This window comes from Spermophilus citellus (genome assembly GCF_964194105.1).
Source record: "Spermophilus citellus genome assembly, chromosome: 10".
Lineage (NCBI taxonomy): Eukaryota > Metazoa > Chordata > Mammalia > Rodentia > Sciuridae > Spermophilus > Spermophilus citellus.
This window is the reverse complement of record NC_138197.1, coordinates 116,670,780-116,959,137: the sequence shown is the minus strand read 5'-3', so window position 1 is coordinate 116,959,137 and position 288,358 is coordinate 116,670,780. Positions and strand designations below refer to the sequence as shown.

Here is a 288,358-nt window from a genome sequence, read left to right as displayed (position 1 = left end):
TTCATCGTTCCCTAAGATCATGCCAACAGAGAGCCAACATGATTCCTTGCAGAGCGGTTTTATTACATTGAAGAATAATGATCTTTATTCTACTAAGAATCTTTCTCTGGATCAATAGTGTGCTCAAACTAACTATTCTTCACTTGCTAAGCAATAAATTCCAATAATTGAACCCCTCTTTCATTTAGCGGTTTGGATTGCTAACTGGAAATTTCTTAGCAGGAAAATTGTTAGGCTTCGGAAACTATTATGGAAACTGGGAAGAATTCAAGTTACTTTCTGGATAAAACAAAAAATAATAGAAAAAACACAAAACCAACCAAGTGAACAGACCCATAAGACCATAAGTTTTATAGGTGTTTCTACTGTCCAGCATCAGCTATCTTCATCCCAGTACTTCTTTCAGTCAAACTGTAAGCAGAAAACAATTCAAAGTTTATGTGACAACTTTGAACTTCCTTTCATTATTAAATGATCATAAAGATGTTTTGAGCTACCCACAGTTGGTGTTGATGATCTTGTACATGAGTGTTCCGCTCCAGATCTCTAACAGCTTCAGACAGGGTGCTTCGTGCATGTAATTGCATCTACTTTCATATTTTCCAGATTCTATCCTTCAAACTATTCCACTTCAACACTGTTGTCCTTGTCCTTCCTGGGGGTTTCAGAATCTTTTAGGATCAAACAAGATGACTTGTAAAAATCTTTTGTAAACTCCAAAGTTACAAACAGAATTTGATGATTTGGGGAATATGTATTAAAAACCTGCCTGATGATAAAAGATAAGATATACAAAAGACCTTAAAAATATGAATAGTAATTAATTTTACTCATAATAAAAGAAATGGAAATTAAAATTACACTGAGAAAATTATAATTATTCAATTTGCAAAAATCAAAATCAAAAACTTGACAATACACTGTTTGGGAAAGCTATGGGAAGAAAGTATTTTCTTGTTACTGGTAGGAGAGCAAAAGGGTGCAGTCCACCTGGAGAGAAATTCGGCAATTTCCAGCAAAATTGCAAATGATTTAAACCTCTGACCCAGCAATCCCACTGCTGGAAATTTACCCTGAAAATACTCCTTTGCAATCACTGAAAACAAAAATAAAAGTTATTTGTTGCATGATTTGTAATAACAAATATTAGGAATAATCCAGCTGTCTGTCCATAGTGTATGAACAAATAATGGTTCATCCACACAGAGCAGAACTCTGCAGCCATTGAAAATAAGGAGGAAGACCTATATGAACAAGATGGAGTAGTTTGCAAGATGCACTGTCAAGGAATAAAAATCAAAGTACAAAAATGTAATTAGTGTAAGCTAGCCTTACACAGCTTTTCTGTGTAAAAAAAAAGAAGGGAAAATTAATGTGCATACGTATATATTTCTTAATTTGTGCAAAAATAAATCAAGAAATATTTTTAAAAATAATGACTATAGGTGGCCTGTAGGGGATTGAGTAGATGATGTATAGGTAATAAGGGTGTGAATAAGACTTTTTTTATTCTTTTTTTTTTAAGAGAGAGTGAGAGAGGAGAGAGAGAGAGAGAGAGAGAGAGAGAGAGAGAGAGAGAGAGAGAATTTTTAATATTTATTTTCAGTTCTCGGCGGACACAACATCTTTGTTGGTATGTGGTGCTGAGGATCGAACCCGGGCCGCACGCATGCCAGGCGAGCGCGCTACCGCTTGAGCCACATCCCCAGCCCAAGACTTTTCTAATTAGAACTATTTTATAATTTTAACTTTTCAGCCATGTAAATATTTTATATAGTCAAACCATAAAAACAAATAAAAATAAGGATAAAATAAAATCTTAGTGTTGAATACAGAAAGAAATGAATCCTACTTTTTACTAGATAGATAACATAGCTACACAGAAAATGAATTAACTAAAATAATTTATAAGTGATATACTTAAACTATATGCTTTTAATATATCTCAAGACCAAAAGAATTGCAAAGACAATAGCAGGGTCAAATGGTGGTTCCATTCCCATCTTTCCCAGGAATCTCCAAACTGCTTTCCAAATTGGCCGCACCAATTTGCAGTCCCACCAGCAATGTACAAGTGTACCCTTTTCCCCACATCCTCGCCAGCACTTGTTGTTGTTTGACTTCATAGTGGCTGCCAATCTTACTGGAGTGAGATGGTATCTTAGGGTGGTTTTGATTTGCATTTCTCTGACTGCTAGAGATGGTGAGCATTTTTTCATATACTTGTTGATTGATTGTATATCCTCCTCTGAGAAGTGTCTGTTCAGGTCCTTGGCCCATTTTTTGATTGGGTTATTTGTTATCTTATTGTCTAATTTTTTGAGTTCTTTGTATACTCTGGATATTAGGGCTCTATCTGAAGTGTGAGGAGTAAAAATTTGTTCCCAGGATGTAGGCTCCCTATTTACCTCTCTTATTGTTTCTCTTGCTGAGAAAAAACTTTTTAGTTTAAGTAAGTCCCATTTGTTGATTCTTGTTACTAACTCTTGTGCTATGGGTGTCCTATTAAGGAATTTGGAGCCCGACCCCACAATATGTAGATCGGAGCCAACTTTTTCTTCTATCAGACGCAGAGTCTCTGATTTGATATCAAGCTCCTTGATCCATTTTGAGTTAACTTTTGTGCATGGCGAGAGAAAGGGATTCAGTTTCATTTTGTTGCATATGGAATTCCAGTTTTCCCAACACCATTTGTTGAAGATGCTATCCTTCCTCCATTGCATGCTTTTAGCCCCTTTATCAAATATAAGATAGTTGTAACTTTGTGGATTAGTCTCTGTGTCCTCTATTCTATACCATTGGTCCACCCGCCTGTTTTGGTACCAGTACCATGCTGTTTTTGTCACTATTGCTCTGTAATATAGTTTGAAATCTGGTATCGCTATACTGCCTGATTCACACTTCCTGTTTAGAATTGCTTTTGCTATTCTGGGTCTTTTATTTTTCCATATGAATTTCATGATTACTTTATCTATTTCTACAAGAAATGCCGTTGGGATTTTGATTGGCATTGCATTAAACCTATAGAGAACTTTTGGTAATGTCGCCATTTTGATGATGTTAGACCCTGCTATTGCCCTTCTCGGACTATTCCCTGAAGACCTTAAAAGAACATGCTACAGGGATACTGCCACATCGATGTTCATAGCAGCACAATTCACAATAGCTAGACTGTGGAACCAACCCAGAGGCCCTTCAATAGATGAATGGATTAAAAAAATGTGGCATCTATACACAATGGAGTACTATGCAGCAATAAAAATGACAAAATCATAGAATTTGCAGGGAAATGGATGGCACTAGAGCAGATTATGCTTAGTGAAGCTAGCCAATCCCTAAAAAACAAATACCAAATGTCTTCTTTGATATAATGAGAGCAACTATGAACAGAGCAGGGAGGAAGAGCAGGAAGAAAAGATTAACATTAAACAGAGACATGAGATGGGAGGGAAAGGGAGAGAAAAGGAAAATTGCATGGAAATGAAGGGAGACCCTCATTGCTATACAAAATTACATATAAGAGGTTGTGAGGGGAATGGGAAAATAAACAAGGAGAGAAATGAATTACAGTAGATGGGGTAGAGAGAGAAGATGGGAGGGGAGGGGAGGGGGGATAGTAGGGGATAGGAAAGGTAGCAGAATACAACAATTACTAATAGGGCATTATGTAAAATTGTGGATGTATAACCGACGTGATTCTGCAATCTGCATTTGGGGTAAAATTGGGGGTTCATAACCCACTTCAATCTAATGTATGAAATATGATATGTCAAGAGCTTTGTAATGTTGTGAACAACCAATAAAAAAAAGAATTGCAAAGAAATCTTGACTCTTACTTAATCGGCTTATTACTGACAGTGTTATTATTTATTTTATTTCTGAAACTATTTTTTACTATAAAAATTATGAACAAATAATTAGTTTGGTGTTGGGAACTAAGGTTTTCTCTGAAGAATAAGGAAAATACATATGTAGGATAGGGGAATAGAGGTTTGGATTATTTTTTTATTTGAATTCATGAATCCATCATTTAATTTTTGGTAGCTCAATCTGTAAAAATCCCCTTAAGCCATGATACACTTCAGTAGCAATTATCATAGCTCCGACTTAGTTTTTTGTTTCTAAATTCTATTTCCCACTCAACCAGGGCCTCTTAGGGATATGGCTGACTACAGATCTGGGAGAGGGAAATGAAAGGTGATATTGAGACATCTTTGTGTCAGATAACAAGGAAATGCTCAAAGATTAATGGGATTATGTCAATTTTTTTAAAAAGTATGAGACTGTGTGATACTAAAAAGGGGAGGAGGGGAACGTCTGCTTCATGAAGAACACCAGGGAAGAGAGACAGATTATCTTCCTGCTTTATTAATTGATTAAGACAAGTGTCATCAAGAGATGCCAAAACCCCTGGGTGAAAGGTTATTGGGAGATGAGACACACTCACATTCTCAAAGCATGGCCTCACAGATGACTTATTTCCATGGGACAGTAACCTTAACAATGAAGAGATTTGTGGTCACCATGTTAACTGATAATCCATCTGCATCCATCTGCAGCTCCTATGGTGTGTTCCAACCAAAAATATCTAAGCAGAATATACTCATAAGCAATAATTAGACAAATCCAGAATGTGGGACCATCTATAAGACAACTGGGCCAGACCTTCCCAAAATGTTGAAGTTGGAGGAGGGGGGAACCGAGTAATTTCCTTGGTTTGAAACAAACTAAAGCGATATAATAAAGAAGTATAATGCATAAACCTTGATTTCCTAGATTTAAGAAAATTAAACAGAAATAAAAGACATTCTTGGGCAAAAATAAATAAATTTAAATACAGACTATATATTGGAATATGTTAGAGAATTGATTTTATTTCATGCAATAATAATATCACAAATATAGGCGAATGCCTTTGTTCTTAAGAAATGTATGCTAAAGAATTTAAGAGTGAAATGTCATAACAACTGCAACTTATTTTCATATAGTTTAGAAAAAAATGAATCTGTCCATAAAAGAGACAGCATACACGTGGCAGAATTCTCATAATTTGTTGAATTTGGATAAAGGTGTTCATCACACAGTTGCTTCAACTTTTCTGTATTGAAGTTCTTCAAATAAAACATTAGCAAGAAAAGAAACAACTCTACCTAGTATCTCTCAGTTTCCCTTTTGTGTTCCAGATTGAAGAATGAGTTCCATACTTTCGTAGTCTAAGGTTAGGAAAAGGAAGGGTGCCCTCTTCAGATGCAGAAAACCCTCTTACCTAATCAGTGGTTAAGTGCTTGGGTTTGGGAATCAGACCCAGGCTAGGGACCTATGCAAGTTCTACTCTCTAAGCCTCAGTTTCCTCAACTAAATGAGATTCATTATAGTACTTACCTCAAGGGATTGTCATACGGGTTCACGAGCTATTACCCATCCAGTGTTTGTTTAGCATAATGTCCTGGCATGTTCCACTACTCACATAAGCCAAATCTAATTTTTAGAGGGTAATGCTTTAGGCTTGGTCCAGTATTTGCATGGGGGAAATAGATTAGAGCAGAGCTTCTCCAGCTTAAATTACGTACAGGTCATCTGGCCTCATTATGTAAAAACACAGATGCAGATTCCCCATGTGTGAGCCAGGGCCTGCCCCAGACTCCTTATTTCAAGTCTCCTGCTGCTCATCTGATCTTCAAGTAGCCAGGGATTAGAGAAGCTTTCTTGCTCTATCTGTTCTCTACTTTATCTTAAATACAGCATACCTTCTCTCTGGTGAAAATTACTCTCTCCTATCTGCATATTGATTTTTTGATTAATTGGCTTTACTTATTTTTTACTAATTAAAACTAATCTTAGTGACTTTTCATTAACACTTAAATAATTTTTACACAAAATGCCCTAGGCCCAGATTAGAAATATTCATTTCAATACTTCCATTTATGCATTTGCCTATTTTCCAAACAGTTTTCTCTGCAAAATCCAGAATTAAAAAAAAAAAAAGTAGTAAGAAGATCATTTTGAAAGAATGTGGAAGAAAAAAAAGTGTAAGAATGCCAACTGGGAAGAAGGACTAAAGGAGGTTAGTCTTGGAAGTCCAGGGCTTTCAATTTCCAAAAGGTAGGAACAATTTCAACAGATTCTAATTTTTAGAAGGTCATAGACCTCCTTCAAAATCCAACAGGATTACTACCTAGAAAACTGAACAAAGTGATATGACCCACTCAAGGTAGGAGTTTGTGCATGAATAGGGACATAGTGGAAATGAAGAGCAAGACCCTCGCCCTTCAACACTTCCATGCAAGATGTCTGAATTCTATAATTAGAGAAGAAAAATAAGAAGATCTGCAGAGACAAGTGTGGGTTTTGCAATTTTAACCTGGGGAGCAATAAAACAAATTCAAAGCAAATGATCTATATCAAAATCACTAGGACCTTGAAATAGATTCTTGTAGGGAGCAGAGAGATGTGAAGGAGAACAGAACCAGGTCGAAATGTCCTGCTTATGTAATGCAGGGACAGGATTAGAGCTCTGTTGAGAAAATCCTGGGATGGGGCTGTTTGCCTTATTTTCCTCTCATGGAGAACCCTGACTCCCATCCTTTCACAGGGTCCTCTAGGTCGGGAGTCTGTTTTCAATGAAGCAAAAGAGCTTCTTTGGCTCAGAAATTTATGTAGTTAACAAAGTAATTTATTGGGAGTATCTGAACTTGATTTGCTAGGAGAACTATTTATAGTTGTGGTACAAACTTACCATCCATACTCTACAAAGGATGTACAGTGGGTTCTAATAAGAGTTCCCAGCTTTTCCTCCTAAGGATGTGGTAAGTAAGTTTCTCAGGCAGTTTTCATTCATCTGTGTACCCATATTGCCTTGTCACCAGACACCTTATTGAAGAGTCTTAGTCTTCCCCACCAGCACTTGCTCAAATTACAGATCTCATGAACTCTAAGTCTCTGTCCATGGATTCTTATAAGAATCACCATGTCCCTCTGACATGCCCTGCAAGATGCTGACCGTGGATTCACAATAGTGGAGCTTTCTATCTCCCTTGAACCCCAGTGTCTGTCTCTGATTCTCTCCGTGGAACTATGATCTCTCAGCTCCAGCATTGGTGTTCTCTGCAATTTGTCAGCAGGAGGAGCATTAGAAACTCTTGTTGACCAGAAGAGTCACTTGCTACTTGTGGTCTCTCTGAAAATGTATCAATTAAAGAGAATTAGGAAAGTGATGACACTTCCTATGTAGCTCCATTAACATCCCTCAGAGGCCATAGGTCAAGCTGCTACTCTTTAATCACTTCATGTCCAACATTGTGAGTGCACAAGGTGTTATGCTTGTTCTGGAATGGTGTCATCATAATTGCAGCCAAAGCTATAGAATATGGGTGTTGGGGAGGACAGTAGTTTTATTAGGCTCAGTTAAGTATATCTCACAAATATGCAGGAACTGGCTCATATAAACTCACAAGGGCCAAGTATTAATTTCTCAGGAGTTTTGCAATCCAGTTGGTGAACTGTTAATAGCTTGAAATTGGCCTACAGAGAATATGTAAATCAGCAAACATTAAAAATCAGAGTTCTTCCTCTTAACCCCAGCTAAATATTGACGAGCACTATTAATAAAAGTAAACTAGTATGCTATGGCAGAGTGGTTAAACACATAGGTTTTAGAGTCAGGATGATTTGAACCACAGTCCTAGTTAGTAGCTTTATACTTAGTATATTATTTAACTTTAATTCCCAAAGTAAAAGTGAGACTTTAAAAAATACTATTACTGGATAATATTGATTTCCCATTCCATGTTTCCATTTAGAGAACTTCTATTAGAGTAACACTTCCAACTTTTCTGTGACCCTTGGGGAAGAAGGAGCTAGTCATAGTTGGGAATTTAGGAGAAGTTCAGTATGGCTGACTGACATTCCAGCACACAGCACCAAAACTCATACTCCAAGATAGTTATTTGAGCATCCCTATCACATACACAGGGCACCTAAGTGAAAGGAGGAAGGTACAAATGACATACTGCCTTCCTTTAAGGACACTTCCCAAATGTTACATATAGCACTTTGAGTTTGCATCCCACTGGCCAGACCTTAACCCTGTGACCACTTGAACAACAAGGACAGCTGGTAATATATTTTTCTTTTAGCCAGGCACATGCCCATGAGACAACCAGAATTCATATTAGTAAGGAAGAAATAAATTGAATAACAGATATTGGGAGGATTAATAGGATCTGCTAAAGCATATAAATATTAGACTCAAAAAATAATTTTTTGCCCATAGTAAACCTTCTATGAGTATCACCCATAATTTTTCTTGTCAAAAGTATCCACATTGCTGGGCTCAGTGGCGCATGCCTGTAATCCCAGGAGCTTAGGAGGCTGAGGCAGGAGGAACTCTAGTTCATAGCCAGCCTTAGCAAAAGCAAGGCCCTAAGCAACTCAGTGAGACCCTATGTCTTAATAAAATACAAAATAGGGATAGGAGTGTGGCTCAGTGGTTGAGTGCCCCTTAGTTCAGTCCCCAGTTACCTCCCCCACAAAAAAATTCAAGTTCCTTTGTATATCCCTGCCTATAATTATGTGGAAAGTTCAAATTCCTTTGTCTAAAGGTTTTTATGACTATTTTCTAAAGTCCTCTGCTTAAAATCCAAACATTCCCTTAAAAGGGGAAACACCCTGAAGGGAAAGAATGATTTACACATTGGTATTCATTACTCTCCTATGTGCAAACCCCCACAGGATAGGAAGGAATGATTAACATATTAGTAGTCATATTCTCCTCTGTGTAAGCCCTCATGGGAAGCAGGGAAAGGGCTCAGGTTAACTGGAGATTAGAGACATGGAGTTGGGGAATCAATGTCCAAAATATGCATACATAGAAGGCCCTGGCTACAGGGGAGGGTGAAGACCATAAAGACTGTGCATTGAAGAGAAGGTAGATAGTAGGTGCCAATTACAAATACCTTCTGACTCCTAATTTTGCAAAAAGTTGTCCCTGAATGTTTTAAAAGAAAATAAATCTGTATCTTTGCTTTCTTTTTTATAAAATGAAGTCTTTTCCTCATATCCTTCTCCTTCTATTCACCTAAGACATTTTCTAGGAGTTTTCCTGACTTGTTCTCTACCATCCTTGACTATCCTTACCTGTAGGGAAGGTCTGCTATATGCTATCTTTGTGAACTAGAGTAAATTAAAACTTCTATCTTTTCCTGTTTTCTCTGTGTAAATGGAGATAACTGTAGTATCTATCTCATAAAGTTGTCCTGAGGATTAAATGAGTTAATACATGTAATGCACTTGAAACAAAGCCTGGCACATACTAAGTATCATATAGATTTTGTTATTATAATACTCAATTATGGCCCATATCACATGGCATTATAATTTCCTAAAAGCAAGGATTTTTATCTCATCCACGGAATCATGTCAAAATAACAGGTATGGTCAACTTAACACTTCCTCTCAGAAGATTATGAAGGTGAGTCCTGTCACTCCATCATAGGAGAGGAGTTGATTTCCTCAGTGAAAAGTAGGGCACCATTACCAGAAGAAGGAAAACTAGACACTGAGAAGCAAACACTGGAGATGGCCACAACTATAGACCAGCTCATTGATCCTAGAGGATGAGAGGGGAGATGGAGTTGATGTTTGAAATAAGTTCTGAAGGGCATTGAGCATGCAGCTGACAGGCCAGGGAATTCAAAGCAAAGGGAAGAACATGTGTAGAGGTCTAGGGACATGAGACTGGGTGGCTTATTTAGAAATGTGTAAGGTAGGAGACAATTCATGGAAATGTCACTAATGAGGTAAGGAAGATGGATGAGCATGAAGCAGCATGAAGGGCTGTGTGTGCCCAAGAGACAACGTGGACACACGTCTTCATGTCTAATGGAGACTTGTCCATGCTACTTCATTTACATAAAATAATCTAAGCTAATACAAAAGAAAATTAAAGATAGAAATTGCAATTGACTTATCTTTGTATATCCATTGTCTGGCACAAGGGCCAGATAAATACTTATGGATCTGAATTTGAAATATATGTTAAACTAAACGAGATCTTTTTGTCAACCATACCCACATAGCATAGTGCCTGGTACATTTTAGCTGCTATTATGTCTTAGTGATCAGTAAATCCATCTTTGATAACATATACTTATATTTCATCATATCCCAAATTTTGGCTAAGTCATTCTTACTGAATCTCTAAAAATTGGGAGCAAGACTTACTTTGAGATATATTTGATTCTGTTGTGTTTTTTTTTACAGACTTGTTCCCAAATCAGCAAAACAGGATAAAAAGAAAACTAAAAGCTCAATACTACTGTCTAGCAACTTGCAAAATAAGTATAAATCAATTGTTTGTATTTGGAAACTCTAAGAGGAAAAAGTACTATGAAAACCATGGAGGAAGTGGGTCTTCAAAATTGGTAAGGATTATTTTTCATTTGAGTAAAATGGAAATCAGTTCACCTTTTGACAAGTTTCTCAGTTCACTAATCTCATGTCCTTACTCGTCTACCCAACCCACTCTCCCAGAGTCCCTAGGAATGTACAAAATAACAGATAATCATGTAGGCCACTCCTCTCGGAGTTATTGATGTTATTTATTCTATATTGATATTGTTAATGTAAGAATAATGTTATTAAACTAAACTTTAACTAACAGGAAACAATCAAAACCTGGAGAGAGTGAAATGTTATATGAAAACTGAAATCCCATCCTTCCTGAGGATCCCCATCTGCCTGTGGCTTCCCCTTCATGGGCAGTGGTTGAAGGGGCAGAAGGTCTCTTGGTTTAGTTCCATAGAGGTCTCTCCTGCATGTCCTCTGGCTCCTCTGTCTGCCTTGATACCTGTTGTGAACTTGTCAGAGTTGTTTTGAAACCTGACATTCACACTGCATCACCATAATAGAAGAGAGAGGGGAGAAACCATTATTGTTCATTCAGGAATGTTTATCAGTCACCTCTCACACATCAGGAACAATTGTAGAAACTGGATTTACAGAATCTTTGCCCTCATAAAAACTTAAATTCTCATGAAAGGAAACATAAACAAATAAATATATAATGTTAGGTGGTAATAATATCCAAAGTAAATATAATAAGGCAGAGAAGAAGAGGAAGAAAGCAGAGGGAGTGGGTGGTCAGGGAAGCCACCGTCTGTCTGTTTCCCCTCCTCTTGCCTTTTATTCACTCAGCAGACATTTCCCTTTCTCTTCCTAAGTCACACTTGCTATTTCAACTGTGCAGAATTCTCCCTCTTCCAGAGTCAGCAAGGTGGTTTGTGTTGGGGAAAGCATCTCCCTCTCCACTGCCTGTGTTAATCCACAGTGCAGCCAGTCGAACCTTCTCTGGTCCTGGAATTAGACTCTTCCCCAGGATGGAGAATGATTGAAGATGCAGCAGCCTGACTATGGTACTCAGAAAAGACTGACCCCTAGTCTCTCATTCCTGGTCCCCAAAGAGGCCCCAGATTCCATCCTTTCTGGAAATTGTCAGTTGTGCTTTCTCTCAATCTCATAATCTTGCCAAGGATTCTCTGTAAATTCATTTCTAACTTAATAAAGAAACACTAACATCATAAATCCACCTTAGCCCTTCTTCCTGTCATGACTCATATCACATAGTGTCCCCACCAATGCCACGCTGCAGGCTTGTGGGAACACATCCTTTCACAGCTATAATAAATTTGTCATTATAAACTACAATTTCAATCTGGAAAAAATTGCTAGCATTATCCAATTGGGTCGCCAGGATAGGCCTTTTTGTAAATTTTTAAGCAAAGCAACCATTTGTTATTGTTGTTGTTACTATGATTTGACATATGAAAAAAAACGATTTTATTATCATAGAAATATAAAGAATTAATAAATAAACAGAAGGGAAGGATTGGGATATGGAGACTAAGTATAGGCTCTGGATAGCTTGAGTCTGCAGCTCAGTTCTGCAGCCTGGTAGCTATGCCGTCTTAGGCATAGGACCCTTCTTAGTGTGGTTCTCTTAGAAGCACATCCTGAGATGAGGATTCCAGCCCATTTATTCCAGAGGTGATCCCAGCAAACAACAGTAGGGGGAGTTGCATGGGGAAGTAAAGGCTGCCAAGAGAAGTTACCTCCTCAAGACAGGCACTGTGGGCCACTGAAGTGTAGTCCTACCAGGAATCTTGGGGAGCCAGTGCAGAGCATGTACCTCAGTACTCTCCCCTACAAGGAACAAGGGAGTTGGCATATTTATACCCCAATTACCATCCATTAAAAGCTGCTGGGTGTGTGGTGGGTGGGGAGTGGGCATTAATTTCCTGGCACTTCTGGCCTGCTGTGGTGACCAGAGAAGGCCTTGAAGTAAACACACGCAGGTCCCAGCAATAGGAAGTCAGCCAGCGCCCACTGAAATGAGGCCCTGAGGGACCTGGACAGGGCACTGGCAACCCTCACATGTAATGTCCCCGGTGTAAATTAGGAAATATTAGAGATCCTCGCAGGGTAGTTATGGAGATGAAATGATGTGTGTGAACCACATAGCACATGGAACACACGGAATGCAGTAGATGCAGGCATTGTGAAAGAGACAAGAGGGGAAACCCAAGAGGAGTGAATGGGGGAAAAGAAGAGATGGCAAATAGGAAAACAATGACTTTTGTGTTTTAAACATATGCTTTAGTCATATTTTTTACTGCTGTGACCAAAAGACTTGACACAAACAATTAGAGGATGGAAAGTTAATTTGGGGGCTCGTGGTTTCAGAAGTCTCAGTCCACAGCCAGCCAGTTCCATAGCTCTGGTCCTGAGCTGAGGGAGAACATCATGGTGGAAAAGTGTGGTGGAGGAAAGTGGCTCAGGACATGGCACCAGGAAGCAGAGAGAGCTCTTCTCTCACAAGGACAAATATATACCCCCAAGGACTCACCTCCTCCAGCCACACCCTATGCGTGGTAACTACCACATCAAGAGATGAATGCACTAATTAGGTTAAGGCTCTCATAACCCAATCATTTCACCTCTAAGCTTTCTTGCATTGTCTCCCACATGAGCTTTTGGGGGACACCTCACATCTAAACCATAACAACATAAAAAAAACATTCTTGTGAAGCAAGAAATGGCCTTTAGCACCTCCCAGCAGCAAATAGGCTTCCCACAAAGAACCTTTGAAAGATCTCCTTCTCTGAGAGTTGAGAAGGTTGATAAACATCTGGAGAAAAGATAAGAAATTTTTTTTCTAAAATTATGCTTTGGCTTTACCATCTTTACCAATGAGGTGAGTAACTAGTTCTTTCAAATTTCTGCCATTTCTGAAAAAGAGGGAAAGGAAGTTTTTTCGTACAGCATGCATTCTATTTTAAATAAATAAAACAAAATAGAAACTATTAACTTACCTTTAATGGATCTGGGTTCTGATGGTTTGGTTTGGTTTCCAACAAGCACATAGCTCATCTGTTTCCCTTTGCCTCTCCTCAGGCATTTGTGTGGATGACTCCCGCACTTCCTACAGGTCTCAGCTCCTTGTCTTAATTCCCTAAATAATACATTATACCAACTATTTACATAGCATTTACATTATGCTAGGTATTATAAGTAATCTAGAGATGATTTAAAATATATGGGAGGATATGCATAGTTACATGCAAATACTCATTTTATATAAGGAACTTATGTATCCAGAGGGCCCTGGGATCAATCACCCAGGGATACTGAAGGACAACTCTATTTAATTTAGAAGGAACATACAACAAATGGGAAGTCCTGAAGCTTAAGATTCACAGTAAATTGGCCTCTGATCTCATACTCTACTTTCTGCAGTGATTGTAGGTTCTCTTGCTGTCTCCACCTCTAGACGGTGAGCTCCTTGGGGACAGAGAACATACCCGGTGCATCTTTGCATCCCAGGTGTCTGGAACATAGAAGAGGCTGCATGAGTGTTTGCTGATCCACCAAATGAATGGTCTGGCTGGGAGTGATAAAGAAATGAGTCTTTGAGTCAGATCCCTGTATTAGTGACATCTGCACTGACCTATTGCGCCTGTTACTTTACACTAAGGATGATCTCAGAGATTGAAGGACATTAGTTGAGCTACCTGTATGGAAGAGCCAGGTAGGGTGCCTGCCAAAGTAAATGCTTGATACTCTTTTGTTTTTCTTCTCCCACCTGGGAGTTCTTTTTGTCTTTCATCAGTCACATCCCCCCAAGGATAGAATATAAGCCAGGAAATGATGCTATTCTCTGTAAATACATGAACTTATTTAGCTCAGCTGACTTACATTTCAGAACTAAGATCAATGTTTTAGCTGAAATATTTTCCCTACCACTCACGAGTTAAGATTACTTAATTGATCTTTTGACCCTTATATTTGTCTGCAGGTCAGAAGGAACATCTCTAATGTGCCATTGTGTGCTTGAACTGAGTCCAGGGTCTGTAAATAAGGATGGGAGAGTGCTGTTTCTGCTGTTTAAGCCAATCAATGTTATTATTTTAAAGAAACCAACTTCCTTCCTTGCACATCCAAGTACATAATAAATAAATAATTCAGCTTCCCTAAAATATTTATTATGGCCAGGTGGCATTCTGCATTCTGAGAAAAATGAGTCGTCTAAGAATTGAATGTTTGGGTAACAATAAGTATCAATAGTCACATCCACTCTGTCCCTTGCTTTCTGTCATTTGTTGAGTATCTACAACCTTCTGGGTTAGGTAAAGCATCTCCATTTTAAAGATGAAGAAACAGGAGACATATTTGATAACTCAACCAAGGTTACAGAGCCCATAAGTTCTAGAAATGATATTCTAACTGGTCTTTCAGGCATGCCACCACTTTCTCTATAGAGGAGAAATTACAGTCCAGAGTGTCAACTTTTTCAAAGGATAGCAACCCCTAGAACTTCCAGAAGAACCATTCTGCTTCTTGGTAGTGACTGCATAGCATTTTTATTATACCATGCACCAGGTCCAACTTGCTGTGCCAATTCAGTGGCTGGTCCCCCAAACCAGTCCCTGGACTCACAAAATGAGTCATGTATTTGGACCAGTAAAGGGCTTCAGATGACATCCCTGTGCATTTCTTTTGAAAATCTCTGCTTTTGAAATTACCTAGCTCACCTTGGTGTTTGCTAAATGTTGTTCAAATGGCTGTTACAGATAAGCACAGCGTTTTGTTGGGTAGAAATCACCTGATGGGGAGGAGGAGTGATGGCTAAAGCTATCATTTATCCAGTACCTACTATATCAAGGACTGTGCTAGAACTTTAGAGAATTTCATTTAATTCTTACATCAACACTATCACAGGGGTTTTTCATAACCTAATTTTTAACTGAGATACCTGAGGCCTAAAAAGTAAGGGAAATAACTAGTTCTCTATCACCCAGGTAGTAAGTAACCAGCCAGCCAGCCAGGATTCAAACCCGAATCTAGCCAGTCATACAACACGTGTCCTTAGTCACTGTGATACTTCTGAGACAAAATAAGGAAGGCCTGGTTTCCCAACCACATCATCTGTCTTTTACAGGAAGCAGGTTTTTACAATCAGCTCACCTGATTCCTATTAAGTCCCCCAAGCTTCTGCATGCCAGGAATATCTGGCTCTGACCTTGCTGGGTGGCAATAGTGAGCACCTCTGTCATCTTCAAACCAAGTGCAAATAGACTCAAGGTGTGGGAGCAGATCACCATGCTGAGCACAGACCCCTGCACCAAGAGCAAAGGTGTGGAAATCCTGAGCTGTGTGCAATGTCTGCCATTAGGACTGCACCACAGCCTGTCAGATATATAAGCTTTGTTCCTCACTTCCTTGAGGAGCCAGTGCACACTTAACTGTGCACTGCCCCCTTATGTGCAATCACAGGCCCAGTAAAGGCTCATTTGGATGGATTTGTTTGCCTCTTGGTGATTTCTTCTCTAATTGAGCAAAAGAACTCAAGGCTGAGGGGGTAACACCAAGAGCTGGGTTAATTGGTAACATTTCCAGTGGGAAAAAGATTCATATTATTCACTAACTAGCATAAGTTCCAAGCAGATTTTGGAGGCAATTTATTTCTAGGCAAAGGCCATTCATCCATCCATCCATCCACACAGACTGGTCCCATTTTCTGGAAGGCTGAGCTGCTCTCTCTCTCTCTCTCTGGAGTTAGTCTCCTTATGATCCTTTAGGTGTTATTCTTAAGTTTTACTTCCTCCTGGAAGTCTTCCTAGCCTGACATGTTGTCTTACCTCTAGGCCATCTTGGTGCTCTGTGTATTCTACCCAGGAGGAGAGTCAGGTTTTGTGGGAACTGATCCACAAGGTGTGGTAACCAACAATGACTTAAAGGGTGATCAAGGGTAGAAATTCAAATTAAAGAGGGAAATAGGGCTTTACCTTTTCTGGTTGTTTTTTAGAATAATCACAATCCTTTATTGCTTTATGCCTAATCCAAGTGTTCAGGCTTTATTTCTTTAGGGTATTAAACCATCTTGAAGTTCAAACAATTTGAAACTATAATTGCTATAATTCATATTTGAGCTGCTGAGCTTCACATTCAGCATCCCCAGAAGTTTTAGCCAATAGAAAAGTCTAAACAAACAATGTTGACCTACACTGAGGCTTCAAATGTCAACAGCTGCCATTACTGTTTCGGTGGTCAGCTTAATTTACAGTGTGTGTTTGAGACTTATTTTTGCTTATACAGACTTTGTTGAAATCATATCGCAACAAATATTATTTTGTTTAGGGAGGCTTATTCCTTGCACATAGTAATAGAAACTCAGCAGGATGTTATTATACACATTTTATCTGTAAGAAAACTGAAACCAAGAGGTGTGATCTCCTTAAGGTCACGACTCAGGCTAGTAAAAGGCAGAGCAAACCAGGTTGTGGTCACAATGGAAATGCCCTTTGTACTGTGCTACACCAGACCTCCCAAGAACCAAATAAAAAATCTAGAGTTTAGGACTTCAGCAATCAAATTATATATTTATACCTCTGTCTACAAATTAGTCTTCCTAGAGTATAAGAGAGTTTACATGGACAATCCAGTACAGTCATTATTTCTGCAAATGGCATTTCCAAAGAGACCATATTAGAGATACATAAGTATTATTTCAATTATTGGGGCTATTGATACCAGTGAGTAAAAAAATACCCTGAAATCTTTCACAGATGGAGATGTGGTTATTCATCTTGCTAATACTCAGCTCAAACCTCCCCAGAATTTTTGACTACAAATCCCAAGATATTTCTAAAATGAACTCTAGACTCTTGGTCCTCAGGAAGAAATAAAGAAAAGCTATGAGTTGGCATTCAGACATCCCTCTGTGATTCCTTGATGTTGGTGCCAGGTACCAGGGCACCACATCAAGCTTCCTCCAAATTCTGCTTCTTTTCCAATTAAGTGAAACAACCTTGCATCCATTCTCATTTCTCCTGTGGCACAAGGTATTTATCATCTGAACCAGTGTACTTTAAATTATGGGTGATACCTATGACCCCTCTCTCCCTCTACCCGAAGTCACATTTCTCAGGAATAAAAGATAACAGTGGACAAACCAACCCCTCACTGCTACAAGTACTTGTCTCAATGTTTTCTCCAGTTCCTTCTGGGAAACCTGAAGTTGGGTCTCACCAGTACATCAACTTCCTGACACCTCCATCGTGGAGGTCTTTGCAAGGTCTAAGTCTCGGCAAGCATGGCCAGAGCAATGCTCCCTCAGGTGCCCACCAAGGGAGCACTGTCTCTTACAGCAGCCTTTGTCTTTGTTCCTGCAGGACCTGGGGCTGCTATACTGCCACTCTCTTGTGGCTACTTGTCACCCTCCCTAATATGTTCTGCATTGATCCCTGCAGTCCCACCATAATGCACACAGCTACTCTGCTAGAGAATGCACTCTTTCCATGTCTTTTGGGCCCTCCCCAAAGTGTGGCCCAAAGCAATGCTGACTTGAACACCATATATTCATAGAGGTGAGATTTGAGAGAAAAGCTCTTATTTTTCACTTGTACTGATAGAGTGCCTGGGAGGTGGGTTGCACTGTACTCAAACTACACTTGCCTCAGTCCACCAGGCCATTGCTTTTGGACTGAATTGTGTGCCTGGATCACTGTCCTTAGGATAAATTCTCTTCTCCCCTTCTCAGAGGATCCAAAGCTCTTTAAGCAAAGAGGCTCCTGCCAGACCCATGCACCAGTCCCTGCCCTATGAAAGTGAATCCAGGTGCGGAAAGAGATTACTTTTCAACCAGGAACCTAAGTACCAAGGTATCTGCTTCCAGCACTCAACTCTAGACCATAAAGGGAGTCTCTGGGAAACTGGGTTGGTTGACTTGCACCAAGCAAGCCTAGCAGATTCTTCTCGCTTGACAGGGATTTTCCATAGCTACACACTTGTTCCTCATTCCAAATACACCGAGGTGGGGACAGAAAATCCAGGCCAGCAAACACCCAGGCCATGCTAGCAATTCTGTACTACCTCCACCATCATCTGAGCCTGAACTCTCAGGACCTCTGCTTGTTCCCATCTAGGATGGGCTCTTCTTAATGGCTGCTAAGGTACTTAGATCAGGAGTCAGGAAAAATGCAGCAACTGTGAGAGTCTTTGTAATTTGAAATTCCTGTGAGATGCTTGAGTCATGAAGGTGTAAACGTAAGCCTCATGATTTCTTCTCTGGGAATTTGGCTTTTCTGAAAAACTGTCACTGGCTCCTTTGACAGCAGCAAACAGAAGGATATAGTGGGCTCTGACAGAGCAAATTCCCTTCTGGAAACCATTGCAGAAAAGAACAGGTGAGACCCAAACGAGTACAAATAGGTAGCAGAAAATCAACCTACCATCCTGAGGTTTCTTTTTCGCTGCTCCTTCTTTGGGAATGTTTGCTGCCAAAAATGTCACTGAAATTCAGTTCTGTGTTGTCTCACCCATGGCTTCTCTCTCGCCTGGAAAACATAACAATAATCAGACAACTGCTGAATACCCTTCAGACAAGTTAGTGCTTTGTTCATGATGCTTATTGGGCAAATGAAGAAACATAACCAAAGTGTTGACAGTAAGCAATGAAAACTACCTGACAAAGCACTGCTCTCAGCAAAGTCTGACTTAGTCTAAGCAGAGTGAGGGAAACTTCAAGGGCACAGAGCAAAGGCAGAAGCCTGGCAGGAGCCCTGAAGTTCACATGTGTCTAGCATTTCTCAGTTCCCTAATGTGCTCCAGGAACTGTGAAGCAGACACTTATTTACCTCCTTAATTTGCACAACAGGTATCTCCCTGGAGGGGGTATTATATTCCTTACTTGTAGCCAAGGAAACAGGCTCCTCTGTAAGTTGCCTTGGCTTCCACAGTAGCAAAGAAAAATATCCCTAAAAGAGTTCTAAGCAAGTCTTTAAATTATGAGCATATTACTCAAGATTCAGTTGTCAGAGACAGAAACCCAACTCAAACTAGCTTAAGGGGTTAGAAAATTTAAAAAGGAATAATAACTAACTCAGGCATGGCTAGATCCATGGACAATAAAAAAGTCACAAGGACTAACTTTATGTCTTCTTTGACGTTTTTATCTCAGATTGCCATAGCTTTTATATGTGAACTTTATTTTCTTCTCCTGCAGAACATTTCCCTTAAGATTGGGAAGATTGCCACAAACGGTTCCAGCCAACATTATCATTTATCTCATCACCCCAGAAAAAAAGAGATTTTCTTATATTTTTTTTTAAGAAAGAGTGAGAGAGGAGAGAGAGAGAGAGAGAGAGAGAGAGAGAGAGAGAGAGAGAGAGAGAGAGAATTTTTAATATTTATTTTTTAGTTCTCGGCGGACACAACATCTTTGTTGGTATGTGGTGCTGAGGATCGAACCCGGGCCACACGCAAGCCAGGCGAGCGCGCTACTGCTTGAGCCACAACCCCAGCCCAGAGAGATTTTCTTTTCCAGAATCCATGTGCAATTTATAAGAAAAGGCACTGGTCCTATTTAGGTTACAACAACCCTCCATGAGCCACTCACCTGTGGGGAAGTTGAGTCCCATGATTGACAGCCCACCAAGGTCACATGAAGACGAAAATGGAGGCTCTTCGGAAAAGGGTTACTGGACAAACAACCCAGGTATCTGTCAGAAACAAAACTTACTAGAACTATTTAGGGTTTAAACAAGATGCAATTTATGAACATGGGTCTTCCTATTTTCATGATGTTGATTTGCTATTGTTCTAGAGCATCTTTATTATCTGAAATATTTTTTATGAAAATGGATCAGAAAGATAAACTGGGAAGCAACAATAAGTTTTCTGTACATGTTTCAAAATTAATTTAAGAGCCAGTGATTTGTGATTTTCTTTCTAGAATAAAAATTATATTGTTAATATAGAGTTTATGGAATCTTTTAAAGCTGATTTTAAGAGAGTACAACATCACATATATGGTATTGCCAAAACTGTTTAACCCAAATTTAATCATGGAGAAAGAATGAGACAAATGCAAAAAAAAAAAAAAACTGTCCTGAACTCTTCAAATACGTCAAGTTCATAAAAGGTCCCTCATCAAAAGACTGGGGAACCACTCCAGATTAAGGAGTCTCAAGAGTCATGACAACTAATCACAGTCTGTGATCTTTGATTATATCCTATATTTAAAACTGTATATAAAAATGGCATTATTGGGACAATTTAGGTAATTCCATACTAATAATCTATGAATTAGATAATGATATTATCAATGTTACATTTTCTGTATGTGGTTTTGATTTTACAACTGTCCTTGTCCTTAGGAGACACATGCTAAAGTATTCAAGGATGAAGTGTCAGGATGACACATGATACAACTTGTTCTCAAATGACTCCAAAGAAAAAAAGGGTTTTAATGTATCCATATACGTGGAGAGAGAAAAGAGAAACAAGACGTGGAATCAGTGAATCTGGGTAAAAGTACATGGGATTCATTATATATTGTACCATTTTTTAAATCTTTTCTCTAGGTTTCAAATTTTCCAAATAAAATATATATATGCAAAAAAATATGGATGGGAAAAGGAAAAATATAGGTATTGCTTCGTAACAATCTAAAATTTAATTCCACCACTCATAACACAAAATTAAAGTACAAAAAATTCAATCATGCAAATGTGGAGTCATTATTCCTAGGTTAATTAACTGTCAAGTTTTAACAGTCAAAGTTGCTAAGATCCATTAATGTGGCTGTGTCCCTGCAATATACACAATGGGATGATATTCAGGGTTAAAAGAGAATAAAATCATGGCATTTGCAGGTAAATGGATGGAGTTGGAAAATATAATGATAAGTGAAGTTAGCCAATCCCAAAAAACCAAATGCCAAATATTTTCTCTGATTTAAGGATGTGCTGCATGGGAAGATTATATGAACTCTAGATAGGGCAAAGGGGAAAGAGAGGAAGGGAGGGACATGGGTAAGAAAGACAGTGGAATGAGATGGGCATCATTATTCTAAGCACATGTAGGAATACACGAATGGTGTGACTCTACTTTGTGAACAACCAGAGATATGAAAAATCGTGGTATATATGTGTAATATGAATTGTAATGCATTCTGCTGTCATAATGTAACAAATTAAAATTTAAAAATATATTTTAAAAAAAAGTTGCTAAGATCCAAGTCTATCTGGGCCTGGGGTGCTGCAGTGGGCGCCACCTGGTGGTAGTTCTCTGCCTAAGAATGGGGATCCTTCTGGGTCCTATCAGTAGCTTATCAGTTTTCAGCTTCCCAGCAGGGTTGCCTATTGTGGGCAGGGGTCAAGAATAGGCAATCAGTGTCCCATCCGGTGGGGATCGCTGGCATCCAGAGGAGTGCCCAGCTGTGACAATAAACAGCAGACTTTGCCAGTCACCCTGCAACAATGTCCCTATATATGGGACATAATGACCCTTCATTAGTTTCAATGAGAAAGAAAGTTTCAGTGGTTGAAAGGAAGCGTTTGATGGGGTTCTAGGTGTAAAATCTTGGCTCAGAAGTAACATCATTTAGTCGGTGACTGCTAGATCAGATGAAAGATCACATCAACTATGTCTAAAATCAACCAACAATTTAGGAATTATTAGAAGTATTTGATGATTTCTTTGCATTCCAACTTATGTCATTTAAAGCAGTCTTAATGAGAAGTTATACTCCATATATGTATAATATGTCAAAATACATTCTACTGTTATGTGTACTTAATAAGAACAAAAAAGCAGGCCTATTGAGACTAAAATGAAATTATTTAAAATTTTTCTTTATGTAATTATTTATATATTTATTATTATATTGTTTTAAAATATATTTTAATATCACCTATGCATACATATAATATTTTGAATATAAACCTGTCACATACATATATATTGCTATATACACATATACATAAGTATACACACAGTGATATACACACACATAGACACCCAGAAGGTTTTCTAATTTTTTTTTTAATGAAAAACTGGTCATACAGTAACACTTTTAGATGCCTTTCCCCCACTGCTTCTCTTAAATGTTGTTAATCTGTATAGAACATCCCTAATCCAAAAATCGAAAATCCAAAACTTTTTGAGTGTCAATATGACGCTGTAAGTGGAAAATTCCACACAATGAAACTTTGTTTCATGCACAAAATTATTTAAACTATTGTGTGAAATTGTTTTCATTCTATGTATCTAAACTGCATGTGAAACAAATGAATTTTGTGTTTAGACTCAGGTCCCATCCCCAAGATATCTAATTATATGCATATCATATGCATATGCAAATATTCCGAAATTTGAAAACATTTGAAATTTGAAACACATCTGGTCCCAAAAATTTTAGAGAAGCGATACTTAACCTGTGCTATATATGGCATGACTTATTTAATAGTACTATTTGCTAATGATTTATATCTTGCCTGCTTTAAGAAAAGATTTGAGATGGTTTGTGATACCAAATCATCAATAAAATAAAAGAATAAAAAACTGATAAAATTGAGAAGACATCAAAAAAGGAGAGAAAAGCTCAGAGAAAGTTAAGTATTCATAAGCTTAATTTTAAATTTTGAGCAGAAATAGGGTATTGCTTCTGGGTCCTCACCTGAGGAGAGCCAGGGTTTGTTCTGGCTGGAAGGACTCCCAGGCAAGAGGACAAATGGAGAAGAGTTTCTCCTGCTACAAGAGAAGAGGCTTCTTAAGGACCTAGGTGAGAGGCCAAACTGTATAAGCCATAAAGAGCACTCTGGGTGGGTTGGTGAAGCCAAAGGATCAAAACCAGGAACTGGAACAACAGGGAGACAAACCAGGAGCAGCAGGTGGGGGTCAGAAAAGAGCATTCTTGAGCAACAGCTGTTGACAACAACTGGAATTATAGGGTAGCCATGGGTTAGGCTGAAAAGCAGTATTTTCTCAAAGACAAGGCTATAGAGGACATAGGTTTATCTCTATTATAAAAGAAATCTATCCTGTGTTCATTTTTTCATAGAAAGGGCATTGAATAACATGGTTGCCATGAATTTTGTAAATGATACAGAAACATTCTTCTCATGAATGCTTCTCCTAATGCTCCGCAAGGAGAAATAGATTGTGTACTTTTAAAAAGCGGGGAGTGGGGCACATAAGAACTAGATGTATTTCATGAAAACCAGCAGCATTTCTGCATATCCCTGAGAAGCAATTAGGAAATATAATGATAAAGAGATTCCAGCTCAATAGCAAGAAAAAGATTAAGTACCCCAAAGTAATTTTCATCCAAATTTTTACTGAAAGCATTAAAATGGTTTCCATTAGTCCTCTCATTAATGGAATAGCATGCTATAGTGGAAAAATCAAATATTTTAAGATGTCAGTTTAACAAATTTGACACATTTATTTATAGATGAATGACACCCAAACAAAATTCCATAAGATAGTTTTTAGGGGAAAGAAAGAAAAGGAAAATAGTTTAAAGTTCATGTGAAGCAGTATGCAAAAGTGAATACAAACTGATTTCCAAAACCTCAGTGCTGGAGGTGTTGGGTGACAGAGCAACAGGGAAAAGCTGTAGGTCCCAGATGATTCTAAAACAATATATAAAACAGTGTGATGCTCCTTCAGGAACAGGGAGGACTCTGCACTAGAATAAACATAAAAGATACAGACCTTATCATATATGAGAATTTAATATTTGATCTTTCAAAAAGGCACTGCCAAATAATGTGGATTAATTGTGCAAGATCTCTCTTGGTTAGCAATCAGTCAAAAAAATTAATTAAATATTTATGTAACACATGCATCCAAATACCTTTCAAATGAATTAGACCTGATGAAAAAAATCAAAGCATGAAAAAGTAGAAGAAATATTTGTCAACAGTCAGGAGACAATGCAACTTTCCAAACTTGGGAGGAATTGAAGAAATCTCCAAGAGTAAGAGAATCTACTGGATGCCATTTATTTTTATTTTTATTTTTGAGAGAGAGAGAGACAGAGAGAGAGAGAGAGAGAGAGAATTTTAATATTTATTTATTTATTTTTTTAGTTTTCGTTGGACACAACATCTTTGTTTGTATGTGGTGCTGAGGATCGAACCCAGGCCACACGCATGCCAGGCGAGTGCGCTACCTCTTGAGCCACATCCCCAGTCCAACTGGATGCCATTTGAAACACCTTCACATCAAAACTATAACCAATCAAAAGATATACCAGGAAACATATATGCCCAATGACAAAGGCAAAGGTTGAAATATTTTACTTTTATGTAATAATAGTTATGCAAATTAGCAAGAAGTTCATCAAGACTGCTAGGAATGAAAACAAGCAAAGGACATTAATAACTAACTCAGTAGTAGTTAAAGAAATGAGGATGAAAGAACAATGAGCTAGAATTTTTTTTTATTTGTGAGTTTTAAAAAAGAAAATTACGGGCTGGGATTGTAGCTCAGTGGTAGAGTGCTTGCCTAGCCTGTGTGAGGCACTGGGTTCGATTCTGAGCACCATATATCAATAAATAAAATAAAGGTCCATCAACAACTAAAAAAAGTTTAAAAGTAATAATAATAAATGAAAGAAAAGAAAATTATTACCCAGACTAGGAGAAGGGGAGAGGCCTTGGGAAAGGCAGATCTTCGGCTCTGCCAATGGGGCTGGAAACCAAGAAGACACCTTTGAAAGCAATTGGTGAGACCAATATCACACATTTTATCTCATAAGTGGCATCTAGAAGAAGAAAAAAGACACCATTAATGTAGGAGGGAGACTTAGTGTGTATTAGTTATACAGAATAGTGGGTTTCATTATGCCATATTTGTACATTTCATGTAACATATTTTGATAATTTTCACATACCTTCCCCCATTACCCACCCTTGCCCTTCCCTTTCACTATTTTTAAAGCTGTTGGTGCTATTTACCAAGATCTATAAAAACATTCTTTAATATTGATCAGAAATTTTAATAAAATTATGGTATTCTGATAAAACTATTTTTAGATTAGTTGCACTAAAGAACTTGTATTTTGTTTGCAGCCACAAGCACACATTTTAAAGTCAACCTACATACTTCTAAAATATGTAGAGAAAGTCCTATTGCTGGAACTGTTGCTCTGCTCAGCACATCTGTGGAAGTTAGAGTTCATTGGTACATCTCAGGGTGGCTTTGAGTTCTTATCTCAGCCAAGTGCCTAGCCCTTCATCTAACAAATATTTACTGAGCACAATCTGTGTGCAAACCCAGGGAGGGCTACATACATTTATAATTCTGCTCTGGGAAGCTTCTAGCCTGGTAGAAGAGTTTATACAGGATGTTTAGCAGCCTGCAAGCACAAATCAAAACAGAAAACCCAAACCACTCTTAGAAGCACCAGGTGCTTTGTGAAACTTAGATTTTGAAATCTGTTCTGCATGCATATCACAACAACTTGAATGCAAGGTTCTAGAATGATATATATTGCTGCTCTCATATTACTCTATTAGTAAATGAAAAAGCACCAGAAACTCCCGTAGAGATTCCTTGCAAATAGGGTAAACACCCTTGTCTCAGGGCTCAGACAATGAGAAAGAGATGAGCCATTCGCCCCCATGCTGACAGTTCTTGTAGAGAAGCAGGAGAGGTGGAAAGTTGGAGAAAGATACTGAGATGGTCCTTTCCCTTCACTTTGTTCCTAGTCTGACCTGAACAGCGATGCCTTTGTTATTGAACCAGAAATCCACAAGAAGGAGGATCTGCAGCTACATATTCATAGGCTCTCTAACCCTGATCCAAAGTGAAGCCTCCCCTCTTTCATCAAAACTTCATCATTATTCCCAGCTGAGAAGTTTGCTAAACTTCTTTCTTCAATAAGGAACCACATTCTGTTTTCATCCATATGCTTGTGTATATTTTATATGCAAGTACATGTCTGGAATATAATAAACACTAAATAAAAAGGGGAAATAAGGTCAATCTGGGAAGGCTACATCTTGAGATTTTTTTAAAGAAGTAAGCTCATGAGTAAGCTATTTTATATAAATTGTTTTTCCCCAAAACTTATGCTTCACCTGAGTTTTCATTTCTGGTGCTATTTCTTAGAACTACTGCATACTTAGTACATATTGATTTTATTTTCTCCTAGTGCCTTAAGCAGCAATAGAGGTTAATTTGTTATCTAGTCCATTGATTTTTTCCCCTTAAAAAATGGGTTTCATTTTCAGTATTTCCATCTATTAATTGCTACTTCTACTCTAAATGTGTTCTCCAAGTTCACTTCTGTTAATGTCTAATGTATTTTCTCAGTCATGGAACATTCCTGTGGTTATTGCAGTATGTGGCCATGATTTTTGGAACTTTATTCTTATTTCTAAACTCTCCAGAGTGTTGCAGATCTGTAGAGATTTCCAAGGGAACTCCCAATAAATAGTAACCCTCTTCTCTTCCAAGGTGAAAGATCAAAGTTTAGACTGCTGACCAAATGGACCTGCCAATTAGTCAGATTGAAACACCAAATTCCAGGCAGAAATGAACCAGAAAAGTCACCCCTCTATCCTCACTCCTCCACACTCTGCCTGGCTTACACCTCCTGTAATTGAAGAGCAGAGAATTTTGCCTGGTCAGGCAGGCTCCCTCCATAAAGAAACCAAGGCAGAATTCTCCCTGAATTTACCTACCCAGGAAGTTATCCTCTTCCTGGGGCAGAGGAAGAAAAGGGAGAGAAGGCTGCAGATGAAGAGCCCTTCATGGGAGGGGAACATCTTGAGATGTGCAGAAGGATCTCCACTAATAAGATGCATATTGTGAAGCAATAACAAGAAAAGCAAAGAGTAAGGAAACAGTAATCAAAATAGTTGATATTAGTTTGCTTTTGTCAGATTTTTTAACCATGAGAACTCGAGCAAATAACATCTCACCGAGCCTCCATAAAAATGGAGATAATATCTGTTCTTTGGTGGCAAAGCTATTCCAGTGGCATAAAATAATACAAGCTAAAAAAAAAAAAAACTCTTAGGCACAAGGGTATGATATGAGCAAATAGAACTTACATAAAACCCAAAGTGAAAACCATGGGATCGAGAGATTGATCCCTTGTCTGACGATTTCTTTCCCTCTGCTTTTAAGCAGGTGTGGCTATTTATAGATTTGCTTCCTAAAATGTTTCCCTTTCCTTCTGTGCATTTCCGTGACTTTGAGGTGACAAGAGATTCCCCAGGGACCTCCTAGACATTTCTGTGTCAGGCCCTACACTTGACTCCCTGAAGTGGTATGTCTATACCATGAAGCTCTGGACGAGTTTGTCTAAGGAAGCAGATGCCCACTCTTTGAGTCTGTTATGCCTGTTCTCTCACGATAACTTGATTCTTCCTATTTGATGGACAGGAAGAAAATCTGAGGCAAATTTGTTCTTTCTCAAGGTCTCTGTCTCCACCATTGCAGCAGAAATCTCTGCGCTAGAAACCTGGCTACATTGCTATCCCTGGAGCAACCCCCATATCCAAGTCTTGAATATTTCCCAAAGGCCAGTGTGTTTAAAGCATGGTCCCCAGTGTGACACTGATGTGAGGTAGTGGAACCTTTAAGAAGTGGGGCTAATCAGGGGAGTGTCCTGAAGTCACTGGGCATATACCCTCAAAGGGTACAATGGGACCCCAGCCACTTCCTCTTCCTCTTGCTTCACCATGATGGGCTGCCTTACCACAGTCCCAAAATAACAGAGCAAGCCAATCATGAACTGGAACCTCTAAAGTTGTGATTGAAATAACCTTTTTCTCTTCATAATTTAACTGTTTCAGGTATTTCAGTACAGTGACAGAAAGCCAACTAACACAGTTATCATTTATTGAGACTTTGTATGCATTGAGTACTCTTTTAAACGCTTTATGTGTCTTCTCTCTTTAGTTCAATACAATAAAATCTCTTGGTTTACCATGAGCTTCAGATAAACTTTTTCTCCTCTAGAATTGTTCTTGTCAGGTCTTTTGGTCACATTAGCAAGAAAGCTGACTAAACAGTTATACATTTTTAAATTTAAAAATATACACAGTCATGATAAAAATGAAAGTTAAAGGAAAAGGTACAGGGAAAGAATCCTTCCTGGTAAATGAGTGAGGGGCTCAGGCCACAAACTTACAAACTCAGGAGGTAATCCAAATGCATGAGAGATGCCAAAAAACCCAACGAGTAGGAAAACCTGCCTCAGTCTGGCTGGGCAAAATTCAGGAGCCACTTGTCAAAAGAAACTTTATTTTTAGAACACACACACCGCACCACACAGCTCTTCAGGAATTCCTTCAGAGCCCAACTGCCACCACCGGTTTCCCACAAGCCTCTCAACCTCCCCCACTCCTCCTGCTCTTGAGGCCGATTGGCTGGGTCGCGTGGGTGGAGCCAAAAAAAGTCCCCCAATGAGCAGCTCCGCGGTCTGAAAGGGCAGAGAAACAGCCCAATGAGCATCACCACAGAAGAGCCAATCAGTTGGCAGCTAGAAGTTTGCTGGGGCCCCTGTGAGCCAATCATCAGCTGGCAGCTGGAAGTTTGCTGGCTGCTGGAAGTTTGCTGGGGCCCCTTCGCCTGTGGCTCTCAACAAAAACCTATACCTGAAGAAATGGAAATACAGTCCTCCTGGAAAGATTTTTTGACTTATGTTTAACATCTTGAAAGAAATAAAGGCAAGAATTACAAGAATGGAAATTATAAATCAAGAATAATGAGTTATGATAAAGTACAAATAAAAATCCTAGGAAATAAAAAAATAGTCCTTTGCATAAAAAGTATCCATACATGGGATTAGATTCAGTTAAAGAAAAAAAAAATAGTGATTGAAAGTGAGGACACCACCAAAAACACAACATATGGAGAAAAAGTGAAAAAAGATGCAAAAGTGAAGTAAAGTGACACAAAACATGATAATGTTCTTACAAGTCTTTAGAGTAAAAATGTAAGTCTAATGCTGCTGACCAGGATGAATTCCAAAAACACTCCTAGACACACTGTAGAAGCAGAAGAGGAGAACATCAAAGAGAAAAGGAAAAAATGTTAATGCCACCAGAGAAATACGAAGAGTGACTGATGCAAAATTTCTGATATGCAAAAATAGATGCCAGAATAAATAAAGGGATTTCTCCAAACTGCCACAGGAAAACAACCCATTCTCAAATTCTATGCCTAAACAACATTTAACTCACTTGAATTTTTGTATTCCATGAAGACATCCCTAATTCACTAAAGTGCAATTAAAAAGAAGGAGCCAAGCATGGTAGTTTTGAAAGACCCTCAGACCCTCAAATCCCCCATCCAAAAGAGAACTACGGGTCACACTGGCTGCAAAAGCAAGAGGCAAGTTTATTAATACACAGGCGCCTGCAGGTGCACAGCAAAACCTCAGCCGAAGCTTTGGTGAACTGGCACACCGGGCTTTGGGGTACAGTTCTTTTATAGGGAGAGGGGAGCTGTTTCCCGCCTAGCACACTAACAGGTATCTCATTGGTTCTTTTGAATCCAGCATTAGGTAAACTTGCTTTTCACTATACGTTCTTGGAAAACCTACAGGGTTACATTCCATTCTTTCTGTTCCTGCTTATCTGTTCCTGTTAGCTCAAGCATGTCCTGAGATATGGGTGCAGTGCTCTTTCTCAACCGGTTATATTGTGCCTATTTATTGCATACTTTTACTTTCGCAACAAGGCCTCAGGTTATGGGGCTGGAGTCTTTCAGTTTACAGCTGTAATCCCAGTGGTTTGGGAGGCTGAGGCAGGAGGATTGCAATTTCAAAGCCAGCCTCAGCTATTTAGCAAGGCTCTAAGCAACTCAGCGAGACCCTGTCTCTAAATAAAATATTTTAAAAAGGGCTGAGGATGTAGCTCAGTGGTTAAGCACCCCGAGTTCAATCCCTGATACAAAAAAAAAAAAAAAACAAAGAATGCAGATAAAATAGATTTCTTCATACAAAGACTAAGCCAATTTATTATCCAAAGATCTTCTTCATAGGGGAAGAAGAAAAATAAATCCCTGGGAAAGAGGAAGAAAGCAATTGTTGATTATAATATAGAAATAATTACTGACTATGAAAATAGAAATAATAATTATTTTTTTCTTAGTTAAAGACATGAAAGAGAAACATGATAAATTCCTAGGTGGTTAGCTTTTTTTTTTCCTTGAGAGTTTGTATCTCTATTAAAAATTTTAACTGTTAAAACAACAGAAATAAAATGTTTGCAAGCTGTTCAAAAAGAAGGGGGGGAAGAGAACAGAAGGAAAGGAGAAGAAGCAAAGACAAACTACGAAAATAAACTCAAGAGTAAGAAGGAAAATACCTCAAATCAGTAATCACAATAAATGTGGATGATTCTAATTCACATTAATAAATGTGTAGATTGAATAAGCAAAATAATACATTTGCATATGACACACCAAGGTGGAGTGAGTTCCTCTGAGCTGAGGTGTGTGTGCTGTGTGTGAAAGGGTGTTGTGTGTGTGATTGTATTGTATGTGTTATGTGTTGTGTGAATGTTGTGGAGAAATAGACACTAATGCAGTCTACATGCTCCTTTAAAACATGTTGGTGGCACTTGAAAATTTTGTAAACCCAATATCACAATTATAACCTTGGCACACATTCTTTTTAATTGTAATTCAATTAAATTTTTTTTCATTCAAAATTCCTCATCTAAAAAGTGCAGAATACTGACTATCAAGCAGATCAGGGTGACTGTTCAGAAAAGGGAAATCTATGTGAATGATTAAGAGACATCACCAAAATGTTAGCTGGTTTGTGCACTATACAAGAAATAGGTCGACTCGATCCATTTGTTCTAGACGAGGCCATTAAAATCCCAGCAAGGAAAAATTTCACATATCACTGATTATTCATTTGACAGTTTTAGCCAGGGGATCGCCTTCATTCTTTTCCCAGGACTGTATAAATCAATTGTACCAAACTGTGCAATTATCACTCTTGCAACTGACTGCTTGTAGCAGATTTAAATTCCATTTTGCAAGAAAGACAAAAACCCCTTTCCTTTGCCTCCTAAGCTCAAAAGCCAGAAAGCAGCTGAAAGATGGTCACTGCTTTGTTCTTGAATGGAGCTAATTACAGAGTTGTCTACAGCGGGAAGGGCACTCTACAGTCAGTGTGTAAATAGGAACAATTAGAGCTCATTTTAAGCGACATTATTTCCAAAAAAAGAAACAGTGCGTCAGATTTTAATTACTCTCATAGGAATTGCTACATTAAACAGAACCTAATGATTTTTTTTTTCACCATTCAACTCTACGAACATGACAATTCTCTGTCATAAGAGTGTTCTAATTTTAACATTTCTACAGATGGTTTGGTAAGAATGTGAGGTTTATTCCTCTTGTCTTTCCTCACTAGGTTTATTTTAATCCTATATCACAGTTTAAAATAATTTGCACAGTATTGAAATATGCATGTAATGTATTTTGTTCCTACTCTGTAGAATTATTATTCTTAATTTTTAAAATTTAACCAGTCACGCACATATTAAACTCTTAATATGCTTTTCAAGCTCTGCACCTAATGCTTTGGAAGCATTTTCTTGCCCAGTCTTCATACCTACCTTAGGAAGAGCATTAACCTCGTTTTATACTAGAGGAATTAAGATGTAGAGAGTTGAACAAGGTCACACAGCAAGTGGTGGTGTAGTTAGGGGTGGAGTTCTTTGTGCCTGAAAACGTCCCATGTCTCCCTAGCCAAGTTCCCTGAGGGCTGGCAGTGTGGGCCACTGATTTCTAAATTCAGCTGGCAGCAAAGGGGAGTGGTCCAGAGTGTGGGCCCTGGGAAGGGCTTTAAATCATGTTTCTACTGAGATAGAAAAGAGGGTTAAAATAGGCAGAAAGGAAATTTGGTCCTCTTCAAGATCAGGTCTCTGTGTAGGAGGGCTGAGAAACTACACACACAAAACCCCAGACCTGGTCAAGTTCAGGTGATTCCTACGTAAGCAGAAAAACCAAACTGATAGTGAGACATCTGCTGACTAGTGCCCAGACCCCTCCTCAAAACAGGCAGGGTAACCTGAGTACCACATCATAATTTGCGAATTGAGACATCACCAAAATATTAGCTGCTTTGTGCACTGTACGAGAAATAGGTCGACACGGTCCACACGATCCATTTGCTCTAGACGAGGCCTTTAAAATCCCAAGCAAGGAAAAATTTCACATGCCACTGATTATTCATTTGACAGTTTTAATCAGGGGCTCGCCTTCATTCTTTTCAAATTGTGAATTCAGAGAATGAAATCCATAGACACAGGGTGAGAACAAAGTAACAGAACTAGCTAGAAAGAAAGAACAGCTTCTGAAGGGGAGGGGTCCCAAAAGAGTAGGGAGAGTGGCTATTGTCTAGGGATTTATATGAATCTACAGGGTTAAGGAAGTTAGCCCCTCACCCAACCCCTGGATATTGTACTCAGTGTCTATGAGCTCTCTATCTATCCTTTGGCCCAATCAGGTTACCCTGCCTGGGGTAGGGTCTGGACACTAGTCAACAGATATCTCACTATCATTTTGGTTTCCTGCTTACATAGGAATCAGCCTGAACTTGACCAGGCCTGGGTTTTTGTGTCTGTAGTTTCTCAGCCCTCCTACACAGAGACCTGATCTTGAAGAGGACCAAATTTTCTTTCTATTTTAACCCTTTTTCCTATCTCAGTGGAACCATGATTTAAAGCCCTTCCCAGGGCCCACACTCTGGACCACTCCTCTTTGCTGCCAGCTGAATTTAGAAATCAGTAGCCCACACTGCCAGCCCTCAGGGAACTTGGCTAGGGAGACATGGGACATTTTCAGGCACCATAGTAAACCACTGTTTAGGAATGTACCTGTATGTGCTTTCTTATGTGTATGTGTGTGTGCATGTGTGTGTGTGTCTCGGAGGGAGCCCTGCAGTCTGGGAGCTTGTAGTTATCCAGGCACAAGGACTGGGCAGGAATGGTGGTGAGGATGTAGGAAAAAGCACTGAAGGAAACATCTCAGACTAGGTGGCGCTAACTTTTGTCAGTTTTTAGGTTATGGTTGAAGATCAAATAATTGCCCTCTCTCCACAACCTGTTGTGGAGATGTCCCTTCTTTTTCTAATTTAGTCTTTTGTATCCACGTTCTGAACCTTACCGAGTTGCATGATCTTACCCACATACTTATAATTTAGTTGAAGAAACAGAACAAAATGAATTCAGCTGGTGCATACCCAGTGTCCTCTTCCCCTACCCCATGTCCTTTCTTCCCTCAAGAAGCAACCACAGATCCTAAGCTTAGCATTTATCCTTCTCAGGTAAAGCAACCAACCTGCTTTGTCTTTCTGGGACTGAAGTGTATCCCAGGACACAGGACTTTCAGTGCTAAAACAGGGAAAGTCCTAAGCGAACTGGATGTACATCTTTATCTTTACTATATAGCTGGGAAATTGTTCTCCAAATGTTTTAGCAATCTTCCTTCTTACGAACCATGCATGAGGGTCTTGCTGTTGTTCCACATCTTCATCAAGCTTGGTATAATGGTTGGTGACCCTATCAGGCACATTTTATACTTACAATATATAATATCCATCTGTAAGTTATATATTGTTTTACTTTCTATGTTTAAGCTTTATATAAATAGGAACATATTCTACAACTTGCATTTTTTTAGCTCAATAAGTCATATGGATAATTATAGCTCGACTTCTTTCATTTTTGTAACTCCAGAAGATTTTATCATTTGGATTCAACCATAATTTATTTATCCATCCTGCTACTGATGGGACATTTTGGTTCTTTCTAGCTGTTCACTTATAATAGGGCTGCAAGGAGCATTGTGCACATGTCTCTATCTGCACACGTCTGAGGGTTTCTCTATGTAGGACTGGAATTGCTATTGTCTTGTAAGTACGTCTTTTTTTTAGTTGTTGATAGACATTTATTTTATGTATTTATTTTTATGTGATGCTGAGGATCAAACTCAGGGCCTCACACATGCTAGACAAGCACTCTACCATTGAGCCCCAACTCCAGCCCTTGTATGTACATCTTTGTCTTTACTAGATAGGTGGGAAATTGCTCTCCAAAGTGGTTTAGCAATCTTCCTTCTCACAAGCCCTGTGTGAGGGTTGCTGTTGTTCCATATCTTCATGGAGCTTGGTATAATGAGACTTTTTAAATGCTGAAATCTAAGGTATATGAAATTCTTATTATCTTTTCAACAAAAATTTACTGCTTGTTACTGTTCCCTGATTTATGTATGTGTGACAATGTAAATTCAGATTTTGATTCTGTGGATAATAAATTTGTTCTCACAGTGCAAGCCTTGAGGATGGACTCCAGGTCTAATTATTTCTTAAAAACTCAGACCCCAGCACAATGTTTGCCACATAGCATTTACTTAGCACCTGCTTGTTGGCTAAATGAATGATAGGATTCATTAAGCGTTCTGTTCCACATAGTGTTTCTTAAGTTTTTGTAGAAGACCCAGTAGTCTTTGCTCATTCATTCATTCAACAAATGTTGATACCTATCACCTTCAAAGTACTGCTGCAAGTGTGCAAATATTGCAGTATACAAAATAGAAAAAACTTCTCCCTCATGAAACTTATATTCTCATGTTATATGCATAGCTCCAAGTGGACCAACTAGAAGTGAAGTGACCAGAGAATGCTGCATGCAGATGAGACTCTAGTCAGCCCTGCAGGATGGTGCACATCAGGTATCTGTTGGGAAAACATCAAGCACACTGAGATGGGAGACTGGAATGCTTGTACAACAATGAGAAGAGGAGCGTTAAAGAGAGTAGAGATTTTTAATTGGAACCATGGAGGAAACCCAATGAAAGGCCTTGGAAGGAAGTTCAAAACTTATCATTCGTGATGTAAGAAATACTGACTCAAGGTCTTGGAGCAAGGAAGCAGCATGGCAAAAGATCTGTCCCTGGAAGATAGGTCTGTATTAAACACACTGCAGAATGTGTTTAATATGAAAAGCCTGGAGTCAAATAGAGGATGCTGCAAATACCGAGAATCCAGGGAGCGTCCTGGACCCCTACTAACATACACACACACACACACACACACACACACACACACACACACACACGCATGCACATGCAGCTAGAGAATGGCCAAGTTACATGGAACCTATCTCTTTAGTAGCTCCTGGAGTCACAATGCTGGTGGATAAATCCAATCATGTCATTCCTCTGTTTCATATTCATCCTCCTCCTCCTCACAATAAAATCCAAACTTCATAATGTGGTCCATTAAGGGTCCACATGACCTGGCTCTGCCCACCTGCTCTCACACCCCCAGAGCTCTATATCCCAAATCATAATTGATAGTTCACATTTCTATTCCTCAGCATCATGCAACTCTGTCTACTTAGAATACATTTTCCCAAATATCTGGAAACTCCTGTTCTCCTGTTCCCAGATACTGTTTAACTTCTTAAAAAAGCCTTTCCTGAACATTCAGAAAAATCACCACTCATTCCCAAGGAAAACTGTCACCCATTCATCACAATGCCTATAGTCGCACTTAGACTAATCTGTTTTTCCTGATAACTAGGAGCCTTTTGACAGCATGGTCTTCCATGAGTCTGTAAGCTCCACAAGAAGTCAACCTAAGTCTGTTTTGTTTACCATTATGCAAAGTTAAACACATACGAACATTTCGTAAATCTCTGTCATATTCATGGAAGATAATGAGTGCTAAACAAATGGTTAATGAATGAATCAATGAACTGTAAGTGTTAGCTTGTGAGGTAGAGGGTGTTGGATGGACTACATGTTCCAATCACCTAGGAAATCATATTTATTAACCCATTGTTTATTAATTAAAAATTAAATTTATCCTTCAGCAGATATCCAGTTTATATAATTTATAGTGCTCCTCTGTGACATGCCTAATGTGTATATCATAGTCTGGCATTTATTTAGTGTACCTGGTTGTTGAAGATGGCAGTAATATGCTTAGTATTAAATAACAAGTATCTGCAGTTCATGATTTATAAAAACAGAAGAATGCATCAAGGGGCTTAATGACTAATCAATCTTACCCCCATGAAAGATGCAAAATCTCCCAGTTTACTGCCCTCACTCAGAGGCAATTTCCTTCTTTGCCAACACTTCTTTTTTTGAATGTGTGCACATTCTATCAATATCATTTGCAAGTGAGGTTAAGCCACTTAACTTCAAATAAAACCAACCAGAGCTATGACCTTGAGATTTAAAACCACAAAGTGAACAACCATTTATGTACTCTCTGGACATCAGATCTCTTCTCAGACCAAAGGTTATTACCTGAGGCACTCTCCTACAACTTCAAAAGACAAGAAAAATATTGGAATAGCCCAACCAATGATTCAAGTTGACATAACTCTAAACCCCAGCACAGTGCCCAGTTCATAGTAGACCCTCGAATGAAGAAGTGTCCAGTCCTAAATTCTGTTACCAATATCAAAGTTAGCAACCACCCCAAAATTAGAAAAAAAAAATTGTTATTTGAATTCATTAGAATTATTTCAATTTGTATCAGAAGCCTCATATTTCCTTCCTGCTTCTGACCTTTATATAACTATAGATTAGTTACCTTAACTCTTTCTTTTCTTACGACAACTTCCCTTTTGTTTCCTGAACAAAGGCCACAGTCTTCAACTGGGTCCTACAGGCTTTCTGCAGCATGGACCCCTGTTCCACCTGTTCTCCTGTTAGCACCTTTCCCTGCAACTCAAAGAAACTCTGCTATTTGTATGCACATTCCAGAATTTTCCACCTGAATCTTTGCTCACACAGATGGCTTCAGCTGGAATGCTCTTTTGTACCACCTTGCAGCACAGGATAGCAGGATTCAGAGCTCCAGCTATGATTTCAAGACCAAGTTTCATCACTTACTGTCATATGACTTTGCTCTAACAGTTGGGTGGGGGATGTGGTTGTGAGAATAGTAGTGCCAGGGACTGAATCCAAGGCCTCCCACATGCTAGGCATACACTCTAGCAAAGAGCTGTATCCCTAGTCCTGTTGTGTGGCTTTAAATGACTTGCGCTGGTGGATTGCCACGTTGCTCTCAGATCCACCTCTCTCCCTTCCCACGCTGTGCTCTGAGCCATACAGGCTGAGTTCCCCAAACTCCGGAGTCAATCAGGGAAGGCACCAGTGGGCCATTAAAGACAGGAAAAGGGAGAAACCAGAATATTTCTCTTCCTCTCTTGCTGCTTTGAACAGCATCTCTGGCAGCAGCTGCCTTTTCTCCTTGGCTCCAGCTCCTGCCAGACAGGCCTGCTGTGGTTTCAGCTTCCTCAAATGGAAGAGAGGGAAGGGTCCTAAAAATCTCAGTCAAGGCCTGCATCCAGCTATGCCTGAGACAGTCGGATAAACTCTCTGTAGTTCTCATCGATATGAGCCAAGAGAGTCTCCTTTTAAGCCATTTAAAAGGATGGGTTTTTCCATCATTTGCAATAAATGGGTTTTTATTATTTTATTCCCTCAAATCAGAAGTAACTTCTCACTCATCAAGTATGTGTGTTCTTAAATCAAGATAATGCATCAGAATAAGTGCTACCTGGTGCTATGTGAGAGATGTGGAAATTCAGAAAAAGAAGAATAACTTCCATGTGACCATCGAGAAAGAGTTAAGGTAGTGTGGCCCTCATTCAGTTTGAAACAGGAAGCCAAGGAAGATATTGCAGCAGTCCTTTATTGTCCTACTTTGTCCATTGTCACACATTATTATTGTGTGTCAGGATTCAAGTTGAACTACAGGTGGATTACCATGTGCTTTGCATGTGAGATCCTTTGGGTGACGACTGCAGAGCTATTTTACACCTTATAGCTCCAGAGGATGCCGTTAACCCAAAATCCCTTGTGAAACGTGCCCCACTAAAGCCCTTCAAGGCTTTGAATCAGAGATAAGTTGAAAGCAGAGCTGAGGAGCTACTGGGACACTATTGTCTTCCAGGAGAGAGGTGAGAAGACCACGACTTGAGCAGTAACAGAAAGAAGCAGGTGGACTTGAGACACAGTCTAAAATAACTTGAGAGCTTTCAATGTGGGGAGAAAAGGGGATGTGGACAGAAATAGAGAAGTCAGGAAGAATCATAGATTTGGTGAATATAGAAAGTTCTTAGTAAAAAAGGGATTTTGAAGTAGTTACAGAAGGACAGGACAATGGAATTGTGGCTCAGGCAAATTGGGCTGCAAAGATCTGGAAACCCTTTATAACTAAACAGTACTGGAAACCACACTTTGGAATAAATTGCCAAGAGGGAGAATTATTTGCCAAAACAGGGCCAAGGAGTGGTCCTTAGGGAATAGCTACATTGAAAAGGCAAATAAGGAAGACAAGTCTGAAAACAGAAGTAAGAGATCAGAGAAAAATCAGAAGTGTGGCAGGAGGACCACACTTCTGATTTCAGAAAGGAAAGATTGGCCGTTCTAATACCCACTTCTTCCTACCAAGGTTATTGCTGAAGTATTTGTCAAAATGGAACTCCCCTCAGTTTGAGTTCCTGAACTCTGTGAGAGGGACCCAGTTGCCCTAATGGTTGCCTAACATGAGCTACAAGTCACAGATATTTTGTTTTTGCAGCAAAGCCCAGCTTATCCTAACCAACACATTGCGGTAACTTAAGGTTGAGGGAGTGTGGTGAAAAAAAGTATAATAAGAGAACAAAGGATTAAGGATGAAATATGGGAAAAGAGAGAAATCAATGATGTAAGCGAGGCTGTAGTTGGTTGGTTTGGGCTCTGGAGAAGCCTCAGGGTTAAATTACCCCATGCATGCTGGCATACCACATATCAGGCACACTAGATAGGAGGTCACCCCACCTAACTGTAAGATGTTTGTAACAGACATCACCAGCATATTTTTCTTCCCAGCAGAAATCACTTCTAGAGAAAATTAAAGAGCTCATAACCAAGTCAGAGATGAATTAGTGTCAGGCTGTCTTCAATGAGCAGAATGTCTTAGTCCACTAGTGCTGCTATAACAGAATACCATATACTTGGTAGTTTATAAACAATATAAAATTCCTCTCAATTCTGGAGGCTAGAAAGTCCAAGATCAAAAAGCCAGCAGATTCAGTATCTGGCAAGTTTTCTCTCTCTGCTTCCAAGATGACATCTTGTTGCTGTGTCCTGTGGAGAAAAAGAATGCTATGTCCTCACATGGCAAAGGATGAACTCACTCAGTCATGCCCTTTTATAAGGCACTAATAATCCCATGGATGAGAATGGAGCCGTCATGGCCTAATCACTTCCTAAAGACTCCACCTCTTAATACTGTTGTATTAGGGGTTCAATTCCAATAAGAATTGTGAAAGCACACAAACATCCAAACTATAGAACAGAGGCATGGAAGAAAGAGCTTCTAGGTGCCTCAGTCTCCTCATCTATAAAACAGGGGTAATAAAAGAACAAACCTCATAAATTTGTAAAAATTAAATGAGTTACTACACATAAAACACTTAGAACAGTATCTTGTGAAACGTGAATTCTAACAAAGTGTGATCTCAGAACCCCTTCTGGTTTTAGGAAACATCTCTAAATAATAATGGTGAAAACTGCTAATGGCTCTGTTGCACTCATTTAAATAATAAGGATGTAAAGAATGGCAAAGTTTTGCTGGATAAGGAGGTATATAGGCATGGTAAGCAATGAATATATTTTACATCTCTACTAGCTTCAAAGCTAGTGTGGTTAAATAAAAACCTATCTTAATTACCTTAAGCAGCTGTGTTTAAATTAAATTTAAAATTAAAATTCATCTATATTAAAAATTCATCTAATAGGAACTTCTTGGGAGGAAGAAACAATCAAAGATTCAGGATAGCTAAAAGACCTTTGACACTTTCATGGAGTCCTTGAAAGTCATATTGGAATAGAATTAAGGGATAAGAATGATTATGTCTAACAAAACAAACTCTGTAAACCTCAGAATATATGTGTAAAATACCAAAACACCAATAGAAAAATTTAACCAATTCATTGTTTTAACTGGATGATTCCCAAGTACTGATGACTGATAGTTTTAACAAACTGAATCAATAGCTATTTTTAACACTGTAGTGTGAAAGTTGGAGAAGCACCACTGGAAACTGGGAATTGAGTATGTTAGATTTCCACTGCCATAACAAATACTTGACAAAAATCAATTTAAAAGAAGCAAAGGATGCTAGATACACTGGCACACACCTGTAATCCCAGCAGCTTGGGAGGCTGAGGCAGGAGGATCAAGAATTCAAAGCCAGCCTCAGCAAAAACGAGGTGCTAAGCAACTCAATGAGACCCTATCTCTAAATAAAATACAAGATGGGGCTCTTCCTCTTCTGGTGTCAACCGCTCCAGGAGCAGCAGCTTACAATGCAGACATGACCAAGTCCAAGAACCACACCATAAACAACCAATCCCCAAAATGGCACAGAAATGGAATCAAGAAATATGGATCACAAAGATATGAATCTCCTAAGGAGGTCGACCCCAAGTTCCTGAGAAATATGAATTTTGCCAAGAAGCAAAACAAGAAGAGCCTAAAAAATATGCAGGTAAACAATGCCAAGGCCATAAAAGCACATGCCAAGGCTGTCAAGGCCCTTGTAAAGCCTAAAGAGGTTAAGCCCAAGATGCCAAAGGGTGCCAGCCACAAGCTTGATCACCTTGCCTTGCTTGCCCATCCCAGGCATGGGAAGTATGCTCGTACCCACATGGCCAGGGATTGCAGGCTCAGCTGGCCAAAGGTCAAAGGCCAAGCCCAAGCCAAGACACAGGCTGCAACTCCAGCTCCAGTATCAGCTCCAGCTCTGGCTCCAGCTCCTGTTCCCAAAGGTACACAGACCCTCAAGGGTGCCCAGGTCCCTGTGAAGGGTCCACAGTAAAAGCCTCTGTGAATGTGAGGACAGGCCTGGTGTGACCCCTGAGCCCCTGTCTACAAGAACTGGTGTCCTCCTGTGCTATTTGTACAAATAAATCCAGAAGCAGAAAAAAAAAAAAAAATAGTGCTGGGGATGTGGCTCAGTGGTTGAGTACCCTGAGTTCAATCCCTGGTAACTTCCTCCCTAAAAAAAAAAAAAAAAGGCAGTAGCAGCAGCAGCAAAAGCTTATTTTAGTTCAGTTTCAGGGATTTTAGTCCATGGTGACTTGGCCTTGTTGCTTTGGGGTAGCAACAAGGGTCTAGAACATTTTATCTCCCACTCAGAAAAAGGCTTTGGGATATCCCAGTGTTGGCCATTTAGGTAAGATTTGTGATTTTCCAGGATCCAGAGATAACACAGCCTTGCAGATGTAGATACTAATGACAAGTAACATCCATGTATTTGAGCATTTCTAGCCACAAAAAGTGCACATTTGAATTTGGGATGATCCAGGAGACATAACCATATCGTATTGGTCTTGATGACCTAAAAGGTCAATGCTGGAAATCGAGGGCTCCTTGATACAAAAGACCCCCTTAGGTAGTACAGACCAAATTCAGGACTTGTTTTCCTAGAGTACAAGACAAAACAGACATTCCCAGACTTTTAAGGAAAACTATGTGGGTTTGGGTCACCATGGTCTAAACTATGTGACCTATTAATCACAAGCTGATTGGCAAAGGGTGGATCTCTATGATCTAGGGGTAGTCAGTTCCTTGGTTGACCTAAGCAGTGGTCTGATAGTCAGATTCTGTCTTGAGACTTTGAACTGGAAAATGGTATCAGTATTTTGGTTTTTTGTTTGTTTTCTAAGAAAATACACAAAGCCTGAAAGTTAGCAAGGTTTGTGGCAGAACACCAGAAAGAAGAGGTGGTATGAACTTTAAATAAGGCAAAGGGGAGGGAGAGGAAAGGAGGGGGACAGGGGTAAAAAAGATGGTGGAATGAGACAGACATCATTACCCTAAATACATGAATGACTCTGTGTTCAACCAGCAACATGAAAAATTGTGCTCTATTTGTGTAATATGAATTGAATTGCATTCTGCTGTTATATATAACTAATTAGAATAAATCAAGAAATTTTTAAAACAAGAGGTGGTAACTCAGGCTCAGATGAAGAGATAAGGTGACCCTAGCCCTAGAACTCCCTGGGCTTCTGAATGAGTCTTTTAATTCAAATTTCTGTGAGGCTCATTGTCCAGGTGTTTCTGAGTTGCTGCCAGATTCCTGTTGTCCTTTTGGCTGTAGCCATAAAACCACCCACTATAAAAGAAGGCTGAAGTGAATGCTTCTCCAAACCGAAGAACTGAACTAAATACACAAGTAATCACAGGATGCCTTTGGTTCCTTTGGGTTATGAGCCAGCCAGGAAGATTAGAAGCCCAGAAGGTGTTCTTCTGTGATTCATAGAAATACATTTTTATGAAACAGTTTCCTCTGACATCTGCTGGGGCAGCAGGACAAGGCACTGGGATGTCAAATCACAGGGAACATCTGCTCAAGGCTGTGCTTCCCTCACTAACTGAAATGGCTGGACAGAGTCCAGCCTACCACAGGGCAGGTTGGAGATTCCTTCTTTCTCATTGTAGCGCACTTGATAAGACTGAGGTGCAGCTTAGTGGAGGGGGCTGGGGCTAGTGTCATAGGAAATAGAGAAGCACCCTTGTATCAGAGATGTTTCCTGATGTTTAAACTAATGGCTTACCCAGAGAAAGATCAGATTTCTTTGTTTCAATAATCTATTTAGGTCTTGTCTCTGTTCTATTTTCTGAGTAAAAAGCCTTAGCACTAAATGACTCTTGTTCTTGAGGCTTGAACACAAATATCAGTTATTCCTCCCTCACCACCACTACTTTGGGGTCCTTATCTGAAAACACAAGCTATTTTCATGGAGGTTTTAATCCCATGAGTAAAATAAATCACAAAGAAAGAACTGAGTGGGCTACAAGCTAAATAAACTGCATACTTTTTTATTAAACTACCTGAATGACGACTAATTTCCTTGAGGGTAACAACTGGTCTTACCACTATATACCTAGCATGGAGCATGTAAGTTGATGCTGAGCGTCAAGTACAGAGTCAGAAAAACTGTTTGCTGAATGAACAAATTAATAAATTGGTGTTTAGTGCATTTTGGCCCAAGAGGACTGCTTTAGAACCTATTATAAATAGAGGGAACCGGCTGGGCTAGACCAATGCATTGAGGACCTGTTGGGATCACACCCTAGGTGCCTCATATAGCCTCCTGGGATGGCTTCCTCTACCATTTTGACTTTTTGTTGATCCAAGGTTGGTCTTAAAGAATTAAAACTAATAGACTATATAAACAAACTACCTGGCCTGAGTTTCCTCATCCGTTCAGAGTGAGTATGAAATTAGGCAGCAGCAGGCACTGGCTAATCTAAGTCAGTAGTTTTTCACAACCCTGAAAATAAATCTTTCAGAATAAAAACGCAGGGACTGGGGTTATAGCTCAGTGGTAAAGCACTTGCCTCATATGTATGAGGCACTGGGTTCAATCCTTAGCACATAAAGATATTGTGTGTCCATCTACAACTAAAAAAAAAAAAAAATCTGGATGGTAAACGGGGATGTTTCCAACCTTTTTTTTTATTTGTTCATTTTAAATATACATGACAGTTAAGTGTATTTTGACATATTATGCATACATGGAGTATAACTTTTTCTTCTATAAATGTTACAATCTCTAGTAAGTATTAAGGTACTTGAGTGAACAAATCCATAACCTCAAAGCTTCTCTTATTAATGCCCTCTTTTCTTCTCCTCTCAGAAAGTAAGCTTTTTCAAATTTTACCATGACATCTTCTCAGAAAAATCCTTGCACTGTAGGTGAATCAACAGAACTAAGCTAGAGGTTCACTTTACATGAACTGAGGGCTTATTTCTGCCAGTGAAAGGAGATTCCCTTCCCTCCTGACTCCCATAAACACTTAGGCACTATCTGAACATAGCAGATGCAGTGGTGAGACAGTTTCCATTCTAGGTTTGGTGGGAGATATAGATAAGTTAATGGGTTATTCTAGTGTAAGAAACAATGCAATGATAGAAAATCAATGTAAGGCAGGAAGAAAGTACACTGGAGGCATCCAACCCAGATTTGGAGGATCTGGAAACTTTCAAGAAAGTGATATTTAAGCTGAGATATGAAGGATAACTGTCAGCCAGGTGATAGGATCCGCAGGAGGAGTGGACAAAGTCAAAGGAACAGCACCCAGCTCCCAGCTCCTGCTGGAATATCCCCTTAAATCTCCAAACTATTATCCCTCTAAACTTGCCCTTTGAGCCTCACAGATTTCAAAGGCTATAATTCTCAGCAGGGTTGATTTAAAAAAAAAAAAAAAAAAACAAAACCTGTAAGGAGTCCTGAGGCTTCATGAACTTCAAAAAATGCTTTTGCTGATGCCTGAGGTAAACAGAAACTATGGCAAATAGCAGTTTGAAGATACTTGCCTCCAACATATTTCAATGCTTGGGAGTACAATAAAATTGAAAACATCACATTCTACTCCTTTTTCAATATATACCACAGTTTGATCTATCCTTCAACAATTATTTATTGGATTCCTGAACACAGCATGGTGCAATGAATAATTGAAAGGATCTACATAACACAACTCTGTATCACATTCTCAAGGCTGTGTGAAAATTTTTATTCATTCCCTTTGGAAAAAGCTGAAACCTGCTGGCTCAGAGGACAATCATTTTTAAATATTTTTTTAAAGAGGAAGTTCTAGGACCACCTACATTACCTTTTATCAACATCTATCTCCATTGCATTGTCATGAAATTTATTTTATTGTAGTGACCTAAGAAAGAGGGCAACTATTCCATTGTTCCAAGAATAATCCAGTAAACATTTGGAGGTGCTTTATAACCACCAATTAAACTAAAAACATAACCACTATTAAACTAAAAATATGGTCTTTAATTAATCTCTAAATTTTTATATCTACAATAATTAAAAAACAATTACATCAAGATTTTTCTAAGAAATAATGAAAAACATAGGGAATGATATTATAGATTTTTTTAAATGTCAAATAAATCCTATTTTCTGAATCACATTAACATGAAGCAACTAAACAATTTATGGGAAAGTATAAGCAAAGTCACTAAGATTCAATTAATCAATTCCAATAGGTATTTTTTTGCGTTCACTGCCAGTTTATAAAAAAATGAGTTCATTCATTTATCCATTAACAAATAATTATGGAATGCCTATTATATAACAGGCATTGGTTTAGACCTTGGGAACGCAATGTTAAACAGAATAGCTGAAAATCCCGCCTTATATTCTAACAAAGATAATATCTATCTCACTAAATTGTTGGGAAGATTCAATGTTATGTAATTAGAAGTGTTTTGTAACTTGTGAAGCACCATGTAAACCCAAGTGTCTTAAATATCATGACTGTCCTATTTATCCATCTCCCAAAGCATCCTCCACACTAAGCAGTATTACTAAGCAATCTGAGTAGATGCAGAAGCATTTCAACACTTGCCACAGTTGACTATTGGACATCCTTAGTAGTCACATCCAACTTCAATTCATTCACTTTGTTCCTTTCCATATGATAATTTAAGAAACAATTTAAAGTAACTTAAGAAAATCAGTTGTTTTCAATAAAATGTATTATAGAAAACCCTAAGAGACTAGCCACAAGAGGTAAATTATAACAGATAAACACTTAGGAAGACTATATCCTATAACAGGCAGTATGCTATCCCTGGCCAAAGGCAGAAAATTAGAACTATTATATATTCATGGTTTATCATTGCAGTCTTTCAAAACAAATTACTTCATTTCCAAATGTACTACTTTAAAATAAATTAACATCTATATAATTTTCAATAACTGTATGGTATTTTATGGCTATACCAATATTAATAATCTGTTTATGATTAAATTGTTTATAGATTAAATCTTTAAAATGTATTGTTTCATCAAGATCAAGTCTTTTGTGTTTTTATACAAGGACAAAACTGTATGTCTACTGTATAACAGCTTAATGTAATAACATGAATTTTTGTATTTTCAGATTTACTGGAAAATGCTTTAATATTTTATAATATTCTCCAAAATTTTATAAAATGAATCTAAATTTAAAATGTCTATATTCTCCAAAGGTTAGGAAAATATGAAAATTCTGTGTAAGTTGTGTGTTTTCTTCTTGAAAATATCATAGGAAATACATATTAAATCAATGCTTTTTATAATTGCTGTCTTGAATATAGGAAAAAGATGAGTTTTTCCAGAATATTCTTACTTCACAAAAGTGTGAAATTAAAACAGGATTGGAAATCTGGAAATTTCTATTATCAGAAGACTTCTGTGAATACAATGCTAGTGTGACCTAAAGAATTTAATACAATAAATTTATTAAATAAGAGTCTGGCCTTTCTGCAGCAAACTTCTAGCAGATACAAAAATTTGGGAGAACAATACTGTTGCTTAATGGCAACATCTTATAATCTTAGGAACCATAAAATATATTCGATAAGTATAAAGGGGGCATTTTAATTAGCCAAAGAGCTATTCTCAAATTATGAATGCTTCATGTATGCAACTTCACATATGAATCAAGTGATTAGAATGTATTCAGAATACATCAAAAAAAGTAAACTGAGACCTTGGATTATGTTAAAATTTTAATACTTGAGAAAAATATAAATTAAAATCAGATACAAATACTGCTGGCACAAGAAAAGAATATATGCAAATGTGAAGTCCCATGGATTCAGTAAGTGAACCTGGATGTAAGAATATATCATAAAAATCTGCTACTGAGCCTTTTAAAAAGAAGTTATAGATACTAACTAAGTCAGACCAAGATGGAAAGATTGGAGAAGGAGCAGTAGTTTTTCTTCAAATAATTCCTTATTCATTGAGAACTGTAGGCTCAGCATGGAGAGGAAAGTTCAAGGTCATCTAATTTATGAAGCCATTTTGAAGATATTAGCTTTAAACACTTACTTGAAGTCCAAAAAAGATAAAAATAAACAGCCTTTCATTTCCCCATTAAGGTTTTTTTTATTATTATTATTTAGTTGTAGATGGACACAATACCTTTATTTATTTATTTTTATGTGGTGTTGACACTTGAACCCAGTGCCTCTCACATGTTAGCAATCTGCCATTGAGCTACACCCCCAGCCTAAGTTTTATATATTAAAAAATTATAGTAAGAAAAAACAAAAACTTATTTCATTTTTTAAAATAAAGCACACATTATTTCTTCTTCCAGGTATGTAAGTAATTTAAGTTTAATATTCATTTTATTAAATATTAAATACCAAAAGAACCTATAAAGTCTTGCACTAATATTAAGAAGAAATGGAAACTTTATTCTAACTTCAACAATGTGAAACTGTTTTAAAAATTGTGAAAGTGATTACAAACACAGCTCTCTAGGAGAACTTCAAAATATATTTGAAGAAATTAGTTGTCTTTCAGCCATTATTTTCTTACAAAACATTTTTTTTGGAAAGGAAGGCTGTATATAAGTACAAATTCATCTGACATAAATATATCTAAAGAAATTCCCCATTGCTGAAGAATACTTTTGTAAATTGACTTCTGATTTTTGAAATAAACAATTCTTTGGTTAATTCTGGAATTTGTGTCAGGTGCTTCTGAAATACTGTTATTTTTTATTTCTCTCAACACAAAAGTTAATGTTTACAAGATTGAAAGACCTACTTGGTTCCAGGCTAGCCATAATACCATTTACTTTTTTCCTCTCAGTTCTAAAAGTTACTGATATAGAACCATTGTTTGGTCTTATATGGAAAAAAATTCTGTGAAGGTAAAATTCTTTCTCTTTGAAAGATGCTTTAAATATTTCTTATTACTAAAAACATTGCTTCTATCACCTCTTGAACACTGACTTCTCTCCCCAAGGATGTAAATATTATCTCTTTCAATGTCCAGAATAGAGGAACTAAACTAAATATTTGGTGGCTGTCTCTTTTTTAAAAAAATCATTATTTATTTTATAAATAAAATAATCATTTATTCAAAGAACTAACCTGACTTTTTAACTGTGATCCTCAGGCAAAAGATCACTTATTTTAATAAAAAGATCACTTACTTTAATAAAAAAAATTGTTATAACCTATAGAATATTAGTAGCCAACTTAAATGCTTATTCCATGATTGTACATAATTTTGTTCCTATAAAAAATATACTTGAGTTTAAAACAATAGAGAAATACAAATCTCAATATTGAACATAAATGCTGTGATAATACTATAAAGTTATTAAAAGTGCCCTTAAAATTTCTCAAAGTACATTAATAATTTTTAAATAGTCACAATCCCTTAAATAAATTATTTACCACTATCACTTTGGGTGGATGGGTCTATACACTCATACAAAATCTGGGTAGTTTCTTGAAAGTATTTGCCTATAGAACAAAGTGCAGCATATGTGCTGTCTGCTTTAACTTAATTAAAGAAAATTAACAGAATTGGAAGAATGTAATTAAAACTGGTTATCAAAAGAAATAACATTTGATAGAATTTATATACAGTATCACTCAAAGATCCTTTTAATATCATCTTAATTTTAAGATTGTTAAAACATATTTTAATGTAAAAATTCATACATGTTTTCATAGGGAATTGCATTTAAAATATCTGTAACATGATGAAAGCCAATAAATCCATTTCTGCTCTAATACTGCACAACATCCATCTAAAATTATAAGGTATCTAAATTTTTACAGATAATGTATGCAAAATCTTGTTTTGTTTTTACTAAATTTACTTATATTTCAATAAGCTTATTTAATTGTTTTTAACCAAAATATTGGTGATAAAATATCATTGCCAATATAAGCCAGATTAAAAAAATCAGCTCCTTCTGATTTGGAAAACTTGAAAATATTTAAATAATAAGAATTCTACCTAACCCAGAGTAATGCCATGCTAATCAGCAGCAGCCTTTAGTACTTAGTATTGCTGAATCAGGTAACCCTGATGAGGAAATTAAATTAGGTGCCTTTTATGGGACAAAAGCAAAACCGTTGCTTTCTTACTGAAATGTAGTAACTCTTAATGTAAGCACCAGTGTTGCCATTAGCAGGTATAAAACCTCCATGTTTAATACCCATTCAAAAATATAACAACTATAGTTATAATAAAAATATAACAACTATAGTTATGATTCTAGTAGTGTTATTTGACTTTTACATTTCCCTTAACAGACAGACATTAACAAGATGCTATGGCTTAAAAATTACCTGTATGTCTATAATAATAAGAACCCTTTGGTGATTCTACAATTGTTTGCCTCAGAAGGATAGCTTCTAGTGAATTCAGACATGTGACTTCTGATGAGCCTTCTCCTCAATCCAGCCTCCACCTCTATCCCCTACCTTCTTATATTTAATGTCTGCACCTATTTGAACAAACACAAACAGGAAAAACCTTTAAGATTTGAAGCTAACTCATTCATTTTGCTCCTTTCTTCTGACTTCTTAAAGTGACCCACATGTATTTATTTTCTAGGTTTCTTACTTCCAGTCATAACAAAATAATGGTCATCATCCTCCTTTTTCTTTGCAGTAGGTTTTTTTTCTCCACTATCTGTTCCCTTACCAGATGAGGGTGGTTTCCTGGTTGAAGCTTGGGGTTTGCCACTCTTTGGAGGCCCTTTAGCTGAATACTGGCCCTTAGGGGCAGGGTGTGCTGACTTTGGTGCAGTTTGTGTTTTGGCAGCAGACTGGGGAAGACTCACAATGGACAGTGGGGTACGACCAGGAGACTTTGAGGAGCTGGATCCTGTCTTCTGGCATGTACTTTTATTCTGAGGCTGCTTTTTGGCATCTGAAACTATCTTCTTATCTTTCAATTCTTGTGCAGCTTTTGCAGGACAAACTGAAGATACAGAAACTGGTTGATTTAAATTCAAGGCAGATTTAAGTTTCTGTGTTGGGATTGCCCCTGTTTGTAGGCTTCCATTAGATGCTTGAGTCTGTGTTCCTAGATCTGTAGCTGTGGTTTTAGAACTGGGTTTTGCCATTTTTCTAGGGGACTGAAAAGAAGGAGAAGGTTTAGGCCTTACCTGTATATTTGCTTTTGGTAACTGTGGACACTTTGATGAACCTACAGGTGTAGGTGAGTGAAATAATGCATCATCCCTAGAAGAAATGTGACTGTGTTTCAAGTACCTTGATTGAGTTTTTCCAGAACACTTATTTGGCAAAAGTTTAGGCTCAAGCACACCTGTAGATTTCTGGCCTGGAAGAGCCTTGACCTTAAGAGTATTGGGGGATGTGACACATTTTCTCACTGACTCAGATACACAAGGTCCAGTTCTTGATAAAGGTGGTGAAGAAGTGTTTTTATCTACAGGATTTAAAGAAGCAAGGGAAGATGAAACATTGTTGGAAGGAGCAAGTGGTTTCTTTGTTACACCCTTTGAAGACTTGAGATGAGAAGATGCTGAAGAATCTGGAAATTTCGAACGGACTGACATGGAGCCTGTATTACCTTTTAATGAAGAAGCAGGCAGCAATACACGTGTTGGGTGAAGATGCTTTTCCTTGCTCCTTGGAATACCAACTGGCGTGCTAGGCTTTAAGTTTTGTTTCTGAAACATGTTAACTGCTGACAAAGGATTCATTTCAGGAAGTTGAGGTGTTCTGCTGAGTGAATCAGGTATACTTTCATTAGAAATTCCTTTTTGAAATGCTAGAATTTTTTGTTCTAGTGTAGCAAACTGTAATGTTCGACATGGATCATATTTAAGCAAAAATCCTTGAAGAGTATCCCAGCCTCCTCCAACACGGACCATGACATGTTTTCCATGAAGCATCTGCCCCCCAAAGAAAGTGGAAAATAAAGCAGAAAAAACATGAGGTTTAGAGTTACAATTTATTAACAGCCACAAATTGTTACATCTATGATCTATGAAACTCAGTATTTGTCAACAGCTTGACTATAAATTGACAGTCTCTTTCTTGTTTTTCTTTTTCTTTTTTGGTGGTGTTGGGAATTGAACTCAGGGCAAGCACTCTACCAACTGAGCTGTAGCCCCAGCCCTCTTATATTGTTAATATAATAAATTTAATGAGTCTTAAACTATGCAAATAACAACTGAAGTCCTACAATTTATAATGAAAATATTTACATATTATTTACGTGCTAAAAATCTAAACTGTTAATATACAAAATTGCAAGAGCAATACAATGAAGAATTGAATACTGAAGGAAAGAAAGAGGAGTGAGGGAAAAAGAGGAAGAGAAAGAGAAATGGTGACCTAAAGTGAAAAAAAATGCTTCATACTAAAGAAAAAAATAATTAGGGAAAAAAAGATAAAAATAAACAAAATCTTGTATTTTATAAATTAATAAATTATTTTCATGTATTAGTTTAATCTTCAAAATATGTGGATTTAATTTATTATTCTTTCTTCCTTGCAGATAAGAAAATTACGGCTTTGAGAGGTTAAGAAATTTGAACCTGACCTCAAATGTTCTGGGTTGCCAGCCCCTACCCCAAATGACACTTTTGCAGGGATAAGACAAACTCTGATTCTTACAGACCAGGCTGAATTTCAGGTCCCTGTACACTCAGCTGGTAAATCTACACAACTGCATGAGACTAGCCACAAGTTTTAACTCTAAGTCCCATCCTCTGTGCACCATTCACTATATCATATCGGCTTTAAAAAGGAAGTTAATTAAAAGATAGAAAGAGGTTTGGGCATGTAACTCGGTAACAGAGCATTTGCCTAGCACGCAAAAGGCACCAGGTTCAATCCCAGCACTTCAAGCAAACAAACAAATAAATAAATAAAATTGCAGTTGTTTTTTTTTAAAAAGAAAGTATATGCAGGTGTTTCTGTGAAAGCAGGACAGTGGGTGGAAATGTAATGAAAACACATGAAAGAGAAGAAAATATGGATGGTGAAGTTATATATTTAAATCTTTTATGTTCATAGATCAAGGGAAAATAGCTCTTGTATCAGAAGTAAAAAGAATGCTAAACAAGTGAAATTTCAATCTGTTAATCAGAAAAGGGGACAAGTAATCAATTGCAGATGGGACAAAGAAAGGTAATGAACATATATATCAACAGATTGGTATGCATACTGATGCTATGTCAATAAGAAAAAAGATCCTATGCTTAAGGCCCAAAGTGTATATCATTATAAACTGTAGTGTTTCTGTTTTCTTTACTTATTATGGATAATAATCTTATTAGACATTTTGTTTCATCTTATGGTGATGTACAGTGAAATTCTTCCATTAATAGCATCCTTTATTACAACTTTTTTAAAAGCAAAGGGGGTGCAAAGGAGTTGGTAAAGCAATAAAATCAATTCTAAAACAAGATCTATGTGTTTATAGACTGTAAATAGTAGACTTACCCTTATGAAGAGTATTTTATCCCCTAGTCGGTATCGTCCTTCAGATAAATACTCAATAGAAAATCGATGGGAACAACTACAAGGAGGATCTTCAGCAATATGTTTAACCTAAGATTTAAATAATGTAACAAAATTTGGTGCTAGCTATACAAAGTATTTTGTTTAAAGTTAAAATGCAATGTTATTTGATAGGAAGATAAATCACAAACACAAAAGTTTAACTATACAGTATCTCTTCTCCTTTACTTATTAACAAATACTGAGATTAGATGTTGCCAATCTAACACAAAAGCCAACAGTGATGTGATGGAATCTAGGCCTCCCTCTCTCTCTCTGCCCAAAATGCAGTCAGGCTTGCACTGTGCTCATGACAGCTGAAGAAGGTCTGCAAATGTGGAACACAGAGGTCAAGTCAAAACACATTTGGTGAGTTTAAGGAAACATATGAGACCATTATTAAGCTTGACTTGTGGAATTAAGCATTTGTGTCAAATCAAAAACTGGCCAGATAAAGGCTAAGGAGGAATTTTAACTTCTCCCTTAATATTGTACTAAACTAAGATTTATTCAAAGTTATTTAAATATACAAAGACATATTCCTATCTATTCACCCATGACTAGGTAAGATTCTTAAAAGTTTCAATTCAAGAAGCATTTTTCTAAAAGTGTTTATTCTCTTTCAATAGTCTGCTAAGGAGAAAGGAATCAGGGGAAAACTCCACTTCTATACCTCGAGAATTATTTTTATCTCAGTAAATGAAAAACGAAGATGGTAGAACCACAGTAAATATAAAAAGAAATTCAATAACTCCATATTCAAGCTGGGTACACACCTGTAATCCCAGCTACTCAGAGGCTGAGCCTGGAAGATAGAAAGTTTGAGGCCAGCCAGGGGAACTTAGAGAGACCTTGTCTCCCCACAAAAAATAGGAAAGAGGGGCTATGGTTGTGGTTCAGCAGTAGAGCGCTTGCCTAGCATGTTTGAGGCACTGGGCTTGATCCTTGGCACCACATAAAAATGAAAAAGAAAAAAAAGGTATAAAAAAAGTTGTATTTGTTTAAAAAAAAAGGTATAAAAAAGTTGTATCTGTTTAAAAAAAAATAAAAAAGAGCTAGGGTGTATATAGCTCAGTAGTAGAGTGCCCCGGGGTTCAGTTCCCATTACAGGGGAGTGGGGGAGATCTATATTTAAAACATGGAAATTAAAATAAATTGATTAAATGAAGACTTTTTAAAAATCTGTCTGAAAAAATGTCATATATATGCCACTATCAAAAATATTTGACTTTTCTCTAAAATCACATTTTGCAAAAATAAGATCATGAATATTTTTCTCAATTACTTGTCACACAGAAGATATCTAAATAAATTAATTGAATTTAACTTAGGTATGATGTTTAAAAAAAAATTCTCTTCAGGTAGGCCCAATTTAGCTGAACACTGAGGAATTTATTTGATTGTCTTAATTATCTTCCCAAGATCATATATTTATAAGTGGACGATAAAAATATCCATATAGTACATATGTAAGGAAATGTGTTCATTTGTAGTTTCCATAGCAAGAACGTTGATCTCAGAAGTCACTTTCCTTGTTTAAAATATTGAAATAACCACTGAGTAGTACAATATTGCTAGTGCTAACCATCAGCACTTACCCATAAGCTCAATAAGACAATGACTCTAAAATAATAACTGTGGATAAGAAGTGTTTGCTTCTGGTTTTATTTATTGCATAATTAATATCAGAATACTAAAGGAAACAGCTAAAAAATTATCTCCAATGATACATTACTATTATTTTCATTCTCTTTGTTTCTATATATACATATTTTTCACAAAATAAACATTTTTTTTTGTTGCTACACAGTTGTCATGATGACCACATAAAATTATTATTCTGTTAAGATAATGAATCCTAATTCACTAAGCCATTTCCCCATTGGAAGATTTTATACTATTTACAATTTTTACCAATATAAATAGTACAACAAGCATTTTTATTTGTTTTTCCTGTTTTCAATCATAATAAAAATGGAAAAGGAATATTTTTGTAGCTCATATCTGTCAATTTTTTTTTAAAGTATGCATAATTTTCCATTACTAATAGCAATCCTTAAGTGTAGTTTCACCAGAATTTACGGGAACAGTTTTGTTTTGTTTTTTCCCCCTGCAACACTGGGAATCAACTCAGAGCCTCAGCTATGCCAGGCAAGCACTCTACAACTGAGCTACATCCCCTGCCCAGGTTTCATAATTTTAAGAAATTTTGCTATTGGGACAAATGGTTTTTCAGAGCTATTTTAATCTGATTTCCTTGATTATCAGCAAGTTTCAACATTGTACTTTCTGTTTGTGTGACCATAGTCTCAGCCCATTTCCCTACTAAAAATTTCATAGTCTTTAAATAATAGTGAAATTAACATACTATATTTCTCACTTAATAAAAATACTTTCCTGATTTTTCCTTTATATTTTATTATAGTCTTTAAAGTTACAAAAAATTTTAAATAAATTTTACCTTTTACTGGCTGTATTACTTCTGCATTGATTACTTATGGTCACCAAATGTATCAATAAAATAATGTAGGTAAATATATTTTGATCTGATAAAGGCATGGCTGACATAATCTTAAACTTGTCTTGCAATGCTATCTGAATGTTTTATCAATGACTTTTGTTATATTAAACAAATCAATCAAAGCAATACTTTCTAAATGTTTATTAGTAATGATTTATTCATTATTTTAAAAGAATTTTGGACATTAAGCATTTCTATAAAAATGCTATAAACTTTTGAATTACTCTAAAGAACAATCAGTGGAATATGTTTGATACTCGGTTTACCTCTGTCACTTACACAGTAGTCATTGCAGAGACCCACAGCCTAAGGAATGTAATTCTATTAACTTCTATAGAATGAACAAGTAAAGTTAAGAAAATCTTCCATTGTAACCCACTGTCTAACAAATATGTAAAGATTGTATGAGGGGGAATATTTAAAAAAATTGATTTTTCCATTACAATTTTTCTTCTTCCTATATTGTCCAAGTATCAGTATATCATCTACTTCACCTTGGAAATCACCTTAGATTTTCTCCTTCCCTCATAATCAGTCACTAATTCCTGTCAATTCTATCTCCTAAACATGGCTTATAATTGTTCCTTTGGCTCTCTGCCCATTTCTGCTCAAATTCAAGTTCTCAACATCTTATATTTGGATTATTACCATAAAACCAACTTAACCTTTATATGACCATGAGAGTAATCCTTATCATTTGTGAGATTATAATACTATCATATTTTTTAAAAAGAATTAATGAATTTTTGCAGCTTATAGCACCCTTCATGATAGGTTTCAGGCTCTTTGCCCCATGATTCCTCAATTACATATTCATTCCTCATCATAAGCAAGAAATGACAAATCTCCTCTAAGATAAAGTACCCATCAGAAAGTGGGGATTATTAACTGGTATTCTTATTCAGAACTGGTATTATGAATAAGAAATATTTTCTTTTAAACACAGTATAACCAGTGGCAGTATAGAAAAGCAAAACTATGAGACTTCAGGTAGGATAGTCAAAAGAAAATATGGTGATTACTTACAGCTTCATGTAGCTCTTCATGCTGACAGCACGATTTTGGTATGTTGATGGAATCTTCAGGTCCAGAAGTATTAAGCAAGGTCTCTTCTAACTCAATTTCTTTCTCAAGTTTTACTAACACTGGTGGCTCAACCCCATATCTGAAAATAAGCCAGAAAATCTTATCATTCAAACAAAGGTGGACCAAGAACTTCCTTGTATATCAAGATAGATTGCCTTTTATTTTTAGAGCAGAGATCATATGATTCTCTTCTACCAATTGTTTCACTGGGACATCTAGAAGTGCCTTTTTAAAAAAAAAATTTTTTTGTTTTTTAATATTTATTTTTTAGTTGTAGTTGGACACAATATCTTTATTTATTTATTTTTATGTGGTGCTACAAGTGCCTTTTTAATGTCTCACAGATTACCAAAAATCAAGATTACAACTTTCACATCATTGCATGTATTTGGTTACTATAGTTCTCTATATTCTTCCTCAGATCCTGAACGTTGGCTTTAAAATCAGCCAGAAAGTAAAGAAGGTTTAGGGCATACCAAGCCTTATCCTTCTTGTCAGATCCTGTGTTCAGAAATTGCTTTGCCTTGGAGTGCTTTAGGACTACATTCCCTTGCCCTATTCTTAATCTAAACATTTTAAGTAATCACTTTCACAATTTAATATTAAATGAAGCAAGATACATGAGGGAACAAATGTTGACATATGCTCATGCAAATAGAACAAATAAAGACACAAAAAGAAAGATAATATAGGAAATTAGGTTACTTCATTTCAATCAAGAATCACTTTCTTTCATTTTAGAAAACAATGTTCTATCTAAGCTAAAATTAAGTAACTTAAAAGAGCTTATGACACTGAAATTCTGAAATATTGTGGAATACATACCTTGACACTATGCGGCCAATTTCAAGCAGACAAAGATATACTTGTCTTGGATCTTTGTGTAAAACTGTGGGAAAATAAAAACATATTTTAAGGAGGAGAATTAGAAATGTTTTTGACATGGAAGAGAGAAAGAAAAGAACAATGGAGACAGTGGGTTTACTTGTTTGGAAAAGACTTAAAAAAGACATTTTTATTTTCTCCACATATTGTTATTTTCTATAAATTATTTTTAAAAACTGGCTAAAAAGAAAAGGATTAACATTTACCATGGATCAAATTTCTATAGCATTTTAGTTTTTGAAAACTAAGGGCTTAGTAATATTACACTATTTTTATTCCGGATCTCTCAATAGGAGATACCATTAGAAGAAATATATCACCTCAATTTTACCCTAAATTATCTCTGACTATATGCCATTATCTCTTAAACGTCACAAAAATAGAAGAGGAGAATATAAAGGTAACTCAGAATATAAAGGTAAACAGAGATACTGTTTATAAAAATTAAAAAAAAAAATGGGCTGGGGATGTGGCTCAAGCGGTAGCGCGCTCGCCTGGCATGCGTGCAGCCCGGGTTCGATCCTCAGCACCACATACAAACAAAGATGTTGTGTCCGCTGAGAACTAAAAAATAAATATTAAAAATTCTCTCTCTCTCTCTCTCTCTCCTCTCTCTCTCTCTCTTTAAAAAAATAAAATAAAATAAAATAAAAGTCCTGATCACAGAATTCATGTTAAATGTACCAATATAGTAATTGTAAATCATCTTCTTTCTGTTCTGGTCCTTATTAGAAACTCTAGGAAATTTCTGAATCTGAATCTAATAATGTATAATGTGTGGTGAGTTTTATGTACACTGATCCCTCCAACAGAAATGGCATTTGTTCTTTGATTTCTGAATAGCACCTTATAATATACCCAAAGCACAAAGTATTGTTTTTCAAAGCAATAAAAAAGCCTATATTCAAGTTTAAAATTCATAACAACAAATGAATTTATCCTAATTTTTTAAATCTGTTTTTCCAAACACTTAGGATTACCTAAAATTAGCATTTGTTTCTCTTAAATTGCTTTGAGTTACTAGCAAAATGTAAACATTTAAGAGGCTCGTTGCTGAGGCCTTTAGAGAGTAAAAAAATTAGATCATCAGTTCAATGCCTAAAACTGAATTACTGATATTGACAGTGAGCTTCAGGATAATCAGAGATATCTCTTACTGATATTGAAAAATATACAACAATCTTATATTCTTTCAGAGCCAGAAAACTAGAAACTAGAGAAGGCAAAGCATTTCCTTTTCCCTTTGATTTCTAGAAGCTGGATGTACCATCAAATCAACTACATTATTAGCAGTGATCAACACACCTGGACTAAAAGCAGGGTGTATACTGAGGGGTGAAAGAATAACCCACTTCCTTCTACCCTAGATAGGAGTATCCAGTGGTGCAGGTGATAAGGATGTGCACTGTCAGAAGTAAATTTAAAGACTATAGTAACACCAATTAAAAGTCAATTTGCCTTTTATTATCCCCACAAAATTAGCAATTGTAAATAATGTCAGTGATAAAACTTTTCCCTACCAGGGCAGATTCCCACCATGCCTACCCTTGATAGGCTACTGTTCACATCATAGCATTGTAAATTCTACTTGTGTATTGTAGACATATATACAGATGTATATACATATATAAATGTTTTGAAGTATGTGTGTGTGTATCTATGTGTGTATAGTCTAAAAATAGCTACCACTTTAATAACTATACTGATGCTTCTATTGACTTAAAGGAAATGAGAAAATAATGTCAATAATTCTTCAGTAAAGCATGACTTTTCAAAAATGAATAATAAAAAACATTAATCCATTTGGGATAATCAAGTTGGCAGCTGTTGTTTACAAGGTAAATCTAAACACTATAAACACACACCATTTGGCTTTCTATTATTTATGTAATTATCCAATTAAACAGAAATTACTAGTAATTTAAACTTGGTAAAGTAAACTTGATGAAAACATTAATTAGTAAGCATTAGTCCAGAACTTCCCACAATCAATTCATTAAATAAAATATGGTTGGGGCATTCTAAATATATAAAATACTTAACTATAAATGAAAAGCTTAATGTATTTAATTTAATATATGATTCTCCAATTGTTCAACATAGAATTAAAGTACAAATTTTTCTAAGAAACTGAGATATGGCATTGTAAGTCACTATTTGGAAAGATGAAATTTTGAGTCCTTATTTGGAAAGAAAAATTAGGAGGGACACAAAATACCCTAACAAACATTAAAAACTCTAACAATGATAGCAATACCACTTACCTAAACCTTCAGATTCAAAGAGGTAAGTTTCATCAACCCCAATGTCTCTACACCAGTGAAGAAAATTGGCGGTATTGTCTCTGGCAAAGAATGAACCTGATGCAGCATCTTTCTTACAAGGCACTTTTCTCATTGGAAAATTCTGGAAAAGACATAAGGTTCTTTTTATTAGACATCCATTTTAATATTATAAAATAAATGATTATTGCTTTGAATTTAACTAAAAAGTACACAACTTTAGGGAGAAAATATCTTTTTTTAAATACTTAATTTTAGTAGTAGTTGACACAATACCTTTATTTTATTGATTGATTGATTGATTGATTGATTGATGCAGTGCTGAGGATCGGAACCAGGTCCTCACACATGCCAGATGAGCAGTCTACCACTGAGCCACAACTCTAGCCCGGGAGAAAATATCTTTTTTTTTTTTTAATATTTATTTTTTTTCTCGGCGGACACAACATCTTTGTTTGTATGTGGTGCTGAGGATCGAACCAGGGCCGAACGCATGCCAGGCGAGCGCGCTACCGCTTGAGCCACATCCCCAGCCCAAAAATATCTTTAAAAATGATTTTATTTCACTTTTAGTAAACTCAGAAAATGATTCCTTAGAAAATAAACTGGTCAAAATTATCAGTAGGATCAGACTTCTTTAATCTCTCTTTTTTAAAAATGACAAAAGAAGGAAAGTCTGACAATTCCAAAGTATATTTCTCCATACAAAATCATGGCTATGCTCAAAGTTAACAAACATACTCATTTTTTTTTAACTTCCTTTCATGGAGATTCATGAAGTCAGTCCTGAGTTTCTCAAGGAGACTATCAAAAAAGGAAGTAGTTGTCCATTCTTAATTCAGGTTCTTTGAAAAGTCGACAGTCTAAATTTCACAGATCCCTAAGTTTTTATTATCAGGCCCAAGAATATTTATTTGGATAATCTGCTGAAGCTGAGGTGGAGGGAGTTACTTTGCTTTAGTTTAAATTTCTACTTGAGAAAACAATTCAAGAAAATGATTTTTTAATGTAATAGGTACAATATGCACCTCCGCCCCTTAGTTCTCTCTTCCTAGAGATAGTCACTATGACCAGTTCCTTATATACCCTTTATATAAGGTATATCCTGTTCCTATTATCTTTCAGAGGTAAGGCTTTTTTTTATAGACTATGTAATAATTATAAAAAATAAACAATACAGTAAATACAAAGGTAAATAGTACCCACTGAAATTCTCCCCATTTTCACAGGACATCTCTAGGCATAGCTATTTATGCAGCTGTACCTACCAAATGTCACATAAAGATGCTACTCTGCAATTTGGTGTGCATGTATGTGCACATGAACTCTTATTGACAGGTTGCAGGAATCTTTAAGGGTTGAAAATAATAGATTTAAATAATCATTTCTAATAAATGTACAATATTCTAATGTGTTTAAGAACCTTAATTAATTTTAACATGTTTTTATTGAAGAGCATTTAGGTTGTTCCTAATTTTTTTTACTAACATTTTTATAAATTGGTAATTTTCTTAGAATAAATTCCAAGAAGTAAAGAATTATACTGATGGATGAGGTTTAATCTCAATGTTTTACATATATGTATATATGTCTTGTTCACTGTCCCCCAAAACAGTGATACCACTTTATATTTCCACTTACAGTATATGAGTGTCCAGATCTTAAACTTTTGAAAACACCTACATCTGATGAAAATAAAGTAAATCTGATCTATTTCAAATCATGACCTAAGGGTCAATGAAGGAAAATTTTATTAAAATTATTCAATCTTTGGGGCTGGGGTTGTGGCTCAGCAGTAGAGCACTTGCCTAGCATGTGTGAGGCCCTGGGTTCAATTCTCAGCACCACTTGAAAATAAATAAATAAAATAAAGATATTGTGCCAAATTACAATTAAAAAATAAATAAATATTTTAAAAATTATTCAAGCTTTAAAGAATTTACTACCAAGACACTATATAGAGACTATAAAGAAGATAATAATAATGTTAATGATGATGGTAGCTACCTGTGTGCCAGTAACTATCACAAGCTCTTTTCTCACTTAACCCTTATAAACATCTGGCCCTGTAAGGAAGTACCCTATAAGGAAGGTATGATCATTGATCTTAAGAAGAGTTAGCCACAATGCATCAAGCACTATGCTAGATACTATCTGTATATTATCTCATTTAAGTTCAATGAATGCTCACTGCCATGGTTTAGATATTAGGTGTCTTTCAAAAGCTCATGTGTGATACATTCCAAGAAGGTTTAGAGGTGAAATGATTGGGTTATAAAAGCCTTGACCCTATCAGCGCATTAATTCCCTTATAAGATTAACTGAGTGGTGACTATACGCAGACAAGGTACGGCTGAAGGAGGTGAGTCCTTAGGGGTGTGCCTTTGGAGTTTATACTTTGTGCTTCCCAGAACCATGTCCCCAGCTGCTTTACTCTGCCATACTCTTCCACCATGATGTTCTGCCTTATCTCAGACTTTGAGGAATGGCCAGCTGTTCATATACTGAGCCCTCTGAAATAATGAACCCCCAAATAAACTTTTCTTCCTCTAAAATTGTTCTCATTAAATTATCAGGTCTTTTGGTTACAGCAGAAGAAGGAGGAAAAAAAAACTGATTAAAACACAAATAAATCCCACAGGGCAAATGTTAATATCTCCACTTCACAGAAAACATCTTTTCAGATGTTCAAAAAGCCTAAGTAAATTCTTCAAAATATCATAGCCAGATGTGGGATAGAAGTTTACAACCTTGTAAAGATGAAAAGAAACATACATAAACAAATTAAATTATACCAACCAAGGTATAATATCACCTCTATCAAACATTTACTTACCCCTGATTCTTCAGAGTTGCATGCTTTCACCATATTTTGAAGAACATCAATCAATTGGCATAAGAGCACTCCATTATCAAGTTCTTCCAATAGTCTTTCTGCCTTAACTTCAATATCTAAAAACAAATTTCAAAGGTAAGGTTCTTCTAAAAAGAGTAAATTCAAATAAAATGATTAAAATTTAATTAAATAAAATTAGGTTACAGCTAAAAAACAAAACAAATTCTGATCATACTCAAAATATTCCCTCTTAGAAGAATAGTTAAAACAAATAAGGTCAAGTTAAATGAAAGCCAACCGAAACAAAAATATCTGTGATGTATTACTGCAGAAAAAGATAAAGACAATTGACATGTTTCATTTAAAATAAATTCATTGAATATTAATAGTTTGCATAAGAGAACTTTTTATAAATAAGATTGATTTTGTTGTAGTTTAAAAATTAAATCTAATACCATAATAGTCAGACTTTTCACCTTTAAAAGCATTATTATTACATAAAAAACTTTTTAAATTATCCAAATCATCAAACTGTTATCAGATAACCAGATCCAGTGTTTCATGTGTGTTTAATTATCTTAGGAGGACCATAGATGATCTTGAAATGCCACATAAAATTCTGTACTTAAAGTGAATTTTTCTGGTAAGAAAGTTCAAAGAATTCATCATATTCTCTAATAGAGTAAAACATATAATGACAGATATTCTCTAACCTGACATTTCCTTTTGTTTCATATGTCTCTAATCCTCAATGTCTCAGAAATAGTAATTATTTTAACTACAATATAAATTTCACTCAGAATCTAATGATTTACACAAGACTGTGGAAAGATCAGTTAAAAAAAATAGACCTATGTACTTTTAGAAAAAGATTTTAATATAAACAATGAAATTTTGATTATTCAAAAGTACTGACCTCCTCACTTAAATCTCAAATTTCCTACTATTCCAGACCCAAGGTTCAGGGTGAACCACAGTATTTCCCCTGAACTGGAGGGAATTTAAGCTTGGTAGGAACAAGCAACTTAAACATTTAATTTTACTAGAGCATCTAGAACCAATATTCCTTGACAAAAAGTAAGGTCCTAAATAAATATTTATTGAATAAGAGATTATAATTTGGGGTCTCTTGGCAAGCCTTACCTAATAGACCAGATAACCAGATATACAGATCTTCTTGCATAGGCAACAGAGTAGCTTCATGCCTCACAGCTATCCACTCATCATACTGACAAACATCAGCCAACCCTGGTCCATGTCTGGGGGTCAGAGGACTCCGTGGACTTAGAGGCAGATCTTCTCCAAACCACACCTAGAGAAAACACCAATTGGCTGAATTAATGCAAACTTGGTAACAGTCACCATGATTCACATCTACATTTAAATGGCAAAGTATAAGCCAGACACAATATACTCATGCACAAAACTGTATCAACTCATAGAAAATACATAAATTAGAAGTAACTATTAGTTTAGATACTTGAAACATTTTCAATATTTAATACAATAGTGACAAGGTAAATCCCTAATAAATGAATGGATTTTACTATTGAGCCAAGAGGATAAAATTCAACAAATATTTTTCCTCCACTTGTTAGCTGAATAAGTTTAACAATGACTTGACCAGAGATTGAGAATTTCAGCTGTGAAATGGGTTATGATATCTGCTTTTCAAGAGATATCTTTGCAGCAACTGGCATTGGGCTTTGAAGATAGAGATTAAATAAACATTTATTGAATGGACAATTAATAAAATGTAAATGGCATTTTAAACTTTACATTATAAAAACAATGCTTTTTAAAAAATTAATTTCTAAATATTTGATTTAAAATAAGGGAGTGGGAACTACAGATGTTGCTCAGTGGAAGTGTCTTGCCTAGCATATGCAAGATCTGGGGTTTGATCCTCAGCTTTAAAAACTAAAATAAGGAGAGGGGGAGAAAAACTAGGTCCATGAGGCAAATCTTGTCTGTCATTTGATTTTGTATGGCCCACAAGTTAAAAGAGAATTTTACATTTTAAAATTGTTGTTATGTAAGTACCTATTTCACAGCCTTGATTTTGCCTACTGACCCACTAAACCAAAAATATTTACCCATAAACAATCCTTGGTTTAGAATAAAAATTGATGTAACCATATCATCAAATTAATACTTACAAAATTTTAAACACAACTAGATATGCTTTAATATAAGATTATTTATAGAAAAGACTATTGATTCTTTAAGTTGTAAAAGAAGTAATGATGTCATCATGAAGTCACTTTTTACAAAAGTGACAATAGCCTTTGTCCTTCTTCCTGAATAATTCAAGGACCCAAGTGAAGTGACCAGAAGGTTCTTGGAGGGCAGTTGCTTAGAACAACTGAGAGGTCATCCACATATGGGGATAAGATTATGCAAAGTGTCAGATCCTGAGCAGGATAATAAGGGAACCCAATGGAAGCCAGATTTCTCATTGCCAGAGAAGAAAGGACAAATATGGAATTGGGCGGGGCGGGGGGGGGGGGAATGAACCCTATGACCTTTTATCAGAAAGCAAAGAAGCACTCAAAAGATATGAGGACATGAAAAGAGAACAAAAACTAGCCTGAAGGGACTTCTATTGGCTAAACTGGGGGTAAATAAATGACAGGAATAGATTATACCACATTGACTAAAATAGACAACTATGAGTCCATACAGATGTAAATAAATAAATAGGTTGAAACTTTTACAAGTATTGGGATGTTTATAACATTATTTATGCTCAAAATACTTACTTAGGGAGAAAAAGAGTAATTTTATAGTAGAGAAACCTGACAGTATCATAACCAAGTGACAGGGTGAACACTGTCAATAACCATATGCCACCGATAGAATGCAATGAGAAAAACCAGCATCTTTTAAGTAATATTTCTGCCAAGATGCACAACCTGAACCCAATCATGAGAAAACATCACGCAAACCCAAATTAAGGGACATTCTATAAAAAGGTTGTTCTAAAATATTCAAAAGTGTCATACAGACTGGCAAAGAAAGATACCATTCTAGACTGATTCAGACTCAAAAAGAAACCAGACAGCAAAAGGTAACACAAGATTCTGAACTGGATATTACCAGGACAACTGGCAATATTTGAATATGACCTGAGTATAAAATGGTAGTATGTGATATCAGAATATAATTCTGATTATTTCACTCTGATTTTATAGGAAGATGTCCTGGATTTTTTTTTAAACACACACTAAAATATTTGGAAGTGGCAAGACATCCGACTGTCCACTTGATATTTTTTAAATATAGAACATTTTCCCCTTAAAATACATTAAGATTCATTTGAGGTAGGTCTTACTATACAAAATTAAAAGCCAAAGCAATACTATATGTAATCTAGACAAGCTTTGGAGGAAAAAAATTAAAACCTGCTTTCAGTCTCCTCTGATGAGAAATAAACATGTTTGAGAGAGAGAGAGAGAGAGAGAGAGAGAGAGAGAGAGAGAGAGAGAGAGATCCCAAAGGTAAAGAAAGAAAATTAGTAAATATAAGAGGTATGCAGGAGTAATGAAATCCAATAAAAATACCCAAAGACAAAATGAAACTTAATTTGAGGAACATTATTTTGGGAATTATAGGTAGAAACTGGGGAATGAATTCCTAAACATATGAGGGTTCTATAAAAATTTAGGAAAAAGATGTCATTTACTTTTCTGAATTCAGCAAAGATTTACTGGTTCTTCCCTTCATACATGTGTTACTTCTGTTTGTTAACAGAGAACTCAGTAAAGTAACTTAGTGTGCAATATTCAATCCAAAATATTTGAATAATTGAGAAAATAATATTAGCAAATGACTCTAAAATCAAAATCAAAGTGTATCTTACAACCAATCATATTTTATTATGCTATTTGTACTTTTAAATCATTGGCTGAGCTGAAAACAGGCAGAGCAGGTACAAGTGTTTATCAAGGAAAGATGAGCATAAGTTAGGAGGGAGGTTTAGAAAAAATTATGTGTAAACATGGAAATGTTAACATTAACAAAAGTCATTCTCACTTCCTGATACTTAAGAGAAGAGACCAAGGTTGAATTTTCCTTTTATTGTAAGCAGAAGATGTTATAATACCCTGCGCTACTCAGCAGCATATTAGTGTTAAAAATTAGATGTTAATACCAAAACTGCACATCTAAATGCTGTTTATTTGTATTGAAAGCTGCCACATTGCAGAGATTCTTAATCCATAAGCAGTTTACAGATAAACTTACATACATGAGGTTTCTTACAATTTGAATTAAATTATATGCTTACACATGGATCATTTATCCGAGAAAGAATTCAAAGGTTTTGTCAGATTCTCAAAGAGGACTATGACCCCAAAGCAGTTAAGAACTATTGTTCATTGACTTTTAGACTGTATGTTTCCTTTATTAATCAGAATGAAGGACATAAAAGTAGGGTATGGAAGATTTTAATGTATTAAATTAATAAGAAATCAATTGATTACAAAGATATACCGGATGTCTCCTCTCTTCAAAGTACTTATAAATAAGTAACTGTCTAATACATTAAACAGAGAAAGAGCTAAAAATTTCTTACTTTCAGCAGGGAGAGAAGCAAAAACCTCCATGAGAGATATCAAGGTTACTCTGGAAAAAGAATCAATAAAGATGGACCTGTGAATCTAGATCAGAGATTTCACAGGAATAGAAAACAAAACCATGGGGGAAAAAAATCACCAATAAACTACTAAAGATCCTCAGCATATGAAAGAGAAAAACATGGATAATGTGGCAATGAGAAAAGCACTCTATAAGAAATCAAAAAACTATAATCAACAAGAAATTAGTGTTTAAAGACTGAAATGAAGAGAGGACAGATTGAAGGAATCAAATCAAAATGGTTTTGAGAAATAAAGGAGTTCTGGGCACAATGGATGTGAATGTGAAAGAACACAAAACAGAAGAATAAGACCTCTGGGGAGACTGTCATCAATTCCCAAAAGAAAAACAGCATGATGGACTCCATCAGTAGAGCAGAAGGGTATGGGACATAACATAGGAAGGCATACAAGCAGACTCGCACTCAGGGTTGTTCCTAACCATTTGATAAACATATTCTCTTTTCTAAGCTTTATCAATTGTTATCTTGGTAAGCCTTCTTTCTTAGTCAAAAGAAAGAGAGGCTTTCATGTCACAGGTACTACCTCCAGTTTTACAACTCGATAATTTGGTGTGCCAAGTTTGGTACAACCAAACTTCTGGAGCACCTGCTAGGTACTATGCATTCTTGATGGCCCTCTGCACACATTATCTCATTGATTCCTCACAGCTGCCCTGCAAAATAAGAACTATTATCCTCACGTTACAGGTAGGGCAGAAGATACTCAACAGTTAAATAACTTGCTAGAATATCACAACAGAAGTAGCAGAATGATGATCAGAACTGGAATCTGACTAACTCTAAAGTTCTTACTTTCCAGCACGTTGTATTATCAGCTGCTTGTATATTTCTAGATAACCATATTAAATATTACTTTTATCTTTAAGTTAATATTCAATCATGTTCTAGTTATAATAAAGTAAAGAAAACAAAAGGATATAAGACTAATATAACAAATACCAACCCTGAATATCAAAGATAAGATTATCCTGGCTTGTCTCATTACCCCCAGATATAAAATGAACAAAAAAATCTACTCTGTAAAATTTCAAATTTTAACCCCCAGTCATGTTCAGACATTTACAGAGCAAATGTACAATTATCTAAGAAAAAAATATATATAAATAATTGTTTTCACTGAAAGTTTTTTTTAACTGCAGTTATGTACTAAATTATAATAAGGGGAAAATGATAAAATATTCTAATTCTTTTATCAAAGTGGTACAAATAAGATGGATGCACCAACTCTACGATATATTTTATTCTTTCAAATGTTTAATACAAATAAAACCTTAGACTTAAAAAATCTTTTTAGAAATAGAAGGTCAAAAATATACTATTCCTGCTATCAAAATGTAATGCTTTAAAAAAAATTTAAAGACATTTTTCCAAGAAAAATACTTACTTGAATTGCAGGCTGCATGGTCATCTATATGGAAATGAAACAGCTATTCTGAAAACAGAACAAACATTAATACAGATGATGGCAGCTTTCCCACTTTCCAAAATCCCCAAATCACAAGATTTTAAAATGTGTTTTTCTCTTATTTGACCAAAAACATTCTCTTCCTGTTGGAATAGTTTGACTATAAAAGAACTCAGTAATGACTCCCTGCTTCTTACTTCCTAAGGATGCTTCTCACTTGAAAGAGGAAAACCTGAAACATACTTTAATATGTTGTTTCTGGCACTAGTATCAAGGAATTAATGAAGCATCTGGCCAGTAACATAAAATTAACAATAAGACTTTGCTTATGTAAAAGTCTCCCAGAATTTCATTTTCCCTGTAAATATAAGATAAATATAAAAATCATAATACCAATACTGAAATTCAAGCATCTTTCAACTGATTTTCATAGGGATCATTTAAGATCATCTGGACTTTAATATAAATTCACAAGCTTAACCATAAGCTTTTTCTGCTAGACAACAAGGTAATAAAGATAACTATCAATTTTAACTATGAAACAAAAATACTCAATTCCTTCCTGTAAAAAAATTCAAAAGACAAATAAACAAAAGAAATAACAATTTTAGTTTCAAAGTACAATTCTTGAAATCTACAGAAAAAAAGAAAAACTTTAATTAGTTAAATTAGGTTAATGTAATTGTTAATATATTTTCAGGAGAAAAGTGAAAAGCTTAAAAATGTTCAGAATAATACATACTGTATAAAAACCTAGGATTATTGGTTGCTTATAGCAAAAATAATAAGCTAGTCTACTTTTCATTCTACTAAAACATATTAAGGAAAATAATAAATAAAACCATTTATAAGACTAAATACTTTCAATTTCCAAGGAAAAGTTATTTTCTCCTCTAAGTCATATCAAATATACCTCATGCACACTGCCAACTATACATACCACTTTCCTTTCAGGAACATTTCTTCTGATACCAAAGTTGAACCTGAGCTAAACCTAACTGAAGAGTCTAATACTGTAACACATTTTCTTTGTGGGAAGGCAAAAGACAACAGAATGTCCTTTTTGATGTCATTTTCCTTCTCTCTACCACAGCAAAAGGCCAAAGAACAAGTGAGCATTACTAATGAGCTTGTTATGCTTCCCACGAGCTAATTCAGTGGGGAATACATTTTCCTTTAGCATAAATAATCCTTTGTCCCCAACAAAGATCCACAGTAAGAAGCTTCCGAGACGATTTTTTAAAAACGCAGCAAAGAAGCTGTTCCCATTAAAATGGAGTTCCACATAATCAGACAAGAGCTTTAACAGTTGGAACTGCCAACCCAAAACAAAAGAGAGTCTAAATTATAAGGCGTGTGCAAATCAAGAACAGTGACACATTCACAAAGGAGCTATCAGAAGAATGTTTAGCAGTTGCATTTTATGAAAAAATTCAACAAAATTAGTTTTATGAAAGAAATGAAGAATTTTACACAATATTCAGTTACTTGAACTTTAGCAAAATCATATACATAATATATATATAAATCATTCTTGTGTAATAGAATAAAGAAATAATAATCTGATTAGCATCAAAAAGAAATTATTTAACAAAATAGTACTCACATAAATTGTAATGTATCCTCATAAATGAAAAGCTATTATGTATATCAATATATGCTTTTATTGAAAAACTTTTATAAACTGTCAAGATTCAGTCATTACTTAATGAGTACTATGTTCCAAAGTACACAAAGAGCCAGTTTTTAATATTTTATAATCATCCTTTATTCTCTTTCTAAATCTTTTTGTGTCCCAGGCATTGAATCCTGAGAGTAGCTCCTTGGTTAGCCCTAGTCCCCACTCTGCATCATAGCCACAACTCCAGCTTTTCACTCATTACTTATTTTATCTTTCCTTAAAAGTTCCAGTCTTAGTTTTTTTCATATAAACCAATTATACTGAACCAGTAATACATAATATTTCCTTTTTGAAGCTGAATTTTTTTGAAGCTGAATCTTAACTAGCACTTTACTTTGCTTTTGTTTTTGTCTTTTAGGAAAAGTCTACTTCAATTCTTTGCCAACCTAAGGAAGCTGTTCCCCTTAGATTGGGGGTCAGGGGAGGAATCTCATGTGACAAAGTCCAAACTACACTCTAAACCTAATGGGAATCTTCCACAATACAAAAATATATGTATAGATCATAAGTTAAGGATACTAAGCTTTTAAAATCCAGGAAAATGTGAGAAACATAGAACAGGCCCATCTACCTTAGATTTGACTTAAATTAGGGCCTAACCCACTGATCCTAAAAAGTGTCAGTCATGAGACCCTCAAGATTACATGTCTTCTGGTTTGGTCATGTTTGATTTGAGAAGCCTTTAAAGACATTCAAGTAGAAATGTCAGGTAGGCAGCTAGAAATACTAGGACTAAAAGTTCAGGAAGAGATTGACAGCAAATACTTGGGAAGTAAAGCCATTGTAAGGAATAGCATTTTCTGATGAGAATGGAAAAGAAAGTGAAAAGGGTTTAAGTACAAATGCAATAAGGCTCTACATTACAATCTGACTTCAGATCATGGGGGAAAAAGATAACCTGTGGAGCTGATCCTGGGACCCTTGGCAGTAGGCTCTGAAGCTGAGCACTTTTCCATTCCTTTCCCACATTATAAAATATGATGCGGAGAGCTAAGTGTCATGACTCAGATCTGATACAAATCTGGGCTCAACCAGGAATGGCAAAAAAGCAGACCAAAGTTAAAATTCTTCAGAAAAAAAAAAATGCTAATAGCATTAATTGCTACTGACCCACATATTCATTCATCACTCTGTCACCAGATTATTGCCAAGATACATATACTGCAAGGACATGATAAATGCCAAAGTTGGGACAGTGGTTACTACTGAGGGTGGGGGAGGAGACTGGGGAGGAATGCACAAGGGCCTTTCAACTGAACCAGAAATGTTTTATTTCAAGATAAGTGGTAAGGAAACAGGTATTTTTACACTAGTCTGTATGTATGTATTCAAAAAATGTTTCATCATTTTTAATGCTTCATTTAGAAAAACAGTCAAAGAACATATCCTTTATGATTTATTCAGAAGTTGAAAACATTTCCCAGCTTTGAATTTTTGAGTTAAATATTTCTTATTTGTCTGATCCAGAAAATAGAAATGCCATATCTATACCAAAATATTTCACAGGGCTAGAGGTGTTGATCAGTGGTAGAATGCTTGCCTGGCATGTGTAAGGCCCTAGGTTCAAGTCCCAGCATGTCCCCCCCAAACACACACACACACACACACACATAATGTGTATTAACATGTCTTATCATAAAGACAGCACAGCACTGTAGCAGTAGAAAGTATTAGATTTATCTGTTTTGAATTCCAGCTATACCATATATATACTAGCTATAAGACCTTGGGATAGGGTAGTTAATTTCTTGGTGCTTCAGTGTTCTCATCTGAAAAACAGTAAATTACCATCTCCTTCAAATGACTGCTGTAAAAATTAAGATGATAAATACAAAGTACTTGACACATAGCTAGCATTTAACAAATGAAGAGTTATTAATTTTATGATGAGACATAATTATAGTTCATTTAATATAATTTATCAAATTAAAAAGATAAAATAAGGCTAATAATATTCAAACATTAATGATAATTTGGAAAGTTTCTTTTACTAACATAAATATGGTTCTAAGTAAAAGCAAAAGTTTTATAATATCCATGTCATTACTAGAAGTCAGAATTTGTGACTAAGATCCTCTTTGCTAGAATGACTCTTCAGGATTTTTTTTTTTTTTTTACATAGGGCCTTTGCTCCATACAGTCTCAATTATTTACTCATGCCCTTTATTGAACTGGGCACTATAGGTAAGAAAGGCAGTGGTGAACATAACAGCCATGTTACTGCCAAAATGAAAGTAATAAACGAGTTGGAAAGTCTGAAAATAGCAAATACACAACTGAATACACAATATTAAATCATGGTAATTGTTTTGGAGGAAAGAACAGAATCCTCTAAGAGAGATGAACATCAGGGGCCTACTTGAGATTAAATTGAATGAAATTATTTTGCTAGAGGAAAAGCTTGAATTGAAGAATGGTAGGAATTAGCCAGAGGAAGAAAGGAAGAGGAATTATGTACTTAGAGAATGACTTTTGCAAAGGCTTTGAACAGAGAAAGTCTGATGCATTTCAAGAACTGGCTTGGGAGAAAGGGTTGGAGAGTTAGGCAGTGGCCAAATCACAGGAGGCCAAGTTGAAGAAATTAAATTTTATTCTGAATGCAGTGGAAAACTGCTAAAGGGTTTTAACAAAGTAGTGGTGACAAGATCTCACTCATAGTTTTAAAATAGCTCTCTAAGAAGACGAATATAAGTGAAATAGTGATGAGTTTCACAGAGAAAAGGGGAAACAAGAAGGAAGGTGGCTAAAGGAAAAAAAAAAGAGCTAAGGAAAAAGAACTAAAGAAACAATGAGAGAGAAAAAGGGGGGGGGGGATAAAAACAGAGCAAAAGCAACAGAACCTAGAGAAAATGAGATGGAAAATAACCTGAAGTGGGGAAGAGTTAGAATCTACTGCAGTAGTTTAGTGACAAATGATGGTGACTGGGTTAGAATCTGACAGTGTCTCCAAAGGAATGGTTTGATAGATGCCACAATTTGGACTTGGAATCTTCTGATTTGGTCATGTTTGATTTGCGAAGCCTTTAAAGACATTCAAGTAGCAATGTCAGGTAGGCAAATAGAAATACTAGGACTAAAAAGTTCAGGAAGAGAAATTGACAGCAAATACTTGGGAAGTAAAGCCATTGGAAGGAATAGCATTTTCTGATGAGAATGGAAAAGAAAGTGAAAAGGGTCTAAGAACAAGATCTGTGAAAATCCGATATTTTACACAAGAGAACTCAGCAAAAGATATAGAAGGAATAGTCAAAGAGATGCCTCATCTTTTCAACTAACCCAGGCTATAGCTTTCCTGATGGAGCTCTTTCTAGTAGTCCTTCTTGTTGGCCTGAATTAATTATATTTTTAGATCTTGAATTCACAGAGTATTTCTCCTAATCACTTGCCTATATAGTATCCTGTACTATTCTGAATCATTCCTGCATATTTCTTGCTTAAGTTTCTGGATAACTATTGAAAATAGTGTTGATAGAAAGATTCAAGTCTGAAACTTAGGAAACAGATTTGGTGAGGGAAATGTGAAATCCCTAGGAAACATTGGTTGTCTCCCTTTTCCAAGAATTTCTGCTGCAGAAGAAATGAGACAGCAAAGCTTAGGAAGCAGCCACATGGTAGACATCAGGGACCTTTTTGATATTATTTATTATGTGACCTGAATTAATGCATGATTTTGTCTCTTATTCAACATGTCCAAAGTAAAATATAGAGAGAGATTACTGGTCAAGGTACCAGCAAATTAAATGAGCTGCCTGATATAACAGATGACTCAGTAAGAAAAAAAATAATTAAGGCTGGTGTATAGGCAGAGATTCCAAGAGAAGAGGAGAGAATAGTTGTACCAAGGAACAAGGATTCTGATCAACATGCTACTCAGGAATTCAAAGGACTGCCCAAATAGAAACACATACATTTTAATTATTCCATCAGACAGAATAAGGATCCTGCACCCTAAAGGTTTCTGCACCCTAATATCCAGAACATGTGAATATGTAATCTTACAAAGAAAGGAGGACCTTATGGATCAATTAAATTAAGAACCCTGATATGGGACAATATCCTGGTGAACCCAATTTAATCACCATAGTCCTTATAAGAGGGAGGCAGAAAGGTCAGAGTTATAGAAGATGGTGTGAAGACAGAAGCAGAGAGGGGATGCCATGATGGGGGAGAGAGTGTGTGTGTCTGTGAGCTGAGGTGCTACACTGCTATGAAGGTGGAGGGAGAAGCTAAGAAAGAAATGCAGATGGACTCTCCCCTGGAGGCTGCAGAAGGAACACAATCTTTCTGACACCTAGTTTTTAGTACCATTAAGACTAACTTCTGATGCCAAAACTGTAAGATAATAAGTCTGTTGTTTTAAACCACTAAATTTGTGTTAATATGTTATAATAGTAATAGGAAACTAACACACACCTTATCTGAAAGGAAGACTTGCCCAAAGGATCAGAACATTTGATCTAGAAAAAATAATATACATGCAAAATATAATTAGGTGTAACTAAACCAATATGTGAAACTTCAAGGAAGAGGCCACCAGCTGCATCCAGAATGCTTAAACATGCAAAACTGAGAGACCAAACCCATTGTGAGTGCTGTGTGCTAGCTCCTGTCATCACTGTCATCACTGTCAATTAGTCCTGCCTTTGTCTATCCATTCCTTCCTTCATTTATTTAAATCTACAGTTTTTCTGTGTCTACCATCTCACAGAACAGCACCAACATTCACCAAGTTATCAAAGCATCCTGATTCCTTCCTCTCCCACATCTCTGCTCCTCTCCCTGTTGCTATCTTTCCTCGGTCAAAACTGACCATATTGTATTTCTACCTCCACATTTTCTCTTTAATACCTATGACTACTCTTCTAATTCAAGCCACCATCATCTTTCTACTAGCTGGCTAAAACAGGCACCCTTTCTTCAGCCTTGCAAGTCTCCAACCTGTTCTTCAAGCACTGTAGCCAGAGCAATCCTTCCCAAACTCTGGGAAAGACATGGCACTATTCCCCTCCTTACCAGGCTTAACGGTTCTCTTTATCCTTCAGGATAAAGCCCATGTCTTGTAACAAAAGCTTACAGGATCCTGGCCAGTCCCATCTCTTAACCCTTACACTTTAGGCACATTGAACTTTTTCTTAGACCCTCAATCACCATGTTCTTGGTTTCTGCACCTGCTAATCCATAAAACACTTCGTCTTCTCCTCCAGATTCTTCTACCCATCCTTCCAAGCCAATTCCTTCAAAAGTCTCCCCTGAACCACCTCCTGGTTATACAGTAACATATAATATGCTTCTGATTTTACTATACCCTATACTTTAAGATCTTTAAAAGTCAGTAACATTCTCCATTTCTACTAAATTAGCACTGGAATTACTTCTAAAAATAATTTTTGTATATATCACTAAAAGGAATATGAAATTATAAAATGAATCTGTTATATATTCAGTTACAGAAAAAGCAGCTTTAATAAGAGATGAAGACTTTTAAGAGAAAGAAATATGATTTTTACAATGTAATAAAACAAAGCATCACATGTTATTTGAAAATATGGAGACTATCTATTGGTTGGAAATCTTTGCTTTTTTTAATTTGAAAATATCCTCTTGCAATGTTCAGCAAGGATTTAACCAGAATAACCTAATCATAATTACAGTAGAAAGAATTTTTCATGTGTCATAAAATTTTGTGGAATACAAAACTTTTTAAATCAAAGTTAAAATCAGTTCACCTTTACATACAGTAGACTAAAAAACTATATGGAATATATGCAGTACACTAATATAAGGAAATGTAAGAAAAATATCTAATTATCCATTAACAAAAAAAAACTGCTCAAAGAGCTTATGGGACACTCATGCAGTGGACTTATTAAGCTACTTAAAAGAATAATATAGAACTCTTATCTCTTGATACAAAAGGATGTCTACTATCAGGCAACCTGTAGGACAATATGTATAATGTTGCTCAGATCACAGTTTTTTTTTTCTAAATTATGAGTGTGTGTAAAAAAGAAAACAATTCTAAACATGGTTAAGCGTTTTTTCAACAACCAGTTTTATTTTTTGAATCAAAGTATAAGTAAGTCAGAGGCTAGAGGTATAGTTCAGCAGTAGACTGTTTGCCTGGCATGTATAAAGCCCCTGGATTCAATCCTCAGTCTCTCTCTCTCTCTCTCTCTCTCTCTCTCTCTCTCTCTCTCTCTCACACACACACACACACACACACACACACACACACACACAGTCATCCATCAAGTCATTATGTTTAATACTGTATATAAAATAAGCCCTTCCCCACAGCTAATATACTTTCTCTTTTTTTCCATATTTTTTATTGGTGCATTATAGTTATACATAATGGTGGGATTTGTTACATTTTCATACATGTACACAATATAACAATACTACTATGCTTTCTTATAATAAATTGATGTTATATGACAGAAAGAAAAGAGTCTCCATTAGTCAGCATTCCAACAATATCCAGCATATGACTGGATAATATTACAAATTCCTATGATACTGTCAGTAGAAAAGATAAAACTACATTTAGTGTATCTGTTACATTTTGTTACATTCTAGTTCTTTAAATTTATAATTAATTTATGAAATACACAGTAACTTTCTGTAAACTAAAACATGCTATTATGTAACAATGTAATAAGAAAACCTGAGTTTTTAGAAAGAGAAACACCAAAGAAATACAAGTATAGTTATTGTATCTTGTAAACATTATCTCTAAGGCATTTCTCTATGACAATTAAATTGAAATTAAAAATAAGGAAACTGACAGAGACTCAAGTTTCTATTCTCTCAAATCCAATGCATATCACTTAGCTCATTAGGTATGTAAAGGTATATTTAATCAAGGTAGGGAAAACAACAAGGAAAAAGTAAAATACACTCATACATTTCTGAATAAAGTAAAATATAATAATATTGTATATATTAACATTGATTCTTTACTTTCCTCATTAACAGTTGGTTTTAAAACAATTACTTGAGAATCTGTAAAAGGAAAGAAAGAAAGAAAGAAAGAAAGAAAGAAAGAAAGAAAGAAAAGCAATTACTAAAGTAACTAAAACTTTTTCCCTTACCTTCAAGGTTAAATTAAGAAATTATGAAAAAAAAAAAAAAAAAAAAGAGTGGTCACTTAGCAAAATCATAGTGAATAAACAAAAACTAAGTGGGAAACTATGGTAGGAAACATTACTTCTGAACTAATTTTCAAACACTGTTGGACTTATTTAGCTTTTTACTAAAAGTATACATATTATTGACATTATTCTCTTATCACACATTTAAGTTTACCATCACAGGTATTTCTCATTGTTTTTTAATTAATAAAATATTCAAAATAAACTCATGTCCATAACAGAAACAAATCTGGGCCATACAGAAAACCCAGTCCAAGAAGTTTTTATGTTAGGAATGTAATGCAAAAATTGTGGGATACAGAAAAAGAGATTAGACAGTCTGCACTAGACTCTGGGTGGACCTCACTAGGTTGTTTCCCTTCTTTTAGCTTTAGTTTTCACATCTATGACATGGAGATAACAACAACTCAATTGCAGAATTACTGATAAATTTAACAAGGTAAAAGTAAAGTACCTAGAACACTTTATGGCACATTCTAGGTAATAATGTGTTTGACAATCAGCAACATAGCGTTTACTGTTTCAGATATGATCTTTAATTGCATTCCATGTATTAACTTAATCAATGAGTGATAGTTGTCTTTACCTCTGGCACTGCCTTCACCTGATTCTCCCCACATTTTGCAGATAGGGTGCAACTTTTAATCCAAGTTAAACAGTATAAAAATAGGGCTGGGGATGTGGCTCAAGCGGTAGCGCGCTCGCCTGGCATGCCTGCGGCCCGGGTTCGATCCTCAGCACCACATACCAACAAAGATGTTGTGTCCGCCGAGAACTAAAAAATAAATATTAAAAATTCTCTCTCTCTCTCTCTCTCTCTCTCTCTCTCTCTCTCTCTCTCCTCTTTCACTCTCTCTTTAAAAAAAACAGTATAAAAATAATAATAGCTATGTATCAGGGACTGTGCTAAACTAGTTATGTGGATTATTTCATTTAATCCTCACATCAATAAAGTAGGAACTATTATTAACCTTCTCTTACAGATTAGAAAATTTAGGCTTAGAAAGATTAAATAACTTGCCTACGGTCACACATCTAGTGGGATCTGATTTCAGATCCATATATTTAGCAACTTCATCCCACCAAAAGGAAAAATACTACTTCTAATTCAATAACGTCCAAATATCAGACACGTACCATCAATACTTTTTTTTTTTTTTAAACGGTTGAGTCAGAAGAACAACATGTATCAGGAGCTACACCAGAAGACTTTCACTAGTTTCCTCTCAAAAGGAATGTAAGTAGCTCGAAATTCCAATTCCTAATCACTCAAGCATCAAGAGAGGGGATCAGTTCACCAACTGCTTATTTTCCGAGAGTAGCTATTACACTCTCCACACGCAAAATAAAACCCAAACTCTCACTTAGACTGGGCTTGCAAAAAAAAAAAAAAAAAAAAAAAAAAAAACTTCACTTATAGACTCCAACATTCGAAACTTTAAAAAGCTGATCCTTCATTTAAAAAGGACAAGAAGAAAACAGGGGTAATTGCATAGGGAGGCATGCTTTCCAAAAGTTTCCTCTGACTTCTAGGGACATTTGCAAAGTTTTTTCTCTTGCCAGCCTCCCCCAAACTGAGAGGTGTGGGTGGGAAAACACTGTGCAAGGTCTCCAGTCACATCCCCTAGTTCCGTACATCTGGGACATCTGAACCCTGTAGGAACTACCGAGTACAAATAGGGAAGAGACTGTAAAGCCTGCTAAAGGGCAAGATGACCCTGTGTCGTTTCCTGAGCCAGTGACTTCATTTCATTGCGAGGGTGACGATGAAGAATCAAGTGACCCTCGTGCTACGCGCTTGAGGATAAGGGTCCCCAGGAAACCCCACACTCGCTTCAGGCTTTGATTTCTCTTCAGATTCTAAGACAGGACGGGGATGGACCCCAAACCTCTTCCCCAGCCTAATCCACACGCACCTGCTGCGCCCCCCCCACCACCGCCCCCGCACACCTGCTACCCCTCTCTGAGCACCAAGGTGGGCAGGTGAAAGCAAGCAGAACTTCACCTTGACAGCTCCAGGAACCAATCAGGGCACGCGACTCCCACACCCAGCCAATCACAGAGCCTCTGGGATCCCGCGGCTCGGAGGCCCAACCGAACTTCCACTCTCCTTAGCAGCCGCTGGGGGCTCCTTCAACCTCAAGCTGAGGCGCGAGAGACCAGAGAAGACGAGGAAACACTCACGAGGGAAAGAGAAGGCACACAAGAAAGCACTCACCAGCCCAGGTGCGGGAGGGTCACTTCTTCCTGCGGGACACTTTAGCTCAATCTGTGCCGAACTGCACGCCCCGGACCAACCGCCGCCACCTCCAGCGTTCGCCGCTGGGCGCCGCCCGCCTGTTTCGAAGGAACCAATCAGAGCTTGAGGGGCGTGGCCTGGATGCCCCTCCCCAGGACCGCCCTGGCTAGCCCCAGACCTGAGCGCGTCCCAGGTCTCTGGGTTCTCTGCCCATCACCTCCCAGAGGCTGGGAACTTTGGAGCCCCTCTTTTCACTAAAAGAAAAGTGGCTCAATTACAGAGCAAGTCCTCCCATCTGGCCCCCCAGGGATTCGAACAACCCCTCTATTTGTCCTGATATGCAGGAGAGGTGAATGAATTTCACCTCTAAAGACTGCTTCCTAAGCATCCTGGAACACCGCGGGGTGGAGTTAAAGGGCCTTTCCCTTTTATCCGGATCTGTTAGGAGCCGCTCCCAATCCTAAATCCACTCTTGTCCTGACTGCGCCACAGCTTCTATAGATACACTGGGGTTTGACTTAGTTCATTGGGCTTTACAATATAAAGACTTCTTGAAAGAAAAAAAAAAATAACAACAACAATTACCACTAGTAGTAGTAGTAGTCAACAGGGATATATGTGGTCCTAAGCAGAAATCATTCAGAGAGCATCCCCTCCTTTCATGCATGTGAGAGCCCAGAGGACTCTTGTAGCTCCAGAACACAACTGGAAGCAAATGTTGGCTCTTCCTTTGGGAAACTCCAAAACCAGGCGAGACAGGGGAAGTGAATATTAACCTCGACAAAGGGGATGCTAATTTAGTTCCAAGAGTTGAAATAAAACAGAAACTATCTCAGTGTAACACCGCAATGATGTCATTGTTTCAATGTGATTATGTCATTGTTACAATGTAATAATAGATCTGTGAGAACTGTAAGTGTGGCTTATTCATGTGGGGAAAATTGCTGGCTAAAAGCCAGGAGATCTTTGTTCTAATCCTGGCCCTTATTCTCCTGTTATTTTTTTTTTTTAATCTTTGTCCAATCAGGTCATCTCTCTGTCCTTGGTTCTCCATCTCTAAAGTATGGACCTTGAACTGAAATGATCATCTCTCTAGCTTTTATTCCGTCAGTCTCTCACCAAATGGTTGCTACTGAAACTAAAATCAAGAAGGCAATCTAAGACTTCAAAGTGCCCAAGAGCATAGTAAAGGCTAAATGAAAGTCAGTGAAAGAGGGAACACCCCACAGTCCTGGAGGTCGATGGTCAGAGGTTTGAAAGGAATTGAATTTTGAAGGATAAGAATCTGCCAGAAGGAGGAGGTAATTTTGAGTAAGGAATGCTTTCCAGGCAGAGATAACAACTAATGTGAGGCTCAGGAGACTTGGGGGCATGTGGAATCTTCTGGGAATAGTAATTTTAAATATCAAAGTTTGGAGATAGGGAGACAGATCATTGGGAAGGGTAGGCACAGATGACAAGCCTGATAGGTACTGGGGGGTGTAGATTCTTTCCTGCAGGCAGGATGATCACTTGGGGAAATCATTTTCAAAGATTTCTGAAGAAGGGAGTAAGACAAGTGGCAATTCCAAAAATTGAAAAATGACAGTTACCTAAAGTAGCTCAGAAGGGATAGTGAGGAAACATGTCTGGAGTTACCTAAGGGGCTAACTTATCTTAGTTATTATGTGATAGTGGTGAGGATTTAAGGAATACAGGGAAACCCAGGTACGGGGAAAGAATAGTGCAGTTTGGTTTGGGGTGTGTTTGTTTGAAATGCAAAAATAAATTGAAATTAGAGATGCTTCAAAGATGGTTGGAAAGTTAGGTTTAAAGTTGTTTAAATTGGTCTGTGCAGGCGATATGGATTTGAGAAGTCAATTCAACAATATTACTTAACATTGGCTCTGCATCAAGCTCTGTGTACACACCAAGGATCCTACTCTCACATAGCTTACATTCTGGGGTGAATGGGTGAAGATGGTCATTAAAAGTTGACATACAAGTGGTAATTGAACCTGATCAAAAACACTAGTTGTTGCTGCTGCTGCTGCTGCTCCTCCTCCTCCTCCTCCTTCTTATTACTAAATCAGTCCCCTGTGACTGCAATAGATATATATTCATAGGACCTGTTCAAATTGACCTATGTTTTCTACTGTTTCTACTTAAAACTAAAAGGCAGTTTATATACTGCTTCATTTTGAGTTGAGGCTTTAAATTGATTTGTTGAACCCTAACTTCAAAATATGTACATTCTCTACAGAATCTTAAGAATAAAAAAATCATGGGCTGGGGTTGTGGCTCAGTGGTAGAGTGCTTGCCTCTCACACATGAGGCCCTGGGGTTCTATCCTCAGCACCACATAAGAAATATAAATAAATGAAAACAAAGATATTGTGTCCATCTACAACTAAAAAAAAAAAAAAAGAATAAATAAATCACTGGGTGTGGTGGCACACACCTATAATCCTAGCAACTTGGGAGGCTGAGGCATGAGGATTGCAAATTTTTGAGGCCAGCCTCAGAAACTTAACAAGACCCTGCCCCAAAATAAAAACTAAAAAGGACTGAAGGGTGTAGTTCAGTGGTAGAATACTCCCAAGTTCCATCTCCAATATTGCTAAAAAAAAGAAAAAGAAGAAGAATATTGTGTTGTATAGATTTTGCTTACTGAGTCATTAATTTTCAATTGTTCTTTTATATTTTCTTATGTGTATATTATGTACCTATAATATTTGAATATTATTTATTAAAAATTGAAACTATGCTTGTATGAAGTATTATTTTACTACACAGAAAAGACATACACACCCACACTCTTAATATTTTTAAATCGTTTACTGAAACTTTGCTAGCAGGTTATTTTGTGTTTATTTTCATTTTATTCTCATTATATATTTCTCTATAAAAATATAGAACAATGTCTTGTAATGGTAATGGTGGGGGAGCATGGGAGGAATGGAGAAACTTTAGATAGGGCAAAGGGGAGGGAGGGGAAAAGAGGGGGCAAGGGGTTAGGGATGATGGTCGAATGAGTTAGACCATCAGTCTATGTATACATGTACTAAGTACATGTATAAAGACATGAATGGTGTGAAAATACTTTATGTACAATCAGTGACTTGAAAAATTGTGCTCTATATGTGTAATATGAAATAAATTGCATTCTGCCATCGTGTATAACAAATTAGAATAAATAATTTAATAAAAAAGATGAATCTCTTAAGATATAAATATCACACATGTGTATATAAGTGTGTGTGTATACACATACACACACACACACAAATATACATATACATGGTGGCAAATGATCCAGAATCAGGAAATTTATGCAAATCACTACTCTTAAACCCCATATTCTTCATTGGTTAAATGTAGGATTGGGTAAGGAGTTCCCTTCTAGATTCTTTGTTTTCCCAGGTTTATTGAAAATATTACAGCATAGCAGAAAGATTCAAACAGCTCCACGTGGTGTTTTGAAATTCATCCCCACAGTAGGCTGAGTGACCTGCAAGTTGGAGAGACTGCCGAAGTCCAAAAGCTTCAGCATTTCCTTAGTGTCAGGATCTACTTCAATAATCTCCTGATCCAGGGCAGAGACCTCAGGAACATAATTGTCTCTCCTTTCTCTCTCCTCTTCCTGCAGCTTGATGGAGATAACCTCTCACAGGGCCTCTCTGTATCCGCTTCATCAGATGTGTGACATAGCCTGCGATCTTGTTGCGGAGCTTCTTGCTGGGAATAATGGCGATCTCCTTGCACACGCGCTTATTAGTATGAAAGTCGTTGCCCAGGCGCGTGTAGTACTTCTCGATGATAATCCGGGCGGCCTTCTTCACAGTTTTGGTGCGAACGCGGCCCTTGTTGGCGGGTCCCGGCAAAAGAGGCCCCTTCTAGATTCTTTGATTCATTTGTGCATCTCTCCCCGCCTCCATCCCTTCTCTACTTCCACACACACACACACACACACACACACACACACACACACACACATCCATTTGCTGCTCCCTCTGCCTGGCTTTTACATTAATTCTCAGTTGCTACCCCATTCCCTAAGCACACTGACCATTTTACCTACCTTGATTTTAACACTGCAATTAGTAATTGAAGGTTCCATCTAATAAGCTGCAACCTGCTTTCATGTGCAGACTTTCTAATTGGTGGTTGGGTTAATAACCATGTTCTAGAGGATCTCTCTTTACTTGCAATTGGCATACTGGTAACATGCAAAGCAAGACTCACCAGTTTGTGTCCGTCAACTGACAGTCTATTAGTTTTGACCTGCTAGTTGTGAAGATGTGCCCCATTTTAAGAAAGCACCATGTTTAGAAATCTAAATTTTTAAAATTATTACATTAGGAATTATCATTCATCTGAATAAAACACTCTATAATACAGAAGTGTCTGCTGTAGTCTGGCTGGGCACAAAATCACGAGCCACTCAAGCAGGAACAAATTTTATTTCCAAAACTCCTGCGAATGCCCCACACTCGGCCTTCTCCCGGGACACACTACACCAACAGCAAATCCCTCCTCTGGAAATCCCTCCTACAGCACTTCCCCAACCAATGGGAACTCTCCGGGAGTCCCTGGAGAGCTCCAAAGTAGCAGGCTGAGGTGGAGAGCAGGGGTCTAATCTCCAATTGAATGCACTTCTTAACATAATCATTATCATCTCAATGGCTTGCTGGCATCACCTTTCAACCAAAAATGCCCGTGTGTCATTCCTACTTGGCTATGGCTCTCAGCAAGTGTCTCTAAAAATAATATAGGCCTTGGATATTGAAAGTCCTACAAGAGTGCTTCTGTGGCTTCAAATATTCTCTGGAAGTTGATTTTTGTTTTGCTTTTAATTGGATTCTTAGTTCATTTTCCCTGTATTTTGTCACTGTTGTTGCTCTTTCTATATAAATTGTTTTGAGTGCTTTGACATTATTGAATATCAGCTTATGGATTGTGCCTGTGTGACATACTGGATGAAATCTTTGGGTAATAGAGATCTTGATTTATGCACAATTAAACTATCCATTCAGCAGATAACCTACTGATATCCATTTACACTAAAATAGTATGTGTAAGTAGCTCAACAATATGAAATTTTACGATAGCAACAGTTGTGGTTAAAAACAAAAATATTGTGTTAAATCTGTATAGGGGTTGAATAATGTGCCCCAAAATTCATGTCCATCTGGAACCTTAGAATATGACTTTTTTTTTTTTTTTAAATAGGTTCTTCATAGATGTGAAGGTAAAGATTGAGAAAAGATGTTACTGGATTAAGGTGGGCCCCAAATACAATGAGAGTTCCTGATGAGGGTGGAGGAAGAAATACCAACCATGCACAGACAGAGACAGAGATTAGGATTATGTAGCGGTAAACCAAGGGATACCAGGAGCTATCAGAACCTGGAAGAGGCAAGGGAAGATTCTGTTGGCACCTTGACTTTAGATTTCTGGCCTCCAGACTGTGAAATAATAAATGTCTGTTGTAAGCTGCCCAACTTGTGGTAACACGGGGGCCCTAGGAAACCTGTGCAGCCTATATCTGGAGAGAAATGTGAAAGTCCGACAACAGAGCAAGAATGACTACATTGAGATACATTCTCCATTCATTCCTCCACTTCATCTACGAGATGTGGTCACAGTAATAACAGTGTGGCCCATGCCAGGCTTTCACGGAAACTATGTTATCTCTAATTGGCTTATCATCTAAACAACATCAAATTTCTACCAGGGAACAAGCCGGGGAGGAGATGTTCTGGTGTGTGTAACTAAAATGCTAGCATAGAACTTTCTAACTTCAGGCCCAGTTTGATATGAGTTCAAATAAGATCACTAGAATCCAGTCTCTGTTGATTCTATTTCTCACGTTGGTTTTATTCTCAAATTCCCTTTGGTTACCAGATGGTTTCCAGAAGTCCTAGTTCCACATTCTCTTAGCTTCAAATCTAACCTTCAAAGGCAAGTAGCTCTGAAGAGTGAAGCTCAGGTTAGAAAAACACAAATCACTCTGGGTACTCCAAAAAGAGGAAACTTAACATGAACTTGGTTTTATAGGAAATGGAAAAGCTGCAAAGATAAACAGGAACAGATAAGATAACCCAGATATGAGCCATGTTCAGCAGCCACTACAGTCCCAGGGCCTGGAGGTCAAAAAGAGGAGTTCAGAGGCCAGTGCCATAGGCATTAGGGCAGGATTTGCCCAATAGGACTGGGAGCCACATGAGAGATATGATCTGAGAGAGCAAGGGAGAAATAGCGTGGCTTTCCTTTTGTTCCCATCCTCCAATCTTTCACCAATGTTTTCTGTTGATTGAACCTGCCAAAGCCAGTTGACAGACGAACCTATGGAATGCAGCTTGTTAGGGGTTAGCTCTCCCTCCCAGTATGAACACAGCAAAGAAGGGGAAAAGGGGTTGGATCTGAAAAGAATTAGCATACATTTGTGAGGTTTTTTGCTGTGACCATGCTCTATAAAACAATGCCCAATTTTCAGTAGTTTATAAGAATAACCATTGATTTATCTTGCTTGGAGATCTGCAAGTTAGCTGATGGTGAAAGTGGGGAAATGCTGCTTCAAGCCATAGCTCAGGTTTAGGTACACACCTTCTGACTCTTATTCTAGTACTTGCAGCTATCCAGGGCATGCTTCTCACAGCAGATGGCAGAAGTACAAGAGCAGCAAGTAAAAACATGTGATGTCTCCTAAGGCCTCAGCTCTGAACTGGCACACTGTCACTTCCACCCACATTCCATTGCCTGAAGCAAGCCACAAGGACAAACGTAACATCAGTGGGGATGATGTGTGTTCTACCTATGCTGGTGAGAGGCATTGAAATTTGACAAGGCAAAGGTCTGGGCATAAAATTCTATGACAGAAAGAGGGTGAAGAATTTGGAACAATAATACAGCACAGAGACAGGAAAATGCCAGGCACTGCTGGCCTCCTGAAAATATCCCAAGCAAAAGATCTCATTTTCTTTAAATGGGTCACGTGCCCAATCCTAAACCAATCACTGTGGCCCAAGATGTGTGATGCTCTGATTATACCTATTTGAGTCACATTTCTGACTCCGGAGCTAGGAATGGAGTCAATCCATCCAAAATATAGGACCAAGCCAAGAATGTTCAAAATAAAATCCACTACAGTCACCTAACACCCTATTGTGATATATAATCATTTACTGGATTTATTCTTTTCATGACAGGGAAAAATAACTAATTGTAATTTTGTAAAAAGAAAAAATATCTGGGAAAACAAAATTGACTATAGAAGAAATAGTGAACTTGGTTTCTAATTCTTGATAACAACAACAACAACAACAAAAAAAAAAAACCTAAAAAAACAGTTATACATATACAGACACAAATTTTCTTCAACCAGCCCTGACACCAAATGGATGTCCTTCAATTCATTTCAGTTCTGACACTAATTACTCAGACTTAGTGCCAATCTCACAGTTCGAGGGCTCAGGACAATAAGAAGGCCCTCACTTCAGACATCAGCCACAAACCCCAGGTTAACACTTACGCTTCTGACCGACCAATTGGGTTCAATAGCTTGTTAAAGTACTTGGGGAGACATCTCAGTTCTGTTGAAAAACCAGCCTCTACCTCAGAGCAAAGCCTGTCCAAGGAAGGGACATCACCTTTGTCCTTGGAAAGACCCACAGAGCACTCCTAGGCACATTCCCACCCTGCTAAGTTGTTTATCTACAAATAACAGGAGAGATCTGCGGAGCCAGGTGTCCCTGACTCAGTCAGGCTAGGTGGGGATCCATAGCAACCCCCTAGCAGCCACCAATCAGCATGAGACAGGGAAATACCTGAGATGCCAGATGACCCTCCCAGTAGTTTATGGTGGTTGATAACGTGTTGAGAAACCATGTAGTTCAGCACGAACACCCCTCTTGGCTTAAACCAATCAGTTCAAATGAATACCCCTTTTGTACTGACCAATCACCCCTACCCAATTTGTTCCCGCCAGTGAATGTGCTAATCATGTTTTAGAGTTGTTATTTGATTTTCCCGCGGTGTGTGATGATTTGCTATGATGTATGTGAAGTCCCTGCCTTCTCCAAAGAATGTATAAAACTGCTGCAAACCCTGGGCTTGGGGCCTCTCAGCGTCACCAGTTGCTGTGGGTGCGCTCGGAGGACCGAGCTAGCTCGCAATACACACCTCTTTGCTGCTTACATCGATCTTGGGTCTCTGGTGGTCTTTTGGGGGTCCCGAATTTGAACATAACACTGTTACCAGTTTATCATCAAGAATACTTCTCAGGAACAGCCAAATGGAAGAGATACACAGGACAAGGTCTGAGGGAGGGAAGGAGCACCTCCCTGTGTTTACCAACCCCCTAAATTTCCAAATCTCATTGTTTAGGGGTCTTTAAGGAGATTTGATTACATAAGCATGATTTATTAAATTATTGGCTTTTGGTGTTTAAAGCCTATCTTCAGCCCTTCTTTCCCCAGAAGTCAGGGGTTAGGGCTGAAAATTCCAACTCTTTAATCATTCAGTTGGTTCCTCTAGTTGTAATCCAACCTGAAGTGATCTAGGGGCCCACCAAGAGACACCTCATTAATAAACCTAGGAATGGTTAAAGGGAGCTTGTTACAAATATCAAAAGATTATTCTATTAACTCTATCACTCAGGGATTTCCAAGGGTTTTTGAAGCTCTGTGTCAGGAACCAGGATCAAAATCAAAATATGTTTTGTTTGTTTGTTTGTTTTTGGTAGTTGAAGATGGACAGCATTCCTTTATTCTTTTTATTTTTCTGCGATGCTAGGATCTAATACAGTGTCTCACATATGCTAGGCAAGTGCTCTGCCACTGAGCCACAACCTTTGCCCCAAAATATGTATTTCTTATAGTATCATAATTAGTTTTCCATATGGTAAGCATCATTGTTTGCTATTATAAGGTCATAATCATTTTAATAAATCCAGATTACAGGATTAAGCTTCTAGCTCTGTCCACAGCACCCTCACAGTCCCATGTCTCACAACTTCCCCCAAAAGATACCTTGTGATCTGGAGACACCAAACCACACACAGTTCCCCAAAGCTGCATCTACCCTTTGAGACATTCAGAAATTTATTTGTCTTAAGTGTCTTTTCCTCACCAGCCCTCTCCCCATGGGCCTGCCTATATTCTCACTTGCCTCTTCATTAATCAACTATATCCCTTTAATCACTGGAGGTCGATATCTTCACTTTACAAAGGTGAAGCTAAAGTTTAGAAAGGAATGGTGCTCCCTGCCATTGTCCTAAAGATTAATTTTGGTCTTCTGGGGAATCTGCATAATTCCCACCTTCTTCCTGGTGCGGCTGCCCTTCTTTCACCTTGACTCCTAGCCATGGAGTCCAGGGCTATCCTTTGAAACCTAAAGGAAATGCCACCTCCTCCAAGACTTTCCCCAGTTGGGTAAGCCCACAGAGCGCTTTCCTGTGCACCCCAGGTCATTCCCTCCAGTTGATTACTGGGTCTTAATCATTTTTGTATCCCTCATGGAGTTTTACCAAAAAAAAAAAAAAAAAAAAAAAAAGCATGCACTTAGTTGTATCAAGATAGAATCCACTCCCTTTTCCACTGACTACTTATTTTTAGAACTTCAGGGTTGCTTTAGTATTTTAATACAAAAAAAAAAAAAAACTCTTTGTTTGCTAAGCAAGCACCATTTTGGCTGACTTCAGGAAAAAGGAAGATTTAACATCATCATTTATAAGGTGTGTTTTTGTATTCACCAAAGAATAATGGGGAGAAGAAAGCAGCCATAGAACAATGAAGGAAGGAAATGAATTAATTCCTGCTTTGGGGGAAGTATACAACAGCTGTGCACCCAGCTGTAGGAGTGTTTTCAAATAGCAAAACAAAACAAATGCAAAAGTGATTAATTGTATACACTGGAGCCACTAGTGAGCACTTTAAGAGAGATAAGGGTATGTTCCCTCACTGTAGTTATCTGCCTGCTCTCAATTTGTAAATGCAGTGTCAAGACTGTAACTAGGGAGAAAAGGGATGCCTCGAGGGGATATTTTACATGAAAATCATTAACTTTTCTCTATTCTATTCTCTTTGAACTTCAAAGAAAATGAAATGATCACAGGGCTATTACAAATGAAAGAATGTGCACCATGACTTCTCCAGGCTGGAGAAAAGGACCATTTAGTTATAAAGATTTATCTTTTTGTAAAAATTACCGCCCCCCAGTTCTACAGGATGTCTTACATCACTTAAAGAAATATTTGTCAAATTTTGTTCCCAGAGAAGAGCCTTTTGCCATTATGTTCAGTTTATTGCTAAAATTGAACACAACTCTTTAACAAAATATAAGCAATAGGGTAAGAGAAAGAGCAAAATGGGGTTTCCCCCAGTTCAACAGACAGAATAGAAGTGACAATCAATTTAATTAGGCAACAGGGCATGCCAATTAGAAAGTAGGATTCCCTGAAGCCTAATATAGAGATAATATATACTTCTCTATAATATAGAGAAGTAATTCTATCTAACCTCATATTTACAGCTGTGGAAGTTATATAATTACTGCATAAATATTCATCAAGATTTTTTAGTGAAACCAGGTACAAATGAAATAAAGGGAAGTCGTACATCAGATTTATATCACAAGGGGGGAAAGGAGCTCAACATTGCACATCCCAGATTTCACAGAGCAGTGGGGTGAACTTGTGATCGTTCACTCTCCATGACATCAGCATCTCAGCGTGGTGATGGTTGAATGTCCGCAATTCCGTCAGGCGGCCCAGCAGACAGGCAAAATGCTGAGGATTTTCAGGCTGATGAATCTTGCACAGTTTTTGTAACACATCGAGCAGTGGTTCCTGAAGTTTCTCCACTGCCTCTCTATCCTTTATGTATTGTCTATCTGTTTTGGAGTTTAAAATAAAGTGACAAAATTAAAAAGTGGGAAAGCGTTAATTTGGCATATTATAGCAAGGTTAACTTTTGGGAACTGCACATGTACACTCAAAATGTACAAATTAATATACACCCATGCAATCAAATGTACATCAAGATATGAACATCTAATGCTCCCAAGAATTCCCCTTAATGTCCCCTCCCACCAAAGCCCCTGAAGGTAATCCATGTGATAGATATAAGTACCCTTTCTGATGGGTATAATCCCAGGGGTGAAATTGCTGGGTTAAAGAATATCTATGTATGTAATTTTAGGAGGAGGTTCTGCCCAACAGTTTTTCTTTCTTTCTTTCTTTCTTTCTTTCTTTCTTTCTTTCTTTCTTTCTTTCTTTCTTTCTTTCTTTCTTTCTCACTGTTTATGGCTTTAAAAAAAAAGAGCAATTAGCTTCTGCCTCAATATCATGCATAAAAATGGCTTAATAATTTTTTTTCTTTGTGGTGTTAGGGATTAAGCCCAGGGAGCCTTGTGCATGTGAGGCAAACACTCTATCAACTCAACTATAGCCCCAGTCCTAAAAAAAAAAAAAAAAAAAAAAAAAAAAGGTTTAAGGCAAGCATTATAATTGTGCTTTACAAATCCTAAACATGGCACAATCCTGGCATTACTTGCTCCCAAATACACTTACAAGTGAATTTTATGTGCAGAGGTATCAATATTGTTTAAGACAAGAAAATCAGAAGCGTCAGTGAATTTTATGTACAGAGGTATCAATATTGTTTAAGACAAGAAAATCAGAAGCGTCACACTATATAAACATATGGTAAAGATTTAGTAATTGTACATCCATACAATGGATTATTATGCACACATTATAACAAACTTTTACCAATATAATCATACAGCTTACAATTGTTAATCAATACAACTGTAAAATAATTGGAATGACTTGGAAAAGGTCTATTGACAAGCTATAAACTTTAAAAAAGCATAATATGTTCTCTATTATTATTATTATATGAAGTACATAATTTATTATTTATTTATTCAATACCAGTGATGCTTACCCACCAAGGAATATCCCTAGCCCTTTATATATTTTATTTTGAGATAGGATCTTGCTAAGTTGTTTATGGCCTCACTAAATTGCTGATGCGGACATTGAACTCGTGATCCTCCTGCCTAAGCCTTCTGAGCTGCTGGAATTACAGATGTGCATCACCACGCCTGGCTAATAATTTCATTTATATCCCTGCTCAAATGTCAACCACTTAGAAAAGACTTCTCTGACCACTATTTAAAATATCATTATCCTACCATTTTCTTTCCTTATATTCTCATCATTACATTTTTGGAAGCATTTTCTATCTCCTGAAAATTTATTTTTATCAGTTTCATCATTTATTATCTTCTTTGTACTAGTAGAATGTGAGCCCCATGGGAGTTGTATCTTATCATATCCCTAATGTCTAGCACATAGTATATGCTCAACATGCATTCACGGGATGCACAAGGGTGATGTTTGGGAAAAAAAGATTAAGAAATACACTAAAATGTTAACAATGGCTCTATTTGAATGGTAGAACTATAGAGCATTTTATTTGTCCTTTATGTTTCTGTGTTTTCCAAATTTCCTTTAATAAACATTATTACTGTTATGCCAAGGGAAAAAAACAAAAGGTATAAAAATTTAATGCCAACTGAAATTACCTGGAGAGAGGATAACAATTGCTGTAAGCAGAGCATACTCTTCTTGAGTCATTTTCAATTCCCCAATACTTTTATAAAAACTAAACATAGGTGTGATATAGTCATCAGAGATACCTACATGAGAAGGTTGAAAAATTACAATTATAGTAATATTTTTGAAGGACTAAAAAGCTTAAAACTAGAAACACATTACATAAACATATGATGATCTCTATCCCCATAGGTGCACATTTAAATAATCATATAATTTAAATTCAGTCAAAAGCAGAACATTGCAAAGAAGACCAATTGATAAAATCCTCAAAGTACAGATTTCAGCCGTGTCTTTGTTTCAGTCACTACTGTCTGACATTAAATAATAATGCTTTTGAATTGCTAGAAAGAATTTCAAAATTTCACCATTTTCTAGATGGAGCTTAGTTAAATCTTGTTTAAAATTTATATCTATAATCAAGGCATAGATGGCATCTTAAACAAGTGACAAAAAAGTTGTTCTTTAGTCCAGAAGTATTGACAGCTCTGTTGAATACACTGGCAGTGTTCCTATCAAAGGGTTCCAATCTCTGGCCAGAGTAGCAGGCCTACTTGCCCACTGCCTACTTGGCAAAGGTACTTGGCTGTTCTCTTCAAACTCAGTACGTCCAAAATCAAAGATATCATGTACTGAAATCTCTCACCTTCCTCTAAAGCCACTTCTTTCCTGGTTTGCCATTCTCAGTAACTGATATCTTTACCCACCCCATTGCCCAGGCCTGATAACTGGGACCCAGGTGGCTGGTCTTATGGATTCTCCCTTCTCCGCTCACCTGTTGCTCTCTCCACTCTCCATGTCTCCTGGCACTGGCTGAGTTAGCTTAAAGTCCCATCTCTTTCCATCTGGGTTACTGCAAGTACCCCCTCAATGTACCCCCTCAAGGACCTCCTGTCTTCAACTTGTTCCTCTTCAATGACCTTTCTAAAATTCAAACCACACACTTTCTCCCCACTTCTTATAAGTCTTTCCATGGCTTACAACTTCCATGATTTTTGCCACAAATTTTTAACATTCTTCCTTGACTCTGCCCCAGCCATCCCTAACGGTGTGGGCCTCCTCCATGTTTGTATAGTCACTGTGACACTCGACATGACACAACCGACACTTGTGACAGGCTCTTTTTCTGTTTCCAAAACACTAAATCTGGCACACGTTTAGTTCTGGTATGCACCTGTTTTAGTGAACATCTGTAACTTTCTTGTCTCCTACCTATGGAGAGCCAGCATCTGGTCTATGCAAACTGTAAAAACAAACAAACAAACTGTGGCACTGTCGTTTTTTCTCTTTTCCTTTTCCCTGTATCATCAGATACCTTCTTTGTTTCATGTTCCTCTTTGATCTATCCTCTATCCAGGACACCAGAATGACCTTCATAAAATTCAAACCACACACATCTCCCACTTCTTACAAACCTACTGATATCTGATCCATTGGTGAGTCTCTGGAAAGAAATCCCTATAAGTCCTAGCATTGACTGTTTGCTCCAGCCAAGAGACAAGATTTTAACAAAGAGTTCTAAAAATAGCATTAGGCAGCAATTTATTATGTAAGGACCCTTTTGATAAGACACCCCCCCCCCAGAACCCACCCCTGGTAATAGTAGGAGGCCATATTTATTGAGTACTTATTATGTTTTAGGCACTGTTCTAAGTACTTCTTATGCAATAATTAATCTTTCTAACATCTCATAAAGCAGATACAGAGAGGTATATGACTTGTCCAAAGTCACACAGCCAGTGAGAGGTAAACCAGAATTCAAACCAAAGCTTGTGGGCTTTGTCTAAACTGCCACTGCTTTTCTATCCAGCACCCTTATGTCTAGCCATGTTCAGCCACTTGTTCCCATAACAATTCAATCTGTCCTGTTTCTGGATGTATTGTTCTCTCTCCTTGGAATATCATTTTTCTCCTTTATCTAGCTTACTCCTCTTCATAAGTTAAGATTTCTTTGTGTCTGCTCAATCAACAAATATCAGCTTGGTGCCTGTTCTGTGCATGGCTCTACTCCAGAAGGGCCTTTGGCTGGGAAATCAAGGAAACAGAAAATACTGTGATGTGATTTATAGATGAATTAAGATGAGGATGCATCTCCCAGGATTGGTCCAGATGAGAACAGACTGCTCTATTCCTTTCCAAACCGGATCTAAAGCCAAAGAGCCTTGGCTGAACTGAACCAAAATAAAATTTGATTCTGAATGCTGAAGAGTACAATTATCAATTTTATTGGTACACTTTAGAGAAAGTGAATTTATCAGAAAGTCTAAATCCTCATATTAGAAGACTATGAAGAATCTTCCCAAAGTAAATCTTGGGCCTTTCCCTCTTTAGTCAATGTACCACACTCTTCTCCCCTTTACTTCTGATTCTTTAATTGTCCCCAGTGGGCTCTCTTAACAACAAAGTCTTTGTTGAGCAACTTGGGGATTTCATCATGTGGAAGGGTGTCCTTTATTCAGCTGTCACAGATTGAACTGAATCCCCACAATCAAACTGGATACAGTTTAAAAAGCTGTGGACTGGAGTATGTGAGTCTAGAAATACAAGTCCAGCTCTCAACACAGTGCGTAGGAGGCCATGCGCCAGCTCTGAGTGAAGTCTGACTCCACAACTTAGTCTTGGGCACAATGCTTAAACTTTTTAAGCCTTAGGTCTCTTATCTGTGAACTGTGAATTATGTAACAATAATATCGCATGAGATAATGTGTCAAGAGTGTTTAGCACAATGCCTGGCTCATAAAAAACCCTTGATAAATGTTAGAGCAAATAAGCACAAAACCTACTGTTGTTATTCAGGTGAACTGAATCCACACATTAGTTCATCTTAAACTTAGTTCATTTTAGCCTTAAATTAAATTTACTTTTACCTTTACAAAGTTATGTGTTTTTTTAAGAAAATCATTCTGTATATGACGGAGAAGAAATACAAATAAGCTGATCAGTGATTTGCCTCAAAAGATTTCCAGATATTAAAGGTAAACTAAAATCTGAATTTTACTCACTAAGATTTTCTTTTCTATCTTCAAAAAATGGCTGTCTTTATGCTCTCTTGAGCATGTATGGACTTTATCCATCAGTCATAGTTACCTAAAATAATAATTCATGATTATGCCATAATCTTAAATAGTACATGCAATTTGGAAGTGATATTCAAGGCAGCTGATTTTTAAATGTCCAATTTTTAGAAATCATCTTTGAATACCTAATTTCCTGGTTCATTTGTCTTTCTAAATCCCCACTTACCCTCCAAAAATGTTACTTCAATTAGCTATCTAATTATACTTGACACTATTTGAGGAAAATTGAGTTAAAATGTTTATTATGATTGTTACATTTTGTGCAAGTTGTAAAAGCCCAGTATTATAAATATAGAAAAATGTAGAAAACCAATAATACAGTTCTTAAAAAAATAATTTTCCAATAGGATGAATCAAATATAAATGTGCTTTGGAAATTAGAGTCAACAATCATTAACCACACTAAAACTAAGGGTGTGTTTTCAAGATTTTAGGAACCAGGGATTTCTAAAATAAATGTAATGACAACATTATCCTGAAGGGGGCAGCCTTTTCCAGTTTTTTCAGCTTCCTCCTACTTCCTAACTGCTTTCTTAAAATTTGCTTCGTTTTTGCTCTTGTGACCAATTAGTTGATTTTTGGTCACTAGAGGGGGCTATTTTCTAACTCAGTTGCCAAGACTTTGCCATGAAAAACTCTGAAATTGTTAAAATAACAACAAAATTTCTATTTTTACTCCCCAGTTTATTTATTTTCCCTTAAAGAGTTCTGTGATGGATGAATTAATTATTCAATTATCAGAAATATTCTCTTAGAGAATAACCATTTGACACAATTAACACTGTCTTGCTTTATTTTAAAATGAATTGTCTTTTGTCTCCAAATTAACTTCCTAGCCTTAATTAGGAACCACAACAACAACAAAAAAGTGGCTTATTTGTATGTGTGAGTGTGTATTATATACAAGGATACATATTATACAAGACTAATTTCCAGTTTTGTAAATACCTCTTTTTGATTTACTTTAACTGAGGATCCCACCTTGTTAAAAATGAGGCTTTTTGCAGACCTATGTAATTTTTTAATTCTTTCAGTAATGATGCCATCCCATAAGCATCTGACATGACATACAAGGTTGTATCTGCTTTCTGCTTTCTGCTTTCCTTTCAGACTAAACTCTTGCCCTCCCAAGGCTTTCTTCTGAACTAACTTCTGGGTTCCTAAAGGTGATTCAGTTTGTTGCCTACACTACATATCTACCTTCCCCAGCCCAGCCTCATGACCAAGTAGGTGGAGGGAGATCCTGGCTCCCACCCACAGTCATTTCCCATAGCAGAGGTTGGTGTAGTCAGGAAGGGGAAATCTCTACTGGGATGCTCCTTAGAGAGATTTCCAACCTTGGGACTCATTCCTCTCTTTCCTTTAGCCATTGTGGAGCTTGGAACTGCTGTGGCCATTAGATAACCAGGAGGAGAACTTGCCTGAGAGTGAAGCCAACACACCAAGGTTAGCAGAGGAAAAGGAGCTGTGTTTCTGGTGATGTGCAGAGCCCCTGGATTAACCAATTCTGCTGCCACCCTTCCTCATTTGAGTTAACACATTTCCTTATTTTTAAGGCCATGTTGGGTTAGATTTTTCTGTTACCCTCAACCACCAGCATTTTAATAGGAATCTCCCCTAATAAGTGAGAAACATGTTTTATGTCTTCATATTTTGTCCCCTGAAACATAATACAGGGTCCTTGTTAGGGTAAAGCACCCTACCCATTGTTCCAAAGCCAAGTTCAACAGTGAAGCAGAATTAGTTGCTTTACTTTCCATGTTCAATTCTATGATACCTATTACAATTTGTATCTCTCTTTTCTACTGGTGTATAAAACACCATATATATATATTGTATAAGAGCAGGAACCAATTACTGCATCTCCAGTGCCTGGAATGTGCCTGGTCCATAATGGCTACTCCATAGATGTTTCTTATTCATCCCTGTATCTCTAATAATATCATCTTTGTGGAGATGTGGCAAGAGATTAATAAATACTTGTTAAATTTGGAAGTATTGTGTTTTGTTGGTTCCTTGTGACAAAGATGACATAGCTGTGAAATGTGATTGGGCAAGAGATGTCATTAGGACAATAGGAACATTCTTGAGGTGCTAAGAAAAGTTCCATCTGCAAAATTATCCAGTGAGTCATTTGTGCCACACTCTTAGTCCTAAAAAAAAATAAAAACTGCTGTCATTGCATTAGCAATTTTTTTAAAAAAACCTACTATAAATATAAAATATTTCATTTAAAATAGTTAATAAATGACATTCTTTGTATTAGGCCTTACTGGTACTTGGAGTTGCCAACGTTTGGACTGTCAGGTTTAAGATTCATTCTAACAAACTTCACCAGTATTTGTATGCCTGTTATGTCCCAGGCACGGTGGTAGTGCTAGGAATATAAAGTCCTCAAGCAATTAACAGATTAACAGAAGAGACAGATGCATAAATAAATACATGATGTCCAAAAATGAGCAAGTACAAAGGACTTTGGGGAATACAGCTAAGGAACAATGAATACCAATTCATATTCCTTTAATACTTCCTGTCCATTTGAAAGAAAAATTTTTCCTATAATTGAACTCCAAGTTGTCCATTGTCAAAATTATCATGTGATCACTTTCAAATTAAAATAGTAAGAATTCTAAACTTTAAGCATTTTACCTTTCTTATATTTTCTCATTTGTTCCTTTATATTTCCAACCTTTCTTTGAAAGACAGTATTTGAACTGATCATCAGATTACTGCTGCTTCTTGGGATATTTTTAATTCTTTTTATTATTTTTGCTTGTGTATGTTACAAAGCCTAAAGCAGTAAAATTATACACACACATACACATATTTAAAGAACAGAAAAACAGGCACAGTATATTTTAGTATATAGTACTACTAACTAGCTATAACTTCATCTCTCTAATATCTTCTTTCTCTGACCTCATTGTCTCTATTTATTTTATCATTTATTTAAAAGCAATCTGACATTGTTAGCTGCTGCTTATACTTTCCATCTCAATTGAAAGGCAGGAGCTGATTTGCGGGTCTGTATTAGACCTTGGTGAGTGACAGGTGCAGCGTGTAGTTAAGGAACTGGACTTGCAAATAGAACACCCGCAGTCACTTCCTGAACTCTACTATGAGCTGTAGGACCTTGGGCAAGTTATCCAGCCTCTCTAAGTCCATTTCCCATTCTATAAAATACGAATCTGACACCCACCTACAGGAGCCACTGGCAGTACCAACAAGATGATTGTGTATTCCTGAATAATACTCTCTGAACTGAATACTTCATTTATGTCTATTGGGGGGCCTAAAAAAAGGGGGAAAGCCTATAAAATTTAGGAGTTATTTATATTTGAAAAGAACAGAAAAAACTTGCTTTGTTCCATAAGAGGTTATTGCTAATTTCCTTACTGTTAAAAAGTAAATCCGTTCAGTGTAATCACTATTGTGTTTTATGGCATCATTTTTGATTATTCCTATTTTTATTAAAAATTCTAGCTTAAAAACCTAGTTTGCATTATAACAGTCCATTAGGAATGAAATCATTGCTGCACAATAGTGTAAAAACAATCCAACCACAGATTATGTCATATATATGTTCTGAAGCTTCCATTAACATAAACAAAAACTGTAACTCTCATTAAGTAAAAGCATCTCATGAGACAGTATCTTTGTGTATGTAAGTGAAATGGAATAATAGAAAACAAAAGAGTATGAATTTGAAGAATGAGGAGAGAAAATTCACATTTTATTCTTTAAAGAGTTCTGCAGGCATAAACAGGGGAACTTTGAGAGGTTGTGTTATTCTAGAATTAAACATACAATAGAAATAAGAACATGTTACATTAGCATAAGAATGAAAATTTCTGAAAGGTCACCGTGCAAGATCAGGCTTTTATGTAGTATGTGGAAGAGGTAGTGTTCTGAAAATCCATGGACGGGGGAAGAAAATTCATAAATATTAATAAATAGAAGAAACAGCATTGTGGATAATAAAATATGAAGCAGCACGTGAGTTTGGATGGTTTTATTGTCACAATATGTGGTTGATATTTGGGGAAAAGATCTTATTATGAACTAGAGACTTGCTGTGTTAGTCAACTTTTCATTGCTGTGGCAGAAATACCTGACACAAACAACTTAGAAGAGGAAAGATTCATTTTGGATCATGATTTCAGAGGTTTCAGTCTGTGGACTAGGTGACTCCAAGATAGAAACATCGTGATGGAAAGGTGGGGCAGGAGGAGCGCAAGGAAGGGGCCAGGGATCAGATACAGACCCCAAGAGCACATCCCTAGTGACCTACTTCCTCCAAACATGCCCCACCTGACTACAGTTTCCATCTCCCCCCAGTGGTTCATTCCAATTATTAATCCATCAAATGTATTAGTCATTGATGAGGTTAGAGCTTTCATGATCCAATCGCTTCTCAAAAACCCAACCTCTGCACATTGCTGCATTGGTGGCCAAATCTAAGCTTCAGGGGAGGGGAACATTCCAGGTAGAAACCATAATGCATGCATATTTATTTGTACAGATTATATTGTAGAAAACTGAATTCTTGATCTTTTCTGAAACCTAAAGAATCACAAGTTCTGAAACTTATGACAGGAGAGCAAAGTTTTTTGGGGTTTTTTTATGAGTATATATGTTAAACCTGGAAGAACATCATGATTTCCCACTTATATATTACATTAGTCTCTTTATAGGCCTCCCTACTTGTAGTCTCAATACCTCCAAATCTTCATTCAAATCTTCAAGCTAGAAAGAGCTCCTGTGGTATAGCGATGGTCATGTCATATATGCTCAGAGTATTACCAAGGCTGTCCACTGTGTGAGAACTAAATTAAACTACTTTGGTGGCATTCAATGCCCTCAGTAATCTAGCACTTTCTACATCTTCCATTTAATAATATTGTTGTCTAAAACATCAAAGCACTTGTAAATTCTATACATGGATAGTCATTCACTATTTCTATATTATTTGCACTATTTTTATATTATAGAAATATTATATCAGAGTGCAATGTTATATGTGACATCTAATAGAATAACATAGTGATTCTGTTTCTTTCTTGACAACTCAAGAAATGAATAGAAAACTCTCATAAGGTATCCAATTACTGCATATTTTCACAAATATTTGCTGCTGGAATCATCACATAGAAGACATTGCTAAACTGCCCCCAACATCCATTTTCTTCTTTTAGAGCAGAGTTTCTCAGTCTTGGCACTATCGACATTTTGGACGAGATCATTCTTTATGGGGGCGGGGGCAATGCTGTGTACTATAGGATGTTGAGCATTCCTGGCCTCTACCTACTGTCATAGTGCCTCCAAAAATATCTCAAGATCGCCAATGTCCTCTGAGTGTGGATTTTGGGACAATCATCCACATTAGAGAACCACTGTGTCATTGTGCAAAAATAACATTTTTGTCTGGGCACATGGCTTCGTTGAATTTAGATGTGATGAAGAAGGTCTTGCTAAGGGAATGTCAGAATCACATGTACAGCTTCTGGGTCATTCTCTCACAGGGAGGATGTGCCGTTCTTTTCTCCCTTGCCCTCTCTACTGTTTGTTATGTGAATGTACCAAAAAGAAGAAGAAGAAGGGGGAGGAGGAGAAGGAGGAGGAGGAGGAGGAGGAGGAGGAGAAGGAAGTTATTTTGAATCTTAGGGTGAAGTCAGTGCCTTTCATGGCTAAGCAATGACCCAGAAAGACCCTCTGAAGCTGACCTATCACCTCTGTTCTCCTTACACCCACATCATTGCAAGATAGTGTCTATTTTGCTTCAGCTCTCTCTATTTTTAGTCTCTGTTATGAAAGCCAAACCTCTAACATAAATTTTACATGACTGTTGTAATTATTTCTTTTTCTATTTCCCCAAAGGAGATGAAGTCCTTTAGAATCATGACTTTATCTGTATCTTATTGATCTTTGTATCCCCAGTGTACCCGGCCATAGCAACACTCAAAAAAATTGTCTTGCAAAAACATGAGTGAGTCAATCAATGAATGCAGGTCCCAGAGGAAACCATATTCCACTGTTACTAGACAGATACCATACTGAATGGGGCGAATGGAAATGATGGGATTCTGAACTGATGTGGGGCTCATGGAGGGAGAAGAAGGCTGATATATCAACAACCTCAGAAGTATGAGGAGGTGTATCTACAATGATGATGTGAATTAGAAGGGTTTTACTGTTCTTCAGGCATTCTTAAGAGAATGTCAGTCATCTCTATAATTAATCATCACTTAGAAATGTTCTTCAGGCAAAAAACTAGGCCTCTGACCACATCAATGTTTATAGCAGCTCAATTCACAATAGCTTAAGCTATGGGACCAACCTAGGTGCCCTCCAACAGATGAATGGATAAAGAAAATATTATATATATATATATATATATATATATATATATATATATATATATATATATATACACACAATGGAATATTACTCAGTCATAAAAAGAATGAAATTATGGCATTTGCTGGTAAGTGGATGGAACTGGAGACTATCATGCTACATAAAATAAGTAAATCCCCCAAAACCAAGCTAATGTTCTCTCTGACATGTGAATGCTAACTCACAATAAGTGGAGGTGTGGGGAAGTAGAAGTCATTGGATTAGACAAAGAGAATGAAGAAGGAGAGGGGGATGGGAATAGGAAAGACAGTAGAATGAATCAGACATGACTTTCCCATGTTCACATGTGAATTCACAATCAGTGTAACTCCACATCATGTACAGTCACAAAAATGTGAAATTATATTCCATGAATGTATGATGTCAAAATACATTATACTGCCATATGTAACTAAAATTAACAAATAATTTTTTTAAAGAATAGGTCTTTGAAAAGTGCTCAATTTGATAAAGGGAGGAATATGATAATTATTTTTTCCTGTTGATGTATTGGAGAGAAGCTCCAGAAACACAGGGTAGCCAGAATTCAAAGAAGCCTAGATATAAACACCTGCCTGACCTTAGTCCTTGAAGCTTGTGTGTCTTCATAGCTAGAACCACTCCATGTTCCCCAGTAGGCTCATCCCTGGCCCAGACTCGGGAACCTCTGGGGATCCCTATGCTGCATCTAATCCCCATTCTGACATATTGACGAAGCTGGGGAGTCCCTTTTCCTTTAAGCATGACAGAACTTCCTTGAGTCCAAATTCCTTTGGCCTGTTCTTAAATCTACCTTCTCCCAACAAGGTCATCAGCTGAGAATGGAGAGGGAGGAATGCTGGAAGTCTGAAAAGAGAAAAAGTATAAGGTGGAAGCTCCCCAATCAACTGGAGTGAATTGCCTAGAGAAGAGAAATAGATGCAGAGTCTGAGGCCTACTTGAAGGGTGTGATCAGTGACATAAAGCAAGCCAAATCATGTTGCCATAGTTCTCAGGTCCAGGCAGAGTAGGTGGAGAGTTGTGTTCAGTCAGGGATGGGGACAAAAAGGCAAGGAGTTGAAGATATCCAGTGAATGACCCAAGGAAGTGATCAGATTGATGGACCATGAATCCTAATCTTAGGTCCTGAAGCAACTGAGGTCAGAGTCAATGGCTGGGGGGTTGGTAGATGGACAGTCACTGAGTGGAGGTTGTTTTGGAGCAAAATATTATTGAATCAATAAAAGCAATGAGTTGAGAGTTAAGGATAATGTCAGAGGGGAAAAAATGGCTAGGATGGAGATTTTGAAGGAAGAAAGTAATTGGTATAAACAGGATCTAGGTCGGTAAGAGGATTCATAATATCCAGCCTCAAAATGTTATGAAGGGCCAATTAGATATTGTTGTGAAGCATGACATTGGCCATGAAGATGCTCCACTCAGTTCTCCCTTTAGGAGCTCATACTAGGAGCATTGTAGAATGATAACCTCCAGCTGGTGCCCCCGTGACTTTTAGGACACACTGACACCAGTCTCCTCCCAGCCAGTGACTGAGCATCACGAGTTCTATCAGCTTCTTGTAGGTCCCAAAGATCACACATCTAAAATAAAGTCTGACATATAGTAGGTGCTATAATTAACGGATATAATTAACACTATAATTAACGGATCCATTCATTATTGAAGGCATACCTTTTGTAAACATCTCTAAGTATTTCAGTAAACCTTTTTGGAAAACTGTGTTGTTATTGTTGTTGCTGCTGCTGCCACTGCTGCTCTCAGTTCAGTCACAGTGGGAGAGATTTTCCCCACCTCAGCTGAGTTGGGGAAGGAACCCAGTCCCCGCGCGGAGGTCATTATAGAAATGGCACCACCTGGGCTGGGGTTGTGGCTCAGCGGTAGAGCGCTTGCCTAGCATGCTTGAGGCACTGGGTTTGATCCTCAGCACCACATAAAAAAAAATAAAATAAAGGTTATCGAGTCCACCTACAACTAAAACAAATATTGAAAAAAAAAAAAGAAAGAAAGAAATGGCACCCCCTGACTTAGCTCAGGAGCCAAAAGATCTGACAGGAACAGGCAAAGAAAAGAAAATGGGAGCTGAGCACCCAGAAGAGAGAGCGATGAAAAAGCTGCTGGGCAATTCCCCGTCAGATGCCCTCTCATCAAACCACTTCCGTTTGTATGGCAGAAATTATACCCATGTTCATTGCCTGGCACCTGAATCAAGTTTCAGTGACTCATCTTGGAAGAGGAGGAAAGAGAGAACACAGAGAGCTCCTGTGCCCAAACACTTTCTTTTGCTTACACTCAAATGCAAAAGAGGTATCTATTCCCAAAATTGCTACAGGAAAGGTCTGGAAAAAAATGATTTTTTATTATTTAGTTGTCAGTTTGGGATATCAATATCTCTGACCCTAAGGGAAGAACCACTTGAAAAGTCTATTAATGGACCAGGCAGCTGCAGACAAGTCTCCACTCACTCATTCATTCATTCGTTCATTCATTCAAGGGATATTTGCTGAGCACCTATTCAGGAAAGCATGTGTTAGGTGCCTGGGATAAAATACTGACTCAAGAAGAGGCAGACCTTGCCTTATGAAGTTTGTAATATCAAAACACAGGCAAGGTGAAGAACAAATAATACAGTTAGACATGACTTCAAAAAGATCAAATAGTTACAGGGTCTAATTCAATAACTTTAAGGAAAAGTGTGTTGGGGTGGGGGGAACACAATAAATAAGTATTGGAGCTTAGATTCAAGCCAGATACCAGTCAGTATTCGTAATCACCAGCATCTCTGGAATCCAAACACACATTAACTACAGTAGGATCCTTTGAGAGTTAAAGAGGCCTCTGTATAAAATGAGTAATATTTTTCCACATTAGTCATCATCCATTATTGTTTAATTTATAACTTAGATTTGACTCATGGAGTTTTTTAAAGAGAGCCCTGCCACAGTCAAGGAAGCCAGAACCTAATAAACGGCTGAGTTAAGCAAATGAGGTTTTTATCCATCACAGGTGAAAGTCACAGTTTTCTACAAAAGAGAAATCATCTATTTATATTCAGTAGCCTAAACTAATACTTAAATTCATACACATGAAAATTCAGCTCATATCCTTTAATTCCTTCCTAGGTTGAACTGTCTATAACTGATTGCAGCTTTAAAATCAGAATGCTTAAATAGTTGGTCAACTACCAATCAGAAAAATTGAATTGTTTAAGAGAAGAAAAGTGGTAAGAAATGTAGAACAGAATGGTGTCCTGGAGGTTAGCTGATTCAACTCCTTCCCCTTAGCCTGGACACACACACACACACACACACACACACACACACACACACACATTTAAATTAAGATCCAGTACAAATAGGTGATAACATCTATCACTTGACATTTATTTGGCAAATAAAATCTGATAGATTTTTTATCTCCTACCTGTTCTGGGCCTTAATCTACACTTTAGAAATATGGACTACAATCTATGTTTCTTGACAACACAAAGGGTGAAAAGATGAGACACTATATCCTCAGATCTGTTCCCTTCTCTCCTTTTTTCCTAGCATCAGGGTCAGACCCTTCAAACCTCTTGCCTCCTTACAAGTGTCTCCCAATCTATACTAGCACTGCTAGAAGACTTGTAAAACTTGGTTCTGAATTCTCCCTCTGCTTAAAAAGAAAAATTAAATGTCTCTCCATGACTTAGAAAATAACAAAATGTTTAGCTCAACATTCAAATCCCTCAACCCTCTGATTCTGCCTCCTTCTCCCCTTCTTGTTTCTTTCACTGTTACCCTTCATCCAACCAACTTGGCATCTCCCTCTTATTCATACACATGTCCTGAGAGCTTTCTAGGTCAATTCCTTTACCCACACTGGTCCTTCTCTCCTCAGTCTCCACCCTGGTCATCCAAATCAAATTTCATTCAAGGCCTCGCTTAAGTGCTAAGGAAACCTTTCTAGACTAGAAAGCTTCTCAACTAGAAGTAATCTCTCTCTCAACTCTTCTCTTTCACATTCTATTTTAACTATATATGGGTCATCTCTTTCCACTAGATGATAAACTTCATAGAGAAGCAATATGTTCAACTCTTCTCTTCACTGCCACCTTGGTACCTTGCCCTTCAATATTTGTTAAACCAATACATCAATGGATGTGTAAGAACAATGCATCTTTAAAAGGTATGTTTTTTAAAACTCTACTGGTGATGTAATTCTACTTCTAGATTTTGTTTTGTTTTGTGTGTGTTTAGTAACACAGAACAGGGATTTTTTAAAAATTTTCAGTTTTTGACCAAGAGGAGAAAACATAATGACTATGGAAAGACAGCTTTTAAAAAAATAATTTTTGATACTTCAATTAGCTTATTTATATCACTATCACAGATGCAGAATAGTCTGAACACTCTCATTCCAATCTCTATTCTAAAATACTTTCAAAAGTCTTTAAACTTATTCCAACCAATCACAGAATGATAAGATTTTGAGAAGTCATCTCGTCTCATTTGCCCTCCTCCCCCAACTCAGACATAAAGTCCTTAAGGAAAATAAGAACATATTCTATTTTAAGGTTCTCCTAAGACAAATTGCTCAGAATTTCTAGAAACTCATCTCAATATTTCTTGATCCTCTCTGTCACAGTATTACTACATAATAAGTTAAACTGAGTTACATGTGCTATTATTTCTTTTCATCTCTTGAAAGGTAGTGTGATATAGATATTAAGATGCATGGCTTGCTTGCACATGCAAGGACCTGAGTTTAACTTCTGCCACTGCAAAAAGAAAAAGAAAAAGACACATGACTTCTGAAGTCAGATTTCCTATCCATCTCTGGGAAAGTTATTTAACTTCTCTCTATCTCAGTTTCCTCATCTGTAAAAACAGAAACAATAATAGTACTTATATCAGAGGGTTTTATAAAAAAATTAATGAAATCATATAAAAAGTATTTAGAACAGAATCTGGAACCCAGTAAATTATATATAAAAATTGCCATTGAAAATGCTTCTTATTTTATTTTGAATAGTGACAGATAATTGGATAATAGTAGCTGGAATCTAGTCTATTTCACCTGAAATTTTTGAATAAATAAATATTTCTGTAATGAATAAACTCAGCTCCTCTGTGTTATTTTTTTTTAATCAGACTAATTTTTCAGTCTTTTCAAAAGGCTTCCTTTAACATCTCATCTTAATGCAGTAAAGAGAAAATTTTTAGTATTTTGCTATTACAAAACAGATTTTTGAACCAAGACTCCAAAAGACCCATCTATTAATGCCATTCTTCATGCTAGGCATGATGGACATATAATGTTGCATAAGGCAGATAAGAGCCTACCTTCCTGGGGTATACCAATGTTTAGTTGCATAAACAAACTCTTTACCATTAATCAAATCACTTACCACTCTTCCGAATTCTTTCTTCCAATAGGTCAGCATGTCCAGCTGGCAGTTTCTTATTGAAAATCTCAGCTGACCGGAGGAACATAGCTTCAACCGCAGACCCTTTTAGCAAAGCAATTTGGTCTTCATGGTCCAAAGTCTGAAATCCTGAGTATAGATGATAATCAAATCAGAATCAAGGAGTTGTTTGTATAATATTTCACATTTTATATGTATATTAAGATTTTATCACCACCACCATCACTGTTGATAAAACATTTCTATAAAGCAATTTTATAATTGCTTTGTGATTGGATATTTAGCTTGAGTCCACTGAGTATTTTTTGTACTCCCCAAAATAGAAGCTGATTTTTATCTTCATTAAGTAAGATTTATTGGACAAGTTAAGCAAAAAGAATTGTCAAGACCATGCCAAATACCTGAGACAGACCAATTCAAATGAAGCAACCCTAAGAAACAAGAGGCTGGCAGATTATCTTTGAGTCATTAGTTTAGTTGTGCAGAGTCAACTCTAAAGAATGAAAGCATCCACAGCTAGAAAAAAAATGTTAATGCATATCCAGAATATTCAGCCAATTCATGGGTCTTTAGTCAAAATTTAGAGAACGAGTAGCATTCCTCCACCAAAATTCTATCAGAGTCAAATTTAGGTATCTTCTCTGAGTTTAAGACTTATCATACAAAGTAGAGGAAAACAGACAAATATAGGAACAAATCACCAGCCCGAAGGCATATAAAACCACCTGGAAAATGCAAAGTCCTTATCCAGGCATGTGTGTAAAGTCCCACCACCCTCGATGACCTCATTCTCTTCTTCTTCCTTCATTCTTTGTGCATCAGCCACACTGACAACCTGGTTCTGCTATGAACCCATGAGCCTGCATTTGCTTGGGGATGAATGCTCTTCCTTGATATATCCATGCTCTACTTCCTCAGTGCCATCAGATCTCTGTTTTAAGGGTACCCTACTAAAATAGTCTCCCCAGCACTCACTAATCCCTACCCGGTTTATATCTGTTCATAGAACTTACCACCACCCGACATGATATTATAGGTTTATTTGCTTATTTGTTCATTGTCTGCCATGTCTATTGGAGTATAAACTTCTCTGGGCACAGATTTTTATCTGTTTTATTACTGTTGTATCCACAATGACTGGCACATCATAGGTACCTGAAAATTATTTGTTGGATAATTGAATGATTGAATCAAAGAGGGAAAAACACAAATTTGTGTGCATGCTGGTACACACACACACACACACACACACACGCACACACACACATTAATAGAGGTAATTAATACCATTAGGATCTACATGGCTTAGGAGGGAATTAAACTGCAACCAAAATTTAAAGAAGACAGCAATGCTAACGATTAAGAGTCATTATCCTGCCACGTACACTGTAATTCCAGTGATTTGGGAGGCTGAGGCAGAAAGATTAGAAGTTAAGGTCAGTCTAACCAATTTAGTGAGACCCTGATTCAAAATAAAAATTAAGAGGACTGGTGATGTAGCTCAGTGATAGAGCACCCCTGGGCTGTTCAATCCCACATACCACCAAAATAAATAAATAAATAAATAAATAAATAAATAAATAAATAAATAAATAAATAAATAAAAATAAAAAACATGCCATTATTATCTTTGAGTATCCAAGAGCTCCTTTGAGAGGAGGAGCCATGCTCTACTCCCCTCTGGGTCTCCAGCACCCTGGACAGAGCCTGACACAGGCTCTGCTCAGGGAACTAAAGGGAAACACTCAACTGGAATCTTCTGAAAATACCCTTTCAGTATATATGTTATATTGTTGAATATAATAACATTGTAATTTCTGCAATTGTTTTTAAATAATTTTTCCTTCTTGAGGGTTTATTTTTTTTGCATCATATTTTCTCCTGTATTTGTATTGTTTTCCTTCTGCTTTATTCATTGAATATACATTAAATGTACTCTCCCTCAGGAACTAGGCTAGGCACTGAGAATTTTGAAGAAATGTTAACATATAGCCATTGCTTTCACGTAAGCTACCTTTATATGAATAAGATTTCTTTGTCTTCAATTATTTCTTGATTCAAGATCAACTGACCATTTGAACTGAAAAATCCTTTCCCATAAATAACCAAAAATATCACATTTCTTTCCTTTTCTCAGCTCCTCCCAGCACACACAGTTTTAACTTTTATGTAATCCTGTTTTTTGATCAAGATTGCCTTTGAACTCTAGAAAAATTAGGGATAACAGGGTCATACCTCAACATTGTAAAAGCAATCTATGATAAGCCACAGGCCAGCATCATTCTGAATGGAGAAAAATTGAAGGCATTCCCTCTAAGATCTGGTACAAGACAGGGATGCCCGCTCTCACCACTTCTGTTCAACATAGTCCTCGAAACACTGGCCAGAGCAATTAGACAGATGAAAGAAACTAAAGGCATAAAAATAGGAAAAGAAGAACTTAAATTATCACTATTTGCAGATGACATGATTCTATACCTAGCAGACCCAAAAGGGTCTACAAAGAAACTATTAGAGCTAATAAATGAATTCAGCAAAGTGGCAGGATATAAAATCAACACGCATAAATCAAATGCATTCCTGTATATCAGCGACAAATCCTCTGAAACGGAAATGAGGACAACTACTCCATTCACAATATCCCCCCAAAAAATAAAATACTTGGGAATCAACCTAACAAAAGAGGTGAAAGACTTATACAATGAAAACTACAGAACCCTAAAGAGAGATATATAAGAAGACCTTAGAAAATGGAAAAATATACCCTGTTCATGGATAGGCAGAACTAACATCATCAAAATGGCGATATTACCAAAAGTTCTCTATAAGTTCAATGCAATGCCAATCAAAATCCCAACAGCATTTCTTGTAGAAATAGATAAAACAATCATGTAATTCATATGGAATAATAAAAGACCCAGAATAGCAAAAACAATGCTAAGCAGGAAGTGTGAATCAGGCGGTATAGCGATACCAGACTTCAAACTATACTACAGAGCAATAGTAACAAAAACAGCATGGTACTGGTACCAAAACAGGCGGGTGGACCAATGGTACAGAATAGAGGACACAGAAACCAACCCACAAAACTACAACTTTCTTATATTTGATAAAGGGGCTAAAAGCATGCAATGGAGGAAGGATAGCATCTTCAACAAATGGTGTTGGGAAAACTGGAAATCCATTTGCATCAAAATGAAACTGAATCCCTTTCTCTAGCCATGCACAAAAGTTAACTCAAAATGGATCAAGGAGCTGGATATTAAATCAGAGACACGGCGTCTGATAGAAGAAAAAGTTGGCTATGATCTACATACTGTGGGGTCGGGCTCCAAATTCCTCAATAGGACACCCATAGCACAAGAGTTAACAACTAGAATCAACAAATGGGACTTACTCAAACTAAAAAGTTTTTTCTCAGCAAAAGAAACAATAAGAGAGGTAAACAGGGAGCCTACATCCTGGGAACAAATCTTTACTCCACACACTTCAGATAGAGCCCTAATATCCAGAGTATACAAAGAACTCAAAAAATTAGACAATAAGATAATAAATAACCCAATCAACAAATGGGCCAAGGACCTGAACAGACACTTCTCAGAGGAGGACATACAATCAATTAATAAGTACATGAAAAAATGCTCACCATCGCTAGCAGTCAGAGAAATGCAAATCAAAACCACCCTAAGATACCATCTCACTCCAGTAAGATTGGCAGCCATTATGAAGTCCAACAACAACAAGTGCTGGAGAGGATGCAGGGAAAAGGGTACACTTGTTCATTGTTGGTGGGACTGCAAATTGGTGCAGCCAATTTGGAAAGCAGTATGGAGATTTCTTGGAAAGCTGGGAATGGAACCACCATTTGACCCAGCTATTCCCCTTCTCGGTCTATTCCCTAAAGACCTAATAAGAGCATGCTACAGGGACACTGCTACATCGATGTTCATAGCAGCACAATTCACAACAGCAAGATTGTGGAACCAACCTAGATGCCCTTCAATAGATGAATGGATAAAAAATGTGGCATTTATACACAATGGAGTATTACTCTGCATTAAAAAATGACGAAATCATAGAATTTGGAGGGAAATGGATGGCATTAGAGCAGATTATGCTAAGTGAAGCTAGCCAATCCTTAAAAAACAAATGCCAAATGACTGCTTTGATATAAGGGGAGTAACCAAGGACAGGGTAGGGATGAAGAGCTTGAGAAGAAGATTAACATTAAACAGGGATGAGAGGTGGGAGGGAAAGGGAGTGAGAAGGGAAATCGCATGGAAATGGAAGGTGATCCTCAGGGTTTTACAAAATTACATATAAGAGGAAATGAGGGGTAAGAGAAGAATAATACAAGTGGAAGAAATGATTTACAGTAGAGGGGGTAGAGAGAGAAATGGGGAGGGGAGGGGAGGGGAGGGGAGGGGGGATAGTAGAGAATAGGATAGACAGCAGAATACATCAGACACTAGAATGGCAATATGTAAATCAATGGAAGTGTAACTGATGTGATACAGCAATCTGTATACGGGGTAAAAATGGGAGTTCATAACCCACTTGAATCAAACTGTGAAATATGATATATTAAGAACTATGTAATGTTTTGAATGACCAACAATAAAAAAAAGATCGCCTTTGAATTCATTAGCTATAGCAAATTAAGTTTATCTTTCATTGCTAACAAAGAAATGAGAGAATACAAATGTTTCAATGATAGCAAGAACTTTCTCCCCACATTTTATTAGTTTTATGTAGACTTCTGCCTGTGACACATTTAATAAAATAATAGCATAATGCTGACAAAAAGAAGGCAAATTAACATACCAAATTAAAATCTTATGACAGAATAGCAGTAATTTACATTACAGAGTTTTGCAAGGTATCTATTGCACTCTTTAAAACCAGGGATTCTGATACACTAAAAATTTTTTCTTAATTTAAAACACTGGAACAATTTCAACTGATTAGATTAGAGGGCACTGATAATGCAGCAGAAAGAATTTTAGGCTAGAAGATAAGACTCCTGCATTCTAGTTTCTGTGCTGGCATCACAGACAGGACTGTTGATAGCCTTTACCTAACATGTACACTGTTCACCAAGTCCTGTCATTTTGCATCTGTCTTCATTTTGTTCCTCTTCCCTCTCCCACTGTTATTGCTTTATTTCAAGCCCTCTTGACAGGTCTTGTGCAATAGCCTACTAGCTGGTCCTCTCAGCTCCCATTCCTTCCTATTCAAATCCATCTTTTATGACCCTGATAAAACCACCTTCGTACAAGAAAAATTTTATCATTTCCCTTTCTTCAAAATGAGAAGCCATCAAAATGTCTTCATCACCCAGGGGGGACAAGGATTAAATTCCTTAGTTAGGTCCTTGTCATCTGTACCAACTTGCTTTACTGTCAAATGAAGGAGTCCATCACAGACATCATGCTATTGTCACACTGAATTTTCTCTCCCATCTCTAACAATCGTGTTCTTGTTATTGCCTCATTACCTTCTCATAAGATCTCTCAACTTGGAAAGCTCCTCTCCATGCCAACTGAAAACCTCCTTTGTTTTCTATTCAACACAAATATAATTCTCTCTGAAGTCTCCCTGTCTTTCTCAGACACAATGAGTAATTCCCTTTCTGTTCTAACAGCTCATTTTGTGTGTATGTGTGTATGCGCGCATGTTTTAATAGCCTGTAACCACTTTTCTTGAAGGTAATAGCTAAGCAGCTAAGCATTTAGATACTTACAAAGTAAGTATCAACAATTACTTATTGGATGAATAAGTGGATGAATGACAAATTTACAAAGTCCCAATTTCTATTGATTTGGAAGAATCTTTATAAGCGATATTAAATATCCTTTATAACTCTAACTTTTCATGTCTATAATGGTTATATACGAATAGGATGTGAGATGATTCTCATTACACAATGAACATATCTGCCCCACTCAGTGTCACAAGAATATTATACAGCATAGCAGAGAAGTGACTACCTGTAAAGGTACCTGCCAACAGTAATAGTGATAAAAGATCTGATCCCACAGGAATGTTTGAGACTTAAAAAAAAAAAACCAACCCATTATATCTAAAGTGATCAATATAATCTGTGGCAAATAAACACTCAATAAATATTAACTTTTATTATTTAAAAAATACTACCTGGAAGTTTTTTTGTGAATTCTACAAGAATCTGTACATGAGTGGTAGCCATTTCTGTTAAAATGAGAAAATTTTCTTCTGCACTGAATTCTTCCTTTAACTAAATTTTAAGAAAAAAGCAAATGATTAATAAATAGATAGAAAAAAGGATAAATCAATATAAAATCATTAGACTAAAGGAAAACAAAATTGAGATAATAAAATGTCAAAACCCAGCTCATATTTCTCAGATCTTTGGAGAGCAATTACTATTAACAAGATAGATGTGTGACTTCTTCCTTTTTAATTGCTTAATGCTGCTAAAAGTTTAAATATAGAACTTAAATTTTTAGTTTGAATTATTTCAAGTAACATACCCATATAAAAATTTCACATCCAAGGTAATAAAAGCTCCAGAAAACATTAACTTTAAAGAAATATATTTTCAAATATTATACATACAATTTTATTTGTGATTTCCTGAGGCATCCTCTGTTTGCTATATGAATCCATAATATAATGTAGAAGATTCTGTTGATCTGGGGTGAGTTCATTTTTCTCCTACACTGGCAAGAAAATAAAAGGTGTTAGGGAGGGCAGTTATAAGTCATTGTTACAATATGTGCATTCACTTGGAGTGAACTGATAGCAAAGTATTGAGAAATGCCCTAAGTACAGCAGGAACTATGAAGCTTAATATAGTGTGTAATTAAGAGCTTTTTGTGGGTCTTGGGGCAGGCAATATCATTCTTCCTTACATTTGTTTCAAGTTACTCTTTTTCCTATCTAGAAAATATGTATAACAAAATATGCTTTTCATGTATTTCTTAAGAATAACTAATAGTGTGCACATGAAAACCTATTAAGTCCCTTCACATTGAAGGTCAGGAGAAGTTCAAGGTTTAATCAAAAGTAAGAAAATGTTCCTGCATGTAAAATGGAGACTCCAGCTAAGCATATTATTCTATATGCAGAGGTTGACAAACTGGCTCATGGACCAAACTACCTACTTTGGTAAATAAAGTTTTATTGAAACATGGCCATGCTGTTTTGTTGATATATTGTCTATGCTGGTTTTGCACTAAAATGAAAGAGTCAAATAGTTGTGATAGAGACCATGTGACAAAATCCTCAAATAATCTGGCACTTAACAGGGGGGAAAAGGTTTGCTGAGCCCCAAAACAGAGAGTTGTCAATCAGGACAATTCAGATCTCAAACATTTCTTTCCCTCCTGATAGCATCTTTTAAGGAATATGAATAATTGTGTCAACTCTTTGTTTCCTTATACCAAAAAGTGTTGCTGATGAAACACTAGGGAAGAATAATATTTTGGGGGGCTGGGGTTGTGGCTCAGAGGTTGAGCGCTCACCTAGCATGCGTGAGGCACTGGGTTCAATCCTCATTACCACATAAAAATAAAATATTGATATTGTTTCCACCTATAACTAAAAAATAAATATTTAAAAAATTTTTAAAAAGAATAATATTTTTCTATAAAATTATTTTTTTCCAAAATGAATGCAAGATAATATATTTTTTAAAAGTAAAAATGGACGAAATTGGGGCTGGGGTTGTGGCTCAGCGGTAGAGCGCTCACCTTGCTCGTGCAAGACCCTGGGTTCGATCCTTAGCACCTCATAAAAATATATGAATAAAATAAAGGTATTGTGTCCAACTACAACTAAAAATTTTTTAAAATGGACGAAATTTTCTTTGGCCCTTTTCAGGATAAAAACTTTCACTTTTCACCTTATACATTGCTGTTATTTGAATTTTTCAACAAAGCATGTATTTTTCTCTTGATTAAAAACAAAAGAAGGGATCCATTTTAATGCAAAATGGAAATGGGAATTCTGCTGTGGCTATGGCTCTAATCTGAGTCTCCCAGCCAGATCACTAGGCTCCTGCTGGCTTTGGCAGACACCACTGCATGTTATTACCCTGCATGACTTAGTCGTTGAGGTCACTTGTCGCAAGTCCCGTCCTTCGCTGTCCTCATTAATGGTCTGATCTGCATACTGCTTCACATTTTTTCTCAGTCGTTTAGATTTACACTGAATTTCAGTTAACAAGCCTGAAAAAAATGAACATAGGGACTTTATCAATCACAGAAAGTTCTGTTAGGTGTGTGGTCATGAAATAGTTGCATGGTTGGCTCAGACAATCTGTGCAACTTGGCAAGAAACTAATTCCAGCTCTTCAGATATTTAAAAAGAGAAGGCTGAGATTTAAAGACTTGACCTTGAATAAGAAGTTTAACCTCCGTGAATCTCAATTTCTTCATCTGTAAAATGCAAATAATATCTACCTCGTATTTTTTTATAGATTAAGTGTAATCAAATCATTTTTTAATGATGGCTTTTATATAAAGAATTTGTGATATTAAAGCATTATATACAATGCAAGATGATCAATAAAAAGGTGAATGACAATCTCCCTATTCCTAATCTAGGGGATCTGGAAAGCCCTTAATTCAAAACATAAGATTAATATTATTTTGATACATGTTATATACTATGCCATAAGAAGTATATTTTTCACATTTAAACTTGTTGAGTAAAACAAATATTAACATCCTTTAGGAAAACAAAATCTTATCAATTTCTATAGCTATATAAATTATTGAAATTATAGTTAAGTATTAAAATAACTCAAGAAATGCTATAGTTTGGGTGTTAAATGTCCCCAGAAGACCCAGGTGTTAAAGGCTGGGTCTCTAGTATGTGCCCTTGGGAGGCAGTGGAACCTTAGGAAGTGGGGCCCAGAGGAAGGTCCTTAGGGTACTGGGAGTGTGCCGTCAAGGGGGCTTGTGGGGCCCTTTCCTCCCTCTCTCTCTTTTGATTTCTGGTCACGAGGTGAGCAATTTCTTCCGCCTGCCTCTCCACCGCTGCCATTGGGTACCCCAACCAGAGGCCTAAAAGCAATGAGTCCCACAGATCATGAACTGGAACCTCCAAAACTGTGACCCAAAATAAGCCTTTTCTCTTTATAAGTTAAATGATCTCAAGTATTTTTTATTGTGATAGAAATCTATCAAGCAAGATGCCTGAAAAAAAAATTGTTTTAAATGCTCATACAATATCATCACTGATTTACACTTAAACAAAGCTATAAAAAATAATGTAGAACAATCTTCCATGTTCCCACTTAAGTTTATTTACTCTTCTCTCAGTGTTAATGAAAATGAAGTTCCAGAATGTTCTTTGTGCAGGAAATTTATTTTATAGATTTATGAAATATCTATATCTGTTACTGAAAAAGTTTGTGTTCGTAAATGTTATTATAGACTTTTATAGAGGGACTCATGCAAAATGTCTTTGGAGCTTCAACTGGAACAAGTTCATATTTAAGTGATGAGCAACATGAACCACGCAGTATCAAACTATTTCCATTGCAAGATTGGATTCCAGCAGCAGCCCCTGTTCAGGATCTTGTTTCATGTATGCTAAAATAAGATTGGGATCAGCCACTATAAAACTTTCATCCACCTAGAGCTGGATTATTTACACAGACCTATTTTCCCTTCTCCTGCATACATTATTTTTCTGGGTCCATCCCAGTTGCCTGTACTATTTGGGAACAATAGAACTGGAGTCACCTTCCGCAGGCTTTTATTTCATGTGGCATTCCCTCCCTGAATGCCATCGTCCCCTTGGTGACATTTGTTTGTCTGTTTGTGTTTTGAGGAGGAACAGGACATATCTCAGAATCTGAGTGCTCTGTAGCATTTGCAGAATGAAAAATTAATTATGTTATATACTAACATGCATTCCAGTTTTTGATGAAGATCTCGGTCCCTCACAAAGCCAGCAGTTAATACAGTGTCTCTTTATCAGATTGAAGGACAAAATTATATTAAAACTCAGGGTAGTTAATTTCCTGTGTAAACCTATACAAATTGGTTCAAAGCTGCACTAGGAGAAAATGGATTCTTAATAAAATGACTTGGTTTAAAACTCTATTTAGACCATTCAGAGGTGGCTATACCCTATGAAGCATTCTTACTTTTTTCCCACAACTATAAATTTTATGTTAATTAAGTAATAAAGAAGGAGTAGATTAAAATCAAATTTGGAGGAGACTTTCAGACTGTCATTCTTTGTAGCATATTAAAGCATGTTATTTTAACTGCATGTTAAAGACACTTCACTCCATGTATAGTTCCTTACAACAAAGAACAACAAACAACAGTCATTTCTTTCAGGTGAACAAGATGCTCTTTAGATGACAGTTTGGACAATTTCAGTGGTTCATGGCCCTTTTCAAGAACTTAAATGGCTCAGCAGATCCCCTCTTTAATATGTGAAGTATCATTCTTGCGATATGATTTTTACCTGGCATCTGCCTCCTTAAGAGATTTTTAGTGGAATTTAATTGCTTGAAGTGAATACCTGTATACATACATTCAGCCAACATTCCCATCTCTTTGCACTTCCTTAGCCGACATTCCTGGCACTTCCTTCGCATGTACATATCCATCACACAGTTGCCCCCATTTTTACACTTGTACACAGCATTTTTGGTAATGCTTCTCCTGAAGAAACCTGTGGAAGAAACACTGAAGAATGTCAAAAGGCCCCTAACCACTCAGGAAAACACATCTGGAGCCAGAGATGCCAGAATGTTTTCTCATGAGCTGCTGGAGAGCCAGCACCCAGGCACTCCTTGAGTACCCCTATAACAAAAGGTACTTTCAATTACACCGTGTTAAGAAGGTTGCTGTTTTTTAATTTACCTCTCAAAAAAATAAAGACAAGTTTGAATTATAGTCTCTCTTAGAAAACTAGCAGTTCGTATGGCATGATGAATTACTTTCATAGATCTTTATCGAGGGACAATTTTATGCCAGCGAGTGTTGGTACTTGTGCTCTCTAAGCAAAAAAATTCATCCCTCAATTCCAAGAGTGTAAAGGTTGACTGAAAGCAAAGACATACCCAAAATTAAACACACGAAATTATGCATTGCACAGGTTCTACCTGGAGGCTACGGTGGAGCCCAGCAGACACAGAGAATGGTCAGTCTTGGATGGAGAAGTCAGGACAGGAAGAGAGCAATGATCCAAGTCTGGGAAAGTGTTTTGGTGTTTATCAAGCAGTTAGGGAGAAAGTTGCATTCATGTTACTACGTTGCCAGTCTGTCATAATAATAAAAATGCCAACCTTGATTTAAAAGCAAATGTCTCCCCTGAGAAACTGGAGCACAGCTTCAGCCTGTTACGGTTAAGATGGGTAGAGTCAGAAAAGAAGTGTGACTGCCTTCATCTCTTGCTTCTCCTTTTCCCCATGTCCCACTTCTCCTATTTTCCTCTATCTGGTTAACCACAGTTTCTGACACCTCCAGTGTCGGGGGGATTGGTGAAGAGAGAGAAGATTGTGGGAGGCAAGGGAGAAGTGACAAGAAAATGCTTAATTGCTTGGTACACAGTCCTGTACTCTTATCCACAGTTTCACTTCCTGAGGTTTTGGTTACCCGTGATCAACCACAGTCTGAAAGTATTAATGGAAAATTTCAGAAATAAACAACTCACAAGTTTCAGATCGCATGCTGTTCTGAGTGGTGTGACGAAATCTTGCAGTTTCATTTCATGCCACTCAGTATGTGACTCAGCCCTTGGCTATCATATCCACCCTATATACTACCCCACCCAGTGGCATTTGAGAAAGAGACTACATTCACTTAACTTTTATTACAGGATATTGTTATAATTGTTATATTTTATTATTAGTTATTGTTGGCAATACCTTCCTATGCCCAATTTATAAATTGAACTTTACCACAGGCATGTTATGTATAGTGCACATAGAGTCTGGTACTATCCATGTTTTCAGGCATCTATTGGGGGTCATGGAACATATATCATCTGTGGAGAGTGAGAAGTACTGTAGTGTCATAAGCTGGTTATCCTTAACAAGTTTTAAAGTTGATTCTTCTTCCTTGGGTTGGGTTCTCTAAAGAGCTCCTTCTATCATTGGGATGCTTTCTTCGGTACTTCCTTGATCAGAGCAAATAAGTTTATATTCTGTCCCACGGCTTGTATTCCCTTCTCCAGCATCTAGCAATTTGGCAGTTCACTCCACACTGGTTATACTGAGGCCTAACTCTGTGGTACTCTTGGCATGGACTTACGATAATCTAATGCTGACTTCTCTGACCCAACAAACTCTATGGAACAGATAAATCTCTCCCACTTATCCATAAATGGTCAGCCACCTGCCTTTCAATTTCTCAGGTAAATGATAGACACCAACCCTTACATCCCTCAGTTTCAGGAGGGATGCAACAATATTCTCAAATGATCCTGTTGTAGATACTTTCTCTGGGCCTGGGGAAGCAGGATGTCTTTATGTATATATTTTGCCAAGGAAGGGACACATTTTTCTAATTCTCACAAAGGTACTATACATACCAGTTGTGGCACCTTTGCTATGGGGATGAAAGATTCATAGAACACTAATTGCATGCTTCAAAATATTTTAAGAGGGGCTGTGGATGTGGCTCAAGTGGTAGCGCGCTCACCTGGCATGCGCGGGGTGCTGGGTTTGATCCTCAGCACCACATAAAAATAAAATAAAGATGTTGTGTCCACCGAAAACTAAAAAATAAATATTAAAAAATTCTCTCTCTCTGTCTTAAAAAATATTATAAGACCTTTCTATAATTTCCAACTGCTGATTTATTTTTATACTCAAAATAAGTGAGATGTTTAACTGGTCCTTGAATATCCACTGTGAAATTTCTACAAGATGGGCTCGCTATTGAATGTAGCAACCAGTGTCTTCATGTCATAACTGAGACAAGAGTACCTCATATTTTAGCAGACTGTTAGAATAATTTCTAACATTTATTAAGTATTTACTAGCTATTGTTCTGGCCACTTTACCTCCATTTCGGTATTTAATTTTTATATAAATTTTATGATGAAGATGATATTACATCCTCCCATATTATAAATGAAGGAAAAAAGGTACAAAGAAGTTAATAAATTCCTTGGTCATGATCACGTTTAATCAGTGGACTGGGAGGGTTCAAACCCAGGAGGTCATACTCTATAAAGTTCATAGTCCTAACAAGTCTACTAAGATTGCCTCCCTTGGGTCATAAGAGAAAGTTAACACATGCTCTGTCCTGGGAGATAACAAGATGAAAAAGACATTGCTATCTTCAGATTCCAACTTAGTGGGGTGGTGAAGAAGTAAATTCACAGCATAATACAAGATAGACTGATTAGATAACCAATTAAATAATAAATTATTGACCTATGGAAGCAAAAGTGATTATTTCAGTGGCATGACATATGCTTGTAAAGGTTGTGTCGTGTTTAGGGAAGAGGGGCAGCAATTACATTGCAAATTACATGGAAATTTGCATATTTATCATGACAATTTTTCAGAAGCAGGCAAAAAAATTGCTATCATAAAGTAAGTATAATATGATGATTTCCCAACACTGAAAAATAAGTGTCTGGAGGAAAAGGCATTACATGGGCTTAAAGTGACCCTAATTAATTCCAAGTAGGGGGAATCAGAGAAGTAGGGATTTGAGAAAGGCCTTGGAGAATAGGTGGGACTTTGAAACATGAACCAAGGGGGAGAAAAGACATTCTGGGAAATGGGCAAAGTAAGGGTGTTTCAGAAATTCCAAGGAACTTGGAACATGGTAGAAGGGTAGAGTGTGGAGGCACTAGTGAGAGATGGTTAGAGGATGTAAGGGGAAAGAATGTGATTAAATTCTCTTAAAGGCCAAGCAAAGGAGTTGAGTCTTCACCGAATAGAGAGCAGTCATTAAAGAGATGGACAGGGAGGTATAACCTAACCTGCAAGCAGGGAAGAATCCCTGAAGCTAGAAAGCTTGGAGAGAGGAGACTAGGAAGTCAGGATGACTACCATCATGAGATAAGAGGTGATAGATGCCTGAACTGGATTGGGAGAGGATAGAAAGCAGGACACGGAGAGAACACTCTAGACTTTGGTAACTTACTATGAAAACAGAGGCTGAAGAAAAGTTAGACATGTCAAGGTTAAAAAAGTCATAGACTTGCTTGTGAATTTGTCAGCTGGTGTAAATTTCAGTAGGAGAGAGGTATAACGTTTTCTTAAATGTCAAATCCAGCCAAATAAAGTCTAAAAAAAGACTTTGTGCTTCAGATCAGGATTGATACTGACAGTGCAAATACCAAAGAATGCATTTTAAAAGAGACTGAAAAAATAGACCCATTTTCCCTTGTATCAAATCATGAGCTCAGTGAACAACCTAACCTTCATGATTCAGTCTTCATCGTACTAAACTTCAGCTCCTCCCAGGAATGATTCCCTTTAAAACTGTCATAGATACTGATAGACAGCTCAATAGTTAACAGAACAAAACTCCTTATTCCAAGATGAGTCAAAGGAATGGTGCATAGAACAATTCTGCAGGGTTTTTTTTTTTTTTTTTTTTTTTTTTTGTGTGTGTGTGTGTGTGTGTGTGTGTGTTTTAAACTCTGGTATTAACTGAGAAAGAAATCATTATCATCTCAATAGCTGAATTAATTAGCTTTCATTCTGAGATGGCAACACAATATTATCATTATATCATTTAAATATGGATACATATACTGTATTTATACTTATGCAAATCTAGCCACACTCATACCACTGCCTCTATCTTGCTCTTTCTTGTGCATATTCAACAATGCTCATATCAGAAAACTCATTTGGAAATGAATGGAAAGGAAATTCACAGAAGAACAGAGCCTTCCTGGTAATAAAAGAGGAGTAGACATGGTTGGCTTTGCCATCTGGGGAATGTGTAGCACTAGGGGAATCCCTGGGGTAGCAGAATAACTACAGGATGGTGCTTTTACTGGGATCCCTTAATTCTACAGATTTAGACCCGTGTTTTTCTGGGAGCACACAGACCACACTCTATTCCCAAGTCATGCAAATATATGTGTACATACACACACACATGCCAGCCACCAGTGATTGACACCAGTAGTCACTGGTACTTAAGCTACCCATTACTTTGAACTTAGTAAAATATTGCTTAATGTTTCAAAACTTCAAGGTCTGTAAGCATTCGAAACAAGAACAAACACAGCTGAGTAATGAGAGATCTTTACATTCAATATGGCTTCAGTACAGCTAGTCTATCTCAACTTATATAGCACTTATTTTGTGACACTGTCCTAGATACTTTGCATATAGCAATTCATTTAAAATTCTTAACAATCCAGAGAGAGATATATGTTATTATAATCTCTTTTATAAAAGAGAATGAGTTACACAGAGGCTAATTTGCGCAATGTCCTACAGATAGCAAATGCTACAGCTGAATTTGAACCCTAATAGTCTCTATTCAGACTTTGCGCTCTTAACCACCATATTATACTGTCCTTCCAGTAGTTTACATTCCAGAAAAAAACATGTCTTGAGACATTAATCTCCCCAAATCTCACATAGCACAATTCCCTACTTCTAACAGAGACCTGTTACCTTCCTCAGTCTGAGTTCATATGAGTATTTTGCAATAATTTTAGAAATGTTAAGGTGAATCCAGAATTTATTGAGCTCTTCATATGTGCTTTGTCCTTGATTCTATTGCTTTTGTATTTTCTTTCCATTCTAAGAGGGTAATCATCTTTTTATGCTTACTTGCTGGGACAAAAGCTCAAGTTTCCTACTTCTAAATAAAGAGAACTCTTGGACAATGCTATTGTTTTCAAGCCTTTGTTGACAGGGATATAGGGGATCATCTCAAAGATGTTGGCATGGAGGTCAATGCTTTTAGAGTTGCAGGAAGCAGAGGCAGCTTAGCTGGAAAGAGGTTTGGGAAATTTTCCTAGAGCCTGGGAACAGAATGAGTCTCGTAGTTTCTGTGAGTGTTGGACCAGCACACACACAAAAAGTTCTCCAGAAAGGATAAAGTTCTCTAATACGTTGATTCTGAGATGAAGACGGAAAGACACTAAGAACCATGGCCTTGAGAACCCTGGGGCAAGATCTCCATGTTGAACTATGTCAGAGTTATCCACTTTCAAGGGACTGATCCAAGGTTGAACAGGAGCATACCAAGAGATAGCAAAATATTCCACCTTATGTAGCACCCCTGAGATTTGTAAACCGTCCTGAGGAAAAGAGTGTAGTCCAAATGGAACTTCTCATCAGCCAGGAGGGTTAGGAGCTTGGAAAAGTTTCAATTTGATTTAGGAAAATACAGGAATATGTCAAGCCTCACCACGAGTCCTATTGTAGGTAGTAGTTAGTAATAAGCAATGAAATGTGAACCAACAACATAGCAGGGTCATGGGATTTCTTTGAATTGCCTTTAATGAACAATCAAGTCACATGTAGAGCAGCAACAGGTGCACTAACTCTGAGAATAAACAGGTGGAAACAATAGGAAAAATCAATGGGGTTAATTCCTGACAGGGTCAACTGAAGTCATTGTAAAATTAGGATTGATGGCCATCAAAATAGACTTATCTGTTAAATTGAATTGGTAATTAATAACTTCCAAAACAGAAAGCATTAGACACAGATGGTTTCAATATTGACCATTTAAAGGAGAAATGATACCAGTTGTCTGTAATCTCTTCCACAAACAGAAGCAGAGAGAACACGTTCTAACTTATTTTATGACGTCAGCATTCACTTAATATTTAAATTACAGAAAGATATGATAAGAAAGGAAAACTCTAAGGCAGTATCTCTTTTCTTCGTTTTTTTAAAAATTTAGTTTGTTAGCATTTGGTTTTGCTTATTTTTATTTTTTTCTGGTATTGTGTGATTCCATTCTGAAGATTACCTCATCAGGCGGATTTTGGAAATGACTATTTTGAGATAATTAGGACCAACTTTTCCCCAAAAAACAAAACAAAACAAAACAAAAAAAGCCTACTTCTCAAGACACTGTGACTCCAATCCAAGAGTAAGTGCAACATACTTCAGGGTCTCTCAGCCAATTCTGCTGAGAATGAGACCCATATTTTTCTTTTTTCTTAATATTTATTTTTTAGTTTTTGGCGGACACAACATCTTTGTTTGTATGTGGTGCTGAGGATCGAACCCGGGCCACATGCATGCCAGGCGAGCGCGCTACCGCTTGAGCCACATCCCCAGCCCCAGAGACCCATATTTTTCAACCACTGGCTCATCAAGACCATTATCAAGAGAAAAGTGGCTACAATGAAGTTAGCTTGGCGCATCCTGACCAAGAAAGAGAGAGCCATGCAGATGATTGACAGACTAAATGGAACTCCTCCAGATTCTAGACAGACACTGCATAATAAGTACATGCTGCTGTACATGTGGCCATGTTGGGGACAAAAAATTCAGTGCAGTAGTAGATGGAGATGTGCAAAGTACCTCAGAGATATCTCAACAAGGTTCAGTGTAAGCAGGTATGCTGCACCTACAAAACTTTCAAAAATGTTGCTTCCAAAATAAATGCCAGATTTAGGTTTTGAAAGGTTCCCAAAACCTTCCTGGGACATCTGAAGCGGGGTTTGTCGTCCTCTTAGACTCGGCCTCCCACCTAGTTCCCCTGCTTCAAACTGCAGAGACACTGGACTGGTGTCCAAGAGGACATTTCTCCTTACCTGGCCCTTCTTGTTTTTTTTCCATGTTGTGGGAGAAAAGATGGTTCTACGAATATAAACAAAGACTATCCAAATGACCTAAATAAATAGATAGCTAAGTTCAAAAAGACAGAAAGAACGAGGTTATTAGTAGTAGTCTCTGGGGAGCAGTACTTGGTGTGGGGGTTGGAGCAGAACTCTTTTTCCTGTGATACTCCCTTTTGCCATTTGGCTTCAGAATCATGTGCACTCGTTACTTTAACAAAATTTTTATCAAATGGTAATGTAGTCTAAAGCACTAGAAAATAAAAATACAAGACCCCGTCACCCCAATGGAGCCTCCTGAGAAGATACACAAGGGTTCTAACCTCCTGGAGCTTGACCTTTATACCCATCTTTAAGAGCTATTTGGACCCCCCATGTAGGTAAACTCCCAAGACCTGAAACCTGATTCCCAGCATCTTCCCTGGGGTGCTCAGAGTTCCCAGTAAGGGATTTTAGTCAAGGGAGGTACCTGCTGGTTGCCTGTAGCTGCTTGAGGCCAAGAACTGGTTTACTCTTACAGATTACCCTCTGTGCTGTTTGAATTTTTCTCCTCCTCCTCCTCCTCCTCCTCCTCCTCCTCCTCCTCCTCCTTCTTTTTTGAACGTGTGTTTGTAACTGTTTTCATTCAATAATGTATACTTTGGAAAGTTTCTTTTAATCATCACTTACATATTCATATATTGCTTGTATTTTTACTTTAAGCAGTTTTTTTTTCTTGTTTAAATCCAGTATTTATTGTCTTGCCTTATTGCCTCTATATTTAATTTGAAATATCTATCTGCATCCACTGGAAATCATTCTTCTGTCATTTTCCATATGTTCTTTCAGATACTATTTTATTGATTTTATGTTTTTAAATCTTTGTTATGTTTTACTGTTTTCTCCTTTTTGTCTACTTTTGCTCAGTTACATTATATAAACAGTTTTCTCAATATTGCTTCAAAGTAGTGACTATGAGGAGAAAACTTTTGTCTGTTTTGTTCACAGACTATCTAATCTTAGAATTGTGTCTGGTGTAGAAACTGTTACTTAATAATGTTTGATAAAGAACTTAAAGAATGAATTAAATAACAGGAAGAGAGAAAGTTTAGAAGATAGTGTGATTCCAATTGAGGAGGCTGGGTGAACAGAGGAATAATAATGATAAAATGAGAAGAAATCATCAACAAAATAAGAACTAATGCTTATGGAGCACTTAAGTGTGCAAAGGATCAAGTCAGGTGTTTTAAAAATGATGTCTCAGTTTTCCAACAAAAGCCCAATTTCATAATCATAGTAATAATGACAGACATTAATGAGAATTTACCACTAGCAAGTATGGTATTAATTGCTTGGTAGCCATTATTTTGTTTAATCCTCATAACAATCTGTAGATCCCTACCTCAAAGGGTTGTCCTGAAGATTAAATGAGTTAGCACATGGAAACTTCCAGAGCAGTGACTACATATAGTAAGCACCTGATGTGTGTTATCTATCATCACCATCATCACCATCATCCACTCACCCTCCTCCTTCTCATTTTTCTTATCATCTGTGTTTTACATGTAGGAGTCTGAAGCCCAGAGATGTTAACCAATTTACAACAGCTGGGAAGAGAATCACTTGGAATTGTCTAACTTTAGAGTCCCACTCTACCCATGATTTTACAACACTTACTGCAAAAGCCTTCCAATGCAGTGATATAATTTGGAATCCCATCTTGCATCATACTCTAGGAAAATTTGGCCTAAGGAGTTTATTAGGATCATTAGTAAATTTATAAACTCAGACCTCACTTGATCTCAAATAGGATCTCATTAAGTTTATATGATAGCCCCATAACTTTCACAAATGTTCATAAACAAAAGCTCTATCAGAAACATTTTCATCCATTCTATGACAGGATAGTTTCAATAATTTTGGAAGCTTTTCTGAAACCTCAGAGCTAAGTCTAACATTGGTTCATGGTATTATATAAAAATATATTCAGAAGGCCAGTAGGGTCACCTGGTCACTCATACAATACCTTTTAAGAATTCTGCTATTCTCTCTCCCTGACATGTAGACTCCTGGCGCTGAGATAGATGTGACAGACACTGACCTATTAGGAAATGCAGCTATTTGAAATTTCCAGTCAGATGCAGATGAGTTTTGTTCGTTAAGGTTTGAATCAAAATTCATTCAGATGTTATCACATTTCCATAAACTGTGCTGATAACTGAGAGGGAAAGAAAGCCCTTGATATGATCTAGGGCCAAACAAATGGCAGCCATTATCACTCTGCACTATGCTTGTGCTCCGCTGCTATTACTCTTTAAAACATTTAAAACTGCAACTTCTGTTATTGATGCCATAATTGTCTATGACAAAGCATTCAGGCGAATGAATACATTTCTAATGGAATTAGAACTAAAACCCAATGAAATCAAGAAATTCAACTATGATCTTTGTTTTGTTTTGTTTTTTTTTTACATTTACATGTTTTCCACATTTACATGTTTCTTTACACTTCACAGGTCAGCAGATCTGAAGTGAAATTCTAAAGCAAGAGATATGACAAAAACATTACATATGATAATCTGATTTAATCCTCAAAAAATCCTCAACCTGTGATATGGATAATATCCCCATTTTGCTGATTTGAGGTTCACAGAGGGAAAGTATGGCATTGAATAGGGACTGGCTAGCTTGATATTCCCTGTACCCTCCTTCCTACTGTCAGTCTATACTATAGAGGCAGGAAAGGGGAGCACCACCTTTCTCAAAAGACACCCTTGCCCCTAATGTGGTGGGTATGATTTCACCTCTCCCATAAAGATGCCTTTGAAAGACACTGAAAACCAGAAGTGAGGCTAGAGCCATGCTTCTTTTGCTTCTATTGTCTCCATGAACAGCCTGGAATTTTGCCATGGCAGCATCTTGCTTGTCAGTTGAGGGTGCTGAGAGACAGGGCACAGGGCACTTGCTGTTTGTACGTAGAAGCAGACTCAGCAGACAAGTCATAGCTCTGGAGCCAGAAATTGCAGTGAAGGCAGCTTCACAATCCCTAGGTGGCAGCTGGGTGGTGAATTCCTGCGGTCAACCATTCTTGTTATGGCTTCCTAGGTCCCTATCTTCTTCACTGTGGCAAAGCAGTGTTGCAGTGTGGCTCTGAGCACCCTCCTCAGCATACAACCTCTTTCTGGCCCTTCTAATTTCTCCTGTATTAATTCCTTTCTGCTTGAAATAGTGGTTTCTGATTTATTTCACCAAACTCTGACTGATATATTAATTTGCTTATGCTGCCAAGAAATGAAAAACGTGATTCAATGCAGGCTGGTCAGTCCCCAAAGCCATGCTCCCTTTGCTGAAACACTATAGAGTGAAATTTGCTTTGTGTCTGGTGTGCACAGATATCCAAGGGATGTGGATGTGGGGTGGGAACAAAGTCGCCTAAGCTGTGAGACATGCCTGGCACAGGGCCCTGGATCTTTCACTCACTCTCTACCCTATTCTGGGCTCACCCTCTGGTTTTCCTTGCCTTCCCTTCTCCCTTCCTTATTTGCTAAACTAAGACAAACTTTATTTGTTTCTGAAGAGAACATAAAAGACCACAAAGAAGCCTATTTTTAACTCTTCAGTCTGCAAAGCCTAAGCCCTTGATTCCCAAATACTAGATGAAATTTCCCCCATTTTGAGTGGTGCAATCAATCAAAGAGAAAGTTACAAGAGCTAAGCCATGCTAGACCTGGAAAGGCCCTGAACTCTGTCCCTCTGGTACCCTGAAATCCTAGGGGTGGGTTGATAGCTGATAGAAACTCCATATTATTTGGGTTCCTAAAACCAAAGTGCCCTTTCCTTGGTAGGGCTGGGAAGGCCCTTGGGTTCCCTGAGCCCCGCATGGCAGAGAACACATGAAATAGCTGCATGCTTTCTCTACACAACCAGGGGTCCTAGCACAACAAGGGAGCAGCTTCAGGAACCTACCCCCAAGCTAAAAGAAGCAGACAGACATGACCAGACACGAAGGAGGAGTGTGCTCAGGACCCAGGATGGTGCCACAGAGAACTTTCCTTTTGGTAACTGAAGAGCAGACCAGATATCAGACTGTGTCAACAGCACTAAGGACCAGAACTCCATTCCCACTGCTCTATGTTAAGCCTAGTACTTAGACAAAATCCCAGAGAAATTTGGTAGGAGTGAGGGGAATAATACTAATAATCTGATTTAATCCTCACAAAAACCCTGTGATATTCAATTCTTAATTGAATGAAATAAAATTTCCACCGGGGCTTGAAATGGAATCAAATCCAGTCATTCAAAACAGGGCTACATTTCTTGCACATACAGTCGGTGCATTGAATGTTGTGCTCTTTCACGATATAAGCTTTCAGTTAGTTCGGATACTGACCCTCAAGAGTCATTGCCCAAGAACAGGGGTCAGCAAACTACAGACCGCTGACTCTGTTTTTTACTTTCCTGCCTATTTTTGAAAGTCAGGTTTATGGGAACACAACCATGACCATCCTTGATATGGTTGCCTTTGTGCTACACAGGCAAGAGTTGAGTAGTTGCAACAGAGACTGCTCTGGTGCAAAGCCCAAAAAACAAAACAACTTCTGGCATAGGACATGGCTTTCCCTGGCTCCCTCTGGTTCCTCCCTTGACACCCGTCCTTTTGTTGACACCATGGGGGCAAAGTCTCAAATCGAAATCAATGAAAAAGCTCTATCGTACTCAGCTGTTAAAAAAAAAAAAAATGTCCGAGTCTAGTTTCTCCTTCCTAAATTTTTCCAAAGGTCTGTTCTCCTCTGACCACTTTCTCTGTCCCTTGTCTCCTAAATTCCTGTACTTTCCTGATAGCCTCCTATCTCCAACTTCTATCCTATATGGACTTCTCTTCCCCTGCCTGCCTCTAAGGTGGGTGTTTCCTAGGGTTGGCCTGTCCTACTAGTCTGGCTATGATCATGCTGCCATGCCCCAGAATTCTCAGAAGAACCAAGTGTCATTGTAGTGTTCCCTTCTTAGAAGATGATACTGACTCTAGGGGTTTATTCCCTATGCTTATAAAACACTGATAGTTTAAAACCTAAATGGAGCACTTGACTTTCTTCCTTTGGCCACTGAAGTAGTCAGTCTTAACCCTGAGCTAATAGCTCAAGAATAGATTGAACACTTAGTGGGAAAGCAATAAAGAGCCTAGTGGTCAATTTTACAGTTTCTAGAGTTGGAGTTAAGAGCTGTAGTTTTGAAGCTCTACCCCTTTATTAGCTCTGAAGCCTTGGGTAAGTTGATTAACTTCTTATGCTTCAATTTCCTCTTCTATAATTATAATTGGCATAAAGCATGAGAATGAGTGAGTTTTACTGTTGAAGTCTAGTTACATACATCTCATAAATCATTAGAACTGGCCTTTCTCAATCTCAGCTTCTTTTGATATGATAGTCTTATTTCTCTCCTTTGTATGGGTACAATAATACCGACTTACCAATTACAAAGATCTAAGAGAATTAGCAAGTTATCAGCAATTGGCACAGAAATTTGTAGGTTCTATTGGGAATTTTCTTTCGAATCAGACTTTCAGAATAAATTATACATGTTCTCTCCCCACCACCCCAGGCAAGAAATAGGACTTAGATTAGACGTTCTAGTCCAGCTTTCTAGTCTGCATTTTTATCTACAAACTGTCTTATTGGAAAGGAGCATTCCTCCTCTTTCTGTTCCTTTCCTTGTGGATTTCACAATCAGAACACTCAACCAAGCTGCTTGGCCAAATGAGTTTCATCAAGTGCCTTTTTAGAATAATTTATATCAGTAGTTTCAAACTTTAGAATAAATGGCTTCTTAAACAAAAGCATTGGGTCTCATTCCTAGAAATTCTGATTCTCATAGACCTGGAGTAGGACCCCCAAATTACCATCTCTTAGAAATTCCCAGGTGATGCTGATATGGCTGGACCAGGAACCAGACTGTGAGTAGCACAAGTCTACACAAACAAATTAAAGTGACTTTAGTAATTTGAACAATGTCAAATATAATGCCTTAGGAAACAAGTGATAATGGGTTGGGCATAATCTTTGTAAATACAAACAGAAAACAGCCACCTTTCGACTACCTTCTGTGTAAACAGATGCAAAGACCAAAACAGTAACAACAAAAGGCATTTATTGAGTTTTGACTATGTGCTGCACTTTTTTCTAAGTCCTTCACACATATTAAACTACTTTTACATTTCTATCTTATGACAGTCTTAAAAACTAATAATAACATTCTCCAGATCATCTCAATGACTATCTTATATTAACATTCAAATTAAATGCCCTCATTTTTGTTTGTGCCAATGATTTCATTAACAGCAAAAAGTATGACTTGATTATCAAAAGCCATGAGAAAATGGCTGGGGTAAATGTAAGATGCATGACAGGACCCTGCTTAAGGATGGCCAAATGGAGCTCGGCATGAAACAAGGTTTGGATGAACCAATTGTTTGAACAGAGAAATTAAGTAGAGAATTGAAGCCTCATATGGCATGTGGTACAGGCATACCAAACCCCAAAAAAACCTGGGCAACAGGTAACATTTTGAGCAACAAAACCACATAACTAACACATTTTATTGGCTTTTCTAGTTTTGTTGATATTTAATTTTGTAAATTTGGTTTTGTTTTTTGGCTATATAGAAACTTTTCATTGTATGAAAAAACACAATAGCACAAGGAATTTTATAGAAGCAATAGGAGTCAGCATTAGAAGCACCCAAGAAACAGCTTCCTTCAAGAAAGCTCCAGCTGGGCATGGTGGAGCATGCCTGAATCCCAGTGGCTCCAGAGGCTGAGGCAGGAAGATGGAGAGTTCAAAGCCAACCTCAGCAAGAGCAAGGTGCTAAGCAACTCAGTGAGACCCTGTCTCTAAATAAAATGCAAAATAGGGCTGAGGTTGTGGCTCAGTGGTGGAGTACCCATGAGTTCAATCCCCAGTACTGCCCCCTACCAAAAACAAAGAAAAAAGAAAGTTCCAGAGGTAGCTGAAGTTTGAGAACCTCTGCATAATAGTACTTTCTATCTCAGTGGTTCACAGTTGGTGAGATTTTTGTTCCCCAAGAACATTATCAATGTTTGTAAAATTTGGGGTTTGCCACTGGCATCAAGTGGGGCTTGCTACTGGTATCTGCTAAACATACAAAACATTCCCCACAGCAAAGTTAGGCAGCCTGAAATGTCAATAGGGACAAAAGGTTTAGAAACTCTTGTCTGTCATTCTCTTTCATTCAGTAAGATTGGGCTACTTATGAAATTTACAAACTACTGCAGAAGACAAGACACACAGGCATGAAATAATTAGAATAGTGCAAGAGATGGTGCTAAAGTATTTGAAGAAGGACCTCAGAAGCCACATAATACAATTTATCATGCAATGCAGAAATTTCCTGTTGGGGACTCAAGCTCCTTCTTCATCTACCTCTTTTTGAATTCTAATACTGAGGAGCTTGTTACTTGGTATCACCAGAGGCAGGAAGCCAATCTCATTGCTGAAATTCCCTCATGTTAGTATCAGAAAATTAATTCTTGAATTAAGCCCCAAATGTGCCATCCTATAAGCTTCATTTTTTGGTTCTAGTTTTGCTTTCTAGAGTAACAGCCCTGACCACTAGTTGACTAGAGATACTACAAAGTCTTGTACATGCGTCAGCAGTTGGTTTCTCAAAACAACCTGGAGAACATTTATTTTTAAAATTTTTTTATTTGGTTTATTTTTTATTTGTTTTTTTTGTTTGTTTGTTGTTGTTGTTTATTTTAAACCAGGAAATATTTTGGCTTGCTGTCTAACTAACAATTCCTTCCAGATTTATTCCAACCTCCTTTTTTTTTTTTTTTTAAATTCAACGTCACATACGTAGGCAGGTCTCCGTTTCCATAACTCTGCCCATTCAAAAAAATCGTCACTAGATTTAGGGACTGAGAAGTAATATTTGCTTTTTATCATTTGAAGCAAGAAAGGATTAAATGTTATAAAAACCTTTGGGATGTACTTTTACAAAGTGGAGATATATTATATTGGCGGACTAATTAAGTACCAGCAATGAATGTAAATTTTCATTATGGTATTCAAAAGACATTTATTTCATACTTACTTTATACCAGGCACATATATCTTGTATGGGCTTCTCTTTCCTGACAAAAATCATGTAACTAACAAATAAATTTTATTATTTTATTGGTTTCGTAATTTTATTTATATTGAATTTTTAAAATTTGGATTCATTCTTTTGTTATATAGAAATCTTTCATTACATTAAAAATACCACAAGGAAATTGATAAAAGCAATATGAGTCAACACTAGAAGCATCCAAGAAAGATCTTCTTTCAAGAAAGCTCCAGATGTACCTCATGTTTTTATCCTAAAGGAATGTTGGGTTTCATCAAATGCTTTTTCTGTCTCTATTGAGATGATCGGATGATTTCCCCACTTCAATCTCTTGATATGATGTGTTTCATTGATTTACATTGAACCATCCTTGCATCCTTCAATATCAACTTGGTCATGGTGAATGACCAAGTAACCCAATTTAAAAAATGGGCAAGCTGATCAGAATAAACACTTCTCAAAAGAAGACATATACATAGCAAGACATATGAAAAAAATGTTCACTATCATTAGCTATCAGGGAAATGCAAACTGAAATTACAATAGATATCATCTCACCCTAGTTAGAATGACAATTACCAAAAAATCACTGGCAAGAGTATGTCACAAAAGGAACTCTGTGAGTGGGGATGTAAATTAGTATAACCGTTATGGAGAACAATATGGAAGTTCCTCAAAAAACTAAAAATACATCTATCAGCTATCCCACTGCTGGGTCATAAGTTCAAAAGAAATGAAATAAGCATATCAAAAAGATACCTGTAAAACAGTTTTTCAAACATGAGAAAATCTCATTATCTTTCTTGGATATAAAAGCATATAAGGAAATTGAATGATTCAATAAACCATTTCCTGAAAGAAAAAAAAAAAAGATACCCACATACCCATGTTTATTTAAGCACTATTCACTATCCACAGTAGCCAAGGTATGGAATCGTCTTAGGTGCTCATCAACAGATGAATGGATAATTAAAATGTGGGATAGATAGATAGATATAGATATAATGATATCCATATATAATAGTAAAATATTATTCAGCTATGAAGAAGAATGAAATAATGTCTTTTGCTGCAAAATGGATGGGATAGAGGACATTATATTAAGTTAAATAGGCTAGACACAAAAAGACAAGAATTTCATGTTTCTTCTCACGTGTAGAAGTAAAAAAAAAAAAAAAAGGCCAGTGTGGTGGCCACACCTATAATCCCAGTGGTTCAGGAGGCTAAGGCAGGAGGATCACAAGTTCAAAGCCAGCCTCAGTAAAAGCAAGGTGCTAACCAACTCAGTGAGACCCTGTCTCTAAATAAAATACAAAATAGGGCTGGAGATGTGGCTCAGTGGTCAAGTGGCCCTGAGTTCAATCTCTAGTACCCCTATCCCCCAAAATTGACCTGAATATAAGAATAAGGATTGCTAGAGATAGAGAGGGGAAGAAAAGGTACATAAAGGGAGGCAGGATTTAATCAGTATACATCATATGTAAGTATTGAAATATCACACTTACCCTCATTAACAAGTACAATTAGTACATTTTATCAAAACTAAAAACAGTGCTTTAAAATTCTAAGAAAATCACACTCAGTTTTTAAGGGGCAATTATTATGGTTTAATGTAATCTGATCATTTAAACTTTCAAAGGTTTAAAATGTCCTTGTTCTATTTTCATGTGACTGGATCCTCTGTTTATTTTTGAAGCAATCATTAACATCTGGAAACCCCAGTTTGGCACATTATCCAATAGATTCTGTTCAAAGGATAGTTCTTATTCAGCTTTCAATATCCTGCAAGCTAGCAGAGTACCTACACGTTCTAAAAGTATTTGCTGAATGATTAAAGACAAAACTAAATAAAAGAACCTATGAATTCACTTTCTCTTTTCCTCTGAAATTTTACAAACTTATTATCTTTGCCCTTACTGGGAGAGTAATCATAAGGGTCTTTTAGTCATTTTTATATTTAATATATTTTATCCATTTGGAATAGATTATTATAGATTCTTCTATAGCATCTTTCACAGATCTATAATCTAAATGGAATATTTGTTGAATTTAAGCTATTATTACTTACTTCTTTGCCCATTTTCTTCCTCAATTTCTTTCTCAGTTAACTAAAGTATGCTGAAAATACTTTAATCTCCAGTACCCCCCCCCCATCCCCTCCAAATTGACTTGAATATTGAATAGGGATTGCTAGAGATAGAGAGGGGAAGAAAAGATACATAAAGGGAGACAGGATTTAATAATAATTGCCCCTTAAAATGTATGCTAAAACATTTATTGAATGAAGTCTCATTCCCCTTGATCTTAATTTTAAAAGAAATGAGTTCAACGGTTTCTCTTTTCTTAAAAAATAAACAGAAAAAAAAAAAACCCACAACTCCCTAAACTTGGTCAAAATTCCTTTTAACCATCTGTGAGGTTGTGAATATGGAAAAGATTATTTATATCTAAGCTAAATCCTCTAATGTACTTTTCCCAAAGATCAATGGCAGTCGAATAAAGATAGAGATGATAGGAGGAGGCAGAAGCAGAGATGGAAAAACAGGAAGTTATCTGAGAAAAAAGGAAGCATCCAGCTCAAGGGATTTCAATAGCCAATAGAGTAAAACTTGAACAAAGAGAAAACTGCCAGTCACAAGCTGCTTACCTTTGCACCCCTCACAGGTCAGTGCATTGTAATGGTATCCAGATGCTCTGTCTCCACAAACAACACACAGCTCATCCCCTTTAATTCTCCCTGCGGATGTACCCATTCGGGGCTTCTTTGTTACAGGCATCTCTGCCATCTCAGTCTCTCCCTGGTACAGAGTCTCAGCTGGCATTCGCCTGAGTTCATATATTCCAGGAGAATACCACTCTTCAGGCTGCTGGGGGTAGACACCCAGGTTGGAATAATAGGATGATGAGGAAATCTGTGGTTGAACTTGGGGAAACTGAACATTGTTGTATTGTGAATATGGCTCCACATCTAGATTCTGTCCCAGTGGACCTGATGCTTGTTCTGTTAGCATACCTGAATAAAAGGAACAAACCTCAAATTAATGTCCTTACTCTAGAAATTAAAGAGGCAGTTTAGCATAATTGTTGGGAGTGTCGTGGGGACTGTGGAAGCTGATATTTTTGCATTATTTTCTGGGGTAGGAGATTATACCATCTTTTTACCATTTGTGATTTTTTTTCCATGTACATGTGTTATTTAAATTACTATAAAACAAAGGGGGAGCTACGGAAAGAAACAAGAAAACAGTACTTGGAATCTATCTGGATTCAAATCCCTGTTCTGTTACTCACTATCTGTGTGCAGTTGATGATGTCTTTAACATCTTTAAGTCTGTTTTCTCTTCATAATAAGTCTGTTTTCTTGTTGAATTGATCTAAGTATTAAACGAGAATGTTTGCTGAGTACTTTGTTAATTTTGGCACATAAGAAATACTCAATAAATTATATCTGACACTAAAATAAGAATAATAATTACTGTTCCTATGATCATTATTATTCAATGGGCTACTTATATACAAAACCACTAGGTAACAAAAAACTATGAGGTTATAAAAATGTCTCTATTTCCCATAAACATAAATTATAGCTCTTTAGAAAATAAAAATATTTGAATTTTGAAAAATGCTAAAAAATTTAATAAATCAAATTATATTGTGTGCATATATGTATGAATATGTAACAGTGAATCTCACTGATATATATAAAGAGTCAATGAAATTTTTTTAAAAAGCAGATGCAAAATGTAGTACACATAAATAAATAAGAGAGTATGTAAATGTGTGTGATTCATCAAAGTATTGTTAGATAACCCTAAACCAAAATTCCAGCCCCATCTCTTATGAACAGTGACACTTTAAGCAAATTCCTTGTATTGACGAAGCTCAGTTTTCATAGCTGCAAGATTGGAATGAAAATATCTATATCCAAGGTTATATAGATCATTGAATGAGATAATACAGATTCACATTTTTGGGATCACATATGTTTTAGAATTTCAATTTTTTTTTGGATTTCAGAATAGAATGCAGTGATATTCATATAACACTCTGGGACAAACCAAGAGTCAAATATAATATCTTCCACAGTGAAATGCATGAATAGTCAAATAAAGTAGAATAAGTAATAACCATAAATACTTTCACGCCCATTTAGATGCAGTTTTGCCACCAAATAAGTTTGTGCCAAACTTAAAAAAAAAAAAGAAAAAAAAGCTTTCTAATGCTTTTTGGAATTTGAAATAGGCAATTTTATAGGTCAAATTCTATATAGGTAGAATGCTCTTTGAAGTACTCAAAAGATGCCTAATATTATTACTATTGTTGGCAGAAAATTTTATAAAGTCCTTCCTAGACCAGGTACTTATTTGTATACTCTCTTTTCCCACAAAGTCCCATGATGTAGATAATATTATTATGGCCCACTTACAAATAACTTGTGACACCCATTTGTAAACATTAATCATTTGGAGGCCGGAGTTGTGGCTCAATGGTAGGGTGTTTGCCTGGCATGTGTGAGGCCTGAGTTCAATCCTCAGCACTGCATATAAACAAATAAATAAAATGAAAGATCCATTGACAGTTTTTTTTTAAGTCAAGCAATTTTACTCCTACCTACCTAAGTAACTGAGATTTGAACTTTGGGAGTCTGACCTCAGAGCCCCTGCACTGAATCACACTCTGGGAGAATTTCAGATATAAGATGTTTCAAAAGCATGAAAGGCAAAGCTTTCCTCTTCCTCTGCTCTCTTACTTGAGTTTGTTACTCCTTTCAGTGCCTCTGTTTGCATGTACCTTGCAACTAAGCCTGTGAGGCTCTGCCTCTCCCCAGGCATTTTCCATGTTCCATCTTCTCTATTCTTCTTCTTTTTTTAATCTGTAGATGGACACAATACCTTTATTTTATTTATTTATATTGGTGCTGAGGATTGAACCCAGCGCTTCCCACTTGCTAGGCAAGTGCTCTACCACTGAACTACAACCCTACTCCCCATTTGTTCATCTATAAAGAGAAGATTGTGCTAGATTATGTTCTAATTCTTCTTAATTCTAAAATCTTCATAAACATATGACTAATAGTTCATAAGCATCAGAATTCAAGACTTTTCCACAATGGCAAAGTGGAGTATATACATATTAAATGTTGTCAAAAAGAATGTGCTCTGCCATGACCCAGGAAATGACTAACAGCACACAATATACAGTATCTGTGAAAAAATCAATTTCCGTTCTTTCATGCCCAACTTATCCACATAAGCCAGCAGAAAAATCAGTACAGCTGACAGATGAAAAATTTTGGTAATGTTGCTTTGCCTTAGGATCCACAAAAATGGAAAAATAAAAATATGAAATGATTATAGAAAAAATATAAAATATAAGCAAAATCGTGATCCATTTCATAACCAAATGTGACTAAAATCTCCAGAGTGAATAGGATGGAAAAGAACTTAAAAAATAATGAAAGCATTAGTTTTGCTCATCCCTAGATTTTATCCTCCAGCATATTCCCTTAATTCTTCCCCTACAGCCCAGGTTCTCTCCAATACAAGGTTAAGCAACTCACCCATAGTCAAACAACCAATTACTGAAGGAATCTGGATTCTGTACAATCCAAGGAAATGGACAATTTTTTTTCTCCTCTCAAACAATTTAAGATCTCTGAGCATTATTTCAACAAAACAAATATGTCCATAATCAAGAAACATAATAGAGATTCAACTCAGGCCAGATAATATTGATGTCATATTGATCTCTGGAATCATCTAAATTAACATAGGACATTTTACAAAGATATAGATAATATGATGCCAAACAATAAAGTGGCAAAAATATGAGAATGGTACATAATAATAGTAAATAATGCTTCTATTCTCAAAGTGTACCCACTTCTAGTATTTCACTGTGTGCTCACAAACTAGAGAGGTAAATATGCATAAAGCTTACAAGCAAAGAAACAACATGGCCAACATATTCCAAAATGGATGGACCAGAACAATATCCACTATTATATGGAGTTCTTAAACAACTGCCTACCCTTTGCAGATCCAATTTCTTCCATAAAATGGGACCATTAATCCCCAGTCCTGCTATCTTAGATGGAAGTTCTGATATAAAATACGGTTGTTAAGAAAAAAATTTGATAAGTCCAGTACCACTAAAAGACAAGCTGTTTCCCAAAGAACTTAGAAAAATCCCTATTTTAATGATAGCCAATTGATAGCTAATTCATACTTATTAACACAATCTGTTTTGATGACACAAATATGAGACAGTTCTTTCATTATAAATGTGTATTGAACACTTACTTGCTACTGGCAGACATTGTGTGAGGCTCTGAGGACATAATGGTGAATGAGACAGAAAAGGATCTAGCCTTTCTCTCATTTGTGTGTTAAGGGATGGGAATGACAAGGAACTAAGAAAGCAAATACAGACATTTTGTGACACAGAAGAAAATGGTGGGGGGGAGCAGGTAAAGTGATTCAAGTTTAAGGTATGTGATTTTTTTTTTTTGGTGGATTTTAAGGAGTCAGAAAATCTCCATGAAAGTTTAGGTAAGAGTTTTTAAATAAGAACACATGGATAAACTCCAGGAGAGTCTGAGAATCCCTGAAAAGGAAAACAGAATTCTGAATAGGTTTCTAGCTTTTGATAGACTCTCTAAAGGACTATTATCCAAAGGAACTTCCTGAGATGATGGGTTCCATACCTATGGATATGGTGACTACTAACCACATGGGGATACTGAATACTCAAGATGTGGCTAATGATATGAAGGGATTAGATTTTTAAATCTACTTAATTCTAAGTAAATAAAATTTAAATAGTCACATGTGGCTCATGATTGTCATATCAGACATATAAAAAGTTTGTGACTAGAACCACTGTGCACCCAAGTGGGAGAATCAGGTTCACAATAATAATAGCAGCATTTTCCCATGACTTCAGTTTCTGATACTCCCGAGAAAAAGTCCAGGTTCCATCTAGTTTTTTTTTTTTTTTTTAATCTCTGGCACAATGCTGACCATAGCAAATGTCTAGTGACTGTTTATTGAATCAAAGTGAACAGAAAAATTGCCTTTTTGCCTTCCTTCATTTCCTATAATCCATGGTGTCTTGGCTGGATGGCACAACTTCATTTGTGAAGTTATTTGCTGATCCTGGCATCAGGCCTTTGTGATGTTGGTGCCTCTCTCTGCTTTGTCAGCTGATGACCTCCTCTGCTGAGTTCTGTCCCAGTTCCCTCAGGTGGAATTAATCTCTCCTTACCGCTGTACACACCTCTACTATAGTGCTTATCTAAAGCACGTACACTTTTATTTGTTCAAGGCTTATCTTCCATGCTAAACTTGAGGTGGTATGAAAACTACTTAAGAGTGTACCAGGAGTGGGAAAATCTGCATTCAAGTCACCTGCAGCTTCCTAGATGTGTGAACTAGGGAAAGACATTGAACTTCTTTAAGCTTCTATTTCTTCCTCCATAAAGCTAGAATAATGTAGCTCCTATATCAAAGGTGGTAATAAGGATGCACTAACATAAAGAATATAAAGTGACGGTGCCTGTGCAAACATGATGCATATATTCAGTACATTTTTGTTATTATTGTGGTTAGTCTCTGAACTTTTGAGGGGAAAATATCAGATTATATTCCTTTTCTATTGTTTCTGGCACCTGACACAAAGTCTGACACATAGTAAATTTTTAATAAACGTGTGTTAAATTGAAGGGAATAGAAAATTTGCTTCCCCAGTCTTCTGACTAATTCCATTTCTGAATATGGTGTCAATCACTCTGAGACATCCCATTTAAACAAAATGGTATGCTGCTAAGTCTGTGGTCAAAAATACATTCATAATTATAATTATCATAAAAATGATTAGAATTTCTTTTTGGTGGAGATTTTAAAAGTAGAGTTTCTGCTTTGAGAAAAGTGTTTAAACAATATTTATATTATACATTCTTTTAATTATAATGTATATTTTAATTCAGAGAGCACAAATAGCCTAAGTCTTATAGCTCAAATTTTTACTTATCTGATTTGCCATAGACTATTAGGAGAAACCTACTGTGAAACTAGTTTATTACATTCACGTTTCTTATTTTATATTTATTGTTTTTTTATCACATCCCCTAGTTTGAAATACATTTTATACCATGATACCTGCACAAACTTAAACATATATAAATGAAAATTTCCATGAAATGACACATTTAATTCTTGAAGGACACTGTTATTTCTAGACTATTCTACTCTGTTCTGTTCCAGTTTTTAATACTAGTCACTAAATAGACTTCATGATCTACTGAGACCTTAGGCTAACCATCTTTAAAATAAAACATTAAACAATGTACTTTAATTTTTTTCAAGTGTGCATTGACATTAACATTCACACTTCACTTGACTTAAAAGAATGGTACTAATTTGAAGAATGGTGCTAATTGAACCTAATATCCTATAAAGAATTTTAGAGAAAACAGAATTAGTCTCAATAAGATACTCACCTGCTTAGAACCCTATAAAAATCACCCATCCCAACCTTTTACCCCCGTCTTCTAGATGTGACTGAATCATCTCTGATAGAGATCTACTGCTATAATCTCAAGCAAAAGACCCACAGATTTCCTCTGTCCAGCTGCAAAATCTCAACCTGGGACCTCGTGTGAACATTCTAGAATCCTACCTTTAGCAGGCTTCACGTTCATCATTTCTGTAACAAATCCCAACGGTGTATGGCTGTGGGGAGGACTAATTTGAATTGGATTTTCTAACCCCTGAAACTGCATTACCATTCTTAGCTAATTTACAGCAACTGAAAATGAGACTAGGTAAGAAGTGAGAGAGGCCAGAGGTTGTGTAGTTTACTGATTAACTTCATTTCAGAGTAGAATATTTGTAAATGTTTATGAGAAAAGTCCTCCATGCCAAATTGCCTAGTAAGCTGGAAACCAGTCTCTTAAACAAACATTTTCGGGCAACACTTTTCCAGCTTAAGAATTTTTACAGGGTAGATTTCTATTCAGTGGTTCTAAGTCTGTATTTTGAAGAGCAAGTGTCATGCTCTAGGTCTTAACAGTTGTTCCTATCAGAAAGCAAGAAGGTAATGTCAGGAAGCTATAAGACGAATGCTTAAATGTGGAGTCCTACCAACCTAGCCAGCTGGGTTTGTATCTGGTACGTTGAATTGTGTCCCATCCTACCCCCAAAATTCCTATGTTGAGGTCTTAATCCCCAATGTCTCAGAATGAGACCTTGTTTTATGATCCATAAAAAATATCTTTGTATGTAGATATAATCAAATTTAAATGAAGATTAGGGTGAACTCTAATCCAACATAGTACACAGGCACACATGGAAAGAAGGTAATATGAAGAAACAGAGAGGAGACAGCTACTAACAAGCCAAGAGAGAGGGCCTAGATCAGACTTTTCCCTCACAGCCCTCAGAAGAAACCAACCCTGTGACAACTAATTTCAGACCTCTGGCTTTTAGAACTGGAAGATCATATAATTTTGTGGCTTAAGTCACCATGTTTATGGTACTTTTGTTCTAGCAGCCCTAGTAAACTAATACACTGTCATTCTTGGTTGGCATTTACTAGCTCTGTGGACCATGAACAAATTCCTTAACCATTTTCTGCCTCTGTTTCTTCATTTGTAAAAATGGGGCTGATAATTATATAAACTCATAAAATTATATGTGGATTAAATATTTATAAAAATCTTGGCACAATGTATGACCACCTGTCATCAATATATTGATGTTATGATTATTCAGCTTTGGACTCATGTTGCAGCTTGGGTTGCTTACAAAACAGAAATAATTCCATTTTGTATCTTGTAGCATAATTTCTAGACATCAAATTTAAATCTATTGGTTACTTTTTAGAGAGAAAGTTCCAGAAGAGAATTCAGTAGGGCCAAGGTTGAACCCAGGCATCATACAGTCAAACATGTATAAACTTAGGCAAGTCTCTTAGATCCTGTGGGCCCCATTTTATTACACTAAAAGATGGTAGAACACAGATAATAATTACTGCCCTCATAGGACCATTATGAAGGTAAAATGAGATAATGAACATGAAAGCAGTTTTAAGAGGCAAAGGTGATATATAAATGTAGTGAGATTGCCAAGATTTCTCTACAGTTTTTGCAAGTACACAAAGTGATTCCCATGACATTATCTCCTTGCATCTTCACTCCTTGACTCTGAGGAAGGTATTATTTATGAGGCCTACTATCTTCAATCCCTTTTTACAGTGAGGTTAAGTGATTTGTGTAGAGTGACCCAGTTGGTAGGATATGGAGCAGGGACTTCAACCCAAGACTTCTGGTTCAAAATCCTGAGGTTGAAAAACTAAGATGCACTCTCCTGAATTTACCAAGAAAGAAGAAAAGAGCGGTGGTCTGTGGGTATGTTTTGGCTTGCATTGCTCAATCAAGAGTTGCCATTTGCTACTCTCAGTTTAGCTCTGACCTCATTCTCCTCCCCTCAGAATCCAAGAACTCTCCTTGCCCTGAGAGGATCTCAGTTGGAAGGTCTACCCAAAGGATGTGAACCAAGACAAACAATCTCCAAATTTTCTATTTCAACAATTCTCCACTGTTTTTTCACTGGTCAACATAAATGGACCTATCTGTTACTCAAAAACATCAATTCTAAATAAGAAATGAGTGGGATAATTTAGAGGATCCAAGAGTCCCTGGTAACTGAGTGAAACTCATACAGAATGTTCTCAATGTAGGATGAATCGGGTCCCCTTATATCTTTTGGAGATGATCAACTGTCTTATGTTATCTTTTTCTTCTAAAAATACTTTTTTCCTGCAAATCTGTCCTGTCTGCAACAGTAGCCACTAGCTGTATATGGTTATTTACATTTAAACCAAGTTAAATTAGAGTCAATTCCTCTTTCACACGGGTCACATTTTAAGTGTTCAATAACCACACATGGACAGTGGCTACTAGATTGGACAAAGTAGATCTAGAATAGTCCATCATCACAGAAAGTTTTATTGGACAGCACTGTGGTAAGTGGAACTTGGGAACAATGTGAATGATAGGTCAATCATGTTGAGTAGGGCTTTGGCTATGAAGGTATGAAAAATGGGAAGTCCCAGAAAAAAAAATATTGGCAATGCTTTTCTGAGCCCTATTCTTGAGAAGAGATGTGGTCAACAGAGTCTAACATAATCTCATTGGAAAGACTTTCTCCAATGAATACGTAAATAAAACTGTTCTCTTAGCCTGGAGCCTTTAAACATTCAAATCTGACTCCATGTCCTGATTATAATTTGGTGGCCTACTTACTAATATGGAATATTAAGCAGGTTATTTAATATCTTTAAACATCCATTTTCTCACCATAGAGGGGGGAATAGTAATGACATCCACCTCAGAAGAGTGTTGTGAGAATTGGTATTAATGGCAGATACAGTACAGGTACTGACCAGGTACCTGGCATTCTTCTGAGCACTTTATTGAATAAGGCAAAGAATTTACTACAGAGTTAAGGAATTTGCCTAGGATCATAGACTAGTAGATGCAGAAATAGAACTGAGCCAGGAAGTCTGCTAACAAATCTACACTGCACTTAGTATGATGGCTTACCTATAGTTAACACCGTAATTCTTCTTTCTCTGTAAATTTACAAATTTGAAATATGATTTTATAGTCAATATTTCTCAGCTTGGTGTCCTCTGAGAATCTGTTTCTGAGCCTTCAAGGTTGAGAGCTAGATCCTAGAATGCAATGGAGTCTCCTACCAGCCTTTCAACTTGTCCGTTGTATGTCTTTACCAAACTATTCATGCCTACCTAAAAGAAGCATTAATCTTGTTTTGTAATAAGGAAAGGCTCATTCAATATTTCTTTCCTTTCCCAAGTCCTTCATTGCACTAACAGGAATAACAGATCTGAGATTCCTTGACAGAGTAAAAACCAAAGCCACAATGAATTAACAAAAACTTTAGAGACTGATTAGAGCTGTGGGAGAAATGTGAATAAGAAATTAATAGTGATGAAATGGTTCAAGTATGCTGAAACAAAGCTTCATTTTTTTTTTTTTTCTGAGCCAACGATAGCTTTCCATGTTCTGGAAACTTTACATTTTAATTTAACCAATAAGTCAAAACTACATTCACTTGAGTTGAACTCAATGAGATGGAAAAATACACTTGAAATCAAGTGTCAGAAATATTCTACAAAATTGCATCTCAAGACTTTGAATTGTATTTTAAAACATCTACACGACTCTATAACATCTGGAAGAGTCTTTTAATTTAAGTTTATGTCATAAGCAAGAACCAGATTCCAAAGTGAGTATCTTCTATAGAAATAAAGCATACACAGGGGCTGGGGCTAGAGTTCAGTGGTAGAGTGCTTGCCTTGCATGTGCAGGGCCCTGGGTTCAATCTCTAGCATTTCAAAATAAAATAAAATAAAGCAAGTGCAGGAAAAAATGGCTATACATAGCTGAGTGACACATAAAGCAAGAAAAAAATAGCCAAAGGAAATGGAATGTAAGTTGTGAGGATTGTATGGGATCTGCCTTCTGCCACTTGTTGAGCCTCTCAAAATGGGGCTTTGGAAAAACTGTTAGATACAATAATAAAAAGAATATAAAACATGGATTTCAAAGCTATTGCTAGCAATACTGTAATGCCAATGTGAGACAGATCATGTGTTCCCTTCCTTAAAGGACACAGAAATGTGTTTACATATTGTTAATTTTATTGGGTCTTTGAAAATTCTTTGCACTCAACAATGCTAAGATAAACTGTACTTCCTTCTTTTAATGAGCAAAGTAGTGTTTATCATTTCAACAATTTAAATATAACACATTCCTTTCAAACCCTGGATTAATTAGGATGTTTCCTGATGACTTGCAGTTTGCAGAACACTTTCCCACACAGTCCATTCATTCCTCCCTTGTGCTGTGAAGTCATTAGCACCTCTATTTCACAGGGGAGAGAACTGAAGTTCAGAAAGTGTCACTTGCCTTGGAGACTTTTTTTTTTCAATTTCGTTTCTTTTTTTCCACTCACATTCAGTGAACTTTTCCCAATATGACTGAGATAAATGAATCGAGATGCACTACTCTGGGAACTTCGGGCATGGGAGCGTAAGTCTACACTTTCTCTGTTTATTCTCCTCCATTATTACAATGCTTTGCTTATTAGTTTTAAACGTTCTGTGGCTTTTTAGTTTTTAAGTCAAAATTTGCTAAAAGAAAATAGAGATTTTAATTAATAAACCACCCCTGACCCTGTTCTCTATGTCAAAACATGGAAAGCTGTGGACTTTGTCATTACTGCCTTTTATTATGCATTAATCATATACCTTGCCTTCATTCAAAGAGATGCCTTTTTAAAACCACCGAATTAATCTTTGACCGAGTTTCCTGGCTTGCAGGCTCTCTCAAAGGAAAGGAGACTTCTCTTGTGAGGTCACCAAGTCCTTCCATTCCGAGTCATCTGTGGGGATTTAGTTACCTGTGGTCTAGATTCCCATCTGGATTTACCAGGGCAGCAGACTAAATTAAAGGGCCTCAGGGAGGTGATTCTAGTGTCTCATCTTTAGCTCCATTTTGCCCAAGCTTTTTCCTCCTTTTTCTGGTGATGGTGTTACAGTCCTTCGGCCACCTCTGACTTGATTTGCAGAATCAAGTTATCCTACATGAGCACAGACTCACCTCAGGCTGACAGCCTGTTATTTCAAGAACATGCTGCCCGCCCTTTTGCTTTCTGACCAGAACTTCTCCAACAGCACAGGACAGAGCTGGACTTGAGCACAAGGACAGTCCAGAACTATGGGAGAGTCAGTGACCCCCAAGGATGACTCTCAACCAATGGGAGCCAGAGACTGGTTATTAAACATTCCAGTCCCTGATCCCTTCACTGACAATTCCCTACGCTACTCCCAAGGGCATCAAGCTCACGTTGCTCATAGCAGTGATCAGGATCACTCACCTCACACGCATTTCCCTTCCTTCGCTATCTCATCACCCCAGTCCCTCACATCTGCTCCCCCATCACCTCTCATGTAAAAACTGCCTGCACACCATCCTTCCTTCAGGCTCTGCTTTTTTTGGATTCATCATTTCTATGGGTGGAGATATTCCCCTTTATCTTAGGCAAAACCTTTGAAGAATGAAGAGTCCATGGCTGAAAGTTATCATTGAAAAGGTCTTTAGTGTCTCCAGCACCCATTAGTGAGTGCTCAACAGTATTTGTCTTCAATAGAGGTCACCTTCCCAGTGTCTTCAGGTTGGGACTTAATTATGTCTCTATACTTACCTGCTATGAGAGGGACCATGCCCAAGGCCACCTTGAATGGACCAGTCAAGTCATGTACAAAGTGAGTTCCACAGAGTCACCATTTCCTGACACGGGCAACTACAACATTTTGTAGACTCAAATGTTAAAACTAAGCCAGGTGCGGTGGCATACACCTGTAATCCCAGCTACTGGGGAGGCTGAGACAGGAGGATCGAAAGTTCTAAGACCAGCCTCAGCAATTTAGTGAGATCTTCAGCAACTTAGTGAAACCCTATCTCAAAATAAAAAAATCAAAAAAAGGTCTGAGGATGTGGCTCAGTGGTAAAATGCCCCAGGCTAGATCCCCAGTACCAAAAAAAAAAAAAAAAAAAAAGAAGTTAAAACCAGATGGAGATCCTGAAGTTACTAGCCTAACTATCCTATTTTACCAACTGAACCAGAATGAGCTATTTCAGCTGCACAGGTGGCTAATGGAAGAGCAGGTCCAAAGTCAGACTAGACTCTAGACTTCCTACTGCCCTCAGTAAGAAGGGGAAGACAAGGTCCTTCCAAGTCCAGACTTGAGGCCTTTGCACTTGCTATTCCCTCTTTCCAGAACGTTCTCAGCTCCTAGTCTTTCAGTCTGAGTTAAATTGTCAATTCCTCAAAAGCTTTCCCTGACCACATCAAATAGGGCAGCCCATCCTCCTGTCCCAATGACATTGTCCCATGTTGTTGTTTTCATAACACTTACCATGACCTGATGTTATTTCATTTATTTACTTACTTACATGTTTATCGTGAGCCCACTCTCCATCAGGATCTTTTCTAATTCTCTACTCCAATACCCAGCTGTTCATCAATGCTCAACATTTGAATGGACAAAGTGATAGTTCTCCCATACTCTATGCCATAAACCTCACTCGCCATTATTGGAACATGATGGCTAGTGTTGAGTACACAGACTATTGGAAAAGAGTCCAGGTTTCTAGTTAGTTGGACCCATAGATTAACGCTTCTGCACCTCTGGCATAGCTTAAGATCCAGAGTGATAAGTTAGGCCCTGAGGCTACTCATTCATGAGCAAAGTCTTTTTTCCTAAAATGCCTAAATTACAGTATGTAAAAACGTGGATGTGTAACCGATGTGATTCTGCAATCTGTATACAGGGGAAAAATGGGAGTTCATAACCCACTTGAATCAAATGTATAAAATATGATATGTCAAGAGCTATGTAAAGTTTTGAACAACTAATTTAAAAATGCCTAAATTATTTTTAAAAAGTCTTTTTTCCTGATGTGTTCCACACTAAATTCAGGGAAAGGGTGGTCAAAGAATTCATGTGTCATTAGACACACAAAAAGATGGAGAAGAGGAAGGAAGGAATCAATCATCCTCCCCTTTGGCCTACCTCTACCCCAGATGTGTTGAGTAGAATAAGACTGAGGCCATAGAGGAAATGTATTTAGAAAGAATGCTTTAGGCCTGGCTCTACAGCTTAGTGGGGCAAAGATAATCACACATGGTAATTAGCTTACCAGAAGAGGGGACCAGATAAAGAAGTGAAGAAACTGCTCCATCCAGCACTAGCAGCCATACATTGCAGCTCAGGCACCTTGTACTACACATTCGCAGAAACCTTAGATGCAGTGTTAGGAAACAGTGAGAATGACGTAGCCAAAGAGAGAGGAGGGGACCACAATGCAGAAAGCAGGAGTCTCACTGCATCCTGAACAATCATTTTCAGGTGCTTCCAACCAGAAAGCACATTCAGCAGCATTTTCTCTATTCACTGACATCTTTTTCACCTCCCGGCTGCTCAGGTGAACTTATGACCTGGTGTTCTTGCTTACAACTGGGCTAGTTCGTAAGAGACACCTACCACTTCCTCCCCGCGTGCAAACTGGAGCTGCACAGATTGGCTTAATAATGTTCAGACTGGGAGATTGCAACACGTGTTGTAAAATTTTAGAGCAGGAAATGGCAGTTTTTATTTGAAAAACCTTCTTAAGTGGAATTTTCTTTAGTCTTTAATAAGTACTAATTGTCCTAATTTTGTTGTGAGTTATGATTGTTAGAGCAAAAATTAGGAAGCTGTCTATACAATGATTTTTCTAAAGAGCTAAAGGAAAGCAGACCAGAAGCAAAAGGTCAAGTGGCCAGACATGGAGGCAGGGCCTCCCACAGCCCTTGATTGCATCTACAGGCTGAAGAAATAAGAGCCAGTGAGTATGAGGAAAACTGGATTTCATAAATAATTACTGCCACCTTTGGTCTCACTGAGAGTCCCTGATCAACATCTCCTTATTCCATCAACCTCTTTCCCCTTTACTTGTATAACTTACTACTGCATTGCTATATATTGAGTAGATTCGAGGATTAATGAAACATGGTCACTATCCTTAGATGCCCTTATACTATATTGCAGGCAGACATGTAAATAGGTAATGCAAATAATGACCTAACAACCCATTACATTAGTGACTAGGAGGGTAATAGAGTAAACTATAGTATCTCCTAGGGATATCTGAAACCAAATATGGGATCATGCCTCAACACACTGAACTTGTGGGAATTTCAAGTGCCCCACATTTTCACAATCATAGTCTACCATAGTTCATATATCAAGGTCAGATGAAGACTAGGAATATCCTGGCCTCCCAGCAGTGTTCTTATACAGAAGGGAATAGTTTTAAGGGTGGCGGGAAGGCTGCCTGCCCCACCCAAAATATTGCCTCATTTTGACTCTGCTTATATTCTCAATTGAAACCTTTTATAAGGAGATGTTTTTCGTACATGCATAAAGTGGAGCAATATACCATTTTATGGTACCATCTAGTTACAGATCTACTGGAAACAACTCAGAACAATTTGTCCTTAGTCCAGTTTCAATGACTAATCCCTACACTGTGCCATAGATCCCCCAGCACTGGAGGAATGGTAGAAAGGAAACCTACTGCAGAGCTGTAATCCAAGTCTTTAATAAATATAATATTAAACCATACAAATCATGATTTCATACTTTATACCTGCTATAATAATATTAGAATTAGCCCTAGAGTTACTCCCAGCTCTGTTAATTATCTAGCCTCATGGCCTTGGGCAAGTCCCAAAGCTCTTGCAGTCCTCATCTATTTAAAAAGCAAAAAAAAAAAAAAAAAAAAAAAAAAAAAAAGACAATTTGGTTCAATGAATCCAAGGTCCGCCCTGCCTCCAACTTGGCAGGGTAGCTAACATTTATTGAGTACTTAAAAGATTAAAAGGAACAAAAACATTTTCTTGACTCTCTGTTGAACTAATTATCTCAGGGTTTTTTTCCTTGTGTACTTCCAAACAGTAGTTTCTTTTTTATGGATATTTAAGTCAACTTGACAACTTACCAAATAAATTTTCAGAAAGAGAAAATTCATCCATGGCTGGTATATGGGAGTGTTCAATAAGATTCATTTTTGTTCCCATTCAAACTTTTCAATTTGAGAATGCACTTTCATCATGGTGGTCTTCAAATAAAAATCCTGAAAGGCAAATACATAGAGAGTTCATGGTGCAAGGTGAATATGGAGCTGGTTCACAGACATGAGGACGGAGAGGGAAGTCTGATTTACAAAAGTACAAATGGCTCCTTTGTAGACACTTTGCTATATCCTTTCTCAACATTTATCATGTTTACACCTTATTTGGATTTAAAAATGTCCAAGATGTATGCTTTCAGAAGAGATACTCTTAGGTATCTAGAGAAACACCATATGTTTTCATTTAAATTTCAGCAATTGGAGATTTGAGCAGACTATATGACATTTTAGTTATGACTTGCTTTTATATTTAGAAAGAAAAACAGAAACAAATTTAAAAGCTTTGATTAATTATTAAATATAAATATAAAATTTTTATATTAAATATAAATATAAAAGCTTTGAGATCAATTATTATCTGTGTGTGGTGGTGCATGCCTGTAATCCCAGAGGTTTGGGAGGCAGAGGCAGGAAGACTGAGAGTTCAAAGACAAGCCTCAGCAAAAACAAAGCACTAAGCAACTCAGTGAGACCCTGTTTGTTTGTTTGTTTTAATTAGTTACACATGACAGTACAATTACCTTGACATATCATACATTTGAATAAGACAGGATATAATTTCTCATTTTTCTGAGTGTACAGGTTGCAGAATCATATTGGTCATGTGGTCACATATATACACATAGTAATAATAATGAAAGAGACCCTGTCTTTAAAATAAAATACAAAATAGGTCTGGGAATGTGGCTTAGTATTTGAGTGCTCCCAAGTTCAATCCCCAGTACGAAAAAAAAAAATGGATCCATGATTTATTATCTTAAACTTTATTTGAAAGTTGACCAGGTTTGTGTAAACACACAACAGTAGTAAAATACTTCCTGCTGAAACTTTCTTGGTAATTTGTGCATGGTCAGCACATCAGAAATTCAGAAAGTGTTCCCCCAAGATCTTCTTTATTTCTGCCTTTTAGTGAGAGTTTCAGGGACTTGCATTTTCACTCTCATGTTTACTGGGTAATATTTTAGAATAGTGTAAAAGGAGGTTATGGTAAGGCTGGGGGTGTAGAGCACTTGCCTACATGTATGAAGCCATGGTTCACCCTCCAGTAACACAAAGAAGAAGAAGAAAAAGAAAAAGAAAGAGATTATGGTAAAAAGAAAACGAATGGTAAATCTCACCGAAACGTCTGAAGTTTCATCCTGAGGAAATTTCCAGACTAAGTCCAAGAGAAGCAGTGCTCACTTTGAGTTATATCACTAAGTCTTCTTTTCTTCCTTCCTTCTTCCCAAGATGTTCTCTACCTCCTAAGAAGTAATTTGAAAGATCGAATGATGAAAGGTGTGCTGCTTTCTGAGGATGATTTTCAAATCATTTTATCCTATCTCTACCAAGAAATCATTTTGTTTACCAAGAAATATTTCTATTTATTACCCAAGAAGAAAACATCAGGATTTTGTTGAACAAATATTTATTTCATTAGAATTTCCCCCCTATTTGGCTTCTATTTCCCTCTTACTCATCAAATGTCCCCGCTCACCCAGAAGTCAATTTCAGATACATCTGGCTTCTGTTAAGGTAGTCTACCAGAAGCCAGTTTTCTTCATTTGTTCATTTATTCATGCTTTAAACATCATTTACTGAGCACTTATTCTACCATAAACTACTTACTGATCTTTGGAAATAAAATGGTGAAAGTGGAAAAAAAAATCTGTGATCCTTGATATCAAGCTTATTGAGGAATAGACATTGAAAAAGTAACTTGAACACTCAGATGATTACATAGTGTCCTGAATACTGGTTACTAAGGCAAAGAACAGGTGCTCTAACAGAGAGCGTAGGTGTGAAAAGACAGGGATAGGGAAGTAGCTGGAAGAGGACATGGTTTCAGGGTCATTTTAAAGATGGGCAATACTGGTAACATCTGAATTGTGAGAAAATACTAGAGAGGGAGTAAAGAAGCAAAAATGAGAGTCCCCTGAGAAGTGACACAAGCTGTGTCCCCTGGGGGAGAATCAGACAGGCCTGGGTCCATAATAAGCCAACAGTGTAGCCCTATAAACTCTACTGAACTCGATTATCAGACTCCAGGAAGACAGGCTGCTTGCTGGGACAAAACTCATTCTAAAGTCAGGGGGTGCTAGGAACCCTGATTTTTTCATCCCAGAGCACAACCTCAGTCATTAAAGAAATGCATAATTCTCAGTGTAACTGCATTTGACTCTGGATGTTTTTCTATCACCCAGAGGAGAGAAGAGAAGACCTATAAATAAAAATGAAGCTTGGAAACACTGAAGTATAAGGCAGACTCTTCCACAGAACACTGCGAGTAAGAGAGATGGTTCATCTCAACCCCACCCTTACCTTCCAATAACTCGGCTATATAGTGTGGTGGAACTTTGAACCCGAGAGAGCCCAGGGCCTTCCTGGGGCAATTGTGAAACAGAAGCAGCATCACAACCCATAGAGAAGCACCCAGCAGAGTAACACAACTAACTACTGGGTGAATGGTGCACTGCCCACCTCACCCCCCAACAAAGCACTGTGGAAGGAGAAGTCAGAACAAACTTGATTATGAGCCTAAAGAGACCTCAGGACACTCCTGAAGTGTTTGGAGGTTGTTAGTGGGAGGAGACGCTCTGATAGGGAGCTGGAGGTCCTGAGGACAATGCCAGTAAAAGTTGAGTTGTGGCTCCTAATGGGATCTCATTCATACTCACCAACTAGTCTGAGACTAGAGATATTCAAGTTTGAATACATAAATGCCAATTGTATAAGTATGGATATGAACACACGTATGAATCACATATACTAAATATATGTATGTATGCATGTATACATTTTTTAATAAATAAGTTAAAAGCCCTCCAAAACTTAGGCCACTACTGCTCTAGATAGTTTCCCCTATTTGTGGATTAGGAAATACAATGAAAGGTAAATAATCATTTTTCCTAATATCCAACCCAAATTTATACCCTATAGCTTAAGTCCCATTTCCTCTGGCCTTTAAAAAAAAAATGGGGAGGGGCTGGGTGTGGTGGTACATGCCTGTAATCCCAGCAGCTCAGGAGCTGAGTCAGGAGGATCATGAGTTCAAAGTCAGCCTCAGCAAAAGTGAGGTGCCAAGCAACTCAGTGAGACCCTGACTCTAAATAAAATCAAAATAGGGTGGGGGATGTGGCTCAATGGTTGAGTGTCCCTGAGTTCAATTCCCAGTACTCAAAATATATATATATATATATGTGTGTGTGTGTGTGTGTGTGTGTGTGTGTGTGTGTGTGTAGGGGATATAGCTCAGCGGTAGAATACTTGCCTAGCGTGTACAAGGCTCTGGGTTCTATCCCGAGCAACACACACATACACACAAACAGAAAGAAAGAAAAAGATTATAAATCTGTAACTTTTTGATTTTAGGTTTCCCTCTGTGCTTTTCTTTCCTTGAATGATTTTTCTTTTTATTTTTGTAAGAGAGAGACTCTTTGACTACACTGCCCAGGCTAGTCCCAAACTCCTGGGCTCACTGTTCCTCTTACCTTAGCCTTGTGAGTAGCTAAAACTATAGCAGGCACCATTGTACCCAGAGTGTGTGTGTGTCTGTCTCTCTCTCTCTCTCTCTCTCTCTCTCTCTCTCTCTCCCTTTTTTTTAACCTTGAACAATGTTCATAAAGCTTTCCCATACTTCAACTCTCTAATATTTTCAAGGTGTACTCATTTTCATTTTGTATTCCTGTAATATTCATATAAACTTGGCACTTTAAATTCAAGTGCTTGGCACACAATAGGCCCCAAAGAAATGCTGGCTCACTTAAATTATCTGTATTTATTGCTTTTCTTGCTTGGTTCTGCCAAATCCATGACATTTGGCATGCTCTTCCTGGAAAAAAATGACATGAGATAAGGATTTCATTCTTTCATTGCATAAGCTTTAGGATAATTTATCATTTGCTCACCCAAGTGAAAGTCTAATTCCCCTAATTCTGAATCATTCAGATTATTATCTCTGGCAGGAGACCCATCACGTTGGTGCCCTTGAAAGCTAGCAACAAAACTTTTTAGACCCAGATAGCTATAAAAGGTTCACTCAAACCAGGCTCAATAGATTCACAAATCCTGAAGGATTTTTTTTTAAAGGAAATTCTGTAATTTTTGAAGTGACAGCACAAATAAATGGTATTTTAGTCTGTTTTGTGTTGCTATAACAAAACACCTGCCTGGATATCTTATTAAGTAAACAGATTTATTTGATTCATGATTCTGGTAGCTGGAACATGGCACTGAGATTCTGGCAAGGGCCCCTGTCTGTATCACAACAGGGGGAAGAAATGGAAAGGGATATTGCCACATGCAGATTGGGCCAAGTACATGGAGTGGCCTTGCTAACAACCTATACTTGGAAGAAGGAGTTTACTTTTTGAAACCAGCATTAACCCCTTCTGCTATGTTTTACCTTTTTTTTTTCTTTAAGAGAAACTGGATTTAATTAAATAAAAAAACTTCTGTGAAAAAAAAAATACCCGGAAAGAGAAAAGACAATTTTAACAGGATTTTTGTTTGTTTGTTTTGGAAGAGCTATTGTAACCCAGTTTCTTTTTTTTTTTCTTTCTACCTCTTAAAGGCTCCATCATCTCTTGACATTGATACACTAGATCCAAGCTTTTAGCCCATGAATCCTAAAGGAGACACAGTCAAGTCATATCCAAATCTTAGCACATAGCAAGTAATTTAAGCAATATACTGGAAAATAAATCCTCCCAGCTCAATCACCCATTATACTAACCAAAATACAATGAGAGTGGACAGTTTCCTGTGTCTCCTTCCAGATACTAAGCCTGTTTTTCACATAAAGAGGCCTTTAAGTACTATATCTGATAAGAAGTTTACAGGGCTGGGGATGTGGCTCAAGTGGTAGCGCACTCGCCTGGCATGCGTGCGGCCCGGGTTCGATCCTCAGCACCACATACCAACAAAGATGTTGTGTCCGCCGAGAACTAAAAAAAATAAATATTAAAAATTCTCTCTCTCTCTCTCTCCTCTCTCACTCTCTCTTTTAAAAAAAAAAAAAAAAAGAAGAAGTTTACAAACTGTTACCTGAGACCAAAGCTGGCCTGCTGCTATTTTTGTGACACCTATGAGTTTAGGATGGTTTTAAAATCAAAAGAAGTATGTTTTCTGGCATACGAAAGTTATATTAATTTTAAAATCTGGTGTCCATAAATAAAGACTTATTGGTACATAGCCACACTCGTTTTTGATGGCATGTGTTATATGCTGTCTCCCCACAATGTCAGAGCTGAGTAGTTGCAACACAAGATTGCATGACCTGCGAAGCCAAAGATATGTATTACTTATCCCTTTACAGAAAAAAAAAATGTGCTAAACTATGTCTAAAAGAACAAAAGGGCTTAGAAAGAATCAAAGTATAGGTAAACTGAGTGTAAAGATTGCCTTGGGGATATAAATCTGATTAATTATATACATATCATTACAGTAAAATCTTCTTTACCTCTAACAGCTTCTTACTGGGATTATCAGCTTTACGCTATTTAAAGCGATTCTATATACCCATCTCTTTACTTGGGGTTATTTGTGTGTCCTCTTTTTCCCAATATTCTTCTTACTAGGGGAAAAACTTTAAAAGAAAAGTAATTCCTAGGATACACCAGACTTGAACCCTGGAGTCTTTATTTTCCCTTTAAATCCTCCCTTCCATAAAAGGAGTCATTTTATAGGTTGAGAATAAGTAATGGTTATTCTTTATATTAATGGTCTTCAAATATTTTTACTCACTTTCTCCCTAAAAGAAGTTTGAAAAATAATGTGCTTCTTCAACACATTTTGGAGGGTTGACATCTATAGCTTTTTACTAAAAACTAAGATACTTGCAATAAATGTAATTTCCATCATATTGTAAAAGTTGATATTTTTACATGTGGTTGCATTACTGTTAAGTTTATCCAATTAACCCTAAGTACCATAGCTTAATGTCCTTACTCATCCTTTGAAGAAATACTTGAAGATGTTTTCTTAGCAGCTGGAAACATTTTAAAAGTCATTCCTCTTCTTTCTTAAATTCACATTTTATTTGACTTCACTAAAGAATATTAACCTAATGTTAATAGTTTAACATTATTAACCTTTACTGTTATAAGTTAATTATATACATATTGATGTAATGTGTATATATTAATATTAATGTAATATAATGTTATATGTTAATAATGTTAACCTCCTAACATTAGGTTAATAGATTACTATTTCTATGTTTTAGAGTCTACTATTGACCATTCTGTCATAATTTTTACCCCTAGCATATATGCCTATAAATTTGAATTTTTTTTACTTCTAGTGACTTTAAGATTTTAAATATTTAAAATTTTGATTGAATTTATTACTAGTTATTATTACTAATTCTCACTTGATCAAAACTCAAGCTCACACATTAAACTGTCTCTACGTATAGGTGACTCATTCTTCATGCCAAAAAATAGAAAAAGCAGTTTGTTGTTGAAGAGAGAATGCAGATCAGAAAGGAAGATGCCATTGTCAGGCAACAGTTGGCTGAGCACATGCAGTAGAGGAAGCAAACCTCCTTAGAAACATGGTTAAAAGTTTTACCTAAGTAATGAAATTGAACATCCTCAGACAGAGAGGCTAAGAACTCTCCATAGTAATAAAAGCCAAATAACAGGAAGCCATCATTTCCATTCAAATGAGTCCATGCATGTGTTAATACAGAAAGGATTAAATATGGAATCAAAGCAGATAAAGAAGACTATCTGAATTTGCACATACCCACTTCCCTTCCTTCTCCCTCAATTCCTCATTCCCCACTCCTGCCCTGGAGGTGGGGATAGGGCGAATGCTGGTGAGTGAACCAGTTACCCTCTCTGGGTCAGCATAATCATTCTCAATTAATAGTTTTGTTAACTTAATCCAGCCCCAACTTTAAGAATTCCTTCATACACTATTTTCCTGAAAAGTTGTTAAAATTTATTTTTTAAATGAAAGTATTTTTCTAATAAAAAAGCCATTGCAGAAAATTCAGGCAAAATGCCAAACTGTATTCTATATATTTTTTCTCAATTTACACTCCCACAAGCAGTAAAGGTGCCTTTCTCATATTGGCATTACCTACTCTCAGTTTGAACAATCATTTCTGATTTGTTAGATGACAAATTCTATCTTTTTCTATTAATTCACATTTCTTTGATTACTGGTGAGGTTGATAAACATTTTTTACATCTTTAATGGCACTATGTGATAGTTTTCTGTTTTTGTCCTTCGGCATTTTTCTATTGAAGTGTTCATGTGTTTTACTGACTTGGAAGAGGTTATTGTATGTTGAATGTACTAACTGGTATATTTATTATATGTCTTTATCTTTTCCTGAAAAGTTTTGTATTGCATATACTTAAGTATATTACATTTTTTAAACTTATTTTTATTGCTCTTTACTTTTATGGTACAAGGTGAATTTTTGCAAAATACTTTTTCCCTTCCTCGTTGATTTATGATGTGTCTTTTTACTAAGACTGACTTTAGTTGTCCATTTGTCTTATATCTTATACCAATATTATCCTTTCTACTCTTTTTTTCAACATTTCCTAAGATATTCTCATTTACTTATTCACTATGATAATTATCATCTTTTGAATCACACCCTTTTTTAAAAAAGTTTAAGTATTTGGGATGGTGTCAAACCTAAATATTTAGGGAAGATTTATACCATGATAATATTCAGTTTTGCCTTTTAGGAGCATAGTTTGCCTCCATTTACTCAAATTTACTCTTACAACTCTCAGTTTTGTATATTTTCCCCCTGTGGTCTAGTAGAAATACCACATAGAATGACATGTGAGAAGATGGGGTGAGTACCAGTTCTGCTTCATGCATGACCTGGGCCTATTCACCCAACACCTCCTTCCCACACTACCACCCTGAGCCCCAACTAAATAAGGATTTTAAAACTAAATAATAGGGCTGCTGCAAAGATTAAAAGATAAACTTTTCATAGTTCTTCACATATAGGTGTGGGGTATCAGGTACAAAAAATGTTTATTGTGTTATTTCCAATAGCAAAAAGTTGGAAACCACATAAATCAACCAGAGAATGGATGCAATAAATAATTATTATCTTCACAATACTAAATAGTAATTAAAATGACTATAAACAGAACTAAAATAAATGACTGTAAAATGAAATAGAATCATATGTATTCACATGGATAAACTAAAAACACTGAACAAAAGAATCAGGTGGCAGAATAATACATACAGTCTTATATAATTTATATGTGTTTAAAGATATGCAGAACAATGCCACATATTATCATGAATATTCTACTGCAGGGATCAGGAAACTATGACACAGGACAAATCCAGCCTGCCAAGGAGCATATTTGCCCTTTCATTTACTTGTTGTCCAGGGCTGCTTTCAAGTCACAATGGCAGAATTGGGTATTTGTAACACAGACCACATGGTCTTCAAAGCCTGCCATAGTCACTCTCTGTTCTGTGTTTAAAAAAAAAAAATACTTTTGTTTCCACTTTTATTATAAAGACTTAAACTAAAGTGATGAATCCCACACTCAAAGTAGTGGCACAGATTGTGAGTAGGTTGGGTACAGAGGGAGTTTCCATAACTTCTGTAACACTCCTCTTCTTAAGTTGGGTAATAAATCCAAAGATTAATTTATTACTCTATTTTCTGCATGGTGGAACTATTTCCTAATGAGCAAGATTGAATGAATCATAATATAGTTATATATTATAGAAAGTTTTCTCATCTGTAAAGCTACACATGTTCATACACATTTTCTCTCTCATACACTCGTATCCTCACCTGCACATACATTTCTTAAACTTCTAAGGAAGAAGTAATTCCTTCCCACAAAATGTTTTGGGAACCTAACTCTGGCCACTGGAGAGATATTGGTCATTTTGGGGAGCACAGTGAAATCTGTGTTAAAGAAGCGTATTCCAAGGAGAAGGTAGGATGGGGAAGGGGGTAGTAAAAGAAGGAGGAACATTCCAGAAAATTCCATGTTTGATGAGATGAGAAGATCAGTGACCATACCAGGCAGCATCCACAGAAAGGTAAAGGATGGAATTTAGCACAGCATAAAAAAAAGGAGGAAGAAGGAGAAGCAGCAGGCTGAGGATACAAAGTTTAAGCCTTGGGTATTGTTAGAAACAAGGACTAATGTTCATTTTACTTTGTCTATTTGTACAATTCTGTTGCCTAAGTCTTAATTTAAGGATTTGGGAATAATTTCAAAGATGGTATGCACTGTTTGTTTTTATTATGATAAGACACACAGTTACTGGTAGCTTGGATTCCCACTTTCTGGTTATCAATATTTACTTGTTTAGATACCGTATGTCACGGGAAGTTCATGGTGTAAGGAGCGCCTCTCATTTAGCACAAACCATCTGCAAATAGGGGCCTTGGAAAGATACTGTTCCAATTAAATAGCTTTAACTCTGATTTAGAGAAATTTCAGTTCTTGGAAGATGAAGATAGAAAACTGATTCCACATGCCTGGTTCACTGTGAACACTTCACACACAAAGACACCATCCTTGGTGACACTGTTGCTGATCAACACGGTCATTGATGGCAGCATACACTTTGTGGCATGTCTATGTAATTCATTTGTAAAGGGCAGGGGGGAAAAATGACGTTTTTCTAGCCATCATAATTTCATGCTCAGGGGAAGCCCTGAACTCAGTCCAAAGGCTACAATAATGTTCTTAAGGAAAAGGTCCACAATGATAGATGAGGCAGAGAGCAAGAGGTGGATGATATATAGATTGACCATAAGATTCCTGGTGGCGATGATAAGATAAAAAGAGATAAGGGACAGAGCAGTGTAGTTGAACAATTTGGAGATGATCATCAGAGGTGAGCTCTCTCCAAAAAGTAGACATTTGAACCAAGATGTAAAGGACAAGGAATAGTCATGCAAAGGGAAAGCAAGTCCTGGCAGAGTAGCCAGCAACTGCTAGAGGCTGTGTTGGAGTGTTGGAAGAAAACAAAAGCCCAGGGAGGCTGGAGATGACCAAGCCCAGCAGGGAGTGGAAGAGACAAGGCTTAGAGTTGGCAGATCTCCTATGGCCTTGTTAGCCATGGGAAGGAGTTTGGAATGTATTCTAAATGGCAGCCATTGGAGGGTTTCAGCCAGGGGTGTAACTAGGAGAATGAAGGAAGTCTTTCTGAGGGTGGAGGATTGATTCTTGAATGGTGTATTGGGGTGTATTAATATTAATGACTATAGGAGAGGAAAATAGCCCATTGTGTCCTGAGCAACTGTAGACAGTTCTTTATGCTGCACCTGGTGGATTCAGCCCAAATCAGTGGAAGAAGGATGGTCTGTTCAAGAAATTGTGTGAGGAAAATTGGCTATTTCTTTGGATGTAAAAATAAAGATTTCTATTTTTTCATTATCTTTCAAAATAAGCATCAAAGAAATTAAAGACTTTAAAAATAATAAAATCGGATGGAAATATGGGGAAACTTATTATCTTTATGAACTTGAGGATTGAGAAGGACTAACTAGATAAGAACTAAAAAGAAAAACAATGAATTTGACAACATGAAGATGTATGACATGAATTAAAACACCACAAACAAAGCTAAATATCTGAAACCAGAAGATGATATTTGTAACATAAATAACAGCCAAAATATTCATACAAGCAATGTATAAATCATTCCTATAAATAAAAACAGAAAAAAAATAAACAATACAAGGGAGAAACTGGAAAAAGTATAAAAAAGGAAATTCACCAAAGTAGAAACATAAGGTGCCAATAAACATAGAAATTCACCAAAATAGAAATGTAAGAAAGCATCTATGATTAATTTAAAATCAGAAAAAATGAAAATTAATATAACTAGATACCATTTTCCCCTATCAGATTGTCAAAAAAAGGTTTAATAGAAATGAAATCTTAGAGTGGTTTTGATTTGCATTTCTCTAATTGCTAGAGATGTTGAACATTTTTTCATATATTTGTTGGTTGATTGTATATCATCTTTGAGAGGTGTCTATTCAGTTTCTTGGCCCATTTACTAATTAGGGTATTTTTTTTTTAGTGTTTAGCTTTTCGAGTTCTTTATATACCCTAGAGATTAATGCTCTATCTGATGTGCAAGGAGTAAAAATTTGCTCCCAAGATGTAGGCTCTCTAGTCACTCACTGATTGTTTCTTTTTCTGAGAAGAAGCTTTTTTAGTTTAAAAAACAAAACAAAAAACATGTTTAAAGGCTGGGAGTACAGTTCAGTGGTAGATTTTGTGCCTAGCTTGTGAGGCCCTGGGTTTTCTTAATAGAGAGCTTGGCTGAATTAGGCAATAAAGCACACACACACACCAGCTGTCATCCTCTTCAAGTACTATAAGTTACCTAGAACTATGCACAAAAATGAATGAATATTTTAAAGACAATAAAAACTAAATTATAAACCTATAAATTATAAATCTCACTATTGGGGAAAAATACATAAAATGCACAGGTTTTTTAAAAATCAATAAATTTGGGATGGGGAAGGAATAGTTTTAGGTTCACAGAAAAATTGAACAGAAAATAGAGAAAGTTACCAAAGACCCACAACCTCTACACAGTATTGATAGATGCCCCCCTACTATCAATGTCCCTCACCAGAGTGGTACATTTTCACAACTGATGAACCTACCCTGACCCATCATTGTCAGCCAAAGTCCAGTTTATATCAGGGTTCATTCTTGGGTTATATGTTCCACGGGTTTTGACAAACATATAATGACATGTATTCACCTCCGTAGCATCACACAGACTAGTTTCCCTGCCCTAAAAATCTTCTGTTGAATTCACAGATTCAAAAATATAGTCTTAAAATATCCCTGGTGCACTGAAGCCCAATCATGGCCTGCAAATCAAAGCCTGGACTCCAACGAGCAAGGGTCTTCCACGCTCCCACTTTAGGGTGGTATTACTTGGTCCTGCCCCTTCCCTCCCAACCCTGGCTCATAATCTTTGCCCCACACTGGTGTAGACTTGCTGTCTACACTGACAGCTTCCACAACTCTTGAGGAAATGGCAGTAGACAGTTCTCTGCTCCATCAGGGATATCAGTCCCAGAAGAAGGGTCTTTCCTCTGATTAGGAACATTCCCTAGCAGGACTGTCATTTCCACAGACAAGTAAATTATTTACCATGACTACTGAATGACCATGTTCTATATACCTGAAGGACTTGAAATTGCAAAGTCATGCTGCTTCTCCTGTCTTTGAATTAGTGGCATTAATTAAAGTATAAGAGACCCAAGTTATCCCAGGCTCATTGGGGCCAGGAAAAAAAGTCATTAGTCTACTTAAATGGAGGAGGGAGACCTCAAAGTTTTATTAGAATTTTATCTTAAAAAATGAAAACTAATAAAATTTTATTTTTTATTTGTATGTATTAACTTTAATCACCAGAACTTTGTTATATTTCTTAGGCCTAGCACAGAATAAACCATATTTCTTCCTGTGCAATATTTGCAATTTCACTTTGCAATCAATTTGCATTATATTAATGGTGTCCTGACACAATTTTACAAAGAAGAGAGAGAGAAAAAGAAGTGTAGACATGGAGAAAATAAGTCACTGTGAAAACTAAGGTGTTAGGAAATCTCAATGTTGATGGGAGAGGTGAGTGGGAAAAAAAGGAGGATGGATTTTTTTTTTTTTTTTATGTAATGATGACTTTTGTCTCTCCATGAAGTTTGGGGACACTCATATAGTGATGACTCTTTTTTTTAATGTGTGCCAGGGATTGAACTCAGGAACACTCGACCACTGAGCCACATCCTCATCCCTATCTTGTATTTTATTTAGAGACAGAGGGTCTTACTTTTGCTAAGACTGGCTTTGAACTCACAATCCTCCTATCTCAGCCTCCAAAGCTGCTGGGATTACAGGCACGCACCACCGCACCCGGCTGTGATAAATCTCAATTATATCTCCCACTTGTAGAAGACATAGGAACAATAAGAAATACCTGGGAGGAGGCTGGGGGTGTAGCTCAGTGGTAAAGCATGTGCTTAGCATGCACAAGGACCTGGGTTCAATTCCTCAGCACCACCCAAAAATATACCCGAGAGAAATTTGTCCTTATTTCTTTTAGCCTCCTCATGGTCTCTGTTGCTAGGATTTCAAAGAAAAGTGAAACAGGGTGCAAAGCAAAGGAAACTCCATCAGGAGAGAACCTTCTTTCTTTTCTTTATACACCCACCCTCAACAGAAACGGAAGCCTTTCAAAATATATCTCACCAGAGTACCCATCTTTACGGCCCTCGTAACCCAAAGTCCTGTGAACCCTGGAAGCTCTGAGCTCCTCCAGAAGGTCCCTATCCACAGCACCTGTCCTGATGGGCTCATTCCAGTCTTTAACCAAGATGCTAATAATCAAAGTGTCCAATCAGCTTTCCTAGGCTGGCCTCTGGGTTAAAACAAACAACGATGCAAACTTTCCACTTCCCCTGCTGATGGTGCAGTCCTTAGAAAATGCCTTACACACAAGCTTTTAGGAATCTTCAAAATAATTCCAGATTTTAACAAATCACCACTGTCAAGCTGAGATATCTGCCATCTGGCCTGCCTGCTCGCCCATCATTTCCGATTTCCTGATTTCCCAACGTCTAACAACATCAGGGGAGTAAGGAAGGGGTTTTAGAATCAGAACAGCCTACCCTCCAACTTGGGCCCTGCTGCTTCTCCCCTGCCCATGAAGAGGCTACTCATCTTCTTTGAGCCTCAGTTTCCTCATCCGTAAAATGAGTATAAGCAAAACTCCCATCATGTTGGTAGACACTGAATTCAAGTTAGCTCCATCACACACTCACGTGTGTGCACGCGCGCACACACACACACACACACACACACGCATTTCTTCTCTTTTCCTTAGAGATCTCTGGGCCTCACAACCACTGGGTATTCCATTACAATCTTTCCTGATCTTGGAGATGTGGAATTAAGAGGAAGGACAAGGATGACATTACTTTTCCTCTCCAGCTCCAAGGACAGGGGCAGAGGTGACCGTGGAAAGAGTGCTACAAATACTGAGGAAGGGTCCCAGGACAAGAGAGCTCTGTTCTTCTCTAGAACTTTTTTTCTATGAACTAGGTGTTACATCAGTCATGTTGCAACAGTCTCAGCAAAACAGGAAAAGTCCAGGGTGCAAATGGCAGAGCTCCACAATTGGGAGGATTGGGGGCAGGGAGGGAGTGGTTCAAAGACAAGAGCTTATGTTTTATTAAATCACAGCTAGAAACACAATGATGGCTTCCCAAATATCTTTCCCTCCTCCTCACCCACATAAGGGAGAGGAACACACATGCCACTTTATTGAGGTATGATTGACATATAAAAATCGAAATCATCACCATGATCTATGCCATAAAACTATTTATCATCTTGAAAAGTTTCCTCCCTACCTTCTTATTTCTTATTAATATTATTTTACGTGTCCCTACCCCTGTCTCCAATACTGTCAAAGTGGTTCTAAGACAGTGCCAGAGACAACATCAGATTTCTTCAGAACTCAGATGTGTGTTACTTCAAGAATATAAGGTGAATCATTTGTTATCCCCTCGCCCCTCCTTTCCAAATAAAAGTCCAATTAAGAGAAATGATCCAGGCGCCGCAGTTTCCTAATTTGCTATGTCAGAAGCAGACAAGGAGATGCCTTATCTACAGATCCAGCCCTTGGACAATTTTAATAATAAAGTTTTTCCTCACCAATAAAAAAAATTTTTCCTCATACTTCCATCTTTTATTTCCATCTCATATTAGAAAGAGAAAGCAAGAGAGAAGTTTCCAACTCAACTCAAAAGAAAAAACTTTTTAAAGCTACTCTTCTCCTGGGGAAAATTTTCTTGCCAATTAAGTATGGCTTCAGCGTCCTATTCTGACTTCCCAGATCATCTGACATTAGAAATATTCCCAGACCCACATCAAGATCTGGCAGATCACCAGAAGACAGCACACCACACAGGTCAAGCTATCTATAGAATCAGAACAAAAACATTTCTAAAATTTACTCTCTTCAGTGATTCTCTTTGGGTGACACAATGTTAAAAGGATATTCCTGAACAATTGTTCAACCAGGTAAGCAATCATTGAACCATTAATTCCTGCTTCTTTCTGTTTTTACAGTTGCTTTCTTTTATTTCTTTTTTTAGTTTTCAGGGTTGTACATCAAACTTTACTAACTTAGAATTCATTCATTGACAAAAAAATCACAGATGTCAAAGAGAAACCTTTAAGCAACTGTTTTTTGTTTTTCCCTGTATTGCCTGAGTTAGACACTCCCACTCCCAGAGGAATTAGGTACTTACTTGGATTGTTTTGGGTAAGAGATGAACATCCAAGGTCCTGGAAGAATTTTGAGTCCAGTCCACCTCTCCAAATCCCAAGAAACTTTGCTAAAAATGCTCAGAATTTGATTTCACATTAGGGTGAGTTGAGGAAACAGGGAGGGGGGGTGGTGAGGAGGAGGAGGAGGAGGAGGAGAGAGAGAGTTCCAGCAAAAGCCGTGGATGATCACAGGCAGCCTTCCGGCCCTAGTTGAAGCATCTCTTCCTTGGCTCTGTGCCTCATGGACACAGATTAGTCATTAACAATCCTTCCCTGCTAAATGATATAAACATTGAAAGGAACCTTGGGAAAGCCTCGAGAGTCCCAGAACAAACCAAGACAGCACCAGAGTAGGAAACATGACTAGGGGAGGAGCCCCGCGGCTCACCTTTTAAAACCTGTTCCATCAGCTGATCTGTAGGCTCCTGAGTACCCACAGGTCTGCCATCATCCTCCCGTCTCTTTATAATTTGTTTTCACAGCTCTATTCACTTCCCCGAGACAGGAGCTAGAAACCATCGGCCTTCTTGACTCTTCCTTCTCCCTGGCCTCCCATATCATGTAATAACAGATTTTGTTGATTCTATCTTTGGAATGTCTCTTACTTCCAACTGACCCCACTGCTCTGCTATGTTGAGTCTACCACAGCTTCCTTTCTGAAGAATAACATTGGTCCCATCCCTCCATTCTCTCCTCTCCTCTTTTTCTGATTTCCAAAACTGTAGAGCAGCATAGAACACAGGGTCTGGCCAGATGTACTCATTAGTCAAAACCGGAAGCAAGACATTGGCCTCTCTGACTCCTGGTTTCCTCATCTGTAGAATGGATAGATATAGAGAAACTCTCTCATGGACTGTAGTGAAAATTAATAGCATAAGTAGCTAAAATGTTTAGAAAAGTACCTAGCATATCAAGCACTTGCTAAATTTTGGCCATTGTTATTCCTTTTATTTTGGGTTGAACAAACATGGGTGGATTGTCTGCCTATTACGTGCTCAGCAACTTGAAAGGTGCTCTCCTAATCAAAACTCCCTGATGGGTTCTCATTGCCTAAAACTCAAACATAAAATGCCAGACATCTAAGGCTTGGTGGTAGAGTGTTTGCCTAGCATGTGTGAGGCACTGGGTTCGATTCTCAGCACCACATATAAATAAATGAATAAAATAAAGGTCCATCAACAACTAAAAAAGAAAAAAAATGCAGACATCTGGAAACCCATTCACCCCCAACCATCTAGGCTGATCTTTCTAGAATTTTCTCACATCTTGTCTCTTCAGAGACCCCAGCCTCTGCCTATCTATACCAAACTCTCCTTCCTCCATGCCTTTGTCCAAGCTTTTCCTTTCAGGTAATCCTTAAATTACCTTCCTCTCACATCCACACTTCTTCCAGGCATGGAACAAAAGCTGGGTTCTCCCTAAAGCCAGCCCCATTCCTCATCCGCCCCTACTCTGCAACAAGCTTCTCTGACCCTTTGTGTGTACTTCCCTTACCATCCCTCCTCTTCTGACCTTGTATGCTATAGTTTTCTACCATCTCTTTTACAAGAACAGAAGACAGGCATGGTAGCAGCCTTGGCTTGGTGTCCATCCTTGGCTTGGCATAGCACCTATCCCAGAAGTATTGTGTCACTCTTTGTTAACTCAATCAATCAAACAGCTGGGAAACTAACAACTCCCCAAAGTGGAATAGCTGTGTGTGTGTGTGTGTGTGTGTGTGTTCCCAGTGTAAAGTCAGTTAAGTAATAGACCTACATTCAAATCTGTTAGGAATGTTATCATTGCTCCTCTTAGGAAACAGCTTCTGTAGGTGCTACAGGTTCACATTCTCCACTCCGTGGGTTCCCAGGTCACTGCACCACCTCCTTCTGCCCTGCCACTTCTCCCTCCCTCGTTTGAACAGGCTTTGAACTGACACTCTGTGCTCTGCAGCTGGCTGAGGAACTTGAAGCCCAGTTCTCCTTGGATGATAAGAGCTCACATTGTGATTTCATTGGCTCTAGCTGCAGTGGAGGTGATAACCATCAAAGACACAGCCAACCACCTGAGTTCAAATCCCAGCTCTGCCACTTACGAGCTGTGTGACCTTAGACTTTAGGCTTTTATTTACACCTCTTTGCCTCACTATGTATCTTATGGGGGTGATTATAAAGATTAAATTAATCAATATATATGCCGAGTGCTGGTACATGGAGGGAATCCCACACACAGAAGGTGCTGTGTACACATTAGCTCTTTGTATTTTCTCTGGACATTTCAGTGCTAACATATGCCATGAAGAAAGACGGTGTCCATTCTCTGGATTTCTGACTGTGTACAACACTGGGCATGATTGTGCCTTTTCAAAAATTTAAACAATTATTTGGGGTTTTTTTCATACCATACAATTAATACATTAGAAAAATTCTTAAATTTCTTTTTTTTTAAAATATTTTTTTGGTTGTAGATGGACACAATATTTTTATTTTTATGTGGTGCTAAGGATCAAACCCAGTGCCTCACACGTGCAAGGTGTATGCTCTACCACTGAGCCACAACCCCAGCCCCTTAAATTTCTTGACACCTTCTCACCACCTCTATCACCATCACTCTGGTCTAAGCCAGGTTGGTCTCACACAGATTCCTGCCATAAGCTCTCAACTAGTCTCCCAGTTTCTGTTTTTGCACTCTACAGTTCATTCTCAGCACTGGGGCCAGAGTGGTCCTATTTTTAAAAGGGGGGGGGGACATGCCATTTACTCAACAGCCCTCAAGGAATTCCATCTTTCTCAGAATAATAGCCAGTCTTCTTACAGTGACCCAGGAGGATCTACATGGCCCTCCACCTCCACCCCTTCCCACCCTCTCCCTTACCGCTCTGTCACTTGCTCCAGCCACACAGCCTTCTTGCCATTCTTTGAACCCATAAATCACAGTTCCTCCTCAGGGTCTCTGCACCATATTTCACAGCCTGGAAGCCTTTGTGCCCTGAGACCTTCCATTGCTTTCTACTCAGACTTCCGCTCACTTTATCAGAGAGGCTTTCCTGGACACACTACGCACAACATGCTTTAGTCTTACCTTACTTTATTTTCCCTCATTGCACTTAGTACCACTTGGCATACATTTGCTTGTTCAATGTGTGTCTGGCCACATAGAACATAAATAAATTATCTCTCTCTTGATGACTACTGTGCCCTTGATAATCAGACACCTGATACAATGTGCTAAGTCAGAGAGCCCCACAGCCTAACCACTGGAAGCTTACCTTTGATTGATAGAGGGAGGTGCTAAGAAAAAATAAGAACAGCAATAAGAGTAATAAAGTAAATCACATAAAAAATTAACAATTAATTTGGACAATATGGAAATGTCCAGAGCATCATAAAAATTTTATTAATCATGACAAACAAAAAAATATGCATTCATGGGAATATTCTATCCAGCCCAGGGAGAAGGAAGGGAAACAGGAACGTGCACTTATTGAGCACTTAGTATTTTCCTGGTAGTCTATTAAGTACTGGCTACATTCAATAGTGAACAAAATGATGTGGTTTTCACCTTCATGCAACTTGCACCCTAGTGCAGGATACAATAAGTCAATAAGAATGACACAGATGATACTATAATGTTTCTTGGACAGCATATTATGAAGGGTGTGTGTGATGGTATTTATCAGGGAGACTCATGTCAGAGAGGTTAAGAAAGGCTTCCTCCAAGAAGTGGGGTTTTAGAAAAAGACCTGAAGGACCTCAGAAATGTTAAGATCGAAAGATATTGAAGAAAAAGGAAAGCACTTGGAAGTAGTGGAAAGGCAGAGGCAAAGGATCTGATGCAGGAGGTAGCTTAAAGAGCCCCATGAAATAAAGAGAAGACCAGCACTTATAAAGTATGAGTGTGAAGAAGGAATGAAGAAATAGAGGTAAAACAGGAGGTTAGGGTGGTGATGTGCTGATAAATGATTAACAATTGCTTTCAGAGAGATGGGTACACACACACAAACACACACACACAACACACACATACATTTTAAATTTTGTTGATATAACAAATATAACACCTGTTTTATAAATAATAATAAAATAAGCAACTTTTGGATGGTATAAATTCCATATACCAATTGAGTCCACTGGGAATGCTTTTGTGGAGTTTTGCTGAACTCTTATCCTTGAAACCAGCTTATGGTTGCACTTCAACCGTGATTTGATAAATGGAATTACATCTCAGTCCAATAATTCTTTTCCCAATATAGTTACTATCCTGAATTTTATACGTGATCTACTATTGATAAAAGTTAAATCACACAAATTATTTTCTTTAAGCTGGACTCATTTTAGTTCCAATACTAATTATGTTGGACATCCACTTGTTCCTCAATGATGTGAACAGCTTCAATTATAATTTTCAAGTGGTGGAGGAACATTTCCTCTGTTTTTGTTGGTGAAAATAGAAGTCACAAACGTTTTATGTTTAATCTGCATTAACAGTCTCTCTATCATTTAGACCAGAAGGCAACAAACTTTTTCCTAAAGGGTCAAAAGTAAATGTTTTAGGCTTTGTAGATCATATATAGTCATATTTTAAATGTCTTCTCATCTTATAGGCTGTATAATTGTGCCTGCCCCCTTCATTTGTTGACCCTTTAGACCAGTGACTCTTGATATAGAGAAGGGGTCAGGAGACATTTAGCAATATCTGGAAACGCTTGTGATCGTTACAATTTGGGGGACATGTCATTGAGTAAGTAGAGGCCAGGGATGTTACAATTCATGGAACACTCCTCCAATAGCAAAGAATTATCCAGGCCCAAATGTAAATAGTGTTCAAGTTTAGAAACTCTGCCTTAGACAATAAAAATACAATGCATCCAGTCTTGGTTTGTAGATTTTGCTCACTGCCAGGGAGTAAGTATTCTCTCTATGGCAAATTTTAAACTTCCGATGTATTGTTACCAAACACAAAGTCAGGAAGAGATGCACAGTGACCACCATTACATAATATTTCCACCATATGGATCCAATAGGTATAAATAACCAGGAGAGCAAAGATAATTATATAGTTAAATAATTAAGATGGGATTAACTTAGAGTGTTTGACTTGTTTTTAAAACATTTTTCGTTGTAAGTTTATATTATTTAATTTTTGATACGGACAATTTTTAACAACAAGCTCAGAAGTTCCTGAAAATTTAACAATAAATTCTCAAGAGGCCAGAGAAGCTGGCTCCAGCACACCCCCTAAGAGAATGAAGCCTTCTTCCTCTTGTTATGTTATCTCCCTTTTACAAAATAGAAGACTAAGCCTGAAAGATACAGTGACTCATCAAAGTGACAAAGCAGAGTTTTAAATTCAGGTTTGTTTTCCCCAAAGCTGAAATACCATCTCCTATCAACCTCCACTTTCCTCCATTATCAACCCAGGCAAAGTGAGATGAAAATACTTATTCTGCAAAATGCTTATCAGCACTTGGATATTTTAATTAATTTCTGAATAGGATAGAGATGGAAGAAGTCATTACCATCTTGTTAGTGATCGACACTGGAATATTAGTGATGGAGCAGCCAAGCCATCTAACCAAATAAGATATTTAGTGATGACAATTATTATTTTTGTTAATGCCTTGACCTCTTGACCTTCTCCAGGACTCGTGTTAATTGAAAATTTCCCCCTTCCATCAGTGATTCACAGATCGGGGACCAAAAAAGATCTTGAAACAAATGGGAGGCAGAAGAGGTCAAAATTGAATATGGGTGTATCAGGGAATTAACTCAGAATTTGAGGCCTGGAGATCACCACATTTAGAGGACAGAGTCAGGGCACTCACCTTCACAGGCCAGTGACCACAAAGTGGCACTGAAACGCACAAAGAGAAGGGCCAAGGGAACGTGTGCAAAAGCAAGCTGGCCTCTTTTCCTATGGGATCCAGCCTTACTGGGAGTGTGAGTTTCCATCCCAACCCTGAATCTGTCTATTAAAAAGTGATTGGCATCTGCAGCCTTACATAAATTATTTTTCTTATCAAACACCACAACCCTCAAGAAGCTGTGTTCTCAAAACTAAAAAAATGTCCAAGACTTAGAGGGAACATGGTAGGGATAATGCTGAGAGCATGGATGTAAGAGTAAGGGTGTTCCAGTCTGGTCTTTGGTCTGATCATGTGACCTTTGGCGCCTCAATCTTTGGGCCTTAGTTTCCTCATCCAAACAACAATAATAATACTGAGAAAAGAGTTCGTATTTCATAGGGTTAATTGTGTGGATAAGCATGAACTATCACATGAAAATGTGTGGCAAAAACTATCAAAGGGAGGTGCCTGGCAAGCCCCATCAGATATAAAATCTTCCAGAAGCTAGCCGCCATGTAGGAGCTCCACCTCATTCTCTGTAATCGGTTGTTTTAGTGACTCACTGATGTCCCTGAGTCCACATTGTGGAGAGCTCTTCCACACATGGACAAGGAATGAAGCTGCACTTTCACTAGAGCCTGGATGTACATTGTTAATCCTCAGGATCTTTCAAAAAGAAAATAGTCCTAAACCACTCTATTGAATATATAACCCACAAGGTAACACATTACTATATTGTACTTAGGAAGCCTCAAATGTGTCTCTCCACTCTTATTAGATCAAAGGCACATTGCTTTACCTTTCCTGCTATTACCTTCTTTTCAGAGACACCCTTTATTGATTGCTTTTCTTTTTAATTACACAAGTCATTTAAATTACTCAATGATAAGTATAGAAAAATTATAAAATGCAGATAATCAAAAAGAAGAAAACAAAATTTACTGTAGCTCATATGCTATGAGGTGAATTTTGTCTCCCCCAAATTCATAAGTTGACTGTATTTGGAGATAAAACCTTTAAGAAGATAATTAAATGACACATATGTGGGGTGGCTACTTAGGAGGCTGAGGCAGGAAAATAGCAAGTTCAAAGCCAGCCTCAGTAACTTAGTGAGACCCTCAGCAACTTAGCAAGACTCTGTCTCAAAATCAAAAATAAAAAGGTCTGGGATGTAGTTCAGTGATAAAATGCCCCTGAGTTCAAACCCCAGTACACTTAAAAAAAAAAAAAAAGGTTAAATAAGGCTATAAGGGTGGAGCCCTAATGTGATAGGACTGGTATCCTTATAAGAAGAGGAAAGAGATAAAAATAGAAAGAGATATTAGAAGTGTTCATGCATAGAGAAAAGGCCATCTGAGGACACAAAAAGAAAGTAACCATTGGCAAGTTAAGGAGAGAGTCCTCAGGAAAAAACGATTTCCAACATCTCGATCTTGGAATATCTGCCTCCAGACTATGAAATATATTTTTGTTGGATGAACCCCCTAATAGTATTTTGTTATAGCAGCCCTAGTAGACAAATACATCCTAGATTCATAGAACACACTGTTAATAGTTGGTATATTTTCTTCTGAACTTTTAAATGCAACTTGATATATCCATGTCTTCCATTTTCAAGAATGACATCATATAATATATGCTGTTTTATATCTGCTTTCCCAATTTAATATATCGGGAAAATATTTTAATATCATAAATCCTTTTTTACATATAACATAATTTAATGGTCTGCACAATTCATGAATATATGTCTTCATTTGACCAATTCCCAGCTGTTGAACATTTAGCTTGTTTCCAGTCTTCCTCAATTATAAATGATATTGCATTGATTATCCTTTGTAGCTAAATCTTTGCCCATATTAATGATTATTTCCTGGGCTTGATTTTTAGAGGTGAAATTGTCAAGTCAGAGTGAATACATTTGTAAGACTCTCCAATAAGCTTAGCAGATCAGTTTCAAAAAGGTTATGCCAATTTATATTCTCCCAATAGGATTCAAATGTGTCTATTTCCTGCCCTTTCACTAGCTCACCAAGGTCTTGATGGTTCTTTTTTCCAGAGGAGTCCCCAGTCCTCACCTACCCTTCTCAGTAGGAAGCAACGTGAACACTTGAGTAGTACTTTTTCTAACTGTGTGATATGAGCTATTAGTGGTTCATTTTAGCAAGTTGGATCAAGGTTGGGATTTGTTTTCAATAAAATAGTATATAAATGAGTAGCATAATCAACTGTTTGCACTGCAAATAGGAAAGTAAATATCAAAAAATGGAACTTCTGTTTCATTTGTATTTTCAACTCCTAAATTTCAATGGAACACAATTGCAAGGTCACAGTGTAGAAAGTTTAAAAAGCACTGTTTAGTCAAAAGCTCATTGGATCAAGGCCAAAGAGACTTGGATCCTAGGCATAATTTGGAGGGAAGAAGCCAGGAGGACATAAAAAGGACACAAATCCCACTTACTTACCCTGGTGAGGAAATGGTGCTGTTAAAAATGTGACAGAGCTCTCAAAGTTACACAAAGTTAGCTATGAAAAAAACATATGAACTAAATTGTGGTTTTATAAGAAAGGACACTTTAAATTTCAGGGTTTTGCAAATAACCTGTACCTCCCTTCTCCACATAGTTTAGTCTCATTATGTCTGTGGTTGTAGATCTGTCTCTGCCTCTCCCTTGCTACATTCAATATGCTGCAGATATTATTTTGAAATTCTTAATAATTTCTAATAAGAGACACTATGTTTTCATTTTGCATTGAGTCCCATAAATTTATGTAACCCATCCCATCCATTAATACAAAAGCTATGCATTTCCCTGATAGGAAAGCCAAATTCTTTTCTTTGGCATGGTGAGAGTTGAAGCAATAACTCCGCACTTTAGTAGATAAGATACAAGTTACTTTGAGGGTTTCTGACATACACCATTTCAAAGAAATCAGCCACGTACCAGAACCACACATAAGGGAAGCTCTGGCTATTAAGAACGTTTGTTCTGGGGCTGGGGATCCAACATGGCCGCCAGCGAGGAAGCAGCGATTCCAATGTCTCCACATTAACGGGATCAGAAAGACCCATTGGAACAGCTGCAGTCTACCTACTGAGGAACTTCTAGCAAAATTCCGTGAAGAGGGGACCTGCCGGGAATTGGTAGGTTTATTAGAAGTGTCAATTTGTCCCAGACAAGTGGATCTTGGCCGGCCACGCGGGCGCAGAGGTCCAGCCCCGCAGCCACCAGCCGCTTCTGCAAGCGGCCGGCGGCCCAGAGCGGCACGGCCCGCCTGAACCCGCAGAGGGCACCCGCCATCCCGCCGTCCCAGGGAGGCCCTGCTCTCGCTCTGCGAACGGCCACCACGCCTGCCAGGCTCTTAGCCACGCGGCTACAGCTGCCCGGCTCTACAGGCAGCCCCCCAGGGGGTGCAGAGGTCCAATCCCGCGGCCACCAGTCGCTTCTGCAAGCGGCCGGCGGCCCGGAGTGGCGCGGCCCGCCCGAACTGGCAGACAGCACCCGCCAGCCCGGCCCTCCCGGGAGACCCCACTCTCGCTCAGCGAACGGCCACCCCGCCCGCCCGGATCTTAGCCACGCGGCCGCAGCTGCCCAGCTCTACAGGCAGCCCCCGGCGGCCCGACGCAGCGAGAAGTGTCCCCACCTGGCCCAGCAGACAGCCCATGCCCTCCCGGCTCTACTAACAGCCCCGCCCACCCGGCGAACGACTCCCCCCCTGAGACAGCGTGAAGGGAATCTAACCAACCCTTTACGAAATAGCGAACTGGGAACTAAAACCAGAGATTGTGTCAGACCAGAGACAAGCCAGTTCCACCCCTCCCTTCGGACACTCCGGCAAGGAGCCAGGGGCCTGCCATAGCAGAGAGGGGAAGTCACCAAAGTTCGGCCAAAGAGATTCCTTCCCAGCGGAATCTACTTTAGCAGGTGTGTGACTCCCACCCACATCAGACACAAACAACCGGGAAACTCCAAAATCTCTCCGTGGGCGTGACCGTAAGGGCCAAAGGACTCTTGACCCCCAACTCCCCCTACTGCCAGTGACGTGGGCGTGACTGTAGGGGCAGAGGGAAGCAGAGAAGACTCCCCACCCCAAAATCCCCCAACCGCGAACTGAGAGGGTGTGACGGTAGGGGCGGAGGGAAACAGAGGACACTCCAGACCCCCAACTCCTCCTACCGCCAGCAGAGTGGTTGTGACTATAGGGGCTGAGGGAAGTAGAGGGGATCCTCGACCCCCAACTCCTATTACCACCAGCAGCGACACCAATGGTCTTAGCTGCCAGATTCCGAAGGTGTGCCCACCAAAGGGGTCCGGAAAAATTAAACAATTGACTCCCAGACCACAGCTCCACAGCATTGGGGCTTAGATGAATGACAGAGAGAGTGCTCAGTAGTTAGGGAAATAGAGCACTCGGTGGGGCTGAAAGTGTAACCAAATCCTTGGGGAACTGCCTCCGGTGAGCAGGACCTGGCTGGCTGGCAGGAGGAAGGGGAGGAGGGGCCGTAGAAGTGAAACGGCTCTGGACCAACAGGATTGAGAGACTCCCAGGAACCGCCTTACAGGGATTGCTGTTGACACATTGAGGGCAAAACTCAGCCCGGAGGGCACAGCTTTGCCTACGGGAAGAGAAGAGAATGGATCTCTAAGACCTAATTTTATTTCCTATTTCATTTTATTTTTTTCTCTCCCTTTTCCCTCTCTCTCTCCCCTTCCAAGTTTTACTGCTCTTTCCATTCTCCTCTATGCTATCTATCTCCCTCTCCTTCTTTCTTTTCAAGAGCACCTACCTTCCCCTTACCCCCAACTTTCATCCCAAGCATTACATCCTCCATTTCGCGTAACTGTCTAAATGCAAATAGGTGTGCACCCTCCCCTCGCGCCTGCAAGGTAGGCGGACCTGCAACCCACCAGCAGGTCAGGCCCAGCAACCTGGGAGTGGCAGAGCCGCCCCAAACGCCTGCAAGGTAGGTGGACCTGTGACCCACCAGCAGACCAGGTCCAGCGGCCTGCGGAGGGGCAGAGCTGCCCCCTCCCCCCGCGCCAGCAAGGTAGGCGGAACTGTGACCACCAACAGAACAGACTCGGTGGCCTGCGGAGGGGCAGAGCTGCCAACTACGCCTGTAAAGTAGGCGGACCTGCGACCCACCAGCAGAGTAGGCCCAGCAACCCGCGGAGAGACAGAGCCGCCCCACGCGCCTGCAAGGTAGGCGGACCTGCGACCCACCAGCAGATCAGGCCCAGCGGCCTGCTGAGAGGCAGAGCCGCGCCCTCCCCCGTGCCTGCAAGGTAGGCGGATCTGCGACCCACCAGCAGAGCAGGCCCAGCGGCGTGCTGAGGGGCAGAGCTGCCCCCTCCCCCCGTGCCAGCAAGGTAAGCGGAACTGTGACCATCAACAGAACAGGCCCAGTGGCCCACGGAGGAGCAGAGCTGCCAACCACGCCTGCAAGGTAGGCGGACCTGCGACCCACCGGCAGAATAGGCCCAGGAACCCGCAGAGGGGCAGAGCCACCCCACTTGCCTGCAAGGTAGGTGGACCTGCGACCCACCAACAGAACAGTCCCAGTGGCCTGCAGAAGGGCAGAGCCGCCTCCCGCGCCTGTAAGGTAGGCGGACCTGTGACCCACCAGCAGAACAGGCCCAGCGGCGTGCGGAGGGGCAGAGCTGCCCCCCCCCCCGCACCTGCAAGGTAGGCGGAACTGTGACCACTGACAGAACAGGCCCAACGACCCGCAGAGGGGCAGAGCCGCGGCCCGCGCCTGCAAGGTAGGTGGACCTGCGACCCACCGGCAGAACAGGCCCAGTGGCCTTCAGAGGGGCAGAGCCGCTGCCCGCGCCTGCAAGGTAGGCGCACCTGCTACCAACCAGCAGAACAGGCCCAGCAGCCTGCCAATGTGGTAGGCACATTGCCCCAATTGGAGGAGGAGCAGAGCCCCTGCCCGCGCCTGCGCAGGAGACTTTACAACTATACAAGAGTAATACAAATATATAGGGGGAAAATTCAATAACACAACAGTCTCAGTAAGCAGAAAGAAATGCAAACAGTATGAAGAGACAAGGAAAGAAAGGACCACAAGCAATGCAGGTCAACTCAACGTTAGAAGAGGTAATATCTGCAGCAGATGGAATGTCAGATAAAGAATTCAGGAGATACATGCTTCAGATGATCTGGAGTCTCAAGGAAGACATTAGACAGCAAAATCAGACAATGAAAGATCTCTTCAACAATGAATTACATAAACAAATCCAGGAAGCAAAAGATCAACTATACAGGGAGATAGAGGTTATAAAAAACAAACAAACAGAAATCCTAGAAATGCAGGAAGCAATAAACCAACTTAAAAACTCAATTGAGAATACTACCAGCAGAGTAGAACACTTAGAAGATAGAACATCAGACAATGAAGACAAAGTATTTCAACTTGAAAAGAACATAGACAGCTCAGCAAGACTGTTAAGAAACCATGAGCAGAACATCCAAGAAATATGGGATAACATAAAGAGACCAAACTTAAGAGTCATTGGGATACAGGAGGGCACAGAGCTCCAAACCAAAGGAATGAGCAATCTATTCAATGAAATAATTCGAGAAAACTTCCCAGACTTGAAGAACGAGACAGAATCCCAAATCCTAGAAGCCTACAGGACGCCGAATGTGCAAAATCATAAGAGATCCACACCTAGACAAATTATAATGAAGATGCCCAACATACAGAATAAGGAGAGAATTTTAAAAGCTACAAGAGAAAGGAAGCAGATTACATTTAGGGGTAAACCAATCAGGATAACAGCTGATCTCTCAACACAGACTTTGAAAGCTAGAAGATCCTGGAATAACATATTTCAAACACTGAAAGAAAATGGGTTCCAACCAAGAATTGTGTATCCAGCAAAACTAAGCTTCAAGATGGAAGATGAAATTAAAACCTTCCACGATAAACAAAAGTTAAAAGAATTTGCAGCTAGAAAACCATCTATCCAAAAAATCCTCAGCAAAACATTACAGGAAGAGGAAATAGAAAATAACAATGAAAACCAACAGTGGGAGGTAGGACAGTAAAGGGGGGAAAATAATCAAAGAGGAAAACAAACCATATTCAGTAACGTAAATAAACAAATATGGCTGGAAGGATAACCCATATCTCAATAATAACCCTAAATGTTAATGGCTTAAACTCACCAATTAAGAGACACCGGCTAGTAGATTGGATCACAAAACATGACCCAACAATATGCTGCCTACAGGAGACGCATTTGATAGGAAAAGACATACATAGACTGAAGGTGAAAGGTTGGGAAAAATCATATCACTCATATGGACTTCGGAAACAAGCAGGAGTGTCCATACTCATATCAAATAAAATAGATTTCAAGCCAAAGTTAATCAAAAGGGATAAAGAGGGACACTACATACTGCTCAAGGGAACCATACACCAACAAGACATAACAATCATAAATATATATGCCCCAAACAATGGTGCAGCTATATTCATCAAACAAACTCTTCTCAAGTTCAAGAGTCTAATAGACCACCATACAATAATCATGGGAGACTTCAACACACCTCTCTCACCACTGGACAGATCTTCCAAACAAAAGTTGAATAAGGAAACTATAGAACTCAATAACACAATTAACAACCTAGACTTAATTGACATATATAGAATATACCACCCAACATCAAGCAGTTACACTTTTTTCTCAGCAGCACATGGATCCTTCTCAAAAATAGATCATATATTATGTCACAGGGCAACTCTTAGACAATATAAAGGAGTAGAGATAGTACCATGCATCTTATCTGACCATAATGGAATGAAACTGAAAATCAACGATAAAAGAAGGAAGGAAAAATCATGCATCACTTGGAGAATGAACAATAGGTTACTGAATGATCAATGGGTTATAGAAGACATTAATGAGGAAATTAAAAAATTCTTAGAGATAAATGAAAACACAGACACAACATTTCGGAATCTATGGGACACATTGAAAGCAGTTCTAAGAGGAAAATTCATTGCATGGAGTTCATTCCTTAAAAAAAGAAAAAACCAACAAATAAATGATCTCATACTTCATCTCAAAATCCTAGAAAAAGAAGAGCAAAACAACAGCAAAAGAAGTAGAAGGCAAGAAATAATTAAAATCAGAACTGAAATTAATGAAATCGAAACAAAAGAAACAATTGAAAAAATTGATAAAACTAAAAGTTGGTTCTTTGAAAAAATAAATAAGATCGACAGACCCTTAGCCATGCTAACGAAGAGAAGAAGAGAGAGAACTCAAATTACTAGCATATGGGATGAAAAAGGCAATATCACAACAGACACTTCAGAAATACAGAAGATAATCAGAAATTATTTTGAATCCTTATACTCCAATAAAATAGAAGATAGTGAAGGCATCGATAAATTTCTTAAGTCATATGATCTGCCCAGATTGAGACAGGAGGATATAGACAACCTAAACAGACCAATATCAATTGAGGAAATAGAAGAAACCATCAAAAGATTACCAACTAAGAAAAGCCCAGGACCGGATGGGTATACAGCAGAGTTTTACAAAACCTTTAAAGAGGAACTAACACCAATACTTTTCAAGCTATTTCAGGAAATAGAAAAAGAGGGAGAACTTCCAAATTCATTCTACGAGGCCAACATCACCCTGATTCCTAAACCAGACAAAGACACTTCAAAGAAAGAAAACTACAGACTTATATCTCTAATGAACCTAGATGCAAAAATCCTCAATAAAATTCTGGCGAATCGGATACAAAATCATATCAAAAAAATTGTACACCATGATCAAGTAGGATTCATCCCTGGGATGCAAGGCTGGTTCAATATATGGAAATCAATAAATGTTATTCACCACATCAATAGACTTAAAAATAAGAACCATATGATCATCTGTATAGATGCGGAAAAAGCATTCAACAAAGTACAGCATCCCTTTATGTTCAAAACTCTCGAAAAAATAGGGATAACAGGAACATACCTCAACATTGTAAAAGCAATCTATGCTAAGCCTCAGGCTAGCATCATTCTGAATGGAGAAAAATTGAAGGCATTCCCTCTAAAATCTGGAACAAGACAGGGATGCCCTCTCTCACCACTTCTGTTCAACATAGTTCTCGAAACACTGGCCAGAGCAATTAGACAGACGAAAGAAACTAAAGGCATAAAAATAGGAAAAGAAGAACTTAAATTATCACTATTTGCAGATGACATGATTCTATACCTAGCAGACCCAAAAGGGTCTACAAAGAAACTATTAGAGCTAATAAATGAATTCAGCAAAGTGGCAGGATATAAAATCAACACGCATAAATCAAAGGCATTCCTGTATATCAGTGACAAATCCTCTGAAATGGAAATGAGGACAACCACTCCATTCACAATATCCTCAAAAATAATAAAATACTTGGGAATCAACCTAACAAAAGAGGTAAAAGACTTATACAATGAAAACTACAGAACCCTAAAGAGAGAAATTGAAGAAGATCTTAGAAGATGGAAAAATATACCCTGTTCATGGATAGGCAGAACTAACATCATCAAAATGGCAATATTACCAAAAGTTCTCTATAGGTTTAATGCAATGCCAATCAAAATCCCAATGGCATTTCTTGTAGAAATAGAGAAAGCAATCATGAAATTCATATGGAAAAATAAAAGACCCAGAATAGCAAAAACAATGCTAAGCAGGAAGTGTGAATCAGGTGGTATAGCGATACCAGACTTCAAACTATACTACAGAGCAATAGTAATAAAAACAGCATGGTATTGGTACCAAAACAGGCGGGTGGACCAATGGTACAGAATAGAGGACACAGAAACCAACCCACAAAACTACAACTTTCTTATATTTGATAAAGGGGCTAAAAGCATGCAATGGAGGAAGGATAGCATCTTCAACAAATGGTGCTGGGAAAACTGGAAATCCATGTGCAACAAAATGAAACTGAATCCCTTTCTCTCGCCATGCACAAAAGTTAACTCAAAATGGATCAAGGAGCTTGATATCAAATCAGAGACAAGGCATCTGATAGAAGATAAAGTTGGCTACGACCTACATACTGTGGGGGTCGGGCTCCAAATTCCTCAATAGGACACCCATAGCACAAGAATTAATATCTAGAATCAACAAATGGGACTTACTCAAACTAAAAAGTTTTTTCTCAGCAAAAGAAACAATAAGAGAGGTAAATAGGGAGCCTACATCATGGGAACAAATCTTTACTCCTCATACTTCAGATAGAGCCCTAATATCCAGAGTATATAAAGAACTCAAAAAATTAGACAATAAGATAACAAATAACCCAATCAACAAATGGGCCAAGGACCTAAACAGACACTTCTCAGAGGAGGACATACAATCAATCAACAAGTACATGAAAAAATGCTCACCATCTCTAGCAGTCAGAGAAATGCAAATCAAAACCACCCTAAGATATCATCTCACTCCAGTAAGATTGGCAGCCATGATGAAGTCAAACAACAACAAGTGCTGGCGAGGATGTGGGGAAAAGGGTACACTTGTACATTGTTGGTGGGACTGCAAATTGGTGCAGCCAATTTGGAAAGCAGTATGGAGATTTCTTGGAAAGCTGGGAATGGAACCACCATTTGACCCAGCTATTCCCCTTCTGGGTCTATTCCCTAAAGACCTAAAAGCAGCATGCTACAGGGACACTGCTACATCGATGTTCATAGCGCCACAATTCACAATAGCAAGACTGTGGAAGCAACCTAGATGCCCTTCAATAGATGAATGGATAAAAAATGTGGCATTTATACACAATGAAGTATTACTCTGCATTAAAAAATGACAAAATTATAGAATTTGGAGGGAAATGGATGGCATTAGAGCAGATTATGCTAAGTGAAGCTAGCCAATCCCTAAAAAACAAATGCCAAATGTCCTCTTTGATATAATGAGAGTAACTAAGAACAGAGTAGGGAAGAAGAGCATGAGAAGATGACTAACATTAAACAGGGATGAGAGGTGGGAGGGAAAGGGAGAGAGAAGGGAAATTGCTTGGAAATGGAAGGAGACCCTCATGGTTATACAAAATTACATACAAGAGGAAGTGAGGGGAAAGGGAAAAATAATACAAGGGGGAGAAATGAATTATTGTAGAGGGGGTAGAGAGAGAAGAGGGGAGGGGAGGGGAGGGGGGATAGTAGAGGATAGGAAAGGCAGCAGAATACAACAGACATGAGTATGTCAATATGTAAATTAGTGGAAGTGTAACTGATGTGATTCTGCAATCTGTATACGGGGTAAAAATGGGAGTTCATAACCCACTTGAATCAAAGTGTGAAATATGATATATCAAGAACTATGTAATATTTTCAACAACCAATAAAAAAATAAAAAATAAAAAAAGAACGTTTGTTCTGTCCAAGGTTTGTGTTCAATTGTTCAAGCCCCAGATGGAGTAGACTTTTCAAATTGCACTCAAATTGCACAATTGTTTTTGTAAAAAAAAAAAAAAAAAAAAAGAAAACCAGGATGACCCACTTAATGCCCTGTGTTGCTATATGGGTTAATTGGATGTGACGCATTCACAGTAGGTTCTCAATAAAAGATATAATAGAAAGAAGAAGGCCACTTTGGGGCCTGAGTACTATACGATGTCTGATCTGCTTTTAAAACACAAAGGTTACTAAAAGACTACTCGTGCATAGAACAAAAGACCACATTCAAGAAATTTAGCTGATAGTTCAATAGTAAGCTATCTTTCTTCAAGAGAATTAAAGTAGCTTATCATCAGAAAGTCTAGAGCTTTGCAATACTGGTGATGATGTGTTCACACTAAACCTTTTGCACCTCAGGGGCTGGGAAGAGAGGTGACTATAGAGCAGAATCAGATATGATGAAAATCATAACACAGGACTCCTCCTTAGAAGTGACTCTGAAACAGAGCAACCATTGTCTCTATAGCAAAACAAGCACATATTAGGCATCTACCAGAGCTGGGGATGTGCACAGTGGTAGAGTACTTGCCTACATGTGAGAAGCTCTAGGTTAAATCCCCAGCACTAAAAAAAAAAAAAAAAAAAAAAAAAAATCTACAGCTCAAAGGCTTTGAACATCCTTTGTAGAAATTCTTAATCAGACATAGCCCACATGAGTGTTACCTCTCCTATGTGCTCTCACAGCACCCCATCTCACTCCTCTCAAAGCATTTTTAATTTTTTATTGCAAATGTTTATTTTCTGATCTGTCTCCTTCACTTGCCTGTAAGTTCCTTGAAGGTAAGTACCATATTTATTTTTGTTATTTATTTTAATCTCTGTATCTTTAGTCCTAGAATATCATCATGTCTGCTATAGATCCTCAATAAATTTCTATTGTAAGTAAAAGAATGAACAGCATATGATACATAAAGAGCTCCTACAAATCAATAAAAGACCAACAACAAAAATGAAAATGGGTGAAGCATATGAAAAGACAGTACATGAAGAAGAAAGTATAAGTGACTGATAAACATATAAAAAGACATTTGATCATAAGAACTGTATTAATAGACAAAAAAGAAAGTTTAACAGCTGTTAAGACACTCTAAAAGATATTCATATCCAATTAGAAAGAGAACTGCAAATTAAGAATAGACCAAAGTATCATTTTTCAGATGGGAAAAGACCAAAAGAATTTCACTAATATATTACGCTGGTAAGAATGAAGAAACAAGCACATTTATACTTTTTCAGTGGTGATATAAATTGGTTCAATCTCTAAGGAGGAAAAATTGCAAGTGTGCATAACCTTTGACCTAGCAATTCCACTAGGAAGTAATTCTAAAATACACACACACACACACACACACACACACACACACACACGTGTGTGTGTGTGTGTGTGTGTATGAAATTATGTCTGAACACAGAGCTAGCATCACCTGATATGCTCCAGACCCAGTGTTAAATACTGAAATGCTTACTTATTTATTAGTAAATGCTACTCCCTGACCCACCTAGTACCCCACAACTGTCCTGCTATTCACCCCTTCCCAAGAATCCCCACACCTTGCTACAATCCAGCAACTCAAGAGGCAAATGCCTGATAATACAGGGGCCTCTGGAACCATGCTTCAGCACTGTGGTCCGCATCATTCTGCTTAATCAGTGCCAGTGCTGTAATAGTTGCTAAATATTTGAATATCACCCCTGTGTTCAAGGTTATTCACTGCAACACAGAAGACAATAGCAAAACTTGGGAAACATAATCAATAGCTAATGTTTATTGTTGTTTATTATGTGCCACACACTGTTCTGACTCCTTAACATTGACTAACACAGTCCTTACAACAAATGTCAGAGGAGGTACTATTGTAATGGTAATGAGAAGTTAAGCAAGTTGCCCAAGGTCTGAGAGCCAATAAGTGATTGAGCCAAAATTCCATGAAGGTAATCTGATTCCAAAGTTCATGCTGTTAAAATCAAATGTGTTTGGTAGGGATTAATGAAATAAATTAGGGGTCATTCTCAGGTGAAATATTATGCAACCATAAAGATGGGGAAGCTCTTTATAAACTCATAATAAAATACAATCTAAGTTATACTATTAATTGAAAAAAAAGGACAGAAAAATGTGTGTGGTGTTTATCCACTTCAAGGATAATACATTTATGTATATGTATGTATGTATGCATATTTTATCACAAATAGGATGTGTATTACCCATAAACATGTTTGTCATGTGTGTGTAAAATCACAAATCAAATCTATAGAGCATATCTACAGTGGTCTATAAGAAACTGGTAATACTGGTTGCCCGCCTTGGTGGGACAAAGTATTAGGAAAAGTGTGTCCTGTGTGTGCCTTTTTTCTATCTTTTGATTAAACGTATACATATATTACTTATTTTTTAAATTAGACATTACTAATATAAAAGAATGATATGACATGTACGTAAACCTCTGAGGTGGGAAGCAAAAGGAGTTTAGAGAAAAATAGAACAGTCCAAGCTGGTCAGAAGTGGGTGAGTCCAACCTCCCGATCATTAGGAAGAGCTGAGCATTTGAGCAGAGCCTTTAAGACTATTTAGGGAGTGAAGGAGGGGCAATCTAAGGGAGAAGGCAGAGTCACGGAGGTTGTGACAAATATTAACAATAGTGAACCACAAATAAGGCGTGGGTCACAGAAGGTGCTTGTGTCCTGCACAGTTGTGAGGATGCCTAGGGGCCAAGCTCTACCTGGGGAAGGGGCAGGAGGCGGGTTTCAGGAGTCCTAGAGGCTGAAGTCCACCCAGCGGTGCCCATTCTAGGGCACTTCAGGGGAATATCAACCTGAAATGCCCCAATCTGTCCTGTCCCCACATCAAGTGCTGATAAGGAGTTAAGCTGTGGAGCTATCCCCAAAGGACAGGGCAAGAAACAAAGAAGTAATTGAAGGGTTGGGAGAAAATGGGACCAAGGAAAAATGGCTCAAGGAGCTGGGATTGCTGGTTCTGCAGGAGGACAATTACATCCCTCCTTGATGACTGTCTCACCAGGCATTGTCAGAGGAAGGGTGACCAGCTGTTCTCTGCCGCCACAAAGAAGACAAAGAGGGAGAGGGCTTCAACTGCAGCATGAGCAATTTAAATGGGATTTGGAGAAAAATCTTTGTCAAAAGAAAACAAAGTTGTTAAACACCCAGGGAACAGATTCTGAGGGAAGATGCGGTCTTGCTCCCCCAACTTCTTCTTCTTCTTCTTTTTAGTTGTAGTTGGACACAATACCTTTATTTTACTTATTTATTTTTATGCTAGGGATCAAACCCAGTGCCTCACATGTGGTAGGCGAGTACTCTACCACTGAGCCCCCCTCCCCCAACTTCTTGATTAGACTGGAGGATATAGAAATGAATCCAGCTTTGCATTCCCATTCTTCAAGGCATGGTTTGAAATAAGTTTCCAGGAAACTTATTCCAGGTCAACTTTTAGGTGTCCCAGCGTCTTCACCTGAAGCCTTGGGAAACAATACCAAGCAAAGTTGTCACAAGGATTAAGAAAGCCTGCAGCATTTGCAACCAGACCTAGCATGCAGTAAACTCTCAATAAGTAGCAGATATTGCCCTTTGAGGGATACAGACGGTGTCTATCAACAATAAGCATCTTAAGCATGTTGGATGGTCACTTGAGATGGTCCCCAAAGGTGTTCCTTGATTCAAGAAAATATTCTAAGTGCCTCATTAATACTTTCATGTACCCAGTTTCCTAAAGAAAGCTTAACTTTTCTGGAATCAATATTCGAGCTTGCATCTCATTTGCTTTGGTTGTTAGGAGTTCTGGTGTTAGCCATTTTCTAAAAGAAATCACATTTCTAACAACAATGCCCTCTAGAAAAGTGTGGCACAGAGCGGGGTTTTTTCAAAAATTTTCACTGTGACTCCCACACAGTAATAAATAAATTTCATGCCACAGCATGGTACAAACACACACACCCATACACATGTAACTGAAATGAAAGTTTGCAAGAAAATATTTCCACTTTCTGTGTGTCATTTATTCTGATATTTTTTATTTTATTTTACTACTCCATTTCTTTAAACACTTGTCTTGACATACCTGGTTGATTTCACAATTTGAAAAGTCTGGGTATAGTTTAAGAGCCGTGGTCCCTGACACTGGGCAATGCTGAACAAGTTTCTTTAATTGCTCTGAAGCTCTACTTGCTCATCATTAAAAGGGGAATTAATTATTTATATCTTAGTGTCTCAGGAAGTTCAAGTTAAGACCCAAAGCTCCCTGGGCCTAACGTATATTCAGTGCTCCCTTCTCAATAGAAGTAGATTATATCATTAAAATGGCTGCCAGGAAGCCAAGATTCAGTCCTAGTCCCCAAGTGTCCTTGCAGTTATTTGGTAAGGATCCTCACCAATATCAGGTGTTCATCAGCAAACCAGAGAGAACTTAAGAGCAACGTGAGAGGGGACACCGGTTGAAGAGACCAAAGCACTCCAAAACCACCAGGAGACTCTCTTTAGTATTAACATCCAGATGAGAACAAGAAATTCAAGAGTGCAGAAAGAACCAGGCGTCGTGCACACCCATAATCCCAGCTACACCAGAGGCTAAGGCAGGGGGATCGCAAATGCAAGGCCAGCCTGAGCAACTAAGCCAGACACTGTCGCAAAATAAAAATAAAAAAGGGGCTTGGAATACAGCTCAGTGCTTGCTAATATGTGTGAGGCTGTGAGTTCAATCCCCAGTACTGGAAGCAAACAAACAAAAAATCAACAGAAAAAAAATGAAGTATGTCCTGTGTCTTTCATTTAAAGGCAGAGTAGAGTGGAATATATTTTAGGAAAAAAATTCCATTCCAAGTATAAAAAAAAAAAAAAACACCTAAATATTCTGTTTCTTAAAGGAATACATCTTTGGTGTTAGAAGATTAATGTGAAAGAACTCTTTTCTTTTCTTTTTTTTTTTTAAAGAGAGAGAGAGTTTTTTTAATATTTATTTTTTAGTTTTTGGCGGACACAACATCTTTGTTTTATTTGTATGTGGTGCTGAGGATCGAAACCGGGCCACACGCATGCCAGGCGAGCGCGCTACCCCTTGAGCCACATCCCCAGCCCAAGAACTCTTTTTTCCAACTAAGATAAATGAAAGAAACATCACTATGGTTTGAAATAAGTTTCCAGGAAAAAAAAAAAATAGTTGGGCACTTTGTCCATCAACGTGCAATCTACAGGCCCCTTAAATCTGGCATTTTTGATTGCTAACCTAGGTCCTGAGTAAACTTAAAAAAAAAGAGCTTTCATATTTTGCTTCTAGTCATTTTATAACTTTATCCCTGAGCAGTGGAGCAGGATACTAAATGGAGAGACAATTGTATGTGTGTTCTAAACAACAACACAAAACAACAACAACAACAAAATGTATCTCACACACATAAATATGCCAATTGAGAAGAACAAATGAATTATTATAATTCTTTAAGGAATTATGCTGGGAACCTGCAAATAGAAAATGAAAAGAAGAACCTTCTGGATGAGATTAAGACTTTTAGAGATCTGTACTGAGAATAATATAATGCCAATACCATCATCCTCCAAACTTAGCGTCAGTAACAGGAAGTCCAATTAAATTTAGCTTTTCCTTTAGACCAATGATTTTTGTAATATCAAATATTTTCATACATTTCTTTGTGTGTTTAGGTATGTGTGTGCGCCCCTGCATTCCTAAAGTGCTAAGCGTTTATTCTACCTTTGGGTTCATCTAGCACTTGGTGCTTGAGAGGGAAGATATTGCAAATCTTGAGAAGTAGAAGCTTGGTGAAAATGTATGCCTCACCCTGTCCTGGGTGATAGGAAGGACTTCCAAGGTAACAGCTTCAAGGGACTTCTAGAAAGTTGGGCTTTAGGCCCAGAGGTTCCAAGTCATTCCAAAGGTTTGGTTATCCCAAGTGTGGTATGGAAACCACAGAATTACAGGTGACCATGGGCAGTTCAGAGCAAACACTGGATCGTGACCCATTGTTGGCAAAGCTCTAACTATGGGTAAGATCTTGAGATCCTACACCTTGGTCTTAGTGGTACCTCTGCCGCTGTGGCTGAAATCTTCCTTCCTATGAAATCTATGGCCTTTGAGGGCACTGATTCTCAGGAAATTTACATGTCCGGTAAATTTCTCCTGTGGTCCAGGTCAGCCAATTGGACTCTACCCCTTGGGTACACACTCCCAGGTCTTTCAAGCATGACTCTAGGACAATAGGCAAAGATTAGCTGAATATCTATACTAATCTCTGGGATTTTACATTTTAGAGAGCAACTCATGCTCCTGCAACAATGATTCATTGTCATACATTATCCTGGGAAGATGTGAGACAAGGTGACACTTTGGGGAGACACATCTCCCTGCAGAATGATGAATTATTTGAGATATAAGATGCTGTCAGCCCAGCCCTCTCTTTCCTACCTCTAGGCAAAGGAAGTGAATATGCCTGCATCAGGTCTGGAGATCAGCTATCACAGATAAAGCTGAAAAAGAGTGAACACTTTGTTATTTTATCAAAGCCCATTTTCAAAGTATTATCCCTCTCTGTTTCTGTATTTATCGAAGAGAATCAGATTATCATGGGAACAAGGAGCATTATTTTATACAGAAAGCTAGATCATTGCTTATTGGGTTTTAATTTTGTCAAAGCCTCTTTCTTTGTTTAATTTATTTTTTAGTTGTTGATAGAACTTTATTTTTATTTATTTATATGTGGTGCTGAGAAACGAACCCAGTGCCTCACACATGCTAGGCAAGCACTCTACCACTGAGCCACCATCCCAGCCCCCCTTTCTTTAATTTTCTTCCTCTAAAGAAAATTCGTGGAATTTCTTCCATTCTTTATGATTTATTAATACCTACGAATATTAAATACTTGACTTGCTAACGTTTTTGAATGATTTTTGAAATTCATTTCTAAACATCAGTCTCTATTAATCATTTTGGTAATATCTGTGAACTCATAAACAATGATTGAATACTACTAATCATGGGCTTTTTTAAAATTAATGGCTAATTTGTTAAACCATTGCTCTTATAGCATAATATTAAGCCACATATCAGAAAATGCTGTCTTCCCTGGACTTAATTGCTGAATGCACTATATTGAAAAAACAATACTATCTACATGATAAAATGAGTAAACATTATCTATAGCAACCACATATGAACTCTGAATTTATCATCAGAACCAGTATCCAGTTTCTCTTCCTAAAGTGTAAACAGCAGTAAGTGGAAAAGTAAATTGCAAAAATTAAAGAGATCTTCAGCAATAGTAGAAAAAGGAACGTTTGACTATCAGGCCAGGGAGAGAGTGGAGAGACATCAGAACCCCTAAATCCTTTCATAAATGAGATATCCTATATTATATGGACAATATTTTCTAAATCAGGAATCTTGAAGCATCATGTGATGAGGATTAAGATAGATGTGGACAAAAGCCTTTCCCACTTCACCCTAGTTCATTTGTGCATTAATTCATCTATTCATTCAACACATATTTATTGAGCCCCGCTCTGGGGCAGCCTCTGGATGTAAGACATACACAGGACTGATGGCACTTCCCATCTTCATGCATCATATTGTCCAGTCAGCTCCAAACCTACTTCACATAAACAGAACAAAGTGGAAGACAAGCATAAAAATGAAAAGCAACTGAAAGGAATTAAGGTAAATCATTTAAATCTCCACACTGCCAACAGGAATCAAAGAAAAATAGCTAGTGTTCACACTTGTCATGTATTGACCTTCCATTCAGCATATGATTATTTTGATACATAAACTTTCCAAAGTGCATCCTCTTCTCTGATTTACAGCAGAGGAAGTGGAAGCCAGCTAAAGGGCTCACCTAAAGCCAAGTCCAAATAGTGGAGTTTGAGCCAAGACCCACCAGTCTTCCAAGTCTACACTCTTTTATTATACGTGGAAATCCAAGACAGAGGGTCTTTCCTCCTCTATAACTGGGGGTGTCTGCTGGACATGAGAACATGCTTGTTCTTCTAGCTGTCGAGACACAAAACCCTACAACTATTATACACAAGACAGTGTCCCTCAACCTGCACTATTATCTACAATAGTCGCATTTATCTATCCCCCAAAAAGGTATCTACTAGCTGTGCACCTAAGTAAATCCCATCTCATTTCCCTGCTTGAGTTTCTAGAAAGCAACCTTTAGAGGTAGCTAGGTTGTGAGGAAGCAAGAATAGTTCTTCCTCTACTGGGTGGCAGGAAAGAATATAAGCTCCTTGAGTGCAGGAGCCATCAATTCTTATTAATTTGAGTATCTGTCCCTGTGCTCAAAAAAATATAAGATAGAACTGGGGTTGGGCTATACTCATGGCCCAAGAAGAAAAGGGAAAAGGAAAATGAAAGTGTGGTCGGCCTGGACCTTGGTCATCTACCACCATCCACTCAGCCCATCAGCTTTTTAGGTTTGGAAGAATCTCTGATTTTCTATGCATTCTTACAGTTCTACAACCTAAGAGCTCAATTGTTGTATCATCTAGCAAAATAGAGACATTGCTATAAAATATAGAATATTAAGGATTTGCCATGTGTTTTTAAAAAACCATTAAAAATACCTTTTAGACATAAACTGTTTCCATTTCTTCTAAAATACTGCTGTTGAAGATGTTGTTATTTATGTTACTCCATTATTAAAAGCCATGCAATAAATCGTTTCTCTAACCTTATATGCTTTCTTATGCTAGATATATAATGCATCATTTTTCTCTTTTTGTCCTAGTTTCTAGGAATTTCCAAGTTTAAACACTAATTTTAGTTTAATTTATTCCTTTATTCATTCAAAGAACATTTATGTGGAAAATGATCAGTTTGACTATTTTGTTCCTGTGTCAAAGGGCTCTCGAGTTCCTCTTTCTTTACTGTAACTGTTTTTCTGTTATATGTTTTTTATAGTGTTTTATTGATGTGTCCCTTGGAAATAGCAGCGTATGAATGTAGATAATAAACAACTAAAATTGTTTTATTATAAAAATGATAGGATCTGGGTCACACTATGGAATAGGGACTAAGCACAGAGGACTGGGAATCTCATAGACTCTGGAAAAAAACCTCAATTCTGCTCTACTAGCAGTATAAACTGAATGTATTATCCTTTCTGAGCCTTGGTTTCCTCACCTATAAAATGGGGCAGCTAAGAATTCCCACACAAGATGCTTATGAAACTTAAACAAGGTAATGCATACAAAGCACCCAGGACACTGCATATAACAAGTATTCAATAGCCACTACTGTATTAAAACAAGTACATATACAGCAAACCATTCTATCCACAAATACCTAGTCTCCAAGATGGTTGAGTTTGGTTTCCATGGAAAATAAACAGAAATTTTTAAAAACTCAAAAAGTTGAAATTAATTTTAAACTACTTCCTTTTGGTCCTAATGTTCTCGGCCATGTCCCATCACCCCTTGTTATTGAGCCCTCTTGTCTAATTATAAACTAAATTCTGGCTTGTTAGCAGGAAAGATTTTCTCAGGCTCTGTTCTATAAACAATACCAGAGAAATCACAGATGCTTCAAAAACCAGAAGGGCGCTCCCAGTCTGCAGTTGTTTTTGTGTGATTTTTTTTTAACCTAAAAGATACCACAAATGACTCTGACTTTCAAAAGTTGTGTATTTGTCATCAATAAGCACAGCACATCAAACCTTTCTCTTCTATAGCATGCATCACACCTTCTTGTAATTGTTTATTTTCATGACTGCCTCCCCGATATGGTTGGATAAGAGATGTCTCCAAAAGCTCGTGATTGGATTATGAGAGCTATGACCTAATCAGTGGATTGATCCATTTAATGGATTAATAATTTGAAAGGACTAATATACTGGGCAATAACTGTAGGCAGGTAAGATGTGGCTAGAGGAAGTAGGTCTGGAGAGCATTCCTTCGGAGATTCTATATTGCCCCTGGTGCTCAGATATTTCTCTCTAGCTCACTCTCTCACACTCCTGGTCTCTTCCTCTTTCTCTCCCTGCTTCCTCTACCATGATGTCTTGCCTCACCTCTGGCCCAGAGACAAAGGAGTTGGCTGACCATAGACTGAGACTTCTGAAATTGTGAACTCCAAATAAACTTTTCCTCCTCTAAATTGTTCTTGTCAGGTTTTTTGACCACAGCAATGAAATCACACTATCACACACACTATAGTGACTAACACACACCCATCGTGAACTCCTTGAGGGCTAGAAGGATTTTTCATTCCCTATTCATCTCCTGTTCCTAGCCCAGTGGCACAATTATAGTAAGTGCATAACAAATATCTGTAGAATCAATGAATGAACCAATGACCAGGACCATATCAAATACATCAAGTTATCTTCTGTGGCACTTATCAAGGAATAAGTAAATTAATATCATTTACTGAGATACAAAGAGCTCTTTACAGCATAACAATTTCTGCATAATTTTGTACCTTAAGCCTTAAAACAATAGCTTCTAAAATCTTTGAGTTGATTTTCAGAGACCTTTCAAAGCTTCATGACCATTTTATAAATCAACTATTTTCTTTCGTGACTATTTGTGTGACTATTTTCACCAAAATCCTCAAACACTCTTATTAACCCAAAAGTATTAAGTTCACACAATGTTCTCATGTGTGACGCCTTCTCCTTACTGATAGGGGAAGCTTGGGGAGAGAAAGATAAATCCCCAATCCCCAAGATAAGACAGAGTTTAGCAGCAGGGGCCTGGGCTGTGTTGACTGAGGCACAGCTGGAAGACTGCTGAAGGCATCCTGCCAGGAGTTCACTCCCTATGAAAACCCAGGAGACTCTTGAGAAATAACTCTTCCAAAACGGGGTTCACAGGCAACAAGCCAGTGTACAGCTGAGCAGTAATTCTGAGTACAGTTGTCCCTTGGTATCCAGGACTCCTGCAGATGCTCAAGTCCCTAATATAAAATGACATAGTATTTGCTTATAACCTACACATGTCCTCCTACATGCTTCATCTCTGCATTACGTATAATTCCTCATACAATGTAAATTCTATGAAAATAATTGTTATGCTGTATTGTTTAGGGAATCATGACAAAAAATACATGCACATGTTCAGGAAAGACAAAAAAATTTTTTGGACCTATGGTTGTTTGAATCTGTAGATGCAGAAACCAAGGATGCAGTCAGCTGACTGTACTTGCATTTTTCCATTTGTGAATTGTTCACTTTTTCTCTACAGAATTAATGTAAATGTGGGGAGTCCAGGCTTGGGTCAAGATCTCGGCACTCTTCCTACTCTTATCCTCACAGAAAAAACAATCCCACATACTTTAATTGACCTCTTCAGGGAGATATCCAAACTCCTTTTACTCTACCCTCTCTTTCTAGTTATTATCCTACAGCTTCTATTTTCACATCCAAATGATCCATAAAGGTATTTCCCTAAACAAAGGTACTACTTTCCCTATGAAGATTCTTTTTTTTAATGCTGTTCTTTTTTAAATTTATTCTTTAGTTGTAGATAGACACAATACCTTTATTTAATTTTTATATGGTGCTGAGGATTGAACTCAGTGCCTCACGCATGCTAGGCGAGTGCTTTTCCTCTGAGCCACAATCCCAACACCCCTAAGAAGATTCTTCTATCAGATGTTAAAGAATTATTTTTGCCATCTGAGCAGACATTCCTATTTTTTTTCCCTCAGTATCCATTCTTTAATCTTTCAATTAGAACTCTTGAATTTTAACTGGGCGCATAGACACCCAAATTAAAGACCATCTTTCTCAGACTCCCTTGTAACTAGGTATAGCCACAGAATAAACACAGAACTCATGTGAGAAATTTACTAGCCATGGATCATGGTTTCCATTTCTTTTTGCCTCATTCATATTGGATGAAATGTAGACCCAATAGAGAAAACTGAGCAGCCACCTGGGACCATGGAAGACCTTTCATGTTGAGAATAACAGAGCAGGAGACAGGAACCAGGGTCCCTCCATTGCAAAGCTGTGATCTCTGATCTCTGTCCTGGACTACTTACAGCTTTCTGTGAGAGAGAAATAGGCTTTTCCCTTATTTAAGCTACTTTTATCGTAGCTCTTAGTGACAACCACTAAAACTGTATCCTGCCTAATACACTTCTTTACACAGATACTGGCAAACAACAGCAGCATCAATAGATAATATGACAGGCATTCTAATCAGATTATCCATTAGAGTAAGCTCTGCTCGATTCCTTGCTCTGTTTTTGTTTTCCTTTTCATGTAGAATCATCCTGCAGATGCTTGTGAGTCCAACAGACCTCTACTGTTTTGGGTTACAAAAATTTTAATATTTTATATGTGATGGGATTTTTTTCTACTCCAATAAATATTGTAGGTTTCTGAGTTTTACTTTGTTTTACATTGAAGTTCTATTTATCTTATTTAAAGTTTATTAAGTTTATAAATTTTACTACTTTCAGATTTCTTTTTTTCAAAAATATTTTAGTATTGGGGCCGGGGTTGTGGCTCAGTGGTAGAATGCTCGCCTAGCATGAGAGAGGCCCTGGGTTCCATCCTCAGCACCACATAAAAACAAATAAAATAAAGGTATTGTGTCCAACTACAATTAAAAAATAAATATTTTTTAAAAAGATATTGTGTCCACCACCTACAACTAAAAAATTAAAACAATATATATTTTAGTATGAAATCTTCAAGCACTCAGAAAAACACATCTTTAGACACCAAGAAATCACTGGCCAAAAAATTCAAGAAATCTTTTAAGTTTTTGTCACATTGGGGTCTGTTCTTTTTTGAAAGAAATGAAAGCTGACATAGAGCTGGAAGCCCTGCCTCTCTCTCCCTGATTCCATTCTCCTGCCATGAGCTTTGTGTGTTATCACTCCTACTTGTATATTTACATTTTTACTACATGCCTAATCATAAACCATTTACAGGACTCTTCTGGGTAGTTTCAAATTTTAAATAAGCAAGATTTTATGACTATCATTTTGCCACTTGCTTTTCCATTCAACGTTAGGTGGTAGTTTGTTAGTTTTAATTCTATTTTATAGTTATGTTGCATTGTATTCATTCTCCCATGGATGGACATTAAGGTAATTTTCCTTTTTTTCACTAATTCAATCAACACTCTAGTAAGCATTCTTCCATCTAACTCCAGGTGCACAGGTTCAAATGTTCTCTAGGATATGAGCTTAATTATGAGCGAAATTATAGTGTTGTAAGCACACTTTCAACCTTAGACTTTGGTAAATTGCTTTCCATACTTGCTCTACCAAATTATACTCTGATTTCTGTAAACCTTCTTTAGCATATAATATTCTCAGGATTTTTTACTTTTTGTGCATATAATAGGCATACAATACTACCTCATTATCATTTTAATTTGCATTTCTTTGATTTTTAGGTGTCTTTGCCATTCAGTTTCATTGTTCTGTGATTTGTCTCTTTAAATTCTTTGCCAACTTTACTACTGAGTTGCCTGGATTTCTTATTGATTGGCAGCTTTTTTTGTTTTATGTTTTGTGATGATGGATATGAAACCCAGGACTAGCTAAGAGCTCTACCTCCAACCTTGATTCCCAGCCCTTATAGCTATTCTTTATGTGTTTGTGATCTTATACTGTATTTTAGATATATGCATTCTAAATATTTCATCCCTAGTCTTTTAACTTTGGTGCATGAAATTTAAATATTTTTTTAAAGAGAGAGAGAGAATATTAATATTTATTTTTTAGTTTTCGGCGGACACAACATCTTTGTTTTTGTATGTGGTGCTGAGGATCAAACCCAGGCCACACACACGCCAGGCGAGCACACTACCACTTGAGCCACATCCCTAGCCCAAATTTAAATATTTTTTTTATTGTTGGTTGTTCAAAACATTACATAGTTCTTGACATATCATATTTTACATTTTGATTCAAATTTAAATATTTTAATGCCCATTCTATGACTTGTGTTTTTGTCTTCTAATTAAAAATTTCTTTCTTACTTGGAATCATAAAAACATTCTCCTACATTTTAAGCCAATAATTTTTAAAAATTTTTAGATATAATTTTATTTGTTCTAATTAGTTATACATGACAGAATGCATTTAGACACATCATATATAAATGGAGTATAACTTCTCATTTGTCTGGTTGTACATGATATTGAGTTACACAGGAGATGTACTCATATACACACATAGAGTGAGAATGTCTGATTTATTGCACCATCATTCCTACCCCAATGCCCCCTCCCCTCCCTTCACTCCCCTCTGTCTAGTCTAGAATACCTCTATTCTTCACCCAACCCTCATTGTGAATTAGCATCCGCATATCAGGGAAAACATTCAGCCTTTGGATCTTCGGAATTGGTCAAACCAATAATTTTTATGTATGCTTTTCAAATTCAGTATTTAATCTTTGGAGAAATAAAATTTTAGTTTAAAGGTTTTAATTCTAGAAGCAATTAATTATGGCTTTGTTACATTTGAAGTTTTGGTGAAAGAAAAAAAAGTGATTAATTTCTGAAAAAATAGAAATGATACTTCAAAATATCCAGACAGATATTTCAGAAGAAGCTGAAAGAGTTCTTTCAGGTGTGTATTTTCTTTTTTCTTCAATTCATAAGTATTTTAGGATCCTTTCATCAGGTTCTCATACTTTATGAAGTGAACTCAGTTATGTCCTCCATCAGATCTGTTCATTCCCACATGCTCTCCAGCCTTGGCCACTTGCCTTTCTTCCCAGGCTGGAGCAATCCCAGAGATGGCTCATGTCCCAGCTGCTGCCACCATGGCCTCCTATTCTAATATCTCCAATTTTCTCACTCTCCTCAGGGATGAGAACTGGGCTTAGCCATAAAGTCTCTCATTTTCCCAGCCAATGGTGCTGCCTTGGGAGGCATTGAGGCATTATTATTGAGGGAGACTCAGTGCCCTGAAGGATGGTCTTTTACCATGAGGCAAAAGACATAAATGAATTTACAAATCAATTACTTGCCCTTTTTCGTCCACAGTGGACTGTTCTGAGAAGCAGTGATTCCACATGACCACACAGAAGATGTCTCACATTCATTTCATGAAAACAGAAGGAGTTTTGTGTATGGTAGAGCAGGACCCATGGATTTAAGCAGAAGATTGTCAGAGAAGTTGTTAAATTCATGGAATCTGAGGAATCTGAGATATTTTGCAAATATTTGCATAAATGGGTCTATGTGAAGTAAATCAAAGTTGGAAAGATTGTTTTGTTTTGTTTCAGTACCATGATTGATACTGTTGACTATCCAACAATAATTTCCCCCATCTTCCTTGCTAAGATAACCCCAATTTTGTTCCAAGCAATGACATACTCATTTCATATGATGAATAAAAATCAGGCCAATCATGATAATTACATTTCTCTTTATCATTGACTAGTTTGAGTTTGCATATATGATCCATTTCTAAGTCAAGAGAAATCTACTGGGGAACTTGTTTTTTTAAAAAAAAGTCCTCCCTGATAAAACAGAGCCACATGGAAAGATAGTTCTCTTCTGCCTTCAAACCCCCTTCCTTCCCACTTTAAATGTGCAATGTGAGAACTTGCAGCTTGGAACATTAGCTACCATCTTGAAACTGAGAGGCAGTTCTGTAAATGGCAGAGCTGAAAGGTAGACCAAACCTAAATACCTGATGGCATCCCTCAGCCTCCAAAACAGCCCTCAAACAGACGACCTCCAGACTTATTGTTCTCTGAGATACTTAAGTACCATCCTTGTTAGGCCATTATCGGGGACCCTGACATTTTTAGCCAAAGCTTTCCCAACTCATATATCTTTTGCGCACATCTGACAACTGGAGTGATAAAAGTATAAGAGACCATAGAGAAAACAAGAGCTTGGGTAGAACTCAGAAAAATTCCAATGTTAAAAGAACAGAAAAAGAAGAGAGGAATCTGCCAAGGGGTATGAGAAGGACTAGCCCAAGAGATGTTAGCAATCATGTGTCACCAAAAAAGTCATAATTTAGGAGTATCACCAGGAAAAAAAAATTAAAAATAAGTTAAAATCTGAAAATACTCTGATATTCTGTATGAAATGATAACAGCAAATTATATCTTTATGCATATGTTCAAATCACAGAATGTACAACCCCAAGCATCAATCCTGATATAAACTAGGTGGTAATGATGCATGGGTGTGAGTCTATCAATTAACAAATGTAGTGCCCTTGGGGGATGGTAGGGGAAGGCTATGCTTGTGTAGGGGGGGGAGATATATAATAAATCTCTATATCCTCCTCTCAACATTACTGCGAATCTAAACTACTCTAAAAACTCATCTTTAAAGAAAAGGATGTAATTTAAGACCTATCAACTTAGCTCTTAAATTACAAATCTGTTCAAAGATTTGGCCAAATATTTAAGAAAAACAGGGGCCATAGGTTTTTTAAAGCAAAAAGTTAAGTTTCTGGGAACTTCATTGATTTTTTTTTCACCCCATTATATCAGCCAAGTATTCATTTGAGTCATCCATTGATACAGTGAATATCTTTAGAATCCATGCTTAAGAGTTTCCATGCTCCTGTAGGTTTGGGTCACGAAATTCACTTGGCCCTGACAAAATAATTGCTTGTCAGCATGAAGTTAAGCTGATGAATAATTCTGACAACACCACACACCAAATTTGTGAACTGGCCAACTTCAAATTTCTCTTCTAGCTCCTGTTTTTGGCAAAAGTTTAATTGTGAATGGATGTGATAAGTTATCCCTCTCCCTTCACTTAGAATAAATATTTGTAGGCTCACTGACATTACATTATCCATATAATATGTTTATTCTTTCATTGTGCTCTTGGTAGTTTAAAGGCACAATATTTTGCTGGATAGCAGCATAAAAAATGAGGTCAAGGGCTGCTTTATGTCAGATAATAATGCAATTTTAGAAATGTTCAAGGTAAACTAATTTAGCACAAGTAAGAGAAAAGGGCATGGGAAAGAATTCTGAAGTTAGACAGAGTTGGTATTGAATGTTGGACTCACCGCTTAGAAACTGAGAAATTAAGCAAGTCTCTCATACTTTCTAAGTCTCAGCTTTCCATCTGCCAATGGTGATAGTAATGTCAACTCCAAAGACGTCCTGAGAACTAAATCATGTCTGTCAAGAACAGCATAATGCCTCATTCATAGTATATTGTTGATAAATGACCAAAAGTGCTAAATCCATACATTTATAGATTCTTTCTAATATTAGAAAAGGTTATTGAGGCTAAATATCCATTAACTATGTCACTTTCTGGTCAGTTATGCATTTCTTAACATTATATATGATGCCTTTCTTTGGAGGAGGAAATCCATTTTTTGTTTGTTTGTTTGTTTGTTTGTTTTTGGTACCAAGGATTGAACCCAGGGGCACTTGACCACTGAGTCATATCCCCATTCCTTTTTTGTATTTTATTTAGAGACAGGATCTCACTGAGTTGCTTAGTACCTCCCTAAGTTGCTGAGGCTGGCTTTGAGCTCACAATTCTCCTGCCTCAGCCTCCCAAGCTGCAAGGATTACAGGCATGCACCATTGTGCCGAGCAAAAAATCCATTCTTACACTAATGTTTTGCTTAAGATTTATTTCATCCATTTATAAATAAGATGGACATAAATGTTCCTTGTGTATGGGGTCCTCTGTGCCAGTGGTTAGGTTGTTGACTCTTAGCTCCAAGCCTACTTCTATATGTGGACTTCTTGGGCTGGGGCTAAAACTCTGCAAACCAATTTCTGTTTTACCAACTGGCTTTCTAGAGGCTCTAACTGATGAAGAAGATCTGCAAGGCTAAAAGGGGAAGAAAAGATGCATTCCTTTCTGTTGGCTCACAGCCATCTTTCTATCTCCTTCCTTTTCCTGCATATGAAAGCCAGAGAGGAGTGTTCACCCAGCAGCCATGTTTTCCCACTGGATCCACTCTGTGGTTCTCGAACACTAGCAGAACCAGCCTCATCAGTGACACCAGTACTGCCAGGGCAGCAACTCGTCCTCAAACATCTGAGTTTCAGGTCATGGGGTCTTCCTCTAAACATCTATATTTTAATAAATCCAACTTCTTTCACTTACAGGATTAAGTTGCTTTCTACAATTGTGACAATTTAGCCTTCACTTTTTAAAATTTTTTTTATTTTTAAAACAAAGGGGATTGGGTAATTTTGTCTAGCATGATATTCTCCAGTTCCATCCATTTACCAGCAAAATACCATAATTTCATTCTTCTTTATGGCTGAGTAATAATCCATTCTGTATATATACCATATTTTCTTTATCCGTTCATCTGTTGAAGGACACCTAGGTTGGTTCCACACCTTGTTATCATGAATTCAGCAGCTATAAACATTAATGTGTTAGCCTTCTATTTCATCTTCTGTTACCAGGATAAAAATTTCATATCTAGTAGTTAGTTCTTTCCATTATTCTATCAATTTTCCATAACTGGCAAGTTTGGTTTCCTGGCTAGAACTTCACTAGTATTCATCCTACTCTATCTTTGGTAACAGAGACTGGTAGCCTCCTTAAATGAGTTAGAAACCTTTCCACTTTTTTCATCTCTTCCTTGAAGTTCAATAACACCTTCAAAAAATTCCTGACTCTGGTGCCCACTTCTTGCCTCTTCCATTGATGAAGTTCCAAATTATCATCCTTGGTGGCTGCCTGAGTATCTGGCACAGACTTCTTTCTTGCCTTTCTGTTTCCACATTTGCCTCACCATCACCACCCCAATCTCTAGAAGCACCTGAGGGAGGAGTTATAAAAGAAAATTATGGGAAGTTAAAGAAAATCCCGTTTAGAGAGCAACAAGCCAAAGTCTAAAGAGGACCCTCTGATGGGGCAGTTAAGGGAAATGTCTAATACGTTTCAGAGAACAGGAAAGTCTGACGTGCATGTGAGGTTGCTCTCCTACTCTAAGTTACATGCCTATCTCCCATCATCCACACAAAACACACAGTCAAAACTCTTATCCATAGTAACCTTTGTGCTTTAGGATGGCTGGTAGTAAATCCATTCAGGTACAGCACAGAGAAATTTGGGAGCAAGGTGACCATTGAAGAGCAGGAAAGAAACTAGAGGAAAAAAAATGACCACTGGGAATCCTCAGAAAGCTTATGGTAGGACACTGGATCTCCCGCAGTACATGCAGTGGAGGCTAAAACCACTTTATTTCAATGGGAAGACAAAGGGGCTCAAAAGTCTTCGGAACTTAAAGGCATCTACTCAGGTATTTTTGTTACGTTAATATAATCTCAGGGGAAAGATGGACTAGATGAGGCCATTTCCACTTTCCCCCTGCCTGTGGTTCTGGGGATTGAACCCAGGGCTCTACATCCCCAACCCTGCACCCTGTTTTCTAACTGGTTTCATGTGGACATTTCACAAGCAGGAAAAGTGTCTCATTCATCTCCATGTCCCCTGCATGTACCATAGCATGTGCCTCAAAACAGGTGTCAGAAAACATAAAATGGGTGGGTGAAGAAGAAAGGAAGGGAGGGAAAATGGGATGGGAAGAGGGAGGGGGGGGAGAATTTACAGGTAATAAAGAATGGCTAGTTGAATCTCAAGGTTGATTTTTGTATTTCTGTGAAGATGACTAATATAATTCTACAACATGTACAATCAGAAAAATGAGAAATTATACACATCTACGTTTGACATATCAAGGTACATAAATGCATTGTACTGTCATGTGTAACTAATTAAAACAAATTTAAAATTTTTAAAAAGAAAAGAATGGCCAGTGCTTCCCGAGCATTTGTTATAGCCAGTTATGGGTGGTTTTTGGTATTGATTCATTGACTCTGGATTAGAACTCAGTCCCCCTGGCTCTGTGTACCTTATATATTTCCACTGTTAGCTTCTCCAGTGATCAGAGTCACAGATCAAAGAAACTCTCTAACGAGATTGGCGAAAGAACAGATGTTCTTCTTTCCTGAAAGGTACTCATCAAAACTGTTCTTATGTAAGTTGTCCAGGTGCTGTTGGCTTATGAAAATGTGCCTGAGCACCCGAAGCTAGACACTCCAAGGGGATGTCCTCATTATTTCATTAGATGAACAAGTAGAGATGACAGGCCAAGTCAAAGCAAAGTAATTATCCTGTTAATTCAGGCCTCCCCAAAGCTGCTTGTCTCAGCAGTTGCTTAGTTCACTGATAATTAACCTCACATGGATCTACATATTTTCCCCAAAGGTCTTTCAGTACATTCTCTTTCATGTAGTCATTCGACAACTATTTATTGAGAACCTACCATGTACCAGGCACCCTTCCAGGTGCCCAGGCCCTGCCATAATCCTAACAGTGTCTGCTCTCATGGAGTTAGTGCAGAAAAAGAAACTGCAGCTCAGAGAGGTTAAATGATCTGGTGAACCACAGTCCACTCTAGCAGGCAGAGAGATTATGGCACTAGACGCTGATTCTTGCTACTTTGAATGTAAAACATCATAACTTGTATACAGTCAGTGTTTTGATGAAATAGTATTTTGGTTTCTCCTCAGACTGTAAAATACTTTGCAAAGTGTCACACACTGTGCAGGTCCTTGAGCCCTCCCTTGCCTTGTAGCATTGCTGCTGGGGAGGATTTGGTGCGAGGAGAGGTAAATCCACTGTGGGAAGATAGTAGGATTGACTCATTTTTGCCTCTCAAGCTCCTCCACAAATCTTATCCTGATCACAATCACTGAGCTCCTCATTGCTACCACCTCAGTCTAAGCCCTCATCATCTCTCACCTGGATTATGGATGTAGACTCCTATCTTCTCTGACCATCCTTCTCACCCTTCACTTTCCTAGAGACATTAGCCAGAAGATCCTTGTAATATATAAGCTGATCCCATCACTCATCTGCCCACACCCTCATTTCACGAGGAGGAAGAACCAACGTCTATTCAGAGAGCTGCAAGGACCCAAAATCCAGTTCCTCTGACCTCTCATGGCCCACCGTTAAATCCCTTTACTCTCATCTTTCTAGTCACAGTAATTTTCTCAAACCCACAGGCCACGTTCCCACCCCAGGGCATTTGCACTGGCTTTTCTATGCCTCAAACATTTTGCTCCAGATGTCTGCATCTCTACCTCAAGTCTGCTCCAGTATTATCTTCTTAGTGAATCCTTCCCCAAACACCGCATTTGAACTTGTCACACTTAGATATTTCTTATTCCCCTTACAGTTATTTTCCTCATCACATTTATCATGCTCTAAAAGAAATCCAATATATTATGTTCCTTGTCTTTATTTCCTCACAAGGGCAGGGATGTTTCTTCTTTTATTCATTTATGTATTTCCTGAAGCTAGAAATAATGAGTGGTAGACACCCCATAAATACATGCTATCATTACTATTATTATCATCATTGTCACCATCATTATTGTTTGTGAATGTCAAGGGACAGGAATCATGAGACCTTTAGACAAAGAGATTTTTCCCACTTGGAGACACCATAATTCAGAGAAAGATCAAAGATTTTCATAGGGCTGGGGATGTGGCTCAAGCGGTAGCGCGCTCGCCTCGAATGCGTGCGGCCCGGGTTTGATCCTCAGCACCACATACCAACAAAGATGTTGTGTCCACCGAGAACTGAAAATAAATATTAAAAATTCTCTCTCTCTCTCTCTCTCTCTCTCTCTCTCTCTCTCTCTCCTCTCTCACTCTCTCTTTAAAAAAAAAAAGATTTTCATAGTCAAAGATAATTGGATTTAAATCTCAGCTCTGCCACTTCTTGGGACTTTAGACATAAAATGAGAAATACAGTGCCCATCTCACAAGGTTGCAGCCCTGGTATGGGTGATAGAATAGATGAATGTGTCTGGTGTGATCAGGGCACAGTTCCTATAAATGCTCTCAAATTAATAGTTTCATTTTACTTGAGCCACATTCTTATTTAACAGGGTGGCTTGGAACCTGTTCCTTCCTTCTCTGGGCCAGCTCAGGCAGCAGTAGTGTGAAAAGCAGGCTGAGGGAGGCTGGAGCCTCCCAAGACATTGCTTCATCCGCTCTGGTGGGTTAGCTAATCTGCTGTGGTTCGTTACTGAGCCCTTCAAAAGTCAACAGATAACATCAGAGATAAATAAAACCTTTGTCACTTACGGCTGCCTCAGTTTTTATACCAGTGCTGCCAAAATGAGTTGCAAAAAGAACCTTTGAACATAGTCAGATGATACACGCTGATAAAGATTATTTAGTATGAGACTCTTTTTTTCTTCTTCCTGGAATACTTTAGTAATTAACTAGTTGCTCTAAGACCCTCAGACAATTGATCCCAAGCTTCTCATCACTAGGAACTCTCCTTTGTTTTCCCATGACCTCCTTGACATAAATCTCAGATTTCCTGAATTGTTGTTGCTGGGGTTTTTTTCTACCAAATAAAATATAGGCATCAAGTGATAATTCCTGTTTTTTCTTAAACTGGTCTAACGAGCCCAAACACTTACATTCCTTAGAACTCCTGATCAGCGTGAGTTAAACAGACTTTCACACGGCTACAAAGCTTGACTTCCAGACAAAAATAAATGAGATGTTTTAGATAGACTGAGCAGCCTAGGTTGAAACACACTCATTCACCAGACATTGAAGGAACACCTGTTAGAGGTCAGACACAATTAGAGGTGCTGGGGATGTCGCAGTGAAGGGAACACACAAAATTCCCACCCTCGTGGGCTTTGCATACTAATGGAAAAGACAGTAAGAAAGATAAATCAAATATATTGACAGAATAAGTTCTAAGGGAAACACAAAGCAGGAAGGGAGAACCCAAGCACAGTGGAGGTGCAGGGGTGTTCTTTTCACTCGTGAGGTCAGAAAAGGTCTGAGAAGGTGATATCTGAGCAAAGACTTGGAGGAGTACTCCACTGAGACCTCTGGGAGAAGAGAGAGAGCAAAGGGAACAGCCCCCCCAGCAGGGAGCACGGCAAGGGGTTTGAGGATCAATGGAAAGCCCACCTCAGCTGAGACCGAGGGAGATCCAGAGATGCAGTCAGGAGGACAAATCAAAAGGGGTCTTTGAGTTTGTGCTTAGGATCAGCTTTTACTCTGAGTGAAAAGGGGAGCCGTTGGAGGGTTTTGAGAAAAGGAAGAGCGTGATCTTCCATTTGAACAGTTCTAACAATTCATTCTTACAATGTGGGAGTCAATGAGATGACTCCACCATACGCTTGAAATATGGAAAATGGCTCACGAAAGCACAATAAGGACTATCTCGAAGACACAGGAACTTAAGCAATGTTCATAATGTCTAAAAAGTGGAAACAACCCCAACGCCCATCAACTGATGAATAAGCAAAGTGCACAACATATCCATACAGTGGAATATTACATAGAAAGGGATAAAGTGCTGATGCATACTACAATTGATGAACCCTGAAAACATTAAGCTAAATGAAAAGGCCAGTCACAGAAGGTCACATGATCTCATTTATATGAAAAGGTTCACCATGGGCAAATCCATAGAGGTAGAAAATAGGTGAGTGGTTGCCAGGGGAAGGGGAGCAGGGCAATGGGGGGTGACTATGAATGACAGCGTTCCTTTCTAGAGTGATAATCATGTCCTGAATTAGCTAGTGATATTCATCGCACAACTTGTGAATTAACTAAAATCCAGTGAACTGAACACTTTCAAAGAGTAAATTTTATGGTGTGTGAATTAGATCTCAATTTTTTCAAAGGAAGGATTTAGACTTTTTTGGGAACTGGTAGCAGGAGAAGGGATTTTTCCCTTTGCTCTTTGCCACTCTCCTCCCCTCAGGTAACACACAGCACCGAGAGAGGTTGATTCTGTTAAATTGATCACTGTGAATGCTCATGCAGAACCAGTTAACCCAGAAGGGTTAGGACACCCTTCTCCTATATCTGTGATGCTGCCAGGTCACCATGAGTCATGACTAGCTTCTTTCTTCCAAATGCCTCTCACATGTGCACCTTGATTTTACGTCCCCATCACCGTGATCCTTATCCACTGGGCATATGCACCAACCTGGCTGGGGTTCCCGCCTCTTTCCTGCTCCTATCTATCATCTCCAAGCTGTCCTAACAGACCAATCACAGGACACCATTCCATCATTTCTATGTCCTACTTGAGCATGTAAGGTGGCTTTTTTCAAGACATTTCTCATCCTGGGGAAATATACTTTCTGAAGAAAAAAAAACTCATCATGTGACTATAGTTTTTGTGTTACTTTTACCTTGGGAATGGAGTTTGGAGCTGAAATACCAAAAAAGAAAGTTTTGTTGACTTACGTGGAAAATGGAATACATCAAATCAGAACTAGCCCAGAAAACCTCAGGAAGAATAGCACGTGTGCCAACGGCTTATTGAATCAGCCTTTCCTGGCATCGTTCATTCTGAGGAGTCCATTGCCTTTCTCCCTTGCTCTCCCTGTGCTCCTAGCAGGGAGGCCTTCTTTCCTGTACCTCTTGACATTTGCCTTCTTAGGCTAGGCCAGTGTTTCCTAGCCTTGGCTGCTGTCTGGAATTACCTGGCTCACAAGCGGTCTGCCACCTGCGCAACAGCATCACCACCTCCACCACCCACCACTTCCAGATGCTTCCAAAGTGTAGCCAAGGTTGACAGCCATTACTATAGACCTGTTGTGATTCCTGTACCTAAGGGAATATAGAAGACAAAGTCCTAGCTCGCATAGAACTGATATCCCTGTGAGAAAATAAGCATGGTTTGTTGGTTGGGGCCAGGATCTGGCTAAGTCATCCAGGCTGGCCTCAAAGTCATGATCCTCCAGCCTCAGCCTCCCAGGTTGCTGGGATTACAGATGTGAGTCAGCATTTAAAGATATGTGCTCAGCATTTATCTGTAAAAGGAAATGATTTCAGAGAGTGACAAAGGAAACAGATAAAATTATAAACATTAATAAATCAAGACGCAGCTAGGAAAGTGGAAAAGGCAACTTTAAGCATTGTGAAGGATTGGCATTGAACCGAGATCTGAATGGTGAGAAGGAGCCAAGATTTGAGGAAGAAGCATTTCTGACAGGGAACCGCAAGGTGGGTAAGTTTGAGGCCAGGAACAGAAGGAAGAAAGAACGATACAGCACTGAGAAGGAAGACAGGGAGTGCCAGATAATGTAGGGATGCTTGAAAATGTTGGTTTTTATTCTCATTGTGATGAGATGCTGTGGGAGATTGTTTTGCAAAGATGACTGTGGCAGCCCTCACATTCCTGTGTGGATGCTCCTTTGCAAGAAAATTTTGAGGTTCCTCTGATCAGGAGGTGAAATCTACTTTCCCTCTTCTTGAATTAAGCCTGGCCCTGTAACCAAGAGGATGTAGAAAAGGCAACATGATGAGACATCTGGGCCTTGTCCTCAAGAGGTGCTACAGCATCCATCCTCTCCCTATAATGCTGCTCAGAATCCACCATGTAAAAAACCCCAAATTTAAAAACCTTCCACAAGCAAAGGAAACAATTAAGAGCTTGAAGAGAAAGCCTACAGAATGGGAAAAGATCTTTTGCCACCTACTCCTCAGATAAGGGCATTAATATCCAGAATATACAAAGAACTCAAAACATTAACACCCCCCCCAAAAAAATAATAATAATAATAACGACAACAACCTAACCAATAAATAAGCAAAAGAACTAAACAGACACTTCTCAAAAGAAGAAATACAAATAGTCAACAAATACAGGAAAATATGTTCAAAGTCTCTAGCAATTAGGGAAATGCAAGTGAAAACTACATTGATTTTATCTCATTCGGGTCAGAAAGGCAATTGTCAAGACCACAAATAATAATAAGTATTTGCAAGGATGTAGGGGGAAAAGTACACTTATATACTGTGGTGGAACAGAAAATTAGTGTAACCACTCTGTAACTATATGGCCCACTATCCCACTCTTCAGGATATATCCAAAAGATCTAAAATCATCATACTACAGGGATATGGCCACATGAATGTTTATAGCAACACATTTGACAGTAGCCAAGCTGTGGAACCAACCTAAGTGCCCTTCAACAAATGAATGGATTAAAAAAAAGAAAGAAAAGAAAAAAGTGGTACATACTCACAATGCAGTATTACTCAGCCATAAAGAAGAATGAAATTATGGCATTTTCTAGTAAATGGATGAAATGAGACTATCATGCTAAGTGAAATAAGCTAGATCCAAAAAGCCAAAGGTCAAATGCTTTCTCTGATATGTGGAGCTAGTCCAAAATGAGGGGGCGGGATGAAAAAGGTGGCAGTGGGGGTGGGGGGTGGAATTACATCAAAACAGAAGAAAGATCAGTACAGCAGACAAAGGGAATTGGGTGGGGAGAGGAGGGATGGGATAAAGGAAGAACAGTAGGATGAATATGACCTAACTTTCCTATGAATGTATATGAATATACCACAGTGAATCTCACCGTCATGTGAATCCACGAGACATTATTTAAAAAAAAAAAAAAAGCTGTAAGTACATAGAGGAAATATCAGTAGAACACAGGAGGGGAAGAGAGGAGGGAAAGAGGAAGTACTGGGAACTGAATTAGAACAAAATTATATTCTGTACTTTTATAATTATGTCAAAATGAATCCTAATGTTATGTATAACTAAAAATAACCATTTTTTAAAAAAAGACTGTAAAAACTGGAAGGAGAAGGAGGAGGAAGGAGGAGGAGAAAGAGAAGAAGACGACGACGACATTGCCCAATTTAGTCACGTGGAGGATGAGAGGTGATGGGGGCAGAACCAGGGCACTAGTCAACAGCCAGTGAGACCATCTAACACAGTCAAGTGTAAAAGGATCTAGTCATATGGGCAACCCCAGGGCAGACCAGCAGATGGACCGACTGATGGGGTCCAACCCATACTGCTGACCCATAGAGTTATGAGCAATTAAGTAAATCTGTGTTCAAAAAACATAAAACCTTAGGGGGAGTTTGTTATGCAGTTATAAACTAGAAATTTTTGGAATTCTAAATAAGGAAAGAAATAACACTTTTATGTTCTAAAGACCAGTTATGTCCCAAATATATTGATGGATTCATTCATAAGAACCATAGTCAATCTTTCTAAAAAATTATAAAAATATTATGACCTCATCAGGGCAGAGGTGCTGCTCATGGGGCAGTTTTGGACCCTGGGACCTTGAACTCTTCTACTCACAATGAAATCCTATCCTTGAGTTTAGTCAAACCCCGTGACACAACAAGCACAAGACCGAAAAAAAAAAAGAGCCCAAAGTCATTTGACTCTTTATTCCATTTCAGCTAAGAATAGAATGAAAAAAAAAAATTCTGATGAAAACCAGGACCATATTTCAGATCAGAACTCATTATGAAATGTGTTCCCAAAGAAGATTAAAAAGGAAGTATGTGTGAACTCCAGCCTGTGGTGCTTGGCTTCGACATTATGCTGAAATAATCAAGGAAGCATTACATCATTGTTAAAAATGCAGAAGATTAAAAGATGATCTTTGAACATGCAATCTTGGAAACAACTTTAAAGCAAGAAGCACTCTTAAAACATAAAAAGCTATTTCATTAAAAAAAAAAGTTTCTGTAATTAGTAAAAGCCAAGATGTTTGCTCTTGCTGTGAATAATTATTGAATCTGGAGAGAAATAGGATTGACTCTGATTGTATAAATAGCATTATTTCAAATGGTTCTTTAAGTGATAATATTTAACTAGACTTTATGGCTATGTGTTCCTGGTACTTCATAGTAGTTTCCATTAATTTCTCAAGGATGTTAGCATTATCTCCCTAGGGTGTTGCTCATCAGGTTTTATTACATATTACAGTCACATGCAATATGACTTGGGAGAAAATTATGCCAGTAATTTTTTAAGATACTTTTAAATGCCTTTATTTTATTTATTTATTTATTTATGACAGCAAAATGCATTATAATTTTTTTTCTTTTTTTTAAATGACAAATGTTTACTAGAAATGAACAAATACATAAATAGCATTTTTCTTCTCATTCTTTCATCAATCCAACCAACCAGACACTCAACATTATCTGTTGAGTTTCAGGCATGCTGTTGAGTATTAGGAGTTGTATTGGGTACTTTTGTTTTTTAATTTATATATGACAGTGAATGCATTACAATTCTTATTACACATATAGAGCACAATTTTTCATATCTCCGATTGTATACAAAGTATATTCACACCAATTTGTTCTTCATACATGTACTTTGAATAATAATGATCATCACATTCCACCATCATTTCTAACCCTATGCCCCATCTCCTCCCCTCCAACCCCTCTGCCTATCTAGAGTTCGTCTGTTCCTCCGATGCTCCCTCTCCCTATCCCACTATGAATCAGCCTCCTTATATCAAAGAAAACATTCAGCATTCGGTTATTTGGGATTGGCTAAATTCACTTAGCATTATCTTCTCTAACTCCATCCATTTACCTGCAAATGCCATGATTTTATTCTCTTTTATTGCTCAGTAATATTCCATTGTGTATGTATGCCACATTTTTTTTATCCATTCATCTATTGAGAGGCGTCAAGGTCAGTTCCACAGTTTAGCTATGGTGAATTGTGCTGCTATAAACATTGATGTGGCTGTGTCCCTGTAGTATGCTATTTTTACGTCCTTTGGGTACAGACCGAGGAGAGGGATACCTGGGTCAAATGGTAGTTCCATTCCCAATTTTCCAAGAAATCCCCATACTGCTTTCCATCTTGGCTGCACGAATTTGCAGTCCCACCAGCAGTGTGTTGCCGGGTTTCTGTTCTCGAGACTAAAAGGCTCAGGGGTCACTCCAGTTGAACTGGGCTAACTGGGCTGCACAAAATAACCACACAAGAGACACAAATACCTTTTTCTTTGGGGTCGCTGTGACGGCTCCTCTGACCCTAAGGGTCCGCAGAAAAAGAGAGAGAGAGAGCAGAGCTGGCCCCTTTTATTGAGGAGAAGCTATTCAAATGAGGCAAGGGGTCAGGTTTCAGGGGGCTGAGTATCTTCATGATGTCCACTATCAGCAGGTTGACTGACACCTGGGTAGGCCACACCCAAGGGCACAGTAAGAGAAGGGGACACACACAAGGCACTTCCATGGAAGATTCTATCCTAAACAGGGATATTATATTATATTACAAAGGAACAGGTGAGGTTAGCTTCACCCATGGGGCTGTAGCAAGACACACCCATGCACGAGACAACCGACCACATTTCTGTGACTGAGCGCCTCAGCACCCAGCCGGGGAGTGTGACCCAGTCACATTTAAGGTTGGTCTCCCACAGTGTGTTTTTTAATGTGGTGCTGCAGATCAAACCCGGTGCCTCCCACATGCTAGGCAAGCACTCTACCACTGAGCCACAAGCCCAGCCCTATGCCAGTACTTTTTACATGAGTTTGTTTTCTTAATTCCAGTATCTTATAGTTACTATAGCAGAGGGTAGGAAGAGATGTTAGAGAAATAAAGTGGAGACATTCTCACCTTTTTGACCACCCACCACTATAATAAGCCAAACTTCTCTGATTAGATGAAGAAGGAGGAAAAAGATGGGAAATAAAAAGAATCCAAATGAAGAAAAGAGAAAGAGGAATTATGGTAGATAATTATGATAGATTTACAATAAAGATGAGGAAAAGAAATAAACAAATGCTTAAGCCAAAGACCCAATCTTACACCAAAGGTGTCTCAGGCAGTGGGTCACAAAGGCACTGCACAGTTATTAGATTTCCTTCAACTGAGCACATTATCTTCTTATCCCTTCTGGGTCAATCCTAGCTTATGTTAGATTATGGGCAATTTTGAGAATGTGACAGTTAGACTCTGTAGCCTGGAAAAAGTGAACAAATACAGACTTTCGTTCCACACTTTCTGAGGGTATTCTATGGGCCCCACCTTTGGACCCCAAATGGAGAAAGTCTCATCTCAAGGACTTGCATGATCCAAAACAGCAGAGGCTTCCCAAGCTTCAGTATTTGGCAATAATTATTCCCCCTTCCTCTTGATATTCTCTCCATATGAAATGTGTGGCAAAGTGGGAGCTTCTCCAGAAAAGCTCTTCCTCCCCACTGACTTTGAAAACAGAGATCCGTCATGCTCAGCCACAAGCCCTGGCTGAGAGGTGGTGTCATCCATCTCCATTAGGGACAGCTGAGGAGGAAAGGGAAGTAGATTCACCTGGCAGCTTCTGCCACGCTTCTACAAATGGCTCCCACACAATTGACTGACAGGGTCAAGTTGCCATCACATTAGTGGTATGACTTGATTATCAGCTAAACTCAAGCTTTATTTCAGAATCCAGACATTGTGGGTAGGTATGTATATGAGGATGGAGAGAGAAAAGAAAGAAAGAAGGCACGGAGAAGGAGAAATAAAGAGAAGGGGGAGAGAGAAAGGGAAAGAGAAAGAGATTATAACCTTGGGATATCCCTTTGTTTTAAGTGTTTTCAAGCCCTGGGATTTCAGTTGTCTGTCTACTTCAAATGTAACTACTGAAAAATATGCATTTCAAAATCACTTTGAAATTGTTTTTCAGAAGATGCACTTTTGCAGTCTCTGTTAGTTAGCTTTCCATTGCTATGACAAATATCTGAGATAAATCAACTTCAAAAGAGGAAAGATTTACTTTGGCTCACACTTTGAGAGGTTTCAGTTCATGACTGATTGCCACTGTTGCTTTGGCCTGTGGTGGCATAGTATATCACGACTTGAGCCACTTGGAGCACATGGCAGAGGAAGTCCATTCGTATCCTGACCAGGTTAGAGAAAGAGAAAGGAAGAGCCCAAAGAAGAGACTGAGATCTTACAGTCCCCTTAGAGGACACACCACCAATGACCCATGACCTCCCACTAGGGCTTTCTACAAGTTCCTCCACCTCCCAATAGTGTCATGCTGGGGATTAAATCTTTAAGACATTTATGGGCCTTTCATGGACATTCTAGACCCAAAATATAGTACTATCTGCTTTATTAGTGTTGTTAGTAAATTTAACCAGATATTTACAGAACAATAGATAATATAGAAATAGGTTCATTTTCTTTTGAAAATATCTCTTCCAGATGAAGTCAAGGATTTATAATCAAGGACATCATCACTATTATTTGTGAGAGTGAAAATTAAGATACTGTCTAAAATAACCTAGTAGCTGACATCTCAACAATTACCAGGTGGTCTAGCTGCATAATATAAAATTGAATCATTAAAGATCATGTTCTCATTGGCATGGAACAATTGGAACTCTATTTATAAATGGTAGGAAAGTAAAATAGTACAACTGCTATGTAAAATGGATAATTGGCAATTTGTTATAAAATTAAACACACATCTACCCTATGATCTAGCAATTCCACTCCTAGAGAAATAAAAACATATGTCCACAAAAAAGACAAGAACATTTATAGATACTTTATTCATAACAGCATCTACCCCCATACACACACACACACACACACACACACACACACACACACACACACAGAACAAATCAAATGACCATCACTAAGAGAACAGATAAACAAATTTTAATATATCCATACAATGTAATATTCTATGACATAAAAAGTGAACTACTGATAAACACAAGAACAGGGATAAATTTTTTAAATTATCCTGAGGGAAGAAAGATTCAAAAGAATCAGTTCTGTATGATTCCACTTATATGAAGCTCAAGAACAGACAAAAGAAACCATTTCAATGTCTAGTTTCCTCCAAGTACCTTTCTTCCTGTGGGTGTTGGTCTCTGACTTTCATGTTGAAAAATTTTCCAAACTGTCTGACAACCCTTGACTGTTTGTTCATAAGTAAAAGGAAGACTATAAAAAGCCACTCTTTATGGAACACTTTATGGAACATTCAGGGTTTTGTCATCACTGCTACATTAAAGGTCACTTTGTGACCTCCTTGTTCCTAAATCAATGGTTCTTCCTCAGTCGTTATCTCAACTGACCATGAAGAAGCTTGCACACAACTGACCATACTGTCCTCCACACCAAGCTTGCTCTACTTGGCCACAGGGCACCACTATCTCTAGATGCCCCCACCCTTACCTAATTCTTTCCATTTCTTTTGCTGGTTCCTTCTCATTTTCCTGATCTCTCTTAGTTGGAGGGTTCTCAGGGCTCAGTCACACTGCTCTCTACACGGAATCATGATAATATCACCTAATCACTTGGCTTTATATCCTAACTATGAGATGTGATGATGACTTACAAATGTAGTTCCAGCTCTGACTTCTGCCCTGAAGTCCAGACTGTATTTCCACTGCCCACCTGATATCACCACGTAGACATCTAAAGGCGGTAAAATTCCAAAATCCAACAAGTCCAAAATTCTTGATTCCTTCCTCCACCAATTCTACTCCTGCCGGTCTCCTGCCCCTCAGTAAATGTTTTCTCTTTCATCAAAATATGTCCGGAACCAGGCCACTTTGAGGGACTTGGGGTCCTTTATATATGCTAAACATGGGCGACTTTGTACTTGCTTTTTCCTCTGCCTGGAACTCTTTGCCCAAAAATGCTTTGACTTGCTCCCTCACTGCCTCCAATTCTCCGCTCAGAGTTCAGCTTACCCCTTGAACACTTGACACAGCACATCAATACCTCACTCTCTGTCTCCTTGATTCTATTCTATGTTTTCTCTTATCACTCTTTGACATCCCATACCAGTTGGTAGCCTTATTTTTTGTCTGTCCTCTCCAATACAAGCTTCATATGAGCAAAGACTTATTTTCTGTCCCTAGTGCCTAGAAGACTATAAGTGCTCAAAAAACAAGGTGCTCACTATAGATATTAAGTGATTGTTGATTGAACAAACCAACCAACAATATAATTTCTACTCCCATGGGTAAGCCTTGGTGGGTAGGCCCTGCAGGGAGTTATGGAGCACGATCTGTTTATTGTGATGGGGAAACCCGTAAATGTCAACAGTTGTAAACACTTTTTCTTAATGAGCTCCCACCTTCACTCTGTGACTCCTTCAATCTCCTACATAGGGCATATGAATGCCTGGCTGGCAGCATTTTGGAATCTCAGTCCCAGAAAGCAGCTGGAAATTGTCAGTATCCAGTTTGCATACTTTTAGTTAATTTCCCTGTATTTAATGTGGCTCATTCACTCATCCTTCATTGATTCGATAAATATTTACCAAGTCATTATTTAACACCAAGTAGTGTTCTCAATACTTGAGGTACATCATTCTCCAAAATAGATGGAACTTTCTATCTTTTGGAGCTGATATTTTAGTGATGAGGGATGTTCTTGAAGCCAGGGTTCCCTTCCAGAAAATAACCACCATCACCACCCATTCTCCATCAGGTAGGGGGAAGAGTGGTTTCTTGAGCCGCTGGGGAGAGACTCTGGGGCTATAGCTGTTCTGTTACTGCACTCTCAGGATGGCTGCTAAACTGGCAGCACTAACTTTCAGCCAGTTGTGTCTCCAGTTCTCCCCCTTCAGTCCCCACTTCACTCCCTTTGCTTTGTCCTCCAGAGGTGCTGGTATTCGTGCCTTCAATTTTACAGCTTTTCTGGGTGCAGTAACTTCAGTTAAGCTTCCTGCATCTCCATTCAGCTCCCTGAAGGTGACTATTCTTCTATTTTATAAGAATTCCTTCTATAAGGCACATATAAAAGCCTACATTTAATCTGCATGTTTAATAGACCAACCTGACTGCCATCACCAGCCTAATCTTCCTTGAATATCACGTTGAATTTGAAGAACATACCCATTGGGCATCTATTCCATGCAGGACATGTCCCAAGTGAGATTAGATAGTGTTGTTTCCATACATGGGGTGCCTGGGAAAAATTCAGCCACCTGGAAAAGGTTTTCCCAACACCCCCAATGTTCAGTCAGCACTGGGTTTAGTCTTCCTACCTGAGCTATTGTGTAGTCAGGGAAGCAGGGGAAGCCCAGACCCCTGGTTCTCCTGTTTCACTGCAGTCAGGCAGTGGGGGGAACGAGGGAGCTCACTTGTTCTGTTTTGTAACCTGGCCTGATCATTGGGTCTGAACTAAACCTCCAGGGCTCAGTGCGTTCAGTTTGATCACACCTTCCTGAAACAAATGTGACTTTTCTGACCTTGAGAACTCCATTGTCTGGAGTTACTGCTAGCTGGGAGAAACTGAGGAGAACAAATTAAATATGAAGAATTAAGATTTAATTAAGATTACATTAAATGTGAATACAATCTTTAATTAGATATTTCATTAGGTTAAATTTATTAAGTCAAATCTAATATTTCATTAGAATTAAGAATTTAAGAATTAGAGCTGGGACTGTAGCTCAATGCTAGAGCATTTGCTAGGCATGCACAGATGCAAGGACCTGAGTTCTATCCCCAGCACAGAAATAAAACTAAGAATAAGATTAAATTATTAATCTTAATTAAAAATTAAGATTAAAATGCAGCCTTTAGAGACTTGTGTTTAAATTTTTCTCTGAAACACTATTTATTTATTAATAAATGCTTGGTAATAAATCATTGGACCTTCTCCATTGAGTTGCCATGATAATTAAATAAGATTATATATGGAAAGGTTAGTCTAAAGCCTGGAAACAGCAATGTATGTAATCTAAAGGGAAGTTCAGATTCCCAAACTTGGTGATTATCTGAAGTTTGAACCAAGCCAAAATCTATTGTGTTCTAATTGTGGCCTCTGGTCTCTCCTGGCGGAGGATGAGTGTTCCTTCCCATACGAAGATTTACTCCCTACAACCTAGTTCAGGCCTCCAGAAAGCCACATAGCAGGGTCACAACACACCTCCCCTGTCCCCCTGGTGCTGGGGACTGAGCCCAGGGCCTTGCACATGCTAGGCAAGCAGTCTACTGCTGAGCTACGTCCTTAGTCATGGGTCACACCATTTTTGACACTTGGAGTTAGGTGATTATTTCATCATGCTGTGAGAATTTCTAAGTCCCTGAATCAAGGCTGAAGGTAGGTGTAATTAGTGCTAAGTTGATAATCTACATATTCCTCTTTATCCTGTAGCCACCCTTGGAGTTAGATTGGGGCTATGTGTCTAGTGTAGGCCTTTGTCTGGAACCAAAAATTATGGTGTCATTTCAGAGAAAAGCACTGAAGACCCAGAGTGCCTTCTCCTTTCATGAACTTCATGGTGATGCCAGTTGTCATGTTACAAATAACGAGCTACAAAATGGTAAGTGGGGAAAAATATATCTTCTATACCTAAAAGACCATCTAGAACAAGCCTCCACTCCACCCCAACCCAACTTACCTCAACTTGGAATACAAGAGAGAACTAAATATCTGCTGTATTAAGCCACTGAGATTTGGGGGTTAATTTATTACTATATTATCCCTAGGAAAATACAGTTGTTTAAAAGAACTTGTGAAGATAAAATAAAAGAGATTTCAATGTCCACTGATGACATACCAGGTAATTCAGACAACCTTCCCACTAGGAAAGTTGAACAAAACATTTTAACAATCTGCTTGAAAGCATTGGAAAAACAACATGGTAGTGAAAAATTACCAGCTTGCCATCTGACCAACCAAGAAAAGATGAAAATCCAGAGAAGTGAGCTTGACATTTAAGGATACTTTTCTCCTAGGAGCATTTGTTAATCCCAGCAAAATCAGTGTTTGATAGCTGAGCAGTATGATGGCCTGGTATGGAGGGGAACACAGTTGGACACTGGTAAGAACATAATAGTGTGAGTTGGAACCCTGAAGTGCTGTCTTGTAGGAGAGGATGAATTGGAAGTAAAAGAGCCTTCACACAGTTTGCAGCCCAGCTTCCAATCATCAGGTGGCCCAGAATATCTCAGGCCCTGCAACTGGACTAAGGTGATCTCATATAGCTAATGGGCTCAGGCTCCCGGAAGAAACAAACACTTTCCTGGAGGAAAAAGCAGGGGGCATTGTTTTAAGCTGAAAATTATTCTTCAAGCAATTTTCCAAATACAATGTCTAATACAATAAAGAAAACAAGGCATCTGCCCAGATAAGATTATATGAACAAGAACCAGAAAAATCAACAGAAAATAGGAACAATTACATGGCTTCCACATATTGGCACTGATCAGAATTTAAAACTTTAGCTTACTAAATACAAGGTCGAAATTTTTACAAAAAAAAAAAAAACTGTAAATATTTATTTATTTATTTATTTATACTGATGATTGAACCCAGAAGTGCTTTAACACTTAGCTACTCCCCTAGCCCTTTTTAGTTTTTATTTTGAGACAGGGGCTCAATAAGTTACTCAGAGCCTTGAAAAATTGCTGAGGCTGCTCATAAATTTGCAATCCTCCTGCCTTAGTCTCCCTGGTTGCTGGGATTATGGGTGTACACCACCAGTCCCACCTTGGAAATATTTTTAAGAAGACTCAGCAGAAATAAAAGAAGAAGCAACAAAAATTCTAAAACTGAAAATGCAATAACTGAAATTAAGAAAGCAATGGATGAATTTTTATCAGATTAGAACTTGCTAGTCAACCTACTTTATATACAAACAGAGATTTGAAAAATTGTGGTTGTATATGTGTAATAAGAATTGTAATGCAAAAAAACAAAGTACATGTATAAAGATATGAATTGGCATGAACATACTTTATATACAAAGATATGAAAATTGTGCTTTATATGTGTAATAAAAAAAGAACTTGCTAAAGAAATAAAGAACTAAAAAATAAATCAGAATTACAAATAAAAAGACAAGGCTAGAAAATACATAGGAGATGGTCAGAGACTCCTAGAGAGAATAGAGGGAATGAAGCAAAAGAAGTATCTTAAGAGATAATAATAGCTCAATAGGGGTAGAGAGGGGGAAAAGGGACAATAACTGAGAATTATCCAAAGCTGGTGTAAGACATGGATCTACAGATTGAAAGTTAGGCAGAGAGGTGCAGTGGTGCACTCCTGTAATTGCAGCCACTAGGGAGGCTGAGGCAGGAGGATCAGAAGTTTAAAGCCAGCCTCAGATGATGAGGTACTAAGCAATTCAGTGAGACCTTGTCTCTAAATAAAATACAAAATAGGGCTGGGATATGGTTCAGTGGTTGAGTGCCTAAATTCAATCCCTGGTTACCACCGACCCCCCCCCCAAAAAAAGAAAGTTTTATTATGTGAACTTGGCAGAGAAAAGAAAGACAGAAACTGTTCTTTTTAAGTCAAAGATAAACTCTGAGAGTTCTGGCTTATATGAAAGAGTGAGATAAAAACAGAGAAGGAAGAATGGGTCTGTTGAGGTTGGAAGGAGGTAGTATGAAGCAGAAATAGCAGACTCCAATTTTTTACTTGTTGAATTTAACATACAAGCAAGAATAACACTGGTCCATTATTTCTTGAATAACTATTATTTTTGTCATGACTTTTATGATCATCCAAAACTTTTATTATTTGGAAAAGTCAATCAAGACTTTCTTATCTCAAGAATTCAACACCCTCAGGTCTTTCCTTTCTATCCTAGAATCTATATTCCACCTCCAAGTGTTGCTCTACAAATGGATGTTTGCAGCAAAATGTACAAGACAAATGTGGAATTTCTACATATAAAACTAACTTCAAATGATGGAATAAATACAATTTTCTGTTATAATCTATAATATTACATCAAAGCTTATCTTAAAGGTTTTTGTGTGTGTGTGGTATATTTAGTTATTTTGTTTTATTAACACAAAAAAAAAATAATCCACTGGCTACTATAATTTTTTTACTTAAGAAACAGGACAATTTTCACAATAAACTCTGTGTCTGATGAATGAAAATGACATAGGATGCTTTCTTTATGACTGAAAAATTCCCCAAAAAGGTTAAAAGATGATATCAATAATGTTTGATATTTAATGAGCACTTTTATATTCTAAGGGGCTTACATGGATTAATTCCTTAAAAAGATTTAAAGATATCTTATAAATTATATACCAATGATATAAAGAATATTATTTAATGGAAATTCTGGCAATTCTTTTTTTTTAATCCAAGATTACTCTTGTTTTGTTTTTGTTAGTTCTAATATTATTCTTTTTATAAACTACATTATAATTCCACAGATACAACTAGGCAACAGAAATATATATGGGAAAATTAGAGGGAAAAATACTTTACTATAATATACTACAAGAAAGTCTATCTTTTTTTCATGATATTAAACTTTTCTTCTAAAAATAATAAAATTTTCAAAATCAATGAAGAGGAAAATAATTTTATTTTTAAATAATCTTTTACATGCCACATTACATTTTTAAATATATGTAGAGAGTACCCATGTTATTGCCTGATGCAATCAAAGATGAGTTTTTCAACACCAATTACAGGTTTAATTGTCTCAGTTTTTTTCATTGTAGTATTTCCCTGTAGAACTACTGCTATATTGTTGTATCTTCCCTGCATATCATTCCAAAGAAAGTTATTATGAAGAGTTCCACCATAATTTTGTACAATTTAATTAAACTTCTTAATATAATCACAAGCAGGAAAAGGCTAAAGACATACTTTTTTAAAACAGAAGATTCTTTCAAGACAATTTTATCTAATAAAATGCACAAACCTACTTCTGAAACTATTAAATGTCTTAAAGATTTGTAATTTGAAACATTATTTAACTACATTCTTGATATTTCAAAGGGTTAAAATTTAATAGTCAACCCCTTGTTTATTTCTTTTCAGCCATGCTGACTATTGGATTCCTAGAAATTTGGTTCTCTTGCTTAGCTTCTTTTTTTTTTTTTCCGCTTTACTGATTTGAATCTCTCATATAATTTGTGACCCTGAATATTTTAAAAACCTGTGAATTTATAAAATGGTTGGGTTCTTCAATTAATATAAGACCCTAAGTTTCTTAGAGTCCAGACAGTCATTTAATGTTTGAATTCCCTCTGCCACTCCCATCCCCCACACCTACCCCAAAGAGAATTACCCACAAGACATTTCATTCCATTTCCAATTTTCATTACTAATAATGTCTTCCCTGTCCTGAGCTGAAATCTTCTTTCGTACAACTGCCACTCATTTTGGGCTTTGCCAATCTCAGCACTAGCCCTGGCCAGACGACCTTGGGCAAGTTAATGTCTTCTTGCTTTAGTTTCCTTAGTTGTAAAATGGAGATAATAAATGTATGTTATCAATACATGGAGATTAAATAAAAATGTTTATAAAGCACCTGGCACAACAGAGGGCCTCTAAGAATGGTACCCTGTATTAGAAATAAGAAACCCTCCTCTGCATGGCTGCCATCTGAGATGTGGTAGCAACTATCATTTACTCTCCTCTTGATCAAACACCCCCATTTCCTTCCATGTTTCTTTGAACAAAAAGATATTGTCTTCCTTATTCTTCTAGTCATTCCTTTTCACATAAGTTCAGTTCTTTGAGAAAAGGGTCAACTGCCAATCCACATATATACGTATTAAACTATTTTATCAACTGAGAACAAACTCTATATTCATGTCATTGCAGAATAATATTTTCTTTTTTACATTGCTATTTAATCTTCTTCCTTTCCCCTCCTACCTCAAGTGTCCCCATATGTGGCCCCCTGGCAAGCTGGACTCTGAGGAAGGCAATAAGTATGGATACTTTATGGTTCTAATGTGAGGAAAAGACAGAAGCACCTCTCAGATATTAGGATATATCTGAGAAGTTTCCCTCTTCGTTCTGGTAGGACGACAGTTCTCCCTCCTCGAGGGTCATTTCTCTCTGTCCTCTGTGTTCCTTCTTCTGGAATTCACAATTTTGAGTGGTGGCGCCATAAGACATCTTCTTTCTGGGACTCACAAAAGTCTCGTGGTTGAGTTCTGTCTCCTCAGCTAATTCATCTTGGTCAATGATTCCACATTTCTCCTCACAGAGAGACTCTGGGTCTGCCCAATCCTGTTTCTCCCCAGAAGCAAAGATGCCATAGAAGATCACACCACTGTAGTGCACCAGTGCAGCAATGAGGAACACATTCTGCCACTCCTCACGGGTCTAAATGGAAAACAAAATGCAATTAATGTTTTCACCTAAAACAGAGATCTAGCAGTGTGTTCTGAAGGCATTCACTGAGACAAAACTACCTGCCAAACCCAAGGCAACACTGTGCTTCTTAGGAGGACATGGTCAGATGCTGCATTAAGACTATAATGAGGGTTAGGGTTGTGGCTCACTGGTAGAGCACTTGCCTAGCATGTGTGAGGCACTGGGTTCAATTCTCAGCACTGCATATATAAATACATAAAATAAAGGTCCATCACCAACTTTAAAAAAAGACTAGAATGAATGTGATTTTGAATTTTAAAAATACATTTTAAAATAAATGACATGCAAAAATGCATGCTGCACCATTGCATAGCTCTCCTAAACATACAAATGTGCTTTCCTGTGTCACAGTAAACTAAGCCACATTTGCTTTAGGACCCAACAATTTTAAATATCAGAAATCTCTTTCTGGCTTACTTTTGGGTAAACAATATCTGAGCCATTGAAGTGTTCAACCTTTATGATCAGTAGCTTATTTATAATCATATTTTCTACGTAAAAAATAGTAAATCAAAAAATAGGGACTTGGGTATAGATCACAGTAGAGTGCTTGCCTCGCATGCACAAGGCCCTAGATTTCATATCCAGTCCTGCAAAAGTTGGGGAGGATAGTGTTTAAAGTAAGCAGAAGATAATATCTTAGATTGATAGGCATGTTACTGATCTTATCATCTCATGAACAAAAAGGGGAAAAATGGGGCTGGGGAGATAGCTCAGCGATAGAGTGCTTGCCTAGCACATGTGAGGCCTGGGTTTGATCCTCAGCACCACATACAAATAAATAAATGGAATAAAGGTGTTAAAAAAATTCCTTCCTTTAAAAAAAAAAAGGGAAAACATGGATTCTTTGGCTGTCTCCAAATTCCATCTTCCTTTTTTGTCAACGAGCAAGGAAAGTTACCTCACACTTTCTTCTCAAAGAAGATGGAAGAATATCTGAAGTCATATTTGTAATAAGCAATTTGACTAAGAAAATAGGCCAAAACCCCATACCAGCAAATAATTCCTGATTATAAAAAGTGGATCCTGAAATTTTTTCCCGATAAAGATACAGAAATCAAGTGGCCTGTGGTTGAACTCTGGATGGGTTGCAGGATCTCTCTGTACCTCCCATGCTGGTGTAAATACACAAAGGCTCAATAAAGACTGAGTTCCACACCCTTGAAGGTTCTTAGGAAGGATCATTAATGTCTTGTTTATTTTGCTTCTGAACAAGGAAGTAGAACAGCACTAATATTCTTATGCTAGAACACACTAGGCAATAGATGGAAATAACCTATAAAGTTTAATCACTTCAAATTATAAAACAATCTTGGTAACTCATTTATCCTGAGTTGATTGCCTCAGTTTCTTCTTTGGGTCTCTCAATGGTCTCTGTGACCTTCATCCTTGTCCCCTACACCTTTATTTCTTAGTTGAGAAAACATGGAACCAAACAACAATCAGTCCTGGTGGCATCAACAAGTAATGATACAAGAAACAGGAGGAGGAGGAAAGAAGAGGAAGAAGTGGTTCAGCAACTTCATCAAGGTTAAGGACACAGGTATTTACATTTTCAGGCTCAGGTAGGGCCTTGAGATCTCAAGTTTTGCAGCACTTCTACTGTAACCCATAACCACAAAGGAGACCATTCATTACCTTGTGCTTGGTCATTGCACCAACAATGAGGGGACAGACCATTCCAGAGAGGGTTCCCACTCCATTTGAGATCCCCATGAGAATGCTGGCATAGCGGGGAGCAATGTCGAGGTGGTTGACGTTAAAACCTACAGTGAAGCCAAAAACCTCAAAATCAGAGTCAAGAATGGGATTTCAGATATCCTTTGAGAAACACTTGTTGTGCCCCGATTCTCATCAATCCACTGGATACCCTCTAGTATATGACTAATGGGCCCTCTACCAAGAGGCCTCAGTTTAGCACTGCCAGGCTGTGTCTGCACAAAACAGTTAAACATGCTACTACTAGCAATGTCTGCTTGGGTTCTGGATGGGGAGAATTGCAGCATGTGTGTCCTGTAGATCTGGAACTCCAAAACATAGTGTTTAGGGAATCCTGAAAAGCCAAAGCCTGCACCACATCTTTTCAGAGTAAACAATCAAATTTGTAGAATCCAACCTTACTTTGTAATATGTCCCCTCCTACCCCCAGACTCACTCCTAAAAGGCCCTGTAGGTAAGTCTGCCTTCATGTCCATGCAGCTTACAGGAAAGGCTGGGTTTTGGTTTTTGTTTTTTAAATAATAAATATTTGCATAAACATTAGCAGAGCCCTCTATAATTGATAAAAACACTTTCACACACCTACTTGATTTGGAGTCTGTGCATTTCAGATTTGAATTTTATCTCCATCTCATACTCAAGTGCATTTTTACCTTAGTTCTCTCATCACTAAAGATGAGGATCCTCATCAGTAAAGATGGTGGTCTTGTGATTCACCTCCTAAAGATACTGTGGCCTGAGACTCAAGAGAAACGGGTATCTGGGAGCCCTTAGAAAAGAGCTGAGCTATTGTAACCACCATCACCACTGTTGCTTCCACTGTCATTGCTAAGCATTTCCCTGTCTCTGGGGTCTTCTATCAAAATTGGTGAAAGTGGTAAAATAGGAGGTAAGATAATATGTTGCCAACACCTCACTGTAGAATTCATCTGTCAGGAGAAAAGAATGAGTAGAAGGAAGGGGAAACCAGTGAAGGAAGGAAAGGCAGAGCTATGAACAAGGCTTGAGGCAGTGGAAATCAACTTTGCCAATACAGCCCAAGGGTGCATTTCAGAGTCAGCTCTGAGGTGCAACCCGAGTCTAAGGATTTAAACTTCCTAAGCCTAAATTTCCTCATCTATAAATTGGGGGTAGTTATTCCCATACATTTTTGAGTATTAAATTAAATGCATGAACCTTCTATAACTGATAAAACACTTTCATGTGTTTGAATGTATGTTGAATATCTGCTACCCAGAGGTATTACCTATACTCTTGATAGGTTGTTAGCCATCTGTCTTATTTACCACTACCTCCCCTGCACTAGAAAAGCGTCTGGCATAGAGTAGCTACTCCCTAAGTATTTGTTTAATTAATAACTAATTTCAGTTACTGAAATTACAACAAGGGGTTGTAATTTTGTTTATTCATATCTTTGTTTCCCTTGTTTGTTTGTTTTTTAATTCTCTTTCTGTACAAAGAACCTGGAAATAGGATTTAAAACAAACATTTTTTTCCCTAATCTTGCATATTGTTTGGCTGCTTTTTTCCTACCTCCATTCATGGAACATTTTTGAGAAAACCATTTCTGTAATAAACATACCTTCTCTTTCAGATCAAAGTGCCAGCAAGTCAGAATATAAAACAGCTGCAAGATTAATTAATCTTACAGTTCATTTGAATGTGATAAATACTTTATTAGAAAAGAACCCAGAGATAAAAAGCAATTAATGATTGTCTAGTATTATATTCTGATACAAAGCCTAGGCATCTGTGTTCAGCTAAAGATAATGTGACAATATCTCAGTTTCTTGATGATTGCTCCACAATCCTAGTGTTCTGGGTGTGGGGGCAATCATCAAGAAACTGAGATATTGATAGATTTTTGTAGCAAATGAGAAACTGGGAGAGTCTGTATTTTCTACACAGAACATCTCCCAAAGTGGCCGTCACTCGGGCTTAGCATCTTTCTAGCCTCACCTATCAAGATTGTCTTGTGTATAATCAGCTCCCGAATTGTGCCAGTCTTCCCCAGAATCCTTATTTATTCCTTGCAAATTTTGCAGACAGCAGATCCTTAGGAACTATCACCCTCATGGATACAGTCACTCCCACAGTGTCATTGTTGAGTCAGATAGACTTTTATTTCAATTTAAGCTACTCAACATATTTAGGTAAATTAAATTACCTTTCTGAGCTTCAATATCCTCATCAGTAAAATGGACATAGCAATTCCCTTATCATAAGGTTGTGATGGGGATTAAATGAGAGATCGTGCTTTAAAAGTGGCAAGCATGCCATAATCCCAGCAACTAGGGAGACTGAGGAAAGAGGATTGCAAGTTCAAGGCCAGCCTCAGCAACTTAGCAAGGCCCTAGGCAACTTAATGAGAACTTGTCTCAAAATAAAAAGGGCTGGGGATGTGGCTCTGTGGTTAAACATCCCTGGATGCAATCCCTAGCACCCTCCTCCCCCAACAACAACAACAAAAAAAAAAAAAAGGAGGAAAGAAAAAGTGGCAAGTGGCAAGCATTAAGTGTTTTTTTAAAAAATGGTAGCAGCTATGATTGGGGGCATTGGGTTTCTCTCCTTCTGATTGTGACTTAATTGGCAATCCAAAGGAAAGGAAGCAATATGAACCTGAACGTTTCAATATCTCTGAAGACAGGATATGAATCTCTTTTGCATCACAGAGTTATCAAGGGAAGGTGTCCCTCAACATCCTATTGGAAGAAAGTCATGACTGCTCTAACCTGGCTACTCAGAGGACGCTATCAGCATCACTGCGGAGCTTGTTAGAAATACAGACCTCAGGCCCCACTCTGGACCTACCAAATCAGCCTCTGAATTCTGCAAGATCTTAGGGTAGTTTCTACTTGCATTAAAGTTTGGTAAGCAAGGGTTAGTGTGCATAATAATATAGCAATAGCAACAGTGAATACTTAAAATTTTGTTCTGCCTCTGACGCTGTGCTAAGGGCTTCAAATACCTTGTTTCCACTTGAATGTTAACTTTCTGAGGGCAGAATGTTTGATTTGTTCACTGTATCACCCCACTGCTGAGAGCAGTGCCTACCTAGTAGAAAGTGTGGGGAAATGCATCAAAGATCTCCATCCATCCTCCCAACAACCCCATGAAGTTGTGGTTGTCTCTCTCCAATCTCTGGATGAGAACTTAAATAATTTAGCAAATTTTTCTTTTATAAATGAAAAGTAGTTAAGGATGGTCTTGCACCCAGGTCCAAACCCAAATTCCTAGACACAAGCTACTTTGAAAGTAGATATTTCTTCCCAATTTATTCATTAGCTCTATTTACTTTTCATAGATATCTCAAGCCCCTATTTTAGGGTAGTTTAGACCAAAAGTTCCATCTTTTTTTGTTCTAGCACATTACCACTCTATTTGATATTAAAGGTAGGCTGAGATAATGAGAAAAATATAGACAGATGACAGGTGTAACTGTGCTTCTGTCCTTTTGTCACCAACCATATGGCATTAGAAAAGTTCCCAGTTTTTCTGAGTTTTTGATAAATATCAGTAAAATAATGAAAAATCAGTAAAATATTGATACTACTACTTGCTTCACAATGCTGTGAGATAGATGCAATTATATGAAATTTTTGGTACAATTTTTATTGAGATATTTAAAAATTAGACAAACAACTAAATTTTGCTTTCCCATCCAGTTTTGCACGGGGAGCTTCTGAAGTCTATTAGATATGACATGGTTGCACACTGGCTTCTCAAAGTAGATTGATTTCTGCCCCTGTAAAATGGGGATCCTAACAGCACTGACACCCCTAGGGTAGTTATGGGAATGATAGGGCTTAATACACATAAAGAGTTTTGAATATGCTTGATCAAGGTCAACTTGTGTCTTCATTACTATTCCTACCTGCTCCACCTGTCCTGAAAGTCCACTTTCCTCCCCAGACCTCCATTTAGAAAATGGAGCCTTCATTTTCTAAAATCTAAGGAAGCTTCCTTAAAAAAAAAAAAAAAAAAAAAAAGTAGGTCTCTGCTTGTGTCTCAAGGAAGTCACCTGTGACTTTTTCCAGGGCAGAGTAAGTAGGGACAACCCCAGCTTAAATGGATGACTAAGTCCATCCCAGTCATCTTACAATGTCTCCCATTAGATAGACTCTCTAGGCAGTGAGTGGCCCTGTTCCTCAGAGTGGCCTGGCTACTGAAGGAGGGGGCTACAAGGCCCTGTCTTTCCTTCCTCCTAAGACAAGATTCAGACACACCAAGGATACTTTACCTGAAATGGCAAATCCACTAAATCCTACAGCAAGCACCAAAAAGGAGATAGCCACCCCTTTGGTGTGGGAAAAACCAACCACCAGGAGCAAGGTTGCCTCCATGCCAAAACCTGCAAATGGAAACAATGGGGGGGAGTGTCATTTTCGTGTCAGCCAGAGGTTATTAATTTATCAAATAAGAATGAATCCATATTTCCATGGACCTAGATTTTGCTCCATACTTTCTAGCACAATGCTATTACCCAGATGGGAGATTCTGTGAACTTGATAACATTATCTTGATGCACATTGAACACCAAATGGTTCCAGTGATGTTCCTGGGATGAGGAATGTTATTATTAGTCAATTCATGAGTTGTTGTACATACTATTTCTAAATACTAAAACTCTTCTACATGCTTTTACTGATTCCTTGTTTGACTACATAGGTTATGGCCTCCCACATAAAAATAACATGACAAAATGGACATAGTGCTATACATTTGTGATCACGGTTGTTCAGATGGCTAAGGTAGGAGGACTATGAATTCAAGGCCAGCCCAGGCAATTTATCAAGATCCTGTCTCAAAATATTTTTTTTAAATAGGGGGAAGAGTGTACCTCAGGGATAGAGTGCTTGCCTAGCAAGTGTGAAGCCCTGAGTTCAATCCCCAATACCACAAAAAAATAGAATTAAAATAACACAACAATATTAATATTTATTGCCAGAAATTGCCAGAAAGCTGTAGTAGATAAATATCTGAAATAAAAATCAGGGCCTGACTGCTTGTAACAGAGAAAGCAAAATTCTTCACCAAATCTCAGATATTTGCATAAAAACACAGCAGGACAAAAGTACTTTCTGTTCCTTTCATTCAAAATAAGTGAGTCCAGCACAATAAAAATGGATGAGAAAATTATGAATAAATTTCTTCTCATCAAAAAAAAAAAAAAGTCAGCCCACAGCACACAAATAAATACCATTTGCAGTATGTGAAGTGCCCTGGGAACGGGGAGACAATCAGCGATGCTTCACTCTGGAGACTGCTGATGCTAGACATCCCCACACCACTGACCTACAGTTACATCAAAGGCAACATACCCAAACCACGTCTCAGTTCCCCTACTTTTTTACTCCTAAGAAAAATGAAGCAACCACCACCAATAAGTTCTTTGTTTTCCTTCTCTAAATTAATCTCCTAATATTCGTGTTTAGGACCCAGACTATAAAAGTCAGACGAGATTGGCATTCAGTTCCACCTCAGAATCACTGATTATGTAACCCTAGACAAGTTACTTCACCTCTTCAATTCCTCACTGGAAAAAAAAAACAATGGAGATAATAATACAACCTTGTAGCATACTGGGAGACGAAATGCAATTGCATATGTGAGGTGGATGGGCACTGTTCAACAAATGGTTACCAAAAGTCCAATGCAGGAACTTGAGAATAATCTTGTATTTCTCTTCTTTCCTCTGTTTCCACATAAAAATCTATAGGTTTGTCCTCAAAAATATCTACCAACTTCCACTTTCCCTACCTTTGCCTCTGTCCTAGTCCTGGGCCCCCTTTGCCTCTCACCCAGACAATTACAATAGCCTTTTTGGTGGTCTTCCCTCCTTGTCCTCCTCTGGTCCATTCCCTCACCACTGTCTTCCTAAATCACATGTCCCTTCTTTGCTTAAAACATTTGTCAAGGGCTCCATGTCGATAGTACAGCATTATATAATAGTCCCTCTTGCTGTTCCAGTTTCCTCTCCTGCCAGCCCTCACCTCTGACCTCACTGTTCATGTGCCAAACATAGCCCTCTGTGTTGAATTAACTGCTCTAAAACTTCTCTAATCCACACAACCTGTCTCATGCCCATGTGTATTTCATGTACTATTCCTTGCCTGGGACATTCTTTTCCCACCATCTTCTCTTTTTCTAGAGAAGTTATTCTCCTTTAAAGTTCAGTTCAAATATTGTTCCTCTAAAAGATTAACATTAAATAGAGTCATGAGGTGGGAGGGAAAGGGAGAGAAAAGGGAAATTGCATGGAAATGGAGGGAGACCTCATTGTTATACAAAATTACATATAAGAGGTTGTGAGGGCAATGGAAAATAAACAAGGAGAGAAATGAATTACAGTAGATGGGGTAGAGAGAGAAGATGCGAGGGGAGGGGAGGGGGATGGTAGAGGATAGGAAGGGTAGCAGAATACAACAGTTACTATTATGGCATTATGTAAAAATGTGGATGTGTAACCAATGTGATTCTGCAATCTTTGTAATGTTTTGAATAACCAATAAAAAAAATATTGTTCCTCTAGAAAGCTTCCTGGAAAACTCTACGCCACCCTCAATCAGTGAAACTGACATCTCCTCCTCCTCCTCCTCCTCCTCCTCCTCCTCCTCCTTCTCCTCCCCCTCTCCTCCTCCTCCTCCTCCTCCTTCTCCTCCTCCTCCTCCTTCTTCTTCTTCTTACTTGCCATAGAACTTTTCACACTGCTTTGTAATTTTTCATTTGTGTTTCTGCCTCTCCCACAAAACTGTAATTTTAACACAAAATCTAGCTTAGCACAGAATGCACACCCGATAAATAACACTTAATCAATTAATGCCAGGGAAAGAAAATGGGATCAAAGTTAAAAAAAAAAACATTTAGGTTGGAATGAAAGCTATAGCACTTATTGTAAATTTGGTTAAGTTACTCATTTCTTCAAAACTACCATAGAGAAAGGCAAGTATTAATCTCTATTTTAGACGGAACCAGTTGTGCTTTTAAAATATGGGTTTGGGCCAGGTAGAGTGGTGCATACCTGTAATCCCAGCAGTTCAGGAGGCTGAGGCAGGAGGATCACAAGTTCAAAGCCAGCCTCAGCAACTTAGTGAGGCCCTAAGTAACTCAGTGAGACCCTGTCCCTAGGAAAAATATTAAAAAGGGCTGGGGATATAGCTTAGTGGTTAAGTGCCACTGGGTTCAATCCCTGGTACAAAAAAAAAAAATAGTAGGTGTGGGCTGGAGATATAGCTCAGTGGTAGGATGCTTGCTCATCATGCACAACGTCCTAGGTTTGATCCCAACCTTGGGGGATAGGGAAGAAAACTGGGTTTTATATCATTTGCTACTTGTTCTTAATTTGCTTCATAGTTTCAAATTAATCAGAGAAAAATTGCTGGTGTTCAATATACTGACTATATGTGTTTTAGAAGTAATCTACCTTAAATAACAAAGCATTTGACCGACTCTCTTTAACATTTCAACAAAGATTGTGCCAGAAAGTTGATTCCCCCAAAGAATTAGAATGAGGACATTGTATGAAGAATAACACTTAGAAATGATATGTATTGCTTCATCTGTAAGAATAAAGGTGATCTTGACCAAATTGTTAGCAGATTGCCAAAGTAAGTAAAAGCAGTGAAGAGCCTAAATGGTTTCTCTTGATGGTTAAAGTGCTAGAGATAGGACTGTATGTTTCAGGAGCTTAAGGATAAAATTTGAATTTCAGGGATAACCAAAATATCCTTAAAAATGAACCTATGTAAAGTTAAGATAAACAACATTAAGATTTAAAGACCCTGGGTTCAATCCCCAGCACCACACACACACACACACACACACACACACACACACACAAGATTTAAAGACCTAAGAACATTTTCATTTCATATTAAAATAGCCTGGGGTTCACACAGCAACTGATTCAGCCAGACTAGAATTTTTTCGTTTTAGTCATATTTACAGGTACTACAGTGGGGAATACAAGGATCTTGGAAATATGCCCTGAGTCAGAAAGAGCTAGAACAGAACATCATGTCTTAAGGTGATCTTCTTGTTTTAACTGTTTGTATCAACGCATGTCTCTTGTCTGTGGAAAAAAAAGGAGGACAAAACAGGTTCCAAGATGCATGTGATCCTTCTTAGATGTGAAATGGCCATGTAATTCTTTTTAGGAAACATGAAACCAACTGAAATTCTCTAGACGATCCTCACAAGCATCTTGTCATATCAAAATAAATCTGGATTTTTCAGTGATCATACTATGTTTTTAGGTAGTTGTCACTCATCTAGCATCTCTATTTAAACAAAGAAGGATGACTGTGGTCTTTTTCTGTATTTTTTTTTAAGTTTCTATGTAAAATTCACTGATCATACTATGTCAAAATATAAAACAATAAGAAAAAAACCAGTGAAAAGGTATTTTTAAAAGATGGGAGGAATGTTTGGGAGATATCATATATATTCTACTTTCTGCGTGAAAAAAAAATTTTTTTTCTCTCAACGGGCACTTTGTTAGCACTTAAAATTTTTTTGAGTTCTCATTACCAATACCCAACACCATCTCCACCACTGTCTCACTCTGACTCCCATCTCCACCATCAAATTGCCTTCTCTGACACTTAGCCCCCTGTGTCCTCTTACACAAACCTTTGTATTACATGGGGCCCACCCAATAATACAGGATAATCTCCCCATCGCAAGATCCGTAATTTAATCATGCCTGCAAAGTCCCTTTTGAGAAGTGGGCAAATATATTCAGGGATTCTAAGAATTAGAACCTGGATATTATTCTGCCTACTATAGCTGCTTGGAAAGGATCTTGAATGCAGAGCCCCAGAGGTTCCCCTTCAACCCATCATAGAGTAGGCCTGTTCCTACCAACCTTCAGTCTCCTACACAAAAGCTCAAGTTAAGGTCAAGCCCAACAATTTCTGCCTAATAGACCTGACCCATCTGGAGTCAGAGCATGCTCAATCCCTCCTTTTCGATTTAAATCCCAGTTGTGACCTCTTTCAGAATATCCTCTTACTCCCACCTGACCCCGGCCCCCTGGAGAGGTAGCAACAAAGAGTGACTGGGAGAATTGGCAATTTTCTCAGTCTGACCTGATACCTTACACAGAATCGGCTGCTCAAGTAAGTCACTTTATTTTGCCTCAGTTTTATTTCTGTAAATTGCATGTAGTTATAGAACTTGCTTTACATTGGAATTATGAAGATTAAATAAGATAATATATGTAAAGAATTTAGTGTTTGGCATAGAAATTACTCAATAAATGCTAATTTAAAAAGCAAAACAAATAAGACAAAAATGGAGAGGTTAAAAAATGGTGAACAATTACAAACATTGCAGATGTTCATGACTAATTTCACCTAGTCTTTTGGGAAATCACCTTTCACTTTATTTTTCTAAAATGAAAACATAAAGCAGGTATAAACAAACCAAAAGAAAATGATTGTGTGTACTGTGTATTTGTGTGTGCAAAGTGTGTTATGTGTGTATGCATGTACCCCATGCACAAGCATAAGTTGGGAAGAAAGAAGTCTATTCAGAAAAAATACTTTCCTTTCCTGTAGTGTATGCCTGTCATCCCAGTGACTTGGGAAGCTAAGGCAAGAGAATCACAAGTTTAAGACCATTCTGGGCAACTTGGTAAGTTCCTATCTCAAAACAAAACAAAAAAAAATGAAAAGGACTTGGGATGTAACTCAGTGGTAAAGTGCCTCTGGGTTCAATCTTCAGTATCTAAAAAAATAATAAGAAGAAATATTTTCTTATATGTTTTACCAAAATATACATATATGTGAAAAGGGAGGAAGGAAGAAAGGAAATAAACTATGTAAACAATATATGTAGACGAACATGTGGAAAAGATAAATAATAAACAGATATATAACTGGACGTCATGTGGCTTTGGCTTGAGAGTAGACAAAAGAAACATTTTTTGGTTTTAAGCATGCCCTGATATATCAGGCATCAGCTAGTTGTCCTACCTCAGGTTGCACAAGTACAGGCTAAATGGCCACTTAGCAGTAGTGTGATAGACACAATCGTCTGCTGGAGGGACAGACCTAAGGGTTTCTAAGATCCATCCCAATAACTAAACATGTTTTCTAAAGTTTCTGAAGTCCCATTCACTCTCATTCTTCAAAAGCTGCTTAAGCTTCCTGTGAAATCCACAGTACCTCCACAGTTCATGATCTTTCTGACAGCAGTTGTGGTCAAAATCTTCCTGCTTCTTAAATAATCAGCCAATTGCCCTCCAATAGGCACAACGATTGTCATCACCATGTGTGGGACTGCCGACAAGAGACCCACCTGGAAGGAAAAAGCACATTTCTTCTAAGAGATGCATCTCTGTCATTTCCTGCTCCCCCTCATTCCACTGCCCCACAGCCTCCACCAAATTTAATCTTTTAATGTGGGATCCAGGATGGTCTGAATGTCAGAATAAACACAACGAACGAGTGAATGATTTCGAGCATGATGATGACTCTTATTCATCACAGAGACCCCAGCAGCCAGCACAGGGCTCAGTACTTAAAAGGCAGACCACTTGGCACAGAGTAAGTGCTCACTGGTGGCAGCCACCATTTGGTGACTCTACTAGTTCTTCCATAATACCCATAGCTATGCAGACATAGACCTCTGCTAGGCTCTTGTTTCTTCCCTGTAGGAAGAAGATTTTGTTCTTTTATGATGATAGTTTGTTTCACTATCAAAAACCTCCCTCCCTGTAAACAGCCTAATGAAAGTGGCTGGGGACACTGAAGGACATTCTTTCTAAACCATCCCAAGCAATTGTTATTACTGCTACTGCCAGCACTAAATAGAGAAGAGCATCTGAAAATGAACTTTTAAGGTTCTTTCTATGGAGTAGTTTATAGAGAGAAAAGAAAGCACATCTTTTTATCCTTAATATACATTGAGTTAACTTCAAAAACGCCTTGAAATTAGGTACAAATAAAATTTTTACAAGCAGCTTAATACAGCTCTGATCCTAAGAAAAAATTAAATATCCAATATACCATGCACTGAATATATAACTTGTCTGACCTCCAAGATATTAGATGTCACAGAACAATTATGAGTTTTGATCAGCAGTTTAATTATTTTATCATACAAATATATTCTCAGAAACAAGGGAGTTAAAGTTCAAGAATATTTGAAGCATGTGTGTTTACCTTACTTATTGCAAATCCAAAGACCTCTTCAAAATAAGCAGGCTGACTTATTAAGAGGAGATAAAAGGTCCAGCTTCTGCAAAAATTTGCCACAATGATTGCATAAACCGGCAATGATGTGAAAAATCTTTTCCATGGTGTATTAAATTTCTAAAGAGTGAAAATATTATGAGATTTTCCATGAAAATATTGACATCTTATTTTTTTAAGAGTATGACACAATTACTAAGAGAAATATCCATATGAAAGAGGCAAGACTTTATCTTTCCATTTATACTTACATTTAGACTGGCCAAATTGGCACCTTCTCCAATGCTTGTCTCTATATATGTCTTCTCCTCGTTGGATATTGTGGGGTGAGCTGCAGGGCACTCATAGGCCTGCAACAGCCAGAACATGTACCAGATAATTCCAAGCATGCCTGCAGTTAAAAAACAGAAGGCTTGATGATATGGTCTAATTGTCTTCCTTCTCTCAATTTTTCAATTTTTAAAATATTCCAAAATTACAATAAGAATTTCTCAGCTAAGAGAAATTATTTTGTTATATTTTCCTGTTGTTGTTCACAGGTATTTAAAGAAAAATAATGTTCTGCTAGTTAAAAAAAAAAACAAGTTTAATAAAAGTATTAAACTCAAAAAATAAGTGTTCCTTTTATGTAATACATTGGTCTTAGTGACCTTTATTTTCGTATAATAAACTCTTAGCTAAGCCCTTCTAGAATTAAGCACCATCTTCATGAGTCATGGTGTGAACACATAATGACAAACCACTCACCATAAATATAAAAGACAGAGGCCCATCCAATGTACTGCACCAATACCCCAGCCAGAGGCATGGCAACCACTGCACCCGCATAGGAGCCTGGAATCAGAAAAGATGGAGGGAAATTGACCAGTCACCATGCAAACCTTTTCAACCCATTTTCATGTGACAAAGCTGAGGACAAATCAAACTGAGCCTGAGTCTGACTGCACTAACTCCCAGTGCGCCCAAAAACAGGACTCCCAGGAAAGGAAGGCTACCAGGATACCCTTGAGCTTCACCCAGGGACCATCCAGGGATTAGACCAAGATTTTTCAGGTGCCATGAAGTGGAAGGACATGAGAGAATGGAATCAGAAGATGAGAAAAATCTAAGAGAAATTTTTCAAATGCAAACAAGCACAATATTGGGTGCTGAAGATAGTAAGCGAAAGAACATATGGAACCTGCCTTGCAGAGTTCACAGCTGGGAGGATTCTCACCTTCGTCCTTAAATAAGAGACATTGAACTATTAAAAGGATTATGTTTTTTTTTTTTTTAATAGACTTGATATTTAAAAAAAAGAAAAAGAAACAGTTGAATTCCAGGAAGGCAGGAAGGCTCTTGTCTCCCTCCATTCACTTCCCAAGTAGATACATTTTGAAAGTTTATTTCTGTGGAATAAAAATTATAGGAGGCCATTATTTTGGATGAGGTTCTTGCACTGGACCCCAACAGACCACACTAAAAATCAAAATGAAGTTACTCATGCTAAAGTTTCACCAATCCAAAATTAAGCTATTTATCTAACTCTTCTTTTTTGTTGTTGTTGTTGTTTACCTATATTTTATTTATTTGTTTGTTTGTTTTTAATGTGGTGCTGAGGATCAAACCCTATGCCTCACATGTGCTAGGTAAACAGTCTGCCACCCAGCTACCGTCCAGGCCTTTATCTGACTTTTCAGGAAACCAGGAAAATGAGAGAACAGCCAATATCCCAAACAGGCCAGTTTAATTGGCATAATGGAGTTCTCCATGTCTTAATACTTAGACAAAAAGGATAACCTGATGTTAGCCAGATATTTTTCTATTGTTCTGTGTATGTGTCCCTGCTGTCCTTCAAGGAAAATAACTTTGAAATAATCAGTCTGCTTTTTGTTCTTCGTTTCTGCTTTTTTCAGACCTTTTCTGTCCATAAAACCAACCTCTTCTGTTCAAGCCATTTGAAATAATCATTTTATTTTCTGAAATGAACTGCTGCTGATTCTACAATCAAAAATAAAGCCAATTAAGATCCTTAAGCTAGCCAGGTGCCCATCTGTAATTCCAGCAACTTGGAAGGCTAAGATAGAATTGCAAGACGGAGGCTACCCTGGGAAATTTAGCAAGACTTGTCTCTAAATAAAAAGGACTGGGAATATAGCTCACAGATAAAGCCCCCCTAGATTCAATCCCCAGTACCAGAAAAAAAAAGATATTTAAATTGTTGTAATTTTGTCCTTTTACATTTTTTACTTTGTAAATACTTAACCTTTTAAATAGTTGCCTATGTAAGGTAAAATAATAAGATATCTAGACAAGATAATAAGGGCTAGAGGCAGTGAAGTGGAGCACCTGTCTTCTCTAGCCACAGGACATCTGGAAAGAAAACACTACCCCTGCAAACTCCCAAAAAATACTAACTGAATTGAAAAATTACTATCTGAAACTCCCCCTGGGCCTTGGATGAGAAATTCTTGCTTCATAAAAATAAGCATCATGTAAGGAAATTCCACATTCCAGAATCCAGTGCTAAAGAAGATTTTTAGGAAATGGGAAGTGGGGGATCTTCCAGAGAAATGGATTAAACCATATCTTTCTGAACTGGCCTGACTCTCTAAGAAAGATCCAACATGGAATCTGGAATCATTAATACTACACCCAAGGAAGTTGAAAGATTCATTCACAAATAAAATAGGAATGAAATATCTGTGAGGTTTATTTGAGGGTAAACTAAACTATGTATATGAAATGCTTTGTAAGCTATAAAGGGTTACATAAACACTATATAGCTTATATAGCTATATAGCTTATATAGCGTTTATGTAACTCAAACTCAAGTCCAACATCATTCTAAATGGACAAAAACTGAAAGAATTCCCTCTAAAAAACTGGAACAAAACAGGGATGTCCTCTTTTATTCAACATAGTCCTGGAAACTCTATAGCCAGAGCACTTAGACAAAAGAAAGATATTAAAGGGATGAAAATAGGAAAAGAAGAACTCAAACTGTTTATTTCTATTTGACAACGACATGAATCTATATTTACAAGACCCCAAAAACTCTACCAGAAAACTTGTAGAACTCATAAATGAATTCAGCAAAGGAGCAGAAAATAAAATTAACACCCATAAATCAATTATGTTCCTATACCTCAGTGATAAAACAACTGAAAGAGAAATAAGGAAAACTATCCCACTCACAATAGCCTAGAAAAAAATAAAATATTGGGGAATCAATCTAACAAGAGAGGAGAAAGACCTTTATAGTAAAAACTACAGAATACTAAAGAAAGAAATTGAAGAAGACCTTAAAAGATAGAAATACCTCCCAGCTCTTAGATAGGCAAAAGTAATATTGTCACAATGGCCATACTACCAAAAGTGCTATACAGATTTAATGCAATTCCTATTAAGGTTCCGATGATCTGATGATGTTCTTCATAGAAATAGAGAAAGCAGTCATAAAATTCATTTGGAAAAATAAGAGGACCAGAATAGCCAAAGTAATCCTCAGTGAGAAAAGTGAAGCAGGAGGCATCACAATACCAGATCTTAAATTATACTACAGAGCTATAATAACAAAAATGGCATGGTATTGGCGGACATGAAGACCAATGGAACAGAATAGAAGACACAGAGACAAACCCACATAAATGCAGTTATCTCATACTTAACAAAGATACCATAATCATACATTGAAGAAAAGATAGCTTCTTCAACAAATGGAAAACTGGAAATCCATATGTACTAGGATGAAATTAGACCCCTATCTCTCATTCTACACAAAACTCAAAGTGGATCAAGGACCTAGGAATTAGACCAAAGACCCTGTGCCTACCTGAAGAAAAAGTAGGCCCAAATCTCCATCGTGTTGGCTTAGGAACTGAATTCCTCAACAAGACTCCTAAAGTACAAGAAGTGAAATCAAGAATCAATAAATGGGATGTATCAAACTAAAAAGCTTCTTCACAGCAAAGGAAACAATCAAGAACATGAAGAACAGCCTAAAACTGGGAGAAAATTTTTACCACCTGCACCTCAGACATAGCATTAATCTCCAGGATATATAGAGAACTCAAAAAACTTAACACCAAAAAAAAAAAACCCAATCAATAAATGGGCAAAGGAACTGAACAGACACTTCACAGAAAAAGAAATACAATCGGTCAACTAATATGTGAAAAAAAAGGTTCAACATCTCTAGCAATTAGAGAAATGCAAATCAAAACTATACTGAGATGTCATCTCACTCCAGTCAGAATGGCAATTATCAAGATTATAAGTAACAATAAATGTTGGCAAGGATATAGGGGAAAAGATTAGCTCATACACTGTTGGTAGGACTGCAAATTTCTCCATACTGGAAAGCAGTATAGATTTTCCTCAGAAAACTTGGAATGGAACCACCATTTGACCCAGTTATCCCCACTCCATGGTATATACCCAAAAGACCTAAAATCATCATATCACAGTGACACAGCCACATCAATGTTTATAGCAGCTCAATTCACAATAGCTAAACTAAGGAACAAAACTAGGTTCCCTTAAACAAATGAATGGATTTTTAAAAAACCCTGATACATATACACAATTGTATATTACTCAGCCATAAAGAAGAATGAAATGATGGCATTAAATGAAAGGAACTGAAGACTATCATGTTAAGTGAAATAAACCAATCCTAAAAAACCAAAGGCTGAATGTTCTCTCTGACATGCGGATGCTGACTCACAACGGGGGGCAGGAGGAGGGAGGAGTGGAAGTTCACTGGTTTGGAGGGGAATTGGGGGGAAATGAGGAGGGGATGGGAATGGGAAAGACAGTACAATAAATTGGACATAACATTCCTATGTTCATATATGTATGAACATATATGTATTCATATTTGTGTAACTCCACATCATGTACAACCACAAGAATGGGAAGTTAGGGGCTGGGGTTATGGCTCAGTGGTAGAGCGCTTGTCTAGCAAGTGTGAAGCACTGGGTTCAATTCTCAGCACTACTTATAAATAAATAAATAAAATAAAGGTCCATCAACAACTGAAATAATTTTTTTTAAAAGAATGGGAAGTTATACTCCACGTATGTATGTATAATATGTCAAAATGTATTCTACTGTCATGTATAACTAAAAAGAACAAATTTTTTTTTTTAAATAAAGGGTTATATAAACCAGATGCAGTAGCACATGCCTATAATCCCAGCAACTGGGAAAGTTGAGGCAAAAGAATCATAAGTTCAAGACCAGCCTAAACAACTTTAGCAAGACCCTGTTTCAAAATTTAAAAAATAGGGGCTGGGGATATGCTCAAGTAGTAGCTCACTCACCTGGCATGTGTGAGGCACTGGGCTCCATCCTTAGCACCACATAAAAATAAAATAAAGGCATTGTGTCCACTAAAGCTAAAAAATAAATATTAAAAAAATTTAAAAATAATAAAAAGGGCTAGAGATGTGGCTTAATGGTAGAGTGGCTCTGGGTTCCATCCCCTGCAGTACAATAAATAAATAAATACTTACACAAATGCCAACTGTTATGGCTTTTGTCACGTACAGAATAACTGCACTTTTTTTTTAACCTCAGAATTCTTCAAGCCGATAAGGAAAGCACTTCAGTATGTGTGTCAGAAAAAGGCTGCTGCTCTGACTGTGTGTGTGGAGAAGGTGGTCTTCTATCCCTGGCCAATATGCTGGGATGGGGTAGGTGATACCAAGGCATGCCTGGGACAGGGAGGGTCAGGAATAACCAAGAGCAACTATGAGGCATTGAGTGCTTTCTATGTGCTGAGTACTCTTCTGAGTACCCTGTCCCCATGATTTTATTCAGCCCTTCAGCTTGATGACTTGGGTGCCAATATTCCCATTTTATAAGAGAAAACAAGCCTAGGGAAGGTGGAGTAAATTGCCTGAGGTCACACAGATGTAAGTGCTTTTCTGTGGGACTCTGAAACCTTCACCTGTAATAATTCAGTCTTGCCTCTACCCAAAAAAGCCCAATAATTCCTCATTGTAAGGAGAAGTCTGTCACTGGGGAAATTACAACTTGACCTTCTTCCTTGTCTATCCAACTCTTCTCTTTCCTTTCAGACAGGGCTCCAATGTCAGCTCCTTGAGCATTTCCCTAACAGCACTTAGTCTTTATATGGCTGCCTGCAGGCCACCCTGGCAGCAGAATGCACTTGGCTTCCTTGTGTGCTCACTGCTGCAGACAGAGGAGGTCCCCAATGACCATTGAGTGGCATGGGGAGGGGAGTAGCAGACTTGGGGGTGGGGATATTCCCCAGTTCCTCCCCATTTACTGTGGGAATTCCAATCTTATTTTCCTCACTGAGCCTCGTTTTCGGTTTTTTTTTTTTTTTCAGCTGTCAAACAATGAAATGTGACTAGATGTTTTCTAGAGTTCTCTTCTCACTCCAGAATCTTTTGATGAAAAACTAATGAACCCCAACCCTGGGTTTCCTTCTATGACAGTTGCTGCGGATGTTCTTTAATAGTGCCACACCTTAACTGAGAAATGTAATAAGGCCAGTGACTTTGATCAGATAACTTTCCTTGAGATTCAGGCCATTTCTTAAATCGGCCCTATTAGGGTCATAAAAACATACTAAGAATGGGGAGTGGCTGCAAGTCATTTTCATTTTGCTGGGAAAATCAAAATGAAAGACTTTAACAAACCAACCATCCAAAGAAAACAAGGTCAAGGTTCCAATAATCCACAAGGTCAGCAGGGGTGGAGACTTACACTCCTCTAGGGGTGGTATAAGTTCAGTAGTAGGGTGGAGATGTTCTTGAACTACAAACAAGAGGCCAGAGATGGCTTCTCCAGATAAGAAAGGCTAAAGATGTAAGAGCCGTCCATGCAATTCCAAATGTGGCACTACACAGGGACATTATTGAATAGTTCATACCAAATTCCCAACAAACACTTTACTGGTATTGTTCTTTAAAGGGGATAAAGAGTGAGGATGTGATAAGTGAAAACACTCACAGAAATAAAGAGGATGAAGTGCAGGTTAGTTTGTCTTAGGAAGGCATCTGAGCTTGAAAAATCAGAGAAGAGAGGTGGAGCAAGATGAGGACTGAGGAAGACCCTCCAGGAATTTCTCTCCACAAACTGACCACTTTGGGCTGTTCTGTTTGAGACAGACCACTTTGGGCTCTTTTGTTTGTGTTTGTTTGCTTGTTTGTTTTGAGATGCTGGGAATCAAGCCAGGTCTTCAAACATGCGAGGCAAGTACTTTACCTCTGAGCTGCAACCCCAGCCTAGACAGACCAATTAGAACAGCTACTCACACACCAAACTATCTTTACTGCAGCTAAGGAAGCCAGCTAGGAAATACTAAGGAGGCTTAAAGAGGAAGAGTTAACAGCTTCCAGAATAAATTCTTTAATTATGAAAAAAATAAAACTAGTATTTGGAATCATGCTGAGAGTAGATTGGCTCATATGGACAATGACAGTGAAATAAGAACTCAGAGATTGTATGATACTAGCTCTTTGAGGAAAAGGACTTTGATTCCTACATAAGGAATCTGAATATCAACAAAGCAGAGAGATCTACTTAGGCTGGAGCAACAACCAGGAGTCTATGGCCAAATCTTCCCACTCTAAACTAGAACCATAAAGGGAGGAGGTTTTATATCTTCCTAGAATAAAAACTAGGAATTTAAGAGTAAACGTTCCTAAAATGATTATGACTAAAATGTATTCCAAATATAGTATGTAAAAGCAACTTTTCTTACAGCAAGTGATTCTTTAATAGGCATAAACTGGTTGGTTTGTTTGTACTGGGGATTGAATACGGAGCCCTTTACCACAGAGCTACCTACCCAGTCCTTTTTTTTTTTTTAATATATTGGGAATGCTTTTCTATTTTTATGAATCCAATGACTTTTTTTTAATTGTCGATGGGGCCTTTATTTATTTATTCATACACAGTGCCGAGAACCAAACCCAGTGCCTCACACATGCTAGGCAAGTGCTCTACCACTAAGCAACAACCCTAGCCCTCCTTTTGGTTTTTTATTTTGAGACAGGGTCTCCCTAAGTTGCTGAGGATCTTGTTATGTTGCCCAGGCAGCCCTCAAGTTTGTGATCCTCCTGCCTCAGCCTTCTGAGTCACTGGGATTATGGTTATGCACCACCACACCAAGTAGAAATTGTGGTGTTTTTTTTTTTTAAAAAGACTGTAACCTCTCATGGGTATTCATTTTAATGATTATACTATAATGAATCAATAAAAATAATAGTTATTTTTAAAAAGAGTGGGGGAGGAAGAAAGCAAACAAAACAAAACAAAAAAAATAAGACCAACCTAAATTCCAATCCTAACCACTTGGGCCATATAGCAAATTTTACACCCTAAGGGGCAAAAAACATACACTTTACAACTGTGTTGATGGCAGCAGCATATGCTGTCCATTTCCTGTTGATCGATACCTAGGTAAAACCCCTCAGAACACTGAGTCCTCCCAGTGATACCAGAAGGGTCAATCCCAAAGGGGTGGCTTAGAGTAAGGCAAACTTAGCAAGGTGAGGTTTGGATCCCCAGGACTTAAAGTCCTATCATGACTTGGGGCCACTAGTCTACGCTGAGGTAAGATGAATGAGGTCCACTTCATTTATATCAGGAATATAATGGCAACAAGTAATTTAAATATCTCTGTGAAACGTGTACATGGTAGTAGTGTGAAGTAAGAAAGTTCCATACCTAGAGTCAGGTGGTCTCATTCCACCTCCTCAATGGAACATCTGTGTGACGGGGAGCAAGTCTTGGGCTTTAGTTTCAATGTAAAAAGAAGAAAAGTGGGAGGCTTAATTATCCCATCTCTTCTATTTTCATACTTGGCAAATGTCATTTGTTGGCTAATTCAACAACCACTTCCAACACAGTCTTTCTTCTCCTTCTCTACTGTAAAGGTGGGAAAACTAGGCTCTTGCTTTCCTAACCTCTGCACATAGGAAAGCATAACACTTGAGCAGAAGTTGGGTAGTGGGTTTGCAAAAGGTTTTGACTTCCTAATGAAAGGGACAAATGGAGCAAGCCTGAGAATAAAAAAATGATCACTCTAAGGACTGCAGAGCAGAAGTCAGAATCTGCCTATGCCTTGATGGATCATTTGAGCCCCAGAATCAACACCAGCAACCACTCGCCTTTGGAATTCTCTTAGGTGAAAAGAATAGACTCTACTTAAGGTCTTAGCAGGGTTTCAGTTACTTGGAGTCAAAAAGCATTTCTAAATGAAACGTACTGTGATTCTAATACCCTTACCACAAAAGGAAGTAGTGGCTAGCCGACTTCTCTCCAAAGGTGGTGCCCACTTGCTCCACATCCCATGGCAGGCTGGATAGGTCACACCCTAGTAGAAAGATTGAAAATCGATTATTAAGTTTGACTCCAATTTCTGTGTTTAAAGCATGGATGCTGCCTCTTTACACAGGCTATAATATAAAAACCCAATATAGACACACTGCTATAGATTGAAGTTTGTATCCCCCATCAAATGCCTATGTGGAAAGGTAATCCCCAGTATGATGGAAATGGGCCTCAGGGAGGTGATTAGGGCATGAGGATAGTCCTCAGGAATAGGATTGATGCCCCTTTATGATACTCCAGAGAGCACTGTCGCCCTTTCTGTCACATGAGGACACATAGAGAAGATGACTATCTATGGTCCAGGAAATGGGCCCTCATCAGACACAGAATCTGCTGAATTTTCCTGATACTTAGACATCCCAACCATGAGAAATTAATTTATATTGTTTATGGCATTTTATTATAGAAGTTCAGACAGATTGAAAAGCCACTAAATAGCATAATCCAGTTATTTTTACTTATAACACAGATACTGAAATTCAAACACAATTCAATACAAGCATGGTGGAGAATTGGAAGGAAGTCTTTATATTTGATATTATTGAAGAATTTTAGTGTTGGAAGTGACTTCCACTGTCAAGTCCCCTCATTGTTTAAAAAGTATTTTATTTTAATGAGGAATGCCATTTAATAACTTTTAACAAGGATTTTTTTAAACATTTATTTTTTAGGTGTGAGTAGACACAATACCTTTGATTTATTTTTACGTGGTGCTGAGGATCGAACCCAGTGCCTCATGCATGCTAGGCAAGTGCTCTACCTCTGAGCCCCAGCCCCAGCCCCAATTTCCCTCATTTTAAGACCCATATTCTGAAGCTAAGAGTCATTAAGTGTCTTCTAGATCTTTGTCTTCATGGCTGCTAATGTCGCATTCTTTCTGCCACTTCAGTGTTTCCCAAAGTATGGCCTGTATCCCTCCAGTGGGACTAGAATGGGAGTAGAGCTGGATTTGAGATGCAATAATAATATACATCTTAGTTATAACTGTTACATATATATTCTAATATGCTTTAGACAAAAATATAAATAACAACCTCAAACCCATAATTTCAAAGATACTGTTGAGTAGACTAAGGGCTTTTGTTTTTATTTTTGAAGAGAGTTGATCTAGGCAATAACAATGGGCAAACAGTAAGACAAGTCATACATGGATATGACAAAGGTTAGAGGTGAATGTCAGAGTTTGGGAAATGTTGCTATACATCAGGAGTTAGTAAATATGACCCAATTTGACCCACCATTTGTTTTTGTACAAGATCTAATAGTAAACAAAGACAAATGGGGGGAGAGAAAGGGAGAGAGAAGGGAAAGCATATGGAAATGGTAGGAGACCTTCAATGATACACAAAATTATAAGAGGTTATGAGGGGCAAGGGGGAGGGGGGGAAAAAGGGGAGAGAATTGAGCAACAGCAGAGGAGGTAGAGAGGGAAGATAGGAGGGGAGGGGAGGGGAGGGGGGATAGTAGGGGATAGGAAAGGTAGCAAAATACAACAGTCACTAATATGCCATTATGTAATAATGTGAGTATGTAACAGTTGTGATTCTGCAATCTGTATTTGGGGGTAAAAATGGGAGTTCAAAACCCAATTGAGTCTAATGTATGAAAGATGATATATCATGAGCTCTGTAATGTTTTGAACAATCAATTAAAAAAATAAGAAAAAAATTAAAAGAAGATACATGGCACACACAAATCATGTGAAAATCAAATTTCAGGATCCAAAATGTTACTGTGAACACAATCCTCCCCATTTGTTTCTACAATATCTGGGGCTCTTTTGTACAATAATGGCAGCATCAAGTAGTTGCGAGAGACACCATATGGACTGCAAATCTCAAAATATTTACCTTGCAGTTCTAAATGATGCTGCTTCCTCCACTGGATTATATCTTCACATCAGACTACACCTTAGAAATTTACAGAGGCTTTTTTCTTTTTTTCATTTGGCAGTACTGGGGATTGAACCCAGGGGCATGGGGAATTCTATACTGAGTTACATCCCCAGCCCTTTTTATTTTTTGTGACAGTCTCTCACTAAGTTGCTGAAAGTCTTAAGTTGCTGAGGCTGCCCTCAAACTTGGAATCTTCCTCTGGAGTTGCTGGGATTATAGGTGCATGCCACTGCATCCAACAGAAATTTACAGATTGATTAATAAATGCATTCACAATGCTTTCACTAAAGGAAAGAGCTCTTGCTATGTGAACTGTGGGTTTGGGGCTTCAGTTTCATCGTCTATTAGAATGAAAGGGGGCTGGGGTTGTGGCTCAGTGGCAGAGCGCTTGCCTAGCATGTGTGAGGCACTAGGTTGGATTCTCAGCACCTCATATCAATAAATAAAATAAAGGTCCATTGACAACTAAAAAAAAATATTTTAAAAAAATGAAGGGGATTAGGTTAGGTTATCTCTAAGATCACTACGGAATGAATAATCATTTATTTTGTATAAATGTGAAGGGGCACAAAGCATTTTAATTAAAATATTCATAACTATAACCATTTTTACCAGAGAGCAGGACAAGTAGGAGATAGAAAAACTGAGTAAAAACAAATTTTCTAAAGACCATTTTGTCTCTAGCAATATCAAAAAGTCAGGAGCAGTGGCTCAGGAGGCTAAGGCAGGAGTATCACAAGTTCAAAGCCAGCCTCAGCGATGGCGAGGCACTAAGCAACTCAGTGAGACCCTGTCTCTAAATAAAATACAAAATAGGGCTATGGATGTGGCTCAGTGGCCGAGTGTCCCTGAGTTCAATCCCCAGTACCCCTGCTCTCCCCCGCAAAAAAATAGTAAGGAGAGTATATCTCCTACCTCCACTAGACCTTGCAAAATCCTGACACACATGACACAGCCGTAGTGCACTCTGGCCGCAGAAGGAATGAACATGTTCAAAGTTGATGTTAAGAAGATGGCAGCTCCAAAAACCCTAGGGGATCAAAGCATCGGGTTATTGGACAAGCTAGTAATAGCTGAGGCACTTCAGTTAAACATCAGCAACCACTCCAACAGCTCATGAAAGAGCCTTATGGAAATTAAGAGAAATAAATACAAAGAAATATATGGTGTGTTAGTGTCTTGGGTACCCAAAGCTAGACTCCTTGGTTGGTTGCTTGGATTCCTATGCTCCAGCCTGTGGACCAATTATGGATACATTTATGGCAACAGTACAGAAATGTCCTGCCTGGAAAGTTGCAAAATGATTAGGTTGAAGTGAACTTGCCAAAGACCCACCAATCTTCCTGGTTTCACCCTAGTGACCCTTCCTATTACTATGGCTTCTGCCTCTTCGAGTTTTTCCCTAATACTTCCCACACTGCTTTCAGTATACCATGAGGGGACACTGACTATCCAAGAAGCATCTTACCCTGACCAGCCCAGCACAAGACAAGCTAGGTGCTTGTCTTAGCCCCTATTTCCTGCCAGTACCACTTGTTATCTCCCTGCCTGGCCCAGGGTGTCCTGGCAAAAAAGAGCAGGCAGCGTTTTCTTCCCTTCTGCCACATGTTAGTGAAGCTTCAGCTCTTTTTACAAGCTAGAAAATCAAATTATGTGTAATTTCTTTTTAGGGCAGAGATGCAAGCAGTAACTAGGTAGCTCATAGCAGCCAATATTTGACACTTTTTAAAAAATACAATAGATAAACAATAAATAAAACCTACAAATTAGCTAAGAGCGCTTGCCTGGTACATGTAAGTCATTCATATTTAAATCTTATGATAATGACTTTCAAATTTTTTATCTTTTTTTAATTTTTTTTAGTTATAGATGGACACAATGCCTTTATTTTGTTTATTTATTTTTACATGGTGCTGAGAGTCGAACCCAGTGCATCACACATGCTAGGCAAGCGCTCTACCACTGAGCCACAACCCAGCCCAAATTTTTCATCTTAACTCTTAAAATATATTTATATTGCAGCCCAGTCTACACTCACACACACAAATGTAACTGCAACAAGTTTCTCAAACATCAATACCTATCCTTATATGCAATGCACTTAAATATATTCTATTATTTATTATTATTATCTTCTTTTCTATTTCTCTCTCTTTTTAAAAGAATGCTCATTGGTAAATCACTATGTTGATTTCACAATCATCTAATGAGTTGTACTTCAAAGTTTGACATATGAGATATACATCAAAAGGGGCCTGGAGATACTTGTACTTGCCTTTTCTGAGACATGATACACTCCACAACATCTCCCCCAAGTGGCTGTCTTCCTCTGCTTGAGTAGCTCTAAGTGACAGAGAACTCACTTCTTATTGAGAAAACTCATTCTGTGATTAAACATTTAATTGGGGGCTGGGGTAGTAGCTCAGTGATAAATTGCTTGCCTAGCATGTGTGAGGCACTCGATTTAATTCTCAACCCCACAAATAAATTTAAAAAATAAATAAAGGTCCATGAACAAGTGAAAAAAAAAAAACACTTAATTGCTCAAACAACTCCCATAGAGTCTTAAAAACATTAAAAACATCTGGAAGTCTAGAGGCAAGTCCTTGACACTCACATGACAGAAACTTTATGGTACTGGGCAATGTTAACATAAGTACATAGGATCACAGAACATCACTGGTCAAAGGGAAATAAAACACAATTTAGTCCAACGTTTTCATTTGGGATAATTGAGGCCCAGAGAGGGAGAGAAAGCAACTCAACAGAGATAACTTGGTGAACCAGATGAGAGGCCAGGAACCATTTCTTCAAGACTCAGAGCTAATTGTTCTCTTTACTACATAATCAATGAGTTGCAAGTACATTTGTTGAAAAGTTAATTGAAAGAGACAATTAAGAGGATCATTTGAGATCAATATCTATGAACTGCATCGATCTAGATAGTTCCTGTTTTTCCATTCTGCACTCCAAAACAGAGAACCAACTATGAAACTTTTTTAAAGTACAAAGAAAGCCACGTTATAACCTGTGCAGCACTCACATCAATCGGTCTTACCTGTTAGCAGCAAACTTGTTTGAAATGAAACCGCCAGGAATTTGTGTCACAATATAACCCCAGAAAAAAGATCCATGGATAAGGCCCACTGTCTCTGGATCCCAGTTAAACTGTGCCATCTGCAAATGAGAAATCGGATACGTTTGCGTTTGTAAGAAAACAACTGACCACCATTTTTCACTGATGATCCTACATAAAGACCCCATGAAGTCCTTCTTTCCTTCTTTTATTCCACAAAGACTTCTATAAGGCCTCTTGCCCATTTTGGATACAGAAGTGATAGCAATGAGAGTCCTTTCTCTAATGAATCTTGCCTTCTAGTGCAAGAAAGGAGAGGTCTGTGCAAATTACTTGCGTACATACGTGTGTGTGTGTGTGTGTGTGTGTGTACACATATATATATAAATACATAGGTGTATTATCTGTATGTATGTGTATTACATATATAAATTAGATATACACGTACACATACAAAATAGTGATGAGTGCTAAATATAAAATAAAACATCTTGTGAAGAAAACAAAAAATCCATTCTAGGATTACTGGGTTATATAGTAGATTATTCAGATATTAGTTCAGTAATAGCATAAAGGGAATCAAAGTCTTAAGTCTCTCATTTCTTAATGAGGGTAATAAAATCCATTCTATCTGCTTCACCCAGCTGCTGTCAATCACCTCATTCCTTTCTCATGCCTTTCTTTCTAAGTGGATAATGCTTCTCTGAAAGCAATGATACCTAAAATGGGCACTTGGGCCTACTAAGAATTTTTATCATTATTTGAGTCTCATTAAATCATAATGGTGGACCAAGGGCTTAAACAGACATTTCTCCAAGGAAGACAGGCAGATGGCCACACATCTATATGAAAAGATGCTCAATGTCACCAATCATCATGGAAATACAAGTCAAAACTATAATGAGATATTAGCTCATACCTGTCTTGATGGCCATTATCAAAAGAAAAATGGGGGCTGGGGTTGGAGCTCAGTAGTAGAGCGCTTGCCTGGCACATGTGAGGCACTGGGTTCAATCCTCAGCACCACATAAAAATAAATAAATTAAATAAAGGTATTGTGTCCATCTACAAGTAAATATATATAATATAATATATATATATATATATATATATATATATATATATATATATTATATATATTTTATTTATTTATTTATTTTAAAGAAAGGATGATGACATGCACTAGTAAGGATGTGGAGAAACTGGAACACTTGCTGCCTGTGGGAATATAGGATGGTGCGGCCACTATGGAAAACAATATGGAGTCTCCTCAAAAATTAAAAATAGAACCAAAAATATGATACAGCAATTATGCTTCTGGGTATTTGTGGGAGGCCATCCTCCCACATGATTTGAGTTACCTCCCTGGCTGGGTGAGAAAGCTCTGACACAGCTGTGTCTAAGCACCTCTCACCCAGCCAGGGAGGTAACTCAAATCACATGGGAGGATGGCCTCCCACAGGTATTTATCCAAGAGAATTAAAATCTGGACCCCAAAAATATCTGCACTCTCATCTCCACTGAAGCAATATTCACAATAACCAAGATTTGGAAATGACATGAACGTCTGATGAGAGATGAATAAAGAAAATGTGGTGTATACATTTAATAAAATACAATTCAGCTTTTAAAAAAGAAGGAAATTCAATAATGTCCAACCACTTGGATGAACTACAGGAAATACGACAGTCACAGAAGAATACCGTTTTATTCCACTCACATGAAGCATCTGAAAGAGTCAAATTCACTGAATCAAAGTGTGATGGTGGTTGTCAGGGGTTGAAGAGAAATGGGGAGTTACTAACCAGTGGGCAGAAAATTTCAGTCAAGCAAGATAAAAAAGGCTCTAGAGAGCTGCTGTACAATACTGTACTTACAAGCAACAATAATGGACACTTACAATTTATTAAGAGAGTAGCTCTCACGGTAAGCATTCTTATCACAATGGAATATTTTAAAGTATAAATTGTATGAACCATTACTATAATAATCCAAGCACTTTGTCAAGTACTGTGGTAGGCTGAAAAATGGTCCCCAAAAGATATCCACATGAAAGCTCTGGTAGATGTCAATGCTACCTTATTCAGAAAACTCGTCTTCACAGATGTGGAAAGTCAAAGACCTTAAAATAAAATATTCTGGATTTATCTAGCTGAGCCCTAAGTCCAATGACAAGTGTCCTTATAAGAGAAAGGCAGAGGGAGATTTGAGACAGAAGAGAAGACACACAGAGAGGAAAAGGCCATGTGAAGATGGAGGGAGAGAATGGAGTCAGTCACAACCAAGGAACTCCTGGAGCCACCAGAAGCTGGAAGAGTCAAGGAAGGAGTCCCTGTTAGAGATGTCAGAGGAAGTGAGGCCCTGTGGACACTTTGATTCCAGACTTCTGGTCTCCACAAACTATAAGAGGATAAATTTCTGCTGTTTTAAGCTATCAGGTTTACGGAAATTTGTTATAGGGAGACTGATACAGGTGTTTAAGATCCAATGAGTTAAATATTAAATTATCTCATTTGATCTTCAAAGGAGTCCTTTTATTTGCATCTCACAATAAGGTGGACGAGGGTTAGCAAAAAATTGCTAGAAATACTGGTTCCTGTCTCCTCCTAAGAGGATTCTGCCTCTCCTCCATGGACTTCTCCCCTGCTGACCAGCATGGCTGATGGGGAGGTCAGAATAGAGAGAGCTAAACCATAGCCGAGACTCAGCTAATCTGCTTTTCCCTCCCCTGGATGGAGTATATTAGCCCCTTTTCAGGCTGGTTCCCTCCTGTCCATGGCACAGACCATCAAAACAGCCATAACAACCTGCTTCCTGCACTTCACTTTCATGAGATTCCCCCTCAGCCCTTCAATAACCCCTTTTTGAACTGGTCTCCCTGTACTTGTGTTCTTTTCAACCAGCAATCCCTGACCAAGACACAAGGGCAACTTGCTCAAGACCCCAGAGCTAATAATAGCAATCAATTTAAAAAGGTCTGGCCAAATCCAAAGCCCATCCTCTTAACCCTATAAAACTTGTGATCGATGGGAAGGACTTTGGATTTTCCTGAAGGTAATCCGAAATAATCACAAGGTTTCTCAACCTTCAGTCATTTTTTTGCTTACCATATGCCAGATACTATTCTTAGTACTCCACATGTTTTAACATTTTTTTTGGACGGGGTGGTTACTGGGGATTGAACCTAGGGCCTTGAGGACACTTGAGCACACTAAGCACTAACCACTGAGTTGCACCTCCAATCCTAACACATAATTATTAAACTAAAAAATAATTATCCACATATGAGCTAAAAAATCACCCTTTATGCCACTTATAGAACACATGCCACATAATTATTTGGAAGATCAATGTATTCATACTACCTCTCCCCACCCCCATTCCCCCACCCTCCCCCCCCCCCTCTCTCTCTCTCTCTCTCTCTCTCTCTCAAATGAGGATTGCAACATTTCTTAATGCAAAATATCTAGCTTTTCTCCCCATAAAATAAAACAAACAGACAAACAAAAGTACCAGCCAGAGCACTTTGTCATTCGGTTGGACGTACTCAGCAGATATCTAAGCTTTGTTCTATTTGGACCAGAGAGAAATTGCCTGATACAAATAGGAGTTATGCTAGAGCTTCTAAAATGCTACTGAACTCCCACTCTTGAGGCCAGAGAAAGTCATGTAAAGCACATTTTAGATCTTAATCAGTTCCTCTAAGACTCCAGAAGGCAAAACCTTAGAAACTAGAGAGCACACACTAGCATTGTTCCTTGGGTTTATCAAATTGTCTTTTCTATATGCCTCAAAGCAGATTCTATTGACCTCGGCCTGTCTTTTCAGGCAACAAACAAATGCAAAACAATCTCATTTTGATCTGGGTCTCAGCAGATAAGTTTTAATTAGTTGGCCTTGCTCACAAAAGGCTGAAAGAATGCATGTGATACCCATCTGAAACCTCACTAATATACATCATTCTTTATTTTAAAAATTCATGATATGCTCCTCCACCTCTATCCCAACCCTGGCACCATCCCCCACAAAAAGGCAGGATATCTTTTTAGGACAGATTCAGCTGTGGCATCAAAAAGAAACTACAAGAATCTCCATGGTGCTGTTTTCCTCTGGCAGAATAATCTCTTAGTTTGAAAAAAAAAAAAAAAAGCCTGCAAGCCAACTGAAGACCTGTTTTTAATGGACTGACATCAAATTTTCCCAAGCCAGCGCTTGGCAGGAGACTGTTCCAGATGATGCTAATAGATATCACATGAAAGAGTATTCTGCCATCAAGTCAGTCCAAGAAAGACTGCATCTCATGTCCCCATCCTGCACAGTTGCATAGGACACAAAACAGTACAGGCAACACCTTCTTCAAAGCACAGCCAGCAAAGCAATGAATTCCCAGTCTGGGAAACTCTAATCTAAACGTTTCTCCAAATACAGGTGGGGACCAGAGAACTATTAGATGCCTCTCTGCAAACACATCTCCATTTCAGGGTATGTGTTCTGTTCAACGAAATATATATTTATTGGGTGCTGGTGGCCATACATTTTAATTTGGTATTTTTCTCCCATAACCTTCTTAATAAACCAGATTTTATGTTTCCAATGAATCATAAAACAATTTAATTAAATCACACCATAGTATGCTTGCTCATGACTACAACAGCCTCTGAACTGCTCCCCAGCCTCCACTCTTGTCTCGCTTGGACCTAGCCTCCTCCCACTGGGCAATGATCATCCTGGAGCATGGGTTTGATTGCCTCTCCCCTTAAGCCCATCCAGGACTCTCTGCCGCATTATCAGGCCTTGTATGACCTGATGCCTATTGACTTTGCTATCTCCATCTCTTGGTGCTCTGCCTTCTTATTGAGAATTCTCATCCTATGGATGGAATCTTATAGATCTGTGAACTTGGATGGGGAAAAGTTGGCATCTTAATTTTCACTAACTGCTAAGTAAAATTTAGGCTTTTCTGCAATTAAGTGCAGAAAACCATCTATAGTAGTTTTTCCGTAGTGACTCTGTTACTATAAGTCATAAACTAGTATGTTCAAATCATACTAATTGTTGCCAGTATCCCAAACTATTGTTTATACTTCAAACTTAAAATTGCAGCAATTGTAGAACGATTGCTAGATTTTTTCATCTGATAAGTTAATAAAGGAGCCCACATGTCTCTGTATCACCAATTTGATTTTTTAATATTTTGATATGTATATTTTAACATAATTGACTTCCTTTTTAATCCGTCGCACTTTGTGTGTGTGTGTGTGTGTGTGTGCGCACATGAGCATGCTGTGGATCGAACCCAGGGCTCAGGCATGGCAGGCAAGCATTCTACCACTGAGTCACATCCCCAGCTCATCCTTTGCATTTGATATTAAGAATTTAACGCATTATCTTTGACAAAATGTTCGTAAGCTATCACCAGGTTGCCAAAGGGATTCATGGCACAGAAAATTGAAATGCTCAGGTCTCAGTTCCTAAATCATAGCCTGTCTGCTCTGTTTCCATCTGTTTCTTTCTCCCTTATGATATTCCTTTTTCTTCCGCCCCACCAAAACTCTCTGTCTGGTCCAACCATCACTTTTCTCTGGGAATTCTTTCATGATATCAAAGTCTGAGCTAGATGAGCTCAAGGATCCTGTGTTTGCTGAACTTAGCCCCTAGAATCCCAAACTATCATCACTTACTGTCTGTCTCTGTAAGGATAAGGGCCCAGCTGAGGCTCACCAGACTCTCCCCATCACTACACAGTGCATGGTAGTCACTCTACACTTTTGCCATATCAATGAATGAGTGACAGTGCTTACTTTCATCTGTACAGCTATGAGAAAAAAAAAAATGTCCTGTGAGATATAGATACTGACCTGAATTTCTGGTTTTCCATCCACATATACAGTGCTGTTGTTGACCATTTCCACAATGGCAACTCCAAGATTACACCGAATCCCAAAGGAGATGCAGAATCCCAGCCCACTCATGATGGCGATGATGTAACGCTTAGGGATGCCACAGCAATGGCAGTCACAGAGCGGAGGGCGTGGCCTGGATGCCTGCACGGGCCTGCCTTCTTCATTTAATTCAATATTATCTTCTTCCTCATTGGTCCCATCAATTTTTCTACATTAGAAAACAATGGACAGAGAAGAAAATCCAGAATTAGAAGGGGTGAGGGAGGTGTACTAAGCAAAAAAGAAAAAATTGTAACAAGAAAAGGAAAACCTGAGGCCATTCTCCTTGGCGTGGAGATGGCCATTTCTCCCTATACCTATTTACAACATCTTCCCGGTGTTCAAATTTCCTCTTCCTACAAGTACACCAGTCACATGGATGATGGCCTCCCTTCATGACCTCATTTTAACTGAATGATCTCTTTAAAGGTCCTATCTCCAAATACAATCATATTCTGAAGTACTGGATTAGAATTTCAACATATGAATTGGAGAAGTGGCAGCAGGGGGTGGGGACATTTCAGCCATAACAGTCCTCATCTCTAAAACGGGCTAATCAGACTAGCTCTCTCATAGGGCTATTTACTGACTGATGCATCACATGAAAGAACTTTACATTCATAAATGGTAAATTCTAGGATTATTGCTCTTAATATAATTGTTAGCAGTCAGAAGCTCAGCATCTCTGTAAGCATGAAGATGCTTTAGATGAAGAAGAATGAAGACTGATATTTTCAGGCACTCTGGAGCTCTGAGGAGTTTAACTGAAGACAGCCCCAGCTGCTGTGCTCTGATTCCACTATGGCTTTGGCTTTGGCACACGGCCACACTTTTCACAGGCTGCTTTCTGCCAAGGACTGAGCCCAACAGGGACATAAGGCAGGTCCTTTCCTGGAAGAGGCAGGACTCTTCTGACAGGCGACTGGCTCCAGGATTCTCCATTGACCTTGCCAAAACATCTAGTTGTCTAGTCTGAAATGCTTCTACTTTCCTCCTTTCCTGTTTCCTGCACAGATAGCATGCAGTCTGGATGCTGTCCCAGCCTCCTCCAGCTCCTTCCCCATTTTCCCCTCAATAAACCCCTGTGTATCTGTTTTCCTGTCCACTTCCTAGAGGATTTGAACTAACACAAGCATCTCTCAACATGGCACCATCTTAGATGTCCTGAGACTTTTCAGAGGGATAACACAACAGTATGGGAACTGGGGCTGGGGAGGGGGAGAGAATGGTGAGAAAAGCACAGGAATCTCCAAAGAAGGAAGTATAGTCTCCTTGAATGGTAGGACCCAGAGCTGCCTGACTTGAAGCACCTCCTTATAGCACAGCACCTGCCCAGTTGAGGAGATCAGATGTAGGAAGTTTTGGGGAGTGGCCTGGGCATTTGTTCTAGTTTCCCTTGTCCAAAGTGGCAGCCAAGCCAACACTTCAAAGGACTATGAGATCAGGATAAATGTCAGTCAACAACGAGAGGGACCTCCTGGGTGCAGCAGGAAGGGAAGCTCCAAAATTGACCAAAATTCAATTTCCACCAGGCGGGGCCCTCCAAGTCAGATTGGATTTGTTTTTAAAACTCTAAAATTGTAGGAGGGTTTGGGGTGTAGCTCAGATTGGTAGAGTGCTTTTCTGGCATATGCAAGGCCCTTGGTTCAACCATCAGAATAATAATAATAGTAATAATAATAATAAAAACAGTGGAACATTTCTTTTATAGGCAAGCTCAGAGAAGAAGATTGAGAATAACTTCACATTGTGTGATGAAACGGGGCTTTAGACAATCAGTAACCTGGATGTGACTGTCAGCTCTGCCACTTACATACTAGTTGTGTGACTTTGAATCTGAATCTCACAATTTGTCATCCATACAATAAATACAATATTTATCTTAAGAGCTGTTCTTACGATTGAATGAGACTGTACTACAAAGAATAAAATATTATCATGAAAAGTGAGTGGGCATTAACAAATATTATAATCTGTACCACCCTGGTGTTTCCTTTGGGTTGTTTCGTTCTTTGTTTTTGTGGAGCTAGAGATGGAGCCCAGGGACTCTTGAATACTAAGCATTGGCTTGACCATTGTCCGGCATCCCCAGCCACCTTTGGGTATTTTGCATTCCTTGGTTAGAGTACTTACCATGTGAGTTAGGGAGTTTGGTTTTCATCAGCATAGTAGGTAGGGAGCAGATCTGATGATTCATATACATGGACTTTAATGAAGAGCTCCCCCACCCAGTGGGTCATGAGCCTGCTGAGGGCAGGAGCCATCTCCCACCCATCTTCATTCCCAGTGCTCAGCATAGTACCTGGACACAAGGAATCTTCTTTTGACTGAATGGAAATGTGGGTTGATTCCAGATGTCACTCCTGACTTGAGTACTTAAGAGACGGGGTAAGGGTCTATTCATCTCTGCCCAGAAACAAACTTTACAGAAAGAATTGGGGAGGGAAAAGAAAGTTACCTAAGAATAAAAGAGGGGAAAAAAAAAAAACTCCTTTCTTAAGAAAGTGGAGGACTTTAATTATCCCTAGTAGCTATTTACCCCATTTGGTTTTCTCTGACTGTGCCTGCCCTCACACTTTTAGATCTGAGAATCTTCATTCTTTCCAGGGTGACATCCATCATTGTTTTTCCAAGTATAGAAAACTGCAGATTGTGGGTTGCTGGTCCTTCACGTACTAGGGCAGTACATGCCCACTGTTCTCCTGTCCAGCAAGCGTCTGTTACCAGGAGTCTGATTGTTTTACATATGCTAACTAGCTTTAGGCAATCAGACAACCTGGATGTGATTGTCAGCTCTGCCACTTACATACTAGTTGTGTGACTTTGGTCAAGTAACTTGGCCTTTCTGACAATCTGTCATCCATACGAGAAATACAATATTTATCATTTACATTTGGGCATTTACAGGACTATTTACTTATAATCCAAACATTTCCAAAAATTGTGGAGGAAGTTTTGTTTTGCAATTAATAAGGTCCACATTTGAAGCACAAAGTGAGCAGAACTTGCAGATAATTCTGTGTTTTTAAAATTCTTTCACTTACTTATGTATTATATGTGTTATGGGATTCTGAGCTATAAGATATAGATAAATCTTCTTAAGACTGTTTTGATGATCAAGGGAGATACTATACATTTTTTAAAAACTGACAGTTCTAAACAAAACCAGAAAGCCTCAGAGTACCTAGAATGGAAAAGGTAGTCAATGTCTTCAATTTCATCTTTCAATTTTCTTCCTTTCTCCAAAAACATAGCAACTCAGTGATCATGTGAAAAACAACTTTGAGGTAACTGTGACCCTTTCAGAAAGCAAATTGGAATACTGTTTGCTATAACAAAAATACTACAGTCTGGGAAGCTTAACCCATTAAGTCCCAAGTTTTCATTCTGTGACTACTTCAATGAAATTGGCTCAGGTGAGTTAAAATGGATTGGAAATCATAAACTAGAGTGTGTGTGTGTGGGGGGGTGTGTATTCACATATATAATATTAATCTTATTATTTTATAATATAACTTTATTATTCTTATCATTACATTTTATTGTATATTATATACTATATTTAAGTTTAGGTTCCCCCACCCCCTGCTTCCTGACCCCACCATAAGGTGAGGAGTTTTCCTCCACTGGGCTCTTCCACCATGATGCTCTTCCTCACTTCAATGGACTGAAACCTCTGAAATTGCTAGCCCCAAATAAACTTTCCCTCTTCTAAGTTGCTCTTGTCAGATATTTTGGTCACAGAAAAACAGAAGCTGTCTAAAACAGGCCCCCAACCTTGGCTTGCAAATGGCCGCCTTCCCACTGTGTCCTCAGATGGCCTTTCTTCTATGCACATGCATCTTCAGTGTCTCTTGTAATCCAAATTTCCTCCTCTCATAAGGGCACCAATCCTATTACATTAAGGTCCAGCCTCACACCCAGTGCAGTTTTGCAGATTTTGAAGCATTAGCCTATGCTTGTCTTGTTTTCCTCCTGGTAATTTTTCCTGTCCCCTCATGTAAAAAGAGTTGGTGCTCCTTGCCTCAGCAGGGAAAGATAAGATGGACAGCAGAGAAAAAGACTTAGTCTCTTGGTTTGTGTTTTTTATTTCCAAAATTCATAGGTGACAAACCAACAGCTCTATAGCCACATCTGGCCCATAGACATGTTTTGTTTATATTATATGATGTATGAGTAAGGATTTTTTTTTTAATTTGGATAAATTGCCAGTTGAAAATTCAGGAGGGCTCTGTGTGTGTATGTGTGTGTGTGCGTGTGTATGTGTGGTGTTTAACCTGGAATTTTTACCTTCTTCTGAAAAATGTGAATACCTGGAATTATTAGATCCACACTCTCATGGCTATAATTGGCATTCCCATTTATCACAGTCCTCACCACTCCCTCTAGTCACCCCTACACTGAACTGAATTCCCATTTCGTATTATACTTGCACTGTTGTTTTTCTTATAGTTAAAACTAAGATTTTGCTCAAGAGCAAGATGGCAGTTCTCTTGAGACCAAGTGTTCTCTGCAATGGCTCAAAGAGGTCCAGCTCTATTCCTCCAAACCCCAGGGGCCAGACCTACTCATGTTTCAGCGTTTCTCCAGGACCGACCCACACCCTAGGGCAGTGTGGACATTCACCTGTCTTCAAGCCACCATTCTGGTTCCAAGGCTGCATCTCTCCACTGGACTAGAAAGAAGGTTGCCTGTGTTCTGCTCCTGGGCTAGCTTCCAGCTGCATATTTGAATCCTTGCTCTGCAATGGACTACTCTGGCTGCAACCCTCACTCTCCAGAGTCACAGGAGCCTTGGACAAGTTGTTATTACTATGTTCATGGGGATGCATTGCAGAAAGCTGTCAAGGAAGGTCTTTTGGCACTTTAATCTTTGCTGGGCTTTCAACAGTCATGATATGGGAATCTTCAAAGCTGCTGCTATTATGCTGTGGAAGTGCCAACCTTCAGAACTGTGTGTCTCTTCACCTCTGCTCCATCATGCCATTCAGCACACAATAAGGAGGAAATATGAGATAAGTCCACTGGGGGACAAACCTTCTCCTAATCACATGGTTATTCTGGAATCTAATTGTTGAGCAGAAGGTTTGAGAGGAAATGAATATCCAAGAAACTATGAGACTGAATTCTGCATTCTGGTGCGTCAAAGGGGTGTCTCCTAGCTTACAAGACTCCCAGTATAACCAAACTTTACATATGAACTTTCCCCCTTTTAATTTTGAATCTCTTAAAGACAATTCACCTTTATTATAATCAATATAGGATCATGCTTCTGTGTTTGTCCTGAGGAATAATGGACAAAGGAAAAGACTATTAATTCATGAGTAGAGATGTGTTTTACTTGTCCTAATTAATTAATCTGTCTACAAATATAAAACTATAAATGATAAATTATTTTTCTACTTTGGGAATTGCTAATGAGAAAATGTATTCTATAAAAATAAATTTTGTAAAAATAAAATATTATATAATAAAACAACTAAGCTTTTTAACTTATATTTAAAACTAATCTCTACCAAATTAGACGAAGAGCAAAACTATGTAGTAGATAACCATCATTTGTAGCTCTCCAATGTTTTAACTTCCTCTTGAGATATGAAATCTTGCCTGAACAACAGAGATAAAACTACTTTTCCTAGATTTCTTGAGTTGAAATGCAGAATTAAGAGGTGAACTCTGGCCAGGCATGGTGGTGAACACTTGTAATCCCAGCAGTTTGGGAGACTAAGGCAGGAGGATTGTGAGTTCAAAGTCAGCTTCAGCAACTTAGAAAGTCCTCAAATTAAAAAGAGATAGGGATGTGGTTCAGTTGTTAAGCACCTCTGGGTTCAGTCCCCAGTGCAAAAAAAAAAAAAAAAAAGAGGTGGACTCTATAAATCAGAAATGCTTGAGTGAGTTTCAAATGTGGAAAGAAGGAACAAGAGGATGCAGTGTGCAGGAGAAATGGCAATGCAAATGGCGGTAAATGCAATTGTAGAAGCAACTCCATGACTGCTGTGGCTGAATTTCTGAAATAAATTATAAGTATAAACAGTATTTAAGAGCTGCCAGTGGAGGCAGCTGAATTTTACCCAGAACAATCCAGTGGGATGATACATAATATGCTTTCTGCTTTTTTTTTTTCCTGCAAGTAGAGCATCCAGACTGGTCCTCCCAGGGAGTCTTGAGTGTTTCCTAACATGCTCTCCTAAACTACATACCACTTTAGCTAAAGTGTGCTGTGTTGATTACAATTGACAACTTCAATATAACATACTTCTTTGTAGAGGTGCAGACTATTTCTGTTTGTTAATATATAAAATATATCTATGTCAAAATACAATAGGACCTGCTTCACTCCTTCTGTATTGAACCTATGGCCATTGCACTAAGCTTTAAGAAGTACTTCAGAATTTGGTTATTATAAAAATATCTGGGAAAAGTTGGGAGAAGCCAAAAATAAACTTTAGTCAAGAAAATACAGACAGTCATGGTGACACACATCTATAGTTCCAGCTACTCAGGTGGCTGAGGCAGGAGGATCACTGCTGGAGGCTAGGAGTTTGAGATCAGCCTAGGCAACACAGGGAGATACCATCTCAAAAAAAAAAAAAAAAAGGCACTTGGTGAATGTCTATAATCCCAGCTACTTAGGAAGCTGAAGCAGAAGGATGGTGAGTTTGAGCAAGAATTAAAAAAAGAAAGTTAGGATTGGGGTGTAACTTAGTAATAGAGCATGTACTTAGCATGAACAAGGCCCTGGGTTTAATCTGTGTATATGCATACATGTGTGCAGGTGTGTGTGTGTCCTCCCCCAGGCTAGAAGAAAGGATGAGGGTTTAAAAGCTCAGAGATCCTGGATCTTGATTCTTGCACTAACCCCTTAGGTGGGGAGTCCTTGGAAACAGACTCCAAAATGAGATCTCAGTTTGATGCTCACTAGCTGGCTGGCAATGAGGACTGTGAGCAGGTCACTGGAGGAGAAGATGGACTATTTATAGCTTCTGGATCTATTTTCCACCTTCCCTTCTAGCCATCAGACCAATTACCAGAATTGAATCCCTGCATGGATCAGAGGAGGATCTGACTGACATTTTAGAAACTGGAACATATGCCTGGGACTGAATTCTGAATGTGCTGGATTTGGGAGAGATGAAGTAGTACAGTTGGATAAGGGAAATGTCTTAGTCTGTTTTCTATTGCCAATAACATGATACCACAAAATGTCTGAGCTATAAAGAAAGAGGTTTAGTTAAGCTTTTGGTTCTGGAGGTCCAAGGTCAAGGGGTCACATCAGATGATGGTCTTCTACTGGCAAAGTCCAAGACATCACATTTCAAGACACAGGGAATGTGCATTCACGTCTGTATATCTCTCTGTCTGGTCTCTCTCCCTCTTCTTATAAAGCCATCTGATCATTCTCTCTCTGGTCTCTCTCCCTCTTCTTATAAAGCTACCTGGCTCCACACTAAGGACTTTATATTTATACTGAACACCTCTGAAAGGCTAAATACCATAGTCAGATTAAATTTATACCCTCTTAATACCTCACAATGAGGATTATATTTTAACACCTGAAGCCTTAAAGGACACATTCAAACTGTATCAAAACCATAGCAGGATAGTTTGTTAATATGGAGAAGCAGATTAAATCATGTCCTCCAAAAAGATATGTTGAGATCCTGACCCATAATACCTGTGACTTGGACCTTATTTGGAAATGTAATCTTTGTGGATATAATCTTATTAAAATGAGGTCACACTAGATTAGAATGACTGGTGTCCCTGTAAGAAGAGAGGAATTTGAACACAGACACAGAGATATAGGAGAGAAGTCCATGTAACAATAAAAACAGGGATTTGCAAGAAGGTGAAGAGAGAGCCTACAGAATGGGAGAAAAATCTTTGCACTTGCACCTCAGATAGTGCATTAATCTCCAGGATATATAAAGAATTCAAAAAACTAAACACAAACACACACAAAAAATAACCCAGTCAGTCAATGGACAAAGGAACTGAACAGGCACTTCACAGAAGTACATATTATATCCTACTGTCATGTATAACTAAAAAAGAACAAATAAAAAACCTTTTTATTTGTTCTTTTTTTTAGTTAAAAAAAAAAGATGGGGATTTGATGGACACGTCTACAAGTCAAGAAATGTCAAGAATTACCAGCAATCTCAGAAAGTGGAAGAGGCAAGGATGATATCTCCTTCAGAGAGAGCATTTCCCTGTAAATACCTTGATTTTGGACTTGAGCCTCCAGAATTGTGAGAAAATAAATTTCTCATGTTTTAAGACACTCAGTTTGTGGCACCTTGTTACAGCATCCCTGGGAAACTAATCTGGGAGCATTGTCCCATGACACAAAATTTAACATCCTGGCAAAGGCTAGAAAAAATTATCTAGTAAGTTGCTAATGTGGCTCCTAAAAGCATAACAAAATACACATCAAGAGGAATCTGATTACTTTTTGAAATTCAATTGCATACTGATTTCTAGTCATTATGGCATTTTGCTCAGAAATACAGGCTATAGCCGCTATAAGATTATTTTAAAAATAACTTGAGGGTTTCCTGTGCCTCCATAAATGAGATGACCACATCTCAAAGTAGATTTGACTGTCAGTGACTTCCCCCTCTGAGTGAACACCTGCAGTGGGGACACAATGAAATCAGGTCATGATCTACTCGGCTTGATACTCCCTTTACTAAGGTAATAAGGAATGCTGCGGTGATGGGGCACCAGCCACACTGGGTAGATCAGAGGCTGCTGTCTTCCGCAAGATGGGTTTCATGGTAAAACTAGTGGCAACTGAGTTGATAGGATCCTGGAACACTAGAGGCCAGTAGAGGCACTTCACTATTCTAGGCAAGGGCAGCAGATGTGCAGTGACAATTGGGATCCTGATCCAGTGGAATCTCACAGATGACATGATGCTCTTAGGACAAAATAAATGAGCAGCCAGCAAGGATATTGCTTATATATAATGAGAAAAGTTTCAAGAATTGAAGTAGAAGATATAGGCTAAGATTGGTTATACCAATGAAAAGTCATACTCTCTTGCTGAGGTTCTAGTCCAGAATTCATTGATTGAAGAAACTGGGTCTCCACGACAAAGGAAACTGTAATCTACAGAAGGGCATGTAGAAGGGTTCTCTCAGCCCTTTCCCCAAAGAAATCTATAGCCATTGGAAAACATATAATGGATAAAAAGGAATACCTTGATTTTTTTTTAAGACTGTTGGGTAAAGGGGCAAGTTGATGTTGGTAATCCAGGGTCCACAGCACCATCATGTCCCTCTTGTTAGAATGGGGTTCATAAGATTTAAGCAATAAATGGGCCTGGCCCAAGTCTATATCAAAGCGTGTTCACTTAGTCCAAGGACCTACCCAGGGGTCATTTCCCCAGGTATAATTTACACATACATAATTAGAATGGAGGCACGTAGCATTTGGGTGGGGGGGAAACTTATATTGGTTCCTTAACTTAATAAGAGCTGTTGTAGTACAAAAAGCCAAAGGGAAATCCTTGAAACTGCCATCCCTGGGTGAGATGATAAATCAAAAACAGGGTCACATTATACAGAATGACAGAGATTAGCTAGAAAGTTTTAGAAGCTTAAAGGTTGCAAGAAGTGATAATCCTCATTATATTTCCATTTAATTCACCAGTCTGTCTCCTACCAAAAAAAAAATTGATCATGGCAGATGATAGTGGACTACCACAAACTTCGGTATATAGCTTGCCTCTCTAGATCTAGTGTAGTGCATTCTTTTCATATTCATTATAAAAGAGAATCAGAAGTTTACACCAGCATTATTATGAATAATGCTTATATATATATATTCATGGTCTTGTTCTCTATTATAGTCAGAGAGATCTTCTGGACCTTTTGCAGAACATCACACTGATCTATTGTGACCAACATGTTGTTTAGACCTAATAAGCAAAAAGTAACAAGTCTCTTGATGTCTCAGTAAAAAAACAAGTTCCAGAGGGAAGCCTAATGGTTTGGGTCATTTCCTCCAAAGTAAAGGAAAAGTTGGGTCTAGGGTTGTGGCCCAGAGGTAGAACCCTTGCCTAGAGTGTGTGAGGCACTGGGTTTAATCCTCAGCACCACATAAAAATAAATAAAGGTATTATGTCCATCTATAACTATATATATATATATATATATATATATATATATATATATATATATAAATTTTTTAAAGAAATAAAGTAAAGGAAAAGTCACTGCACTCTGTACTTTCCACCACTAAAATGGAAGCACGATACTTGGTATACTTGAGTTTGGGAAGCAGTCAATTTAGAAATAACTAATTATTTCCAACATTTAGAAATAATATTGTAACCCATTTGTTCCATGACATTAAAGGATGCTAGTTTTTATTAATGAGATCCAAAAGCAAGAAAGTGTTCCTGGCTGGGCACAGTGACACAAGCCTATAATCCCAACAGCTCAGGAGGCTGAGGCAGGAGGATCAGAAGTTCAAAGTCAGTCTCAACAACAGCGAGGCACTAAGCAACTCAGTGAGACCCTGTCTCTAAATAAAATACAAAATAGGGTTGGGATGTGGCTTAGTGGTCAAGTGTCCCTGAGTTCAATCCCAGGTACCAAAAAAAAAAAAAAAGAAAAGAAAGAAAGAAAGTGTTCCTCAGTATGTCCAGGCTGAAGTAAGAGCAATCTTGCCACTAGGGCCATGCTATCTAGCATACTTCTGGTACACAGGAATCTGTATAGGAAAAAACACCACTTGAGGTTTCTGGTAAAACCTAATAGAAGAAACATAGCATAAATTCTGGAACAAGGCCATGCCATCTATAGTAGAGCAATACCCAACATACAAAACATAACTCCTGGCACGTTACTGAACCCTGGTAAAGATGGAACATCTGACCATAGACTATCAAAAGATCATGTTGCCAAAACTACCTATCATGAGCTGGGTACCGTCAAACCCACCAAGTCATAATGCACATTACATCTGGGGTCAAACACAAGCAGGGCAATAGAGCATCACAAAGCCTACGTCAGAGGGTATAGACTCCCAGGTGACCTTTAACTCTTGCACCAATGACTCTGTACCAATGACTCTCCATCAGTTCACACCTTTGAACAAATGACAAAGTGAAAAGAAAAAAAAAACTGAGTGTGATTCACAGATGGTCAGTTTGTTAAGTCAGAACCAGTTAAAATGGATTGCTGCTGCATGAAAACCCCACTCAGGGGTAGCCTTTAAAGAAAGCCATAAAGAGACATCTTTCCAACAGGCAGAGTTTTGAGCAGTCACCTGACCATCTATTTTGTATGGAAAGGGAAACATTACAAGATAATTATAGGTGTGGATTCGTAGGCAGTGGTGATGGTTTAGCTGGCACGACAGAGTCTATAAAGGGCAATATTGGAAGACTGAGAAGGAGTTCTGGGGAAGAAACATGTGGATCAACCAGTAAGAATGGACATAAAGTGTGAGATCTTTAGGTTGCACAGCAACATAGGCCACACAGTGTCCACTTGAAAGAGGTACTACACGATACAGGGTGACTTGGACAGGCTGACTTGGCCAGCTGAGGTTAGCCAATTCTGTCCTTAATCACCCAGTGGCGACAGTAGTAGACTCAGCAATGAAGTAACCATGGTGTCAGAGATGAAGGCTATACACCATTACTTAACCTTCCCAATCAGACATGGGTGTGGGGAGTTTCAATAAGAGTGAGGAAACATGAGTAAAAAGTGGAGTGAAGCAGGAAAAGACTGTCAAAGATGAAGTCAGAGACTTCTCAAAGTGCTACAGACCAGATAAAAGGACACTGGCTTGAGAGTGAAGTGGGAAACCATGGGGGAGGTTTTAACACACAACTGCTGAATGCGGAGGGCCAACACAATGTGGGGACTAGCTCCATCTCTTTAAAGGGAAGATGATCATACTTTAAAGAGATCAGACTCCATCTTGGCCTTCCTTGAGGAAAGGCTTCAATTGTAATATTTCTTCAACTAGAAGAAAAGCCCACCAGGTTTAGCAGTGGCTGCTATAATGCAGTCCAAGTAACTCCCTGAACCTAAACAAGTAACTTAATCTCAAAATGGAAAGAGGAAAGACACTTGATTAGAGAGGTAGTATGATGGAAATGAAGAATACAGGCATAGATATTTGCAGCAATGTGGATGGAACTGGAAGGCATTATAAATAAATGAACCAGGCACCAAAAGACAAATGCTACATGATATCACTCATATGCAGAAGCTTAAAATTGATTTCACAGAAGTACAGGGGAGAACAATAGTCACTAGAAGCTAGGAAGGGAAGGGAAAGGGGAAATAGTTGGATAATCAGTACTAAAATACATTAGATAGGAGGAATCAGTTCTAGTATTCTACAGCATAGTAGGGGGTCACAGTTTACAACAACTTAGTACATATTTATAAAGAACTAGAGGCGAGAGGGCTGGGGTTATGGCTCAGTGGTAGAGCGCTTGCCTAGCACGTGTGAGGCACTGGGTTTGATCCTCAGCACCATACAAAAATAAATAAATAAAATGAAGGTATTGTGTCCATCTACAACAACAACAACAACAACAACAACACACACACACACAAAATATATATATATATATGTATGTATGTTTTTAAGAGCTAGAAGAGAGGAATTCAAAGACTCTAATACAAAGACATTATAAATGTTTAAGGAGATGGAAATGCTAATTGCCCTGATTTCATCATTTAACATTGTATCAAATTATCACTCTATTCCATAAATATATGCAATTATTATTTGTCAATGAAAAATAAACTAAAAAAAAAATATGGGCATAGAACATCTGGTTTGAAACCCAGCTCTGCAGTTTACAAGCCCCATGACCTTGTACAAGTTACTTAACCTCTCTGTATCTTGGTTTCCTCATCTATAAAATTATAATAGTCCTATCTTCGTGGGGTTTTTAACAGAATTAAATGGATTATAGTGTCTGTATCATGCTATGTTTTTGCCATTATTATTTTTCACACATAAGCAATCAAAATTTATCCATATTGTCATTGAAGTTGAACAAATCTGCAAGTCCATTTATGGGCATTCATTTCCAGGTTCAATGCCTTCTGTGTCATCTATGTATTCTAATACTACACTTTGGAATATTATCCTATACTTCTGAACTATTACTGGGCCTTTAGCTGATTCCTTGTTCAACTGCTTCTTATCAATGACTTTTCTTCAGGAAAGCTAACAATGCCTGACTGTGATCACCCCATACAAATCAGGAAACAGTCCTTTGTGGGTTTTTTTGGTTGTTGTTGTTGTTGCTGATGTTGTTGTTGGTGGTGGTGGTGGTGATTTGTTTGTTTTGAACATTGGATTCTGTCAACTGGTCTTATGTGAAAATCAAAGAGGTAAAGTGGAAAATCCCACTTGGCAGGGCACTTTGCATGTAATTATCTTAAAGACTTAAAATTCACACCAAATGCAGGGTACAGTGAATTGTGGTGTTCTGCTAAAATACCACTAGAACTGAGGATCAACTTGGATGGCCGGTCAAGTAATGTCTATTTTTCCTTCCTCAGCTGATAATTTCTACCTAGAGATTACTAAAAAAAAAGATTCTGGTTCAGCTTTGTTTTTCTCTAAAGTCATTCCATAATTACTACAGCAACGACAATATCTAGCCTTCATTTAGTGTTCAGTGCCTTCTCTGCCTCAGCATTTTGCTAGTCACTTCTTTTATTGTCCTGTGATGCAATTCAGAGGAAACTGCTCAAAGAGCCTAGACACATAGCTCGATTTTGGGCTGAGGTCACACAACTTGGTATTTACTAATTTTGTTATATCCCCTAAGCAAATCTATTTGGTAAACAGAGATCTTCGTGTGTATTATCTAATCAAACATAGTAAAACCAGTGCTTAGGTAAATCTCCTATTTTAAAAAGTAATTAAACTTCAAAAAAGCAATTAAACTGCAGTTTCAAAAGAAAATTACTAATTTTTTTTGTTTTAGGGGTTTGTCTGGCAAATCATGTTTTTTATTCCTGACTCTGCCAGATTCCTTTGGCATTGTTTGAATAAGCCAATTAAGCCATTGTGCCTTCTTTTTGCATTTCTAATCAAGTGAAAGCCACACAATAAGATGTTACCTGGGGAGTGTTCAACAGAAGGATAAAGCACTCTTTTAAAAAATGTTATTATAATCATCTTCTATATTTGATTGGTTTGTGGTGCAGTCACTGAGCGAGGTTTTCACCTCTATGTGATAATTCTGCGTAGCTGATCAAAGTCTTTTTGTTTTTAATTACTAAAGTCTAATGAACCCAACGTCATTCTCTTCTTACCAAAGCTCATCAAGAGTGATACAGTGAAATATTTAACTCCAACAGGAGCATGTATGTTATAAAACACAAAACATACAATCTCAGAAATACGTTGCTGAGAAATAATCCTTTTTAAATGTAAAAGTTTTTAAATTTAAGAGAGAACATAGAAAAGTTAAAAGGAAATGCCCAGTGACATTTTCCTTCACCAGGATTAGAAATAATTACTCAAACACATAAAAAGCTTATAAAGGGTACTTCTCACATATACTTATATCAGAGAGATGAAGGAGTCATTCTACCTTACACATAAGGACTACTGATTAATTCATCTATAAAACCTGAGATGACATTTACTACATCTATAAAATTTAACAAATTAAAATGTCATATCAATTCATGCACTTATGGAAAATGCTCCTGCCAATAATAATATATTTTCCTTTAAAAATATTTACTTTGGGTGAGGACTAAAATCTCATTCAATTATATGATAGTACTGAACATTTCCCACTGCTACATGTAAGATCTTCTGCTTTAATGAATATTAATCTTTTAAGTGACCTTCTTCAAACTACTGTGTAACTGTCTTTCTCTTTGAAAACTATACACTCAGGAACCACTTTACATATTTTCTATAACAAGCTAACAAAATTACAAATATTTAATTTTCACGTATAGTGGAAAACAATGTATTTCAGCTCAAAGCATAATTTACAATTGTTATTACCACTGAATTAACATGAAATACTGTCTCCCTAATTCAATGCCAAACATACCATATGTAACATTACCATTACCAGTAAGTGCTAATCCTGCTGGATAAACAATTCTTGTCTTGATATTTCCTAATTCAACCCAATACTTTTCATGCATCTCTCACACTCCCTTTCTGCCACAGAATATTGATTCTAGAAGAGGGGTCCAGAAGCCATCAAATCTGACCCACCTCCTCCTCATTAAAATGTGGTTTATAAACATGATACAAAGTTGGCAGTGTGATGCTACTCAGAAATAAACCTAAAGTTTACATTCAAACTTTACCTTTGTAAAATCCCCAGCGAATCTCCCACAGCATTCTTCACTCCTTCCTTTCCAGGTTTCAAAATTTTTTCTTTGAAGGTATCAAATACTTTAAAAGGCATTTTGAATTGGGAGGGCACCTATGAGCCGTTAATAGTCAGTCTCAGAAGTTGTCATCCTTTCTCATTTCTAGCTTACGGAGCACTAGTTTCACTTGATGAACACCTGGAAGTCAGTTCTCATAGAGGGAACTACTTAAAATCAAAAAGAATATGAAACCCAACCCAGATTCTCCAAGCAGAGACAACCCTCTCCTCTCCCTCCACAATTAAAAAAAAAAAAAAAAAAGGAGGCCCAGGGGTTTCTAGCTGGGAATTCAGCCCCTTGCAAAAGCTACAAGCTCAGCAGCAGCCTGTGGCCGCTGTCTCAGGCAGCCACTCAAACTGAGCGCAGCCTCTCTCCCTCCCTGGCTGCAGCTGGAGAAGCTAACGTGGGCTCCAGCCTACAAGGGGTCCCCAGACGGGCAGCAGCATCTGTGGTTGGGCTCCGGCCCCTCCTGCTTCTCTCCAGCTTGCCTGTGGCTCTCTCCGAGTGATCCTTCCCCAGGTAATGCTATAGTAACCAGCACGACACCTGCCCCTCCACCACCTGGGCTTATTAATGGGCTCTCAGCCAGAGCAGGCACCCACAGTGAAGTTTATGAAACATTTAAAAGTCCTCTGCTTTTCTGAAGTCTGGCATTGCAGACAGGCTCCTAGCCACCACTTCATGACTTTTATTCTCCTTGTGGGAGCTGTGAAACTGTTCTCAGCCGGGCACTAGCATGGATGTGGTCCCTGGAGGAGCACTGGCACTTGAGTAGGGTGAATGCAAACCCCAAGCCACAACCATCTAGGGGACATTTATTTGCTCCTCATCAACAGAGCAGATTCTCTCAAGGTGTGGCACACAGATGCCATTAGACCATGTGATTGAGAGATCTGAGATCTGCTTAGAATTAAGCATTGGCTCCTCATTGTCCTCCTTATAAATAAACCCTTCTCATAGCACCTAAGGCCCCTCCATGGAACCCTAAGCCTTTTTTCTTGTCCCTCTGCTCTCAGTAGCACAACTTCATTGAACTTAGCAAGTTCCCTGTTGCCCCTCGGGTTTCTTAAACTATACCCCTGCCTTGGTGAACCCTCTTCCCCCTTCCCCTGGGTAGCCTCTGGAGATTTTCAAGTCTCACAGAAATATCACTTCCTCTTCAAAGCCTCATAGACAAGGTGAGGTGTCCCTCCCCTGCACCTGCAAATCTCCTGTCCTTGGCTCTGGCAAGACCTGGCTGGTAACCTATATAAATAGCTACTGGACTGGAGTTGAAATATCAGGTTGCTCCCACATATATGGGCTGTAGAGTGAAGGCTCCATCAATGATCCTGCCAGGAAGAAACAGCCTTTATCTAAGAAGCTCCAATGCTCCACCCCCGCCCCAATGAGAATCATGTGCTGTGCCTACTGAGCTCTTTCCATGGTCCAATATTAAAGTATTAACACAACCTTCTTAAGGTTGATTTGTAGTCCATAACTTTTTATTTCCCTCAAATTAATTGACAAGAAACTGAGGCAAAGAGAAATTAGACTTGTCGGAGATGACACAACCAGGAAGTAGCAAGCCAGGCTTCAGATCTAAAACTCCCTGTTTTCTTTTTTTCTCTTTCTTTCTTTCTCTCACTCTTCCTCCCTCCCTCTCTCCTCCCTCCTTCTTACCTACCATCACTTTACTGAAGTATATTTTGCATTTCATATAATTATTTCGAGCAGACAATTCAAATAATTCTTCATAAATTTACCAAGCTGTATAGTCATAACCATGAAGCACTTTGAGAACATTTCTATCACCCTAATAAGATACTGTATATTCACCATCCATTCCATTTACTACCCCTTAACTTGCCCCAGGCAACCACTAATCTACTTTCTGTCTCAATAGATTTGCCTTTTCTGGCCATTTCATATAAATACTACTACGTAATATATGGTCTCTTGTAGCTGGCTTCTCTGATAACTAAATGAATTAAAAAAAAAAAAGCTGTGGTGAACATTTGCATCCAAGTTTTTATGGGGACATATGCTTTCATTTCTCTTTGAGTAAATAGCTAGGATTGGAATTTCTGGATAATATTGTAAATATATATTTAACTTTTTAAGAAACTGCCAAATTATTTGCCAAAGTGGCTGCACTATTTTGCATTTCCACCAGCATGTATGAAGGTTCCCATTTCTCCACATCTTTGATGATATTTGTTTTCTGTCATTTTTAGTATAGCCTTTCTAGTGGGTGTGATAATGACATCTCACTATGGTTTTAATTTGCATTTGCCTGATGACTACTTTGACTGTATTTCCATATGCTTACTAACCATCCAAATTTGTTGATAAAATTTTTATTCAAATATTTTGAACATTTTAAATGGGTTTTTCTCTGCTCATTATTGAGGTATATGATTATATATTCTGGATATAATTCATCAGATATGTGTTTTGCAAATATTTTCTCCCAGTCTGCTGTTTGTCTTCTCATTTTCTTCTGTTTTTAAGTGCAAAATTTTTGAATTTTGATGTCAAATTTACTCATTTCTTCCTTGATGAACTGTGTTTTTATTGTTATAATTAAAAACTCTTTATCTAACCTGATGCCTCAAAAGTTTTCTCCTTTTATTGTTTTAGAACCTATATTTGCCTATAATTCATTTTCAGTTCATTTTTATGCATGGTGTGAGATAAAAGACTGTCTAAGTTCATCATGAAGATATCCAATTGTTCTATCATTGTTAAAAATGCTATTCTTTCTCCAATGAATTGCCTTGGCATCTTTGTCAAAAATCAACTGAACAAAAATATAAAGATTTATTTTTGGACTTTCAGTTCTGTTGCATTGATCTCTATGTCTATTATTATGACAGTATTATGCCATCTTGACTATAGCTTCATAGTAATTTTTTAAATTAGAAAATGAAAAGTCCTCTAACTTTGCTCTTTTTAAAAAACTGCTTTGGCTATTCTAGATCTTTTGCATTTTGCATAAAAATTTTAGGAACAATTTGTCAGTGTCTACACAAAATATCCCGTCAAGCCTTGTGCTCTTAAAATGATGCTTTTTTGGTCACCAATCTTGCCAACATAACTCTTTAAGACCTTAGGAAACCACATGTCAATCATTCCACCAAGTCTTTACTTATCTCCAACAAGCTCACACATTTGTAAAAAGAAGATACAATCACAATAAAATACAATAAACACACCCTCTTGCTTAGAAAACATCCACTGATGGAGCTTCTAACCCATTCCTCAATTCCCAGATACACTTAGGTTCCTTATCTCTTACCACACATAATAGAAGCATTGCTAGGCAACAACCTCATCCATCTCTAAGGGTGAATGGTTGCTGAGAGAACTAAGCATTTCTACAGAATATATTGCTCATGAAACATACCTAGAGCTACAGTTTCTTGGTGATAGATGGTTGATAATAATCACTAAGATTTCTGGAGCACTTTCTAGGTACAACAAGTGCCATCATTTTATCATCTACAGATAAGAAAACTGGGACTCAGAGAGGTTAAGTAAGCTCATAAGCTAAGAAACCTAACAGAGATGGGATATGGACCTAAGAAGTCTGACATCAGAATCTATACTCAACCTTTACACTACAGCTGCTGATGAAAGACCAGAAAATATAAAGTCAGTGCTATGGTTTGGATCTGGATTGTTCCCTCAAAGGTCCATGTGGTAAAGGATTGCTTCCCAACTGGTGCTATTAGAAGATGCTGGAGCCTTTAGGATGTGGGAGCTAAATGGGAGATCTTCAGGTGACCAGAGGGATGCCCTTGAAGGGGACTGTAGAACCCTGTTCATTTCCTCTTTTCTTTCATTTCCCAGCCATGAGGCCAGTAGCTCTGCCCCTCTACATGTTCCCACAGGCCCATAGCTACTGGGCCAATTGATTACGGATGAAAACCTGGAAAACTATGAGCAAAATAAACCTTATTTCTTTAAAAGCTGGTTATATTACATATTTGTTATAGTAATGGAAAGTTGACAAATACAATCAAACTTTACAGAACCAAGGCTCATTTCATTCATTGATCCATTTCTCCCCCCCCCCACTAGGTACTAGGGATTAAATACAAAGGACATTTTACCACGGAGCTACATCCTCAGATCTTTTTATTTTTTCATTCTGAGACAGGGTCCAAGTTGCCCAGGCTGGCCTGGAACTTGCAATCCTCCTGCCTCAGCCTCCCTAGTCACAGGGATTACAGGTGTGTATAATACACCACTATTCCTGGCTCTTTTCTTGAGGTTCTACTAAGTGCCCTTTTTAGGCAATGATGTTACAGGGTGAATTGCAATAAAAAAAGTAAAACAGAAAATAAATGAATCGATGAGAGTGCAGTGGGTACCCCTTTGGTGATATTATGATATAGGTGGCTATGGGAGTATAAGCAAGGATGCCAACTTAGCATGCAGAAAGGAGTGGAAGAAGAAAAATAAATAAATAAATAAAAAGAAAAAAAAAGTAAAAAAAAAAGTAAAAAACAAAAACAAAAACAAAAAAAAACAGAAGGGAGTGGAAGAGGTTCTTCCAAGATAAGGAGGTAGGAGTGTAAGCTTTTGGGATAAGAAAGAGTGAAACAAACAAAAGAAAAACATGAGAAACAGACATGCATAAGACAACATGGCATCTGGGAACCTTGCTTGGTAGGTTGAAAACACTCCAGAGAACAAGGCTGAAGTGATGACCTCGAATGTATAATCCAGTTGTTGCAGAAACATGTGTGCTTCATCTCAAATATCAAATGTAGCAAGATGGAGGAAGTTATGTGTAGTGAAGTATTTACTGAGGACTCTGAAACAAAAAACTTGGTCCCTACTAAGAATGTGAAGACTTCATATACATTAGAAAAAAGTCCAGCCACTGCTGTATATTTCATGGCTTCCCTACATTCTATACCAAAAGAAAGGAAGGAAGGAAGAAAGAAAGCAATCCATTTCCCTTAAAGAACATATACTAAGCCAGGCATAGGGGCACTTGACTATAATCCCAGTGACTTGGTAGGCTGAGGCAAGAGAATCCTGAGTTTGAGGCCAGCCTGAGCAATTTAGTGAAACCCTAAGCAATTTAGCGAGACCCTGTCTCAAAATAAAAAGTTAAAAAGGGCTGGGGATGTGGTTCAGTGATTAAGCGCCCCTGGGTTAAATCCCCAGTACCAAAAAAATTAAAAAGGAACATATACTAAGGCATCTTCTGATGTCAGGGGATTTTCAGTGTCTCCATTCCCTCCCCTTTTACAATGACAGACCTCCCAAAATTCTGCATATATTATGTTTACCATCCCGCTTACCACTGTTGAATGAACCAGGGGTAGGCACTTGCACTACACTGATCAAGTCATTTAATTTTGGAATTGAAAGACTGCTAGTTAATCTTAAAGGACCCTGGAAGTATAATAGTGAGATGGCTACACTCACTTTATGGATTAGAGATGCAGAAGTCTTGGGTCTGTCAGAGTAAGAATGAAACAACCAAAGTTAAACAAGGTGTGGCGGGTGTTTCTAATGGCCTTCAATCTGTCTAGACTCAGCTTAACTTCTGCCCTTATAAAAAACTGCCCTAAGGGGCTGGGGTTGTGGCTCAGTGGTAGAGTGCTTGCCTGGGTACTGGGTTCAATTCTCAGCACTGCATATAAATAAATAAAAGTCTATTGACAACTAAAAGAAAAAAAAATTTAAAGAAATCCCCCTAAGACAGTGTTTGCTCCTCATAAATATTGAATCATGGCTATTGCAATTTTTTAAAAACGTGAATCCTCTCCCTAACACTACAAAGGTGAGCCTGGCTGTTCAGCTCAATGATAGGTAGAATGCTAGGCTTCAAGAGTAAAATAAGTAGAAAACAAAAGCTGGCCACAAGCCAAGTTGTTCCAACCTAGCTTAAAGAAGCAAACCAACAAATATCAACCTGAAGATATTTATTTGATAAAATAATCTCATCAAATCCAACAAAAATGTTAGATGGAGAATCTTAAACAGCACCAGAGCTAAGTTGAACCAAATTATTCATATTTGGATAAGAAACTTTATTTAAAAAAAAATAACAGGACTAATCATCTTAGGGTTCCTTCTCTCCTGAATTCTGTGGCAGTTTTTCCAGCCAGCTCCATTCCCTTCCCCAACTCCATACCCCTCCTACTCATTCTTCCATAACATCCTGGGATGTTTTCTCTCTTATCTAGGACTTTTCCCAATTCTTTAAAATTTGTATATTGTTGATAACTATTATTACTACAAGCCAAATTGTATATAGAGCTTGACTTTTTCATGAACTCCCAATTTTGACAGTCTTTTATTAATAGTTAAACATATACAGAGTCTAACAACCTTGTGAAACAAATAAGCAGATAAAGAAACCACAATTCAAATTTTGCCCAAGGTCACAAGGCCAGGAGAATTTGGAGAATTGGGATGTCCTAAAGCCCATACCTTGGGTTTGTTCCACCATGATAATAGTACATTGAGATCCTGTGAACCTACTGGGGTAGTATTGAGTGACTTTAACATAACTCAGGAAAGATATACTCACAATCCTAGTATCTCTAAAAACTTTACTGAGCACCTAACTATAGGTAAATTTGTTCTAGCTACTTTGGAAATTTTTTTTTTTTTAAAGAGAGAGGGGGAGAGAGAGAGAGAGAGAGAGAGAGAGAGAGAGAGAGAGAGAGAGAATTTTTTTTAATATTTTTTTTTTTTTTAGTTCTCGGCGGACACAGCATCTTTGTTGGTATGTGGTGCTGAGGATCGAACCCGGGCCGCACGCATGCCAGGCGAGCGCACTACCGCTGAGCCACATCCCCAGCCCCTGGAAATTTTTAAAATAAAATAGTGTGCTGGTTTTCGAGATTATATACTAATATGTTTGCTTTCATTAAAATGTTCCACTGTATTTTAAGGCAAACTGGCAATAGAGTGAAGAGAAAGTAACATAAAATACTGATGTACTAGATCTTACAAGATTGCCACTTTTAACCCCAGACTGGGTAAGAAACCCCTTCTAAAGGGAGAATACTAGAAACCTTTATGCCATTCCATCCAACTTATTTATTTATTTATTTACTTATTTTTAAACTCAGGATGCTGAAGAGGATTGCTGGAGCCCAGAAATTCAAGCCAGCCTGAGCCACACAGCAAGACTCCTTGCAAGAAAGAAGGGGGTGGGGGAGAAAAAAGATCAAATAACTAAAATACCCAGGATGGAACCATTCATACATATCATAGAAGGCAAGAATTTACTTAGAACATGACTCCCTTATACTTACAAAGCACTTTTAGCTTCATTCTTCACTGTTCTTTAAGTCTTTTAACTCCATATGGAACTGGATTGGGAGGACTTCACTATTGGAAGTTAAATGTATGAAGATGACCACTGATGTTTTGAGTTGTCAGGCAGAGATGCAAGAAAAAAATCAATTGTCAATTTTTAAGACCATTTTTCTAGCTGTAAAGATGATGGAATTGTTTTTCATCAACATGTGTAACCTGTGCACTCTGAGTATGTATTGGTTCCAATGCAGTCTGAATTCTCCCCTTGTGAGGACAATGGAGAAATATTTGCTCCCTTCATCCAGTATTTTTACAGCACAGAACACTTTAGGTTTGCTTTATACACCATGAATTGGAAAACAGAAAAGAAAATCCAAGGATACTTACATATTATCTAAGATAAAAATATATTAGAAAATTTGGTAATTTAGTAAATGCAGTCGTATCATACTGTGTACTACAACTGTTCTAAATCAATGAAAACTGAAATATTGGGAAAAATCAAAATCAGAGGATATTTTGGAAGATTTTCTACCACTTTCACTCTTCTTGAAAGTACACCTGAAAGGAACCCTGAGTATCCTGATCATTTCAACATGCACAGCACACAAAATATTTAGGGTGTCAAAAATCAAGACAGAACAAAAAACCTTCCAGAAGTATTTCTCTTGCAATCCTAACCTTTTACTGATTCAATACCACAAGTCAGATATCCTTATCAATATTTTCTTTTCAAAAAACACACCTATAAAAAATGACTACAACTATTACTTGGGAAACAGTGACATCTTCTGGTAGTTTATAGAATAAATATATTTAAGCCAAACATTTTCCCCCACAGAAACCAGCCACTATTCTAAAAGGATAGATTTATTCTATCCTTTATTGAGCCCATAAGCATGTTTTCTTAAAGTTCTGAAATAAAGTATAAATTTATTGAGCCCCTAAGCATGGATTCTTGAAGTTCTTAAATATTCAATAAACTATAAATAATTAGTGAACAATATTATAGCTCACTTATTTTGCTCCTTGCCTTCCTGTCATCCTTGGTTCTAACAGAAAAATTTTAAGCAGATAACATTATTATTTCCAGTATTCTTGATCATCAAAAGTTATCTGAAGGGGCTGGGGTCATGGCTCAGTGGTAGCGCACTTTTCTAGCATGCGTGAGGCACTGGGTTCGATTCTCAGCACCACATACAAATAAATAAAAAAATAAAGGTCCATCAACAACTAAAAAATATTTTAAAAAAAACAAACGTTATCTGAAGCAGTAGAAGACAGGAAATACTTAAAATCAGAGTTGGAAATAATGAAATTGAAACAAAAAATTTCAAAAAAATCGACAAAACAAAAAGTTCATTCTTTGAAAAAATAAACAAAATTGATGAACCCTTAACCAAGCTAATGAAGAAAAAGAGAGAGAAAACACAATTATTGAAATTTGTGATGAAAAAGGAAATATCATCATGGACATGACTGAAATAGATAAAAATCAGAAGCTACTTTGAAAATCTATACTCCAAAATACTTCTCCTAGCAGCATGTGTGTGTGTACATATATGTGTATGTGTGTGTGTGTGTGTGTGTGCGCGCGCGCGCACACACACATAAAGCCACTCCATCTAAAAATGGCTTAGTATTAAATTCAGAGTCTTATTAGTGAGGGTGCAATGAGGAGACAAACCATAACAGCTATTTGAACAGAAAATATAGTACTTGCTAACCAGTAGAAGCTGGTTGACTATTTTAAGGGATAAAAGAGGACTTGAAGTGAGTACAGAAGTAGCAGGTGCTTAAAAAAAAAAAAGGCAGCTACTACCTCTAGGCTAAGGAAAGGTAAAAAAAAAAAAAAAGAAAAAGAAAGAAACGAACTAGAAACTCAACAGAGGCTCTCTTCCTTCCCTACTCCACTCCCATAGTGAAAGTCAGATTCTTATGAAGGTGTGGTTTCCACAGGAACATGCAGTCTTCCAGAGTGGCAGAGTTGCCAGCAAAACAACCCACTGGAGCTGTGCCTCTGTGGCAGGAAGGGAGGATATAACTTGAGATGTGGCTGGAGCTCCTCTGCTTGGGCTAGGGGGCTCCTACAGTGAATAATAATGGAGACACAGAACCCAGAAATAAAGACTCAGTTTGCTGCGATTGCTCTGCAGTGGCTCTCCAGTGGCCTCTTGATGAAGCCCAACATTCTGCCAGCTAGTGAAGGAGGAGTTCATAGAGTCCTGCTCCAATAGCACAAAGCAGGGCAAAAAAAAAGAGGAGCTAGGAGAGAGTTGACTATTATCACTGATCACTCCAATAGCCACTCAACTTCTATATATACCTATATTATCCAATGCAATACCTACTAACCATACATAGTTACTGAGATTTGAAATATGAAGTCTGAATTAAAATATGCTAAGTATAAAATATAGGCTGGATCTCAAAGTACCAAAAAGGAATGTAATTACTTTATAAAAAAGTAAACAAACTCATTAATTTTTAATATCAATCCCATGCAGAAATTATATTTTGGGTATATTAAAATTAATTTTGAGACTACCAAGGGAGGTCAAGCCCTGCGGCCCAGATCCACCCACACCTGCCTGTGCAGGTCCCAGGCTCACAGAAGGCCCAGTCCACCCCTCCCCCAGCAGGGCAGACACCCATCAGAGCCTAGCCTCGAGTGCAGGACCACCCCTTCCGACCAACAGACTACCAAGAGAGGTCAAGCCCAGCAACCCAGATCCATTCATGCCGACTTGCACAGGGCCCAGGTCCAGGATGGAGTAGCATACATTGAGGGACACCAGCAGGGTCTGGAAGCCCAACCTCAAGCTGAGGTACAGACAATCTGTACAGATACTTCAAGAATATAGAGGAAAAACTGTAATATCTCAGATCCACACTGTAAGAAAGGAAGATACATAGACAACATGAAAAAACAAGGGAGGAAAGTGCCCCAAACAAACCAGGACACTATAACAGAACCCATGGACAGCGAAGTTGATGAAATGTCAGAAGAGTTCAGAAGGTTCATAATTAAAATGATCTGTGAATTAAAGAATGAACTAAATAAGCAATACAGGCAAAAATTGATCACTCCAACAATGAGATAAGAGAGCAAATACAGGTAGCAAAAGATTACTTCAAGAGAGAGAGAGAGACTCTGAAAAAAAAAACAGAAATCCTTGAAATGAAGGATACAATAAATCAAATAAAAAACTCAATAGAAAGCATAACAAACAGACTATATTATTTGGAAGAAAAAACATCAGACAATGAAGACAAAGTATACAATCTGGAAAATAAACACAGTGAAGATAGTTAGAAACCATGAACATAACATATAAGAATTATGGGACAGCATCAAAAGACCAAATCTAAGATTATTGGGATAAAGGAAGGCACAGAGTTTCAAACCAAAGGAATGCACAATCTCTTCAATGAGATAATATCAGAAAATTTCCCAAACATGAAGAATGAATTGGAAAACCAAATACAAGAGGCTTACAGGACATCAAATGTACAAAATTACAACAGATCTATACCAAGGCACATTTTCGTATAATTGAAATTATAATTGAAATGCCTAGCATACAGAATAAGGATAGAATCTTAAAAGCCACAAGAGAGAGGAATCAGATCACATATAGGGGGAGACCAATTGGTATCTCAGCAGATTTTTCAACCCAGACCCTCAAAGCCAGGAGATCGTGGAACAACATATAACAAGCTCTGAAAGAAAATGGACACCAACCAAGAATCTTATACCCAGCAAAACTCAGCATTAGATTTGATGATGAAATAAAAACCTTTCATGATAAACAAAAGTTAAAAAAATTTACAACTAGAAAGCCTGCACTACAGAACATCCTCAGCAAAATATTCCAAGAAGAAAAAATTAAAAACAATGATGAAAATCAGCAGAGGGAGGGATTACACTAAAGGAAAATCTAATCAGAGGAGAAACAAAGTCACATTAAATACCAAAAATAAACAAAAATGGCTGGGAATACAAATCATGTCTCAATAATAACCCTGAATGTTAGTGGCCTAAACTCACCAGATTAGATTAAAAAAAAAAAAAGAAGAAGACCCAACAATATGCTGCCTCCATCTCATAGCAAAAGACATCCACAGACTGAAGGTGAAGGGTTGGGAAAAATCACACTACTCACAAGGACTGCAGAAGCAAGCAGGGGTTTCCATCCTCCTACCAAATAAAGTAGACTTCAAACCAAAGTCAATCAAAAAGGATAAAGGACATTACATACTGCTCAAGGGAACCATACACCAACAAGACTTAACAATAATAAATATGTATTCCCCAAACAATGGAGCTTCTACGTTCATCAAACGAACTCTTCTCAAGTTCAAGATCAAACAGACCACAACACAATAATTTTGGGTGACTTTAACATATCTCTTTCATCATTAGATTCTTCGAAACAAAAGCTGAACAAAGAAACTATAGAACTCAATAATACAATCAGTAATTTAGACTTAACTGATGTATATAGACTATTTCATCCTTCAATGAGAGAATATACTTTCTTCTCAGCAGCACATGGATCCTTCTCTAAAATAGACCATATACTCTGGCACAAAGCAACTCTTAGCAAATATAAAAAAGTAGAGATACAACCCTGCATTCTATCAGATCATAATGGAATGAAATTAGAAATCAATGATAAAATAAGAAATAAAATCCACTCCAATACCTGGAGACCAAATAATATGCTACTGAATGAACAATGGTTGCAGAAGACATCAAGGAGAAGATTAAAAAAAAATTTAGAGGTTAATGAGAACACAGACACAACATATCGAAATCTCTGTGACACTATGAAGGATTCTAAAAGGAAAGTTCATTGCATGGACTTCATTCCTTAAAAGAAGAAAAAGTCAACAAATAAATGATTTAACATTACATCTCAATGCCCTAGAAAAAGAAGAACAAATCAACACCAAAAGCAGAAGACAGGAAATAATTAAAATCAGAGCTGAAATCAATGAAACTGAAACAAAACAAAAAAAAACTGAAAAAATTGACAGAACAAAAAGTTGGTTCTTTGAAAAAATAAATAAAATTGACAAACCCTTAGCCATGCTAAGGGTTTCATACATGATGAAAAAGGAAATATCACAACAGACATTACAGAAATACAGAAGATAATTAGAAATTATTTTGAAAACTTATACTCCAATAAAATAGAAAATATCAAAGGCATGGACAAATTTCTAGAGTCACATAATTTTCCCAAATTGAATCAGGATGATATACACAATTTAAACAGATCAATTTCAAGTGACGAAATAGCAGACACCATCAAAAGTCTACCAACCAAGAAAAGCCCAGGAGCAGATTGATACACAGCCGAATTCTACAAGACTTTTAAAGAAAAACTAATACCAATACTCTTCAATTTATTTCAGGAAATAGAAAAAGAGGCAGCACTTCCAAACTCATTCTATGAAGCCAATATCACCCTGATTCCCAAACCAGGAAAAGACAGATCAAAAAAGAAAACTTCAGACCAATATCTCTAATGAACATAGATGCAAAAATTCTCAATAAAATTCTGGCAAATCGAATACAAAAACCTATCAAAAAGATTGTGCACGGCTGGGGATGTGGCTCAAGCGGTAGCGCGCTCGCCTGGCGTGCGTGCGGCCCGGATTCAATCCTCAGCACCACATACCAACAAAGATGTTGTGTCCGCCGAGAACTAAAAAAATAAATATTGGAAATTCTCTCTCTCTCTCTCTCTCTCTCTCTCTCTCTCTCTCTCTCTCTCTCTCCTCTCTCACTCTCTCTTTAAAAAAAAAGACTTTAAAAAAAAAAAAAAAGATTGTGCACCATGATCAAGTGGGATTCATCCCAGGGATGCAAGGTTTGTTCAACATAAGGAAATCAATAAATGTAATTTATCACACATCAATAGACTTAAAGATAAGAATCTTATGATCATTTCAATAGACACACAAAAAGCATTTGACAAGATACAGCACCCCTTCATGTTCAAAACACTAGAAAAATTAGGGATAACAGGAAGATATCTCAACATCATAAAAGCTACCTATGCTAAGTTCCAGGCCAACATCATTCTAAATGGAGAAAAATTGGAGGCTTTCCCTCTGAAATCTGGAACAAGACAGGGATGCCCTCTTTCACTACTTCTATTTAACATAGTTCTTGAAACACTGGACAGAGTAATCAGACAGATGAAACAAATTAAAGGGATACACATAGGAAAAGAAGAACTCAAATGGGCACTATTTGCTGATGATATGATTCTACACCTAGAAGACCCTAAAAGTTCTTCTAGAACTAGTAAATGAATTCAGCAAAGTAGCAGGATATAAAATCAACTCCCATAAATCAAAGGATTTCTGTTTATCAGTGATAAATCCTCAGAAATGGAAAGAGGAAAACTACTCTATTTACAATAACCTCAAAAAAAAATACTTGGGAATCAACAAAAGAGGTGAAAGAGCTATATAATGAAAATTACAGAACCCTAAAGAAAGATGTCAAAAAAGACCTTAGAAGATGGAAAGAAGATCTATCTTGCTCTTGGATAGAGAGAATTAATATTATCAAAATGACCATACTTCCAAGAGCAATATACAGACTTACTGCAATTTCTATCAAAATCCCAATGACATTCCTCATAGAAATAGAAAAAGCAATCATGAAATTCATCTGGAAAAATAAGAGACCCAGAATAGCTAAACAATCCTTAGCAGGAAGAGTGAAGCAGGTGGAATCACTATACCAGAACTTAAACTATAATACAGAGCAATAGTAACAAAAACAGCATAGTATTGGCACCAAAACTGAGTGGTACAAAATAGAGAACACAGAGACTAACCCACAAAATTACAATTATCTTATATTAGACAAAGGTGTAAAAAACATGCATTGGAGAAAAGATAGCCTCTTCAACAAATGGTGCTGGGAAAAATGGAAATCCATATGCAACAAAATGAAATTAAACCTCTATCTCTCACCATGTACAAAACTCAACTAAAAATGGATCAAAGACTTAGGAATAAAACCAAAGACCCTGCATCTAATAGAAGAAAAAGTAGGCCCTAATCTCCATCATGTGGGATTAGGCCCCAACTTCCTTAAGAATTAAGATCAAGAATCAATGGGATGGACTCAAACTAAAAAGTTTCTTCTCAGCAAAAGAAACAATCTGTGAGGTGAATAGAGAGCCTCCATCTTGGGAGCAGATCTTTATCCCTCACACATCAGATAGAGCACTAATCTCTAGGGTATATAAAGACTCAAAAAGCTAAGCACCAAAAAAACAAATAACCCAATCAATAAATGGGCCAAGACCTAAACAGACACTTCTCAGAATATGATATGCAATCAATCAACAAATATATGGAAAAATATCCATCATCACTAGCAATTAGAGAAATGCAAATCAAAACCACTCTAAGTCACTCTAGTCAGAATGGCAACTATTATAAAGACAAACAATAATAAGTATTGGCAAGGATGTGGGGGAAAAGGTACACTCATCCACTGCTGGTGGGACTGCAAATTGGTGTAGCCAATATGGAAAGCAGTATGGATATGTTCTTGGAAAATTGGGAATGGAACCACCATTTGACCCAGCTATCCCTCTCCTCAATCTATCCCAAAGGACTTAAAAAAACAGCACACTACAGGGACACAGCCACATCAATGTTTACAGCAGCACAATTCACAATAGCTAAACTGTGGAACCAACCTAGATGCCTTTCAATAGATGGATAAAAAAAACTATGGCATATATACACAATGGACTATTACTCAGCAAAAAAGAGAATAAAATCATGGCATTTGCAAGTAAATGGATGGAGTTAGAGAAGATAATGCTAAGTGAAGTTAGCTAATCCCCAAAAAAACAAATGCCCAGTGTTTTCTTTGATATAAGGGGGCTAATTCATAGTGGGTCAGGGAGAAGGAACATAAGAGGAATAGATGAACTCTAGATAGAACAGAGGGGTTGGAGGGGAGGGGAGGGAGCAGGGGGTTATAATTGATGGCGGAATGTGATGATCATTATTATCCAAAGTACATGTATGAAGACATGAATTGGTGTGAATATACTTTGTATACAACCAGAGATATGAAAAATTGTGCTCAATATGTGTTATAAGAATTGTAATGCATCCAGTCATGTGTAAATAAAAAATTTTTAAAAATTAAATTAATTTCACCTATTTTTAATTAGAATACTGGGAATTTTTAAATTATGTATGTGGTTTACCTTAGGTAGATAATCCTCCCTGAGTGGCTGGAACAACTTAGCTACTCTGGATGGAAAAAGCTTCTAACATTCAACAGGCTCCATTTTAGTGGAAGGGCTTTTCCAACAACACCCTCATTCAAGTTTATAAGCTTTAATTCTGTTATATAGTGGTACTGCAACCACTACTAACCCAGGTTCTCCGGTCCTCGTCAAAATTCAAAGCACCTGAGCTTTGTTTTAACTATGTAAACTCCTTTTCTGTCATCTCCTTCTCCTCCCTCTTCAACACCAATTTTTTTCCAATATAAATATATTTATAGCACCATATAAATACTGAATTTATACTTGCTACATACATCAGTTTCAACAAAACTTCTCCCAGAAAAATGCATAAAATAAAGAATGCAATGTGGTAAAGAGCACTGACTTCAGATCAGGAGGAAAAAGCTAGCTTTTACTCCTGCCTCTGACCTCCTTGGGTAAGCCACATAAGTCTCAGGCCCCCTGTTTCTACATCTGGTCTGAGAGGCAGGGCTGAATTACCACAATTTAATTTAAATTATAGGTCATAAAATCCTTATAGGAAAAAAAAAACCTTTTAGAGATTAAAGTTAACTTTGTAAGAAAATACTAAAAAAAATAGAGTACACTACATTTATTAAAGACATTTTATCAAACTTATGTTCCATGTATATATATTTTTGTAGCAGTTGCAATATAAAATGCATGTCTTACTGCATGTTAAGAGATTGAAGCTCTGATGCAGGTAATCTCTTAAAATCCTCTATAGTTTGGATTCTTACAGATTCATTTGTTCTAAAATTATTCCAAGACCAGTAAATCACAAGTATAAAAACCACAACTTAATATGAAAAGGTTTATCAAAGCTAAAATTTATTTAGTGCATACTCTGCTTGCTATCATGTATTTTCACATATATATTTAATATGTAAAAGCAACCATGTGAGTATTTACAGGTTCAAAAAAATAAAAACACCACTCACTTCCTTGTTCAATAAAAGGAGTTATAAGCATTCAAAAAAAAAAAAAAAAGAATACACCAGACTTAGGCTTAGTCTATTTCCATTTCCTTTTATACATCTTCTACATATATTACACACTTTTAGCATTATGTGAAAAGAGAATGAAAGGCAATCTTTGCTGTAATTTTT

General features: G+C 37.8%; 4 protein-coding genes and 1 pseudogene across 13 annotated transcripts; 1 reads left to right on the top strand and 4 right to left on the bottom strand.

The window, feature by feature from the left end:
* Nucleotides 1-40,709: 40,709 nt before the first annotated feature.
* Nucleotides 40,710-41,213, top strand: LOC308658295 (large ribosomal subunit protein eL29-like; the record flags this gene model as incomplete). Its single annotated transcript, XM_081310856.1, has 1 exon — nt 40,710-41,213. The coding sequence occupies one exon, from the start codon at nt 40,710-40,712 to the stop codon at nt 41,211-41,213; it is 504 nt and encodes a 167-aa protein (XP_081166982.1).
* Nucleotides 41,214-46,877: 5,664 nt separating this feature from the next.
* GAS2L3 (growth arrest specific 2 like 3) lies at nt 46,878-79,541 on the bottom strand. 5 transcript variants are annotated; one of them, XM_081311899.1, is made up of 10 exons: nt 79,438-79,536; nt 68,364-68,411; nt 63,463-63,631; nt 62,320-62,435; nt 59,466-59,607; nt 57,142-57,205; nt 56,257-56,395; nt 52,653-52,760; nt 50,770-51,094; nt 46,878-49,675 (listed from the first exon to the last, which is right to left on the bottom strand). In XM_081311899.1, exons 2-10 carry the CDS (start codon nt 68,385-68,387, stop codon nt 49,593-49,595), a joined length of 1,170 nt encoding a protein of 389 aa, XP_081168025.1. In that variant the 5' UTR covers nt 68,388-68,411; nt 79,438-79,536; the 3' UTR covers nt 46,878-49,592. The 5 variants fall into 5 exon arrangements, with proteins under 5 accessions (XP_081168025.1, XP_081168024.1, XP_081168022.1 ...); XM_081311897.1 differs by having other exon boundaries at nt 46,880-49,675; nt 49,876-51,094; XM_081311896.1 differs by lacking the exon at nt 79,438-79,536 and adding an exon at nt 69,325-69,455 and having other exon boundaries at nt 46,879-51,094.
* A 3,303-nt stretch (nt 79,542-82,844) lies between these two features.
* Nucleotides 82,845-83,557, bottom strand: LOC308658294 (small ribosomal subunit protein eS17-like; annotated as a pseudogene). Its single transcript has 2 exons — nt 83,519-83,557; nt 82,845-83,330 (listed from the first exon to the last, which is right to left on the bottom strand). The product of its transcript is annotated as a small ribosomal subunit protein eS17-like (transcript).
* A 6,187-nt stretch (nt 83,558-89,744) lies between these two features.
* NR1H4 (nuclear receptor subfamily 1 group H member 4) lies at nt 89,745-166,471 on the bottom strand. Of its 4 annotated transcripts, none has more exons than XM_081311583.1 (11): nt 166,308-166,471; nt 151,724-151,849; nt 150,414-150,548; nt 135,429-135,794; nt 117,467-117,619; nt 115,016-115,149; nt 113,537-113,635; nt 113,096-113,195; nt 106,922-107,068; nt 92,032-92,145; nt 89,745-90,330 (listed from the first exon to the last, which is right to left on the bottom strand). In XM_081311583.1, the coding sequence occupies exons 3-11, from the start codon at nt 150,490-150,492 to the stop codon at nt 90,089-90,091; spliced, it is 1,434 nt and encodes a 477-aa protein (XP_081167709.1). In that variant the 5' UTR covers nt 150,493-150,548; nt 151,724-151,849; nt 166,308-166,471; the 3' UTR covers nt 89,745-90,088. The 4 variants fall into 4 exon arrangements, with proteins under 4 accessions (XP_081167709.1, XP_081167708.1, XP_081167710.1 ...); XM_081311582.1 differs by lacking the exon at nt 166,308-166,471 and adding an exon at nt 165,901-166,293; XM_081311584.1 differs by lacking the exon at nt 166,308-166,471 and adding an exon at nt 165,901-166,293 and having other exon boundaries at nt 117,479-117,619.
* Nucleotides 166,472-222,409: 55,938 nt separating this feature from the next.
* On the bottom strand, nt 222,410-272,221 carry SLC17A8 (solute carrier family 17 member 8). Of its 2 annotated transcripts, none has more exons than XM_081311319.1 (12): nt 271,603-272,221; nt 256,188-256,440; nt 250,312-250,430; nt 248,169-248,283; nt 245,254-245,341; nt 236,752-236,838; nt 236,256-236,395; nt 235,975-236,124; nt 234,976-235,108; nt 229,047-229,157; nt 224,726-224,853; nt 222,410-223,036 (listed from the first exon to the last, which is right to left on the bottom strand). In XM_081311319.1, exons 1-12 carry the CDS (start codon nt 271,701-271,703, stop codon nt 222,692-222,694), a joined length of 1,770 nt encoding a protein of 589 aa, XP_081167445.1. In that variant the 5' UTR covers nt 271,704-272,221; the 3' UTR covers nt 222,410-222,691. The 2 variants fall into 2 exon arrangements, with proteins under 2 accessions (XP_081167445.1, XP_081167446.1); XM_081311320.1 differs by lacking the exon at nt 271,603-272,221 and adding an exon at nt 256,589-256,676.
* Between the last annotated feature and the right edge of the window lie 16,137 nt (nt 272,222-288,358).

Excerpts from the sequence above, each read along its gene's own strand:
- NR1H4 (XM_081311583.1), bottom strand. The coding sequence starts at position 150,492 with ATGGGAACAAAAATGAATCTTATTGAACACTCCCATATACCAGCCATG. Across the intron at positions 113,196-113,536 it reads AGGAAATCACAAATAAAATT|TTAAAGGAAGAATTCAGTGC; the intron begins GTATGTATAATA and ends CTTAAAATTTAG. Across the intron at positions 107,069-113,095 it reads ATTCACAAAAAAACTTCCAG|GATTTCAGACTTTGGACCAT; the intron begins GTAGTATTTTTT and ends ATCTATACTCAG.
- SLC17A8 (XM_081311319.1), bottom strand. The coding sequence starts at position 271,703 with ATGCCTTTTAAAGTATTTGATACCTTCAAAGAAAAAATTTTGAAACCT. Across the intron at positions 236,396-236,751 it reads CTCTGTCTTTTATATTTATG|GCATGCTTGGAATTATCTGG; the intron begins GTGAGTGGTTTG and ends TTTTAACTGCAG. Across the intron at positions 224,854-229,046 it reads TAGTGGATTTGCCATTTCAG|GTTTTAACGTCAACCACCTC; the intron begins GTAAAGTATCCT and ends GCTTCACTGTAG.
- GAS2L3 (XM_081311895.1), bottom strand. The coding sequence starts at position 68,387 with ATGACCATGCAGCCTGCAATTCAA. Across the intron at positions 59,608-62,319 it reads GCAACTCTGAAGAATCAGGG|AATTTTCCAATGAGAAAAGT; the intron begins GTAAGTAAATGT and ends TGTCTTTTCCAG. Across the intron at positions 52,761-56,256 it reads ATGAAGAGCTACATGAAGCT|GTTAAACATATTGCTGAAGA; the intron begins GTAAGTAATCAC and ends TTTAAATCTTAG.